Source organism: Gobius niger (assembly GCF_951799975.1).
Source record: "Gobius niger genome assembly, chromosome: 1".
NCBI classification, from domain to species: domain Eukaryota; kingdom Metazoa; phylum Chordata; class Actinopteri; order Gobiiformes; family Gobiidae; genus Gobius; species Gobius niger.
Genome location: NC_136852.1, coordinates 18,111,757 through 18,315,984, shown reverse-complemented (window position 1 = coordinate 18,315,984; position 204,228 = coordinate 18,111,757). Strand labels below are relative to the sequence as shown.

Below are 204,228 nucleotides of genomic sequence, written 5' to 3'. Positions count from 1 at the left end.
GAGATCAAAATTCAACTCTGTCCTGAAGGGTAGCACGTGGAGAGATAGAGCATCCTTAATTTCAGGTAGGAAACAAGGTTTTATTCCTATTTTTAAGTCTTCCTCTTTCAGTTGCAGCTCCTAAATTGAAAGCAACAAAAAATACACAACAAAACAGTCGCCCACCACACATTTTGATGGGCCGGTGTTGCACTCAAGTACATTCTATCCTGAAAAACATGTTGAGTTGAATATTCCAGCATAATCAGACATGAGAGCTTTAACAGCAGGGGTAGGCAACGTCAGGCCCGGGGGCCAAATCTGGTCCTCCAGCATCAAAGGTACTGGGCAAAAAGCCCTAAAATACGGCAAGATTAAACACAGTGTTTTCAGTAGTTGTCAAAGATGCAAACCTGGGAATACTCATGCTGCTGTGTGTGCTCAAATTATTTCGAAGTGCACAGCAGCCTGGGGACCATGGCCGAAATCTTCGCATGGATTTGGGGACCAATCACAGAACGAGAGGGGACGGCAAGACGATGACGCACTATGGTAAATGGTAAAATGGTAAATGGTCTCAACTTATATAGCGCTTTTCCACCTACATTAGGCACTCAAAGCGCTTTACAGCAAGGATCCACTCACCCATTCACTCTCTCATTCATACACCAATGTACGCAGACACTGGGGGCAATGTGGGTGAAGTGTCTTGCCCAAGGACACAACGACAGTATGCACCTTCTGGAGGTGGGATTCGAACCCCCGACCTTCCGATCATGAGACGACCCGCTCTACCATCTGCCCACTATTCGACATATGGAAGCTTGTAGTTTGTTTACGGATTTAAAAAAATGTGTTTATTTACGTATCCAACATGACAGCAGCAGACCGTGTTCTAAACAGTTTAGCTCAAAAGTTTACAGGGTACGTCATATGATACAATTGATGCGATTGGCTACGGATACGTGCATGCGCATGATAGACATTCGTATCTTCCAATAAACAGCTATGGATGATCGTAAACCACACCTCTCCATGGAGAAAATGAATTGGTGGTCCCCAGACTAAATATCACTTGTGATAGCCAGGCTGCAAAGATGCGGAGAATATCATAAGATTATGGAAGACGTGTCTTCGGGGTGTGCAAATTTCGGATATTCCCGTATTGGGAGCACTTTTGCATCCGGGAATATCCAAACTCCGAATATTTATCCCTGTAATACACGGACAGTATCAAGAACCTGTATTCTCAAAAGATTCATCTCGGATCTCCCTGCATATTTTCTGTATCTTTTAAGATCGACGGATACTTATCCCTCTTGTATCCGGAAAATATACGGAAGCCGATTTTCCGGCTGATCCATTTCAGATCCCCTTGCATATCTGTATCTTATGGAGATCTATGGATTCTTATCCCTCTGGTATGCAAAACTATCCTGAACCCAAATCCTTAAATGATCTCAATTGTGATCTCTTTGCATGTATCTTCTTGTAAGAAGTCCTGCAGGACTTTATTGATCTCACAATGGAGAAATTCACTTGTTAGATCAGCTCTCAACACTCGGGATTGTCAAAAGACAGGAAAATGTGCAATTAAGTTATAGTAACAGGAAGTATCTCATATACAATTGATATAAAATCTTAAAAAAGGCAATATATATATACATGTTAGGGGTGGGCCGAGACACAAACGAGACGAGACGAGACGAGATGAGATGAAATATTTCCTTTTACTTAACAGTTTAACAAACTGAATATGTATGTAAAAGTGCAAACCAATATATTATGTAAACATTGGTGGGTAACTATTGACTATTGACTATTGAAATTAAGCCGTCTACAATGAGTTCATCTACTCAGGGCCAAAAAATCTTGTGCCATCCCTAATACATACATATATTAAAGCTGCACCTGCTTCATGCTCCTCTTTAGCACAGACTAGCCATTTTGCGCCTGTGCAAAGTACATCGAGTAAATCAGGCTCTACACTGCGCTCCAAATTATTATGCAAATTGGATTTTTGTGTCAAAAAGGTAAAAAAATAAATAAAAATAATGAAACTCACGTATGTTATCGTGTCTTGGGGCTCTATGAATCACTGACATTAATCTCAGAGACCTGGGATAATTAGTGTTCAGGTTAAGCCCAGTTAAGGGAAAAACTACTGAAAAAGGGTGTTCCACTTTATTATGCAGATCATCATTTTCAAGCAATATGGGAAAGAAAAAGGATCTCTCTGCTGATGAAAAGCGTGAAATAGTTGAATACTTGGTCTAGGTATGAAAACCTTCGATATTTCATGAAAGATTAAGCGTATTCATCATACTGAAAAGAGATTTGTGGATGATTCAGAGCACACTCCGGTTTGTGCAGATAAAGGCACAATATGGACGGTTTCTGCCAGACAAACACATCAGATTAAGAGAACAGATGCTACAAAGCAGCATACAGGTATTTGAAGCTGCTGGTGCCTCTGGAGTCTCCCGAACATCAAGGTGTAGGACCCTCCAGAGGCTGCAGTTGTGCATAAAACTTCTATCCAGGCCTCCTCTAAACTGTTAATTGAATGTTCATGAACAGAAACGGCTGCAGTGGCTCAGAAATACATGAGGACTCATTTTCAAACAGTCTTGTTCACTGATGAGGCCGTGTAACCCTGGATGGTCAAATCAATGGAGTAGTGGATAGTTGGTGAATGGCCACAATGTCCCAACAAGGCTGTGACGTCACTAAAGAGGAGGCGGAGTCATGTTTTGGGCCAGAATTATGGGGAGAGAGCTGGTTGGCCCCTTTAGGCCCTTTTAGGCTCCCCGAAGGTGTGAAAATGACCTTTTAAAAATATGTGGAGTTTCTCACTGACAACTGTCTTCTATGCTACAAAATGAAGAGCCGTGCTTTCCCGAACAAGATCCTCTTCATGCATGACAACGCACCATGTCCTGCTGTAAAGAAAACCTCTGCATCACTGGCTGCCATGGGCATAAAAGGAGAGAAACTCAGGATGTGGACCCCCTCCTCCCGTGACCTCAACCCTGTTGAGAACATTTGGAGCCTCAACAAAAAAAACTTCTATGAGGGCGGGAGGCAGTTTTCATCCAAACAGCAGCTCTGGGAGGCTATTCTGACATCCTACAAAGAAATCCAAGCAGAAACTCTACAAAAACTCACAAGTTTAATGGATTTAAGAATTTTGAAGCTGCTCTCACACAAGGGCTCCTATGGTAAAATATAACTTGACCTGTTAATATATTTTTTATTGAAATAGCTTTTGATTTCAGTAAATATGACCTCCTAATGCTACAAATTCAACAAATGACCATTTTCAGTTAATTACACGCTTTAAAATGTATTGAAACGATGAGTTGCATAATAATTTGGAACAGTGGATTTTGAGGTTTTTACTATATTTATTTTGTATCACTAGGATTTTTTTCCCACCACATTTAAATGATCCTCTACCAGTTAAAGACTTGAAAATTATGCTGACTCTCATTTGAGTTGACAATTTAGAAAATCTTAGAAAAATGTCATTTGCATAATAATTTGGAACGCAGTGTATATCAGGATAGGAATTTAGTAAAAATTAGAGGTGAGTTACTATTTAGTGAATATAGCATTATACAAGTTGAATTGCTAAGGTTTGCAAATGTAGCAAGTTTATTAAATCACGAAAAATCAATGTTCAAATATTTTCTTCCCACTCAGTGCTCCTGAAAACATGTGCCCCATATCTCCCATGTGCTTTCTGACCTCCAGCTCTGCAAATCCACTACTCTTCTTCTTACTCTGCCTTGGTAGCCTGCTGGTTTAAGAACGATTAATTCCAGGTTAAATCCTATTTAGTAAGAGCACTGACAACATGCATGTTGCTCTTCCCCTAAACCTGCAGTCTTCCTTGTTTTCATTTTGTCATGAGCTTGTTGTCCCTGTACTTGTAGTAAGGGGGATGAAAAGCAGTTGTAGCAGTAGCATTTATTTATACTGAGGCAACAGGTCAAAACTAGTTATCACTGATTGTGACTATTTATCTTTTTTCAAATACACACATAACAACAGGACATTTCAAATATATGTGTATATATGAAAAAGAGTAGGTTGAAGTCAAGACTTAAACCTAGCTTCCTATTTTACCAGAGCATTCACACTATTATCTCTGAGATTTCCCGGAGCATTTTGCCAAAGATACTGTTGATAATAGTTTTAATGGCTTTTGATCTTTACAACACGATCAATGCTTGAATTAACAGAAATGTCCGTGTGAAAAAGATGGTTCCTTACATTATATTAAAGGGTCAAAGGGGTCAAAATATTTTCTAATAAAAGATCTCCATACCTGTGCTGTCTTTTCAATTATTTTTGCTTTTGTGATGTTTCAAGCAACTTGAACTCAGATAGCGCTGACGTCACAGGGTCTGGCTGAAGAACAATGCGCTTATACAAGAGAACAGGAGCCGTGCTGGGATTTTTACATTGTAATGTAAGTCGCCGCCCGGGCTCAGCTCACAATAAATGGGTCGTCAGGTAAAATATTAATGTAGGCAGGTCGATGTCTTGTATTTTTAATGGATTATAATGGATTTATTACATGATATTAACATCAGCGTGTTTGAAAGGCGGAGAGCATCGCCTTTAGGTAAATTGGACAATGAAAAGTCATCATAGCGGAGTTATAACTTGCACAGTGTGTGAGATTTTCTTCTTTTTTTTTTCTTTTACATGCTTCAATAGAGTTTAAGCCTGTCAGGCAGTTACACCTCTCACTTATTTATGACATTCGCTTTTTGCACTACCTGCTGTCCTTGTCCTTTCCAATTGTTGTCAGATTCTGAGGTCAATTCTGGTGAATTTCCTGTGGATTGATGCTTTTTTTAAGTTTAAGATTTATTCAAAGGCATATTATGTGATAAAAGTGTCTTTATTTTAATTGTTTTTATTTGGATGCACATTTTGTCAGATACTGCTTTGTTAGAAGCTACAAAGGTTACCTCAGTGCATATTTGCCTTGTGTGCAAAAAGTTTATTCACATTTGGACATTTGCTGCTGGAAATCGTGTTCATCCAAATACAAGTTTCTATAATATGGGCAATAATGTAGCAGAAATGGTCGAGAAGGGGATGGCTTTTGTCTTTAAACTAGACTGTGTGCTCTATCTCTGAGCTTGTTACATCTGTCTGTCACATGTAATGCAGAGCAAATATGTATCCACTACTTTATGAGTTGGATGTCGGTGGCCAATGTGAATAATTGATTGTGCCAAAGTGTGTGGAAGTGCTGATATATGAAAAGACACGGCTTGCATGTTCAGGCGTTTCCATCTTCGTTTCCTTTTCCACCATATCACATTTGCAGGTACTAACCTTTAAGAAATGAATTCAGCAAAAAAAATATGTATGTGCGTGTTCTTTGATGCACCTGACGCATGAAAAATGGCTGCAGAAAATACTCTGACTTCAACAAAACCTAATCTCATCTGGGTTTGTGGTGTAGTTTCCATATCTATAATTTGTGTCTGTTTTTTGTGACTATCAGTTGAGGAACTAAATACTCCTGTTGGCTGTATCAATTGGTCCATTGTTAGAGCACATACGTTGGAGGAGATGTTCTTATCTCGTTGCCAGATGGAAGATGAGTTCAACCTTGACAGTTCACTCTTGGCTGTTTTTCCCACTTTTTTGTCCTTGATTCAGTGTGTGCTGTGTTCGACAGTGACTGTATTGTTGGCGGATGGCAACGTAAGATTTTGTCGGGAGAGCGATATAGAGCGTTCAATTCATTGTTCATTACAACTACAGGAAAGAAAGGTCAGTGAAGGGCCAAGGACAAAGTGTCCGAGTTTGGTGAGATCCACATAGTTGCTCAGATGAATTAAAGGCACACAACGCAACATTTTGGACTATACTGTTGCTATCAATACAAAAAATGTTCCCAATGACCATATAGACACAAAAAATGCTCTTTCTGCAGTGGGTAATCAAAGAAATGGATTTGGATGAGGACCTAACCTATTAGTCAGCATCTCCATGGAGACGAACTGGAGACGTATCCACTCCCGATGAAGATAGTCATGTCTTGAGCCGCTCACAGTAAAGGCACACGTTTGCTTGTACATTTATAAGGTATTTTTTAATGATGAAAATATCTGTCATCAAATTAAAACAGTACTAAGTAACTCATGCCCCTAGAGGCCAAAAGCGCCACTGCAGGTGTCGTAGCATGTAACATTTTTTTACTCATTAATTGTCCATGAGAGTAAATAGTACGTTGACAGAAAAGACAAAGGGAGAGAGGGAATTTTTTCACGCAAACTTGGCTATAAATACTGTTTAAGTGGCGCTAGCCCGCTGTTAGCTTTGCCCGTTAGTCTGTTAGCTTCTTCGTGATTCCATTAGTGTGCATTACGCCTCCGACCCGGAGCAGGGAAAGTTGCAATTGTGGTTTCTGGCCAGAGACACCGGGGGGAGATGAAAGACCCCCAATCATCCCATAATACGTATTACCCCCAGAGGGACTACAGAAAGGATTTATTAAGGTAAACAAGTTACTTAGTACTGCTTTAAAGCTTGTATTTCAATTTGATTTATTTGGTAACATTTTACGCAGTGTAACTTTGCATGCTTATTTACATAGATTGTATGTAAGAGAACAGTGCATTTGTTTTATTAATTTGTCAGTGAATCATTTTTCAAACTAGTCCTGGGGTGGCTCAAGAGTGCATTGAGGGACGTTATGCTCATTAATTACAATTAAAAGTGACTTTTAATTGTGTGTGTGTGTGGGGGGGGGGGGGGGGGGGGGGGATTTTAATGTGTCTTTTAAGAATTTAATACATTGTGTAATTTCAAAGCTGAAATATTGCATCTATAGACAAAGTTATCAAATGGACCGATTTTTTTTCTCCCTTGTGAGCATATAATATTCATCTCTGTTACACTATGAGCAGACCAAATCTTCACTGCAGGAATCAAGGACACAAAAGGACTCCAAACGATCCCTAGCAGCAGATATTTTAAGCATGATGTCTGCCCTCTAGTGGTTGAAAGACGGATAAAACTCTCCCCTCTCCTTCACTGAGCTTGCCTGTTGTCTTATTGCCCTCAGAGTGGATATGGGGGATTTGAGAGGCTGTGACCTGGGTGGGCAGTGGACAGGTCAGCAGTCCCTCGCAGGGGTAACGCAAATTGACAGACGATCATTCACACTCGGGCTGGTACCTGTGGGGAGAGGAGCCGAGTGTGTGACCTGCATGGCTTTGTGGGTAAGAAAACAGCCAGAGGACACCAATGTCAGTACAAACATCCAGTGGACTGAGAGGGGAGTGAGTAATGTCACCACTGTCCTCTACCTTTAAGGTGTGCAAGGATTTCTACACACAGTTAACATTTATTTCACCATAAGTATATTTTACTCTGCAAAACATTGTTCTTTAACGACATTAATGATTGTATGGGTTTTGCTGATGCCCCGAATTGGATCAGATTTACCAAATCAGATTTTTTTTTTTTTCCCTGCAAATCAGGAGTTAATTTAAAGGGAACAGAGAAAAACATCTACATGAGAGATGTCAAACTTTTGCTAAAGAAAGGGCAGAGAGGGAGATTTTTTTTTTTTTTCATGCCGTCATATTAAGATAATACCTTTTGAGGTGTAAAAATTGACTGTATTTTTCAGTGCAAAAGGGTAGTGTAAAATCTCTCCTTTTTTGAAGTCACAATTAGTCATATAAATCTGTAGAGAAATGGTGACCCATTGCAATAATAAAACATTTAATAGTTAAGGTCAGGTAATTGTTTGTTTAGGTGAAAGTTTTCACATTGTTTTGCTCACAGTGGTCCTTCATAGAGTCAATTACAAGACTGAATTAAATCAAGACTTTTATTTTTCTAAAATGAGAATGCTAAAATCTCTGAAAATCTTTAAAATAATTCTAATATTAAAAATGGTTAATGGGGGAATGATTATAATATATTATAATATAGCTGCACTGTTTCAGGCATCTGCACACGGCTAAATGATTAAGCCGTGGAGATATCTACGCTGTTCAAAATTATGACAGCTGAAAATACAGTGTTAAATGTGGTTTCAAATCATGCTGCTATAACTTTTTTTGAGTATACACTAAATTCCTCAATGATATCTGTGTGAAAAACATTAGAATACACCCACACAGTCTCCACTCTCCACTGCTGACTTCTTCAACACAATCCAAATAATAGAAAATGTACTGCTTGTCCTTCACCAGATTCAAGTGACACTTAAGCTGTGACGTCCAGTTACTTAGAGAGAGGCACAAAGAAATACTGACAAGGTAATTGTAAACAAAGAGGAACCATTTGCACAAAGCAACACGGAGTAACTTTCAAGGAAAGAGTTTCAAAACATCTTTCACTTTTGCTTCATTCTAATCCAATGTCAAACGCGCTTGTATTAATTTTCATTCAAGCTTCATTGAATAGGGACAAGTATGTTACATAAGCTAATGCTACATTCTACTTCAAAGTCTACTCGTAGACTTTTAATGTATTTGATTGAACTGGTACAATTTTCTTCTTCAAAGCCGGGCCAAAGATGTAAAGTCCCATCAGGTGGTAGATTGATGGCAGTCTTTTGTTGTGTAGCCTTGTTCAATCATTTAACTGAGTCCACGACTTTGCATTACATGAATCAATTTCTAAAGAACAAATGCATTTAAGTACACAAATATGTATTCAAGAACATACAGTAATTTGCCTGTTTTCACAATTTCATATACTGTTGCTAAATGTAGAATTTTGAATGAGTTAAGACATTGCTATGCTCTTGGCTCCCTGTGCCTTCCTGTTGCCGTATGGGGCACAGCAGTGTTTAGCAGGAGTCTGGAGATGTATTCTGCCTGTGAAATCAGAGCTATTCGTTTTCTCTGGACATTGACCGCCACTTCCTTCCTACATTTCCATTAAAAATGTAGGAGTCGCCCTGACATGCTCATATTGTGCAGAAGGGACAAGCTCCATGCTGCTGTGACAGTCTACCAGTGAGTAATGTGTGTCTATGAGTGTGTGTGCGAGTTGTTTGGTGATATGAGCCCTCACTGTAATGGGCCTTCTGTCATTTCTCAATCCTTGCCGACATTATCAGGGAGATTAGATTTGGTGCAGCTTAAGGAATTTGAGAATGACCTTGTCCGCGTTCAACATTTTCTCCATAGGAAGAGGTTTACTGTTGAGCTTTTGTGGCACAACACCACAGCTTGTGTATGTTTCTCTTTGGGATCATCATTACAAATTCCCTTTGACTAAGTGTGTAATGTGACTCAGCAAGGCGACTCAGTGTTTCTGAGCCTTTGTTATTGTATTTCTCTTCGAAGCAGGCAAACGCTAGTGATTTGATCTTAATTGCCAATTTGCTTCACACTAGTGTTGCATTTGTCTTACGCACACCATGCGATATTCTACACAGTCCCTGTTTTACAGCTCAGCATGGCTATAACAACACAACACACAGCTGAACTGCTGTTTTTGGCACTTTCATTTCCAGGATTCACGCACTTATTGTGTTGTATTGTAGAAAGATGTTTAAGGTTATGGTGTTAAATAAAGTATTGCCAGATACTTAATAATTTGCTGTACTTTACCACTCACACAACCATATGTGACAGTGACTTAGCATGCGATCAATCTACAGGCATCACAATGTTGTTGTTCCCTTGGGCAAGGCAGTTCATCCATCTTGGTACGTGAAATAGCATTGACTGACAAGACTCATGTAGGCCTACTGTATGTAGCAGCCAGAGACTGTGACGAAGCCTGCTCAGGGAGAAAATGCAAACGCCCCACTGAAAGGTCTAGGAGCCGGAGTCAAACCCAATGACAACCGTCCTACGGTGACGATCCTGTTTTTGACACATATGATATTCCACCACACTGTATAAAAATGCAGATTATACTGATTCAGTTATTATTAGTCACTGTCATTAATGTTGTTGTCTGATCTCAACCTTAACATATAGCATATGACACATTGGACTAATGTTTTGCCAAAACATAGTAAACACAATTATATTATTTCTAAAAAATGTTACCCAGCTGTCGTTAGTTTGACAATTTTTGTCATGTTTATAGTTTCGGTGAAGAAAATACTGATACACAAGAATACAGCCAACCAGCAGTGTATGCAAATGCAATGTGAGGCCCCTTATGCAAAGTGGTGCAGTGGTAATTGCGAACCAGTAGAGGACCCCCCTGAGCTTCACTTGGCTACACGCTGCTATCAGCAGGGGCTACAGTGTGATGGATTTAATTTCCTCTGTGCCATTCACTGCAGCTCTGTCTAAATTTAGCTTTTTATTGTTTCAGTATCAGTTACTCATTTTGAAATGAGTAACAGGAATGCAATATTCTGTGTTCTGCCAAAATCTCTTACCTTTTCATTTTTAACTTGCTATAATCACAATTAATGCAATGTGCAATTTACAGCCCAAATGATTTAGTGGTGAGTAAATTGGCAGAACTGAAGATGGTGGTGCAAAAATAGTTCTGATAAGCCGTGGGTATAGCTGCCCAATACAATTCATCTCCACTTGCATCAAGTCATTGCAAAATGAACCTGTGCCAAATGAAATGTCCTGCTCTCCAAATGACAGATCCTAATTGCTCCACTTGGAATCTCAATATCTCTAGACACGAGCTATAGTTCTTTCTTTTACAGCTGCAGCAGCAAGAACTCCTCAAGGGGTCCTCGGACTCCACATAAACAACTCCCAAAGCCACGGGGCCATTTAAGAAATGGATAAAGAGTGCCCAGATTGTACAGTAAGTGCCTATTACACAGCAATATCAGGTGGATCATTTGCGGGGAGGGGAAGTCAGTAAGTTGTAGTTGATCATGTGCTAGTGCAACCACTTGTGCTATAAATAAGACCTGAGGGTCACTCTTGGCAACATGAATGTCTTCAAAGGGAAACAAAAGTCCCCTCGTGTGACTAATGACTAGTGCTGAGGAGGTATCATGCGCGGTCAACCTCTCTGACCCTTGTCAAATGGCAATTAATTAGCAGAGGACGCCCAGAATTCAAGTGGTTCTCAAGCTGTGGTACATGCACAATCGGTGGTGCCTGGACTTTTTCAGATTGCACTCAGGATCATCTGCATCCATGGTTTAGACATGGTCCAGTTTTGATCTTTAGACACTTTTCCGTTTAGTCTTAGTGATTATCTTGATCTATGCCTGGGGGTAAGTCAAAGTTTACGAAGGGGTGAAAAGTGTAGGGACAAATGCTTTAAATTACGTATAGTATTTTTAGAAGTAGAATTAGTGTAGCTGACTTTTTTCATTCAGTCATTTCAGTTGAATAAGATATATTAAGTATGTAAAACACAGTCCCTTTACAGTAGATAATCAGAGTAAAACTATTCATTGACATAAATCTCATGCCTATACGTTTTTATTCTTATTGAAATTTGACATAATGAGGCAGATGAGGTCAGAGTGGGGGAAGAGGGAGGTCGACAGCTGAAACATTCTTCACTGCAGCCAGACAGACTGCCACATCCCACCGCCATCTGTACCTACCCCATACACGGCACGCAACCACCTACAGCAGCCTCCAAACAAACCCATAAACTCAAAGCCTTAAAGCCACCAAAATCAGATAGAAAGAGAACATGAGAAACCATGAATAATTCAGGTGCAGCGTGTGTTCAAAAAGTGAAAACGAGTTCCTTAATGATACGGTAATGAGTGAATACATTTGTAAACGAGGCACAACAAAAAACACACTTGGAAACTGCCTGGCAACATTATGGTGTACTCAGGCAGATGCGAGACTGTGTTACATGCTGTTTTACCCGAAATTGCGTTACAGATAGTGGTGGTGCCCTGTTGCTTCGGCGAGCAGTGTGCTAAAAAACAAAAGAATGGCTTGTGTAGTGTTGCATGATGGCCTAAAGGTTAAGGCTGCAGGCTTCAGCACATACAGTATGCAGGCACCTTGTGTTTGTGTCCCAGCTCTGACAGTTTGCTGAGTGTTTCTCCCTCACTCAACCCACCTTTCACGCTAAACTGTCCTGTCCAATAATGCAGCAAGCAAATAAATGAAATTACAATAGAATAAAAGCAAAACAACAAAGAGCGACTTGGGCTAAAGTAGTTGTTTCATTGCCACAAAACCCCAAACTTCTCATCCACTCCTTTATTTGGCATTACACTAACCGTTACTAGTTCCCTTTATTTTGTTTGGGCTTGAGACTTCCATAGAGGCTTCAGTTTTTGATACAACTTGGATTTCTGCAGGCTTTTTCCTTCTATCAAATCACGTTTTCATTTTGGTTGGTTGCTACAACAAACAATCGCCGGTCAAACCAACATTCAAAGCAAATCATCTTTAGATTTCACATTTCACCCCTTGAAACACCTTCCATCTTCCAGTAAGATTTGCAAATAGAGTTAGCTCTTGAAAAGTGTAGTCAAGAACACACTGCCTTGAAAACCTCTATTTTTGTCCGCTTAGCCTTTGTGGCCCTGTAACAAATATCCACTACTGCCGAGATTGAGACCATTATAGCCCAGTCTTTGTGCGGCCCGACACTACAGACATCTGGACACTTCTTTCAGTTCCCCAATTTCCAGCCCCATTGGTTGGGAACAAAAGGGAGTGACCGTTCGGCAGTCGAAAAGTCTACCCTCCGTCATGTTGGACCTTTGTAGGCTGACACAGAGACAATGACCAGGAGAAAGCAGCAGCAGCAGCCGCATCGTGGGGGACAGGCAGGTCTGGGAGCATGTGCCGGAGGAGGGGGGTGAGTGAAATTGAGATTGAGCCCCCCCTCAGGGAGAAGAGTGTGTCCACAACTCTCCCAAGAGAAGCCTGGGTCAGCTTGTGGGAGCTCCCAACAACGCCAGAAGGGGAGTCTATGTCAAACAACAGATGCTTTATAAATCAACATACAATCCAAAGAGTGCCGGCTCAACAGCAGGGCAGCTGAGAGGGAGGCAGGACGACTGCTGCCACCAGGATAATCTGTTTTGATGTTGACTCTCTGTAAACTATTGGTTGTCAGTATCATCCTATCAGCAAGGGAATAAATCTATGGAGCAACTCCCTTTTTGCTTATCCTCGTATATGAAGCACTTTGGGTACCTGGCGTTGTTGTAAATGTACAAATGACAGACAGGCTAAAATAGAGTTGATTTATAAATTTGTCATGGCATAGTAATGTTTTCCCTCCCAGGTTTATTCCCCATAGTATTCGGTCTTTCTAGTTAAACACTACTTGTGGCATGATTTAGATCTGATTTGCCTGATTTGCATATAGTGAATTATTTATTCATTCATTTTCCATAATTAGACAGAGTTGTATTACCAATACAGACGTGAAGTCTGACCTCAAAATGAATTGAATTTGGAGGTTGGTGTTTAAAGGGCTCCCCATGGCCGGGTTTAATGCATAAGAATATATTAAGGTGATATCTTTTGTGGGATGGTCCTGACGTCAGACACATTTGGCCGTTTGTTCCACCCACCCCCAGTGTCAATGACAGGCGGGCCGGGATGGTGACAATGCTTATGTTTGAAGTGTCAGTAATATCTGCAGTTCTCTCCAATCCCCTAATTAATAAACAGTGACGCTCAGCCCTTTCTGTCTGTGTTGTTGTATTCAGAGACTGCAGAGAGAGCACGGTGACTTTACACACGGTACTTCACTGTGCTGGAGTCACAAACTTAACCAGCCACTGATGTATCTGATCTCGTTATGTAAAAAACTAAAACTGCAGTTAAGGAAGTGAGGGTTGTTGATGTGACACGACACAAAAGGTGTTGACACTGTTCCTTGCACAGAGCTTATTTAGAAGTTCAGCTCTATTCATGACGCGAATACATCATCAGAGATCAAGGATGAATCACTCTCTTTTTTTCCACTCTGAATAATTTCAGTTTTCTTTCTTTCTTTAGTCACACACACTTGACTTCAATAACATTTGCTGTATTTGTGGTTGTATCACAGCATCAGAGTGCTCACACGATCTACTTGAAACCAGGAGTCTAGTAGAGTTGGTAACGCTCGATCCAAATGAATTAAAGGGGTAATTTCTTACAACTTCAGAAATCCACAGTTTCAGCCTGTGTCTGTTATTGGCACCAGTGTATTTCAAACATTTCACAGCAAGTTCCACCCCTTATAACGTCTACTAAGCACCTCCAGGCTGAGCTCAAGATCAAAATTATGAGCTAAAAAGGGTATAAAAGTCTAAATGTGTCTGATCTGTTATGTAAACCATCTCATGTAATCAACAATATTTCCTTACTTTAGTATAAATTTGAATATTTCCTATGAATAAAGACTGAAATCCGAGAACCCCGAAGTTGGTTGTGTGTGAAGGGGTGCGTTCTTGTTCTGTTTCATTACATTTTGTTTATCTCCTGTGCTGCTTTCTGTTTTTCTTTCACTTGGATGTAATCCCTTGAACACGAGATGATTCATTTCATGAGTTTTATCCTTGAATGAAAATATGTCCATAAATATATACATACACAAATAAATACACCCACAAGATTGAGAAAGTGGATGGATGCAATATGGAAGGGCATGCTGTTAGGAGACACAAACTTGTGCTTTTCTTTCAGAGTGTTTGTAAAGGCATGTGTTTACAAATGACAAATAAGCGGATAGACAGTGTTCCGCTTCAGGAGACTCTCCATGTGGAGCATGAGGGAAGCCTGTGATATAGTACCTTACAGACTATTACATGCGTGGTGGGAATAGTTCAGTGACTGTCCTATGCGAGGGTCGCTCCCTGTCTCTTTAAAAGATGACTGACTCCGGGAGGCTGAGGGTGCGGAGGGAGGGAGGGAGGGGGGGACAGCTCGGCATGTGTAGCGCCTCGGACTCGCACAAACCGACGCCGCAACCTGGCCGAATGAGAGCACGAGCAGCGCGAGCCGAGAGAAGGGAATTCTTTTATTTATGACCAGACTATAAATAGTGCCAAACCACCTCCTTTTTCTTTCTTTTTTTTCCTTTTTTTTTTGGTCGGTGCCGCGATACATCTCCCTAATAAGAGTGTGCGCACGTGAGACTATGGGAAGATCCAAGTGATGCTGAGTTGAGTAGTTCTTCTCTGTGCTCCGGGAGGTGCTACGAAAGGCTGCTGCTGCTGCTGCTGCTGCTGCTGCTCACTACTGCGCGGCTGGCATGGCTTTGTGGATTTGACAAAGTTTTCCAGGGAGATTTTAGTTGCTTGATTTAACCCAGCTGAGGCTCCGGAAATCACTGTGTAGGCTACTAACTGTTCAACTCCTGTCGTATCTTGCCTTTTTCTTTTTTCTTTTTTTCCCCTTTTTTCCTTTTTTGGTGACTAGATGGCCTGTGTTTTGCCGGTTTAGATGACAGGACTCTGAGCGGACTAGTGGGTTCGACATCAGCGTGGAGATGCGCTTAGGAACTGTGCTTCTTGTGCCTGCCTCTCTCATCGTCATCATATCAGGTAAAGTAACGCGGTTATCCTTTTTTTTTACGCGCAGAGCAAGGTGCGTCTTCGCTGTTTATTTCTCACTTACGCACTGTTCCTTCTCATTCCCTGTGCCGTGAAAGCCTCCTCTTGCACGGCATATGACTTATGATTTCTTTTTTCTTTTCTTTTTTAATCCCCCTGAGACGTGCGTAAAAGCTATGTTTGTCGGAGCTCTCGCGGGCTTCTTCCAACTAAATGAATTCAAAATGTCACTTGCGCTGATTTCAAAATATAACAGTAATGCCGACAAACTAGGAGGATTACTCAAAGCGCGGGGGGGAAAAGAGACAGCCATTAGTCAGCAGGAGAGGTCACGGAGTGTAGCAAAAGTGCGACAATATAACTTTCATTTTTGTGAGACTGGAGCGTAACTGTTAAAATCCGAGCGGTTCCATCCCCTCAGACAGTGGATGTTATTAAATTGCTTTTAAGAGCTCACTGCTGATTACATGCAGAGATCCAGGAGATCATTCCCGCTTTAATAGGATCTTAAATTCGGGATTAAGTACAATGTACTATGTTAAAGTGATGAGGATGGTGATATGAAATGATGTTCTGGTTGACCCCACACATGGAAGGCCTATGGTTTCCTCTTAGCCTTTACAAAAAGACTATTCTAATCCTTTTATGGTTGAAATATTAAAGCCAAATCGCTGTTCTGATGTTTCTCCATGTTAAGAGCAAGGCCCCCACCCATCCTTTTTTATCAACATTGTATTTATTCATTTTTACTTTTCCTTAATGATGTGCATCACTGTGATTGTCTTATTTCAAAACAATGGTAATGGTAATGTCGAGAGTGGTTCATAACATGTGTCAGACGGCATTCAGTTATTCTTGATCCTTGAACGTGTCTCATGCACATAATATATGCTGAATCCAGGCTGCCAGTTCCGGTGGTGTCTATTACAGAGGCAGCAACAAGCCTGAGGATGGTTTCAAAAACGAAGCAGGACTGAAATGGTGTCACTGTTTCTAATTTAGCCACACGTCTTTGGCGTTGCCCCAAAGTTTTTTTCCCCTCAGTCTTCCTAATCTGCTCCAAGCCATTATTCTGCTGATATGCGCCACTGTAAAATCTGCTTATTTCGATTCAGACAGCCTTATCTGACTTCAAAACCCTGGGTGGTTTGGCCATTCTTACACCATTCGCTTTGCTCCACAATATGAAGTGAAGCTGCTAACGGCATCTTTCAACAACACCCACACGGTCTGCCTACAAAGTGAGCAGGTATTTTCTCTCACCTCTGCAACGCACTCCAAAACCAATGTTTGGAGCATCTTCATAGGAAAAAAAAAAATCCAAATGTTGGTAAAAAAAAACACACAAAAAACACTTTTGTATATGAATAGATTTTACTCTTTTCCCCACGTCCTAGACCAGAATATAAAGTGTGGTCTTAGTCTTTTTCTGGGCAGTGGCTGAGGTGTTTTTGTTTTGGCTCATGGTGTCCACCAGCTTGCACCACTGGCATGAGCTGTGAAGTCGGTATTCACTGTGAAAGGATGACGAAACTCCCTCATCTAACTGATTTTGGCTTTTGCTCGTTGCCCAAAGTGATACACCAATGATTGCGAAGTACAGCACATTTATGTTTTATGCATATTGTATGTTTAAGCCATGCAAACAAAAACAAAACAAATGTTGCTGACCAAATATATTACTCTGTCTGCAGCTTAGGGTACACAGCATGGTAGCCTGCTTTATTTAAATAAGAAAAGGTCACATCTGAGCTCTCTTATCCGTGATATTTCTGCTCTGTGTTTCTATCCGTGATGTTTGTTTTATGCATTTAGTGCTGCTTTGTACATTGCGAGGTGACATTTTCTGGGACTGAACCTGGCGAGTGTCTATACAACTTCGAACAAATCAAAGCTAAACAAGTTTGTGATTAATATCCTTGTAAATAAACACAAAGAGACAGGTGGCTGTTCAGCTGATGAAGTTTTCACTGTCGTCCAACCATCGCCAACTTTCCAAAATGCAAACAGCAGCGCCACATTATCACTCCCCCACAGAGGATTTCTGGCAATGTTGTGGGTTTAAAAAAAAAAAAAAGAAACGTCTGAATGTTTTTGGCCTTTTCAGACATGCAAATGAAGCCAAATCGAAGACGACATAAGTAAATCTCAGTAGACAGGCGCCATCCGTGAAGGCAAGCTGCCAGCCTTCTGCTCCTGCACCGCAACCTTTTATTTCCGACTAAACAGTCCGCCCCATAGGTAAAGCCGAGGATGTAAACGCAATAATTGTCCAATCCCTGTTTATGTTGTGTCTCCTTATCGTCACCATAGTCGAACACTTAAGCCCCCGGGAGAAGACATAGGCCTAATATGTGTAAATACTAATTAATGAAAGCATCCAGTTATGCAACGTGACAGCTACGACGAGCCAAGCAAATGACAAATATAGCCTAAATCTGCGTCATATTCCGAGTGGAGATGGGCCCCTCAGCTGCGAACCGCTGCTGCGTGTCCTGTGATGCAGAAAGAAAGGGAATTGCGAGTTCGCAATTAGGGCCAATGTGACGACTTGTCTATCAAAAGGGCTTTAATTTTGACTGCTTGTCATCTCTTTTGGTGAAAGAGCGTGACAGAAGATGAATATATTCTCTCGAATCTTATGCAAGACAATTGAGTATTAATCGACACGATCAAGTGTACCACTCAGCCTAGCACAAGGGCGAACTTGGGGCTAAACTTGGTGTAAATTGTGCCTAAACCAGAAACAAAAACCTTCACTGAAATGCATTACTAAAGCATTAATGGGCAGGTTGAGAACCACTGAGGCATTAAAATACAAGAAGTTGTGCAAGTGAAAGAAATGTTCATTTTCAAACATTAGCCCATTTTTTGTACAGGATGTCAGCAGGTGGTCATAATGTTTTGCCTGATCATTCGTTTGCAAGGAGGGCATTTGACTTTAATACTGTAGCTGTTAGATGGTACCCCTAGGCCTGTCACGATATCAAATTTGAAGTTCGATATATATTTAGGGAGGAAAATATCGCGATAAACGATATTACTGATTCCGAAGATACAAGATACTGTCAACTCTAATATGACAGTAAACCTTTGTTCTAAAAGTGCAATCATATTGTAAAGTACCACACTAGCTGTAATAAACATGGCATATAATGTAACCCAATTTGCTTCAGTTAAAAATCAAGTTTTACATAGAAAAAAGGTACAGGCGATAAATATTGAGCCCAACAATGTATCGTTTATCTGTTATTTATTGGACGATAAGTCGATATAGTAATTATCGTGACAGCTCTAGGTACACCTCATCAGTTACTTTCTAACTTTGAGTCATAAAATAGTGAGTCCTTGTGTTGAACTGTCATAGTGTTGTTCTATTGTATTGACCTGGTTTAGACCTGGTGGCTTAGACCTGATCAAAAAAAATTCTCAGGTGGTGGTGCTTGGTGTGAAAACTTTAAGAACTACTGGCGCTGTGCAAATCTGTGACACAAGGACACTTTCATTCACTTGAAGCTTTGAGAGTCACACTATAGATTATGCAAACTGTTTTTTCAAACGAGGCCTGTAATGTTTCCTGTTGTTTTGTATTGATTCTCCGTTGACCCAGCCTCTAAAACGAAGATGACACGTGTTGCATAACCCTGGTTTATTAAATAGAGCTTGTTTTGTATTACAGATAGCCACAGCGTTAGCCTTGAATAATCAATATCTGTCGAAGGGCTTTGTTCAGTGCTGAGTGGATAAAGCAATGTGAATGAACATTATATATGAGATGGGAGCTGAGCTTTAACATTTATAACAGTCAAATAGAAAAGTCCGCTGTGAATCTGCTTTGACTTCTCTTTCTACTAATAATACTGCTGATACTGATTTCATTGTATATATAAAAATACACTATCAAATTGATAACTGTTGTTTATATAATGATTTGTCAAGATAATTGCAAAATACTGTGCATCAATTTGGGAAGACGTGGCCCCGTGATCACCTATACCAGTAATAGTAATAATGGCTTACGCGTATTACACATTACAAGCCTATATTGACAAGAAGGACGTAAGCGAGGCTACAAATCTTCTGTCAAGCACCAAATCCCTCACACACCACATTCATCAGCAACCTCTCGGTTATAGAACGGCCCTCTCTTCCATCTGAGTCACTGTCGCCCTACACTGACCTACACAGTTACTTCTGCCATTAGACCTCTGCAGTTAAAAGCATACATGAAAAGTTTTATAACTTCTGTGTCAAAGTGAAATATTCACATGCTGTAAGCTGTTACACCGTTTGTACGCAGTCATTGTTGATGTCTTCTCTTGCGCCGACACAAGCAGCTGCGTCCTTGGTCCTCGGACATCACTCGTGAGGCCATTTCACACTGTGATGCCCCAGATTAATATTTCCCCACAAATCAAGTCCCAACTATGAGCTGCAATGTCTGCTGCCACAGTCATCTCAAATGGACCGTGTTTAAGATCTCCCTAATACCTTGGCTCGCGTCTCCATTAATGCCTGTGTGCTTCTGTGTCACGGCCCATGCCTGTCGGCTCAAATGTTGATGGAAGGTGTTTTCAAAGAACGCTCCACAATCTTCTTGTCACGCACTGAGCATTACTGAGAAAATATTTTCTAACCTCAAAAGGGAGATGTGCCAGTGTTGCGCTCAAAGTGGTGTAGGAGTGTGCGCTGATTGCACACTTGTCATCAGACAGGCTTGTTGTGTGTCACTTTAGCCACCACCTGAAGCTTGTTGTTACTTTCCCCCCCCTTTGACAAGACTATTTTTGTGGTAATTCATCTGTCGGCAGCAGCACTGATTCCTCCTCGCATGATAGCTCCAGTCGTAGTAAGTGGCCATTTGGGCTTATTAGTAATTACAAATGAGGGAGATAATCTAACAACATCCGCAGTGTTGAGTGCGTTGTCTGCATAGCTGGAAGTTTGCAAATGATTCGGCTTAATTTGTCTTGTGTGTGAAGACAAGAAGAAACCCACTCCAGACAGATTTGTCACCGTGACATTCGGGCTATTCAAATGGTTTTGAAAAGATTTCACTGTATGTCCTGGCACAGCGAGGACAAGGACAGCCGGATCTCATGCACTCTCAAGTGGGAACATTGGACGAAACATTGTCATAGATAAAAAGGCCATGCATCAAAAATTAGACTCAGAAATGCTAAAGTAATTATAGGTGCGCCAAGAAGAGATTTAATGCAATATTTTCTTTCCAGTGTTTCTTCTTAATGTCACCATTTACTGATTTTTACACAATGATTTCACCTAGAAAAACAGAAATGTCATTCATTACGCAGTTGAGGAAATCATGTTTAATCGTGTTACTGATTTGATGATGTTTTTCCCCATCTACAACAACACACAAGTTATAGTTATGTCAGAAAGCAGAAGGCGGACATTACAATGTACTACAATGCAAGGTAAAGGGTGTTTTTTTGTTGTATTTTAACAGGTTTAATGTGAACAGTGTTGGGGATTTATAATGATTTTACGCATCTACTACTTAACATACAGTACTTCTCACGGTACCCTGTTGCTGTTTGATTCCCTGTTCTACTGCTTGGTGCCATGCTTGTTCACGGGCTGGCTCTGGCCAAAACCAGGCCAAAAATCTGACAGTATCTGATTCGAGTCGTAAATCTCCAAAGCAGAATAGTGCTCGGAGTGATGTAACGCTATTACAAGAGTTGGGTTTTTGATGTTGGGTTCATCATCAGGACAAAGATACAGGGCCTGGATATTATCTCTTTACGAGGACAACGCTAAAACCTACATTCAACTCAAGAACAGCCATTTTGTGTTTGCAACAGATGTGTTTATTTGTGACCCACTGAAAGCTTTTTGGCACAATTTAATGTTCTGCTTACAATTCATCTACTGGTTTTACTGTTTGAAATGTCCTGCTTTGTGACCCTAAGGCGTTAGCTGTCAGCATCACTCTGTGCATGTTTTTCACAAGGCCAAAGCTGTTCATAAAAAGACACAAATCTGCTTTAAGTGGAGTTTATCCAGATTATGTATAATGTACCAGCCCCACATGCAACAACATGTAAGTCATTGGGTTACTGCTGACTGCTCAATAATAATAATAATAACAGTGCTGAATGGATCTTCATGCTGTCTAGATTAAGTGCTGAAAATAATACCTCGGACAGACTAGCAGAAAGTAATCAGCCAGAGCACACTGGCCATTTCATTTCTTTGCGCTTTGTAACTGGGAGATACCATCTGTTCCCTTTGAATCCAACTGAAAGCAGGAGCAGCATTTTGAATTATTTATTTTTCTAAATGTAACACATTGTTGGGGACATTTGGTCTTGCTCTAAAAGCTCCAAGTGAATTTCCTCACAAGCAAACATAGAATACAGACCCCAGAGAATTACAATTCTACCTACATCTTTCGCTATATTTTCTTTCACATGCGCTTGTTAAATGCACTGCATGTATTTCCATCAACTATCTCCAGTGGCATCGTGATAGGATTTGAGATTTCACTTATGGCGCAATGTTTTTTGTCCAAACACTATATATATATATATCCTAAAGGTGGTGTTTTTCTGGTCGAACAAGACAAAATAGAAAATAGCTTCTCAGACAGCTCCTCGAGGATGAGATAACCTATTCTTCCGTCGAAATGATCAAAACACAGATAATAAACTTTTGTTCAGCAAAACTACATCAGTGGAATTCTGAATGATTTTGTTTTAATACTTGTGTACTTGTATTGATCAATAGGTGCTTATCAATAAACAGGGATATAATAAAGAGCTTTTTATTGAGAGTAACAAGTTCATTTAATTTCCCTTGTAATGCTGTAAATCACCAAACAATAACAAATATGGGGTAATAGATAAGATAGATAAGAACAGGCTTTTGCCTAACCAGAAAACAAGTACAACAAGTAACTTGTTTACGTTAATAAATCCTTTTCATAGCCCCTCTGGGGGTAATACAAGTGTTAATGGGATGATTGGGGGGTCTATCATCTCCCCCTGGTGTCTCTGGCCAGAAAACCTGCCTCCGGGTCAGAGGCACAATAATGGAATCACAAAGAAGAAGCTAGCAGGCTAACAGGCAAAGCTAACTGCGGACTAGTGCCACTCTAAACAGTAAGTTTGAGTGAAAAAATAAATCTCTCCATTGTGTAACTGGATGTACAATATCCCTCTCTCCCTTTGTCTTTTTTGTCAGCGTAGTATTTACTCTCATGGGCAATTAATGAGTAAAAAAACACAACATGCTACGACACCTGCAGTGGCGCTTATGGCCTCTAGGGGCATAAGTTACTTAGTACTGCTTTAAATTGTCAATTCTGGGTCCAGCCCTGCGTCCAGCCCTCGAATAACCAAGGGACCACATTGAACAACCCCAGTGAAAAATGTCTGGACACACCCCTGGTCTGCTGTGATTTCATTGTGAAAAGTAAAATGCAATTGTTGTGTATATTCCAAACAGCTATTACTAACTAAGTAAACCTTTTCATATATTGTCTTTTGTTTAATTAGTACCTTTTGGCAAAACAGAGTAAACATCTGCACCCAATGTAAAACCCAGCTCTTCTCTCCACAGCTTCTCGTACGCGTCTTGAGGACAGCGCCCCCCGGATTGCGGAGGACCCCTCGGACTTGATCGTGTCCAAAGGGGAACCTGCCACCCTCAACTGCAAAGCCGAGGGCCGCCCGCCCCCCAGCATCGAGTGGTACAAGGACGGCGAGCGCGTGGAGACGGACAGGGATGACCCGCGCTCCCACCGCATGCTCCTTCCCAGCGGCTCACTCTTCTTCCTGCGCATCGTGCACGGCCGACGCAGCAAACCAGACGAGGGCGTGTACACCTGTGTGGCCCGCAACTACCTGGGGGAGGCCATTAGTCGTAACGCTTCACTGGAAGTCGCAAGTAAGGCGCTGTTATTGATCACGAGACTTGAGTGTGTGTGTGTGTCTATGGCTTGCATGGGTGCTTTACAGAGGCTTCACTGGTGTCCCAGATTTCCTTTTTGCAACTGTCTAGCAGCTTTTTGGAGGTCCACTAGAGGCTTGTAAATAATGATGTCATAGAACCAAAGTGGAGAGAGAAACTCCTGAAGCGGCGCTGTAGTAGGAGATAAACCCAACAATATGTTATAGCCAAGATTCAGCACTTCTTTCTTTAATTGCACCTGAAGAGGGAACATAAACAACATTTGTGGAGTATTTTTAGGCAGCCAACTTCAACACATTTGTCAAATCGCCCACATATGCAATTTTTCACAGGTATTACAGTGTAAAGGACATTAACAATTGGCCATATACTAATACATATAGACTAACGTATGATAAATGATCGGCTGACATCTTCATGTTTTATTATAGCTCAGATCTAAGAGAGAGAAGTTTATAAGTCTGCCCAATTATAAAGTCTCAGTAGAAATGAGGTGATGAAAACGCCAGGGTTTAAAAATACATGCCCCCATATTGCAGTTCTCCTTTCTGTGTCCTCGGCAGAAAATCTAAAAAGATGGATCACACACACAACAGAACTTCACGAGCGGCCACATGGCAAGATCTCAAAGTTCTCCTGGCCCAGGTTATTGATGTCGTGAATGCACTGATGTGGCACATTCTCGCTCAGACGATATTTTAAATACTGTGTTAAAAATAACCAAACTTAGGAGAAAAAAACAAACATTTCAGAGTTAACAGGACGATGACAAGGTGAAGTCCCTCCCTATAGAAGCTGTATAAACAATAACCATAACAACGCTTCTCTATCATCGAAAACTTTATCATAGAAATTTGTTTAATTAGTTACTCAAATCACATTGAACTCTTCTCTCCGCGATACCAGGTTATCATTGTGCTGGAGAACATAATTGTATGTGTTAAGTCGTAAGTAGAAAGTCGTTTTCTCTCATGTAGTTTAAACGTGACTTTGTGAAACTTTGCAGTGCACCGACTGTCACAAATGTTTGGCCAAAACACTTCTTCTGTCCGCAGTAGGTGGCCCTAAACACAAAAACAAAGTGTTTTTCATCATCCCACAGAGAAAACATGACAATTGTTTTACACAAGTAAACACACAAAATTGTAAATTAAAGTTAAAAATAAATTGAAGGGCACAAGAGGACAATACACATCATTACCTCTCACTGGAAATTCTTCATTTTTTAGTGTACAGCCAAAATAAATGTGTTATAATTGAATCTTGTTGGACATTTTTATCAAAGTTGTCCATGTCTTCATGCCAAGCACCATGCTAATAACATTTAGCATTCCAAGTGCCATCAAAGCTTGACACAAACAGATATGGATTAAACCAGACCGGGCTGGGACTAAATCGTGACTGAACAGTGTGTGAAGCAAAGACCAAACTTTAAAGCAGCAGCATTAAATTTGATAGTTGAAATGAATTTTGTTTAAAATTGCTGAAAGCTCAAGCACCACTGATGCACTTACCACAAATTGAGAAACACTGGTATAAAGCATTGAAAGGCTCTCCCTCGATCATATCAGTGCACAAGAGCATTGAGGTGGAAAGAACTGTGTTGGATGATTTCCCTCCCCAGACCCGGACACGTGCTACATCTCCTCCCCCTTCCAGCTGAAGTCGCGCCTTGGCCTTGGGTTGAATTGCAGCTCTCTTTTGCATGTGGAATAATGGATTAGTCATTGGGTTCATTAGGGAAAGAAGCATTACAGATTACCAAGGTCGTCATCCTCATTAAAGAAAACACACTCGACAACGAATTGAGTTTGGTCGTATCTGCCACCATATTGTGGCCTCCTTACTGGCACAGGAGGCTGTGTGTGGCTTATGGCTGACTGACCCAGTCCAAAAGCAGGCTTTATGTTACTTTTACAGTGCACTGGGGAAACTCGAAGCAACCAAATGCAAATTTTCGAAAGAAAGCGATGTATTCAGAATTTGCACAAGTGGCATTGTTTTCCGCACGAGTAAGCAAATTTAATTTAATAATCTATACAGTTAGACTAAAATATTTATTTTTATATTTTTTCTTTATGAATGGGGGAGTAATGCAATCAGACAGAGTTACAAAGCAAAGTTTGCTGATGCACAAAGAGTGTATAGCTAATGTTACATCTCATCTCGTCTCTAGTTGGGCCACAGAGCATTTTAGATGAAGATTATTTGTTGAGCTAAGCAATACAACAATTATTTCCTCTTATTGATCAATCTCTATTTTTGATTACATTTTGATAATATGGATTTTACATTATAAATATGCATGACACATATTTCAACATCAGCCCCAGCCTAAATGACAAGTGAATGCCGTCCACTCCTGTATCGTTTAATGCAAAACTTTCCTATTCTCCAAACTCCAGAACAAAGAATGAGCTATAACTGCCACAATATTGGCTGCAGGCCTTTCAATTAAAAAAGCTTTCATCACAATTTGATTAGTTGCACAACCATTTATATTTGGGTGCTGCTTTGTATGCTCAAACTCCTATAGTAATTTATTCTGCTTGGATACAATACGACCCGGCCATTTGGTTTACAAATACTAAAACCTTTCTTTATGATATGGCGAAGGCATGAAGCAATACTTAATGCTGTTAAATCATGTTTTAGTGAGACCATATTCCACTATTGTCAAGTGAATTCAGAGACCAGGAGGCATCGACTGACTAACTGGTCTAATAAGTTGCTGTTTGGTTGTCATGTTTCTGCCTTTAAGCCAGCAGGGCATACGCTAAGACGGCATGCTGTTGGTGGTCTATGTGTCCCCCTGCCATGTACTGCTGACTGTGGGGTAAATAGTGACCCAATTAGTTGCGGCAGAGAGGCAGGAGGGTAGCAGTGTTAATGAGAGGCCAGTTTTAAGCTGGTGGTGGTCTGGCGTGTGTGTGTGTGTGTGTGAGAGAGAGACACGAGTTTTACAGGACAACAGGTGGAGGGAGGAAGTGCCTTAAGACTCCCACTGAGCTGTAATTAATACTGACACATCTGTCGGACTGCGAGGCTGGAGGGAGCACTATCCCCCCTCACTGACTGCTTTAAAGCCACCATTAATTACACATTTAATGCCCACACATGTTGGCTAACATACTGGGTTTGGGGATTTTTTATTTTTATGTATCTTAGCTAATAACCACAGGATAACATGGCAGTAAATGATGATTTGGGCATTTGGACACCCGGACGATTCAGGCGTCAGTAATAATACATAAAGCGGTCATTTCTCCACAAACCATGTCGATTCTTCAAGTTGGTGACTGTGGTGTTTCATTTTCAAACCGTATTCTTATAGTTTAGTGTCTTTGCCAATTACCAGCACACCAAAGTTTACTTTTTCTATTCCCTACATCCTTTTGGTCTTAGATTCCACCACCACTTGTTATGGCATTGCCTTGCTTCAACTACACAGTGCCCCTGACTTTCTTAGACCCTGGTATGTTGGAAAAATAAAATAATGAGACAGCTGCACTGATATAAAATCTATGTCTTTTGAATATTTTTTGAAGCGGTGTTGGAGTTACTTTCAAAGTCATGAGTGTGGATTTGTGCCCATCTGAGTGAGGGCAGACAATCACACAGTGCGACGGGATTAGAATAAAGTAGGACAAATAAAAAAAAAAATCAAACTTGCTTTAAAAGGCTTTTGTGCCAGATGTCCGTGTAACTCTTGATGAAAGTTGGAGATTGAGCCTTTTTTCTTGGCTGCAGAATGGTTTGTTTTCATTGAGGGAAGGAATACGCGTCATCCCTCCTGAGTACATGTTGCAAATTTAGACTCGTACAGAGAGACGGAAAGATGACAGGGATCGTTTGTAGCATGAAATATTTCCAACAGCGCTCTCTCTTTCATTTTGCATCAGGACCATCAACATTTGGCTTTTGTCAAACATGCTAAATCCGTGCAGCCAATTTATTCTTTGGTTAACGCATCAAGTACCAATGGTTATTCTCCTGGTGTACTTTTAGTCCGCTTGTTTATACTTCCAGCACCCCCTGCCTCATTGGTGCTGATGATTGTTTTGAATGTGGTCAACTAACACTACCATGTCCAAGACTATGGGCCCGATCTTGTGCATCAAAACGGAGACGATAGCGTGACATTTTGCGCTCAGTAGGAGCGCACTTTGTGATCTTGCCACTCCAGACTTAGCGCATTAAAGTGGGTTGAGACACACACATTTTCCTCCAACCAGATCGACTCCGTGTCCAGGAGAGTGGGAGTGGGGGGTGATCATGTGCTTTTGTTTTTGACGCTGTAGCTCTTTTTCTCTCGAGACGTGAACATCGTTTAGCTCACGATGGGGTAAATAAAGTTTTTAGTTTGACCTGTAAGAGCCTAAGGCTTAAGAAAGAACACAAGACAGCGCAATGTAAACGAGGAAGTGAATGTCAGCCGTGTTTCCATCAGTGCAGTCACCTCCTCTTGTGACGCCCCCTCACAGGTGGCAGAGGCGAATGGCACATATAGCGCCGCTTAGACTTAAGCTCAAATATTCTCAAACCCATGCTCTTTAGTACAACAACTACTGCCCTTTAAAGGAACAGTTTTTACATACTGAGATATGTTTTTTTACCTGAGCTTAGATGAGTTGATGCGTACCTGTCTGGTCTTTGTGCGTGCGCTCAGTCATGCATTTAGACCAAAGACGTTGTTAGCATTTTGCCTCTCCCAGCAATTTTTATAGCTACAAACTGAAGTGAAGTTAGAAGCGACAAAGCTCTTCCACGTTTTGCATATTTAGATACAGTTACGAGTCTAGTTACACAAATTTAAACATGTTGATTTTCTAAGCAGATTAAAAGGGGAACTATATTGTAAGGCATATAATAACACCGTAGCACTTCTGAGCAGTAAAGTTGAAGTTCTCCTAAGGTGTTATTACGCCTTACAATATAGTTCCCCTTTTTATCCGCTTAGAAAATCGACATGTTTAATTTTGTGTAACTATACTTTGGATCGTGTAAACGCTCATGTAACCATATTTAAATAGGGAAAGAGCTTGGTATCTTCTAGCTTCACCTCAGTATGGAGCTATAGGAGTATGCTGGGAGACGCTAAATGCTAACAACGTCTTTGGTCTAAATGCGTGACTGAGCGCAAAGACCAGATAGGTACGCATCAACTCGTCTAAGCTAAGGGAAGAACATATCTCGTATGTAAAAACGGTGGCATATTCCTTTAAGTGCCATTAAGTGGGCAGCACTTAAAGCAGAACTAAGTAATAAGAGCCACTGCAGGTGTCGTAGCAAGTTTTTTACTCATTGTCTGTGAGAGTAAATACTACACTGACAGAAAAGACAAAGGGAGAGAGGGATATTATACATCCAGTTACACAATGGAGATAATTTTTGTTCTCATCAAACTTGGCTGTAAATACAGTTTAAGTGGTGCTAGCCCGCAGTTAGCTTAGCCCGTTAGCCTGTTAGCTTCTTCTGATTCCATTAGTGTGTATTGCGCCTCCAACCCGGTGCAGAGAAATTGCAAGAATGGTTTTCTGACACCAGGGGGAGACGAAAGACCCCCCAATCATCCCATTAACGCTTGTATTACCCCCAGAGGGTCTACGAAAAGGATTTATTAAGGTTAGCTAGTTACTTAATACTGCTTTAAAACATGGCTTCTCTGTATATAAGGACAACACATTCACTCGCTGCCCTGCTAAACAGACTCTCTGTGTTTTGTTTTTTTTCCCTTTGCAAATCAGCAGTTTTGATGTTATAATGTTATGCCTGATTGGTGTTAGTTATCATCTCCTTCCGCCAATTAGCAGTTATCTAGATGCAAATTTGACAAGCTGTGTTCATGCTGTATGAGAATGTTATCTCTTTAATTTTTGCAACAATTAAATGGCACAATGAAAAGATTAGCTGAGTGTCCCTTGTACAGCCCCATTAGCAGTGGCAGTGTGGCCTCATGACAATAGGATTAGTCCACCTCCCTGATGGATTTGCGGGTCAGTGGGATAAAAAAAGACAAAGGGTCTTGTCTCGGTTTTTCTGAAAACTTTGTGTTCTGGTTTGTACCTGCCATTCGCGCACACATTGCACCACAAGCCTTTCACGCTCAAGTCTAGCCCACGCTGTCTGCTTCCCTGTCACCTTCTGTTAAACACAATAGCCTTTTCATCTTTACTTTTTCACTATCCTCTGCCCGGCTGCTCTCTGATATGAAAAACACAATTTCCCTCCGGGCTGCTTACTTCTCGCTTTTGAATCAAGTCAAAATCAATTAGCGAGAAAGCACTACAAGGGTTTGCATTAATCGCCTCTTTACATAAACACAATGCATTTTATTATGGCTGTGATTTATTTCTCCTCTTTTCTCAGTTCATTTTTCCACCTGACAGATGGCCTAAACTGCAGCCCGAAAGCATTTTATTATCAAGATAGATTTTACATATGTCTGCCGTATGATTCATATAGATATGAATGAACGTCCCAGAGAAACAACAAAGAAAGAACGAAGAAATTGTTTGGGAACTTTCCCTTGGGAGAACAATTATGTTGGGTGTAAAAGCTCACATCATTGGTTCACAGATTTCAATTTCGAGTCAAGTGGTCTTTGGGGAAAAAATGAAAGTATTTGAATATTCAATTTAATCTGTCTTGTTCGGTCAGATAGCACAACAACAGGTTTTTGATATGTCGTGCTAGTTATCTGTGTGATAAAGGCAAAGAGACAAAAAGAACATTTATAAAGTCATCACAAAGAACAAAGCAGGGATAGGAATTTTATTTGTACAGCGCTTTTCACAGATGCAAATCACGCAAAGCTCTTAACAAGGGAAACATTAAATATCAGTCTGTAGTGGTAATCTGTATAATGTATAGCCACAGCTGCCATGAAGAAAACTGGCAGGTGTGGCTGCCAATCTACAGCCTTGGATTCCTAACCAGCACGCACTCACTGACTCACTCACCACATTCACACAGACCAAGTTTTTAAATTTTTGGTTCAATAGATGAATGCTCGAACCACAGTGTCATTGTAAATGATAAAAACTGCTGGTTTTGCTCAAGGAAACTGTGTTTTGTGAAATTATTTCTACTTTGTCATTCTGTTGCACAACATAAATGAACAGTGCAAGTAAAAGAATTTATGATCTAGTTTAACCCCTTAACCCCCATAGCCTGACTAACGCCAGACTAAAATCACAAGTGATATTTAGTCTGGGGACCACCAATTCATTTTCTCGCAGGAGAGGTGTGGTTTATGATCGTCCATAGTCGTTTATTGGGTGCTACGAATGTCTATCATGCGTCTGCACGTAGCCACAGCCAATCATATCATCATATGAGATGATGTATGACGTACCCGCTGTAAACTTTTGAGCTAAACTAGCTCAAGGTCAAGGTCTAAAGCTTGATCGAAAAATACCATCGCTGCTGTCAAGTTCTGTGATCCATGCGAAAATTTCGCTGCGCTGTCTGGCGTTAGCCAGGTTATAACCCCCACCTGAACCGAGCACATTTTCTCCAGTTTGGCGTCAACTAAATCTAAAAGCTTCTTGGAAAAAGCAACAAAAGAGCGACAAGAACACAATAAACAAGCGTCAAAAACATGATTAAAATGTGAAGAAAAGCCTAAAAAGCCACCAAAAATGCCTTAAAAGCAACAATAACCCAAAAAAAACACATCTAAAAGTGACAAAAACATGACAAAACATGACAAAAAAGAATCAAAAAGCAAGGTAAAGACGTAATGAAGAAAGCAACAAAAAATAACAAAAACAAGAGAAAACAGCAGCAAAAAAACGACAGAAATGCTTCAAAAATGTGACACGCGGTGACAATGCAGTTTTGTAGGTCCTAGCTTTCAAATGAGGCGTTGCCCTGGCCTATATGCTGAAAGCGTTAGTTGAGACGCTACAGGTAAGTGCTCCGAATAGGTCATCAAAGAAGCCTGATATCTCATGTCCTTGGAATCTTTTTCTCTTCTTTAAAATAGAAAACACATTGAAGAGGTGAAGCTAGCGAGTATTCATTTACAAATAGAGTCGAAGTCTGTAAAACACGCTAGAGACTGCCATGAGCGAAGCTTTTCTATTCTATTCTATTCTATTCTATTGTATACGTCCAGTTGACTCCAGTGATCAACTGGATAATCTTATTTGCAGGAGAGATGCAGAAGGCTTTGTTCTCTTCAAAAAAATAAATATTTTAACATCAAACAGTTTATTAAAGATGTAAAAAAATTAATAAAAAGAAAAAAATCTTATTTTCTGCTTTGAGCATCTGTCAAAACTCGTTAAAATTAGCCCAATGATTCAACCCGATGCAAGTCTCCACGCCATGGGCCGCGCTTTTTACTTCAAAAAAGAAAGTCACGGGGAATTCTGAGTGGCGATATGTAGCTTGACCTCGGCTGCCCTTTAGTGAGGATGGGAAGGCTGCTGCACAGAGTTGCTGGAGTCACAGGGAATGATGGCGCTGTGTTTTGCTTTTTAATGAGGCCTGGTCGATTTCAGCGGTGAGATCAGCGGCACGTACAAACAAGCGTGGGAAACTCGGCTTTAGCATGGCAGCCTTTAAAGCTGGAGCGGGCGCAGATCACATTAAGTTGAACACAGCTTCAAAGACGAGTTTGTTGCACAGCATTTGGGCGTAGTGATGTCAGAAATATCTTGGCATGTGTTTCAAGCCGCTATGTCCCACTTTTTTTCTTTTGGAGCCAAGGGAATGGTTGAGGTTTCAGCACCAACCAAAGGTGTGCGTGTGGATATTTTGGAGTCGAGTTCATTTTTTTTTTTTTCATCACTTTTTGCACTTTTATGGCAGTGAGACAAAGACCTTTCTGCTCACCCGTCTAAGCAGGCCTGGGATACATGTAGTCATGGGGCTAAAAATAATACAGGCTTTCAATTAGCCCTCCGGCTCTGCTTTAGAGAGCGCTTGCCGAGTGAACGGGGTCAAGATTATTTAGTGAGAGGACCTTAGGGATGTGCCTTTTACTGGTCTCGCCGATCTCCAAACCCCTCCAGGCTGTATAATTGCCCTGCTTTTGGAGGACTCCAAGGGTATTTGTTTTAAAGCAAGCTCTAACTGTTCAACACTGATGAGGGAGGTAGTATTATTGTTATTAGCATGTACTCAAGTGCCTCTAATGTACTGTGCTGTGCCCTCAAAAACAATGAAAACGCAGAGAAACGACCAGGACATAAGAGAAAAGAATGTTATGGGGGGAAAAAATGTGTTAACCCTTTTAAAATTGTACTAAAAATAGAGACAAATACTCGAAGCACAACAAACTGACTTATTTGTGATGCCTCATTAAGTCAAGATAACAGTTATAAAGAGCATTCCTCAATGAAGAATCTTTCTAGATCCTCCATGTTGATTCTATTCTAATGAACTTATACGTTTTTGATAGGATTAATTCATGGCCTGGTCAAAAGCTAAGGACCCAGGTCTCAGAGCAGAAAAAAACATCCCCAAACCATTAATTCGCAATTCTGCATTTGAATGTGGTTATGCTGTGCTGCTTCATGTGATTACCTCTTTGTCTATGGCAAATCCACCCCAGTTATCGCTTCAGCATCTCTCTCATCCGACCACAGCGCACAGTCAAGTGCTTCTGTTTTGTATTTGGGTGAGACCAGGGGCTTTTTCTGGTAACTATTGAGGACCACTTGATATCACTTAAACCAACTTAAAAATGGGAATGTTAGAAAACTCTTGTTTATTGTATGTATTGACGTATATTCAGTAGCACATACAGTTGTGCTCAAAGGTTCATACCTTGTCAGAATTTCATCACAGGCGATCATTGGCCTTGTTGACAACAAAAAGTGCACCATACCTATTGTGACATATGGAGTAGGTTCACTGATGCCACTGGCTTCAGCAGAATAAAGTGAAGGTCCCATTAGTGTCTTTCTCAGTCTCCTGACCTCAATATCATTGAACCACTGTGGGGAGAGCTCGTGCAGTTTATGAAGAGGAGCTTATAGGAACTGGAGGCTTTTTGTCAAGAAGAATTGGCCACTTTACCATTGAATTATATTCAGAACCTCATCAACAAATACCACAAAGGACTCCTGTCATTGATGTTAAAGGGGGCAATACACAGCATTAAAAACTGTGGTATGTAAACTTTTGATTAGGGTCATTTTGGTACTTTCTTTTTTCATTATGATTTAAAAATAGCAAGTTGTTTCACCATTAAAGGCCTTCACACAACCACTAACTATGAGTGAAAGCAATCTTTTTGTGTTATCTTTCATAGTAAAAAAAAAGAATAACTGTGCCAGGATATGTAAACTTTTGAGCATAACTGTAACTTGTCTTGCAATTAACATGATGAAAGACAATTTACTTCATTAAAAATGTTGAAGTAGGCTGTTAAAAAAAAACAGGATAAAAAAAAGACAAATGTAAATTAATGTACTGATAAATATTGAGTCAAAAATGTATCTGTCATTTGCAGAATGATAAGTCGGTATAGTAATTATCATGACAGGCCGACCCAAGACCCAATTAACTTTTGCACTTCTCATAAAGTGATTCTTGAAGAGTTTATTTGAACCATCCTGACAGTGCACTGAGGAAAGTTGTCATGTCCTCTCCTGATTATTTCATTGTAAATTAGGCAAAATGACTAATGACTTACTTCTTCTACAACTGCAAATACTGCAGTCTTCAACCAAAAATACTTGAACCTTTCATCAGTAGCCTCCAAACCCTCCAGCTCCCAAACTCCCTCACCTGCTCTAACCTCCTGTCAAACTCAGAATGACTGGGGGCTAATGAGAAATTTCACGATTGTCAAAGAGTGTGCGGATGAGCTGCGCTTAGTTAAATGTCACTGTGTGTTAAATAATGGAAAAAGCTCTGAGGGTATTAAGCCCGGTAAACTTCCACTTCATTTCAATAAGGTCCCGCTGAAGAAGACATCCACTGCATGATAGATGGCCCTGTGCGATGTGAGGTTGTCATACTGATGTCCCTTTGCAGCCCGAGGCACAACCATCTCCACTTTATTAGAAATACTCCATAAATTTGCCCCAAGACAAATTTGCCCTTGGAATAAAAGAGTGAAGGCGGGACGAGATAAAGTCTTCATCATTGTGCACTTTTTCCTTAGTGCTTTTGAATATTGATGCCGCATTAAAGGCCAGAGCTGCCATGTTGACACAGACAGACTGCTGGATAATTAATGTGGCATAGATTCGGTTATGTACTCAAGAGTAATTGGCTTAGAGTGAGCTAACCGCCGGGGCTAAGTCGATGCTAGGTGGATTAATGTAATGTTTCTAATGAGTCACTGTGATTACATCGGTTAATGAGAGGTGAGGTTATTGCTGCAGACTGACGGGCGGCTTTAGTCGGTATCTGGGAAGATCCTTAGTGTCCGAGCGTGTCTGCCTCAAGTCTTGTCATCATTATAGCTCCTAAAGTGAGTAGTTACTGTGTATCTTCTTCAAATCTTTTGCATAAATGTTGTGGCGAATCCTGACTTAGTTGGATTTTGAATTGTTTCCAAGCAAAACAAAACATGAACATGCTTTTGTGTAAAATATATTGCAGCGAGCTCTCTACTTTGCTTTTGTTTTTTTTGTTTTGCTAAGTGTTCACTGTGTTGTCAGGAGTCGTCATTGTGAAATTGTGCCTACACAAAAAAAAGCTGCACTGTAATTATGTCTGAAGCCCTCATGTTTGCAACCAGCCACATTAGGAATGGGAATTTTTATTTGCATAGTGCTTTTCACATGACATAAGTCACCCAAAGTGATTCACAAGAGACAATCATCATCATTTTCTCTTCATTCGGTGATGGTGAGCTATGTATGTGGCCACAGTAACCCTTAGTGCTTAATTTGACAGCCATCAGCAGGAACTCATTTCCCATCTCTCAGTATTTTTGGGTAAACGTTTCATAAATAATTATGGGAGGATGATATAATAGTGTTTAATGGGAATGTTCTGCTAACTGGCCTTTTACCCCAATCCATCACACCAGTCCAAAACATATCCTGTAACTACTGATTTTACAAATTAAGCACTGGGTAGAAGAATGACAGAAGTGCAGCTGCACACATCTGTGCCAACAAACCCTCCCCACCCACTCTCTCACTCACATACCCTTACATTACTCTTATTGTAGAGTGTAATGGAGGTTGAGTGTCTTTCAGCGACACAATGGGACACAATGAAGTACAAATTAGAGGCAAAAAATAAAAACACATCACCTTATTTGACTGATCATGATGGTGCCTTTATATGCAGTAGAGTTGGTACTTAGTTCATGAGATAGACGTTTTAAAATTAAAAAAAATATGCTTGCTCCAGAGCTATTTAACACAAAATAGTTCCTATTTTATTCTCTAAAATCCACACTGCAAAAACAGTGAGCTGTTACTGGCACAGGACTGACTGTAGATCTGTTCATTAAAAAGCACCAGGAGATCACTGCACTCATAAACTTAATCACAGGTCAATTAATTCCACAGCCACTACTACAGTATTATGTAGTATTTCTACTATCACTTATAGTACGTACTCGTAAATTCAGGTAAAAGTTTCTAGTTGCCTTCCACCCACTGAATGGCCCTTACTCCACGCTCACACTGTCTAGCTGTTTAAGGCTTAATATCTTGTCATGAATCTCCAAAATTATCTCTGACTCAACTCCAGCACTCTCTATCTCCGCCCTGAATTATTTACCAGGCTGAGTGAGACTGTATCGACTATTACGGCGGATTGATACACTTTTATATCCCCTCCTCAGCGGCAGGATGTGGTCCGACACTGACGAGGGAGCGATGCCGGCGGGGGTACGAGAGCACTTTTGAAAATCGTGATCCTGTCAGCGGCTTTTGAGTACGAGGTTCCCATTGTACGCCCTCTCAGGAGATGGCTGCAGTTCACAGTTCGCGGCAGTGCTTTCAAGTGTCAATCACGGCGGCAGATGAGACGATATCAAAGGTTGCCGTGTCGAACTTCTAATACCGGCGTAGCTGGAGTGATGCCAGACTTTCGGGTGACACGAGGATAGATTGTCCCTTTGCCCATTTTGCTGATTTCGTCTCCCGACTGATACCATTTGCTCATATAGACCATTCTCTCTGCCTCACACTCTCACACACGGGCTAAATTATGAATGCACTTTTATTTGTTTACTGTGTGTTGGGGCTGAGCGATGTACATTATTCATCTTGGCTGACAGGAACGACGGCAGAGCAGGGCAAAGCAGCGGGAACAGCGTTTAAACAGAAAGCAGCTTAACAAGGATATTGTCAGGGATCTGAGCACTCAAGCAAATGCAAACACAATAATCGACTTTCTCTCAATGAGCAAAACTTTGGATGGGGAAAAAAAAAAATCCTTCTCTCACGAAAACAACTTTAAATGAATTCTGAGCTAAATTGGATCCTGCTTTTTTTTTTGTGATGATGTTGAGTGTGAGCCTACGCTGTGTCTCAGGAGGTTTTTCATTTCCAGACAATGTTTTAAATGCATCACGGGCACTGGGCTCCTCTAACCTAATTACATGGCTCTGCGTTTCCTGTGCAGTTCTGAGGGACGACTTCCGCCAGGCGCCCAGCGATGTGGTGGTGGCGGCCGGAGAGCCCGCCGTCCTGGAGTGTGTGCCACCGCGAGGTCACCCCGAGCCGAGCGTGTCCTGGAAGCGCAACAACGTCCGAGTCAGCGGCAAGGATGATCGCATCACGGTGAGTCAAGCGCTCGCAATCACCGCGACATCAGCACCGCATCAGTGTGTCTGCAGACTGCTGAGACTGTGGTGGCAATGGCAGTCCTTCTTGTTTCTAAATAAGTTTGTCTCGAACACTTTTCTCTGAGTCTCTGGGTGGCATGCTCTCATTTTACAACAAAAAGTGTCTAGGTTTATTTCCCGGAAGAGCTGGGGTCTTTATATGTGAAGTTTGCATGTACTTTTTCCGTGTAGGTTTTTGTTTGTTGTTTTATGGAGACACTGCTACATTTACAATTGTTCAGTGAAGCATTTTAGCGTTCTCCTGTGGTGGCAGCTCAATATAGGAGACATATAAGAATGTATTTCAAAAAGATGCAAAACTGAGGCACTAAAACAAAATGATTTGATCTTCTGCTTGCCTTATTTAGTGTAATCAACGTATAATATGAAAATGGTTCATCTCACATATTTGCAACCACCCCCTGCATGTTTATATTACATAGATTCTGTTCGGATCAATTCGACCCAGCAGTCAAACTGGGGGTGTCAAAAATGTCAATGACTTTTTTCAGCCCAATCGCACACACACAAGCACACATACACCCCGGTTTCAGACATCTTTTGGATAATTAAACATGGAACACTATTAAACTGTATTAGGTGGTCACATGTACCATGAGTGTTATGGACTCAGGAATATGATCTATACCATAAGCTTTTAAGGTCTTCATGACATGGTTAAAATGTTTACAATGCAGTGCCATAGGGTAAAGTGGGTTCCCTGTCATGATTAGGTTCCGGCCGATATATCGTCCGACCGATATATTGAGCCGATATGAGGTATTTTACAATATCGGCTGATATCTCCGAAACTGAAAGTGATAAAAAACTTCCCATTTTTTGAACTGCAAGAGCTCAGCCAGAGCCCATGAGCCCTTCCACACCATCTCGGCCTTGGGAAGCAAAGAAACTTTCAGAAGATCTTTTCAAACAAGCTAAAGTCTAAAGTACCTACTAAACATGAATATACAGCGCCCCCTGCTATCACAGTTCAAGACTGACATGTTAGAAGCTTCATACACAGGATTATAGACCAGATATTTTCCAAAAATATCACCAGTGCATATCATTATTGGCCTTAAAAAAAAAACATTATCGGCCTCTGTTAGATACGTTTCAATATATTTCTATGATTAAAATATTTACTTTATTAATAAATGTTTAGCTATAGGCTATTTAAGAGATTTTGAAAAAGCCATCAAATTAAATTACTTAAAATAACGGCCTATATATCGACTATCGGCCAGACCAACCCACTTTATATCGGTATCGGACCCCTAAAATCCATTTCAGTCGGGCCCTATTCCTTATGGCCTGTTTGAGTTCTGTATGACCTCGCTGAAGCTTATTTTAGGGATGTTCCACTGGCTAGTTTACTTAGTTGACAGCTTTAAATAAATCACTAGGAAAAAAATCCTGCTGGCCAGTTACAATCTTATCTGCATTGGGTAAGAGACAAAAAAGAGACGCTGCAAACAAAGGAGAAGAAGAAACAATTGCCTTCAAACATGCTGATTTGAATAAAATAATTGCACTGTGGAGGTAACTTGGGTTCAACGTTACAATTGTAAATAAGAGCAGATGAAAGTGCAATGTTATTGTTGAGGAGAGGAAATGTTTTTGGCAGCTCATGAAGGTGAAACAAATTTATTCAAAGTTGCCACATTTTTAAAGCATGGCCACAGTAATTTGCCGCAATGAAAAAGAACAAGAAAAGGATTTTTATTTATTTGAATACAAAAAAAATTGGCCACATTTGTTGTTGTTTTATCACAGACTTGGTGCAGATTTGCTGGATTCTGCATGCCCAGATGTTGGACACTGAATTAAGCCATACCACAATGACAGACGCATTTCTGACAATACATCTGCGTCTTACAGACAACAGAGCGTAATTTCACCATGTGTTGTTTTTGTGTCACCAACTGAGCAGAAGATTTCTCTCTTCCCCATCTCCACTCAAACGGCGTCTCTCGGCTGGACTCTAAAGTTTGATTCTCTGCTTAAAAGAAACATAAACTTTTCAGACTCTTTTCCTCGACGATGTTGGACCAATAAATAGAAATCCTTAAAAGCATGTTATCTGCCAGACAGAAAGAGCTGCTTTTTAAAGTCGTTGGACTGTGTTCATAGCACTGTTTTTGATTGTATTGAAAACAGGCCTCACAATAGTAGTCTTTTCAGTTCTTTGTTTTGTATTTCAGATTTTTCATCTCTGACAATAATTGAAGGCGCTAAATATGTTCTTGAATGTTCCTTTAGTTTTTGGCTCCACTTCTGTGAGTATTAATATCTTGTTTTTCATTTAGATGCGCGGTGGGAAGCTGATGATTTCTCATACCAGAAAAAGTGATGCTGGGATGTACGTGTGCGTGGGCACCAATATGGTCGGAGAGAGGGACAGCGATCCTGCCGAGCTTGTTGTTTATGGTGAAGTCCTTTAATTTCATTCAGATTCTGGAAGAGCAAAACACTCAAGTCTAATGATGATATGTTCACGTTACAGAACGGCCCGTGCTGGTGAGGAGGCCAGTGAACCAGGTGGTGATGGAGGAGGAGAACGTGGACTTCCTGTGTGAGGTGCACGGAGACCCGCCTCCTACCGTGCGGTGGCGGCGAGACGAGGGCGAGCTGCCCCGCGGGAGGTGAGTCCAATAGTGAAGTGGCCCTCTTTACAGTGGTGGATTGTGTGACCTAGAAAACTTCGGCAGAGTGCTTGTTAATTATTTCATGGCGTTCTATCATTTATTACTGGGCAGACCCCCATGTGGCCACTTCATGGTTTCTTCTATTTCTAAAGTGAAGATAATGTGTGTGTGTTTATGCTTGTGCACCTGTTAGATAATTACAACCTCGTACAGTTTTAAATGACTTAAGCCATGATATAATGAGTGGAGTTGACTTTATATGAAGTCCTTTTTGTTTTGTGCTTTTCCAATGCGGAACCTTTAAGCTTCCATTTAATACAGAGTATAAATGCTCACTTTACATGAGCTTTTATGCACAGCCCAAACAAAAAAAAGTCGGCACCACAAAAAAAAAGGTCACACGCTCTGATAGGTTATTGAACCGCCTTTGGCTTTGACTAAAGCGCGCATTCGCTGTGACATTCTTTCAATAAGCTTGTGCAATGTCAAAAGATCCAGGGATGCATTCAGTTTTCAATGAGATCTAAGCAAAGGGTTTCCATATTAAATTGGAATCAAGCTTAAAATTATGACATTGCTCAACAATTTTTACTGTATAAGGCCATCGGAAATACCAGTTCTCTTTCCTTTGTTTGATGAAATGTTTTTAAATCTTATAAAATGAAATATTTTTTTGTCTGCGTTTGTGCCATTCAAATATAGTTTTGAATTGTAAAATGGCATAAAAAAGCATAAAATATGACATGCTTCTGCCTGGATAAACCCTGTAGTATTGACGATGGGAGAGTGTGACCATTCCAAAGATTCTCAATGGGGATTAAGATCTGGACTCTGTGTGAAGTCTCACGCTTTCTGAACCACTCTTTCACAATGTGAGCCCAATGAATCCACGCATTGTCATTTTGGAATATGCCCGTCCCATCAGGGAGGAAGAGATCCATTGACGAATAACCTTGTCATTCAGGATGTTCAGCCTGATGGTAATTTGTTATGAACTGTATGTGTCTGAGAAAATAAGCGGTCATTATTAGTTTTTGTGAATGTTTTTTTTATTTTTGTTTATTGATACTGGACAAAAATGCAGTTTCTCCAAATCAAGACATCAGATACGATAATCAATTCACAATCAATTCTGAATAACACTTTGTTTTGTGATAATCGCACAAATGGCACCATGGCAACGGGTTGATTGACAGGGAGACAAACTGAATGACCATTTACAGCTGCTTGATTTACTTTGTAGCTAAATTCCCTGTGTTTACGCTGAGCCCTCTCTGATAAATGTTCCATTATCCTTGATTTTCTCATTTCCAGGTTCGAGATCCGCAACGGCAACAACCTGCGTCTGTTGCGAGTGAAGGAGCAGGACGAAGGCACTTACACCTGCACATCAGAGAACAGCGTGGGCAAAACGGAGGCTTCGGCCATGCTGCAAGTCCACGGTAAGAGAAACACACCTCATGCATATTGGATTTTTTACTTATGGGAAATTCAGTGCTCGCTCACACACACTGCACCGAGGCAACCACAACAGCACCCATATGTGCCTACAGGGAAGTACAAATGAGTTTTGAGCCAAGCAACATCAGTGGTGTATCTGCTATTTTTAGGTATCTTTTTCTCAATCACACAGCTTCTTCTGGTGGGAAAAGCAGTACTTGGTTAGTTCAATCAATCAATCAATCATTTTCAAATATGAAGGGGGCAATCTTTCAAACTATAAAAGTATATTTTAAATAATTTGCAGTTTGCAAGTTTCCTTATAATGAATATCAAAATTCAGTAATATATTCTTTATCTTTCTATCATAATCTTTCTATCATATCATAAACAGGCAGCAACCTCCCTCTCTTGGTACAGCTGCTTTTTTTTTGCCTTTTTTTTTTGCGAACTGCATTTGTAGTTTTTGTGTTCCACATTGTTTTGCTGGATGCTTGATGGATGGATGATTTTTTTTACTGCATAGAGTCCATAATGGACCTGAAGAGAGCAGCTTTTTAAAAGTCAACACACAGCTAGCTTATGAGCTAAAGACATTTGAAACCTACAAATTTCTTCTTCTGAGGCACCAAGAGCCCCCCACACCTGAGGAGGTATCCGGGAAAGACTCACAGCTAACACCCGCCTTATATCCTGCTATTGTTCTGGCTGATGGACGTTCACTTGAGAATAAAACAGATTAACTGCTAAGCACCTCCCAGAAGATGGTGAAAGACTGTTGTGGAGCGAGGAAGGAGGAGGAGGAGCTGACCAGTGCAGGACACCACGCTCTTCTGAAACAGGGACAAACCCAAGAGGCGCTGCACCGTTTCAGAGGGTTAGGGGAGGACTGAAGGCAGCCAGCCAGGTTTCCTCCAGGTGCTACGGTTTCCCTGACCTCCAAAAACATGTTGGTCAGGTTGGCCCAAAATGGCAACGCGCTCAGTCACAGCGGCTCAGGACTAACACCTGAACACAATTTTGTTGACAAATAAAGCACTTACTTACATCCATTACCCATTATAATTCTAGTTTGGACCTCGCATTTCACTAGCTCTGTGGTCCCATTGCGAAGTTTGGTTGTGGACCTTCCGGTTGGGAATCACTGGGTTACTGGGTTAGAGTATGAATGCTTACTTAAATCTGTTGTGTTGCATTTTATCTACAAATAAGACCAAATAAAAGACACAGACTTAAGCGCGAATGAAAAACAGTCGATATCCCTGCATAAACTGCACAGTCACATGGTACAAAGGCGTCAGTGCCATTTCCTGTCCCGGGCCTGTGCGTTCGTATCAGTGGATCTGTCTGTGCGCTGCCAGGGGCTTATGCTAAACCGTATGGATTACTCAGTTTGACAGATGTTTGGGAGATGTGTGCCCTAACTCAGTGCCAGAGAGCGGCGGCTGTATTAATAAGGCATGACTCTCTCCCTTTTTCACTGTCTCTTTATCTGTCTCCTCTCATGCATGTTGCTCTGTGTGTTCTGCTCCAGTAGTGACATGCACGCGCCATTTTCCCCTTGTTTTATCTGTATGCAGCATATAGAGCACAAACTAAAATTAATGAGTCCGCTGGATAAGGGGAAAAACATGTTATTAGAGCATCTACAAGAAAATCGCACCACCAAAGAAATGTACGTATGTGCTTTATAATAACATTAAGATGAATAAATTCTTGCTGCAGATTACACATTTCTTAATGAGGGCCATAATGTACCTCACGTACGTTTTGACCCAGTCCCAAGCCTAGACTATTGGAATTTTGTCAGACAACACAACATCATTTCCCTGCTTACCATTCCTGCATAATAACGTGTTGGTCCCTTTATAACTTCCTGCTTGTTTTGCCCTCGGTGACCATATGTGCTCATACTTATTTAAGCATCTTCCAAGGTGTCTCTAATGGTTTTTGAAGTCTGTAATCGCTGCCTAATGGTGTGTGGAGCGCTTCCATTAGGGGCCTGGATGTGGCTGTGACATGGCTGTTTTGGCAGTCACAAATAAGCCCCTGCAACTTAATGTTTGTCAGATTTAAAAAAAACTCTTATCAAACGCACTACTGCCTATGCCTTGAAGTGTCTATGGGCGGCGATGCAAGTGTCATTCAGGATTAGCCATATTGCAGTCATAAAGAAGATGTTGTTACTATCTTGGTCACAGAAGCTCTGTATTGTATCTCTAAGTAATGCAAAAATCCAGATTGTCCCTTAATGACTTGAAGGAGTATAACTAGCCTTCTTGTCCATAGCAAGACATTAATTTGTGTTGGATGCTGAGTCTCCTGTGTGGCCTGTGTAGCTTGAAGCGTCACTAGTGTTTGATGTATGAAGGTGTGCATCTGTGGTTATAGACAACAGAAAACTTCAAAGTACATCAGACACATTAAAGGGTGTTTCTTGTGTCAGTCTGTTGTTTTTTAACACTAAAAAAAGCGACAACACTACACAGCACCACATATGAGTCAGTCCCATGTGTTGAGCCAAATTGCCTTATTTCTTGTTAATTGACTGAATATTTTTGAAATGATGTGTTAATAGATAGAAAAACAGTTGTACCCTATCACATATTTACCCCATAGAGATAGTATCAAAGAAAGCATATAGTCATCAGAGTAGTTGACTTTGTTGCTGGTAAAGTGCTGGATGCGTCCTGTTTTTGGGACACGCTCTTTTAGTGGGAACATTACGACACCGCGGATGAGTCAGGTCCCTGGTGTGTTGAGCCAAATTTCTCGGTGCAGCCAAGTGTGAGTGTGCTCCTGCAGTAGTTGGGGGGGGGGGGGGGGGGGGGGGGGGGGGGGGGTCAATCTGGGCTACAGCCTCTTCGACTCCGCCCCAAGTGTGAACAGAACGCTCTGTGGGGGCCCCCAACAAAGCTCGCCCAGAGGCCAGTGTAAATCTAATGCGCTGATGTGGAAATTGGCATCTCTGGCCGGGCCTTGTCTAAAAATAACTCGGCAAATGTCATGAGAATGGCAGCCCCTTCAAAATGGGTTGATTAGTTTTCTTACAGAGGACGCAGAGGTGATGATGAGGCGGCTGATGAAATATACAGTCCAGCGATAGATCAAAAAAGCACGGAAGGTTTAAGAGACGTCCATGTCTTCAAGCTTGTGAAGGCCATCATTGAATAATATAGGGTTACATTGGGGAGCAAGTATTGATCGGAGTGCTTGGCTACTTTGTCTGTAATGAATTTACTTTTCTGCCTCTGCTCACAGTACCACCACAGATCACCACAAAACCCAGAGACCAGATTGCGACGCAGGGGAGGAGCATCTCTTTCCAGTGTGGCACCACGGGAAACCCACCACCTGCCATTTTCTGGCAGAAGGAGGGCAGCCAGGTGAGAAGCCCGAAAGGGTCCATAAAAGGAGCTCAATGTGCAAAACTTTGTCTTGTTAACGCTGAGGTGGAGGGAGTACTGAGGGTGCTCTGTACTTAGCATTAGAATACATCGTCTTCCTCCTTGTATAATTGCCTGATTATGTTTAATTATTGCGATTTTTCTTTTTTACTTTACTTTCTGCAACTTGAGGTATCATTGACACCTTAGTCAACCAGAAGGCTTGTTTTCAGGGCTGGACTGGCAGCAAAAAAGACCGGCCCCCTGTTATACTCAACGCAATAGTCGAGGCCATTAGCAATACAATAAGCACTTAAAGCAAAACAGTGTAAACTACAAATACTGGACAATAGTTATAATAGCATGTTGTTTCGGCCGAATTCAAGCTAATGTACTCACAACTTTAATCTTGTCGTTTACAACTTGCTGGAACATTTGTAAGTAGTGTAAAAATGCCTAAACAGTCTTAAAATATGAGTTCTGTTAAGGAGGTTCCTCTCGCGACAGCAACACAGATGAAGTTAACAAAACCAACCAAATGATCTCATTGTAGATTTAGGTAATGAAACTCACCATGGAGTTAAGGAGGTGTGTAGTGAAAATATAAGTCCCAAACAGGCCAAAACATTGTAAATCATGTCAATGGAATCGAGCGGCTATTTCCAAACTGCACGCACTGACAGCGAGGGGCAGGAGGGCGAGTCACCTGACAATCCCCGACATGCACTTCCTTACATACATTTGTCTAAAATGTATAAAGATAGAGGCCAGAGGTTTCTCTGGGTCCTGCAGCGAGTTACAATAAACTATTTTCATTTATACTGGCAAATATGATCTGGGGCGTGAGTAATGTTATATCCAAGAGGGCCATTACTCAGGAAAGCATGAACCAAGGGATATAAAAAGCATCAGACACACCTGGTGGATGAGATGTGTAAGTGCATCTAATTAATTATCTGAACGTCAATGGAACCCGTGTGCTTCCGATGGCCAGTCCAGCTCTGCTTGTTTCAACCCAAAACAGCTTCTGTCTTCTCTATCAGGAAATAAGATGCTTATGTAAATTCCATCCATCCATTTTCTTCCGCTTTATCCGGGGCCGGGTCGCGGGGGCAGCAGTCTCAGCAGAGATGCCCAAACTTCCCGATCCACGCACACCTCCTCCAGCTGTTCTGGGGGGACCCCCGAGGCGACACCAGGCCAGCTCGGAGACATAGTGCCTCGACGACCTGGCCCGCGTGCTTATGTAAATTACGAATGGATATTGTACGATTTGATAAGGATATGTGTAATTTGTATGTTCCCTCTTACACATGAAGTAAAGTAGTATAAAGTAAAGTAAGTAAAGTATTTATCATTTAACTGCTCCTTATGTATAGACGTACCATGCAAGTGTTCTGTGTCTGTGTTATGCAAAAGAAATGAGGAATTACAAGGCATTTGTAGAATATGCATCTGAAATTAAGCCAGTGCAAAAGACGTTAATTAAAACGGTGTTGGCGAGAAATGATTTGTAAACTGAACTCGGTGACTGATGCAAATTGGAAAACAAAAGTACACACTTTTTTATTTCGCAGCATCATTTCTCTGTATCATTTCTCTGTTTATGAAGAGTAGGAACACACATACAGATTAAGCCATTGCTTGTTATTTTTGTCCTGTATAGTGGATTTATTTCTTAAATGGATCGAAATCTCATCTACTCTGTTTACCATAAGAATGAAGACTTGGCAGCCTCTTTGTCCAAAGGCGAGAATGACTCACTGAAACATGAACAGGTTTTGTCTGATTCAATCATACTTTTTTCTGACACCTTTTGGCGTTAGCCCACACTCTCGCAGACATGTTTTCCAAATCAAGTAAGTGTAGCAGTAGCATTTGCATTTGGCCAAGACACCCAAGTGCAAACAAAGTGTTGGAAGGGACAGCGTTGGCGAGAGATGCTTTCCCAACTTGTGTTTGTTTGTAAGAGATGAGGAAGAGACAGAACTACTCTCTGTAACTAAATCCATTACTGAGCAGTGTCCTTTTGTAGTTTTTCACTTAATATTGTGTCAGAACTTGGGCTATTTTACCAGGTGTGGATACTTCTTTAGGGCAAACCTAACAAAAACACTCATCTGCTTTAAGCTATGAAGATCCTGTTGATAAGTACAGCAGCTAGGAAACTTGAGTTGTTTTAAAACTCCTTACAGGAAGTTTACGCACAGATTTTTCTGTATAAGCATCTCCATGGGACAACTAGGCTTGGCTTTGCAGTTTGCAGAGCTTTTTGCTGTATTTGTAGGATTATCTGTCGCCCTATAACCTTGGTCTCTCCACTCAAGTCTAAGCCTCTTATGAGAATGAAATAGATGGGTGAATGGCAGTGAGCGCAGCCCTCCCTCGTTGTTCACATCCTCTCACTTACACAAACATAGTGGAAAACTACTCATTGTGTCAATGGGCATTTCCCCAAAAAAGCAACAAAAGTGTCTCTCTCTCCCATTATTTAATTGTTAGATTATTTGAATTGGTATATACAAATTGATATAAAAAGGATTGTAAAGCAAGACAGTCCCTGCAAACTCATCAATTCCGCTCAGAACTCCCTGCTATCACTTACTTAAATTAAATCAATTGAAGTGTGTATCTTTTATTATTGTGAAATGAACACATTTGGGCTTTTGCTCAGATAAGCTACTAATTTAGAGCTGGTGGAACTGTAATTACTATTTTGTTCGGCAGCCATTTCCAATTTCTTCCCATTTTACTGTTTTACTGATAAAAGTCCTTGTCTGTGCCTCAGTTGTTGCTGTTCCCTGGCCAGCCGCCCTCACAGTCTGGCCGCTACACTGTGTCTATGGACGGGGAGCTAACCATTAGCGACGTTCACCCGGAAGACTCGGGCTTCTACATCTGCCAGGCGATAAGTGTGGCAGGGAGCGTGCTGACCAAGGCGCTGCTGGAAGTAGAGGGAGGTGAGAGTCTGTCCACTCACCGCTGACAGATTTATGCGTTATTCACCTCTGCTGGCTAATGAGCGGAAAACATAGTAATTACTTCCAAGGTGCACAACAATCTGCACTGTTAGGGACCACATACTGGATGAGCAATGGGAACACTAGCTTAATGTTCTTCACAGGCTTGTAACCAGAAGATTTATGTGCATCCTCTTGTCTACTAAGCATTGTAACCCAATGGTTTAAAGTATTTTGTTTTCTGTTCTTTACCCGGTAAATGTTGAGCACCCTAACAGTTCTTTCTGCTCTTGAATTCCATAATCAAGAGCACAATGCACTGACACTGGGGGTGCAACTAACAATCATTTTGGTAATCCTGTGGTAATACTGTGAAAGGTCTATGATATTATTATTTTTTTTCAATCTTTTTACATCATAAAGTAAAGTGGTGCCGCTTTATTTATTTATTTATTTATTTTTAATTGATTTGTTTAATAGGGACAGTGCATATTAATGAACATCTGTAGTTACACTGTAAATATGCCAGATTATAGCAAACATGCTAATTTCCATCTGCAGTCCCTAGGCAGGTGACACAGAAACAATTCAAAATGTTTTGACAGGGACATATACATATACAGGCAGGGGTTAATGACTGCATGACTGTTGTGTAACCGGTTCTTCAGATGTTTTTTAAACAGTTTGTGTGTGGACCGCTCTCTGATGTTTGCTGGGATGGAGTTCCAGTGTTTGGCCGCAGTTATGACTAAAGGCACTTTTCCTGAATGGGACAATGGAGCCTCCTCGAGCTACCCCTCTGGTCACCCGCTGTGAAGATGTGGGGTTTCTGATGCTGACAAACTGACTGAGTGTTGACTTGAGGGCATGTGGATGGAGTTTGAAGTGAATGTTTGGAGGAGGCTCTTGGTGCTAATTCTACTTTCTGATCAGACAGACAGATTATGAAATTTGTACCAAACACTTCAGTTTTTCATGTCATTTTTGCACTATTTGAGTCTGTGTAAACCAGAAAATGATTAATCGTAACTAAAATTATTCCAATAATCATTATCTTTAACATACATTATTTTATTTGTTAATTAATGTGCCCTAATGGACAGGTTTATTAATTGTATTTTAAACGAACTACATGTTAGGTTAAGTAATACTTTAAAAAAAAAAAAAAAATTACATATTGATCAAACTGACTTAAAGCTTGGAGCAACCAACATTTCCGTGCAATATAGAAAAAGTATCTTTCCACCATAGATCCTGAAGGCCCACACGCTGTTTGTATCTAAATATAGCACAGTTTTATTGATTGCTAATGCAGTGGTACGTGTCTAAATCAGCACAATGTATTTCTATGGCAACCACGTGAGATGCTTGTATGTGTTCGCCTTGATTCACTTTGCCGAACACACGCTAGAAACAGGCATGTGCGGAAGGTATTGTGAGAGCTAGAAACGATTCGGTGCCGCAGCTGACAGTTTATGCAGTTCATGCCCTGCAGTGCATCCTGAAATGAAAAGAGCTCATGATGATCACCTGTACTGTGTCCTCTCCTCCTAAGGTCCTTCTGGCCGCGTTCCGCCCATCATTCGCCAAGGCCCGGCCAATCAGACGGTGTCACAAGGTTCTACGGTTCAGTTGCACTGCCGCGTGATCGCCGGCTTCTCTGTCAAAATATCCTGGGAGAAGGATGGGCAGACGCTTCAGGGGAAAAAGCCGCGCCTGACCTTGATGGAGAATGGCACGCTGCAAATAACAAACATAAAGGTGGGCGCGAGTGTGTGTGTATTTGTGTCTGGCTTAAGTGCAGCTCATTTATCGGAAAGGACGTATAAAAAAAAAAAGACTTCTGAAAAAGCATCAAGACTTAAATAGAGTTGGTTCAAACTGTGCCGCATATGGTAAACAGTCCAGCATGACCTTCTTTTACTTACAGCCCACACTTGAGGGTCCTTTTTTCAGTTATATTCTGCCTGTGAAAGGTGAGACTGAATTATAAGGAATCTCTCCACGATGAATATGAGTTCATGTGGTGTGTAATTGAAGTGTTAATGAATGTGCATGTTTATGAATGCTAATGTGTTCTGGATTGATGGCAGCGCAGGAAGAAATATTCATCATCACCTAATAAAAGTATCTTAAACGGACAAGTAAAAGTACAAACCAGATTAAAGTGCCCATAATGTATTATTTTTCAGCTGTGGTGTTGCTTTTACAAACATTTATGCTAATAATAATTCAACATTACCTTTAGTTATTTTGAACTTCAGTACTGCAAAATAACAACAAATTAATACCATATTGCTAGTGCGTGAACAAAACTACTGGATCTACCACCAATACTCATTTTATTGTTGAATTTATTACTTTTAGTTGCTTACTCCCACCAAATCAAATGCATCCCTTCGAGACAGAAATTTATTTTGTAAATTAAAGAAGAACTAAGTAACTTGTTTACCTTAATAAATCCTTTTCGTAGACCCTCTGGGGGTAATACAAGTGTTGATGGGATAACTGGGGTTCTTTCATCTCCCCCCGGTGTCTCTGTCCAGAAAACCACCTTTGCAGCTTCCCTGCCTCCGGGTTGGAGGCCCAATACACACTAATAAAATCACGAAGAAGAAGATAACAGACTAATGGGCAAAGCTAACTGCGGGCTAGCGCCACATAAACAGTATTTACAGCCAAGTTTGAGTGAAAAAAATGATCTCCCTTGTGAGATTGAGTTGTGGCACAATGTACAATATCCCTCTCTCCCTTTTTCTTTTCTGTCAGCGTAGTATTTACTCTCACAGACAATTAATGAGTAAAAACAAACGCAACACGCTACAACACCATGTTGCATTTGTAAACTGGGATTTTGTTAATTTTTACCTCTTGATGACAGGAAAGCGTTCACTTCACTTCCATTTGAAGGTCAGATACAGCACAGGGGTCAGCGCAAAGTCAGCATCATTTCTGTAATCATGAACTGGCTTTTAATTAAAAACTCTTGCATGAACTGTGTGCTTATGGGCCTTTGCCGTCATCCCTCTCTGTCCTCGTCAGTGGATGCAAACTTCCAGCATCAAGCTTTGGTCCAGTGCACAAAAAGAGGCGGGGTAAATCTGCCATGCCAATGTGCTCAATGGAACAGAAGACGTGCATTAGTGTGACATGGAGGGCGACGGGCAGGGAAAAGAAAGGGGGAAATAGAGATGACGAGCCAAGGACTAAAAATATTTCGCCTGCCGCCGCCCCTCTCGATATCAATATTTTAGCTACAGCAGTCATCAGCTAAAGGAGGTTCACCTGGCCTCACGCTGCGCTGCCGGTCTGTCAGCCAGAGGTCAGCGCTGCAGAGGATGATCTCATATGGGCTGTTGAGAGAGTTTGTGCCAGGACTAGGACCGAGAAAGAGCCAGGACCCGCATATGCGCTCCGTAATACTAGCTGAAGGGCAGGTGCTGCGGCGTGCGCTGCTCTGTGGTTTGGAGCAATGAGGCTCCAGCAGCAGCTTGGTCCAAGGTTATTTGTAAGTGTAGCTGTAGTTTAATGCCACCATAATGAGAAATATGGGCCATAATAACAGTATCTGAAGGAATGTCGGGGCCTCTGCAGTACATCAGCCTGAAAATGCCTATGTATTCCTGTCCAGATAAAAGCTGCCCCTTGGTTGCTCTCTCTGGGCATATCCTCGTGCCCATCCCATTTTTTCTTCTTTTTTTTAATCCTGCAGTGCGAAGGCATGATTGAGTCACTCCCCTCTTTTGGGCTTTCTGCCTTGTAACTCGCAGGTGAGCTCTGGACATAATTTAATGATAATAAAGAAAAGACTACAACTGAATGTTCAACGAATATGCATGTCTATCTCTAGCTCTGCACTGTGGTCAGGGTGTCCTACAGACATTAGAAAGTTGGGTCAAGAAGTTTCTGTTCTTTTGGCTGCACAATCTCCCACAGGGGGCAATAAAGTCTCCCTGAACTTTTTCTGTCCTCACAAATGCTAACATATTTTTCATCTCCTCAGGACTCTGACTCTGGGATGTACACGTGCATAGTATCCAGTCCCAATGGAGAGTCGAGCTGGAGCGGGATCCTGACCATCAGAGGTGCTGTCAAACGAAATAAGCTTAAGAGCAAATATTTGTATTCATTAATTTCGCAAGAATAGTGGGTTACAACTGAGACTTGACAAGCAGCACATTTTATCCAATGCGTTATAATATTAGTTTAATATGTAAAGTAGTAAACAGAGGCTGCAGACCTTGCATCAGTAATTGACTTGTTACGTTGAAATCATTTGCATAATGCTTTTATAATTTACATAATTAGAAGCAATGGCTACATGCAACGGCAGGAAGAAGCCCTCTTAAGCTGGAAGCAAATTAAATTAAAAGTGTATTACATTATGTCAGATGAAACGTTTCTCAACTTTTTCACCTTTTTATCTCTTCCAGAAAAAGGAGTTTCTTCAGTGCCCCGAGTGTCTGAGTTCATTCAGCTGCCCGGGCCGCCTCAGAAGCCTGTGGTGACAGAGGTGACCAAGAACACGGTGACCCTCACGTGGCAGTCCAACCCACATGAAGGGGGCGCTGCTGTCACCTCCTACATCATTGAGGCCTTCAGGTAGCGGCACATCACATCAAGCACGCTTATTCATGTTTTAGGATGAATTCATTATCGCAACAACAGCATCGACTGAGTAAGCACTGGTTATAAACTGAAAGCCGTCATTTAACAAATCTGCGTCCGCTGGATTGGTGCCAAATTAAATCGCACGGGCAGACCTTCTCTCAAAATAACAGACTGGATGGAGCCAATCAATCTGTTCCACTGTTTGTGTGTTGTATCCGATGCAAAGACCGTTTCAACCCAAGGGAAGTGAAAAAGAAAATAAAGTCGGAGAGTAGAATTGTTAAACAGAACTTTTCTTGTGGATATGTTTCTGCTGCACATGCACCCGGGCTAACGGCGGGGGCTCAGCGGGGGGTTCTCTGACTTACCATTGTCCAAAGACATGCATGTGTTTAAGCTGAATGGAAGTGAGTGGTCATCTGTTTTTGTCTCTGTGTCAGCCCTGTGCATAAATGAGTTACTGTGAAAGGTTTCATTCCCCCCCACAGAGATTTTTCACACACTTCTTTCTCGCAATCTTATTTTATGAAACTATTGTCTTGTTATCTTGGTGCTTTAGCGAAAATAGTCATTACACTGCAGTATATTAATAACCTGAAGAGAGGCCGATAGTGAGTGACTTTTACTGCAGTGGTCAGCTGGTTATCTATTGTCCTGAGGCAGAGGGAGCCCTGGTCCCCATTGGGAAGAAGTGAGTGCAAGTCAAATATAAAAAATAAAACACAACAGCGGTCGCACTGTGTATACACAAGTGGATTTACGGTCACAAACTAAACTAACAACTACCAGATACACGTTCCTCTGCTGCTGTGCATACACAAACAGCTGTATCCTAATCCAATCCAATAAACTTGGGTATATAAGCCAGTGTTCTAAGTGTGCCAGTTCCAAACCTTTATCAGGAAGGAGAGTCCCGAATCAGGGTGGGCCTATATTATTATATTGAACCTATGGGACTTTGAAAATCTCTGCTATGTATATTGCCGTCCTACTTGTTACAACAGTAACGGAAACACCTTCTTGGTTTGGTGCAGAGACTGTGTGTTGAGAATGTACCTTTGAGGGTTCATACTGTATCTCGTCTCTGCACAGTGTTCATGCGTGCTACTCTCACTGGACCTTTCGAGGAGCCATTGTTATAACCCTCCTCATCAAAGAATAGAATAAATGTGCCACTGTAGACTGTGATAAAACAGTCTGTATATATTAATGCAAAGGACGTCAGAGATTTGTACTGCCCAGTTGACCCAATTATAGCTCTTTCCTTCAATGACTACAAGGATACAGTGGAATCCTAACTATGTAGCTTTCTGTCAGTTATTACTAATGGAAAAACTCAGTATATCATGTATGTTGTACAAGTTTTTTTACAAGCCTGTTTTTTTGTGAAAATATGACTGAGCACAAGTTCAGCTAAAATCTGTGCTGGTCTTCTCCTCCGCAGCCAGTCAGTGGGCAGCACCTGGCAAACTGTCGCGGACCATGTGAGGCAGGAGAGGCACACAGTCATTGAACTCCTTCCCAACACCGTGTATCTCTTCATCGTACGAGCTGTCAACTCTTATGGTCTGAGCGACCCCAGCCCCATCTCGGAGCCTGTGAGGACACAAGGCAAGTTACATAACATATCCTGATTTTTTTAGATCTACAGTGTACTTTGTAGTTTTATCTTTACTTCCCTGTTTTTTGACAAAGCAGATAGTGTGTGCTGCTACTGCTGAAACAAAGATTATGTAGGAGAAAAAATGATTTGCATGCACAGTCTCAAAGCTAATTGCTTTCTCAGTGTGATGCCCTTCTGCCCGGAGCAATGTTGAATTTCTTCAAAGAGTTTCCCTTTCTTTATTTTTGCTGAATTGCTACTATTCAGCAGTTTAAAATGAAATTGTTGTTGCTTCAGATGGCAGCCCTACAGAGCAAGGCGTGGACCATAGACAGGTGCAGCGGGAATTAGGAGAGGTGTCTGTCTACCTGCAGAAACCTGTGGTGCTTTCTCCAAACTCTGCCAGGATTTCTTGGGCGGTGAGTTGATTAGTTGGCAAGATAAAACATATACATTAAACTTGGCTTGGGCTTCAAGGACATCACTAATCTCCATGCTTTTTCACGTTGTCAGAAAAAAAAAAGATTAAAACAAAATAAACAGGTTAACACAATTCAAGAAAGTATGGCTCAACCCTCATTTTGGAATACACAAAACTACTAGCCCAGAGGAAAAATTACATGTGTTAAAGGAAAGGCAACTTAAAGGGATATTTCAGGATTTTTGACATAGGGCCTCATTTCCTAGTTATCCAGAGTGTTGCTGATTTCTGGATATATTTTTTTGTAATTCAAGCAGTTCTTATTTTTGAAGAGTTTCGTGGCGCTAGGCTAGTGCAAGGCTAGCACATTTCTATGGTATCACCTACCCTGCATTAAAAACAGTCTGACACACTCCACAGTGCACCTGAGGCAAATCACTTATAACACCAGACTAACAATATAAATGTCTGTGTCGAAATCAGCCACACTCTGGATAACTAGGAAATGAGGCCCTATGTCAAAAATCCTGAAATATCCCTTTAAGTCCTTTGAAAGTGTCTTACTTAAACTTCAGAGACGAGCACTACCTTGTGACATCAGCAGGTGGAGTGTTTAGTGTTCAGTTGCTGAAAGGCTTGGAAATATCAGTTTGCTGAATACGAACCTGCCTGAATTATACAATGCCTCTTTTCAGGTCGCTCGTCAATCCCGCTACATTCAAGGATACAGGATTTTTTACCGTACCATTGGCAGCTCTTGGCTCGTGCAGGATGTGGAGGCCACTTCAGACCAGAGTGCCGTCTTGGTGGATTTGCATGCAAGCACTGATTATGAAGTCAAGATACGGCCATACTTCAATGAACTACAAGGCCACGACAGCCTCATGATACTACTTCACACACCAGACGAGGGTAAGGCAAGCTTTGACTACGTTTTCACCAAACATTTAACCACTTTTTTGGCTTCAAATCTGATTTGATTAAAAAACAATGAGTATTGAATAGTTGCTAATCCTGTTGTAGTTTGTGGACGGTGACGGCAATGGGGTAGCTTTAAAGGTGCATTATGTAACTTTTTGTGCGAAATATAAAGTTGATGTTTGTGTGTATTTGACCTTGTATTTGACTTGGCTGTATGAGTGGTCAGCATGGCGCCACTACTTTCAATCACAGCGGTTTCTAGGATGCTGCAGGATCAATTGTTTGGAAGGTTTTCACCCTCTCACCAGAAAGCCTACAAAACGATTGATCCTGGAGCACTGAGCAAAGTAAATGCGCCATGCTGATCACCCATACAGCCACTGAGTCACTACAAGGTCAAATACACACAAATATCAACTTTATATTTCACTTTTATTTTCACTTTTCGCATAAAAAGTTGCAAAATGCACCTTTAACTATATATAATTGTAGAAATGGGACTAAGAGGAGGCAACTCTCCGTCTCTCAAAGATGCATATGGAAATTGGTAAATCTAAAATTGGCATTAGTTAGATCTTAGTACAATATTTTTGATCACGTTTTCTTTGTTTTTGGTCGTAATAAACCAAATATTACTGGATTAGAAATGAGAGCGCTCTCTTTTGTCTGCAGCATTAAGTGGCCCTCCCCAGGCTGTCTCTGTGGTTCAGCTCACCAACAGCTCCAGCATCAGCGTTTCCTGGGAGCCGCCAGCTCTCAACGGGCAGAGCGGCATTGTTCGCGAGTACAAGGTGAGGCCACAGCCCCCTTTCAATCATTTTGTTTCAAACTCAAATCTCTGTGCCTGTCAAAATTGTATTAAACTATTGTTCAGCTCTGCACTCATTTGCAGCTTTGATAATGCTGATTTAATTAACAATTAGTAAACGCTTGAATTTTGCTGCCAATACACGCGTCGCTGCCAAACGCGCTCCGTGGTGTCATCCAAATCTCGTCTAAAGGCTCACTGTCCTTATCATCTGTTTGTGTAAAACTGTCATTTCTGATAGTCGTCGCATGAACACAACAGTGATTACTAATCATGGAGCAGCTATTCCAGGCGAAAAGCAAAACACGCCAAAATGCGACACGCCATTCTGTTGTTTTAATTTTTCCTCCCATCTGCGTGCGGCAAACAGAGAGTAGTGACTAAGGGGCACAAGTCTGAACAAGATGCCAACTTTAATTCAAAACATTTACGTTTTTTTTCTCTCCTTTATCTTCATGTATTATCTTCTTCTGCGTTTAAAGCAGTACTAAGTAACTTGTTTACCTTTATAAATCCTTTTCGTAGTCCCTCTGGGGTAATACAAGTGTTAATGTGATGATTGGGGGGGTCTTTCATCTCCCCCCTGGTGTCCCTGGCCCCAGAAGAAGCTAACAGGCTAACGGGCAAAGCTAACTGCGGGCTAGCGCCACTTGAGTGAAAAAAATGATCTCCATTGTGTTATTGGATATACAATATCCCTCTCTCCCTTTGTCTTTTCTGTCAGCATAGTATTTACTCTCACGGACAATTAACAAGTAAAAAATAAAACGCAACATGCTACGACACCTGCAGTGGCACTTATGGCCTCTAGGGGCATGAGTTCCTTAGTTCTGCTTCAAACTGTTGTAAAGCACTTTCTAAACATTACTATAAAGATACAATAAACAAAGATGTTTTTTTTAATGGATTATTTCAATACAAGGCCATGTCACATGTTGTCATGTTTAACACAGTGATCCTGTCCTTTTGTTGGGAACAGGGTCTTCTAGTGCCTTCCATTTTTCACATTTATGACATTCACATAAAAAATAGACACGTTTCTCCCAAGACATTCCGTATCCACAAAGGCAACTTTCTGACTTTCTTGTATTAATTTCAAGGCTCTGTATCTCTGTTTCAATTGTGGTTTCATTTTTACTTAGTTCTCAGATAAAGCAAACCGGTAAAAACTATGAAATGCACAATGGTCTTTCGTGTAAACCATTGCATGAACTGTGTTTTGTGTCAGGTGTGGTGTGTGAGCGAGAGCTTGGATGTGGACAAACAGATAAACCGCACAGTGGACGGATCCGTGCTGTCTATTCTGCTGAGCGGCCTGCTGCCCGACGTCCCGTACACTGTTGTTGTGGCTGCTGTCACTGGGCTGGGTGTGGGCGCACACAGCCCCCCTGTCAGCCTGCTTCTCAGTGAGTCACTCAAACTGTTCGCCCATATACACACGCAAAGGCATGTTCATGTACTACAGGAGATTTGAAAATAGCCTCTAGCTTTTTAATCAAAGTTTAGTTTAGAAAGTTTTCATTTAATTACAACATTATCGCCATATTATTGTTGGCAGAAACAATGCAGATAGTTTAAAGGGACTGTGCGGAGTTTAAAAATGTTATAATTAAGTATTTTCCTCCAGCTACATGTTCCAGCCATGTCCTAATGTGTAGAATGAGCCCAGACCTGTTCACCACAACTGCCTCTAAAATCCTGCACTGTCAGTAAAAAAGGTGTTACTTTGGGTTGGGTCCGAATTGCCGTCATGCACAAGCTTAATATAGAAGGTGCAGTTACACGTATGACCTCAGGTGGCAGTAGTGAGTATAAAATGGCTAACTTGCACCTAGCCCCTTCAATGAAGAAGAGGGGTTAATAAACACAGATAAAAAACAAGCCAGTAAATGTATACAAGTAATGTAAAATGTAATAAATAATACAAATTTGATAAATAATAAATTATCTATGTATCACTTTTCCATCTCCATTGGGCACTTTAAGCTTGTTTTTGTCCCGGAGCTACTTACCCATTGACACTCTCTAACATGCACCAGTGTATGCTGACACTGGAGGCAAGGCGGCTGAAGTGTCTTGCCAAAGGACACATTGACAGCACGCACTGGTGGGAACTGGGGTCAAACTGACAATCCTTGGGCTCATGGGAAAAGGCTCTAACAACTAAGCAACTGCCAGCTAACATGGGTGACCTGTGCGTCTTTGCTGAATCATTGGTTCCCTGTAAAGTTCAATACCTTGTCATCTTTACACTGTCTTTCAATCAATTTGGTTGATGCCAGTGTTGAGAACATGAAATAACCTCTTGAAGGTTAAAAGAAAACACTGGATCAATATAGAGGTTTCTTTAGATCAAACTGTTGAAAGTTGACAAAGGTCATATAGATGAGAACTCTATGTTTTGAAAGAAATCATCCTTATTTTTCGCTGCTATAGCTGTCTACTTAGATTTTATCAAAGACACTCGTAAGTCAGGGTTAACATACAACTGTGTCCTTGCAGCATGACAGGTCTTTTTTTCCCCCCTTTATTAACGTTAACTTTCTATCTGTCATTTTCTCAGCTCTGCCGATAGACTCAGCTGTGAAGAAAAGCAGCAATTTCAGCTTATCGGAGCAGATCACAAATGTTATCTGCCAGCCGGCCTTCATCGCGGGGCTGGGCGTAGCGGCGTGGCTGGTGCTAATGGGCTTCAGTGGTTGGCTGTATTGTCGACACCGCAGACGGAAACAACTGGGGCATTACACCACTTCATTTGCTTATACACCTGCAGGTAAATAAGTTACACCAGATTCAGTGTTTTATTTAGTGGTTAGTTTTATCTGCACAAAGTGAAAAATCAGGACACGAGACGACATACTCTTCTGGTGTAGCCTATGGGCCTTACATTTAAACTCCAAGCACCCCATCTTTATGGTGTTGCTGATAATATAGAAAGTGGTAAACTTAAAAAACAAAAAACAAAAACATGTTGTTAAGGACGTTTCTTCTTCTGAGCTCTTGTGGTCAGAATGTGCAGCGAAATGTTCTCAACTCAACCAAACCCATTCAAGTCAACGATTTAAGCTTCTCTACGATTAATTGTTCTTGGACGAATGAGAGCCTTCGCAAACTTTTGAAAAAATGATGTGTTATGTTTTGCAACATATTCCTTTTGAAATAATATTCATTTCAGATTCACCTGCTTTTTAATCTGAACAATTTCTAAGTAGTTCCTGCAATGTGTTTGTGTTTTCCTTTTAAGATATATAACATATATAAGATTGTTGATGTTCATGAAAATTTGGAAGAAAATGTTGCAGTAAGTTGGCACGTTTTTGGACGCTTTTTTGTTGTGTTTTTGTCACGTTTTTATCCCTCTTTTCTTGCGCTTTCATCCTCGTTTTCATCGATTTTTTGACACTTTTTTCAAGAAGCTTTTAGACTTAGGTAAACCCCAACTGGAGAAAGTGTGCTCCATTTGGGGGTCATTCCATGCATCAGGATAGCATCAAATGTAAACAAGACAATAATCTTATTTTGACAGGATACAAGTATTCTGATGTTAAAAATCATCTGTTCAAATCTATATAGTATTAGCCTGGCCTTAGCCATCCAGAAACTCAATTATCAATTCCCTACACGTACGTCTGGGTCTGATCTCAGTGGCTGCTTCACTCACTTGGGCCATTACATACGTCACGATCAAAATCAGATCCAATCGTGTCAAAGGAGCTCATCCCTCCCACCTGATAACGGAGCTCAATTGTGAAGATCCAGACCCTCTGAATGAAATGAAATGAGTACGAGGGTAGGGTAAAACCAGGCTAATATTTATGAACTTCTCTACACTAGATGAGAGAAACTTCACTTCTGGGACCACTAGTATATAAGCTACGTGTTAGTATTGGAAGGGAGTGCATAAAGAAGAAAAAGAAAGGTTTATCTTTCAACAAATTACAGTGACAAAGTTCCACTGAAGCGTTAGAAGTATCCTGAGCACTGAGCAGTGATGAATCGTTTTAATTCCGACGTTGTATTTTGCAGCGCCATACGATATGATAGACTTCACAAATTCAGTTAATTAAAGCATATCTATCTCCACAGGGCATGTCTCACGTCTGGTAAACAGAATCTTCTGAAGACAGTCTGCATTATCTGTAAATTGTAACCTCTGCGTTTCATTTTGATCACGCCCTTTGGCTTGGGGAGCACATAAACATACAGTGTCAGTTGTTTTTCGACTTTGAAACATGCACAGAAAAAGATTTTGCACTTTGAAGCACAAACAGTAAATGACATTAAAGAACATTTTCACCGAAAGCTCAATGCAGGAGAATTTGGAGGGTCTCGCCCTAACTCTGGGACATGCATAGTGTAAGCCAGCGAGTGCACACGAACAATTTTGCTGCTGCCAATGTATTGCATTTCTTAATCAAATTACATTGATTTGTGCCGAGGGCTTTTCTTACGGATCTTTCAGTGCACTTACTGTGTGTTAGGTCAATACTGCACTCCATATCCATCATCGGCACATAATCTGTAGTATCATTTTGGCTTAAGCATAATGCAAGTACATTTGCAGCTTTACACAGTAAATCTGTTGAAACTAGTGATAAGCAGTGAGAGATTTGTATTCAAACATATGGCTAAATCTTTCTCATCTTGCAGTAGGCTTTGCTCACAGCGAGGGCTCCGGGATCATGAACGGAGGGTAAGCCACACCGATCATTCAGCGTGGCTGTAAAAGCTAAGATATCATATAATAAAATCTCTAAATCTGTAGACCTGGCATGTTGGGATCCAATATGGGGAACTATCCATGGCTGGCTGACTCTTGGCCCGCTCCGAACCTCATTCATAACAGCAAGGAGCCAGGGGACTGCTGCTCCAGCAAACTGGACTCAGAGAAATACTTCAACAGTAAGTACTGGCACCTTTACCCATTTAATAATGCATCTACTGATCTTTTCTATACTTAGAAGTTGTAGAGTTTGTTTTCATCAATGCGTGTGCTAAAATGAGCAAAGTGTAAATTGTCAAGTTCATTGGTGCAAGAAGTAGAAGTAGTTGCTTTACTTCAAATTGACATGAACGTAAATTAATCAGATGAGAGTTAGTGGTAGATTGACAACATTCCTATGGCTTGAGTACGTGCTGTTTTTCTGAAGCTTTTGTATACACCCACTGCACTTTCACACAGCAAAAAGAAATGTTTAAACCAAAATAAACACTTATAATCCAGTTCAAATTATGTGGTGGGGTAGACAGTACAGATACCTGCTGTAAAGTGTGGCACAGTACAGTGTAAGTGTGCTGCTTTTACTTTCCACCTCTGGTCCGATTCAAACAATGAGTCAGCGCTTCTATAAAAGTGTGACTCTTGTGTGGGGGCGTGCCCAGTTTGCAATGATCACTATCTAAGAAAAAAATGGAAAAACTGTGAATGTTAAGGATAATAGAAATGCATCTGTTGTCAGTGGCGTAGCAAGGTTACCGGGGGCCTCAAGCAAGAATGTCAGGAGGGGGCCCTCTGGCGCCCGATTGGTGCTTTGTAAGTGATTACAACTTATATTGTAATCACTTAGGTAGAAGGTATAACAATTAGCATATCTTATTGTCTTGGTTGCTTGGTCATTTTGAACACTCATTTTATAAAGAAAAATGTACTATTTTAAACGGCATTTATTTTACCTGAGAACGTTAGCTTTTTTGAGATATTTGCATGCAAAACAATCAAGGCAGCTAAAAGAAGGCACTTCCGAGACAGACAGATGGCCATACAACTACAGTAACTTATACTCACTGCTCACCTTCCTCCTCTTTCTCCTTATTTTCTTTCCTTTTTGCTGCCAAAAGCAGAACTCCTCCACATTTTGTCAAAGCTGGGTCTGTTTACTCCAACACGTGATTTGCGCGATCTCTCTCTTTCTCTCCTTCTCCTCTGAGAAGCAGGTGAGGGAGGGGCAAGTTTAGCTCATGGGGCCCATTCAGGGAATATATGACGGAATATGCAATGACTTTATTCTCTTGACTGTTTCTGTCAAATCTGTTGGCCCTCTGGGGGCCCTGCTGGCTTGGGGGCCCCAGGCAGATGCCTGCCTTGCTTAATGGCAAGCTACGCTATATGTCTAAGAACCTTACCTACCTTACCTTAAAATGAGTAACTGGAAACTGTAACGTAATGTGTTCTTTTCTTATGCAGGTCTTATGAACTACACCAACCAATCAGAGAAGAGGAGCACAGCCTCGAATGACAGTCCCATCTACAGCACAATCAACACGACGGCAGATGATGACCTTTTAGCGTATTATGACACATACTCCACCAAGTCCTACTCCCAGGGCCCAGACCCATACAGCAGCAATCCAGCTCTCTACAACACGGGGCTGGTGGACCTCGACCAGTGGACCATCCAGTCTGGACAGTCCAGCTCAGAGTATGCCAAGCTGCAATACACCAAGAAGAACAATGGTGAGAAATTTAGTTTGTGCATGGCATGAAGAACAGAACTTATATATAGACACTATGTTTAGCAAAAAATAATACGGTGCAACCTACTGTATGTGGATTTTCAAAGCAGTGTCCATCGTGTTATTCTGGCGCCTGCCCTTCATCATGACATACTGTAGAATTCATAATGTTGTGAATGCAGCCTATTATCGTGTTCTGGGTCATATCTGAAAGCGATGTAGCATGGAGGTTGAAATTTTCTGCATCAGCTGCCCCCCAGTCACAATGTGCATAAATTACAGTGTCATTTTCACAGCACAAAACACAACAGTTCAGTTACTTTTGTATTGCAATTCAAATACAGATGACAGCGATTTAATCATTGAAGAATATATTCACGTTTAGAATCCAGCATAGCACTTCTGCTTCTTCATAGTATTTAAAATATTTTATTTAGATGCTTACATTTTAGAGGTACGTTGATGAACAGCAAAAATATGCAGTTGTTGCTTACTGTGAATAAGTATTTAATGTCTCTCAAACAGATAAACTGTTAAAGCAGAGGTCTGCAGGAGTAACCTCAAAGCCCCCTCTGACGTGGATGGACGTCCTGTCTCTGCCTCTTTCTGCCAGTCAGGACAGTTGTACAAAGACACACGGGGAACAACCAAACAGGTATAAAAGAAAAAGGTCTCTCTTGTTTTCAACACAACACGCTCCTTCCTTTCAGTGCACTGTCAAATCTTCATTTAGCGTGAATATTAATAGCATCAAGGCAGTCCCCAAATGACACCGCGAGTTACAGCTGACAGATATCAAACCTTCCCCGTAACTCTGTGCTGTCAAGCCAAACTTGAGTGAAGTTGTGTGTGTCTGGGGACTCGGTGAATTAACTGCAGCCTTGTCTCCAGGCGCTGAATACATTGAGCTCAGGGGTTACTGGAGGGGGGGGGAGCGGCTGTTCTAACTAACTCTGACAGACGAGATGCGGACGTAACGGGGTGGCTTCTGAGGGCTGCACTCGCGGCACCAAGTCTTTTGTAATGACATTAACTTGAGTCTGACAGCTCGAATTAGCACTTTGCCTCTTTAGCGACATGTCCATCATTAAATAAACTTTGACAGTGCTGCGTGAGTCAGGGATGTTCTTCATACTGCTTTGCATTAAGCATTAAAGAAGAACTAAGTAACTTGTTTACCTTAATAAATCCTTTTTGTAATCCCTCTGGGGTAATGGGATGATTGGGGGGTCTTTCATCTCCCCCTGGTGACTCTGGCCAGAAAACCACAATTTCAACTTCCCTGCCCCTGGGTCTTAGGCTCTAATACACACTAATGGAATCACAAAGAAGAAGCTAACATGCTAATGAGCAAAGCTAACTGCGGGTTAGCGCCACATAAACAGTCTTTACAGCCAAGTTTTAGTGAAAAAAAAAAATTCTCCATTGTGTAACTGGATGTACAATATCTCTCTCTCCCTTTGTCTTTTCTGTCAGCGTGGTATTTACTCTCATGGACAATTAATGAGTAAAAAACGCAGCATGCTACAACACCTGCAGTGGCGCTTATGGCTTCTAGGGGCATGAGTTACTTAGTTCTGCTTTAAAGGGGCTAGGTGCAAGTTTGTCATTTTATACTCACTACTGCCACCTCAGTTCATACATGTAACTGCACCTTCTTTATTAAGCTTGTGCATGACGGCACTTTGGACCCGAGTTAACACCTTTCTGAGTGACAGTTCATGATTTTAGAGGCAGTTGTGGTGAACAGGTCTGGGCTCAATCTACGCATTTAGGACATGGCTGGAACATGTAGGGGGAGGAAAATACATTATTTTAACATTTTTAAACTCTGTATAGTCCCTTAAAGGCTTGCGATTAATAATGTTGTTAGCATTGAGCACTCAGGGACTTATATTGTTTGTATGTTTTCTCCTTCAAAAGATTATCCTCCATTTTAGTTTTACTAAAAACTCATAACTCAGTGGACACACGCAAGGCCCTGGGAGAAGGATGTGTTTACCATATAGCTTGTTATTTAAACTGTATTTTCACTTTGGTTGATTTATTTTCTTAAGCCCGGGAGATGAAGACGAAGACTGGTGCCCTCCTCTCCCTGCCAGGACTTATTTGGTGGACACCTCCAAAGAAGAACTTTCTGATCTAGCGTCTAAACAGGATGTGCAGCCGTACACGACAATCTTCCTGCCCTCCGCCCAGAGAGATCGTCTTCAGCCCGACCACAGCTCAGATCTCCCGCCCTTTGATCTCCTGTCTCAGCAGCGCCCGATCTCCCAGATCTCCCAGTCCAACCCTGACCTGTTTACGAACAATAAAGAGGAGGATTTCTACCACACGAGCCACTGGGCCGACACTTTTAACAGCGATGGTTTCTGCAAAGGTCAGTTTGAGCTCCATTCCCACACTCATTCAAAACATTTGGACTGAAAAGTAAAACTCATGTCCGTTTTTTCAGAATAGTTGTACAAGAAACAGTAGCAGAGGCAACGCTAAAAACAAACTTGGTAAACCTTGCCAAATTGTATTTCCTGTACATATGTGAGACAGATGGGCTATAATGCAACGTGGTGGCTGAAGTGTTTTGCCCAAGGGCTCAACTACAGTATCCACTTGGTGCTTTTGTGGAGCTGTCACTCAACAAGAGCTCGATTAATTTTTTTGTATTCACCTTTTAACCTCTTAACCCCCACCTGAACCGAGCACATTATCTCAAGTTTTGGCTTTACCCAAATCTAAAAAGCTTCTTGGAAAAAAGCATCAAAATAGCAACAAAAACGAGACGAAAACAAGGATGAAAAAGTATCAAAAAGTGACCCTAAAAAGTGTGAAAATGCAGCAAAAAAGTGACAAAACTCAACAATATTGTGGTAAAAATGAGATTAAAGAGGGGGTATTATGCTTTTTTCAGCCACATAGCACCAGTCTATAGCACACTACAATGATGACCAAACCTTCTGTTGGTCTGTCAATGCAGTAAATTAGAATAACTGCCTTGTATAAAATTGCTCTTTCAAAATGGCGGTAGCAAATGACTTGAAATAGGCCTCTGTCTCTTTAAGAACCTCTGACCCTTTCCGACACGCCCCCTCCGCACGCTGTCAACACTGCGCTCGTTGTCTCCAGTATTGAAACTACGATCGGTGCATTTTAATTTTTATTGTTGGAAAGGAGCTACTGTTTATCACTTTGTGAACAATGGCCACACAGGATATTATTTGGAGACGAACCTTCCACACCGGACGCTTGGAAAGGGCTCTTGCCTGAAAAATAACTGCTGTTTGGAGGCTCTCTCTTTGCTACTGCCATGCCCTATGGATCTCTAACTATACCCCCATGGACGACACCAGGATCTGCAGGAGCCCATACGATTCAAAAGACGGACATTATCTGTGCAGGTGGACAATGGTTTTTCGAGGTTACCCGTTAGCTTGTTATAATCGACTACAGCTCATTGTTGATGAAAAGTCTGCAATAAACCACAAATGTGTAAAGCCAGGCTCATTGTGTGATCATCGTATAGGCTGCTTCAAGTAGTTGCCTGCTTTATTGACGTTATTTGTGCATAATATGCTGCCTGTTTTCAATGAATGTTGTGAAGGTGAAGGTTGTTAGCTTGTCGCGGCTAATAGGGCCTTAGCTCCGGGAGAAACCACTCGGCTACGACACACTGCAGATGAAATGTGAGCAATAAACTACAAAATCAACAAGCCCGGCTCCGTGTGTGATCATCATAAAGGCTGCTTCAAGCAGTTGCCTGTTTTAGTGACGTTTTCAATGCATAATATGCTGCTTGTATTCAGTGAATTTTCCCGTTAGCTTATCGCGGCTAGCTTGTTAGCTCCGGGAGAAAGCCACTCGGCTATGACCCATTGTAGATGAAATGTGAGCAATAAACTTCCAAATCAACAAGCCAGGCTCCGTGTGTGATCATTGTTAAACGGTTCTTTATGAGTGTGGTGGTTTTATTTACTTTATTTGTGCATATTTCTCGTTTTCACGTGATGACTCGAGGTTTAGCTTAGCATTAGCTTTCTCCGGAGGCTCTGTGCATCATCAAGGCCCAGCGCAGAACCAGACACTGAAATAAGCGTTCTTGTCACCGGTTTTAATCCTGGGTGTTTAGGTAACAGAAACACTGATGTGTGTCTTTGTAAAAGTGTGCTGTGGCTCCGGTTCACAACACATGAAGCTAATCCTCCATGATGACTCTGTTTACATCTTAGGGCTAGACACTGCGGGGAGGGGGTTCTGCTGAGGGGCAGTGGTTGGTTACTCGGCTGGTGACGAAAGGTCGGAGGCGTATCCTGGAGGTCTGAGGCGTTTCCTGAAGGAATCAGGCGTTTTATCCCTAAAATGGCTGCCATCAGAGTTTTTACAGATTACTCGAAAATACGTGAATGTGCCAAGGCAACACTTCAGTCATGTTTTTAATGAGGGAATGACTTAATAATATGATGTAAAGCTTGAAAAAGTCGATTTTGCATAATACCCCCCCTTTAAGTGAAAAGAGTGACAACACGGCAACAGTGCAAGGAAAGAAATCAGATCAGTTTTGCACCGTATTTTCTGGACTATAAGTCACACTTAGTGACTATCATAGTTTGGCTGGGGGTGCGACTTATACTCAGGTGTGACTTATATATCAAAATATATAATTTCACATGTTTGTTATTGTCACAATGACATCCACTAGAGGGCGCTCTAGGCTTGTGTATCAGTATCTGCTACTCCTGTACCACAGAAAATTTGTAAAACGGTTATCAACGGCAGCAGAAAGAAAGTGTGGAGTGAGTGAGAAACTTGGACTGGCTCTTACTGCAAAGAAGAAACAAGAAAGCTAATCGCAGGCTATAAATAAGATGGCCACAGCTAGAGGAAAGAGTTTGCAAATGAGAGCTTGAACAATGTGATGCCACGAGAGGCTTGTCAACGGTGCTGTTACGCCTCCATTCCCAGGTAGTTGCCAATTCTGGTGCGACTTATAGTCCGGAAAATACGGTAGGTCTTATGTTTCAAATGAGGCGTTACACTGGCTTATAGGCTGCAAGCTCCAGTCCTGAAGCTTTTACATTTGGATAATGCTGAACTGGAGAAAGTGCACTTGGTTAAAGACTGGGTGTAAGAGGTTAAATTAACACAGTAAGAGTAAGAAAAGGTTTGGATACATCGCGGCAGCTCTTGTAAAAGGAAAGTGTTTTAAATGGTGAAAAGTGTGGAGAATCAAACTGTATTTTGTTAGTGTCCTGCTTATTGTTTTTTTGTTTTTTTAACACAACAAATGCTCTTTCTCGCCAGAAAAATCTCCCCCCAAGTTGAGCCGACCCAGGGGCAAGAAGAAGAGCCCTAAAGATGTTCAACTCAGCAGAGACCTTCAGGGACTTGCAGGTACATCCCGGGAACAAGAGTAGAAAAGTTATTTTGAGCACTTTCCGAACCAAGCCACATTATTGCTGCTCTGCTGTGTGTAAAATTGTATTCAGGTCTGCCCCCTCTGCCTGCCCCTCCCCCCACTGAAGACTCCCTAAAGCTGTTAGCAGATGTCCTGGGCCACAGCCGAACTGACAGTCATCATGAGCGCAGCGATGTATCTAGTCTTCAGAGGAGGGCGGGATATTTGTCTCCGCAGCGGACAAGGCCCACGAAATGGACTTTACAAGGTGTGGAGGACACTCAGTTATTGCTTTTTTAGTTCTATGTGACAACAGAGAAATATCAGCCCAACACAATATTTATACCAGAAGTTACGTGAAGTAGTCCCATAATAATGACTTTAAACTGTTGTAGGGGCAAATCAAAAATCTGTTAATTTGCTTGGAAATGGTTTTCACAATTTTGGCCTGTAATATGTCAAACTCTGATGTGTTTTATTGTGCGCAGATGAGAATGTAGACCCATATGCACAGTCAAGTTTTGTGCCCAAAGTGCAGATGTCTGGGTACGGCTCTCTTGGTGGGGCAGTCCTCCCACGGCCCTCCACATCCAGACGGAGAAGAGACGAGGTAAGTCTGTCTTACAGCCCATACTCGCCTTCATATTGGTGGGGGAAAAAAAAATATTCAAGCTCCTAACTCCCACCTGAACCAATCACATTTCCTCCAGATTGGATTTACCCAAATCTAAAAGCTTAAAAAAGCATCAAAATAGCAATGAAAGCGAGGATGTAAACACAACAAAAAAAACGTGATGAAAATGACAAAAAAACGTGACAAAAAAGCGTCAGAAAAGTGACACAAAAATGTGACAAAAAAGCAATGAAAAGGGAAAAAAACTGAAAAAGAGACGAAAGCACTTCAAAAACTCTAAAAAAATGTGGCCTTACACTGTGGCTCTCCACAAAAGCCACAAAAAAGCCATAAACAATATTGTGGCAAAAATTAGATGGAAAAGAAAGTGTAAGGGTGTACATCGTGACAGTTTTTGTAGAAGGAACGTGTTACTTTCTACTTTGGCCCAGGCTGGTGAGGAAGCACCAATGGCCTAAATTTTACTATTTTGACTATAAGTAAATATTTAGGTAACATTTTGACTATTAGTCAACATAAATAAAAAATACTCAGATTGAAGTCAAAATAATAATTATCAGTATGTTGCAGAATATGCAGAAAAGTGCAAAGATGAAAGACCATTCACGCTCTCTCCCCTTAACCTCTGGTCAAATCGATTCCCGTTTAACCCGCTGCTGCTCCTCCTCTCTCCTCTGTCTTTCTTCCTCTCCTGTCTAACTCATGCCTGTATCTCCTGCCCCTGCTCGCTCTCTCTCTCTCTCTCTCTCTCAGGACAGGCACAAATGTTATGTGAATGGGCTAAATGACTAAATACCTCCTTTTCAAGTTAAATTTCAAGGAAAATATTGTTGACAATTTTGAAACACTGATGCCGCAGAATTGATCACTGATTTAATCGTGTGTATTTTAACAGCCTATTTCGGGTTGAAGACGTTAACGGGATGTTTCTGAGCCATCCACAGGCCGATTGGAGCCAAATAAAAATTCAGAGAAACGTTAGACTCTCACCTGTCTCAGTCTTGTCATGGGAACTCGCTGTGCTTTGTCAAATGCGCTCCACGGAGCGAGACACCACACCCCCTCGAAGACAATGCTTTATAACAAAGTAAACCTTCGAATTTATTATGTTTCATGGTGAAACCAGCTTAAAGTAGTATCTTACTGAGTTGCATCCATATTCGAACAATTAAGTTGAATGTTTTTTAATAAATTAGCCCTATTTGGATTTGTCTTATGAATCATCAAGGCAGATAAAGTTGCGGTCGCGGAAAGTTTAAAATCCCCCCATGGAAACCACAGCACAAGATTTTTTTTCCCGCAATGTCAAATTTAAAGTAGCCCAATTGTGCGGGAAAACCGCAGACCTGGCAACTCTGCTAACAAGTAAGGCTAACTGCTTTATCTGCTATCTGCTAGCATCACTGAAACAGTATTTACAGGCAAGTTTGAGTGAAAAAAATTACCTATTGTGTAATTGGATGTACAAAGACTTTCTCTTTTCTGTCAGCGTAGTATTTACTCTCACAGACAATTAATGAGTATAAAAACGTAACTTGCTACGACACTTGCAAGTAGTGCTTATGGCCTCTAGGGGCATGAGTTACTTAGTAACGCTTTAAGTAATCTGTTTGTTCAGGGGTTTTTTGTCTTTGGTTTTTTTCAAGGAAAAGTGTCAAAATCATTGGATGAGGAACAATAAATGTCAAAAAAGTGCTAAGAACTGTTAAAAATCTTTTATGGAACTACTGTGAGAGCTGGAAGACTCTTGCGAAGGTGCAATTTTGCAAGTGTGAAAAATGTCATTGCATTGCTCACTAGACTGGACCAGCCTCAACCTCCTGCTTTTGGACTTTAATAAGACTGAATAAAGGATCTCAATCTGACTAGCACCTTTATGATTGCCTACCTTATGTTTTCGTTGTTTGCTTGTTTTCAGAATCTCATGTAGACCGGGCTGTGACGTGGCGCTCGTGTTGTGTTGCCATGGTACCAGAGAAACACCAGACAAAAGGAGTATCGTATCGGCGTGCCATCTGCCTCTTCACCACGTCCCTCTGTGTCATTTATTGAAAGAATTTATGCTCAATCTTTATTTTTGGTGATTTGTCGTCCTCCCACTCATGTACAGTATATAGGACTATTTACATTTTTATACATGTAATTAGATACATTATATGAATAGAATGGCTGGGTTGAAAGGACTCAATATTTTTGAACACAGCTTACACATATTGTACAGCAGATTACTGAATGTATCATCCTTTGGCTGGTGTTGATGTCACATTTGAGTGGCTGTGAAAGACGGGAGGTTTGTGTTTGATGGGTGTGTGCATGTGCAGTGTTAGTGTTCTGGACTTTCCATGTATGTATTATCGTACCAAAACATCACACGGTGGGTTGTCTTTTTTTTAATGAATTATAAAACATTTGTTACAAAATACCTGTGTGTGTCGTTGTGATGCCAAATTCTTTCTGGAGTTAATCGTGCACTTAACAAGTTCTCCTCAAGTCTCAAAGCACTTTACATTATTCAATTATATATGCAGGCATTGATGGTGGTAATAGAAAAGCTGAATCATCATCTCTGGCAGAAATAGGTAGTGACGTCTTTCCCAACCTTGGAGATAGAAAGCAATGCATAATATGTAGGAACAGTTTGCTGCTTCTGCTGTGACAAGAAAAAAAGTAATTGTGAACTTTAAATGATTGACATAGATGAATAGGGAAATGCTTGCGGACATCAGTATGAGTAAGTTTGTGATTTATTTGCCATTATACAAATACCCTCACCCTACACATGAATATAACACAACACTGGATTTAAAAACCCAGCTTAAATTGTTCACTTAAAATCAGCTTAGCACAAAAACAGCGCCAGTATTTAAGTGCGCGTCTCGGGTCTCAACAGGTATAGGCTAAGAAAGTGTGCCATCTAGTGGGAAAACGAGAAAGGACCATTAAAACGTGCTAATCCAGCACCATTTTCCCTCATTGCTATTCAGGTGACTAATTTTTATCTTTGTGTAGGAGAATGATTCAGTGAGTTTAGGAGCCCTGTAGAGACCATAATGCTCTCACACAAACCCGCCTGCCAGCTCATCTCTCCACACTCTGCTCACTTGACCTTGAGCACCTTGTATCTGTAGTGCACAATTGTTGGAAGAGTTTCAAATATTGTCAGGTCATTAAAGGCCCTATACCTGATTTTTATTTTGTTTTCCTTTTGAATTTGTATTTTTTTTTTTTTTTATCTGATCAGGGAATGCACAGAATACACTATTTTTTTTTTTTTTAAATAGAGAAGAGATGTCATGTGCCAGCACAAAATAATAATTTAAAAAAATAAAAGCTAATTGCCATGCACAGTAAATGGACAAGTTGATGTTATACTTACAAAAGTTCATAAAATTGATTCAGAATATTAATACAAGGAAGCATTACTTCACTCACATCATGAAAACACATCATAGAAACTATCATTCACTCACCATTTACATATCAGTCATTCAGTGTGTACAGGTTTGCTTTTATATAACCACTGTATGGTCAGGTGTGCAAATGTACAACAGTTTGTGAAATATTGTGCTCCAAAGGAGGAGTGCTCCAAAGGCTCTCTGCTTTATAAGAAAACAATTGTTGACCAAATGTGGTTCTGCGTCTAGTTCTAGTTGTGGAACAAATTTGTTTTTACTGTGCACCTAATTCTAAAGCATTTACATCAAGTTTTTGAACTTGCAAGCTACGTTTCTAGCGTTTCTGTGACAGTGAAAAGTGACAATGCAAGTTGCAAAAATGCCTCTAAGCTCATCCCTGTGAAGAATTGGGATGTTGGAAAGGGGTTAAGAAAGAATGAGCTTTGAGCACAACTAACAAATTGATGGACTTGCTTCTCTTTTCATTGTTAGTTAACAAAAACTGAGGTATAGAGCCTTTAACACAATGCCAGCACAAACACTATTTGAACAAAAGTAATAGTAATTACATATAACTACATATGCCTGAAAAAGGGCTACAGGTACAGAAAAAACTCTCAAATGTCTGTTTATTTGCAGTATTTAAATTGGCCATTAGCTTTGATACATTTGTAAAATTGGAAGCCACTGGATTATTGATATTACAGAATAGTACTCCTGATAAACACTATTGTTTGAGATAATTCTGTTCAGAAGTGGATCAAAGACATCCACCTCACTCAGGGAAAAGTGGATCCTTTAACACTGCATGCTGTGGCCTCAGTTGCTCAAAATAAAGAGAATTTACCCTCGAACTCTAATTTGGCATAAGTGATAACCCTTCATATCAACAACCAGCAGCACAGCCTCTCACATAATGAATTTAAACAGAGCTGTAATTAATGTGATTTGCCATTGGCTTTGGTGAGCTGTTTGCGGAGCATCCTGAATCCGAAAGCCTGTGTCATCAGTATCACCGCTCTCTATCGGTTTTGTATTTTCAGCAAATTCCCTAAAACACAACACTCATGGTCTGTGATTGGCTGTGGCTCAGCGTGTCCTTTTGTCTCAGCGGCCCGCTTGTTCGCTTGGTTTCTTACGCGCAAACAAAACTTTCCTGTCATCCTGCACATCATTGGGCTGCAGAGTGCTTTGACAGCCCAAAATATTAACATCTCTGTATATCATCCAAAGGAAAAGTACTGAGGTAAGTCAGTAATTATCCTTAGTCATTTATTAACAATTAACAATTAACTAAATAACTGTTGTGTATTTGGGGATTACATGTAAGAGTTGTAGTGTTTTTGAACAAAGTTATGTTTTCCATTGACTTTGAATGGGTTATTGTTCTACAGTTTTGTCAATGGGTCTGGTTCATTTATTTATCATCAACGACGCAATCAATATTGTTGTGATTCAGATTAGCAGCTGGTCTAGTTCACAATAGTAAAAGTCATACAGAAATGTATATTTAATCTTAGTTCAATCACACACATGCAGCAGAACACAGTCATCAACACATTCTTCCATTCACTCAGTGCTAGTTTTATCTTTGGTTTGTTTTCAGCCAAAACCTAACCCTACAAATGAAAATTTGAAGCTCAAATTATATTGAAGTGGACTTAGTGAAACTCCTCGTCCTCCTTCAGTATATTGTAGAAAGAAGTATCAAGTGACCCTGCAAATTGGGGAAAGCGCTTATGAACTCATCCCTGGGCAGAATTTGTAAGCTAGGAATGTGTTAGGAATAAGTTTAGACACAACTAACAATAGATTCTATTCACTCCTGCTTTCATTGTTAACCCAAAAAAATCAGGTACAGAGGGTTGAACTCCTGTGTGTAACAAATTCCACAGCTTTGGACCTTTATACGAAAAGGCAGACGGCAGCAAATGAAGTCTTGTAGTGAGTCGTACATTTGGGATTGATGGACCCTCTGGTAACTCCGCTGTCGTTTTGTCTTTATAAATGAACTGAGTGGCTCATGGTGTTAGATTTAAGAGTGGTGTTGAGGGGGGTTAAGAAAGAAAAGTGGAGCTGGGAAAAGTACACAGGAGCTTGTTGCATTATGTCCCTTCGACAAAATGTTATTTAGGGCCCTGATAAATCTATAACTCCAAAGGTTGCACACACACACACACACACACACACACACACACACACACACACACACACACACACACACACACACACACACACACACACAGATAGAAAAATAAAGTCTGCTACTGCCTTCTAGTGGCTCAGTCGTATTAGTGATTCCTGGCTGAAGTTCTAAGGAGTTCTTATCAGGTGCCCCACACCCAGGTGAATTTATTGTTTGTGACAGAAATGGTCTCCCTTATGGAAATTAAGTAAGTCAGACCAATGAAGGACAAAATGTTCTGTACTGAAACAAACCCTCTTGTAAATGTGTATGTTTATTTGACTGCGTTCACAAAAGGAAACGGTTGGGAGCATCTTGTTGTGCTGTGGGGCCATACCTGACTGATCTCTGTGTTTCTCCCTGGCAGTGAGGATGTACAGCTTCATGGGCGGTGGGTTGTTCTGCGCTGGAATCGGCAACATCCTCTTGATCGTCTCCACGGCAACAGACTACTGGATGCAGTACAGGCATGCCAGCAATTACATGCACCAGGGTCTGTGGAGATACTGTGTGCCGGGGAAGTGCATGACACACACAGACAGCATTGGTAAGAGCTGAACCCACATGGTAAACTGAACGCATAAGCGGGCTGTGCGGATGCAGAGGGCCCCATCACACACAAATATACGTGTGGCCCGTGTAACTGGGAAATACTTACAGAGCTGATTAGATAATATGTTTCTTTATTTTAGCATAAAATGTTGAAATCTTTGTTCACAATTGCCACATTGGTATTGAGTTTGCTCATCCAAGCGTGGAGTGGACTCTTTGTTATCACACTTACTCTGTTTGTCTTTTGTTTATTCAAGCATTGCATATAATAGTTTATCCTAATACACCTAAAAAATTATTATAATGTGTTATTTTTTATTACCCATTGTCCTTGTTTGTTTGTTTGTTTGTTTGTTTGTTTGTTTGTTTGTTTGTTTGTTTGTTTGTTTGTTTTGGGGAATTGTAAGAGTAACAGTAGTAGTTGCAGTGTTGGGTATGATATATGAAATTTACAGAAAACTTAATAGTTACTCTTGTCCACATCTGCCCACAGCTTATTGGGACGCCACCAGAGCCTTCATGATCCTGTCTCTGCTGGCCTGCTTTGTTGGAGTTATCATTGGAATTATGGCCTTCATCCACTACTCTTCTTTTGACAGCTTCGATAAGACATTTGCAGCAGGCATCCTTTTCTTCATCTCTTGTAAGCATAGTCTACCACAGTCTCACATGTGCTGAGGATATTAGTACATGGCCCAAATAATAATAATGATAATAAGAATAATAATAATAATGCATTGGTTTTTATATAGGGCTTTTCTGGACACTCAAAGACACATTACATTGCATCATTCATTCACTCCATAGTCGTAGCGACTACTGTAGCCACAGCTTCCCCGGGGTAGACTGACAGAAGCGAGGCTCCTCCCACCACCACCAAACACTCCCTCACTCACTACAAACACTCAGGCTTCCTGGTGTTCACAAATAGGTCCTACCCTGCTTAGCTTTCGAGATCTGACAGGATCGGGCAGAGCAAAGACGGAAAACTATAACCAGTTACAAGAACTGGGAAAGTGAATAAATGAATGAATGAATTTAGTTATGTATTTAATGTGTACATAATAATGTTCCATTTGCCAATTTTAGCTGTTGATTTTTTTGCCATAACTTTTTCAATTTTTTGAGACATTTGAATAACTTTTTGTTACAAACCTTATTTTGACCAACAGTTGTTTTTTTGTTTTTGTGCAGAACTGAGGTGGATTACTGGATAACTGGCATAGAATGTCGCTAAGTGTAATATTGGCGAGAAAAAGGGAAAATCTGACAGTACATACACAGAAAAATATAAAAAATCTAAGTTTGCTGATCTTTGACAGGCCTACCCAAGGGTGTTTTAAAATTTAGATCCAATTTCAGCCCAAACTAATTTTTTTAATATGGAAAATTTGACATTTAGTGTGTATGTTATTGTTTCTTTCTTTCTTTAATTGGCTATAAAATAATTACATTTCAAACCTTCGTAGTTTTGTGCTGAACTGTGGAACATAATAAGGTGAAAAAAATGTTCATCTACAGTATTTTCAGCAGTCAGAAGTGTTTTCTAACAGCACATAGAGTGCACATAAGAACATTTCAACACTGTGAAGAAAATGAGTTTTGGTGGTGGGTGTTTTTACAGATATAATCAAATGTTTGTTTGTTTCTTACTTTATTTTTGTAATTCCAGGTGACAGAATATATATGTATTTACTAGATTTACAACAATTATTATTTCAAGGGGAGTTTGGTGATTGGGTGATGGAAGGTACAGGAAGGGCATTTGGTGCAATGTTTTGAAAGAATTACTGCACTCGTGTATGTGTAGCTACAGTATATGTTTTGAATTAGTGAATTAAGACAAGGCATTAGTATCAATATAATTTTTTTCCCTTGTATGTTTAGGCTTCTTTGTGTTGCTGGCAATGGCTGTATACACTGGAGTGACGGTGAATTATTATGGAAAACGCTATGGCAGTTGGCGCTTCTCCTGGTCCTACATTATGGGCTGGGTGGCGGTCGTGTTAACATTCTTCTCAGGTGAGGAGGTGATTGCAAACAATGCTTTTCAGTGTAATTGTAGACTCTCATAATGATGTCTTCCAGGTATCTTCTACATGTGTGCTTACCGAATGCATGAATGCCCACGAAACACAAACTCACGCTGACCAGCCAGCTGCCATCAGCAGCCACAGTCCAGCATCTGGAACTTCCCGTTCAACTAAATATTTTAAAGATTCAGAATAAAAGTTATGCTGTATTTACATCTATTGTAATTGGTACTGTCTAACTTATTTGTTTAGGCCACTAATAATCATAAAGATACAAAGGCCTATTTTTTAAACAGACTTTGAGCAAACCAATCATTGATGAACAAAATCTTTTATGCTCATGTATGAAAAGAATTATGCAAATGGTAAGCAACATAATTAATAAACACCTGATTAATTATGCACAGTTTTTTTGGCATTGTTTTAATAACATATAACACACACTTATTTTTAGATCTTTCTGTTAAAATTGAACCTTGCAATAGATGACTTGTGAATAACCCATAAAACAACATCCCACTGAAAAATATATTTTTCACCAAAAAAACAGTAACACTTATAATACTTTTATAATACGATTTTATATATATAGGCTATATGTACTGTACATCAAGAGCGGGCTTAACGGTGGTCCTTTTCTGCTCTGTTCAAACAAAAATGATAAACAAGGAAACTAATCGGTTCAATTAATAAGTGAGTTCAGTAAAACTATACAACTCTGTGTGAAAACTTTAAACAGGCGAGATGGGTTGCTTGAGGACAGAACACCACTCGCCCCAGGGGAAGGTAACAAGACACAGCACCAAGCTAGTATAACGCATTGAGAAACATATAGACTTTTTTTTATATAGATAGAGTTATGGGTTTGCCTCGTGCTTTCTCATCCTTATTCTCCTTTTTTTTTATTGGCCTCCAACTCACCTTCTTTGTGCTTTTAGAACATACCAGTAACCTCATGTCGTAGTATTGCTTCCGTTTTTTACCCCCTGCCTATAGCAACTGTGATGTACTCTTATAATGTCATGCTGCAACTAACTATACCGCTTTTCCAGAGCAGACCTCCAATAAACTCAGCCTACATTATTATCATATTATTATCGATATCAATAAAGGCTATCTTATCTTATCTTATCTTATCTTATCTTATCTTATCTTATCTTATCTTATCTTATCTTATCTTATCTTATCTTATCTTATCTTATCTTATCTTATCTTATCTTATCTTATCTTATCTTATCTTATCTTATCTCATCTTATCTTGATGAAACTATAGATATATAAAAAAAACAAGAATTATATAGTGCTGTCTAGCAATATACTGTACTATATAAATATATATATATAGTATGTTAAAAAAAAAAAAACTCTTCCTCACCCTCTGCGGTCGGTCTCTTCTTCCTTGAGGGTTGAGGGTTCTGTGCAGTATCTTCGCTGTTCTCTGAAAAGAGCTGCTCTCCAGCTCTTTTCTGAGGTATTTCTTTAGTTTCTCGTGTTCCTTTTTCCTGATGTTGCAATCACTTGGTATTGCTATGTCAACCACAACGGCTTTCCTCTGCTCTTTGTCCACTACCACCATTACCATTCTGTATCTGGAAGTCCATCTTGGCTCGGTCATTCTCTACCACCTTTGGAGGTGTTTCCCACTTTGACCTTGGGGACACAGATGTTCCTGTACACTATGCCAGCCACTTGGTTATGGTGCTCTGTGTAAGCTTTCCCTGCCAGCATCTTATGAAGGCTTTATTTATTCATGTGTTTGACTCTTTCTTGCACAATGAAATGGGAAGACATTTTAAACTCCTGGATAGTAATTTATGAAACACATGTGCTACCCTTTGATACCTTGTCATACCTAATGTTTCTAACATCCCACATAAAAATCTAACATCTAAAATCAAACTAACACACAAGACCCAGTGGAAAAGCAATTATGTTACATAAACATCATATTACCTAAATCAAGGACAGTTATTGTGATTCAAGTGTGATTTAAATGCGATTGCACAAGATTAAAGACGAAGTCTTAATTTAGGCTAATGCCTCTAAGATCTGAGACAATTTGCTTAGTGATGTCAAAGCGGAACAGGTTGAATTTCGCCCCAAAGTGGGTCACTCTCTCATCATCAAATGTTATAACGAGCCTGGTATTCCATTTCCATGCACTGCGTTTGTTTCCATTCCAGCGTCACCTTAAATAACGGGGCTCCACCTAAAAACTGCAGGTCGGGATATGGCCCCATTGCGGCACGGTGAAATTACAACCCATCGTTGAATGAAAGAACACATTGTCCTGTTAAACACATCATTTAATACTTCTTAACCATTTGATATTTAGGAAAGGAAGAGATATTGTCACCTGAAGGCAGCTCGTGTTACAGTATTGTACAATTATAGCGGTTTGTTATGTCCAAAATAAAGGACACATGCCAACACTTATAAGTGTGGGGGAGATGACAATGTTATCTAACTGTTTTGTGTGCGGCATTTAATAGTGAACATAAAGACAAAAACAAATAGTAGTAGATGTTATTTTGTGCATTTCTACACATAGCAGCAATGACAACTCAGAGCGATACACTGTTAATGAGAGTAATATTCTTGGTGATTGTGAAGGATGTATATCCATATCCTTTATATTCAATATGTTGAAAACTGTATTATTAAGGCCTTTTGTAAAATATGGCCATAAACTAAATGTAATGAAATACTTACATGTTCATAATATATGTCAGTATTTAGATTAGATTAGATTAGATTTAACTTTATTGTCCGAGGTAGAAATTTGTCTTTGGTTCACCATCACAGTCACAAAATCACACATAGTCATAACAGACAGTATCAAAGACAATAGGTTAATAATAATAACTGGTTCTTGTATGCTGAAGAGGCTATTGTTCTTATGCAGTTGTAAGAGTGACAGTATGGGGTCACAACAGCAAGGCGTGACTGTATAAACTTTAACTGGGAAACAGCTTCTTCAAAAATGTGTGACTTAAAGATCCTCTTAATGGGACAAAACTGACATTCATTTGGGAATGAAATGAACTGATGAGGGAAGCTCATTAACCAGGACTAAAACAAGCTCAAATTAAGTCATAGAACATTTTGCCTTGAACAAACCCCATCACCAGGACTGAACAAGGTCTAAACCTGCAAACAAAGCAACGAAAAGACAAACCAAGCATCACCAGGACTGCGTTGTGCAACTTTGCTTCAAAATCTGAAATGTCACAAAATCTGAAATGTCACACAGTTAACACAAGCAGCACTCGAACTTGCAGAGGAAGACATAGTACTCGCTGTCTAGTAATTAGGAGGGTTTGACTCCATGCATTGTTCTCCGCCTGTTGTTAACTTGTTTATCCGGTTGAGCTCAGTGAAGCAGTGGGTCTCATTGGCGCTGAACTGATAGTTGTGAACTTCAAGTCAACATCTGAAAACAGACAATAGCTGATATACAAGATTGTGTTTTGGAAATAACATAAGCAAAGATGGAAAAATCTGAAGTGACAATGTCTTTGAAGATAATAGTGCCAAGCGACTGTTATAAACATAGCTGAAATATGGCAGACTGACTTAAAGGGGCTGGAAGCAAGTTCGCCATTTTATACTCACTACTGCCACCTCAGGCCATATGTGTAACTGCACCTTCTATATTAAGCTCGTGCATGACGGCAATTCGGGCCGAAGTGACACATTTTTGAGTGACCGTACAGGATTTTAGAGGCAGTTGTGGTGAACAGGTCTGAGCTCATTCTACACATTAGGACATGGCTGGAACATGTAGGGGGAGGAAATTACTTAATTTTAACATTTTTAAACTCCTTATAGTCCCTTTAAGCAAGGGTGCCAATATACATCATCCGGTGATCACTCACACACCACATAGCACTGGAAATGTCTTATATAAACTTTTGAAATTAATTATTTTAATTAAAGTAATTCAAAGGGACTATGCAGATTTAAAAAATAAGTATTAGTATTTTCCTCCCCTACATGTTCCAGCCATGTCTCAATGTGTAGAATGAGCTCAGACCTGTTCAACAACTGCCTCTAAAATCCTGCGCTGTCACTGAAAAACTTGTTACTTTGGGTCCGAACTGTCGTCATGCACGGGCTTATTATAGAGACTGCAGTTACGCGTAAGACCTGAGGCGGCAGTAGTGAGCATAAAATGACCAACTTGCATCTAGTCTCTTTTTTTATCTTTTTATTTAACCTTTATTTAACCAGAAAAGTCCCTCTGAAATTGAAAATCTCTTTTACAAGGGAGTCCTGGCCAAGAGGCAACAAGGTTGTGTCCACTAGCAAGGCACATTACCAACTTTGCCTATTGTAATTGTCTAAATTCTAAATAAACTTTGAGGGTCTAGAAAAAACAAATATCTGTCTATAATGTGTTCATACAATTAACACCACACATTTAATCCATAAACTTAACCCCTTAATGCAGTGTGTCGCTAATTTACCTCTTCCAGCAAGAATTTAGCATCAGCTTGAAAGCAAAAACACATCCAATCTCTAAGTGAGAGGCGGGACATGGCCACACTACAGACCCTCCAGAATATCCTGAAGGACAGTTCCTCTCCTCTGCACACCTTCATAACTCAGACCCCCTCAATTCAATACCAGCTCAGGCACCAAAGACCATATGCAGCCAAGAAGAGCATGAACTATCTTTTATCCCCCAAGCTTTAACGTTGTTTTATAGATGTATTTATTTTCTTCTTCTATTGCTTTTTTTTTTGTATTATAATTGACACATTTCAGATTGAAATTCATTTTCTTTCCTGCTATGTTAATGTTTAATAAACCTGAACCTAAAAACACTGATAATATATTTTCTACATAATTGGAAATAAATTCAGGCATCAAGGGGTAAAGATAACATGTATTGCACATTGTATTTGTATATTGAACTTATAGTTGTAAATTGCTAAATCTGGTGCAGCCATCTTTTTAATGCATATGCACACTGTCCTTTCAATAAACTAAGCTAAACTAATTAGACTGTAACATGGGACACATACACCTAAACTGGGACTGTCTAATCATATTCTTCTTACTGCTTACTTTATTTCAAAGTTGTTGTTTGGTTTTTTTGTCAGGAGAGCCTTGGTCCCAGAGGAGATCCTAAACTACATGTTTTTAAGGCTAAGAAAAAACAGAGGGCCAGAAACCTTCACAGACTTATGGATAACATGCATAAACTCTCTAAAGCTCATTATGGATTCAAAACTTGAGACCTCTGGAGGCCACCATAGTCATATCTTAAGACAATAAAGTTGTAGAGTTCTTCAATATTGCTTTACTTTACAGTATTACCGGTTACTCTCAATGTATCTGTCACTGAAGCCCACTGAGCCCAAACCCTTTCCTTTCTGACAGGCACGATACCCAATGCAGGAGTCTTGACCTAAATATTGCTTGGGGCCAGTTCCAAGTTGTTCCATAATATTTCCCATGGGTGACTCCACGTACAGGTCCACGTTCTGATTTTATAGACTGAAGTCAGAAATTGGACAAAGGAGATTATAACTGGCATTTGACACTGGATACACCATCAGTAATCTATCAGGCAGCGTTTTCATACTGTGTCCTCCCGTTGCATTGTGGTCCTGTTCTTCTGGGACCATCGCGCTCAGGCGTTGCTTTCGTGTCACGACGAAGCACAAAAGGCGAGGGATTTCTCTCAGATAGGTGTGTCTTTTATACGCACTTTACAAAACAAGCACAGAAAATGTCTATTTACAGCTTACACCCCAAGGCCATAACAATAAAACCGATCCGTTTCAATGGCTGCATTCACCGCGGACAATCCTGGAACGTCTATCCCATAAAAGAATGTTTAAAAGAATGATTTGGATAAGATCACGGATACGGCCTTTTGAGGTTGCTGTTTCCAAAGCAACCTTCCCAAAAAATATAACAATAAAAGTTTTACCTCGAAGTAGCATCATTTCTGTTCGAGCAATAACGCTCACAACAATCAGGATGAATCTTGGACCATTCCTCTACTGTAGTTCAGTGAGATTCAGGCGGTGTACTTACTTATTCCACATACATATTATGGCCAATAAAAAAATGATAAAATGTAAACGTTTGGGTGGCATTAGCTCAAGCAGACACTGTTTAATCATTCTTGTGATTTTGATCAGATCACATTTAGTGACCAATTTAGGCAGAAATGTGAGAAATTCCACACGATGTACTTACTTTTTCCTCCCACTGTATATCTTACATCTATGTTGGTAAAATTGCCTTGCTGGGTATTAACAATGTGAAATATTCTTATATCCTGATCATGCAGCATTAAGATGTTAAAAGTTTTGAAGAATCAAACTATAAATATGAAAATAAGAAAATACATGATATAAAATTATGATATGATATAAAAACCTTTATTATTATCATTGCTGTTTTTTCTTTTCTTGGTTTAAGTGGTGCAATACCGTGCTTAGAAAAGGTCCATATCTGGTTACGTATTGTCTGCGCGGAGCACCCTCCTGACCCTTTCAGGAGCTGTATAAAAAGACTGTCGTCTGGTGCATCACCGTCACTCAGCTCAACAGACGACTTACTGGTGAGTTTAACTTTCTCTTATTTTGACGTTTTGAACCCACATTTTTTACCTGCATCCCGTTGCTTCCTCACAGGTTAAAGCCCGCAACAATGAAGGCCATCATTTTTGTGTGTCTGCTTTTCCTAATTATAAGGACCCATGCACAAGAGATTTGTGCAAACGTAGATAAAAGAGACCCACGTACGTTGTATCTAAAGTTACTCTAGTTTGATGTGTAATATATATTACAATTATTTTGTTGTTGTTTTTTGTACTAATATTTGCTTTTTCACAGTAAACAGTGACATCGAAGTGGTATGTGGGACACAGTTCATGGAATTGAGCATCTTGTATTGCCCCATTTACCAAGCCAACTACAATGATAGTCTGATGATCCTCAACGGTCGAACCAACCCGGAATGCAAAGGAGTATTAGATTCAAGTGTTGACCCGCCAATGTTAAGATTCAATCTATCTATTGATCAAAAGTCCCTCCAAGCGTGCGGAAACGTTTTCACGGTATTCAGATTTAACACACAAATACATTATTTTTCTTCCCGGTAACTAATAAATACATTTTTGTTTTGACACTGTCTTTGAACAGATCACAGAGTCTGTGGGGGTAGGGGATTTCAGTGATACCTCAAATGTTCAGCATGTGAACGTGTCCGGGATAGTGGTGTCGCATGACCCGGCCTCAGGTTTGATCACATACCGACCCTCAATCACGTACATGTACTCCTGCGAGTACCAGCTGCTATACGTGCTCAACAACACCGCGCTGGCCGTGTGAGTATGGACACATGAAAATTCCAGCCTAAAGTCCGACAGGGAAAACAAAGACAGTAACTGAAGCTCTTTCTCTCTTAGATCTGGGGTGAGCATCGCCATAAACGACAATAATGGCAGTTTCATCAGCACCCTGTCAATGCGTCTATTCACTGTAAGGACTGTTTCCAGTTTGGGTTGTAGATAACCGTAATTAATACTAGAACTAATCACGTGTGCTGTTGTGTATTCTACATTTCATTTTACTTGTCCTTCACAGAATCAAAATTACGCTACACTTCTCAATATACCATCAACGGGACTTAACCTAAAAGAAAGAATTTATGTTGAAGTTACTGCTACCAATCTGAGTGACAGGTTGGTTGGGAATAACCCTTTCAATATACCGTGTATTTTTTGTATACTGTACTAAATTTGATTCGAATGTTCACGGCATCCAAACTAAACTCTTGGTGTTATCCTAAAAGCTTTCATGTGCTGCTTGACCGATGCTTCGCCTCAACAGAAGAATATGAAGATCGTACCCATACGTATGACCTTTTCGTGGGGTAAGTTATATCACAGGTGTATCTCTCACTTGCCATCGCCCTTCCCTCAATACGTGACTCTCCTTTCTTTATATCAGCTGTGCACATGACGAGCAAACAACACTGGAAGAGAATGGCATCTCTCAGCGCGGACGTTTTTCCTTCGAGGCCTTCCGGTTTTTGGTCCATGCCAATATGACGGTGTCGACATTCTTTATACACTGCATCACCAGACTTTGCAACCAGTCAGAGTGTGACAGCTTGAAACCGGTGAGTCCCAACTTAAAAATCATCATAACCATTGTGAATTATGGTGAATACAATATAAATGAAATTGTGTGTGTGCCATCGCTTTGAACAGGACTGTAGTGGGAATGGGCAGCAACGAAGGCGCAGAGACACAGCAGAAGAGAATACTGCGACTGTTGTTTCCCCACCTATCTCTGTAGGCCAGCATGCCAACAGTAAGTACTAATAATAGAAGATACCATGTAAACCTTTAGCGCTTTTAATAATCATGATTATGTATTTATTTCTAAAAGCTGAAGGATCCATCTCCAAACAGCATTCAGGTAAACATTTCTCCACACTTGTTACGTGTCTAAACATCATGAGTCGCATAAAACGGTGTGTTTGAAATTGTTTTTGCCTTTCAATGCAGCAATGTCAGCGGGAGATCAATACAGCAGCCCGGTGGTGGCTGTTATAGTCTGCGTGGCCATCCTCTCTTTGATGCTAGTGGCGATGGGGGCTTTCTTCACATGGAACCTCAGACAAAAACTCAGGCTGTAACCGGTCCCTCACCCCCCAAGTGCTGCTGGGGCTGATTCTTACCAAAGCTACTGGGATAATAAGGGACAATAGTCAATGGCAACGCATGATCATTACTCTTTCCATTACTCTTTATGACACAATGTAATGCTACAGGTGGTCGGTCAGTAATTATAGATGTCAACCAATTAAATCAATCAGCTACGAGGTCTGTATTTACCATTTATTTGTATTATAACTGCATGAAAGTATTATTGGTGTCAGGAAGCTATGATAGTTAAAGTGTTCTGTTCTTGTTCGTGTCATGTTTTTCTCACAAAAGTTTAATCAAGCAATAAAATGGGCAAAATCTCTAAAATGCTTTTTCCATTGTTTCTTCATTACAAGAGCATCCTCTAGGTGGTGCTAAATAAACAACATCGTTGTTGCACTGTAACCACATGCATACAGGACTGTACTTAAACTTAAAGGCCCTATACCTGACTTTTTATTTAATTTCATTATTACAAGCAATGAAAGAGGAAACTACAGAATTAAAATGTTACTTGTATTTTAAACTCATTCCTAACTTTTTTGTTTGTAGCATCCCAATTCTTTACAGGGACTAGTTTATAGGCTCATTTGCAGTGTCACTATTTTGGTCACTTTCACAGTACAAAAAAAAATGCTAGAAAGCTACAAAAGTTCATGAAATTTACACAAATGCTTTATAAAACAAAACAAAAGCGGTATAGCCCCTTTAAAGCAAAAAAAACAACAAAACAGAGCATTAAAGACTTGGCTTTTAATGAAAAAGTGTGGTTAATACTTTTTCGGATTGTCACAACAATACTGATAAAACAAGACAAAAAACATTTAATATATATAATGGTATATATTTGTATCTTAGGGGTGTATCAGTAAATATATATGTCTAAATTGCATTGTGTAAAAGGTGCAAACTTACAAGTGGTATATGAAAGCACAATAAATAAATGAAATGAGCTGATTCAAAAGAACAAGGTGAAATTAAGTGTATTGTCATTTTCAATTCTTATTTTAGTGGTTTTTGGTGCTTATTATGCTTAAAATATGAAACAGAGAAATCAGATCAACAGTTTCACTCCTACGTGTATCCCTCTCCAATTTCACGCTTTCATATTTGAACTACTGAACTATTTGGAAGTGGTTTTTGTGGAGTGGAGCCAGCGAAGGGGCAGTACATCCTCGACCCATTCATTTGGAGACGCGACCATGCGGTCCCACAGAGCCACCTCATACGCAGTAGAGTCCATCCAATCCACCAGGGAACCGTAACTTCTGCCTGTATAGCAAAATGCAAGCAGGAATTACAAATGCCCTGCTGTTACATGCGCCATACTTCTGGCATTTTTCCAACATTTCTTTCATTTTCTGACGTCATTTCTCCACAGAAACCTCAAGCGGTCCAATGTTCTTTTGTATTTTGTCCTGAAATAGTTCCTGTGGGATTTGCTATTTTCCAAACAGCCGTTCTAAACAGAATGGGTGAACTTTTGTGACTCTCCCTTGAGGACGTACATTAAATTGTTGTTAACACCCAGCTAACTACAAGCACAAACCACAGTAACGTTTTCAAACATCTTAAAGTGTTACCAGATAGATACAGTGAAAACAGTGAGTACACCCTTTGGAATTTCTCACATTTCTGCCTAAATTGGTCATAAAATGTGGTCTGATCTTGATCAAGTCAGAAGAATGAGTAAACAGTGTCTGAACTTGAACTAATACCACCCAAACATTTTATGATATTTTTTTGGCCATAACATGCAAATATTCACAGGATAAGTGAGTACACCCCCTGAATCTCGCTGAACTGCAGCAGTTTTGTAAAGAGGAATGGTCCAAGGTTCATCCTGATCGTTGTTATTTCTGCCAAAAAACAGTTATTTAATACAATGGTTCACTTACTTATTCTACGCTGTTGTGAATCTCTCAGGTTTTTCTTCAAAGTATTTTGATAAAATTGTGGATTCGTTTTTTCTATTGATGATAGCAGTTGTCCAGGCCCTGAGGCAACAAAACAGCCCCACCCCATGATTCATTCTGCACCATACTTCACAGGGTATAGGGTTCTGATGTTGGTGTGAGACATTCACAACAGTGAACCATTGTATTAAATAGCTGTTATTAGGCAGCAATAACTTCATCCAGACGTTTCCTGTAGTTGCAGATTAGATATACAAAACTGCTGCAGTTAAGCGATATTCAGGGGGTGTACCCACTTATTCTTCGCTCTCCTGTGAATGTTGACTTGTTATGGCCAATAAAAATATGATAAAATGTAAATGTTTGGGTGGTATTAATTCAAGCACACACTGTTCATTCATTCTTGTTATTTTAATTAAGATCAGACCACATTTTATGCCCAATTTAGGCAAAAATGTGAGAAATTCACTCAATACTCACTTTTTCCCCCCTTCTGGCCTTTAGCTAAAGCCTGTCCCATTTTCTCCGTAGGAAAGGGATTGTTAATCAAAGTTAATCGCATGTCGCGTTTCTGTGATTACCGGTAGTCTATATTGTCTTGCGTTATTTTAGTTTTGTTTTTTTTTTGGTGAATGTCTTCTAAAAAAAACTTACCAGTGCCAGCTCCGATCCTCAGGCCACCCAGAAGGTTAGTGGCCAGTCGATCTCTGTCCAGGACGGTGAGCTCCACACAGGCCTCCATCAGGTCGGCCTCTCTGATGCCGTCATACACCATGGTGTGGTTGAACACTGGGTCAGCAGTGCCACGCACAACACGCGTCTTTTGCCGACTCTTTTTGCTTGTATCTGGCAGCACGAAGCTTGATAAAACCCAGGTATTAGTATAAAAGGCATGCATTAAGGACATGAATGCAAACTCAATGTAAATAACATTGCTCCGTACCACTTGACGTAAGGATCAATGGTGGCTCGAACCAACGGAAGATTCTTGCAGTCCTTTACCCAAATGTGAATCTCTCCACTGTTTGGACCAACTTTGGCAAAACCTTTAACACAACCACAGTAACTTAATGACTTTTGAGATGGGCATAACATTGGCTTCAAAATCAGACTGTAGGAAAATAATGTTTCGGAGACCATCGCTCTGTGGTACGTAGCGTATCGCAAGCCTCATCTCTCCTCGACAGTTCGGGAGGGTCACAGTGGGGTAGGTCTGAAAATCCAAATGTCAAGACAAAGAATCACGTCTTGTTTGGTCAGATAACCCAATAAGAAATTTACTTTTGCAGCTCAAAAATGTGTTTTCATAGTTATAGTTTCACCATACAAACTGCTCATAATGAAAAATTCACTTAAGGATGTAATAATTTTGCATGGGAAAGTGAGGCTTTTGTCAATGACGTATTACACAATACCTCCAGCTCGTATTAACCGCAATGAGCTGCCTGAGTGATATACTTAGATGTCCTCTATTATTTTGATGAGAAAAGGAATAAAGCAGCACTGCCTAGTGTGCACATGAGAGCGGATATCATTCTTACCCGGGCCTTTAGCGCTAAGTAGTTCATTTGGGTGTGGTCGAAGTCCCATTTGGAGAGATCCACGTCTATCTCACCCAGAAAACTGTTCTTACCAAATGTGTCATGGTGCCAAACAGAGAGGATTAAAGTCTGTGTTCTGAGATACTCCATGCGAACTCGATACTGAGTGGAACAATACAAAGTAGTGTTACACAAATGGCAATTCACTATTATGCACATACGCAGTTCATAATGCAAAAATGCAGGCTTACTCTGAGAATTTCATTGAACATTGGATTGACTGTCTTCTTTTTTATGGATGTTTTTCTCTTTCCTAAATTAGCTTTGTCTGGAACCAGGTAACTTTTGACATAGCTAAAAAGAAAGGAAAAGAGAGACATTATTTTTTAATTGCATGTGGCAGGGCTATTCTTGCACCTCTCTGTGAAGACTCGTAGTGCATGTGCTGGACATAGCTCGACATTTAAATCATAGCACATGCACAGCACTCACGGATCAGAGCGGCCTCTCTTGGGGTCAACAAGAGCCAAATCTTTGCACTGAGCCACAAAGATGTGACACTCTCTAAGCTTCTGCACGTAGTGAATGGAGAAGTGGATCGTCCCCTGTACGTCTACACTTCCAAAATCTCCGCTGTACATGGTCATCACACTTCCACTCAACTAAGAGCACAGAGGAAGAACAATGGTGATTACAGGCCTTCCCACAGAGCTTGTACGTATAACAACAGTCTGTCATTTGGAAGGAAAACAAGGTTAAACTAAGTAATAGGTAACACATTTTTACCTCCTTCTGTAAAAAGGATGGGACAGATTTGCTCATCTTCTTCATGTGCTCTGGATCAGAAAATAAACTTGACGTTGGAGATGGTAGAGATGATCCTGAGTTTCAAAGAATGATAATGATAAATATGACAACAATAAATTAAAGTTATTTTCATTGCTTATACTATACCATCACTGCTGGACCTTTGATCGACAGACATTTCCAGTCTCCTTTCTGTACCTACACAAAAGCGTATACATTGTTTTCTTAATATCAATATGTCAAATAATAAAGTGTCAGTTTTATTTACGTGGAGCAGATGCTACGGTGATGTCCTCCAAACTTTTGGCCAGATTTTTGGGGCGCGCTTCTGCTCTCCTCAGTGCATTCCTCACAGGACTGTCATTTCCATTTTCCTCTGTGCATGAACAGATTGGACAGAGACTATTTCAAAAAATGACTTGCTTATGTATAAGTAATCAGTAAGCTTGACTTCCTATGTTACTGAACATAAAGTATCTCAAGTTGGAGTGAAAACCAATATTGTATGTATGTAAACGAGGCTTTTACAAAATGAACATTGCACTAATGAGTGATACTCTCTTCGACGTGTCTGGGCTCTACTGGTGCTCTTGAAATATCTATGGTGAACTCATAAATCATGGGAAAAAATCTTAATACCAATGAAGGTGACAAAGTAAAGTACCAATCCCTCAAACTAAGCATAGCAAGCTGACTGTAGGTCTTAGGTTTATGTACAGAAACCTTTGCCAACAGAAACAGCCGGATGTTGTATTAGGGATATACAGCCGAGATCAAAGCTAGGTGTTTGTTTTAGACCAGGAACTGATCTAACTGTCATGGCACAGCTTTTTTTTTTCAAGAAGAGATTTACATAAAAGGCAAACAATCTTATTTTAGTATGAGCTTCATTACAGCTTATCTTAATATGCAACTATAAATAGTAAATATAAATGATCACATATCTGTAATGACATACAAATGCCTGCAGTTTATGCAGAACAAAAGATTTTCAAACACTCATGACTCATGACTGTGTGATTGGAGCCTAATTTGATGAACGTCAATTTAGATAATGCCTCACTGACAAACATGTGATATGTTCATTATTTTTTGTCATTTTATACTTTATAAAAAAGGTTTTGTATAACATGAACCCCATAGAGCGTGAGATACTCACGATTCGAACTGAGCCTGGAATTGGACCTGCTTTCAGATGCGCTGCTCACCAACTCCGGGCAGGTGTCTGAACTGCTGTAGTTCGGCGACAGGGGGCGCTGGTGTGTCTTGCTTCCTCTTCTGTTGTCATGATCTGCTTTGACCTCTTTTGGCCCTTTGTCCTGTGGTGCTGGGGCCAGGGTGGAGCAGCCGCTGTTCTTATCAGTCATCCCCAAATAGTGCCTGTAGTCTGTGGGGACAAACGCCCGTGCACGAGGTGTCAGGGCCTCCGTGTCCTCTGAATGCCTCCTGGGACCTGCCCCGGTCTCAGTGTTGGCCCTGGGCTTCCTGCTCTGAGAGTGGACTGGACTCACGTCGATCCGAATCTGAGGAGTTTCATCAGTGCTTAGCGAAAACATGCTTTGTGCTCTCCGAAATGAATTCATTCGACTGCTTGAAGTGCTAAAACTGTCCTTTCTGTTTTTGGCTGCTTTACGGAAGTCTTTGGGGCTCCTTCTCGCCTCTCTCTGATAAGCAGAGTCTGGAGGGGTACAATTATTCAAGTAGTTGGTTTTCCGTTCCATCTTTGACCCAGCCTGCTTGTCTGATGGCAACTTTAGCTTGAAAGGAGGAGGAGATGATTTTGTTAAGGCTGGTGTTGGGCCTGGTTTCTTGCAGTTAATCTCTGGTTCGCCGCATGTAACCTCCTGGGGTTGCAGCTCTTTGCGTTTAGGGCTACGGGTTTTGTCAGATGCAAAGGATTTTGAGTATGATGTGGCATCGTCCCAGAAATCACGCAGCGTGTCAAACTGTCTTTGTCCAAGATTCGGGGATGACTTTTCTGCTTTTTGATTTAACTGAAGGCCACTAAGATGGTGAGGTTTGTTGTCCTCTTCACTGTCAGAGTCCTTTCCGATTAATCGCAGGTCAAACTCAGACTTGGCCTGTCTTTTGTTGAGCTTCACACCCATGGCTTTACTGTTGGCTTTGGGCTTCCCAGTATAGTATCCCGTTTTTTTTCTTTCCTGCTCCCAGAATGATTTAAGATGTTTGATCCTTTCTTTATCCTTTACTGGCGTGTCCTGTGTGCCACCATGTCTGTTTAGCACTGGGCTTATGTCTTTCATGGGCGCATCCTCCTTTCTTTTGGGGGACAGGCCAAGCTTAGGACTCCTCTCTCCACAGTTTCTCTTATCGACATCCTCATTTGAACTTTGTAGTTGAACTGTAGGGCTAATTGATGGCTTGAGGAAGTTGTCTTTTGCTTGAAGCTGTGACCTAGACATTCTTGAGTTTATTTCCTCTGGCAGTGTGTGCTCAACCAACAGATGGACGTCATTGGTTTGTTTTGGAGTAGTAAAAGGCGAGACGAGTGATATTGTATCTTGTTGCATTTCTGGTCCAGTAACTTTCAACCTGTTGCCTTGCGACTCTACGCCTGTTGCTTCCTGCTGTGGACTGTCGACCCTGATTAAACCACCACTTCCATCTGAGTATTTGTAAGAGAGTTTATCTGTGTCATCCTTAGGATTTGTGTCATTTATCGATACACACACCCCATTAAGACTCTTTGTAGTGGATTGTGAATCATCATCATAATTTTCCTCTTTGTTAGTATTTGACTTTTTGTTGCTGATCAGTATTTTGGGACCTGTATTGCTTTTCTCCCAAAAAGACTTCAAATTAGAAATGTTGTCCTGTTGATTATCTTCATTGCTCTGTTCCAGTGACAAAGCTTTTTCCCGAGTATCCTTCCTCACCTCGTCGTGGGATTGCGTTTCTGAGATTACATTTGGCCTGCCGGTATTGAGATCTGCTTCATTATGGACCTTTAGAGTGCTATTTGGGACCTTTTCATTGTTGAGCCAGTCACCGCTGTCGATGCTACGGCTAAACCAGTCCAGCACTTTGGTGATGGAGTCGTCCTCGTTCCCAGTGGGGCTGGCCGACTGAGTGCTTAGCTTGAGCTCATGTTTTGCTGTGGCTTGCACTTGTTGGTCGGAATTATCAATGAAGTTAAGATCATAAGACACCGGCGGTTCTGCAGCTGGAACAACAAGGAAAGAAGCACAGACATTGTTTTGTATAATATCCCTTACAAATACAATGTGTAGCCTTTTAACATTACGACACTGTAATAGGAGTAAGATATGAATATGAACAGGAAATATGGTAATATGATGATAATGAAGTGTAAACTCACAGAGCTTTAGTTACCTCTTGAAGCCAATATAAACTCAGTATAGATGAATCAATAACAGAATATAGGCTTTACAAAAATGGTTACTGTATTTTCCGGACTATAAGTCACACTTTTTTTTCATAGTTTGGCTGGGAGTGCAACTTATACTCAGGTGCGACTTATACATCAAAATATATAATTTCACATTTGCGAGCAGCAGAAAGAAAGTTTTGAGTGAGCGAGAAACTTGTGAGGGACTGGGGAAAAGCGTTGGTTACTCTTACTGCAATGAAGAAAACAAAAAAAGCTAATCGCAACTTAAAAGCTAGATGACCACCGCTTGAGTGCTGCCGGGAGAGGCTTGTCAACTGTGCACCAGGGTGGCTGGTGCAACTTATACTCAGGAGCGACATACATATGTTTTTTTTCCTCTTCATTATGAATTTTTTGGCTGGTGCGACTTCTACTCCGGAGTGACTTATAGTCTGGAAAATATGGTATATCTATTTCTTTTGGCTTTTTCTTTTGGCACAGCGTTTTATATTTATATTTATATTTACTGTATATTGTACAGCTAAAATGTATGGACATTGCTCTGGTTTCTTACCCATGCTACTTCGAGTGAAACTAAATTCCCGTCTACTCGCTGATCCCTCACTGCTGATGTTCTCTCCTTGCAAATAGTGAATACTGTTGCTGTCGCGTGGAGTGACAGTTTCTGCGGCTACAGGCGGCATTTGTCGGAAATTGTCTTGTCTTTCCACTGCCTCCCCATCTCCCTTGATGTACGAGCAGGCACTAAAATTACACACATTGGCGAAAGATAAGCGAGGTTTAATTAAAAGTTTTTAGGATGATGAATGACCGTTCTGTTACCTGCTTTTCTGTGTTCCAGGTGCATTTCCATCCACACTGGAACTTGAGTAGACACGAGAGCCCCCCACCACTTCCTGCTTTGGTGGCATTGTTTCACCATTTGTGTTTTCTTGAGGTTTTACACTGGACTGACAAGAGCTCCCACTGGAACCATGTTGCAATCGAAGTCTTGGAGCAGGAACAATCCCAGCGGGAGGTCCTAAAGTCTCTTGGCCGAGGGTAGTGCTGGAACGTCGGGAAATAAATGTCCTCTTTTTGGGAACAGGTCTGAAGACAGCCGAGGAAGCGTTGGAGGTGATAGAGCCAGTTGAGGTCTGACCACTTTCTGGACCAACTTGAAACAGGAAAAAAAACAATTAATTCCTCCTATAACATATGAAAAAGTACACTTGTAATAAACTGTAATAAAACCTTGATATATATTATGAGATTTTTTCAACAGCAGCAGTAGCACACCCATAATATCGATTTGGAGATTGCTGTTTGTTTGTTTGTTTGTTTGTTTGTTTGTTTGTTTGTTTTTTGTGTTTGTTTGTTTGTTTGATCATTTCTTGTTAAATTTAAGGATTGTATGCCGAAAACATGAGAACCTTTGAATATTATTAGTCCTGCCATCAGGAAACCTGCAGAGTCATGATCCATGCCAGGTCCGCAGCTTCATCCATTAGGCTGTCAGAAAGCTAAGCTCTCAAATAATATCAGATTTGCATTAATTTCTTGAGGAATTCTTTATATATATTTTTAAAAAGAACTTCCATCAAACAGCACCATAAGCCAGAGTGATAAAAGAAGAAAATTATTCCAGTATTTGCTACACTGCACATACAGTAGATTGTCATATTTTAAAAATGTATTCAAGTATAACAAGTCACACAAAATGTTTAATATTTTCCGTCATTTTTCCTGACCCCAGTAAACTGATAAACAAGGTTATACAATGACATATGAAGGCACATGTTAATCAGCTATTATCATAAAGAGACACTGACCTGGGCGTTGTTGCTCTGCTCCCTGTGGAGTGTCCTCTACATTTTCAGGTGGATCAACCACAAGAAGAGATGCCCGGTTAAAGGGGTTGTGACGTGGCTTTAAGTTGAATAAAATGAATAATTAAATAGAAATCAAAGCACAAAATGTTGGTTTGAACACTGTATTTACCGTTCTCGGGGAGCACACTTGAGGAGCATCTTTTTCTTCAGGACTGAAAGAATAACACGAAAAACAGTGACATCATTGAGGTAAAGGGGACAGTTATAGGCGATATGTTAATTATAAATGAGTATAATTTATCATAAATATGGTAGGCATGGTAGACATTTCACTGCACGGTTGTATCTTTTGCACACCAGTATATGACGGTGTGCATGACTGAGGCTCATTCACATGTGTAATGACCTGGCATTGAAGCAAACATTGTGTGCAAGAAAACGGAACTGTCCTAAAACCCATAGAAAGCTCTTAATTTATCATGAAAATCTTGAGTGATTGTGTTCAGTAATATTTGCAGCACAAGGAAAAATTTTGTGGAATTTAACTCTACTGTAAAGTTCAAATCTAGTTCTTGGAATTGTATTCACAGCACTAAAGGCTTACTATCAAAATTCCAATTCATTTAACTTATTACTTCACAATACGAGGACAGAGAACACATGCCTGTCCACCTGATCAAATTTCATAACAGGTAGATGCCAAACACTTGACTGTAATTATAGAACAGACTCTTTGCAGCAGCTCCTGAAGCAGGATCCTGTTGTTCATCCATTAAACACAACTGTTCAATGTTAGCACCACCTTTGTTTGCACAGACTGACTCACGGGAAACTGCACACTCCACAGATAAGCAGATAGTAGTAAACTCAGTGAGGTACGAGTGTCATGTGAGTCGATACTGGGTTTATCTGGTAGAAACTACAGTCTTTTTTGTTGAGAAAGTGCAAATATTATTGCTACTTTTTGCTGTCATTTAATTGAAATAAATACTGAAAAGTACTGTAGTACAGAGTGTGAAAAAGGTGTAACTAATAAGGGCATACGGACATACTTAATAATCTCTGGTGGCTGTTGTGTATCCCAGGTTCTTGCAGGTTTAGGAGGAGGAACCAGGTCTGAGCTCTGACTGCTCGGAGACTTTGACCATTCAATCCTTAGGGAGCCATCTGTACCAGAAAGTAGAAAAGCAATGAGATGAGTGTATAATAATATCCACTGTAAATACAGTAAGTGGACTTTATTTAAAGTTTTGATTTGTCTCGCACCCGGAGCAGACTTCCTCCGTTTGATAGAAGCCAGGATGATTTCAGATCCATGGATTTTGTCCATGTGCCTGCGGGACTTGGCCTCATAGAACCACTCTCCAGTGAAGTACTTCAGATTGCTCTCTGGCTGCTGGCTGTCATTGTGAAGGACTCTCTCCAGTTTTCTAAAGGGAAAATACAAAGAGCCATGTAATCTGCAATGCATTGTAGCAGCTGACTACAATTTAAGCTCTTTTGATCAAGATTTGACAGGGTTTGCAGCTAATTATTCCATTGAAATGAATAAACACCACACATCATAATGAACAACAACAGAGGAAACACTTTTGCTATGTTCCAAGACCAGAAAAGATATGAAATCTTCACTATTGATGTACATGTTACAGATGTTAATTCTGTATCGCGTGTATAATATCAAATCTCTGTTGTCAGTGTGTAATTTTCAGATCATTGTATGTTTTTTCTTGTAGCCTACTTTAACATGCGCTTAGGGCTGTGCAATTAATCTAAATGTAATCAAAATCTCAATCTCTACTTTGGTCAATCTTGGGGGCATCATAATTGTCAGGTTTACAGACATTTCTTTGGCAGAAACAGCACCTAGCTTTGGAGTTTTGGATGGGACAAAGATTTTTTTTATTATTAAAAAAGCATTTGTTATTGTTTGAGCTGAGGCTTGTATGAATCGGCAAAATGTGTGTATTTTTACTCGATCGATCAATATGACAAAAAAGATTTTCTTTTTGCCATATTGTTGCCGTGGATACCCTTAATTTATATTATTAGAAAAACAAAACAATACACTAAAACTGTAAATTTCCTGTACAAGAAAAAAATAAACAAATAATTAATGGTAATATCAATAGTAGCAAACAAAACAGTAGCATTAGTATTTATCATCTGTATATAGCTGCAATTGTTGTACCATTGCTGATACTGTAAATTACTGTTGACAAAGGATTCAGCTTCAAAGTAAACACATGACGTTATGTTCAGTGTTTCCACTTGAGCAACAGCGTTCTGAAGTAACAGCACTGTTTACCCAACATGCAACACTTCAATCACTGAATATAACTGAAAACACATCACAAAATGATTTTCATACTTGCAAAACTCAACTTTGAAGTGCAATTTAATTTAAATCAAAGACAGATGAAAATATTTCCACCAAGTTTAAATTGAATCAGATCTTGAAAAAGTCCATTCTGGCTCATTTCTGTTTGAGCCGAGAGCTTGCGGTCATGTGAGAAAAGAGCAGCACATTATTACTGCCTGCTGCCTTAATCCTTTTACACTGCCACTCCAGACACGGCACGCATTCAGGCTCATGGTGCAGGCCAGTTTCATGTGTAGCAAACCTTTTTATTCCTATAGTTTCTTTTATTTATTTTTTATCATGCAGAAATATCAGGATTCATAGGGTTACGTCGCCTTTGACTTCTGCAGCAGACTATTTTTCAAGTTTTCTCTCTGTTGTGATTAGTTGAACCGGTGGTACATAAGGTTTTTCTGATTCATTCCTGGTTTAAACATCCTGAACTACTCCTGTTTTTATTTCTTTTACAACTTTTGGACCAGGTTTAGTTCAAGTCTACTTTTTCTGTGGCGGTTACAGTAGTCCGACTGTCACAGAGTCCATCTATTTCAGTCTTCCCAAGCAGCATGATCCCCTCTCATGTGTCGACGTCTACTTCGCCCTAATTGAATTGTACGCAGCACATTGAGGCTCTTCAGCATCGGAGGCAAACGTCTGTATCCAGCCAAGAAGTTATTGTGTTATTCTATTATGGCCAGAAAAGTATCTAGTCTTGAACAACATGTTTACTGTCCCTCAGCGGGCCCCTCTTACAAAACAGCACTGTGGATGACATGGAAAAAATGTAATGAAGCAATAAAGCAGCATTACTTCAATAACATTCCAGTACCTTAACCTCTTAACCCCCACCTGAAGAGATCACATTTTCTCCATGTTGGCTTTACTCAAATCTAAAAGCTTATGGAAAAAAGCAACAAATCGAGAAGAAAACGCAACAAAAATTTGAAGAAAAACTGACAAAAATGCGATGAAAAAATGACTAAAATGTGACGAAAAAAATTACAAAAAATAGACAAAAATGTGACGAAAAAGTAATAAAATAATGTGAAGAAAAAGAGGAAAAAAATTGATAAAAATGACAAAAATGTGACGAAAAAATGACAAAAAAGAGACAAAAAAGTGACGAAAATGTGACGAAAATGTGACGGAAAAGAGACAAAATGTGAAGAATCTAATAAGTGACAACAACAAAACAACAACACAAGGAAAAAGATCTATTTATATCAGTGTTGTAGGTCTTAGCTTTCAAATGAGACATTACATTGGGTAAAGCCGAACTATAGAAAATACACTCAGATAAGGCGGGGGGTAAGAGGTTAAACACGGCTTATCCACAACTTCTATGTCTGCCCTTCTATTAGAAATTCCTCAGTTATTTTTGTATGGGCATGGCAAGACTAACCAAAATGTTGTGGATGTCAAATGGAGTTCGATTTTTGAACCAACTCACACACATTTTAACCTAAATCCCCTTCTGATAGTCATGGATGGGAGGCTATACTGAAAAGTACCGTATCCTCTCCTCCTCCGCCCTCTTCAGCTCTGCGTCCCGGTGCAGCACGGTCATGATGACCTCCCGTTCCTCCTCAGTCAGGTGGCTTAGGTCAATCATGCTGCTGCTTTGTGTCAACAGGGAGGTGCTGACCAAAATGAAAGGGACACCCGGACCTTTAGAGTGCACAGTTCGACAGATCAGTAACATCAGGGGATTTCAGTAATTGTCTGAATATATAGCACTGTGAACATTTTTTTAACAGTGCATTGGACAGACTTACAGAACTATTAAAGAATGGACAAATCTATAGTCTATGAACATCTCAATGTAATGTAATTCAATGTAATTCAAGAGTTTGAAACAGGTCTTGAGGAGGCAAATGAGACATTTAGAACCTGTATAAATAAAGGATTAAACAACAAAAACAAACAAAATGTACAGCCTAACAACATGAATGTATATGAAATTGTTTGCACTCATTTAGAATACACACACAAACAATTCATATGCCTGGTTTGTTTATCATGAGCCTGCGTGACATGTTTAAAACACGTTTGTTTACATGACCGTGACAGATATAGAAAAAAGAAGAAAAGTTTTTCAGTGAGTTGTTTCCTACCTTAGGTTTACCAACACCCAAAGTCCAGTGCCATTGTAGAGATGTCATGTGCCAAGAGCTTGGTTATCTCGCTTTGACGCTGATGTCTTGAACAGAAGTTGAAGGGCGGACTCTTTGAGGATGAAACCGCTCAGCTCAACTCACTCAGCTCTCCGCTCGCTCACAACAGGGCAGTTTGAAAAGCGCCTCTTTCCTGCTGGACATTTCTTCATTGGTCTTCAGTGATGAGATCTTATGATGAACTGTGAAGCCTGTCAAAGTGATGACAGAGTGAGCCCCTATCATTGGCTGAGCCGCGTCGGATATTGCAGTTGCGCGCCGCCACCAGCAGGTGTCGTCGGGCTCCACAGGTTGTTTGACAAAAGGGTGTGGGGGAACCTTCTGAGCTGGATCAACCGGAGCTAGATTAAACTGTCCACAAACTAAAGTAAATACAGCATTTGTGTCATCATTTCTGTCAATGCATTCGTTTCTGTTATTCAGAAAAATCGATTTAATGCGTTACTCTGTTCAGGCTTTGTGAACATTGTACTACATAGCACTAATTATGCTGATTTGTGTATTTTGAGCAAGAGTTGATTCAGAAACAGGTTAAATCTACTACAGTCGGATTCACATGTTGGTGATTTTGAGCAATTTTAACAAAAATAATGAAATCAGCCCCATTGAAAGTGTATTGCCAAATGTCATTGAAACACACAATTCCCAGTATGTCAAAAAAGAGAACATGTTTTTGTGGAAGCTGCTCTTTATTTGTAAAAGAAAGAAATGACTTATTGTCTGCTACACGTTTTAATTACATAAAGAACATATCTGCGGAAACCAACGCAGACAATATCCTGAAATAAACTTAGGTAGAGTCAAATTTGATTGAACTGCTTTCATATTTCATACATCTTTCACTTTGCACTCAAACAAGTTTTATATACACACAGAGCACCGATCAACAGTGCTTCTCAAATCCACTCTGCGACTTTTATACAATTTAATTTACATCTAACCTAGAGCGCTTGCCGTACACACTAGCACACTCACTACTGAGGACCTGTAGCATGGAAAGATGTGTGCAACATGAAGACAACTCTTTCACATTCAGAGAAAAGGCAGCCTTAAATATTCAGTCAGTGAGTCAATGGCATGCCGAGTTCACAGCAGATGGAGCCCAGTCCAAATGCAGCGCCTCCTATTGGTGGATGAAGTGTTGTTCAGTTCAGCCAAAACCCTAGGCACAGAATAGACTACAAACAGTTCACTGACGCTTGCTCTAACCCTTGCACTGTAAGTACAAAGGAGACTGTGAAATCTCATCTAATAAAACTTTACAAAACACAAAACAGGAGAATATTTAGTGCTCTATCATTTCGCTTAATAGGTGTACTTTAATTATGTAATTGCTATTTTACTCTACCTCATTGATAGTCTGAGATCCTTGTTTGATGCTGAAGCACTCCCACAGGTGTTCAGTGAAGATTTTACAATATTTCCACCCAGAAAATCATAAATAAATACAACCAGCACACGAGGAATGTCTACGTGAACACAGTAAAAAAAGAACAAAAACTAAACAGGTGTAAACGTCAGTAGTATTACTACTTTGTGACAACAGAAGTGAATGGATGAATGCATCAAGGAAAAACCCTGCTCATCTTTCAACGTCCACTGTCCCCGTCTCCCTCTTGGATCACGCACTTCACATTCATCCACAGCATTTCCAAGTACATAACAAAGTTTATCGACACCCAAAACTATCTTCCAGATTACACCGTGTAATGGGTGAGGAATCCTTGTAGGGGATGAGACAGCAGCGTCACTTGACATCTTGGACGAGTTACAGAAAAATGGGTGTGAGCTAGCGCCAAACCTCATGGTACATGACTACCATGGTTTCAGTCGTTGCACCATTGTTCCCGACATGTTTTTGGGCATGTGTTAATGTTTCTCTGGACAACAGCTTGGCTGCAAAGTGCTTCACCTTCAGAGAAACACTTCTTCCAACTTACATGAACTGCATCTGGAAAAAAGCAGCAACTATTAGTAAAAGTAATAAGGCTACATAACCAAAAAAATTATGACAATTTAAGCTTATATAAAAGTATGTAGCAGAACAGCACAATGTGGATATATACAGCATATACAGTATATATATATATACAGTATATATAGTATATATAGCATATATATATATATATATATATATATATATATATATATACACACACACTTTTATGATTAAGTGGGCCACATGAAACATCAGCTTTTACCATTTCACTGTGCCATTTCAAAGTTAAACATTTTTTAGCCTCCATGTTATGATGTTGTTTCCTCATCTTAACAAATATCTGTGTGTTATGTTTAAAATAGCAAACGTTTGATTAGCCCTGTAAAGAAATAATCTTACAATGAGGACAGAAATTAGCTCAAAGTATTCCACTCACTTGCGAGTGTCATTCACTTCATTTGTCAACAGTGCCTTTTAGATGGTCTTTGTTCATAGTGATGAAAATGTGTTTAAGCGTAAATGCATGCAACAGAGATGTATAAAAGAGAATAATGCTAAGATGGGATAGGACTCAAGTGTAATACGCAAAAATGTAATAAGAAACAACAGGTCATAAGCGGTGTTCATGCGGTGTCTACAAGCAAAGAGCATGCTGTACCTAAACAGATCCTCTACAAGAAATCCTTGAGAGAGAGGTGTGCAAACGGGTCCTGTCCAGGGGCGCGGAGAGGACTCTGGCTGGAAGGACTAGAGGCTGCGGAGGGCTAACAACAGGAAGTACAGGACAAGAGGAGAACTAAGAGTCAGACTGAACCAGGAATGATATTAGTGTTGGAAAAGCTAAGACATTTCAGACACGTGTTAATCAAAGGAAGTTCAGAAAATAACTGGGAAACAAAATGTGGGAGAAGATTCACAGTTTGTCCCCTTTTGCTCCAAGAGTGAAGGGTCTATTGTTCAAACTGTCATTGCATTATTCACACAAAGCTTACAGAAACTATTTATGGTGCACACGACAGCACAATGGATTTTCAGAAAACAGAACTGACATTGCTTTGCTTTAGAGCAGTTCCAAAACTCTGCACCCACCTGAGCACTAGACACAGAGCCAAAGGGGTTGGGTGGCCGCATAACAGGTTGGCTGTACATCATCGTAGGTGGATTCATTATTCCCATCGAGCTCATTTGAGGAGGCTGAAACACGACACACAAATAAAATCATTAGAACAAAGCCAGGTCTAAAGCAATTGATTCTTTAATTGATGTGGCGGGGGGAAAATACATTTTATTTGCTGACGATGTTCTAGTGGATTCCGATTCCTTGTCTTTCAAGCCTAAGCTATCTGTGACGTACCTCGGGGTGTTTTTCGATAGCAGTTTTACATTTGATAAGCGCAGCGTTTTTATCAACTACGTCTTATAACCAAAGAAACGCCTTTTTTAAATCGCGCCAACCTTGAAAGAGCTATTAATGCAGTTCACAAATAGATTATTGTAACGCATTTTATGTCAGTGTTTCCCAGTCTACCCGCAATCCGCTCCAAAATGCCTCCACTAGCAGCCAGTGTCATTTAGAATTTATTTTAAAATGTTGCTTTTTGTTTCTAAAGCCCTCAATGGCCTTGCCTTAATACTCAGTAATGACATTTCATCTCAATGTATTGTTGAGATTAATTCTATTAATTAATTCTATATTTCATTTAATTGCTTTTATTCGCATTTTGTCTGATTTTACTGTATAGCACTTTGGACACCATGAGTGTTGTAAAGGGCTTTATAAATAAATGTTGTTCATAAATGTTGACTAAAGGTCCAATATTATGATTTATACAGGCTTTTAGCAAAGCAAACATCAGTGTTTGGCCACAGACAGCTAGAATCAGAAGTATGTGAATGGGGTTGAGTGCGGGAGATGGACATAACATGAAGGATTATTGAAACATGCGTGAACAAAACACCACTGCAAGTGTTTCTGGTGAGAATGTAACATTATAACATGATTAAAAGCTACAATACAACGTTACAGTTAACATGTAGTCTATATCTATAGCTTTTAAAGTTGCTTGTTGCTTTGTTACTCACCATGCCGTAGCCCATCATGCTTGTGGGTGTGGTGGCAGGAAAAGCCATGACTGACGGTGCCTGCAAAGACATAAACATATTCAGTCATTACTGTTCCAGTTAGACAGTTCTACAGCACAGTAATACAGAGCTATTGTTTAAAGTATTGCACAAAGTGCACTGGAAAGAGATAGGACTATATTAGGTACACAAGTGTTTGAATCACCATGGAAACAGGGTTCCAGGTTGTGGTGGGCGCGGCTTTGGGTTGCCAGTTGGTTCCACCGGTCATCCTCTTCTCTCCCGGCTGGCTCCAGTGGATGTCACTGCACAAAAAGACAACGTTAACATCAGCTGTAACTGCTGAGCAGTGCAGCTACATCGCCAATGCATAAAACATACTTTTTCATTGTGCCGTTGCCAATACCCAGATCTAAAATGAAACACATATTTAATCTTTTTACATCAATAATATTGTGGTTTGAAGTTAAGATCAAAACACTGCATAAAACATACTTCCAACGAGGTTAGCCAATGAGGAGTCAAGGTCATCGGAGACAAGCTTCTCTGGCTGCAGACTGGATGGCTGGTTGGAGCCGGCGAGAGTGGGTTTCAGAATGCCCCCAGTAATATCTAAGAAGAAACATGATGTCACTGTGAATGAATGTAACAGTCACAGAATGTAATACAGATTTATCAGTGTCCTGAATGTTTGTGTGACAGGGTCACCGTCACAAAAATGACATGTATATCAAAATTAATCATAATCCTATTTCTTTAAATAAATCATAAAATAGTATCTTTTATAGTGAAGGATGCTTTAATTTAAATTAAAAGTACCACAGCACGTCCAGGAAACATGCCCAACATTACAGTTCTGAGGTGCTGACACAACTTCACCAAACAATCTTCGTCAAACAAAGCATAAACTGTTGCAAAATCTATAGGGTATCTCAGGAATGCTTTACCTCCTTCTTCTTTTAAAATGTCCTGTTTGAAAAGCTTGGCACTGATGGGACTACGGCTGCTAAAGGTCTGGCTTTGATTGCTCATGTGCAAACCACAACCACCTTACTCAAACACAAAAACGCACATCTACCGACTGTAAATACAATTGTCTCACCATCAGTTGCTTTTGTTCCAAATACTGACTCAAAGTCTACATGGAGTGCCCCTGTTGGCTGTGGCGGGCCCTGCGGTGGTGCATATCCTGAAGAGAAGAGCAGATTTATCAGTAACACAAAAACAGCTCAAGTGTTAAACATGCCTCACTGCAACAGCAAAGCTCGTAACCATATAAACCTCACAGCTGCACAAATACTTAATACTCTACCTTTGTATAGACCTGCTACAGTAGACGGCTCAGTGGGGAAGGGAGCCTGATGTGAGAGCTGCTGGGCAATAGATACTGGACCACAGAAGGAGTCTGAGTCGCACCACAAAGAGACAGACCAAAGGAAAAGACTTTTCACAATGCAGCCAAAGAAAGATAAGGTAAGAAGAAATGAAAGCGATGCCGACAGAAAGTAAGAAATCATATGGTTTAAAGAACTAATGCAACTACAAGTGTCAAGGGCATCGAAATGAAGGGATTTGGATGTAAAGGTAGAAATACTGTCCATTGTTATGGGATATGACCCTATGTTTGTTAAAAACATAGGTGGAGATGGAGTTTCACAATAGTACCTGAGACGGAGTGCTCTATCCGCACTGTGCGTTTGTTATTGGCTGTTGAGTTTGTGTCAATAAAGGGATTGTAACGATCTGGGAAATCAAAAATAGTGTTGGTAAAACAAAAATATATATTTAATGCCATAGAAAATATTAGGAAGGGCTTTAAAGGCAGGTTATTTAGCCATTGATTTGTATTTCCACATTGATTGATATGACTATGATACTGCAAAACCAAAAGAATTCATAAGAGGAAGAAAGAAAGCAAGTTAGTCAAGACAATTGTTTACACTGAAGGTATAATAGCACATTTACCATGCAGCTAGTCATGCTAACAAGTGACTTCATAGGAATGAGAAGAACCAAAATGAGCCATTACCACCAAACATTTCATGACCAGATGTCCTAGAGGAAAAGCTAACACCGTCTGACGACACGACAGGTAAGTGAGTGGCATCGACAACGAGTTTTGAGAGGAAAGGGTTAAGGTTTGGCATGGATTCATCTCCAGCTTCAGCAGAGGTGAAAGGATCTACGCAGGCAAAGAGAAGAAAGACAGAGACAGAGAGTGGAGAAGATTTACACAACAACCATAGCAGGAGAGCATGCAGAAGAACAGCAGACTAGAGCGCGCAGGGCAGGGGTTAGATAGAGGGTGTGTCCTACCGGCCCACGCTGAGGCAGCTGGGAGTCCCGTGGAGCCCGACTGAGACGAGGACTGGAAGGAGGACTGCAGGTCGAACAGGTCACCCTCCATTTTCACCGCACTGTAGGCAGGAAACATATGCATTTCATATTAATTAGTTAAGTTAAACAGTTATTACATTAAAGAGTCACTGACAACAAAAACCTTTAATTTTAGTCAAATTTTACATTGGAAAATAGTTTATAAGACCCACCCATTAGAGCAGCCGGGCGTGGAGAACAGGTCTATGGCAGCTGCTGTGCTAATAGTGCCCCCGGTGGTGGAGACTGGTGATGTGTCCGTTGTAGAAAACGAGGGCCTCTTGGAAAGCTCTTTAAGCCGCTGCTCCTGTATTGTGTGGCAAATAGGGATTCCAATCAGATGGCACATTAACCAAAGCTTTAATTTCCTGTGGCTTTGATGCAGACTACCTTCAGCGCCTTGAGTCGTGCTTGCTCCTCCTCCAATGCCGCCTGCTTCTCTCGCTCATCTACTTTAGTGAAAGACATTCCCGTGCTCGCCAATGATGAGACGGCGTTCGACAGAGTGCTAGCCCTGCGGAGTTGAAAGAAACATACAGTGTGATCAAGAAGAATACCCCACACCGCTGGATTTGTATGTTATCATGCAGTAGTCCGAAAATATTCTAATTATTTGGATTTTTACTATTAAAAGATCTCGACTCAGGGTTATATAGAGACTGTACACATTTGTATCCTGGGCCCAAGCAGTTTGAATTAAACACCTCCAGCCAAACCAGGCTTGACCAATAACAGCACGGGAGGAGGGAGTTTGCGATGCTGCAGTCTACTGTCTATGGTCACGTGTGAGCTGTATGTCCCGGCGTTCATTGATCAACTGCGTCAAGTGCACCCCGAGCGCTTATGTTTGAGCAGCGAGAAGTTTTGCAGCTTGTTTATTCTTCTCTACATAGATATTGAACAACACAAAGAGGTAAAAGAGTTGGACCGGCTTTCTGTGGATCATATTGTCGGACTGCACCAAGTGTCAGATGCGAATGGGGCAACTTCATAACTAAAGCAGCGGTTTAGCTCCATTGGAAATGTAAGCATCCTGCTAGTGAATCTTTCTGAGAGTTGTGTTGGACTATTGCTCAGGGTGTCTCATATTAAATCAAATCTTCCATTCTATAGGCCTGGCTTATTTCTGAAGTCCAGGTTCAGACTCAATGGTCAGTTATTTATTCCTGTGTAGCCCCATTGCTTTGTCCTCATATTCATCACAAAAGTACTTTTGTGTGTTTATGCATCAATACAGCAACTCGTGACAACACTGGCTTGTACTCTGAGATTCTTCCAACAAAAAACATCCGTTCATCAGAGCGTTTACTCGACTGTATGCCAGGATTGTTTGTGGACTACAGGCTGCCTGGCAAATAACATTTGTGCTTCTCTGACTGGTTCTCTCCGGTTAACACACTGCTTGTTCGCCCCGTCTCTAGTCTTGATTTGAACTCTATCCCGAACAGCATCAGACAGTCATCCCATGGATCTCATACATGGAGTATCCTGTGCAATGAAAGACTTGACCACAGACCTAAGATTATATGAAGGCTCAAAAACAGTACAATGATTGAAATCAACTGGACTCTGTATGCAGTTCTTGCAAAGGGTCTGAATAATAGTCACTTTGAAGTTTCTTTGTTTGTTTAATCAACAGTGTAGAATATGTAGATACACAGCATTCGAAACAGTATTAAGTAAAAGAGAGTAGAGATTAGCTTACCTGCTAGCAGCGGTGGAGTCCTTGACCTTTTTTCCCTCTAAAGATGCCAAATGCTGCTCCAGAGCTTCCAATAGGCTACTAGGAGCCTGTTGTGAAAGATGAAATGTTTTAGCATGCTTAACACTTTATATATATATTCTATATTTGAACACCATAAAAGCAGTGGTAGGTAAGCACATTGAAATCACACAACACCACACAGTAATTAGTAGAGAGAAAGGGCTGCACAGTGCATTACTGAATTATGCTCATCACAATATTAGGTGCTGAAATAACGGATGTCTTTCCTCAAACCAAAATGCACGGTAAGTCCTTTTTTGGTCCTGATTATTATGAATTTGCTTACTTGCTTACTATAAATGTAATATAAGCTACTGTGTTGAAATGCTTTTGTAAAATACTGCAATGATATTATTATCATCGCAATATTCAAGACAGTTATCAAACATTTCCATTTTCCCTCATATTGTGCAGCCCTAACGTGTCTTATTATTTTGACATTTACCACAGGTTAATAATCAATAGTTACCTACCACTGGTCAATAACTGCAGCCAAAGATACATTAAGATGACAATACCATCTGAGTGGAATGGCATGTTATCTATACTTGAATTGACTAAACACAGAGGGCGGCCATTTGTAGAGAAATAGATGAAATAGTCGGTCCACAGCTCAATGTGATTAACCACAGCTAGGGTTTTTTTCTTTTCCCTTCAACTGTTCCCCCCACGTTGGAGGAAACAGATTCAGAGCAGGGGCATGCAGAAAGACAACATTGAAGCAAGTCACAGACATAGAAGTAAGAGTGAAATGATAGTACTTACACAAACGGTGAACTAAAGTGGAAAGATAAAGGGAGAATACAGAATAGAAAGGTGGTGACAGTCAGAAGGGAATGCAATTTAGCTGCGCTCAAAAAGGACGACATTCTTGATACAAAGCAAATCAACTATCGCCAACTGTGCTTGAGTGATCGCTAATACTACTGAAAGACAGGGTACAAAGAATAGTGAAGGTGAATAGAAGGATCGAGACTGACTGGCTACATGCAATTAAGACCTCATGCATACAGTATGTTTGAAATTTGAAATACAAATGTTTTTGTAGTGTGTATGTCATTTTCCCTGCACAAAGATGGTAAACAATGTGGGGAAAAAATGGTTTGCATATTTCAGAGGTGTTCGAGTGAAGTGGATGCTTACCTGTGAGAGGTCAGGAATGTCACCTCGGTCAATGCCTACTTGCTGTGAAAGAACAACAAGGAATACATTTAAAGGGTAGACAGGGTAAGAATAGGGTTTATAACATAACCCAAATAGCTACACAAGAAATAGATGTTTGTGTTTGTGAATTGTACTTTTTTGGTACATTCTGATCCTGTGTAGTTACCTCAGCTACTTTGAGGAATTCTGATATTCTGGTCATTCGAGTGAGGAACTTCTTATAAATATCTAGACCTTCTTTACACTGTGTTTTCTTCATGTCAAAGTATTTTTCTGTTAATCATGAAAAAAAAAAACAGTATTGTCAATGCATTGTTTTTTTTTATTTTGGGAAGAAATACAATATTACGATAAAGCCGAGGTCAAAGTGAAACGGGCCTTACCCAGCAGGTTGATGATGCCTTCGTTGTAAGCTGCAAAGAGCCGGATGGAGTCTTTGAAGAGGAGCATGAACGCAGCATTGATCACTCCATTAGTCAACTCATTGGCATTGACCTGAGGAAAAACAGCCATCCCAGTTTAGAGCAGCAGAATGTATAGAACCGCTGTTGCAATAGCAGCTAAAAGAATACACACATTTGAATATATTGCAATTATCAGACTCTCATTTTACCACAGTAGAATTCAGACCACACATTTTTTTGAGCGGGAAAAAAAACGATTCTACATTTTTTTGGACCACAATTACAAAAGCTACTGTAGGAAAAAGGAAACTTACATTGAAATCAAGGAGCGCATCCATTTGGTTCTGAATAATAGGAATAGTTTTGAGTAGTTTTTCTGTGTTCATGGTTCTCATTACACCATCCACCCTGCGACACAGAGGGCAGAAGCAGACAAATGAACAAGCTAAGTGGCTAGTAAAAATAATATACACAGATATCAATACTATAGCACTTAAACGCAGGTAATATTTCTTGCACCCACTTACCCTCTTTTGACTTTTGTGAAGTCAAAGGCAACTTGTCTGTACGAAACCGCTTTCTCATTGAGGTACCGACTATATCGCCTGATAAATGTGGACATGTCATATCCTGTGGGAAAATCAGAACGGTTTCTTTTATAAATTGTTCATAACATTAGAAAAAATCCAGATGTGCAAAACATGACACCAGGCTTACCTTGTAACCCACTTTTGTCCAAAAAATTACTGAGGTTGAAGAGTGTATTCCTGGAAGCAAGATACTGGACAAACCGCTGTGGGGGGAAGAGGAGATTCTTTAGAGCGGTGGTTCTCAAACTTCATACCATAAAACATTTGACCTTCCAATTCACTTAGAACTTCAGATATTATAAAATATAGTTATACAATGAGCCAGCAGAGGATGCACTGTTAGCAACCAGCAAGCATGCTAATCTGCACAGGGAAGATAGTTTGACCACAGACAGAATCAGAACAGCTTTGGTGAAGGTGTCAAGTCTTAAAGAGACAGGGAGACTTCATGGATTGCTCTGTGTGACGTACATCAAAGTGTGACCTGGCGTTTTGAGTGCAAAACAAGAAAGACTAAACAAACTGAAAGAGGATTAACACTACAGGGCCATTAAAATTCTTATCCTTCACCAAAAATGAACTAAAGTAAAATATCTATCCTACACCTGAAATTACAGGAACGAATTCTAGAATGTATGTATGTTATTGTAATGCTATACAATTGTAATAAAAAATAATAATGTTATACCTCATTCCCATAGACCATGAGATGGTGTGTGGTGATGAGAGACTTGAAGACAACCACCCAGCTGGTGTTGGTGGTCCGCTCAAACAGAGAGTCGGCCAGCTGTGGAATGTTCACATTCATCTCATTGGTGCAGTGGATCAAATCTGAAAGATACAAAAATGTTCACCAATATTAAGCAGGATGTTGCAGTAGTCACTGTTTGATCAATAATGAAGGCTGCATTATTTTTTCAGATTTGCTATTTGTTTGAAAACCAATCGAGATTCATTTTAAACGAAGACAAGACATAGGATGGAAATAATGACCTGTTACGCAAATCGTGGATCGATTCATCTCATGATCATGATTTGATCAAGTAAAAGTACAGTTAGAAGTGAGGCTTATTTTCAGGTCAGAACAGAAAATAGGTTACTATGAATCATTCCCATGTCCCCAAAGCTAAGTCACATGTCCACGATGTGTGTAATTTATTGCCAAAAGACGTACATAGTATACATGTATATAAATTAAAACTCACAAAGCTGGGACCCCTGTTGGTGTACAATACATGCTACTGTAAAATTAAATACAATCATGTGTTTGAAATAAGCGATGATGCTGTATCCTGGGTTTATTACAATGAAACAGAAATTGAATAGCGGAGCTCAAAGGCTGTAAGTACTCCTGTCCCAATTTCTATTAGGGTCTCGCTGTCTTGGATGAACAATCATTTTGTAAACCTTTGAGCACATTTTTGACCCTTCCTTTCACTGTTCTGGTCAGTCTGGTGGGGTAAATGGGCCTCTTCTTGCTGTCCTACATAGGATAAAATGTGGGAGATTCTAAGTAGGACAGAATAACCTTCTAAAGACGGAGCATTTAGCATGGGTGGCTGAACTGGCCACAGAAGATGACAACAATGTAGAGTCTGACCATTTAATTACCCCAACATTAGTTCCTCTCACATTGAATGCTGCATTTTTGTCTGAGATACAAATGTTCATGTTTGTGCTATAGGAATAAGAAGATTGAGGGCAGTATTGGCGTGTTACAATGCAATACATACTGTACATCGTGAGCACAGAACAAATGAAGCATAAAAGATAATTGGCTATCTTTATTCCTGGAGCATAAAGATAACGTTAGGCTGACTCACAAAACTCACCCAGGACACTGGTGCTACACTCACCTCAAACTCACAGACTGTGCCATGGAGCTGGCATGATTTTATGACTCATCTTATTGCAATGTCGCCACAGAAAGGCTGACACATCAATCACAGCTGATCGGGCTCACCTCTGAGGTGTTAATCTCACTCTCTAATAATCACCACAATTAAAACACTGAAAAGGCCACAAGAAAAAAAAAAGGGAAAGGTAGCTGAATTCAAAATGACTTTATGCTATTTGTTTTTGACTTTTGACGCCCCAGAAATAAAATTGGAATCCTCATAGCTTCTGTACTACTTAGAATAGTGATCACCAACAGGCAGCCCATTGACCAAAGCTTTTACTTTTATGAAAAGTGGCTTGGTCATAATTTATGAGCATACTCCCAGTTTAAGTTCAGAGATTGTTTTACATGTAACATGCGAAATGATAAGTAGAATTATTAGCATAGTGGTTCTCAAACTGTGGTACTTACCGTGACATGCACTTTTAGATTTGCTTTAGTCAATAATTAATTAGAGATCGTTTCATTTACGCTTTAATAATGCATTGAAATTAGGTGCTTTCTTTCCCTTATATACACTAGGGGTGGGTCATATCCTATATCATTATCGCGATATGATTTTTTTGATATCGTTGTCATTTTGATATCGTTGTGGACACGATATAATTTATGCTACGCTCAGCTCCATCAGAGCAGCATAAACACTGACTGTAGAACACGGGGACAGGTGCTCAAAAAGTTAAATGAAGTGAAGGATGTAAACTGCTTGAGTAGATCACAATAGCGAGGAAATTAAAAAAACAAAAAAGAATAAACTATCACTGAATTAACCTTCCCAATAAGCGCAAGGCTCGGATTTGGAAGTAATTTGTCCATTGTCAAGTATACCGTCAAATATATCGTTACTGTGATACTTCTTTTTTAGATGGTGATATAGGTTTTTAGGCCATATCGCCCTGCCCTATTATACACCACTTTTAAACCCGGTATAGTCCTGATTTGATCCTGAGCTAGACCTGGTGGCATTTCAAAGTTAAAATACTTTATGGTGAGAAACGTTTGAGAACTGTCTTACAATTACAGAATTAGAATAAAGCTCAAGTGACTGCGGACAAATATATGTATGAAACACTATTCCATGGCATTAATATAGCTCACAACATTCATTTCGTTTGTTAGTATCAGTCAAGATGCATTGTGGGCCTAGAAGAGCCAATGTAAAGCAACCACTGCTATAGAATCAGCCTGGAAGATGAACTATAATAGTCCCTGTTGTGCAGCATTCTGCTTTTTCCTGTTATTATAGGGTCCCGGTGATAGCTTCATAAAACCGCCATCATTACCGACATCGTGCATTTGTTGAGTGCAGATCAATAAGATGTGCAGTGCAGCTTCAACACACGCGCACACACACACGGGTTGCACAGCTTTACCATGCATTTGAATACAGGGAATTGTAAAAGCACACTATGTAAATGCTCCTCTTACTCAAGTGAAATACAACCCACGACGCGCCACCTTTACAAATCTCAGCCAAAATAGCGCCGGGCTGGGAGCACCATGACCCCGATACTCAATACTCTCAGGGAGTCAATCACAGACGTGCACTGCTGCTACGGGACAGGTGCACGATGGACGAACTGGGTAGAGGTTTGTGAGGAGAAATAAACCCCACACAAACTCTCGTGCCGTGTGTAGTAGGGAGGGAGGGCTGCCATTCAAGGAACAGCAAAGGGCAGACCACAGATTTGCAGAATACAACCTGACAGCTGGGGGGGGGGGGGGGGGGGGGGGGGGGATTGCTTCAAATCTCTGACTTACAACTATTACACGTTAAATAAAATGTTACTACACGTTCTCAAGTGTGTGCCAGCTCCAACGTGTCTTTTTTCGATCGCGATACATCCACGTATGAAGGAAAAGTAGTCCCTTATTAAGCAGGTTCTGACAGGGCTAACAGTGCTAGCATGTAGCCTGTCTGAGGCTTTGAGGCCTGGCAAATTCACAATCGCCATAACTCGGCCACTGTAGCCCCTGGTCGGAAAGCCTGTGGTTGGGCTGAAAGGCGCAGCTGTCACACAAAATACTCACAATCCAAATGTTTCTTTTTCGGGCCCATGATTTCGTGTGTGGTGGCCTTGCATACTGTCTTGGACACGGCGGATCCCGTTACACTATGTTGGGCTGCAGTGATCCGGTCCGTAATGCTCTGCCCCGACATCTTCGCTCACTTCAGGGGGGAGGGAGGGAGAAAAAAACAAAAAAAAAACACTACAAAAATGTCAGTCGCCTCGTTTTGATTTCCCCCCCCGTGTGAAATCTTGACGAGCTCGGCTGAAACGGAGCTGTCCTCCTCCTCCGCGCTGGTTTCGTCGGACCCCCGTCTCCACCTTCTTGGATGGTTCAAAAATCAGGACTCGGGCTATGACAGACGCGGGCCAGGCGAGGGCGGAATAAAGACAGCCAGGCACAAACAACAAAAACAAAATGTTGTGATGTGCGTATCCGGTCAGAGTCCGGCTGGAAGACTACGCCGATGAGAGCAGGGTTCACTCCGGACAAAGTGTCTGCCTCTCATCCCGGTGAAACGCGGCGAACCCCCCTCCCGGCTTGCCTGCCTCCGCTCCTCCTTCTGCCACCACTCGCCTTAAAAAAAAAAAAAACTACACTCAGAAGATGGAAATGGCGCCCCGGACAATGTTCACAGCGCCGCCCGCAGACTCCCGAGTCAGTAGATTATGCTACTACACCCATACTACACCGGGATGCGCGCACACAAAGCCCTATGATATGGGTGGCACTGGCAGGTGGAGAGAGGGGCAGACTGCAGACTCCACACCGTGCATGCGTTCAGCATACACTGTAGGGATGAGAGTCTCCCAGAAGAGTAGAAAAACAGAAGAAAGATGGGTACCTGGAGACTTGAATGTGATATCAAAAAGATTTTACATATATGAGCATCACCTAATTTGTCTGTATGTTATTTTGCTGTGTATTTTTGATTTTCCAACAATTGTAAACATACACTCACACAAGTGGCTGCTATGTGAAACAGCTGCACTAGCCTAGACTTTGAAGAAGAACAAAAATCAACTTTCTAAATATCATTGTATGGTTGTAAATCGAATGGACTGAATCACAGAATATATGTCATAGACCTATTTAGAAGAAAGAAGAAGCTGAGACTCAGAATAAAAGATAGAAAATACTTTACCTACTTACACTAATAGGCTCAAATAAAGCATTGCATGTGTTGTTCATTAATTACAAAATCATGCAATATACTGACTGACCTTATATTTGTAGACTATAACAGAAAAAAACAGACTTCTCTTGAGCGTATTATCACGTGCCTCTAGTTACTATGTGCTATATCTTTTGAAGCACACGGGGGCAGCACAGGGCTATGATTATAAACATCTGTCTTGTTCTTACCATTTCACCTCTAAATAGAAGCCACAGAATTGAATGAAAATGAATGCATGAAAAAAATTGTGATAGTAAAAAAGTACGAATGTGTGCCAAGCAATTGCAAAAAGTTGGTAAAATAAAGGCATTTGTTTGAAAGCACATTAACAACTGCAAATCAGCTCATTGTAAAACAATTCACAGAACAGGTGTTGTTTTCTAACTTAAAATAAGTGCCCACTGAAGACGTTTTCATTTGAAAACACAGTGATAATCCTCAAAAGGATATCTTTTGCGTGTACAATGAGGCTATAGTCCTTGATATCCACTTCACTTTCCCCTGTGCGCCTAAAGTGTGGCGTCAGATTACTTTGGCGCTCTCGTGGGTTTTGTGCTGTCGCCCAGATTCAAGCGTCTGTTTGTGAAGCCTGTGTTGTTGTTGATCAGATAGTTGTCCATATCAGAGCACATCTAAGAGCGGCGGCTGCTCCTGCCATTATGAGTCTCTGAAAGAAAGACTTGATTTCTGGACCAAAAAGTATTTAATGTATTGAACATAAATGCAATGATGAAGGACAGGCCTAAAATGTAATCTGATGGTGATTGTGATTTACTGAGATGATGCAATAGGGTTGGTCACTGACTCCAGGGCTGGGTGTTGCTTATTCCCACTTCTAAAGCATGTTGTGCTGCATTAAAAAAACAAAAAACTTACATTTTGACTCTGCCATATACTTTTGTACATTTATACATTTCTTTGTGTTTTTTTTTTTTTTTTTTATTTAAAAACGTGTCAAAACATTTTCTACAACCATATATATTTATTTCAATGAGAAAGCAAAAGTATGCACACTATATTAAAATGTTCTGAAAACAGGTCATGTGCTGGGTGGGATTTATAAAATCAGTCACGGTAATGGCTTCACTATTCATATTCATATCAGGGGTTTTAAGGCTATTTGATCCCGTTTGTTATGAATGGTGCCTGTCCTCTTGGACGCACCTTGAGATTTGATTTCAGCCCTACCTCATCCCAGTAGCACCTCTCCTCTGCGCACACGCTGCACGTCCTCAGCCTGGATCTAAAAGGGACATGGACACGTGAGGCGGCGGGAACAGGATGAGTCAAAAAGTGTGACGCACAAGAGATGTGTGACTCAACATGAATGACATTAGTCTTAGAAATAGAATATGGAATGGAAACTAGATAGCTGTCATTGATGTCAAGCCATAAAAAGCGATTATGTGTCAGTGTGCATAATATAAAATCAGTATGTAGCAAAGAAGTCAAAACATTCTCAGCTGGAATTTTTTTTTTTAGATGATTCTGTACATTGAATGGCTTTGGTCTGACAGGGTCATGCCTAGAAAGCTCCATGATGTTAAGCTACTGTATCCAGTGAATATACAGTAGGTTTATTATGACTTGATGTACAATAATGGCTGACCTTGTGTGACGTGCCAATATAAAAGAAGCTTTGTCCTGGATATGTGATCTGAAAAGATCATGTTGGGAATTTGGAAAATGGTCAAAAACTCTGCTTTGATCATACTGTGTTTTCATGTGATATAATAAAATGTGTAATCACAATACACAGTGTCTTGTTTCAATATAAGAATGTGCCGGAAAGGTGATGGAGAATAGTTTTGTGAATGCAAATCAAATCTATATTTGTCTGATGATGTTTGGTTGTTGTTGTTTTACCCCCCTCGGTATGAAAAGTACTTGCAAATGATTCAGGGTCGCCACACAATTTGCCTTGTGCAGAAACACCGTTGTAAACCTACAAAGAAGCATACAGATCTTATACAGTAGGTCCCGTAAATCATGACTGGACATTGCCTGATATAGATGGCCGACACTTCAAGATTGATCCAAATTTCTGCCTATCCATGGTTTTCCACAGGATGGCAAAGTGGGCAGTGACACGTTTTTGGCGCTTTACAAGAGATTTGAATGAATCGCAAAGGCATTAACATCAGGATGTGTCCAGCAGCATTGATTTATTCATCTGGTAGCATTTGCTTTGCTTCATAAGCACTTAAGAGTTGACTGTATTCTTAATCTTCTTCATATTGCGCTTCAAGAATCACCAATAATACATGTCAATGCCACCAATCATGGGTTGTAGGTGGGGGACCCCCTGAACAGTGGACACTAATGCTAATGTCATACACAGATAGACAGCTCTCTACCAAGCATGTTCTGGCCACAATCACATCTGAACAACTAGGTTCAAACTCAGGCATTGTAGCTCAGGTAAGTACCATTAAACACAAAGTCAAACCCAGAAGAAAGATCCCCCTGCGTTGTAAAGTTCAACATGGGTGAAAAAGTCATCTTAAGACATTGTTAACTCTAAAAACAAGCAAGGTCTCCACTTTTGCTTTCTGCAGAGCTAAACAAACCGTGCAGTGTATACCAGCGTTGAATGCCTTTACTCCAGGTGCTGCCTTGTGCATCACAATTAGCTCCATAAAGCCCTGCACCAGACCGTGAGTTGACTTTTATGTTGATGTGAATGTGGGCCACAGCTTCGGTCGATGACAGCTTAATTCCCGGCCGAGCCCCCCACTGAGTCCCAGACAGACGGATTGCGCTGAGGGGAAAACCTGTGAGAACCCAGAGGACAGCACTCAGGTTTCTGGGCGCCGTCAAAAGATTTGTCCAAACCATTCACTTGTGATGGAGTTTCCCATGTGTGGCACCAGAGCAGGTTTTGTTGAACGTTTTGGGGATAATGGGTCCCTCTATCGCTCTCATCTTTGTGAACAGAATGGATATTCATAAGGCTGATCGGACGATTGGGCATGCAGAAATTTAGGCCTGTCCCAAGCTTGAATATAGGGGGGTTTCAGCCAGTTATTGTCAGCCAGTCAGGTAAAGAGCAACAGAAAAAAGCCGTTGAAAGAGGGGAGTGAGATGATCATGGGGCCAACATTTGTTAGTGAAGCAACACAGGGCAACGGAAGTTGGAAAGAGAAGGACAACAGGGACCAGAAAGGTACTTTGATAGAGGTCACAGACAGCCGTAGTGGAGGAAGCATCTGGAATAGGGGACTATTGTTTTTGCACATCACATTTGAAGATAAGTGCTGTTCGAACGTTGTACCTGAGGAATGTGGTTAATGCGATGCTGACCTTGTGAAGATGGCAGTGTGCAGAGGTGAAGAAATGACACGTATGTACTTTATCTTGGTGCTGATGAGCAACGCAGCCTCCGTCTCCACGCAGTTCAGCGGATACAACTGTGACGCCAACTTCCATAGCAGATTCCCGGGTGAGAAGCAATGTGATAACATCCTTATGCCTTGAGCTGTTGAAGATAGAAGATAGTATATAACCAGCAAAAATGGTCTTGCTTAGCACATTGTGCAGCAGCAGAATGCATAGGCATTTGTCATTTCTGCCGGGGGAGATAGCAATTGTTGGATCCTTAGTTGCATGTCCATATGGTTGGTTTTAACTGCAAACATTTCAAGTTGGCATTTTCCTCAGCAGTAAAACTATTTTTAGCGCTAAGTGGAATATTTGTATCTAATTTTACTTTTGTTAATCCATTGATTAAACTATAAGCTGAAATTTACTTGACACAATTCTATCAAGGGAAGTTTATAGAAAGCGAAGGTGCTATAACTCAGATGTTAATGGTAATAGCTGCCTTGGGCAAACAAATGGAGGCATAGTATCCTCAAAACTATCAAGCACAGACCAGCAGATATATACAGGGAACTCTCTCAATATGACCAACACCACTTCCTTTGTTTATTTTGTTCTTAGTGGGTACTATTGACCAGCCAGGAGTGTCTTGATCAAGGTCACAATGTGGGAGTCGTGACTACTGATGTAGTGCCACCAAAAGTCAATCGTTTTAGTTGTAATTACTTCATTTGTTATTATCAAAGCATTCATAAAGAACTGGGAGCTATGTGTGTTATTATCACCACTACATTGCAGACATTGCAGGCTCTGTTCAAATTTCTTAGCATCATTCGTAATAATTGAACGACATGAACAATTTGTCAATACATTTTATTTCGCAACAATCTTCTAAAGCATAAAAGCGTTGAATTATTTGAACTGTTCAACTTTCCATATTTGTTTGACAGGAGAGGGGGACATTGACGTGTACTGTGGGGTCCAAACAATTACCTTAAAGATCAACTTCTGTCCTGTGCTGTATTCGGGCTACATCGATGCCGAGCTGGCCCTTAACGGTCACCACAACGATGGCCACTGTAGAGGCTTCATTAACAACAACACACTGCCCACCACACTCCTGTTCAGCATCAGTCTGAGCACGTTGGAGGCCTGCGGCAATAACCTGGTGGTAAAGACACAACAATGAGTGGATGCATCATTTTTATTGACTTTCAGGGCACATTAAGATGTATCTCCAAACAGGTCTCCACCGCCTATGGGGTGAACGCATACGGGAACATGTCCCTTGTGCAAATTGGGCATGTCTCTGGGTTCATCGACACACCAGATCCGCCAACTATAATAAGCTACCTGCCTGGTTTGATGTATAAATTTAGCTGCAGCTACCCACTGGAATACCTGGTCAATAACTCACAGTTGGCCTCGTAAGTCAATTATAAAATATTTACCTTTACTGTTCAGCGAGACACTTGAATATTGAGACTGTAAACTAATTTCATAATCATAATGGCTTTGTTGATTGTGTCTAATGAGACGTTTCTTTTCACATCTCGACAAAACATTCATTAACTGACTGAAAAATATTGATTTTGTTTTTTCCTCCAATGAAATTTACACTTGATAATAACCTCACTCAATGCAAATAAACAATATTGGAAAATGCGTTTCTTTTACAGCTCCTCTGCAACAGTGGCTGTAAAGGATAGCAACGGCACATTCGTGAGCACACTGAACATGATTCTGTACAATGTGAGTATAAGTTGTTTTTGCTTATTTGATTGAAAATGACTAAATGCAGGAGCTACTCATAATTGAATCTGTTAACTGTGAGCAAACACTTTAACGATGATTTAAATGCACAAGACTAAACAAAATCCCAAATCCAATTTTGGTAAATGTCTTTCAAAAAAACATTTGAATTAAGTGCAATAGCAATAAATAACATCATTTTTTTGTGGGGCGTTTCAGGACACAACATACAGCCACACTCTGTCTATCCCCATGACTGGACTGGCTTTGAAAACCAGAGTCTTTGCTGCTGTTAAAGCCACAAATCTAGACCGAAGGTAAAACTTTTTTGTACAGGCCACCACGCATTTCAGACAAGTTTAAAGACAATTTTTGCAAACTCCTAACGAGCTCTGTAAGTGCACTTCTCCACATTTAGTCTTGAGTTATTATGTTATTAGAGCTGGGCGCCAGTGCGCAGCAGAAAAAAAAACAGAGTGGCATTTTCCCATCTGCAGTGAGAGGCATATCCTTCATCCGATCTCACAATTCTGTCATTATTGCAGGTGGAACGTCTTCATGGACTACTGTTACACCACCCCCTCAGGGAATCCAAATGACGAGTTGCGCTACGACCTTTTCTTCGGGTAGTCTGGCCCTTTTCTTTCTTTGAAGATGTGCAGCTATGATAGTCCACAAAGGGACCCATTACCTGTTCAGAATTTGTCCATTTAACCTCATACTTTAACCATTATTCAGTCAGTCCCGTGTAATCTCGTTCATGTTCACGCAGGTGCTACAAAGACCCGCAGACGACAATATTTGAGAATGGGAAAAGTCAGGTAGGGCGCTTTTCCTTCGAGGTCTTCAGGTTTGTCAAGCACAGACACCAGAGGATGTCCACGGTGTTTCTCCACTGTGTCACCAAGTTGTGCAGATCAGACGACTGCCTCACACTAATTCCAGTAAGTTCTTTTGGTCTGGTTTTAATAAGTTGGGTGTTGCATTTTCAACACGGAGTAACTGTGTGAGCAGATCTGCGGAAAGCGGCGCCGGCGAGATGGGGAGCATATTCAGATCTACCCGGGGCCTACTTCCGGAAACACAGTCCTCACAGCTGGACCCATCATCACCCGAACAGGTGTGGACCCTTACAGCATCACATAACAGCTCTCGTCACAAGCTTCACCATAATCATGCCCTAACCATAGGAATGAATGTTATATAATATGTCATATTTTTTCTAGATGAAACTCCTGCTAACAGTTCACAACTGGGTAAGTTAACATAACTTAACATAACTTAGTACACAGAACCCTTTTGGACACATTAACAAGCAACAGACTTACTTTGTTGTTAGCTGTTCACAAAACTGTAAAAAAAAATACAAAATTAAATCTTTTCATTTGTCACTCTGCTCCTGGAGAGTTCAAGTGTCAACCTGCAGGAAAAACTGAAAGTCGCCCATTTGCTGCATCACAATATTGCCACAATCACAAGGTCTAACCAAACAGATTGTTGAGTGTGTTTATGTGTATGTAATGCAGATTGTGGTCACTTCTATAGCACTTTGTTTTGCTCTGTAGCTTCTACTAGCGGCCTGCCTCTGAACCCTCTGACCAGTGCCCTCATCTCAGGTGTGGTTGTTCTGGGCGGAGCCAGTTTGGGCTTCTTCCTGTTTTCGATCCGCCTCTTGCAGAAGCCCCGCCTCCCTCCTGGCTCATCCTCAGGTGCTTTAAACCCCAGCTTTAAATGAACAAGTGGCTCATGAGGCCTTAAAATAAATGTTTACTACGACAAGGCCGTGTACCGTTTTTGTCTATTTATTCATGTATATACATGTCCCAAATAACTCATCTTGAACTGCAGTAAGAAATCCTATGTTAACCATGTTTCTCTTTTAAATGCTACATTATCTTGCTGCTAAACAAAATCAGAATGATTTCTATTGCTTTTGTCAGAGTTTACACATAGGTTTAATCATTTATTATGGGTATAGTTTGCAAAATATAAATATACAGAGTTGGCGAATGTCCTAATGTATAAAACAAAACAGCAGATGCAACTAGTGCAAAAAAACAGAGGAGGAGTCGGACCTTCCCAGTTCTATTGTATTATTCTGAAAGGCCTCACTCACACCCGGAGCACATGACTACTTATTATGTGTAAAGAAAAATGTACTGTAGCTTCCAATCACAGCTGCTGGACTCGTTTCTAAATGAGTTTTGACTCGTAATGGAAGCACTGCAAAGGTAACACAAGTTCTCTGTAACATTTCGCTTTTTAGGCAAAGCCTCCTCAGTGAGAGAACTGAGCTACTGTGGATGTTAGCGGTAGCCACCGGAGCCACAGTAGCATTTGTTAGAGTGTTCAAATAAACCTAATATGGGCTGGATCGGAGGCCGGCAATTAAGTTTTTTTCAGGCTTATAATAGCTATCATTACTTTTGTACAGACTTTGCCTCTTAAAGATTCACTGACAGAACAGGCTTTAATAGTTTTAATAGTGGACAAGTCAGTTAATCCTAATGCTGCTTTCTTCCCTCACTCTATTACAGGGAGATGACAGCTACTTTATATTTAAACTGAAAAATAGCTATCATCATCCCAAAAATAAAAAAATGCTGATGATGTTTAATAAGATAATATAGACAGGAGATGTGGAAAAATATATATTTAGGTTAATTTGGGTCACACTGTACTTAATAGTAGACAGAGTGACATGGTTCTGAGATGGAAGAAGTACAAAAATAAACTTTTTAGAAATGTAGAAATAGATTGTTCGATAGCAAATATTTAGAGAGCGCAGAGTAAATGTATGTAAGTGAACTTGTGGTTGGTGATTACACATGCATCATGTTGGGCATGGAGAGTGTCCTGAGACAGTTGTGACTGGATCTGTGTGGGACAGGAGCACATTTTGGCTCACACTCAAAGAGCTCCCGCGCTGATGTGACATCTCCTTCCTGTGTATGTCGAGGATTTTATTACACTTTCCTCACAATGCCAACTCTGCACCTGCTGAAGTGTCCACACAACATGACAGGGATTTACATATTACATTAGTGTCGAAGGAATTAAAATCTGGTTTTCTTCTGGTTTTCTATCAGATTTCTTGACTTAGACTTACCTATTTATTATAGCTTCATCACTGAAACTGAACATTTCCAAGACAGCATTCTTTGTTGTAAGGATTTTTGGTCCATATAGGTGTTATGTGACAGGACAGCACAGGGTAAAAGGGGGAGCGAAAAACAGAAGTGTTCTACCACACAGACAATCGGCTGCAAACAAGATAGTATTCTTATCAGGGGAATGTTGATCAATTCGTGTCATTAAAAAAAGAAAACCCTCTCTTGGCTGAAAACTGGCTTCTTTGGTAGAAAATGTCATAGTTTTGTAAGAGTGCAATCTCTGGGAGAATGGGCTCCCCAGTCTGTGCCTGGACCCCTTTGATAAATGCCGCATTAATCTTACAGATTCACCACATTGATTTACCCTGTCCATGCCCTACATAATGTGTGTGCTTCTCGGGTGTCCAGCTCAGGATATTTTCTGACCTGTGGCGTTACTCTTATCTCTCTAATCCCCGATTTCTACAGACATTTTGTGCCAGCTATAACCACTGATAAGCTGAATAAAAAAGATGCCCCCTTTTTGCTCTCATTTTTTTATTTTATAAACTTGTGCTACCACATTGTTATCTTACTTAGACACATGATTTTGACTTACTCCTCTACATAACTCTTTCAAAATCTGTGGGTGAAAGGGGACAGAAATGTGTCACTTTATTTTGAACATAGATGTGCTGTTTTGAATGATTATTTCAGTACTAGAAAATGAATGATATGTATTGCTGGGGCCAGTAATAGTATTTTCAAGAAACTAAATCCATTGTTTTCCCTTGGAAATGGCCAATGAGAAGCAGCAGTTATTGACCAATGTGCAGAGTTCAAGGGCACCTGGTTGGTCTTGGTGCGTCTTGCGTCATACGATTACTATAACAGCATGTTCAAAGTAGTGGTTTCACTCATTAAACAAAAGAATGAAAGAAACACCTCGGCCCTAATGAGAATTCCCCTTCCCAGGTGGCTTAGCTGACAGAATAAGGTTTCAGTTGTCTGTCACACCTCACTGTACATGTAAAACACTGATTCTTTACAGAGGGAAAGAATTTCTGAGCAGTGACCATTCACTACACTGCTGTCAGTGAAAATTACCCAATAACAAGATCTTTTAAGTTATTTCTCAAATGACGGGTCATCCAGTTGTCAGTCAACAGTTCTAAAAAAGAGCCCTCTTGAGGTCCCCAGTAAGTAAGAGCACACATACCTTCCTTTATTAGGTTTCCATATAAAGGTAAAGGGGCTACATTTCACAACAAGTAACAAAGAGGTGTGGATGTTGTTAAGGCACATGCTTTGAAGATGAGTGTGTTTGGTTTCATCTTTTGGCCCAGGGAAGAGACCATAGCACCTCAACCACAAAAGTGAATTGTTAAAGCAAACTGAAGCAGCTCCACCAAAGTGGTATTGACCTTGTTTCCACCCAATCCTGCAGCAGGTTGAGACCACACAGCAGGTGTATAAATCAAAGAGTCCTCAGCTCCATGATCTAAAACCTGAAAAGACACAGAGGAGGTAAGGTCTAAGACAGCCCTGCACATCCACTGCTGGATTAAACATTGGAAGTACACCTGCTCTGGACTGTAGTAACTGATGTCTGTTTGCTGTAGCTGTAGAGTTTTTGAGGGCAGAGCTGTGTGATGGCTTTATTCATCTTGCTTATACTTGCTTCCTTCTGTACTGTGGGCCAAACGGCCCTCATTCTCAACAACTGTGGAACAGAGGCCAGACGGCCAGGTAAGAGCCTTACATCTAAATGATATGTTTACATATGTACATGTTGCATAGCCGAGGTGCAGAGTAGTAGTGAACAGTTATATCTGAGACAATAAGTTAACTTTCTTTTTTTGTCCATTGTGCAATTAATTACATGCACAGCTGAAATTTAAACTGTTTGTTTGTTTGTTTGTTTGTTTGTTTGTTTGTTTGTTTGTTTGTTTGTTTGTTTGTTTGTTTGTTTGTTTGTTTGTTTGTTTGTTTGTTTGTTTGTTTGTTTGTTTTAGCATATACTGATATCACTGTGGTCTGTGGTACAACTTACATTGAACTGGCAATTGAGATTTGCCCAGTCATTTACACTGGCTACAACGAGAGCTTACTGATCCTGAACCACGTCATGGGCGATCAGGCCTGTTCGAGCACACTGGACACCACAGTGTCCCCCCCTGTGACCAAATTCAGGTTTCCAATCAAAGAGGGCAGCGCCTGCGGGAGCAACTTTATGGTGAGGAAAAGGAAAAGGCCTGGTGTTCTTTTTTAAAACAATTGCAACAAAGAACCGCTGAATGGTCTAACTCATGAATGAAATCTTATTTTATCACTGCTTCCTGTTGCATGAAACAAAATAGTATTCATTATTCCAAACACATCTTCAAAACTCCTATACTTTCTATGACTCCACAGACAACCAGTGCCGCAGGGACAGGAGTCTTCTCAGACTTCTCTAACATCCAGACTGTTAACATCAGTGGGGTCGTTCGCTCACATGACCCCACTATTGGGACCGTCACTTACAATGCAGAGCTCAAGTATTTCTACTCCTGTGCATACCCACTGGAGTACCTCATCAACAACACACGTGTGGATGTGTAAGTTTACATTTGTGATTTGTGATGCTGTCCTGATGCCATCAGGTTTATGCCTAATCTCCTTCCTCCAGGTCATCATCCTCCATTGTTTTAAATGACAACAATGGGAGTTTCGTCAGTACGCTCAGCATGGACCTGTACAAGGTGCCACTGTACCACGCAATATACTGTGTATCATTTCCGCTGCCTGAAACTTGAGACCACACCTAATAAGAAAAACTTCTAACTCGCTTTTCTCTCTATAGGATGATAAATACACCTTTCCTCTCATCATGCCACCCCAGGGCATTGAGCTGAGGACACCCATCTACGTGCAGGTGTTGGCCACCAATCTGACAAAACAGTATGATCTTCACCACTTTACCCTGTTGTTCATGTTTAAGTTAACTGTTTCATTATTATTTTATAGACACGGCTCAAAGAGATTGCATCAGATTATAGCTACGTTACAGCTACTTCCCATCCACAGTCTCGGATTACATTGATTGGGCACAAAAGATTCAAAAGTTAAATTACGATCACAATAACATGCTAAGTAATGCAGTAGTCATGTCAAAAAGGCCCACACCAAGTATTAGGTCTTCAAGCTAATGCCATTGTGGCAGGACTGAAAGCATGGCAGAGTGACCAGATGTTCCTGGGACAGCCCCATTATTTAGCATTTCTCTGAAACAAATGATGTGTCCAAATAAACCATCCCAGCTGTCTGTGCGCTTTGTGCATGCCAATCCAACAGTCAAACCATTCAGAAAGAGATAATAAAGTCAATTGCCGTTTTGTTGCAGTTTTTCATTTGGAATATCTGGCCACTGATGGTATTATAGATTGACAGACTGTCAGTAATTCCCTTTGTGACCTGACGCCTCTTACCCAGTGCTGGGGAACTCATTGTATCTTCACAGATACTTTGTGCTGCTGGACCGGTGCTACGTCTCTGTGTCCCCAAAGCCCGCCAACTCCACCTCCTTCAACCTGTTTGTACCGTAAGTCCCATGTTTGTTTCTCAATCTATCTGAAAGTTCATCAAGTCCACAGCCAAAAGTGAATCCTGGAATAAGCTAACCCTAAGCAAGCACCTTTTGTCACATAAATTGTGCCTGCATGTTTAAAATGGGCCACTCACACAGGTGCTCTGTGCATCCGCTGACCATGATGCTGGAGAACGGGGAAAGCCAGAAGGCACGCTTCTCCTTCAGGGCGTTCCGTTTCATCGAGCAGCAGAATGAGACCGTCTCCACCTACTATCTCCACTGCATCACCCGCTTGTGTGACCGATCCACCTGCAGCTTTTTTAGGGTGGGCCACCTCCTGCATCTCAAGCACAAATGTGAACTCTAGGCCCATCCTCAGCTCACACGCTTCTGCTTTCTTCTCAGCAATGTCACCAAAAACGAAGGAGGAGGGATGTGAAATCAAGTGTGATCAAGGATAACATCAGCCAGCCATCTACGCTCACAGTGGCCATCAAAGCCAAGTCTCAAGATCGTACGTCCATAAATCTCCTTACTTACTACAGCGTGGACTATGGACAAGATCACAAAACAATTATCATGCTAACTCACCTCGGAAACCACACAACAGACAAATGGTTTTAAGCTTTAGTCATGAACAGAATCGCACACATTGCAGAAAATGTCAAAAATGTGTATTTGATCACGCTTCGTCAGAGTCTTCTTCAGATCTTTTATCTTTTTTGCACAAACATGTATTTAACATTTCTTCCTGCCTTGCTTTTCAGATACCTCGTCCCTGAACGAAGGTAACCCTGCTTTCTGTTGATTCACTGATGAACTAAGTGTCAGGATAAGAAATCAAATGAGTGAAAGGGTGTAATTTTTTCCCTCATTTTAAAATGCTTTTGTCAACTATCTTCTCATGACTATATTCTTGTCTGATGCACTTTACACAGGGACCAAGGACCAGCACCACAACCAGAGTGCTGCACTGGGTCTGGGGATTGCGGTGGCACTTCTTATTGTCGTCTGTGTGGCTGCCGTATTATTAGCAGTGTCCTTGTACCGGAAGCAGCTAAGATAGCGGCAGTGAGTGATGTAAATGAGCTGAGGTTAGCGCAGGTTAAAACAATGATGGGTTTGTCAAAGGCAACGCGGAATGTTCTACTTTGCTGCTTTTCAAACTCTGCTGTGCGCATGCAACCCATTTATCCAAGCACTTAATGTTTCTTTTCAAGCCTTCACAGTCTATTGCGTCTAACAAAAGATGACTTCAATTATGCTGTAAGGAACAGGAACAAAAAATAGGAGATTTATGCACTTATGAATGGGAACTGAGAAAAATTGTATTGATCATAAAAAATGCGAGCCATATACCTCGACTTGTTTTTCACTTCAGTGCATGTAATTATTTTAGGTCACTGCATGTTCTGTGTAGGAAAGCATAATAACAACTAATGATACTGTAGATGGAACAGGTTCATGATCGTGTAAAAAGGTATTTAAGTAAGTATAATTTGTTTTTGTTGAATGAGATATTTAAACCTGCGCGTTTTATTTAATCCTGCACTAGCATTTACTGTAGTATTTTCGCCTCTTAACCCCCAATGTAACCGAGCACATTTTCTCCAGTTCGGCTTGACCCAAATCTAAAAGATTCTTGAACAAAGCGTTAAAACAGCGACAAAAACAGGACAAAAAAGTGATGAAAAAGCAATTTTTAAAAAATGATGACAATGCGGAAACAAAGATCCTTCTTCATCAGTTTAGTTGGTCTTAGCTTTCAAATGAGGCGTTACTCTGGACTACAGGCTGTAACATTTTAGGTTTGGTTAAAGCTGAATCGGAGAGAGAGCATTTGGTGATGGCGGGGGTTAAGAGGTTTATGGTTTGTGTTGCATGCAGTTGCTCATTAAACACTGTAGGATTTCTCATTTAAAATGATGTATGGAAGTATGAAAATGTGATTAATTCCCTTTTTTTTTATTGTAAATGAATAAAGATTATTATTTTTTAAATATTGCATCGCCGAAATGATTGACACAGTCAAAAAGTAGCCGCAATAATCGGATGGGTTGTAATTTACTTAGAATCACAGCACTATGATGGGAATTGGATGGAAATGGCATAATAATACACAGCTAACAAGGGATAATGCATTTAGCAGCCATGTTTCCGTTTTATTGCCAAGAAATATTGCTTTCCTGGTCATTTACAGTCTTCATATTAGGTTAGGATTAGTATTATAAACTATGAGTCCTGTTTCCTGTTTATACAAGATTCATTGCCAACTTTCCTAATGAATTAAAGGGTCTTTAATGACCATAGTTTCCATGTTATTGCACTTTAACACAGTGTTTCTCAGTGGGTGTGGTGCCATGACCACCATAATCCTCGGATGACGAGCTGCGAAAATAAGAATAACATTTGTTTTACATAACAAACAGTACTTTATATTACCTACAAATCAGAGTTGAACAAGCGTTAAACAAACCTATAAAGCTGAAAGTGTAATAAAAACAACTCAGTAACAGTCATTTTAACAAACTCAAATGTTTTCTATGCTAAGATAGACGTTGAAAGAAATATTCCCTGACCCATGAATGCCTCTCGTCCCTGCACATGAGAGCCACTGTTTTTAGGTGTGTGATACAGCTACCCTGCCATTGCTTTGTTGTAAGCAAAGTAAGGTAAAGGAAATACATAGAAATGTAAATCCGAGTCATTGATTATTTGTTTCATAAGGCAGTTGTTTTCCTAAATGTGTAACATGCAAACTAAACGAATACAGTCCACATTTTAACTATACTTCCACTAGAGGGTGTATAATCACATTTTTAATAGCTTCCTGTCCAGCGGTGCCCATACCAATAAAACCTTTCAACATTTAATGAAGCCTGTAGAGTCAGAAATCCAATAGCTGCATCGACCGCTGAAGAAACATAACAGAAGTGCAGTTTTCTTTTCCCTCGAATGCACCACACATTGCTTTGGTGAGACCTGCAGACTTGCCATGCGGTCAGTCAAGCTCACGGATCAATATGCTGTGATGTGACTCAGCCGGTCGTCTTCCCCTTGTTATCTTGTTACCAGAACAAGCTGCATATCCGCCGACTTGACAAATGGTCTAATTACTGCCTCCGATATTGTTAAGTAGGCCATGACAAACTCAGTGATGCCCCACTTTGAAGCATGAGAGGAATGAATCTGCTGAGCTGTAGGTATAGCAGATATAGTGCTCCATTAGCCCTTACAGTAACTATATGTTCCATTTAAATGTGGCTTTTATGACTCCTCTGTAATTTAATTAAACCAACAGGGATGAACGCGTTCCCGCTTCGTCTCTAATAGTGTGAACATTAACCTTTAGCATTGAGCCGCTTTACCCTCCAAAATGTTAATAGCTACAAGGAATTTGAAATGAAAAAGAAGCGAGGAATTTAAATAGTTTGACGCATTGATGCCAATACAGTGCAGTATTTTGCCCAGTACTCTACTCCAACTCTATACTTGTGAATCTGGGTATTTGCCTTTATTTTGTTTGGGACAGAGCTCTTAATCAAATGAATTGTCACTTATCCCTTTGACCTCAATGGATTACGTGTCCTGTAACTTAAAAGAGGTAAACCAATATTGTTTGTGGATAAAACTCTTGGAATTGTGAATCCAAGGCTCAAAAACTGAACTTGGATGACTGTGTCTTTAGCTCCGTGAAAGTTTCAAGGATTTTATTATTATTAGACAGAACAGCTCAGGGCAAATGGGGATGATGAGCCTGTTGAGGGAGAGACACTCGGCAAACTGTCAGACAACAGGCAGCACTCAGACGGAATAGGTGAAATGACTTGGACAGCAAGAGTTTCTAGCTTTCGAGGAAAAAATATTTGAGCAAAAATGTTTGAGGCCCCTTATTTTCCAAGCCACAACGGACTGATTTCCCTGATACTGCATTAGCGTGCACCGATCAGTTTATCAAAGCACAGTTAATTGATAATAATAACAATTCACTGAAAATCTGCAAAAGTGCAATCTTTTAAAGACTTTACAATAAAGTTTTTGCTTTAAAGCAGTACTAAGTAACTCATGCCCCTAGAGGCCATACGCGTCATCGCATGTTGCAGTTTTTTACTCATTAATTGTCCGTGAGAGTAAATACTACGTTGACAGCAAAGACAAAGGGAGAGAGGGATATTGTGCATCCAATTGCACAATGGAGATAATTTTTTTCACTCAAAGTTGGCTGTAAATACGGTTTAAGTGGCGCTAGCCCACAGTTAGCTTTGCCCGTTAGCCTGTTAGCTTCGTGACTCTATTAGTGTGTATTGGTGGCTCTGACCTTTAGGCAGCTAACTTGCAATTGTGGTTTTCTAGCCAGAGACACCATGGGGAGATGAACGACCCCAATCAACACTTGCATTACCCCCAGAGGGACTACGAAAAGGATTTATTAAGGTAAACATGTTACTTACTTACTGCTTTAAAGTTCATTATGAAACTGCTTATGAAAAAACAAAATGTTGATATTTGTGCGTATTTGACTTTGTAGTGACCCAGCGGCTGTATGAGTGGCCTTTACTTTCCATCACAGTGGTTTCTAGGAAGCTCCGGGATCAATTGTTTGGGAGATTCTCATTGCTGACGGACCCCCTTCCCAGCAAACCTACAAACCAATTGATCCTGGAGTGTCATAGAGACCACCGTGATCGAAAGTGAAGGCGCCATGCTGACCACTCATATGGGTCACTATAAGGTCAAATACTCACAAATATAAACGTATTTTTGGCTTTACCCGGCTTGTTGAAAAAAGTGTCAAAATAACAAAAAATGAGACAAAAACGAGGATGAAAATGCAACAAAAGAGCGACAAAGGCGTGATAAAAAGGCAATGCAAAAGTGACGAAAAAAGTGTGACAAAAACACGAATAGTCACAGAAGAGCAACAGAAAAGTGACAAAAAAGTGATGAAAATGTGGCAAAATTGTGACCAAAGCGCATTAAAGAAAGCAATGAAAAGAACATGTACAAAAATGCAGCAGCATCGCAAGGAAAATTATCTGTTTAAATTACTTTTGTAGATTTGGGTAAAGCTGAACTGGAGACTATACACTTAAACACAAAGGTGGGGGAGATTAAGAAGTCTAAAAACCACCAGTGGTACATGTGCCACAGTTTGAAAACCACCATGGTATTTCTGAAAGCAAAAGGGACCATAACAACAAGTCTCGACTAATGATTCAACTCAACCTTCTTTCCTTTTTCGGTGGCCACATTGAAACTTACACCACCATACAGTCTAATAACTCCAACTCAGGTAGATACCTTTTGCAATTAATTCATAAAAATGTCATGTTCTAAAGCCATATTCTCACACAGTGGAGAATCATTTTGTGCAAGAATAACAATCTTAGGACACATCTTTTTTCTACAACCAGCTTCAGCATTTTTCCTGTTTTTGCCGACAGCTGAAAGAGTAATTGCCTGTCATTTTCCCCACTAATTAATATGCATATGAATCTGTCTGTGGGCTATACATAAGGTTTGAAGACAGCATAATCATAAAATATTGATGGAGCAGCTGTAATGTAGGGCGGGCTGGTAAACAGAGCAGTCCTGGAATATGGTGACTTCCAATAAAGTCTGTCAGAGTCATGCTAATGGGCCGGAGTGAGCGGGGAGCCGGATAATGAGGAAGAGGATGACAAAAGCAGGACTCAGGGGCCACTGTGCAACGCTGTGTAATGTCAAAGTGATGCCAAATTAAAAGCCTACTAACATGTTCAGTGGTTTTAATCAGGTGGCAGAGGCAAAGATAAGGATTTTGGGGCTTTTTATGTTAGACAGCACAGACTGGCGACGCAACAAGATAAAAGAGCCTGGGCCGTTTGACCTGAACTGGGAAAGTCATTTGCTTTGTACCACCTAAGCACCACTTTAATCCTCCAGTATACAGATTGATACGGTATCACAGAATGGGTTGAGTCAGGTACAAACCGGGACTAAACCGTGACCAGCATATGGTTAAACAAAGACTAACCCCAATGAAATTATAATTAGAAAACTGCTCCGAACATATCACCTTTTTGCAAACTATTAAAGAAGAACGAAGTAACTTGTTTACCTTAATAAATCCTTCATAGTCCCTCTGGGGGTAATACAAGTGTGGGATGATGTGGTTTTCTGTCTCTGGCCAGAAAACCACAATTGCAACTCTGCCTCCCGGTCAGAGGCGCAATGCACACTAATGGAGTCACGAAGAAGAAGCTAACAGGCTAACGGGCAACGCTAACTGTGAGCTAGTGCCACTTTAGCAGTATTTACAGCCAAGTTTAAGTGAAAAAAATTATCTCCATTGTGTAATTGGATGTACAATATCCCTCTCTCCCTTTGTCTTTTCTGTCAGCGTAGTATTCACTCTCACGGACAATTACTGAATACAAAAACACAACATGCTACGACACCTGCAGTGGTGCTTATGGCCTCAAGGGACATGAGTTACTTAGTTCTGCTTAAAATGCTTAAAGGAGTAGGCCACCGTTATTACATACTGAGATATGTTCTTACCTTAGCTTTGACGAGTTCTATAGGACCTGTCTGGTCTTCCCCCGTGCCTTCAATCACGTAAACACAGCGCAGACGGCGTTAGCATTTAGCCTCTCCCTCTCTCCTCTATAGCTCCAAAACAGGTCAAGATAGAAGCTACCAAGCTCTTCCACGTTTTCCCTATTTAAATATGGTTACGTGAAGTGTTCCATTACAAAGTATAATTACACAAAATTAAACAATGTGGATTTTCTAAGCAGATAAAAGGGGGAACTATATTGTAAGGCGTAATAATACCAGGAGTAGTTCGAAATCCACGCAGGAATCTTCACTTTACTGCGCAGTAATCTTCACTTTACTGTGCGGATGCCAAACTACTCCTGGTATTACTATGCCTTACAATATAGTTCCCCCTTTTATCTGCTTAGAAAATCCACATTGTTTAATTTTGAGTAATTATACTTTGTAGTGTAACACTTCACGTAACCATATTTAAATAGGGAAAATGTGGAAGAGCTTGGTAGCTTCTATCTTGACCTGTTTTGGAGCTATAGTCGAGAGAGGGAGAGGCTAAATGCTAACGCCGTCTGCGCTGTGTTTACGTGATTGAAGGCACGGGGGAAGATCAGACAGGTCCTAAAGAACTCGTCAAAGCTAAGGTAAGAACATATCTCAGTATGTAAAAACGGTGGCCTATTCCTTTAAGATCTGGAATATAGTAACTATTCTAACACAAATAACATTCAAATCATAGAGGTAAGTGTTATTTTGTTGTGCTTGCTGGTTTTGCAGAGCTAATTTATTTTAAATTGTGAAAAATATCACGAATATAAATAAAATTTTACAACAAGCTGTAAGTAATAAAGGTTTTTGGAAACATTCATGATAATTATTGCACCAAATATAGACCAAAATTACCAACAGGCTCGATATCATAATATAAAAGTGTGCATTTCCCACAGTGGGATCGGACTAGGGCCAATACCCTGGTGGCAAATCAATTCCAACTGAAACTGAAACTGAAATTTTAAATTGAGTTGTCTGCTGACACACAGAAGACACTGGCCACAAAAGGCACAAAAACAAATCATTACTCACGAGTCGTTTAGAAACAGAGATCAATGCTGTATTATGCAGTGCTGCAATCCCACTGTGCTTTTAATATGTGTCTGCAACCAGTATCCGTGAAGAAGAAGATGTAACGGAAGTATTACTGCATATACCTCTGAGCTGATGTGATACTCTTGGTAGAAAACTATTCAAGTGCTTGCTTTGTGCACACACAGAATGTTCCGCCTGAGACGTGAACAACAAGCTGCCCTGACAGGTTCCTCAGCAGATGTTGTCTTTATACAATATTAATGCAACACTCGCTCAGCTCTGGTACAGTGTACTCACTCACACTGTCTGTGCAGTCAAGTGATGCGTGTCAGCCAATACAGCGCATGGGAATGTAGGGCACACTGCTAATAGGCCTGAGGAAGATGATGCAGCACAAATGTCACAAACTACAGCAAAATATTCATTATTACTATTGATTAAAAAAAAAAAGGATCACAAGTTTCCCCCTAGCTAAATGTCACTAAGTAATTACAGGGAAGATGTACTTGGGTTGTGCCTAGAACTGCGATTCACTCTTTCACACCAGAAGTAAAATGCTAAGACCTTTTCGAAATATGATTAATTCAGAGTGTTTCTATTTGAGACTTTCTATTTGGACTAAATGTACTTTGCATTGTTTGGAATCAAAGGACTTGTGTGCATTGTCTGCGCATTTGCCCAATTAAAATGAATCGTTCTGGTGGCAGTATGTTAAAAGAGAGGGTACAAAAACATTCGGGTCTGCTGTAATTGCTTAAATGGAGCAATGTAGACCAAGCAGGCGGCACACTATGACCACCAAACACTGCAGATTAGGAACATCCCCAACAAAAGCTGCGATTTCGGAGATGCTCTGATCCTGTTGCCTTGTTACGAAGAGATAATCTTTAATTCCACCAGTTAGTAGCAACGGCGTCATCCCGGATTCAAGTAAATAAACCATATTTATTCGAAACAGAAGAAAGGACAGACAGGAAAAGAGAGGGGTCCACGAGTGAAGAGTTACCCTGTTCGACGCTCTTTCTTTCCATAAAAAAGAAAAACAGAGTGAGCTCTTGTGTAGTCGTGCGTGAAGCTATGTGAAAGTGCAGAAGGTGTTATCTATTATTCCTGGCTGTATAGCATTATAGTTCTTGAAATCACATTGTTGTTTCCTTGAATAAATTGCCCCGATTCGTTCGAAAAGGCCCGGTCACACCTTGGTTCCACTTCATCTTAACTTATTTGTCAAGCTGTCCGTCATCCTTTCAACACGCGGCTACTTGTTAATGATTGATGCAGCACCTCTTAATGTGATGGATGAATTGGCCTGATGCATGATGGGATGCTTGCCCCCTCCCCCTCCTGGCACTTCCTATGTGTTGCAGCAGCAGCAGACACACGCCCCATGTCCATCCACAGAGGAACAAAGACGCATTCAATTTAGGCCCTATCAATAATGTACGGAGCCCCCATTGTAGTAAAGAGGCCAGCCCCTGGATTCAGACTAGTGTTAACTGAATAGATTTAAGTATCGCCGTATTATTTATGGTTGCTTGACACCAGTATGTCTATAGGAGAGCTTCTCAGACTGCTTCGTATCTCCAAAGGGCTCAGCAGTAAAATCTGTCCAAAAAACAAAGGAAGAAATAAGGAAAAAAGACATTGCGCTTGTCTCAATATAATCTGTGCAGGCTTTGCTTTAAAAATGGAACACGTTATTGAAAAATAGATGCATGACTTGAGGAAGGGAAGACACAATGCCAAATCTAAGAAATCTTCCTCGCAGCAAAATATACAAATCCGAAAGTGCTTTATTGTGTTGACATTTAGACAACTACAACAGAAAACTTTGATGAAAGGAGGTGGTCAAAGTGCATGTAATTACTCCCTCAGCCACTAGGGGGACTGTGTGACTAATAAGCGGTTGGTAGTTTTATCTGGACTGTTGTCGGACAGTCTGGTATCAAGTCGACATATTAGAGTTAAGCTTAAGGCTGAGGTTAAATGTTGAATATTTAACATTAACCAAAATATTAAGAACAACTTAGGGATTTGTTCAAAGTTTGCTGAAACATACAATTGGAACAATGTACAAAAGGTTAACATGGCCCCTACGCAAGTGGGTAAAGGAAAAGGCATTCTCTTTTTTGTTTTCAGGTAGTGACATTACAAAAAAAATCCCCAGATCTCTCGAGCTATTTATTTTCAGTGGATTCTTTTTTTTTTTTTAAGTTAAAAAGCACTAAAATTGGTAATTAAGCACCTGATTTGTTTCCTTGCTGTTGTTTTGTTCCTTAGTACCGGTGATTTTTTTTATTTTTTATTACATTGAGTTTAGGGGTTGGTGCTCAGAGGCTTATTGCTTCAGCCCACTCCTTTTGAGCAGAATGTATACTGCTCAAATAAACTAATAAACTAAACTAAACTAAGGATTGATATTCCATATAATATAGTCAACTTCCAATATATTATAGAATAACTATAATAAAATGTTGGCTTCTTTGGCCACCCTCTCACACAGCCGAGGTAGGAGAAGTTTCTAGTCAAAGGACACAACGACAGTCATCACCTGCAGGAGCCAGGATTTGGACTGCCTGTCCCCTGGTTATAGGACGACTCGCTCTACCATCTGAGCCACTGTCGCCCCACATACAGGACCAAATTCACGATGATGTGGCAGTGACCTTATGTGTTTTTCATCACCATGATATGTTATGGGTTTAAAGTTTAGAGAGAATAAAGACTCGGACAGCCGTCACTTTGAGGCGGCATTATTTTGTCCAAATGTCAGATAAGCTGTAAAAAGACATTAGTGGACCATAGCAATCCACAGACACAGTGACATTTGTAGAATCATATTATTAGAAATTATAATGAAAACTCTCATTTGTCAGTATTAAGGGCATGGCATTTGCTGTAGAAAGATAGAGAAAGACGAATAGGATAGAAGATGTCTAAAGCTTGTGATTATATCCGAGGTGGGTTGAATAGAAAGTATCCAAGGACAGGTGTTTAAGCTTTGATTTGACTTGATCTGTGTGATGTCAAGACTGCACAAAGCTACAGTATGTGAGGCTCTGAATGTGCTTTACCTTATGGCTCTGAATGTGTTTTATCGACAGATTGTTAAAGGAAGGTTGCTCGTGCATTCACAGTGGTAACCCTGAAAGAGAAGCCGGAACATTTCAGAAAGACGATTTTCTCCTGAATGCAATCAGCTGATTAGCAATTAACTTTTCAAGGACCAGAAGTGGAGCAGCCTCCTCCCTGTCTCTTTATTCATGCAGTATGATCAGCGATTTCAGATCGGTGGGTCGAAGTGACTGACCCAGAAACAGTGAATATTATAAATGCGATTTCATGTCATTTTATCCAAAGATACCAGTTGTTGATCTGTTTCACATTATTAAACTAAGTATTAGTTTCGCATATCGTTATCGCATTATAATTTAATATTGTTGTAATTTTTCATATTGTTTTGGATACGATGTAATTTCCTCTCTTCAGGTCGGTGGAGAGTCTTTACCTCAAGTGGAGGAGTTCAAGTATCTCGGGGTCTTGTTCACGAGTGAGGGGCGGATGGAGCGTGAGATTGACAGACGGATCGGTGCGGCGTCAGCAGTGATGCGGTCGCTGTATCAGTCTGTCGTGGTGAAGAGGGAGCTGAGTCGGGGCAAAGCTCTCGATTTACCGATCGATCTACGTTCCCACTCTCACCTATGGTCATGAGATTTGGGTAATGACCGAAAGGACAAGATCGCGAATACAAGCGGCCGAAATGAGTTTCCTTCGTAGGGTGGCTGGGCGCACCCTTCAAGATAGGGTGAGGAGCTCAGTTACCCGAGAGGAGCTCGGAGTAGAGTCACTGCTCCTTCACGTTGAAAGGAGCCAGCTGAGGTGGCTCGGGCATCTGTTTCGGATGCCTCCTGGTCGCCTCCCGCGGGAGGTGTTCCAGGCATGTCCTAGTGAGACGAGGCCTCGTGGAAGGCCCAGGACACGGTGGTGGGACTATGTCTCCGAGCTGGCCTGGTGTCGCCTCGGGGTCCCCCCAGAACAGCTGGAGGAGGTGTGCGTGGATCGGGAAGTTTGGGCATCTCTGCTGAGACTGCTGCCCCCGCGACCCGGCCCCGGATAAAGCGGAAGAAAATGGATGGATGGATGGACGATGTAATTTATGTTCCAGTATAAACACTGACTGTAGAACACGTGGACAGGTGCTTAAAAAGTCAAATGAAATGGAGGTAAACTGCTTGAGTAGATCACATTTGCGAGGAAATTAGTAAGCCGTTCAAAAAAAAAAAAAAATATATATATATATATATATATCACTGAATTAATCTTCCCAACAGGCATAAGGCTGGGATTTTATCAATTATATCGTCAAATATATCGTTATCGTGATATTTCTTTTTTATATTGTGATATAGATTTTAGGCCATTTCGCCCTGCACCAAATCCAAACTAACATAATTAAACCAGATGTTGAATGCTTTGCATCTTAGATTATTATAAATGATAATTACATTTGACAGAAAGGGGTTCCAAGTTGTTTGTTGAATCATTTTTGGGGGTCACGGCAGTGTTAATTTCGTCGACTAAAATATTTAGTCTTAATTTTAGTCAAAGTGTTATTTTTGACGACTAAAATTGGACTAAAACTAAATTAAAAGTTTTTCATGAGACTAAAACTATGACTAAAATGTCCAGATATTTTAGTCGACGAAAATAAGACTAAATAAAAATGAAAAGGAGAGACTAAAATCATCCAAACTTCTATTCATAGTCTGAAAGAGCCTCAGATCATGTAAATTCTCTGCCAAAGGATCAGCTCTGAGCTTTGTTCATGTGGAGCAGCTCCATGAAGCAGAAGAGCTTTATTAAATATGATTATAATGAATATTATAAAAGCAAAGTCGACTAAAGTAGTCTTAAATTTACTCGACTAAATTGACATGCAATTTTAGTCGACTAAAACTAGACTAAAATTACATTACATTTTAGTCAAAAGACTAAGACTAAAACTAAATTAAAATATGTTGTCAAAATTAACACTGGGCCTGAAAAGTTTGGGAACACTTGGTCTAAGTAGTGATGACCTGAAGACCACCTAAAAGTGTCATTTCATTTAATGTAGTCTAAAAGAGTCAAAGGGAGATAGTGATTCAACTGTATAGTTTTTCATATGCATCAACATATATATGCAAACCATGTGCAATAAAAAATACCTGAAGTCATGAGGATGTGAGACAGGCCTCAACTCTGACTATGTTCAAATCCAGCCTGAAAAGTTCTTTTTACCCGTGAAAATACTGAAACTATTTTATCTGCACTCTTGCTTTTTAACTGTATTCATTAAGTTTTATGTTCATGTTTTATTGATAGATTTTGCTCTGCTTTCTTGCAATCTTATGCAACTGTAAAGCACTTCGAATTGCCTTGTGTATGTATGTGCTCTACAAATAAACTTACCTTTATCACCTCCTCTCTGACTGTGAACATCTATAATCTATTTATTTACACTGTCAAATACAGTAGCTATAAATTGACTTATTTGTATTTTCTTTTTTGCTCCTCTGTGTAACCCGCTTCTATCTCACAGCCTCTTCAGTGTTGCCATGGGGAGCCTCAATCCGAGCCACGTCCAACAGACTCTCTCCTTCCATTCCTTTGCTGCTCCAAATGGTGTACATATTTCATGCATTTGATATAATGTCTTAACAACTATCAGGCTGACTAACTAATGAACTTCTAAACAACTGCCTCGTGTTGCAAACCCACCTGTGCACATTTAGGATTAAGCCCCTTAAAGCTGCTATTAACCCGACACCACAGTTGTGCACAAAGGCTAAGGCATGAACAACTGCGTGCACTCACACAATACTAACGCCCTTTGACACCACTACATCTGAGCTCACGGTGCTGCCCCCTCTGTCTGTGGCCACTGGGGAACCACTGGGATCATGGTTCATAATTCATAGAAAAAGCCAGACATCCTCGGGCACAAGTCGAAGTGGGGCAGGCGGGCCAGACGGACTAAAAGCATTTTACATACTGTAGCGCTATGTGTGAAAGTGTCTGGTTCGCTTCGTCAAGTGGGTCTCCAGCAGGTAGATAATACTCTGTAAGTAGATGAAAAACAACGACGAAAATAGCTCATTACGAGAAGCAGCATTTACACAAGTAAAAAAAAAATGTTGTTAAGAAGGACCATCTTGAGGAAACGTACACTTGAATATGTGCAGAGGTATCAGAATAGGTAACTGGAGTGAGCGGTGAGTGAGTGATCGGTGGTGGTAGGAGTGTTAGTTGGCGCAGATTGGCAGCTGCGCTTCAACCAAAATGGCAGCTGTGGCTAAATATGTAGCTTTACCACAGAGTATGAAGTGAATGAAAAAATGTACATATATAGTTTTTAAATTAATGGAATGGTAGCTTATTGTGTAGCACTTTTCACATGAGTGTAGGAGATCTGTACTCAATTTATACCATGGTCTGGGTGAATTCTTGATTTTTGAGGGTTAAAGTGATGGATAAAGATACATCATAGAAGGGGGTGTGGCTTAGCTGAGGGGGAAGATAGAATCTTTTGGGAAACACGATTTTCCCCCTTTTTTTTGCCATTTTCTGGTGGAATATAGACATATTTATCACACATAAACAGTCAAGTGTAGATCGGGCCCATATGGATATTTTCTCACAGCAGATTGTTCAGCAGAAGTGAAAAAAACTGTCGTAGCTAGCGCTAGCTATCCGCTAGCATTAACACGATGCATGGCATAGCATCATGTTAGCATTCTCCGTTTTTCATGTATTTATGGGCTGTTAAACCACTTTGCTCCTCTCCATGTCTTTGTATCTTTATTTAGTAGAAAACCATATTCATAATTCAGCATTTGTTTAAGTAGTTTTTGAATAATTAGAGAAAGTTTAGATTTTTCACCAAATTGTTTTCCCCCTTAACTGTTTTCAAACATGACCATATATGGGCGAATCCAGAGATGCCGTCTGATGTACTAGTCCGGCAACAGTTAAATCACGTACTATATCACTCCACTGCAGCAGCTTCAGGTAAAACAGCTTAAAAAGTAAAAAAAAAAAAAAAGCAAACAAGCCCCCAATGAACAGTTTCAGTTTGTGGGACCATGGTATAAGCGGGATAATGCACGACGAGGTGTCCATTATCAGAGATAACTTGACTCACGCTTCACATTGGACGGTTCACGTTCAGTTATTTCTGATAATGAACACCTCGGAGTGCATTATCCATTACTTAAGCTGTGTAGCTACATGTACAGCCACAGTTTCCCCTGGGGTAAACTGACCACCACCATTCATTCACGCACACACACACATTATTCATCCTGGCCTATTGTACATGTTTTGAACGAATGTTTTGTTATGAACCCCCGGGACCTTCGTATTTACGTGGTTTCTTCAAATTGACTTCAAATTGTCTCTAAGGCTTAGTCTCTACTAAACCTGTTTGTGTAACACTGTGTATGAGTTATTAAGTCATTGTTGAATCAGAAATATTGTGGGAAAACTTGTTTTAGAATAATGTTTTGAATTTTAGCACAGGTTTATCTCCTCTGAGCAGGTGCTTTGCTGTTGTTTACCTGGTCAATCTGGCTCTGTGTATTTTAATGGACACTGCATAAAGCGCATTAAGGCACTTGTGGCCATTGTCTAGAGATGTGGCTCATGTTACGTAACCTGAGAACTGTTTTCCCAGCTAATTGCATGCATTGTTGAAAGGAAATGGGCCATTCATTTTGGTAGCACAGCACAGGCAAGAGACAACCATTTGTGCATTTTTAAGCTTCAGTGAAGAAGTTGGGCAAAAATGTTCAGGCCCTTCATAATCGCTGCTCTACAGTGTTTGGAGCGGCTACAAGGACGCAATAAAACATTTTAGCCTGGCTGCATTCTTGGTATACTTTAATCAAGCAATGGATCGCAAAACCAAGGGTCATCTTAGCATCATCACAATCATGACAATAACAGAACACAACCCACCATTTTCAGTTTAAAAGCTTCAAAATCACATTCTTACATTCTTGATATGCCCCTTTTAACTTGTGGAGTAAATGAGATGCAACGAACATGCACATTACCTGAACAAATGTAGGCAGAGAAGGTTTAAGGCGTGCTACTGAGTGACACCGTCCAATTGGATTTGATTTTCTAAAAAGTTATATGTTGGTGAACTTATCAAACTCCAGCACTTCTACTTTATATAATGAATATCACAGGCACACAAGGTCAAAAGCTCTTTCTGCAATAATTCGTGAATGCATCAATAAGTGCATTGAGATATCTGACATCACCTTCAGAGAGCTGTGCAAGATGATGAATTGCCGATTGAGCTTGCCATTTGTTTCATCAGCATTTCTTTAGCATATTCAGTCATTTTTCAATCTGTTGGAAAAGGGAAAGGGGATTCTAGCTTCATGTTGCAAACTTTCAAGCAATTGTGAATGATTGTGATTAGTACCTTTGAAAGTTCACAATGCACATTTATAAATCTGCCACATAAACAAACACTGGAAAAAAAACTCATATAAAACTCGCATATATTTCAGAACATGTTTGTGGAAATCTGAACCAGATGTGGTAACCGCTGTGCCACCGTGCCTCATGATCAACAGAGGAGGGTACAGTAGCCACAATATGATGAAATTGAGAATATGAGCGTTCAAGTTTGGTTAATGTATTGACATAATGGGATTACTCCATACAATACACTCTGTTATTTGCAGAGGAAAACATTATTATCATTCTACTATTAGTTCACCTGAGTTGAACCATTACCTTTTTAATTCACATCTTGCTAATTTCAAACATGAGCTAACGTGTATCTCTTTGTACTTTTCCATCATCAGCCTTTTATGTCTGATTTCTGGCCTGTTATTGTGGTGCGCGCACACATGTATTCATAAGCATTTTAGTATAATTACGGGATGCTTCTGGCTTTGTTTGCCGTTTTCTTTCATCTCTTTGTATGTACGCGCCCTATGCCACTGAATGTGCTGGGATTTTTCTAGAATAAATATTGAGCAAACTCTTTGAAGTATTTTTTATATGAGTAATAGATGTTGTGACTGGTTGTCCTGCAGTTTATAACTGTCACAGTAAATACAATATCAATTCCTTTTAAAGAGTTTCTCTAACAGAATGGTGCCAACTGGGAAGAATTGCACTGAGGATAAATACCTTTCAGACTCAGCCGTTTAAGGAACTGAAAGCTAGTGGCTATTACTGTAATTCAAAGTAAATGTTTTGCTTTTTTTAACCTTTCTATCTTAGAGTGGTTTTCAAAATGTCAAGGTAATGACGTTTGTTAAGAAGCTAGATTACTGTACATTTTCTGCATAAATTCCACAAGATCACAAATGAAAAAGTACACATGCACTGTGTGGCAACAGCGTAATCAAAGGCTAATGCCCCACACCATGTCGTTAATCACAGTCATTCATAAATAATCACTTCCGCCTTGACAGTAATGCACGTGTCTGTACCCGTCCATTACCATAGGTCTACAACATGTTTACAACCGACATGTAGTGCAGCACTCAGGAAGCAATACATCAACATACCGCATGACCTTTACATGCAATAAGGTTTGTGCCATAAACTTTTAGCTGTAATTCCTTCTGCCATAGCTCATGTTTCAATGTGAGCATTTGAAGATACGTAACTTAAGGCTAAATAATTATGTGCATCACTTGCCGCTCTGTAACCCTTTTTAAAAACGACTGAAATAGAGCCTGTCCTCATGGGAGCAGAGGAGGGAACCCGTAGCACTGCAGCGTCAGAGCTCCCCTGACACATTTCTACTGAGAAGGGGATTTATCCTGTTTGTGGGAAGCAAGATCAGAGATCTCAGCAGCTGCACTCCAGCTCAGCAAACTGAGCGCTGGAGGCAAGTCACATCAGCCCCGTTTGATTAAAGATTTATACGCTTTCAGACATGTTTTCTCTCATATTTTAGCAAACCATACCTCCTCCAGTTGCTCAAAGCTATGTAAGGTAAGGGAGTGGTTCCTGTCCTGATTGTTTTTGTGCAATATTTTACTAACAGTATTCATTTTCTCAAAATATATTTATCATACTTTGTGTAGAGCTATGAGCTCTTCTCAGAATTTAAAATCAAGTTGGTTAGTTAAATTCATATTTTCAGATAATCAATTTATTGTGGTTAAATATTAATCATTTGGATGTTTAAAAATCTTAATTAAGAAACTGCACAGTGACTTTTCAGTATTTTACAGTGATTGCCTTTGCAATCCACCAGGCAAGGCAAGGCAACTTTATTTATACCGCGCATTTCGTACACAAGGCAACTCAATGCGCCTTACAAAAGAAATGGAATTCCACCAATGAAATAGCCACCTTCCACATACACTATATACTGGTAATTTAATTTGTGTTTGCCTTTTTGGTGCCCTTGATACATTGTATCAAGGGAAGTGTCAAATAAAGTGTAACCACTTTTTTTTTTGACCAGGCAAAATGTTGAGCTGAAAATATTGAGCTGATTCTCATTTATAAACCCATGAGAACATGCAGTAAACAAAGGCACAAGCAAATATGCCACAGAAGAATGTGATACATTCTGACACCTCCTTACCAGGACACAGTTACTGTTATGCTGTACTGCAAATAAACTGAAATTGATTTTCCTGAAAAGTAGTCTGATTGCAACTACATTTGCCATTTATGTCTTGAAATAATATAGTTAAGTTATAGTCTTGTGCTTCTAAACGCAGACTGTAGAGGCTAGACAAGACGTTTGGGCAGTCGGTGGCGCTCTGTGCAATCTTCAGCTTCATACCTGGCACAGTAAGTGGGCAGGACAGAGGATGGACAGACTCCTATGGCGATGTGTGCGTCCCCCTGTTCTCTGCACAGCTGTGGCAGTGGGCGGAGCAGACAAGCACCAAGAACAGAAAAAACTCAGTTTATGTCATTCATTGCTGCTTCAACAGCATCGTAACTCTTAAAAATCTACTTTGCAAGAAGAAGGCACTTAAAGCACAACCAATCACAAGGGGAAAAAGCGATCTAAATGCACATGCAGCATTTATCTGTCAGATGAAAGCCTAGTGCCAAATCTGGGTAGTAGCAGAGAAATGAGACTGACAGGGCAGATGGAGCATTTGCAGGAGGTTCTCAAGTTTGAAATGCGCTCCTCTCAGTTAAGCCCATGGCCTACGAGACACCTAGGAGCCAGGAGCAGCCGCGAGAGGCTTTTTACCGCCACTGACTCATGTTGTAAATGCAGCCTTTTGATGAGTGCATTCAAACATTCAACAGGGTCTATTTAAGAAAAGTTTAAATTGTTTCCCACATTATTTTTAAGATTGCAGTAAAAAGTATCATCTCTGGTGCCGAGAAGCCTGATGGCCACCAAAGATTGCTCTGAGGGCCGCATTTGGCCCCCGGGCTGCACTTTGGACATACCGGATCTAGAGTTTCACTTTCAACTGCAATACCTTTTGGATTCTTTGCCCAACCATGTTAAACAGAAAAATAATCCTGCCTAAAACTGCCTATTCACTTATTGTACGTTTTGTTGTAAAATGGTGCAGACAGAGTAAATGCAGTCATGTAGCACAGACAAATAAAAAAACATGCACATTATGTTTTTGAGCAATATTATCATATTTTATGCATTATGCTTAACACCAATGTCTAAATAGAAACTCTTACATTTACCCGGGTGACTCAGCGCTGCAGTGAATAGGGAAGGCAAATGAAATGTTTTTACAGAGCGGTTTACACAGGGTCCTATCATGCGCACTAACTGCATGAGTGGACTGGATATGAACTCCCTTCACTCCCCTCTCCAAACAAATGTTAAAGAGCCTCCATTCAGCTGCATTTGCATTTGAATTGGGGATGGTACAGCCCTGTCTGTCTGTCTGTTATTCACTGCCGCAGCTCTGGGATATGTGCCTTTTTCTTTGGACGCCACTCAACAAACTCAGTTTTAATCAAGGCGTTTTCATGTGCGCAGCAGCCAGAAACACAAGATTGTCCTATGACGGAGCATAGCCATTTAAAAACAATTTACAAAAGGTGAACACACTGCCCTCTGAAGATCAAAATCTACGACAGTCCCCATAACAGAGTGTACTGAGCATTTCTGTAATTTACAGATTCTTTTTTTCACCTTGATGCTGCATTCAGAAGCATAAATGTGGCTAAAGAGAGCAAGTGTCAAATAATTCACAACAAAAATGTTTTAATAAGAAATAAACACCGAAGCTTAAGTATTTATCTATCCTTGATGTGTGTGACCCACCCTATGCATAGGGATTTTAATAATACAGTGCGTTCCTGAGTGTTTTATTATTTTCTTTACTTTGGAAATGCAACATTTTTTATTAGTTTCGTACAGACTTGAGAAGATATTGCAGTTTAAGAATAAAGCTTGGATTGCTCTCTGAAGCCAAATATATTTTTGATGCAGTAATTACTCTATGTAGGTTCATCATGTCTACATCCAGTTCATGATACAAACATTAAGCATTAACAATCTCTATGGACACGTTTTGAATTTGTTGTAGTAATAAAAAATAAAAAAAATGCCCCTGGGCTAAATTTCTTACATAATGCATTGATCTTGAACACACAGTTTGTGCACCACATGAACAACAGCAAATAATTACTGTGTAATTTAGCGATACTGGATCCTGGGTGTCCACATGCTGAGTTCTGAATGAGAGGCATTCACTTTCATCTCTGCTCCACAAGAAAAACAAGTTCTTTCTCAATAGTCAGTAATGGTAAAAATATACTAAAGGAAGATGCATTATGGTGAGACTTCACGGGGGTCTACAGGCATTGGTCCATTATTTGAACCCTCCATAAAAAGTGTAGGAAAAAATATAAGGTAAAATATGGGTGCATGTTGGGAGCACTCAGCAAGTATCTGACAGTGCTTCATTGTTCAAATTAGAAGGCAGGGCAAGTTTATTTGTAGAGCAGTTCATATGCAAGGCCATTCAATAAGTAATAGTTCCAACAGACTTTCATCAAGTATGTTAAAAAAAAGCAACATCACAAAATCACAACCAAATACAGATGACGACTTAAAGGAATAGGCCACCGTTTTTACATACTAAGATATGCTCTTACCTCACTTTAGCCGAGTTAATATATCCCCGTCTGGTCTTTGTCCGTGCGCTCTGTCACGCAAACGGAGCACATACGCAGCCTCTCCCACATATCACATAGCTCCAAAAAAGCTCACGATAGAAGCTACCAAGCTCTTCCACGTGTTCCCTATTTGAATAAAGTTACGTGAAGTGTTTTCATGCGAAGTATATTTACACAGAAATGTAGCATGTCGATTTTATAAGCAAATAAAAAGGGGGACTATATTGTGAGGCATAATGATATGAGGAGTAAAACGTCCGCGCAGTAACTCCTAAAGACTTCCCCCGCTCACTTCCGTCAATAACCTTTAGGAGTTACTGCGCGGACGTTTTGCTCCTCGTATCATTACGCCTCACAATATAGTCCCCCTTTTTATTTGCTTATAAAATCGACATGCTACATTTCTGTGTAAATATACTTCGCATGAAAACACTACACGTAACTTTATTTAAATAGGGAACACGTGGAAGAGCTTGGTAGCTTCTATCGTGAGCTTTTTTGGAGCTATGTGATATGTGGGAGAGGCTGCGTATGTGCTCCGTTTGCCTGGCAGAACGCACGGACAAAGACCAGACGGGGATATATTAACTTGACTAAAGTGAGGTAAGAGCATATCTCAGTATGTAAAAACGGTGGCCTATTCCTTTAAGAACGAGTCTACAATGGAAAACTCCAAACTAATCAAAAGCCGGATTGACATACAGTGCAAATACCATTAGCATATCAATCTGGATGGGCTCTGGTTTAAATCGTGAAGACGGACTTTTACCAGGACATTTACAGCTGATTGGCTAAAACAAGGTGAGCACAGCCAAGTCTCAAAGCATAGCACTAAAATTAAAGATTCAGTTTAAAAAGTGTGTAAGTCTGCCTCAAAATTCCCCATGTGTTTTCATTGTCACCGTGTTGTTAAATAGTATTGATAAAAGTGTTTGTTGTTGTTGTTGGCAAATACAGTATATAACCTGCCCACTCACTGCAATACCGCCATGCAATTGGTCCCAATTCACCAGTAGATCTGAGCCCAAACGTAACAGCACAAGCCTTTTGAAATGTATTTATTATGAGACTGAACATTCAGATCTCGCAGTGCAAGGTTAGATGCAATAACACAAGCACAAAACCTAGCAGCTGTCTCTTCTATACTCCAAGGGCTGATAGCAACAGGGAGGGCATCAGGTATTACAACTAGGCTGTTAATAAACTGGTCACTTGTCAAAGGGAAAGCCGAATTGTCGTTTTGCACCTTAAAATACTTGTAAGAGTCGAAAGTGAATGCAGTAATTATTCTTGAAGGTGTTTGCTGGGCCTCCACCTGAGCGCTCTGTTTGTTGGTTGAGGATGTGAGGTCGTTTGTGCCCTGCAGCCCCGAACCACACCAGTGACTTCTAATTGGTCTCTCCTTCGCCGAATCAAAATGCACAACCTGCTCCGAGCCCTTTAAGTCTCCCACGGCATCCTGCTGGACGAAAGGTCTGAGAAGTAACACTTTTGAAAAAAAAAAAAGTCTTCAGATGTAAAGGAACGAGAGCTGGATAAACACACCACTGCTGTGCGTGTCTGCTAATTAAACACGATTTACTAATTCATGCTGATATCTTGTCAAAGTCAACACTAATGTGCTTTGATGAGCTGGAATATCACCCAGACGCATTCAAGCAGAAAAATAAGGCTTCAGTGTTGGTGCCACATTGGGGTCAATTTAACCATTTAGAATTTTTGCATTAGTGTACTTTATGTGTGTGGGAGGGGGATTTCTGGTCATGCTGCTGCTCCTCTCTCCTCCTCTTGTGTACAGGTTGGCTCCTCGGTTCATTTGGATGCTCCTGGCTCGTATGCGACTCCTCTACAGTTTTAAGGTATTTAAGAAGTTTGGCTGTACTCGCCAATTGTGCTCAGCTCTGCTCCAGCCTGGTCTCCCTGTCACCCACTGCACATTTTACGTTTATTCCTATCCATAAAAGTGATCTCAAATGAGTCAAACATTCACAGTAAAACATTTTGGTATATTGGTATATTGTTTATAGTTGTAGTAATGAAATTTAAAAGAGACGTCAAATTTTAGTTCCTCAAAACCAGTCTAAACCAGTCTCGAGCAAGCAGCTAGATGGGGAGCACAATGTTGACAACTCTTTTAAATGTCATTATTGCAACTATAAACTAACTAATCTAACACTGTGAATGCTTTGACACATTTGAGATTACATTTGTCAATAAGAATAAGCTTTTATCTGGAATTATCTAAGACAACTTTTCTCTCCAAAGTTGTTTCAGGATTTTGACTAAAAACAGTCCCTTTCTACCTCTGTGTTTGGGTCTAATTTGGAGTGCGCTGTTGACTCACCGAGTGGAGATTAATGTGAGTGCCACCGATAAGTGATTCATTACTTTGAAAAGTTGACGCAGTTGTTCACAAGCCCGGCATTGTTGCTGCTAGGCCTGTGGAAATGCGATGATGCCATTATCAGGGGTCATGGAGGGCCGGGAGCTGATCTTTGACCTATATGAAGGAATGTGGCCACTGTTTGCAAGGGTGTCTTGTCTGCAGAAGATGCAGTGGCAAAAGCCTTGGGGGCCACTCCGGTTTTGACTGAGAGATCATGTCCAAGAAGTTGGTGTGCAAAATGCAGTGCAGTCGTTTGGTATTTCCGTTTCTCTCAGTCTGACTGGAATTTGGTCCAAATAGTGTTTAAAACATTTTTATTTAGTTTCAATTGGTTCATGGTGGCGCAATCATCAGGTATCAGATTGATATAAACTGGGTTTCTTCTCTGTTCTACTCCTACTAGCTGAGACCCGGCCTTCGGCCGGGCCTCGCTAGTCTCCACATTTGATATTCTGAGATTGTGAGTGATTACAAAGAAATGTCCAACCCGTCACACAGTTCAGCTGTAGACCAGTGGTTCCCAACCCATTCCAAAAACTATGGCCACTACAAATGTTTAAAGTAATGAATGCTAAAAATAATTTCAAACAATCTGCAATTGGAGTGTTTGATGCACCCGTACTCCTTTCTTATAAACTACAACGACAATATGTTCGCTAAACTCAGGGAATAGAATTCAAGAGACAGTGGAATAATTATGGATAAATATTAGGGGTTCAGCTCTAACGGTTTGGTTCACGGTGCAGGACCGGTGGTTTGGTGCATCACGGTAGTGTACAATTAAAAAAATAATAAGTAGGTTTTGAAATGAAATAGCCTGATGATCGTTGTTAGACAGTATTTATAACTTTACAATAAAATTGGCAATGCGTTCAAAGCTGCTTTAGAATAAAATGTACCTCTGGGCTCACAATACGTGGAAGCAAAATAGAAAACAAATGGTACAGCAGCAAAGAGAAAAAAAGAAAAAAACTACGCAGTGCAGGCCATGCGCTCGTTAAGTTGTAGTTTCATTTTCGCTTTTACTCACACGGAGGATAAATCAGTCGGAGCAGCGCGTTTGAGTAGAGGCTTTTGGGCAATGTTTTGCGTGTGCTTTTTTTCGGAGACAAAGCTTTAGAGACGGAATACTGCCTGGATCTATAATGAACCACAGGCTCTGTCACTGCAGGAGAGACTTAAACAAAGACGCGCAGATGTCTTTTGGAGGATGTAACTGTACCTGTGCGGAGCGTCTGCAGGTGAGCGGTGAGTGACGATGACACACATCGCCCTGTTTGGATGCGCGCGCGCACACATACACGCACACACACACCGCCCTGTTTGGATGCGCGCACACGCACGGCAGTCAGATGTCGTGCACTCGCGTTGTGACGGCGGGTTGTCCTCGGACAGCAGCACCGCGGTCCATATGGACCCGTTGTCAATGCCCGCGGCTGGTGGGACCATCACGTGGGGGCCGGCCGCGGATGAAATAATAATAATAATAGTAATAATGCATTAGTCTTATATAGCGCTTTTCCAGACGCTCAAAGTTGCTGAACAATTATGCGCACATCAGCCCCCACCACCAACCACGCACAAACCATTGAAAGTATATTTAGAAACTGTCAATGGCACAAACTCACTACTGTCGACAGGCTTCCTGGTGTTCCCAAACGGTCTCCCATCCCAGTCCTAACCAGGCACTTCCCTGCTTAGCTTCAAAGTCGGTATGGGAAATAAACATGGCGGCGCCCAGGCGGCGGCCATTGAGATAGCGTTTTCTATAATAGATATTAAAGGGGCTAGAAGCAAATTAGCCATTTTATGCTCACTACTGCCACCTCAGGTCATACATGTAACTGTACCTTCTATATTGAGCTTGTGCATGACGGCAATTCAGAAGTAACACCGTTTTGAGTGACAGTGCAGGGTTTTAGAGGCAGTTGTAGTGAACAGGTCTGGGCTCATTCTACACATTAGGACATTGTTGGAACATGTAGGGGGAGGAGAATGCATAATTTTAACATTTTTGAACTCCTTATAGTCCGTTTAAATGTTCATTAATGACTGGCAAGAGTGCAGTGTACAAACTGCACAAATCAAGAGTGTTGCATATAAAAGCGGACTGTTAGTGTTTGTGTTAAAGAGTGCTGTTTTAGATTTGGTAATCTCAAAATAATGTCTTTGAACATCTAAAGGTATCAGATGATAAAACACAACTAAATTTGATTGTTAATGGCTTGCAGTGCACCATCTACAGTTTAGCTTCAGGAAAGCCTACACCACTGAAACTTCCACTCTACATTTAATTGAAAAATCCAAATTTCAAATTTCATCTATGCTCGATCTTTGTTGTTGATGCAGTCTTCTTAGATGACATAGACTTTTAATTTAGTTGATTCCAAAAATCTGATTTCTAAACTCTCAAACTTCGCTGTAGTAACACTGGTAACGTTGGCATGGGTGACCTCATATTTGTCCGGGCGGTTGCAGTGATGGACGTCTGCTCGAGCTATTTGGAATGCACAACAGGTGTGCCTCAGGGGTCTGTGTTAGGCCCATTACTCTTCAGCCTATATAGTAATGATCTTCCACAACACTGTCAGGGAGTCCAAAAACAACTCTATGCTGAAGCTACAATTTTGTATAGTCATGCCAAAAACCGAAGCTGAAAAAGTCACTTAAGCTATGAATGTTGTGGCTGAATGGCTCAGGCAGTTCTGTCTTATACTTTGAATGAAGGCAAAATAAAAGCTATGTTCTTCTCAAAGACCAATGTCAAAACGCCAGCTTAAGACATTTTTATTAAGTTTGAGAAGATTTACAATGCGTCTGTATTTATGTGAGCTCTGTGAGATGCACAAGAGTAGCTTCTCAACATGACTGCATAAATCTTTCTGTCATACTTCTTCTGAACAATAGTCTTTTTCGATTAAACAAGCTGCCTGACACAATAAAGACATGGGCTTTAACGTCTAAACTGTAGCCAGTGTTGTACACACCACACTGAGACTTTCATCCACACTCAAACAGTACTGGCTTTGTACTGGTGTTTATGTGTGTTATCTGGTTGTATGTGGGGGAAGGAGAAGGGGAGGTTTTACTGCATCTGTAAATATTGTACATGTCTTGGTTCATGTTTTCAATGGTCAACCCTTTGTCTTTTTTTTTTTTTTAACCTAAGGCTAACTCTGGTATAATGCATCAAATAGCAACATTTATGTTAAAATTGTACATCATGGTCCCTTTTAAACAAATAATAATAATCTTTTTTTTTTTTTTACAGGATATAGACATAAGTAAGTAAGAAGACCGCCATTCCTCACTCTTCCCATTTACAACCAGTCAAAAGATAATTCATGATTGCCGCTCAATCTCTTCCTACAGAGTATGTTTAAAAAAAAAAAGACAAAAAGGCCGGCAACTCCACCCTGAACTTTGCAGCAACAAGCCACCACTGTTCGCCAGGCCTCTGTCAGTCTAAGCCCAAAGCTAAAACTGTGCCATTCCTTACAATAAAAACCAGCATGGTTAAAAATATGATATTCCCTTGGGGGTTGTTACAAGAGGAAACTGTATTTTTAGAAACAAGAAAAGGGCTTTTAAGTTCTCAAAGGATTTCATATTATAGTTTCCCCTCGCCTCTAGGGGGTGGTATCGCAGCAATGTCAGCACTGCACCATGAGGGCCAAAAAGAAGCGATTTCCTCGCCTATTGATACCCCTTTCTTCTACACATGCAGGTGTTTGCTGCGATGCCACCAGGCTGCCCCTATTGTGCAGTCCACGCACCTCGCCTGATTAATGGTTTGTTGCCACAGCTGAGCGGAGATGAATGAAATGTGACTGGTTTGTGTATAGCGGGGTACACAGGGGCTATACCAGGAAGAAGATTTCAGGAGAACGTCTAATTAGAGATCGAGATAGGCAGTAACACTCATTATCAATCCACACAGACACAGACAGGCCCGACACTGCTGAGCAATTGCATTAGCCTCACCTCTATCTGCTGCATGCACGGCTATGGCGGTGGGATTGCAAAAGCGTCCATGTTAACTACAGAGCGACCACACACCAGGAGCATAATTATGTTGCAATTGTGGAGTAGACGACTGCATGATGATGGCGGGACAGACGGAGCTCAAAGATAAATAATGCCTGAATCAATATTCTTATTTCAGTGCGAATGGTCTCGATATGCAGATTGCAAATCACAATTGTCAGTCCATTAACCATTTGGATAAAGCCTTTTGGATGCGAGGTGAAACGTTTGACACAACTACAGAGTACAGAAGATGACTCAGGAACCTTCATTAAAGATGTCCCAGATTGTGTTTTCACAGTCAAACTACTTCTGATTTGGTCCAAAGACTGAGCTGCTTTGGACTTGCTGTCTGACAATCCAACTTGTGTCCTTGTCAAAAGGTTTTGAAATCCTTACACTCCTTATGTAATCAGTCCTTAGCATCATCCTTAAGGCAACACATCACACTTAAGGGTAACTACTATTAGAAACGGGTAGAAAGGCAGAGGTGAGAAAACAGTTGTATGGTTAGAGAAAGTGGCATTGTGGACAAAAGAGCTAAAGATTAAAGTTCCATGCATGATTCACAAAACAATGAGGGATATTACATATATTCCAATGACACAGAATGTTGTATAAAAATAAGCAGAGGAGGCATAACATGTTCTGTACATAAGGCCATAGGCTGCAGGGCCAACTGGAGGAACCAAAGTGGAAAATTATGATCTATACATCGTGGTGTTAGAGAAGAGAATGCAGAGGACATTGCCAAACAAAAGCAGATTATTCCCTATATACAGCCACATTTATTGTCTTTATCTGTCTGAGGCTCCGGCCTAAAGGAAGTAATAAGTTTATCATCTGAAAATGGCATCTAAAAGCTTCTGTTTCCAAGCCTGTGAGAGAGTCTCTCTCATCCGATGATGAGGCTATAAACAACCAACACGTCAACTGTCAACTGGGCCCCATTAAACGTTATAACTTCATAGCAACGCCAAAGCTTCAATGTGTAGATTAAAACGGAAGATTGTGATAAATTACTTGTCAGGGGAAGCTTCTAATCTCGGTGAGGCCATTCTAATGCGCCCTAAAATAAGCGGAAAATAATGGCTGACTTTTAAACAGGAAATCAATCTACAATGTGTAACTGTGATTCGAAATGGACAGGGCTCCTAATGGGATGGAGACTTTCGAACTAATGCAATATCTCAAAGGCCGGTGCGATAATGCATTGTGTTGTAACATACAAGCATGGAGTCCAAAAATGGGATGCCTGCAGTTTGAAGTGCCTTAACGCGTGTTAATATCACCAGAGACACAAATAATCATATTTCGTTTTGTAAAAGCATTTGCCTGCTGCACTTAATTGAGGCAGCAGTGGTCTCCAACTTGAATTTGGCTTCAAAATGTAGGGTCGATCTTGTTAAACTTCAACCAGATTAATCCAATTATTTGTGATCTGCAACAGAGAGAGAGAGAAAAGCAACTTGATCTGAAAAATGGAAATAAAACTGCCTTGAAAAAATCTAAAACATCATTAATGAAACATGATGTTATGGGAATGTATATTTTATCAAGGCTAAAAGAAAAAATGTAGGTAATATACAATTTCCCTCTAATCAGTTACAGCATAAAAAGTTTGCAGTCCATCAACACACAAGGACTTTTAGGTGAAGCAGGTACTGTATATGCGGCTGGAGATAATATTTGCAAGCCCCAGACAGTCGCTCGGAAAAGTTTCTGCGGCGCACGTGATACGGTGCAACTCTCGATTCGCCCTGACAGAGGCCTGACGAGCTAATAATGGCTAGAGAAGATACTTAGCTCACCACAGAATGTCTTTTCCATTCTGGTTATAAAAGAGCTGCTCTCCAAGATGCACCAGAGCATGCATCAGGGTGACCGCCATGTTTATTTAATGAGAGTGTGGATGTTAAAAGGGAAAAACACTTTTAAAACCAAGTCTTAATTCAAGAATGGAAGCACAATAAAGGTGATGGTCGTGTCTCGCAATATAGTGTCCAGATCAAGAGCCAGCTCAGGTGTTTTCAAAAGTTTGGGAACAACGGATCCATATTATTAACCTCGTATTGCAAACAAATGCTCCAATATTTTCAGTCTCACCAAGCCCTTGTGGCTGGTCTGAGTAGTTTCATGCAAAAGTAAATTTTTAGACAAACCTGAACCAAATCGGTGGTGTTTGATGTTTCTTATAATGTTCAGTTTGAGCCTTTATTCAAGCAGTTTCTCATTGTAACTTGAAATTGCAGAGGAAGAGGACGACCGCAAAGAAATCGTCCATCTTCCAATCCTGAGAGTTCAATCGGTGGCCTTCTCTTACTGTGACATGAAAGCGCTAGTCTCTCCACCCGAATTGACGAGCCTAATAATCGAGACAAAAAGCACCACAGCACCAGACTGCTCAATCGCAATCAATAAACAACAATAGATCACCATGTAAACGAAGATACTAATGATTTGTTCCATTGCTCACCCCCTTGGGACATAGTTTGTACATTTCCCAAGAGTGTTCTTTCTTTAGAGCTGATGTAACAATGTCTCCATTGTGTGATCGATAAAGCTCTATCTTATTTCATTTCATTCAGTGTATGGAACAAAAATGTAACAACAAAGGAGAAAGAACGTGACAAAAGTAACAAAAAAGTAACAAAAAAGCAGAAAAAAATGTGAACAAAAACATGACAAAAAAAGCAGAGAAAATGTGACAAAAACGTAACAAAAACATAATAAAAAACGTGACCACAACGCAACAAAAAAGCAGAAAAAATGTGACAAAAAAGCAAAAAAAAACGTGACAAAACAAGCAGAGAAACCGTGACAAAATATAACAAAAAATCAGAAAAAACGTGACAAAAGTAACAAAAACGTAACAAAAAATCAGAAAAAATATGACAAAAAGTAACAAAAAAGTAAAAAAAAAAAAACATGACCAAAACGTAACAAAAAAGCTGAAAAAACGTGACAAAAACACAGCAACAACGTGAGGAAAAATGTTTGATCAGTTTTGTAAGTCTTAGCTTTCAAATATGGCATTAGTCTGTAAGTCGAAGCTTTGAGCAAAGCCAAACTAGAGAAAATGTGTTCCGTTATAGTGGGGGTTACGAGGTTAACAAATCATTTCCCGCAAAAAAAAACAAAAACAAAACAATCTTCTGGGACGCAGTGATGTCAAAGAAATCATCAAAGTTGCAAAAACTCAATCCACTAATTAACAAAATATTGAAGCGATGAATTACTTGATCTGGCACGGTTTTTCGAACGATTATGCATCTTTCATTTGAAAAAGTGAAAAAGTGGATTTTGCCAGTGCAGGCTTTGCGATGAATACCGAAGCCAGTTAATCTCCATATGAAACGCTCGCAACAAATGAGAAAATTAGCGGCAATGAGTAATTGTTTAGACATGGGGGAAAGTGAGCAGGAGGATACGGAGGCGGCCAATCACCACGCACTTTCGAATGTCCCCAGGTCCACAAACACAGCCGCCCGTCAATCGTTTCCCACCGAAAACAGACAAATAAGATTCACATTTAGGCCTTCAGTGCACCACTAATGCTTTGTTGATTTCCTAAATGGGATTTGAATAAAAGTTAGGAGAAAGCCATCACAAAGCCGAATTAAACCACTTATGCTTTCAAATCGATTAGCCAGTTTGGAAATGGTTTGAACCCTAGATATTGCATGGCGCTGAGCCCCAGAATGAAATACATCCCATGAACTGACACTATACCTCCAGGCAATTGTGCTTATTAGAATGTAAACATCGTAAAAAAAAAAAAAGAGATGATGCTCCCACACACAGAAGAATACTACAAGGCAAAGATTTGAAGATATAGTGATGTAAATCCAGTAGTAGTGCCCCGGGGCAGGTTTCGGGGTCATTTGCATTCGCAACTGTTCACAGACGCAACAATAGCAAGCAAGTTTTTGTTGTTGTTCTGTTTTCTCTCCATCTCTTCATCTCTCCATCTCAACACCGGCAACACTGGCTCTCCCTCTTCCTCTCACTCTCACCATGGCTGAGTGCATTGTCATGGACACGGCATGAGGCACCAAATAGGGGCAGGACCCTATTCTTATGGTAACGCACGTGTTTGGGGTAAAGTTAAGAGGAGTGGCTAAAGCGAGAGGGTCACCGCTGTTGATCATAAATGCCTTGGATTTCACCCTCGAGGCACACAGAGATAATGTCAACACCGACTGAACCGCTACCCCACCGCTGCCCACTGGCCCACCTAATGGAGCAAAAAAATTCCTCACTGAGATGGCTCTAATGGAAGGTCTACACTGCAGGAATGACACTGCATTGCTTGGCAGCGAGACCAAGATATACACACAGGTTTAGCTGGTTTCTCCACAGACAGGACCAGGAAAAAAAGTCTGAAATGGAGAAATAACATGCACCCAGACTACAAAACACCCACACGAATTAGCACAAATTAATCATCCGATAAAACAGATTACAAATAATGAAATATATTAATTTAGTTCCGAAATGTGCTGTCTCATTAAAAAAAAAAAAGTTTTGCCAAAGCTGGTTGGTGGTAACTGTGAAGCTTGTTAATCTGCAAATTAAATTCAAAGGAAGAACTTAGAAGCTGTGAGTATTTTTTTTCCATTTAAATGAGGCATGGGGAGAGCTCCGAAATGGACGCCCTACAGCAGAGGGCTTAGACAGGCCTAATGAGATCACTGATGGACTGTTGGACCAAGGATTTACATAGTATTGTTGAAGACAATGGGGTGCTCAGCCCGTAACACTCGGGGTTTGGCTCTTCCCATGATTGTAGAATTAGTAAACAGAAATGAAAGTTGTGTTTGATATAAACAATTCAAAATAATAAAAAATGACTCACTTATTTCACAAAGGAATGGCAATTATCTCAACATAATACAATGGTTGTTTCCATCATTTATAGTTTTGAAATGATTATTAGATGTTAGGTGTTGAAATTTCTGCAAAAATGGGACATTAATAGATTTCCTTGTCATTATGTATGCAGTAGTTGGGGTAATTTTAGGACAGAGGAGCTACAATGAGGAGGAAACTGGATGTGCGTGCCAAGTATGTTTTGTTTGTGACTGTCACTGACAGCGATGTGCTGTGGGGCTAAGAGCACAGTGCATACACAAACCTAAACCTGACACTTCAGAATACAAGACTAGAAACACTGGCTCTGAAGCCAGCTGTGTCCCTCCAAGACACTGGAGAAAACCAAGCAGACGGTGGAGGGACTGTCTCTCTCTGGAGCCTTGGAATGCCGAAGTGTAATGTAAAATCTGGGCATCACTGCATAGATTTCTGCCCCTGCGATTTGACCCTGGATAAGTGGTGTGGTCGATGGGTAGAAGTAAGTGAATTTGAAGAGCTTACATTTCTTCCATGGTACTTATCTGACACAAATCTAACAACGCACATATCAGCGATGAGAACACATTATTCTTGGCAGGTGCCTCATTTATGTCTTGGTAAAAGAGTAGATGAAGGGGTGTGGCGTCCCACTGTGAGGAGCACAGTTGAGCTAATAAAAGTGGAGCAGGAGAGCGACTTGAGAACACAAGTGGTCAGTGCTCGTAAAAGCTCCACCAGGAGGATACAGGGGTCATCGCTCACTCAGCACATTAGCATCAGAGCTAAAGCAGAGCATTTACATCCCTGTTATTCAAAAGCTAATTTCTCTCTTTATAAATGTAAAATTTTGAAAAAAGGACGCACTCAGGAAGGACATGGGAGACTTTTTATATCACTCAGTGTGGTTCTTTTATGACTCAAACTGCCGCTTAACTAAGCAGTGGATTTTACGTAACACTATCTGTTGCATGTGTTTGAAAAGGTGAGAGTAGGTGAGGGCGCTGTTTTTAAAGCTCAATCCATTAGGTCTGCAGGATGCTATTACTGCAGTGAGAAATCAATGAATGGATTTGGATGGCAACCTAACCTGTTTAAATCTCAAATTCTACTGCCTTTAGTTGTCATCTCCATGGAAACGAGCTAGAGACGTACCCACTCCCAGTAAAGTTATGTCATGTCTTAGGAGTACTGAGCCACTCACAGCAAAATTACATGTTTGTTTGAGGTATTTTATAATGCTGAAAATAACTGTCATAAAATAAAAGCTTGTATTTCAATTGTATTTTTTTGGGTAAAATTCTACGCTTTGTGGCTTTAATCAAATTGTTATCTAAATGCAGACAGAACGACTAGGAAGATGCCGTAAATACTACTAACAATGCAAATACAGTATAGTACTTTTCAAGATACCCAGAATCACTTTACATCGCATTAGTCATTCCATCATGGTGGTAAGCTCCATGTTAAGAGATACATGGCATGGGGAAACAGTCTGGAACTGAGAGATTTGAATCTCACTGACTCAGCACGGGAGGCGGGTTATTGGTGCGTCATCTTCCGTGCTAGGATTTCCCATCAAACACCAGTGCTCATCCTGCCGAAACCGAAACAGTGAAGATGGAGGCCGCGACACATGGCCGAGGACGTAAACACAAAACGTAGGTCGCTTTGTGTTTGATTGGTTTGCTCTCATTCAAACTGCGATTGTTAGCCGCACCTCGAGTCTCGATCTGGAAATCACATCGTATTTCCACAATTCCAGACTGTCTTTATATGTATTTATAAATAGATAAATAAAGTCAGTCTGGCTGGGCCTGACTAAAGGAAATCTGAGAGAAACTCTATATCCACCAATCACTCACTGGCACAGTCCATTCACAGAGCCAGGTTTCTGAAGTTTCCTGTCCAAATGAATAAGACTGTCCGGAGTTGAGATCAAGACAGCAGCCTCTGCTCTACAGTGGATATCTATTTATTAATTTGGATCTCATCAGGGAAATGAGAGATAATTACTCCATGTTAATGTACTCCTGTCATACATTCTACATACAGGCCAACAGCGGATTGATTTATCAAACAACAACTTGCAGCTTTGGTACTTTTATTTCCCTTTGTCAATGAAAGTATGAGCTTACAGTTTATCTGTTTCAAACGTGTCATGTAAGTAGAAGCAGGATTATGGTAATGTATGTAAATCTTTGAGACACTAAAGGCTGCTTACTTTAGACCTTCTTACACGTCCGGTTAAAAGGAAGACAAATGCCATTATTCAGTGCCTGACTCTTGAGCAAAACTCCATCTTTACTATTTGCTTATTTGTTGATATTTGGCTCGGTATTCTTGACCTTTTCACTCCCATCTATCAGCAGATAGCATCTCCCTGTGGCCGCCTCTCGAGTTGAAAAAGATGGCAAGTAGACAGAATGCCAAGCAATTTCCCCATCAAATGATGTGTTTTTAAAATGTGTCTTTGAAAACAACAGAAGACCATAGTCAGAGCTTTGTAGACACGTGAATTATTCTTGTTTCTTTTACAACATTGGTTTTAAAGCTTCATCCCTACTGTTAATGTGAAGTCAACATTAAACTTGTGAACTCCCATGAGAAGATTAGACGGAGTCCCCAAGTGAGAACAAAAATGACATAACCTTTGATTTAAAGTCTGTAGACTCCTTAACCATTTTGAATCAGAGAAACATGATGGAATAAGTTGTGATGTATAAATTTGCATTTTAAAATTAAGATTTATTTTATTTTCATGCAGTCGTGTTTTCGCCGTGCAGGAAAGATACCAGCAATTTTCGCAGACTGACAAACCCTCTTCCTCGTCATAAGAGAGAAATAAACAATTTGACAGCTGACAGATGCCTGACTGCTTGGAGCTGCTTGACATCTTCATGAAAAGTGCTGCCTTTTACAGCACATTTGTGCATCCAACATATTTCAGACCAGTGGTTCTCATTTGGTGGGTCACGGCCCCCAGACACAGTAACAGCACTGTTTTGTGAGGAAATACAATACTTTGAAAGTATACTACAAAGTGATCAAACTGCAAAAGCTTAAGTTCAAAATAATCGTACATATCAGTAGAACATTTTATCTGGGTTTAGCTCATGATTGGTTGAAGTTGCACCACATCAATCGATCAAAACTTTATTTAAAGAGTGCTTTTCAAACAAGGTTGTAGTGCAAAGTGCTTTAAAGATTAAAAACAAATCCCGCCCATCCAACCACCCACCCATTAAAATCACTGTATTATGCGTAGTACAGACAGTCACTAAGAAAAAGCTTGGCAGGCGGATCGCTGTAATGAAACGGGGCGTCATGTTTCACCTGTGAAGCAGAGTGTCTCCTCAGATCTCGGTGTAACTGGAGTAAACACAAAGGTTTGTATCTACAATCAGCATAGTGGGTCCATAAAGGTGCTTTTCCTACAGTGGCACACAGAGATGTTGCCAACAAAGGGCAAAGCTGTGATCTTTCCTGCAGCATTAGAAATTAGCTTCTTTTTTTAATACATTCCTTAAAGGGATTATACGGAGTTGAAAAATGTTAAAATGATGTATTTTCCTCCCCCTTCATGTTCCAGCAATGTCCTAGGGCCAGGTCTTGTGGCGGCGCACGGGGCGGCGCAGGCTCTTGGCGAATTATTTTCCGAGTTGCGGCGCTATATGTGCCATTCCCCTCCGCCACCTGTGAGGGGCCGTCACAAGAGGAGGTGACTGCACTGATGGAAACACGGCTGACATTCACTTCCTCGTTTACATTGCGCTGGCTTGCGTTCTTTCTCAAGCCTTAGGCTCTCACAGGTCAAACTAAAAACTTTATTGACCCCATCGTGAGCTAAACGATGTTCACGTCTCGAGAGAAAAAGAGCTGCAGTGTCCGCTGTAGCGCGGATCGGCCCGCGCTTGGCGTGAACGGGAAACAAAACAGAAGCACATGTTCACCCCACACAACCACTGTGTGTCTCCACCCACTTAAATGCGCTAAGTCTGGAGTGGCAAGATCACAAAGTGTCACGCTATCGTCTCCGTTTTGATGCACAAGATCGGGCCCCTAATGTGTAGAATGAGCCCAGACCTGTTCACCACAACTGCCTCTAAAATCCTGCACTGTCACTCAAAAAGTTGTTACTTTAGGTCCAAATTGCCGTCATGCTCGAGCTTAATATAGAAGGTGACCTGGGGTGGCAGTAGTGAGTCCAAAATGGCCAATTTGCATCTAGCCCCTTTAAATCAATATCTTGCATTACAAAATGTAAAGAACATACTGACAAAGTATCAAATGTCTACATCTGGTCCAGTGCCAATGCAGTAATCAGTATAATGCACTGCTCTTTCAGTTTAAGTGTCCCCTAATCCTTTCAATATTCAAGTCGCTTTATATCTGTAGTGTCTAATGGTCCTATGGCATAGCTGTACAAGTGGAGCAATGATGTATACATCATTTAAAATACCCCTGAAATTATATGAAAAAAGTAAAAACTGTGTGCATAGTTCAGACACTTAAAGGGATATACAAAATTTCAAAATGTTAAAATTATGTATTTTCCTCCCCCAACATGTTCCAACAATGTCCTAATGTGTAGAATGAGCTCAGACCTATTCACCACAACTGCCTCTAAAATCCTGGACTGTCCCTCAAAAAGTTGTTACTTCGGTCCGAAGTGCCGTTATTAGATAATATAGAAGGTGCAGTTACATGTATGACCTGAGGTGGCCGTAGTGAGTATAAAATGGCCAACTTGCATCTAGCCCCTTTAAGTGATGTTCGTGATATTGCTTTATTACCACTCCCACTGCCTGGAATTAAAGTAATAATAATGCTACACATGTGCATGTCAGATGTTCTAGAGGATGTAGTGCGTCAGTAAAAGACTACAGTACATTATATAAGTATTTCTGTATTATTACAACAAGTCAAACAGAGTCAAGATTGATTCAGGCAACAGGAACTATTTTCGACAGAGCATGGTGCATGCACGCTCTCCAGAAAATTGTAAGCCTCTTTCGATAACATTTTAATCGAACAATAAGATGGTAAACCAACATTTCTAAGACCATTTGTCTCAGGAAATTTGCCATGACGCCCGAGAATATAGGATTAACAGGGGAGAGAAAAGACCCGACACACGTAGTCACAGCATATTTGAGACAAAACGCTACAAAACCACTACACACATAATAGCTTCTAAATGAACCGTCTTTCCTTTCTTTGTGGTGTCGGGAAACTGACAATAACAGTTAGTCATACAAAGCAATCCGAATGTGGAAAAGAGACAAGTTGAAAAACAAAGTGATGTCTATGAAGCATTGCACATATAGGGTAAAGGCGCAGGAAGCACTGTCTGAGAGAAATGTTGAAGGACATTTACAATGTGTAGATACAACGCATTATCAGAGTACCATTGCAAATGACCATAATTCAGGTCACTATAGGGTTTGTTTAATCAATTGAGAAATGACAGAAGGTGCAGATGCCGAGGAAAATCCCCAATTCAAAAAGCAGCTTTGCACGCTCAAGGCTACTTCAGTGTGCAAAGCTGCTTTTTTGAATTGTATTAATCATTGGTGCTATGTGCTAGGTAAAGCCACAACTGCAGAAAAATAACAGTCTAAATTCGAGGTAGGATTTTGAGGTGTTAAGGGTGGACGCGGTGGACTTACAGCTCACAAATGAATTCATTCCCACTGCTCTTATCAACCCCAGGTCAAGAGGCAGAAGCATAAAGCTATTTTCAGCTCTGATAGACGCTGCATATTGGACTTGACAGCACCAGTATGGCTGACACGTACACTCAACCTCACATCTCCCTCCAGAGTTGGCCGTGAGCAAAACACCGCGCTAAAAGTGCTAAAACTGAAGCCAATATTTGACGTACATTTAACAGGCTGTCATAAGTGTAAAACCCGCCAACAACAAATCCAATTATAAAAAGGTTGGACACACCATGAGAAAGTAAATGATAACAGAATGAAAAATAAATACGGACTAAATTACTGAAGTAAACAATGGAGAAGAATGAAGACATATAGATATCTGCCCTGGTCTGAAGTTTTGTGATGCCTTTAATGAATCATACAACTTGGTTTACACACCTCTATCACCACAAAAAAAAAAAAAAAGCAGTTTTCTCTTGGTGAAAATGTGAGGATTAGTTTGGGGGGTGAAAGTTAAGCTCTGAAGAGAACAATGTGATCGATTAGCAGCGAGAAAGAGAGGTAACAGTGCATTGACTACAGGCGGCTCACGCACTCAATCAGATTAAACTAATGAAGCTATTATTGATCCGAAATGGGCTGCTTGGCCGATGCAGCACTGGCCATTAAGTGGTCCTTCCGATCCCAAAATGCCACGGTCACTGTTTGCGACTTGACACAGTTTACTGATGGCTGGTGTGAAGGAGGAGGAGACTAATCACTTGTATCTCTGAGGAGCAGCTTGTGAAGGGGGGCACTACTTCATTCGCAATCCTGGACTGCAGCCAAATGAACCTGTCCTTATTGGCCCTGGTGTTATTCAGGTATCAAAGCAACAGGGGCGGATTTCGACCAAGGTATCAGGAAATACCCCCCCAGTTTGTAGTTATAGATTTCAAAAACAAGAGGAGTTATAACAAACAGTAAGATAGGGCGGCACGGTAGCACAGCGGTTAGTGCTTGTGCTTCACAGCTAGAAGGTCCGGGTTCGATTCCCACCAGGGACGGGGCCTTTCTGTGTGGAGTTTGCATGTTCTCCCCGTGTCTGCGTAGGTTTCCTCCGGGTACTCCGGTTTCCCCTACCACTAAAAACATGTACAATAGGCCAGGATGTATGAGAGTGTGTTTGAGAGTGCGCATTGGGGACGACGGATGAAAATTAGCCTAAGGCTACAATCCGGTGTGGCTTGTTCATTAACTTGCACTGTCCCTACCAAATAAACCAAGTGGGTCGTCTTGTGATCGAAGGGTAGGTGGTTCAAATGCCACAGGCAAGCACTGTTGTTGTGTCCCTGGTCATTTCAATTGTGTATCCTGATTCACTCGCAGAGTCAGTCCCAAACCTGGATAAATATCAGCAAAGATATTCAAAGCGAGATGCCATGTGAAAATCTGCCGCTAAACAAGAGCGTGCTTGAAATTATTCAAACGTGATTCATTTAAAAAGATTAAATGATTCAAAAGTCTTGATTAAGATTTAAAGGCAGCTGGAAAAAAACAAAAAACAAAAACAATGTTAACACGAAAAAGCATTCCTTGAATAAACTAATGACTAGAGAACTGCTGAAAGCGGGGAGATCCTGTTAAGCCTGTAATCCACTCTGGTTACCATGTAGCACGATAATACTGACAACATTTTTCTCTGAACTTGAGGTGCACTCGCAGTAATTAGGCTGGATCTGGGACAGAGGCAGGTGGGGTGAGAGAAGAGACTTTGCAGCATCTGACAGAAATACACTGTATAATTTTATAGCCCCAGTTCTTAGCAACACAATGCTGTTTGTTCCCGGCTCACATGTGGGAGAGGTGTCACAGTAAGCCTCACTACATGTCAAAATAGGAGCGCTGGCCCTTTTATCAAAATAAAAGCCAGCAGCAGCCGCCACGGTTTTGCCGATATGACATGATGTATTGTAATTCATTATTCCAATCGCACTCATCAGTCATTGCGAGTGACTGGAAACACTCTTAGGAATACAAGATGAACTTCACATGTGCTTTGATACACGTGCTAAAGAAGCAGGAGTCCTGGCTTGTGTTTTTATTATTATTATTCAGTCCTTGACCACTGCACCTGAACCTCCCAATTATAACCAAAATGCAATTGTTTGGTAATTGAACATCATGGCTCCAGGCTCATGACTCAGTCGTCCACATGACGGGGAGAAAAAAAGGCAAAACAGTTCCTTTTTTCTCGCGGCGCACTGAGGCAAGAAAAATATTGCTGTGCAGTTAACTTCTAATCAAATTGCATTAGGTTTCCACAGTCAGTGCCCCCACTCCATTTGCACAAGCCATCACTGGCAGACCTACATAGATTTCACACCAGGGCCTGGCCTGACACTCAGCATGTGCAACTAAAGAAACATTTTGTGATCAGACAAGCATGATTATGTAGTTACAGCACAGCAGTAAATTATTACATTTGCTGCAAATGTGGTACACAACCTGCATGGTCTAATTTTTATTTTCGCTGTGGAAATGGAGAACTGCACGTGACATTGGTGAGGGATAAAGTTAAGCCATATTTCTCACTGCAGTGAAGTTGGTTTCACGTTGGACGTTGGATATTTACCTCCAACTAGATCCTACGAACTTAGGGACCGTCTATGTATTACTGTCTTTGTAAAAAGGTGTAATGTAATGCAAAAAACACTTTCAACGAATGGAGATCGACTAAATGTAATGTGCAGGTGTATTTATACTACATCTTCTATCTTTTATTGCTATTATTTTGTTATTATTGTTTTTTTAGATATACATATTTTTTTCAGATCTGAGTAAATTATGTTGTCATTTGCACGCACCGTAAGCAGAGAGATCAAACACGAGACGCCTCACATGTCCACAAGAACCAAACAGTCTAGTCTTTTGCTCCTCTTACAGTTTAACATTGGTCTACAGCCAGGCCTCTTATATCGTGACGCTCTCCCCAGCAATGCACCTGCCTGCAGAGGAATGGACGAACGGGAGCTGATCATTTCTGAAGTCCATCCGATGTAACGTGGGCTTTCCTTCCTGCATGGGCTCCATTGAAGGAGCACAGATGAGACCACGCCTGCCTCAAAGCCACAGAAGATGATGACGATTAAACCACACCCCATAGTCATGCAGTGAGTGTGAAGCAGAGGGGTTTCATGTCAATACCTGCCAGGGATCTGCACCTGTCCACCGCGGTATTACCATCATATAAACAATAACATTTGAGTTTGAAAGTTATTGACATCAAACAAGCAGCAACTTCCTGACATGCCTACGCAGACCGTACACTCAGATCCACTCTTTTCTCTGGAAGTCATTGACACACACAAGCAGCAACTTCCTGACATGCCTACGCAGACCGTACACTCAGATCCACTCTTTTCTCTGGAAGTCATTGACACACACAAGCAGCAACTTCCCGACATCTCCATGCAGAGGTGGTGAACCACATTAATTAATAAAATGTGTGAAACCATAAAACATATTTTAAATAGTTTGCACGCTGGGAACTGTGCTCCTCGTTCTGTGCAGTATAGTAATTGCTCACACTTTAATTACTAAGATTGTATTCATATTGTTGTTGTTTTTTTCCCCCTTCCCCATCTCTAGTCTTATCAGCATTAAGTCTATGTTGTTTTTGTTACACAAGAATAGCAATGAAAATTAAGTGACCTCTTTTGCATAAAATAAATCTCTGTTTTGGGTTATTTTAAGTAAATAAATCAAAACCTGTATACTGTGGTGGGACATTCTTGAACACCATCTCATATGAGATAAAGGCACCATTTAATTAGCTTTTATATCCACAAAGCACACAAAGGTTAAACCGCAGGTTACAGTGGGGACATCAAAAGTAGTATATCATATACTGGGGGTGGCTCTCATGTCATGTTCTCCATGTTCCATGCAAATCGAACCCTTTAAAACAATTTGCAAAGTAAGTTGGAAGAACTGGGACAATAATGTTGGCTGTTCAACGATGTAAGTAGCATAGCCCAGCCCGTCCCACATGTAATGAGTATTTCTCATCAAAAAATACAATTCATTCATACAGTTCATCTGTTCATTACATTATTAATAATGGTAATCAGTGGAGTCATTAAAACATATGCGAGGAAGCTTGAATAATTAACGACTACAGCTAATGAAAATTGCCAGGTTAAAATATTAATATGTAACATTGAACAGAATAGACTCCTTCCTAAAAATGTAACACCGCAGGATCACAGGAAAAGAGTTTGAGCTTGATTGAAAAGGCACTGAGTAGCTGCAGTCAGTGTGTGTGGCATAAGCTGAATATAGCTGAAAACATTACAGACGCTTCCAATTCGAGTGTCAAACAAAAGACAAGTAGAAAGCACATTCTGCATGCCTGCGTTTATCTATGGCAATGAAACTGCTAATTGAGCTAATCTGTAATAATAATTATAATAAGTGAACAACGTCTTTATATGTTCAGTTACACTTGTCCAGTTAAGAGGCAGTTGTGGGCCACTAAAAGGGTGCACTTATTGGATGTTCTGCATCAAGTGTACTTCAGAATGTTCACCGAGAGTGCACGTACACATGCACGTACGAGCTTGTGGGATAAAGAGTGAAAAAGAGCGGGCACTGGAGGGGGGGCCGAGGGAGACCGAGGGGAGAACTGAAAAGAGGTTTGGAGGGGGTCTTAAGAAAGGAGTGGGGGGTTGGAGAGAGAGGAACAGGGGGTGTCCATGGGCGGGGCCGCACACACCAACCCCCGCCTTCCTCCAGACTCAGCGGCTCTCACAATTACCTGTTCACCACAACTGATGCGAGCGACTTGGGCGAGCACATGCAGCAGACTGGAGCCGAAACTGTAGAGAGCTGCCTTTAGAAAACAGCCCCACCAGAGTCACAAAGACCTCTCCAGCCCTTGCGCCCGCACCAAAAACACAGCCCAGTGTTTTAGACGAAGGTTTGAGGGAGAACAAGGATTTGTAAAACTCACCAGGATGCACTTGTTGTCCACCGGCTGCCTGTGTGCCATCCTGTTCGCGGCACTTCTCCGCCAAGGTAAGCTATTGTCTCGCGTTTTTACGCGCGGTTTCGTGCGCTAATGCCGCGGTATAGAGCTAAACTCACAGGTGTGAGCAGGTGATGGAGTCCTCTTTATGTTTATGCGCACTGATAAACTTGTAAGCACGGGTTTGTTTGTTATTCAGCACAATTAAGGGGGGTTATGAATGCATGAATGGTTTAGAGAAGCTAAAGACCATGCAGGTAAACTTTAATATCTTATTGTAAAAGTTATTAACTATTTCCAAACTGCACCTGTCTTCTTAAGTTTTACACAAGTTGGAATGATGCTTGTGCACATATTATTTTCCTCAAACCTCCCAATAGATTCTCTAGCAGTTTAAAAAAAAAAAAGCCTTAATAAGCAGTATATAGACTTGATAGCTGTGCTGAGTTTGCCTCACATAGACCGTGATGCCACCGGTATACTCATTGATCTAGTAGGCCCGCTTCTGCCACTGTTTTATTGTCCTAGAGATGGGAGAGGCTCTGAGGTTGTCGTACACCTCCGTGATCGCTCCCTTCACGTGTGCCTGATATATGATGTCACCCTGAGAACTCCGTTTCCAGTTTGCTGTTAGCAACGGATGATGAGGGCTTCACATCCTGCATGGTGCTTTAATGTAATTATGGGCTGCTGCTGCCGGTTTGATAATGTTGTAGGGCATTTATAACCATTATTTAACATGATGGAGTCAGGCTTGGAAAATTGTAGACATCACATTTGCCTGTTGTGGTTGCTCAGTCTGAGATGCATGCAAATCCAAGTGTAATGTTACAACTGCCTATTAAACCCTGGATGCAGGCTGTACTTGAACACTGAAAAATTGTGATCATTTCAAGTCCTATTTAGAGCCTGTTTTGGATTACAAAATGGGCCATGTGGTGCTGGTATCTCTAACATCTTTCAACCAGGCCATTAAAGCTTGTGTTAGAGTCCAGCTTGTTCCCTGACATGTAGAGGAAAGGGGGCCAAGGGGCTTAGCTGTTCCCTGCCCACCTCGTCACAGCACACTGACGCGTGTTGTAGTAAATTAACAGCAAGCTGCACCTATCCGTCAGGCTCAGGTGGTTTGTTTGAGGGGAAGCGAATGGGCCTTTCAGGTTGGCTTTTATGGCATCATTCTGCTGCACTCTCATCCGCTACTCACTGGGAAACTGCGCACAGAGTTGGTAATAGGGCGACACTTTATGGTTGCTTATACCCCTGTGACTTAAGTAGTTTTCTTAAGTAATGGCACTGCAGATGGCTAGTGATGTCCCTGGCTCCAAAGGTATCTTTTTCTTTCCCCCCTTTTCCACATTTCGTCGAAACATCTGCCTTCCACTGTGACTATGAATATGGCAATGGGGTTGACTGGAAAATGCCCTTCATTCATCCTGTTTGGGAAATGGATCAAGGACTATCAACTCTGACCTTTTCTCGGTGGATTTGTCCTTTGCCAGTGTAATAACCCGACGTGCTTTGCAACAATAAGCAAACAAAAAACTACTTGAGATGAAGCTTAGAGTTAAGCTGGCTCATGGTCCCGCATAAGCGTAAAAAAGTTGGACAATATTTCACTTAAAAGGTCTGGCTGTAAAATGTCAAAGATGTCGACGAAAAGCTATTTGTAATTTATAGATTTTACAGATGTATTTCACAGTGCAAGGGTTGTTTATTATGTTTGATATTTACAAAGCGCATTATTAATTCTAATATAAACTTGATTATACTTGGAAAGAGCAGAGCACTAGGGGTTTCGGTGATTTATTGCACAACTAAATGACAAAGGAGTATCTCTTCTCTCGGAACAAAAAAGTCTGGAAAGATGCTTTTTTTTTTGCCCACTTGTCTCCTCCCTTCCCCCACCCACGGGCCCCTCCTCAGCAGACAGCCGCTGCTCCCTGTCACAGCTGGTATTACTTGTCAAGCGACTGGGGGGGCTCTCCCTTTTTTGCTAATGGACTAATCTCTTAGTGGGGTCACCCAATTTCACCTGCGATAGATGCACTTGGCCGACTCTCATCTCTAAATAGGTTATGTGTAGGCTCGCCTCGGTGCTGTGATGTTAATACAGAGGAAGCAGCAGCCGCCTTAATTGTCTCCTTGGCTAACTTAAGATTTCGGTGCAACTGTGCGTCTTCTTTGGTTGTCGTCTTGTGTTTCTTGGCTTGTTGTTTGAAGTCTGCCTGTCGGTTGCTTTTGTTTCTTCTTCAGAGATTTCTTCTTTCTTTGTGACTTTGAAAGTATTGTACCCATTCATGCAAAATTTACTTGCTGTCTGGAGAAGTGGGCCAGCTGAACCAAATGGAGCTGAACCAAATGGAGCTGTTGAAAAGAAGAAGAAAAATGCTGCACCTAGGCTTTACAAGTGTGAATAAACCAATGCTGATTGAAAATACAGTAAAACAAATATTTTTGACCAGGTAATTAGAAACCCAAACCTTTTCAACAAGCCCCATTTCAAAAGTAAGTTCTTTAGCCGTTATTGGTAAGAGTAACTTTTTAGAATGAAGATGAGTGATACCATGGGTAGGCCTGTCACGATAACAAATTTGAAGTTCGATATATTGAGGCAGGAAAGTATCGCGATAAACGATATTATTGACTCCAACGATACTAGATGCAGTCAACCGACCTATTCACCACAACTGCCTCTAAAATCATGCACTGTCACTCAAAAAGGTGTTAATTCGGGTCCGAAGTTCCTGCAGTAACGCGTAAGACCTGAGGTGGCAGTAGTGAGTATAAAAATGACCAACTTGCATCTAGCCCCTTTAAAGGAGAAGCGAAAAACAAATAGCGACTTAGGAACTTTTGTCTATGATACATTTTACAACGTTTATTTTAAGTTTTCACAAGCCAACGACCTTTAACACGTGTTTCACAGTGTTACTCAGACCAAGTTGATATAGAACGAAGGTGAAAATAAGGGACAGCCGTCGTGTGCATTGCGTATTATTTGCAATTCTGACGCATTCCAGTTGACTACACCTTGGAATTGAGTGTAAAGTGAGACAGATGCCATTATCTGCCAGAGAGAATCACAAAACAAGTGAAGAAATAAGAAAGAAACAGATGTTCGATATGGGGGGAGTTTACCTCGGATGAGCTGGCTGATTATGTGCTCCTTAGGCACTGATGAGAATTCAGTAACAAAACGAGAATGTGTGGTGCATTTTAAGAAGCCGGGTCTTTTTCTTGGCTCATTGCTACTGTAAATTAAAGTCGCGTTAGACTCGGGGAGGCCCATGTTAGTGCTCCTCAGGGGGCCGGATTCCTACCAGCGCCCTTAGCAGTGCCATTCACATCCCCCCATCGTCTGAGGTTAATTATTGCCACAGCTACTTTAGTTTTTAGCTCTTCAAAAAAACACAACAAACCCAACTTCAGAATGTCTCTTAATTAGTGGCTGTAGCGTAGTCATTAAATGTGCAAAAACAAGTACGTGCATTGTTTTATTTCTCTTTAAAACGGGACTTGTGGATTTGAACAGTAGCCTGAAGTGGACTTACAACCTGGGGATTGGAAACAGTAAGCAGATGCATCACTTTGTCCCTGGAGAATGGATGGTGATATCATATGCGTCCCCACCATATGGTATAGTGCTCGGCTACACAAGGCAGCCTAATTAATAGCCTAAAAAAAAATCCATAAATTCACATGCTAAAAGATACTTGGTGCCATCAGACATCACATCACACAATGGTTTGACTGTAAGCAAACAAAAAGCATGTTTTGTTTTATTTGTTCAGCCGTCTTCTGGAACATCACACACTTGTGCACCAGCCCCTCCCCCCGCCTTGAAACAGGTGGACTTATGTTGGTTTTAGGGCCGCAAAGGGGCGCACGGTGTCTCTTTATTATGCCCGCTTGTGTTTGCAGTTGTTGAAAGAAAAGCAATTTGGTCACATCACTCAGGCTACCTATACTGCTTCGTAATGGGTTTGTTATTATAGCCTAAAAGCTATATTGTACGAATCACGGCACGGGCACAGCATGTATTCAATCACCATATCCAAAAGTTATTTTTTTTTCTCTCCACCCATTAAACTTCTCACAAAAGCATAAATTAGAAGTGAGTAGTCTGAGGCAATACTAAATGGGGTTTTTGTTCTGTGCTGATAGTTTCCCACAGAATTATCAGTAAAATGGCAGCTAGTAAATCTTAATTACACTTTGTTGATTGGCTCGCCCCCTTCTTCAGGCGAAGAGGGTGAGAAGTGCTCATCTTTTTATAATCGTGTCTGAAATTGCCTCTCAGCTGTCCATTTTCTTTCATTTCTGGACAGGTTTATAAAAGCTGCTTCGATTTATCACAATAATTACCCGAAACACTGCTTAAAGGTCTAACTTTGTCACCAAAATGAATGGAAGATTTCTGTTTCCCCGCTTCCTACTTCCTGCATTGTAAAGTAATGGTTTACTTTTCATTCAGGGGCAGAACAGAGGCTATTGTTTTAGGCTTAACAACAGGAGAGACAACAACCCCAAAGCCTGTCTTTGTGCAGGACGGCCCCTTTGCAATGCACAGAGAGAACCTGGGTTTTGTGAATGACCGGCGTCACACTAGAATCGGGCAGCCCCCAGTATCGAGGACAAAAAATGCAGTTTCTTCTGTCTTTTGTCATGAAGCCTTTCACTGGATTCCTGGGGACTCCTGCCGACTGTATTGTGAGCCGGCTCTTCTTAAACAAATGGGCCCATGATAGCGACTTCTTGCTCTTTGTCATTAATATGGAACAGCACACACCCCTCGGAGTTGCTGCTGCTGCTGTTGCTGCCTGTCCCGCTTCTCGCATGTGCGCCCCGACTAAGGAAGGGTAGGGGGGGATCTCCTCCATATGAAAAGCCCGGTGCCACACCCATCTCCTCCAACACGCGGGATCTTTGTTCGCCTGCTGTATTAGGCCTCATTTTAATGAATTATCTCAGAGGCCCAATTAAGCGTGAGGACAGTTTTAGACCATAGAGAATCTGTAAGTGACACCATGAGGCAAAGCGTGCCCGTCTAGAGACCCCCTGGGGACCCACTTTGTTGCACAACCAATGCCCTAATACTTCATGGCATAAATCATCCAGTTAAACGCGTTTTAATGTCTCGTAAACAATATCACAGTAATTTTGTTCTGGCGTCCCAGTGTGGACGGAAAAGCATTTTTATTGCCGAACAGTTCAAATCTCTGCTTTTAAAATCCCCACTTCCCTCTCAAAATTCTCTCGTTACAAACTCCTTTAAGGATTGACTGTACTCATTTGGTGCAGTTAGAATAAATTTCCATTCTTTGCCGCATCGCTCAGCCCTGCTTTCGGGTGCATACCACAGTCGGATTTTTGTGCCTGACTTTGACCTCTCCATTCACACTTCTTGCCAGTTTAAAAGCTCTTTTCTTTGTGTCGGCGTCATGTCCACCACTCTTCCCTTCAGTCTGCGGAGGCACCGGCCTGTGGCGCCTCCAGCCATCTTTGATTACTGCTGCTTCACTTGAACTTGCAGGCGAAGTCTCTTCACTCACTGTGGACAGCACGAGTTTTTAGACATATAAAGTTAGGTTATAAAGCAAGTAAGCGCAACAGTAAATCAAAAAGTGCAACAAATATGTGTGGGTTTTTTTTTTGTCACACACGGGGTTGGCCTTAAACCTGTAGGCTGTAGTGTCTGTGAGATTCTTTCATCGCAGAAATGTTTCATGGTGAAATAATCTGAAACCATTTTGTGTAGTCCAGTGCATAGACACACGTGACCTCTGACTCATTTTGTGTTGCGCAAAACTTGTTTACAGTCATTAATGGAAGGGAGTGAATGGGCAGCACTTAGTGTGATATAACCTCACCTTTAATATTCTGCATGCTCTTCCCACTCTATTATAAACATCTGCTTTCATTAAAACACGAACATGTCTTCTTTCTTTCTGCACCAGTCAGCCTCCAGTGCTTTTTTTTTCTCTTTTTACTTGATGCACAACATCTTGTAAAAATAAAATTCAATCAGCAAGTTATCCATACATCATCTTTAGTATTCTGAAAGATGGTATGGTTTGCTCAATGTCAGGCCGTATTCAAACAAGTGCATGCCTTTTGTTTGAATAGAAATGAAGATTTTCCAATGCCCTCGAGATATATTTTATGATATACTTGCTGTTCATTTATTGCACTGTTGCGGGCGGCGCCAGACCCGGCAATAAAAGTGAAGAGATCCTTGTCTCTTAATTGGATGCCATACTTAATTTTCTAATGGAAGGTTTAGCAGGTCAAGTGGCCGCGTGTTTCTGGGAGAACATCTAAGAGCAGTACACTTGTGCCTTTGATATTTTTTTCCCCTTTGTGTTGTTTGCCACAAAATCTGCGTAGTTTGTGGAAGAAGGAAATACATAAAGTAGATTTGCATGGAGGGAAATCACGCTTTACTTCCACAGGTCCCTAAAGTATGCTATTAGAACAATTTCCCTGTACCTCTACATCGTCAGGATTCCTTTAAATGGGCTTTGCAGACTCTAATTTTGAGTAATGAACACGCCACAACTTGTTTTACTCAAATTCACAAGCCATTTCCTCTGTAGTCGAAAAAGTAACAATGAGAAATGAACCTGGAGCGTGTATAAAGGAGTTTTTCTTAAATTATTTGGTGTCTTAGAAGCATGTTCGAGCATGTTCAAAGCCAGAATGATAAAACCGGACCTCCCCCCCATGCAACACATAGCCATTACAAGTGCAGGCGTATTATCCGGGATGTTAATGTCTTTCATGGGGCTGTTATGGGTACCTTGAGGGGGACAGTTTTTGATAGTGTCAGTGTTATAACCATCCGCCTTTTGTCCATTATGTACAATACAATTTCTTGCAACAACAGCAAATAGCAGCAACATATTCTCAACTGCACAACATATGAATGACCAGACTAGTACCGTCTAGCTATTTTTGTTTTTTAGCAACCTTCTGACCCTATTTGCTTGAAGGGGAATTGTCATTTCCACAGAGATTAGAGACTCGCAATATTTTGTAGATATTTCCAGCATTTTTCTTTTGCTCGCCAGCACTTGTCTGACTTATTGACAGCTCTTTTGGTGAAGCGGGGCTGTTGTGTTGCCGTTGATACCAGATCTGTAGGGCATTTTATCCATAGGAACAGAAACTGGAGAGGGCAGCAGCAGGTTCTCTATTGGAGGGCAGATGGCTAAAAGCATCTCTGCTTGATGTATGGCCTGCCCTCTTGTCATGAAGAAAATGTAATGGGCAGTACTAATGAAATTATCATGTCTTAAAGGAGCCCTGCATTGGAGACGACAGGGACAAAGGCAGAATTACATTAAGTGGGATCAGTTGTGGAAGAATATAGGGAAAATAACCTTTTTGTAATACATATTTGGTAGAGAAAGGTTTTGGGAAATCCAAAGTGCTGAGTTTTATTAAATGGAAACTTTCAAGCATTTACACTTCATGGAAGAAGAAGCTAACAGGCTAACGGGCAAAGCTAACTGTGGGCTAGCGCCACTTCAAACAGTATTACAGCCAAGTTTGAGTGAAAAAAATGATTTCTATTGTGTAATTGGATGTACAATATCCCTCTCTCCCTTCGCCTTTTCTGTCAGTGTAGTATTTACTCTCACGGACAATAAGAAATCGCAACTTGCTACAACACCTGCAGTTGTGCATATGGCCTCTTACCTAGTACTGCTTTAAATTCAGTTAAGCAGATTTAAATGGAAACATCTGCTCACTCTTGAAGTTTTATGCGCAGGATGCTAGCGTGTTGAGCTTATGGATATCAAAAGCAAACCGACAATTCTGTTACGAAGCTTCGGCAGCCCAGCAGGATTTTTTGGATATTCGACAACTGTCTTGAATTTTGTCAGAACAATAGTGATATTACTAAATCAGTACACAGTATGTGCCATAAAAATCAACAGAAATGATTTTCTTCCTGCAGCAAATTCCGTCAAAGCAAAACAAGGCTAAAATGGAACTTAAGTTTTGACAGTGTTGGAAAAATGTCTGAACCATATTCAGACTAAAGACCTCAGGCACTTTGCAATTTGAACACTGTATCACCTAATGTTGCAAAAACAATAATTTGGCAATTCATTCTGCAGCCTGTTTGGATAGAAACATTTGTCGGCTACATTCCTGAAGTTTTTAATCACAGATGTATTTGATCCTTTTTTCGAGTGCAGGAATATCAAAAGCAATTCCCGAATGTGTCATCATTAATGATAACCATTTCTCTTTCGTCATTCATCCTCCAGTGACTAGACCGTGAATTACTTCAGAGCGGGACATTTTTTGAAGCCCTCTTTATACCAGCCGCTCTGTTTGGACTTATTGGGATGGGTAGCACTGCCTCCTGCTTTTGTTTGGGAGGGTTAGAAGGTCAGCTGTGTCATTATGAGTGCACAACAGCGCCCGTGTCTCTTCTCTCGGCTAATGTGAAAGTATCAGCCTGGCCAGGGCAATTACCCGAGATGAAAGCCTACACAAGCCATCTGCTGGAACAAATAGAGAATATGTACCTCCTAATAATTCTGTTTACACAAAATATGCATATGTTTAGACAATAAGAGGGTGGAGTGTGCTGTTGGTATGTTTTTTTGTCTTGCAATTTGCATTTATCTGTTTTTTCATTTTGCGGAAATATAACTCACAGTCTGAACGGGAGCACTTTAGGATCAATAAGTGGATGCATTCTAGTTGGAAGTGATGGTTTGGTCTCTGTCCATTTAACGTCAATGTGGGATGGGTCCGTTACTTTGATTGGTGTCCTCTGGCAACCACTGGTAACCCGTAATGTACTCCGGTCATACACATGTATATAGTAAAGGCAACAGCTGCCATGGGACTGATCCAATGTTCAAAGCCTCCTCCTCTGCTGCTGCTGCTGAGGGGGTGAGGGGCTGGCAGGTGGGTGTACTTTTACTACAACAAAAGAGCCGGAAGTGCTGGGCGCCGGGCAGGTACTTGAACAGAAATCGGATTGTAGCTGCTTTTCGTTTAAGCATATTGCAATCTCATTATTAGATTATTTTTGAAACATGCGGAAGCTTTTAGTCTGATTTAGTCTGACATGACCATTCCTGTCTCTATTGAGTATTTGAGTATTAAATGTAAGTGCTTTCCTAATGTGTTTTGTGCTGGAATACTTGCACTTCAATGCACCTCGCAAGAATATCCAAAACATGAATACTGGTGAAAGTACAGTGTTATCTAAGTGTTGCAACCATCAAACTCGATATTACTTTACAATTATTAGTATTAGGGCTTTGTATCAAGAGTTTTGTGAATGTCACGGTGTAGCCAGGCAGATTTTTATTTTACATATTAGATTGAGTGAGAGACCGGCCAAAATCACAATGATACAAACAGGCCTTTATTATGCAATACATCAGACATTAAAGTTAAACCTTTTTGTATTCTAAATTCAATTTTTTTTTTGTCAATTGTGTATAGTTTTAATAGTGAAATAATTCCAGGGGGAGAGGCCCTGTACACACATTTTTGTCAATATGATCTATGGAGACACTACCGGGAAGTGTGCTGCTCCACTTGCCTCCTCTGCTCCAGGCAAAGCAGGCTGCCGGGTTAATGTCCCATATGCAAAAAAGCTGTACCTTCTGTCTGTGATGTGATAGCTCTCAGAGAGAACCCAGTCAATACACTTTGATGTGGTGGAGGCTTTTTTGACTGAGTTAGGAATATTTTAGAGACGCCTATTAGCACATCTGGCAGTATGAGGAGTGACATGAAAACCTATGCACAAAATTCACCTAAGATGGTGCCCATATTTACAGTCATGCTACACTGTGTTTTTTTTGTTTGTTTTAATGTTGTGTGTGTGTGAAATATATTTGCCCTGACCTCTGGTTCCTAAGCGCGTAGGCTGGTGGTCCGTGGCATATTAAAGGACTTTTAATTTTTTCATAGACTCAAGCGCCTCGGACATTTTTTCTTTTATGCTTCTACCACACACAGTAATCCGACCAGCAAGTCAATAGCCTGCTATTTCTATGTATGTTCAGCCTTGTCCTCGATGAGCACAAGCCATCGCTCATGATTTATAGACCATTGTTGCACTCGCTCTCATCTGCTTTTTACTGTGAAACATATAGATAAATAACTTTAATTAATAATTTCTTCTCACTTCTATGACTTCTAGTGAAAACATGTTAATTACTTAAGCAACAATGCTTCTCTGATCAAGTCCATGCATGCATTTATCTTAAGCAGTACTAAGTAACTTGCTTACCTTAATAAATCCTTTTTGTAGTCCATCTGGGGATAATACCAGTGTTAATGGGATGATTGGAGGGTCTTTCATCTCCCCCTGGTGTCTCTGGCCAGAAACCACCTCTGCAACTTTCCCTGCACCGAGCCGGAGGCGCAATACACACTAATAGAATCACGAAGAAGAAGCTAGCAGGCTAAGGGGCAAAGCTAACTGCGAGCTAGCGCTACTTTAGCAGTATTTACAGCCACGTTTGAGTGACAAAAATGATCTCCATTGTGTCATAGAGTTGTGGCACAATGTACAATATCCCCCTCTCGCTTTGTCTTTTCTGTCAATGTAGTATTTACTCTCACGGACAATTAATGAGTAAAAAAAGTTTAAAAATGCAACATGCTACGACATCTGCAGTGGCGCTTATGGCCTCTAGGGGCATGAGTTACTTAGTTCTGCTTTAACTAGTAATAGCTCTTTGAAACCCCTCACTTCTCTAATTTAATTTTCTAATCTAATTTCTAATAGCTTTAGACTTTTCCCTGAACAGTGGTTCCCAAACAGTTCTACCACCAGTGTTCCTTGGGGTTCCTCTGGTGGTACTCAAGGCCAGCTGCAATTCTAAACTTTATCCATTTAAATTAGAAATACGGAATTTCATTTATGCTTTAGTAATGCCTTTAAGTTTGTGGTTGTTTTTTTTAGTTGAGACATGGTTCACACCTGATTGAAAGCCAATTTACTGCAATATAGATCTATTTAGAGCCTTATAGGCCTGATTTGATCTTGATCTATTAGGAGGTATAATAAAAGCTGTCTGACCCAATCCTTCCAGCTAACACAAGTTGCCTCTGTATTTTAGTTTTACTGAGTCTAGCCGGTCAACCTTGAGAACAAACACTTCATATACCACCCCACTAAGTCTTTAAAAAGGGATTTTAACTAAGCTGTTCGAGTATGTGTTTTTGCATGTTTAAATCAGAAATTAGCCTTGATGCTAAAGAAATTAATTAACTGACATCCCAATAGAAGAGTGTCTTATTTTTCAAAATCATAAAATAGAAATAATAAAAATAAATAAATAGTAATAAGTGACTGCTTAGATGACCTCCTTTTCAGATCGTAAGTCACGTTTTTGGACTTGTTCTTTAAAAATATTCTGATTTTTACAATAGCTTTCCATTGCTTTTAAACCTGTCTGAAAGCCATGCTTTTCAAGGGCAGTTTAAGTGAATTTTCCACATGTCACCAGTCTAATTAAACTGGCTTTGTCTGGCTGCAGAGGGGATTTACCATGGATTTGCCTGCTATTTGCAAAACATATTTTACTGAGCCAATTTATCCATATTGGTGCCATGCTTCCAGGTTGTCCATTGTTTTGATTAGAGTGGGCAAGGCTTAATTTTGATTGCAGAAAAAATAAACTGCAGCCTTCCTTTCTATGGAGACATGGGAGTTTCCTTTCAAAACTTTTGGAAGTGTGCTTATTAAACCTTTATTTGTTGTTTAAAATAGAAGTACTTTGTATGTACTATAAGTCATGTAAGCTACTTGAAGCATTGCATTGAGGATTTCAAATCATCTTAGTTCTCTTTTACCATTATAATCAGGATTTGACTCAACCTTTTATAGGGCAAGTGACTATTTGGTAATTTCCGCACACTTTACATCTGGCCTCCTTGCTGCACATCAGTATGGTAAAGACGTATGTAGCCCTCACTCAGCCAATTAGAAGAGATCACCCTACATCACACGTCCCACTGCTGTGGCATTTGACCAATCAGCAGAGACCAGTCGCAACCTCAACTTCCTGCTTTCTCTGAAGTCTGAAAAAGACCCAAGTCTGGCTAAATTCATGGTACATTTCTTTACATAACTTGAAAACTAACCATGGCAAGTTGATGAAACTCACACATTTTATTGGTGAATAATTGTGCTAAGTGATGATATATGTGTTGGTTTTGGAGGACGCAGTGAAATGAGTGAAATTACAGCATGAAAAAGGCAGGCACCATATTCATACAACATATCATACTTAAAAAGTTTATTCGTTTTGTCCATGTTTGGACATGCCCGTTGCACCTGTTATTTATACTTGCAGTATTTTCTTGACAAAAGAACCTAGGACTACGTTTTCATGTTGCCAAGGGTTATTTTTTTGTACATTTTGTAGGCAAACAATATTGGAGGTGACTGACCCCGCCCACTGTTGTAAAGCACAATCACGTTACAAAAACTCTTGCCTTTGACAGATGTGATCATTCAAACATCAATATCACAAAACACAACGTCTCCTGAATGCCAGCTCCCCCGAGACCTGAAAGTACTTTTTGTATATTTTATGTATAAACCTTTTGTATTTTTTAAAGGGCAATGAACTAAATATGGTAACTTTGTTTACAGTATTTTTTCCCCCCCACTTTAGGGCAAGGAACCAAATATGGTAACTTTGATTTTCTGAAAATGTTAAAGGGGGGGTATTATGCAAAATCAACTTTTTCAAGCTTTACATCATGTTATTATGTAATTCCCTCATTAAAAACATGCCTGAAGTGTTGCCTTGGCACATTCACGTATTTTTGAGTAATCTGTAAAAACTCTGATGGCAGCCATTTTAGGGAGTCCTCCTAGGAACGCCCCCACCTCCTGGAGACGCCTCCGAGCTTTCGTCACCAGCTGAGTAACCAACCACTGCTCCTCAGCTGAAGCCCCTCCCCACTGATGCCACAGACAGCATGTGGAGGGGCGTGTCTGAAAGGGTCAGACGTTCTTAAAGAGACAGAGGCCTATTTCAAGACATTCACTACAGCCATTTTGAGAGACTGGCAGTTATTCTAATTTACTGCATTTACAGACCAAGGTTGCGTCATCATTGTGGTGTGCTATAGACTGGTGCTATGTGATTTAAAAAAGCATAATACCCCCTCTTTAAAACCGAAATAAACTTTGTCTATGTCCCCCAATAACACCCTTAAGTTGAAATTATTTATTTATTTATTTAAGTATTTCAATGAATTCCCTATAAAGGGTTTATGCAAACCATGATGACCAGCCCGCAGTTCGATATGTTGAACTTGACAAGCACGTTACTCTACCATATTTCCGATAAACTTGATGTCATCTTTTACTGGAAGCACCAGAGTGAAGTCACTGACACTGGGTTGAGTCACTGCACACGGGTCAATACAGAGGAAGACTATAGGAGGGTATGTGGCTGTGCTTTGTTAATAGCCCTGTAGCCTTTAATGGTATGTCGTTTGTGTCGTGAGGATTGGGAGTCGCCCCTGTGATCATCCCCGTAGGCCTCTCCCCCTTCCAGCCCACACCCCTCAAATACATAATTCAGAACTTAATGGATGTGATTTCTGAGTGCACTTACCGCCCAATCACTCTATAGGGCCGGCGCTGTCTTAAGAGCTGTCCACTCACCACGTCCCTCACTGATCCTCGTCTGCTCACTCAATTTATGGGACTTTTTTTTTTTTTTTTAAAGGAGGTTTTTGAATGGATGCTTGTGTGGTTGAGTGTGGCGGAGAGGACATTTTCAAGACTAATGATCTCGCCACAGGATCAATTTCTTGAAAACCTTATGGCAAGTCATTTAAAGCGATAATTACCCTCCTGTATTAAGCTTTTATCTTTGCAATCGGTCTCTCTGCTGACAAAACAAAATGGTCTTCACAAAAGCTACATCGGACTAGAGCTGTACAACATTAGTGCAACATGTTGGTAATGTAATGATTCCATTCCAGATTAAAAATACTTTGAAATATATACTGTGCTCTTAGTGGCTCATATAAGACTACAATCACATCTCATCAACGTGGGTTGCCTTGGATACAAGTACAAGTCTGTGGCCATTGATTGGACGAGGGGAGGCGGGTATGATGCTTTCCTTACAAGTAGAAAGAAAAATGAATGTTTTATCTTTAGTAAGTACTTGTACAGTTGGATCTGATTTGAAAATAAAAATGAACCATTTCCTGTTTGGAAAGCATCTAGTTAACTAGCTAATTAATTAACTAGTTAAACCCATTACATTGCATGGTGATAGTTGTTAAACTGGTGCAGAGTGGTGAAATTTGTACAAACAATTGTGCAATAACTTACATGCAAAATCACATGCAATAATCTCTCCATCAGTGTCACTTTAACCACCACCTGCAGCACTGTATACTTTGCACTGCGGCGATACAATTTTTATAACTATTTATATTCTTTTTCCCCAGAGTTTTCTTTTCAATTTCCCATTGTACGTAAGATGCTCCCCTATTTACCATTACTTGTTTGCACACCGTCCTGTTCTTTTTTTAATGCACATTCTCTGTCTATTTATCCCCCCTGAGTGCTCTTGAGAGCTGCTGTAACAAGTGAACTTCAATAAAGAGAGATCAATAAAGTCCTTTCTTATCTTATCTTAAGATAGTTGGTGATAAACAGAAGCAGTTTCCCTCCGCTGTAGCAAGATCTTAGCCAAAAAAAAAGAAACAAGACTAGACTGCAACTGTTTTTCTTTGCTTCAGTGGCCCGTCACCTGTAGTGCTCTCAAGTGCCCTGTTCTGCTCTCATTGAAAAACACCAGTAAAGCAGCATTACATTTGTTATCAGTAGATGTGAATCTGTTTATTAAGGTAAGGTTAAGTGGACTTAAATATATTCTAAGGTCAGGTCAATGAAAGATGATCATTTATAACAGGTTATGTGATGGCATCTGACCATATTTTGATTGTGTTTCCATTTACGATTTATGTTTGAGGTTCGCCGGTAGCAATCATTCAAATTGTGATTTTGTGAGCTGCTCTTGTCAGATGTCTATTTATCAGATGCAAGCCCACAACACCATCATCTCATACTGAAAATTGCAACAAAACAAACCATAACTTAACACGGAGTAACCCTCCTAAAGTGCAACTAAACAATTTAAGGATGCCATTCGTTTGGAAGGATCCTAGCATCATTTACTCACAACTCCAGACTGTGCTTCCTATTTTTTAAAGATTTCTTATTGCACTGAATAGGTGAGTCAAGGGGAAAACACAAGGCTCTCTGTCTGTCTGCAGCTTTTTCTTTGAAATTTCAACTTATAATAAGGAATAAGATTGGATTTCTGTTTTGCTTTAGATTGAAGTAGATATGTTTCTCAGATTACCTTGGTGGATTGACAATAGGCCCCACACTGAGAGTCGAGATGCCCCTACAGTTGAATATATGAGTGTTACTTGGGTATGTCAAGCACAGATGAAGTGTAATGGAGCCATGTCTCTGAGCCTATTATTGTTAGCCTCAGCTATTATTCTCCCTCCACCTACACCATTAACCCACAGCGGAGCTACCACTGTTTGGGCCCGGTTCTCTGGGAATTGCCAATGGGCCTTCAGGGGATTTCTATATATCACAAAGCAAAGTAAACACGTGGAAAAAAAACAAGTGTACCTGCCTACCGAGATCTGAATTTACTGCTGCTTTGAAGTCAAGCAGACAAAAAGAGATTGTTTTTGTGTTGTTTTAAAATCAACCATCACAGCAGAATATGATAACACTGATGTCGAGAGCGTCCATAGATAATAAAGGAAAATCATCTGAACTCACACTTTCTGGGACGGTAAGCCAAATTATGACTCAACCAAATATTATATTACTGCATCAAACTTTCACAGTGAAAGACTGACCTATTAATGTTGCATTAATAGCTAAAGGTGCAGTCGCAGTATGATTTTTTTTTCCTTCACTATATCAAAGCATTTGCCTCCCACTGTGCTATGATTTGCATATTGTTTGGATTGGGGCATATTGGGTTTGGTTTGCTGCTCGGACATTTCTTCCCATTAAAAAATTATCCACTTGAAAACAAATAAAAGAATAGTACATCATACAGTTTGTTGTTGTCTGAGAAATGAATTAAATCTTTAAAATGTTACTACCTGGTTTCTAGAAAACACGGAAAGGACCCAGTAAAGGCTTTCCAAGGACTTGAGGGGATTTTGTCCTTTCATCGCTGCCAAAATCATATTTCCTCAATATAAAGCCCCTCGTTATTCTCCTTTGTGCCCTGTCTAGCTGTGAGAGCACCGGGCTGATCCCCCCCCCCCCCAGCAGCAGGTCTGCACAGGTCTGCCTCCACCTCCCCAGGACGTGTATGTGTGCACTCAGAGGCACAACAGAGGCTTCACTCACAGCCCAAACAATGGTGGGCTCGACAGGTGGGAGTGCGCCGGTGCGGCAGGACCGTCCCACCCGCCGTTGTTGTCTGCAGGTGTCTGGTGACCACACACGAAGAGCCAAATCAACATTGTTTTCCTGCCTAAGGGGGGGCGAGGGCGGGGGCGGACCGTACACTGGGTTTCCATAGAACATAATGTGATCTATCTAACACAGGAAGCAGGGAAGCATTGTGGACTGTTGCAGCTTTGGCATTCTGAATATTTTGTGAAATGTCTAGTTTTTTTGGTACGTTTCCAGTCTTTCCTGACACTGCAACAGAAAATTGCTGTATGTCATCTTGTGAGCAGTAATTACAAAATGTACTTGGCTTACGTTTTTTTGTCAGATGCCCAAACAGATGCATAATGAGCTTGGAACAAGCTATTACAGCTGATTAGGGCACTTTTCAAGTATTCTTTATAGACTTTTAAATGGTTCCTCCAAGAGTGTGCCAATGAAAATCCCACTAATAGTTCATTTTAAGTTAAGTTTGTCCTCTCCTGAATAAAACACAAGCTTGTTTTGCCCTGAGGTACTAAACATGTTTGACTTCATGCAGCCAAAACAAAGTTATTTTTGTTTTATTATTTGTGCTGCATCAAACTTACACTGGAGACTCACCTACTATGGCACATGGTTTGTTTTGCAGACTGAATAATCACTAAACGCTATGTCGCCCCAATCTTAATAACACGAGACAAGTTATTAAACACATTTAACTTTTCATTGCAATATTGTCATTGCCATGCATCAGTTGTGCTGTATAATAATTCCAGCTATCTTATAGATGTCCACAAAACTAATATTTTGGATGTTGCATCTGAACTTTACAGATAAAGAACATGGGAGAATAGAGGCTTTATTAAAAATCGGACAGACTCGGGTGGCTGTGTCCTGCTGGACTGTGAGAAACATTTTCAGAAAATGAAATCCTTTGTCCCATGTCACTGTGGGTTCCCTCTCGAAGGCCATTAGGCGCATTTCGAAGGTCATAACGGCATAGGGCAATATCTTTAGGCTGTCTGGAAGCCTTCTGTCCCTCTACAACAGATGGTGTGGCTGAAAATGAACTGTGCTTTGTCTACCTTTGAAGGAGAACAAACTTGCACCTTCTGCCTTCGCGTATAGGCAGCTGTCATTCTGTAAACCTAGCCTATTTGCATGAACTAAAAATATGAAAATATATGCAGCACTGTACACTCTGACGACTACTAAGCTAGATATAAAAGCGGATGCCCTCTGTATTATCCCATAACGACACTGTCAGGCAATTACGTTTGGCCGGGAGAGCAAAATTACAGAGCGGACATTGTTGATGATTGCAATGCTGTTTTGCTTGCTGCTCTGCGTCAATGTAGAATTCCACGAAGAGGCATGTAAACGCAAGAACACGCTGCTACACCTACTGCCAATCTTCTCTCAGTGCCATGATTACACTCGCCTCATCATCAAAGCGGGCAAACCAAGATAGTTGAGACGTTCCTGCTCAGAAAATAATAAAACTTGGTCTATATTCTCACCTTGAACAAATGCAGTACAGTAGTGGAATTCAAATTGACTTGTTATTGTTAGGAAGACTCCAGTGCTACAGCGAATACAAATGGAAAGAGTTGGCCTATACTGCTCATTTACTATCAAATTGCTACAAGGATGCTGAGGGGATGCAGACGGCTGACAGAGCAATTTTGCAATAGCGTATACAACTTGCGAATAAGGCCATAATAACACAATCAAATTCCTATTTTGCCAGATGATTTTTTAGATACAAGAAGCAACTAAAACAACATTTCTTCCATTTTAGGCATTGTTCTGACTAAAATACCAGGGGGAATGTTTGTCTCTTAATTTTTTCCATTGACTATCAGGGCCCTTCAAAGCACACCAAGTTGACTGTGCTGTCTTCATTATACCTCTGTAGCAAATAAATATATATTTTATATCACTGTAGAAGAACATGACAGTCAGAATGGGCTTTCTTTGATTTGCTTTTAGCCCTACACAATCCACTGTGAGAATACTCTGTTGCCTTATTGATCTTGCTCAACTGTATGTGTCGGCCCCCTCACCGCCCAAGCGCTTCTGAAGCCTTCAAGTCTTTGCGGACATGTGCCATGGGATCTCTATTCACTGCACTAGCCTCATTTTCAGCACTTAATAACTTTGAGCCGATCCTTTCTTCCTGGATACCGCTTGGGCAGACACTATAGTAACCCACACACACACGCTCACTTACAGAAGCATGGAGGATGTGGAGGCTGAGGCGTCTGGGAAGCAGCTGATTTCCCAGGTGGGCTGTCGTCACCTGCCTCTTCACTAGGATGGAGTCACCAGTCATGAAGTGCTGCCGGATGTGTTGTTGGCTCTTGCTTTTTACAGCTGAACTCTCTTTTTAATATATAATATAGGCTACTGTTGAAGGTCTGAATGCATGCCTTTTAGCAAAAATATTCATACAGAACTAAGGATATAGCATATCTCTGTCAGCACTGATACAGCATATGGACAAGTTGCTTAATGATCAGATCAATTTATATTAAAGGTTACTGTATTGATGTAACATGTAGCCAAGGATATTTATGTATTGTAGAGAAATCCAAAGATATTTGTTGGATATTTTTCCATTTCGATTTGAATATGGCCAGGGGGTGAACTTTTCGACAGGCATCATCCTCACTTCATCCTTGTTTAATGAAGAATCCATTGAAAGTTTGTACGGACCACTCACTGCAAACTAGTTTCCTATAGATATTATATAATCTACAAGCCACTTTTAAAGAAGTCTCATGGTATCGGTTGGTATCTGGTGTCAGCAGATACTAAGTATGGGTATCGGTATTGGAAGTAAACATTGGATTCTCAAAGCTACTTGTCTGAATGATTTGTCTTTGTCCTATCCCTGAAAATGAGCGGTGTACTTTATTTGTGTGTCAGTGTAAGTCGCCGTTTTCTCACACTGTTGTAGTGAGGATTACCTTATCTATGAGAGCAGCAGCTGTCGTGTCTTCTATGTGTCATTAGTGCTTATTCTGTTTCATTGTAATCTGCCATGATAAAGCCTACCGCTTAATACTGACTTGTAAAGGTTCTTTTACAAGCTGGACTGAGCAGTGTTTGAATTTTAAAAAGTGCTATTTGAAGCGATAACCCTTTTGACCCTAATATGACTTTTTTCCTTCCAAATATCGGCAAGGCTTTGCCCAGCTTTCTACTGAGAGCTCATTTTCCCTATTACGTTCTTATTCAATCTGAAAAGCAGGAGCAAATGCGTTTGAAAAGTGCTATCACAGTTTGCAATCAGACTCCCACAGGTGCTGCTAGTAGTTAAAAAATATGATTTATTTGCTTTTATTGAATCTGAATGATCCTGTCACATGCAGTCTCAACACTTTACGTGCTTTTCTTAGGCATTAATTAAACAAGAATCTCTGACATATTGGATGAATAAGCCTAAAGTCTATTGCGTCAATGCAGCTGGATAAGTATTTGATTTAGACGGCCTACAGTTTCAAAAAATACCTATTCTCTTTTTCAGAGTTTGTTAACAGAATTCCCACACAGTTGCAGAAGTAGTAAGTGCAGAGGTGAAACCGAGGCCAACATTGTCATTGTCAATGAAAAGTACATTTACAAACATAAAACATTGAAACATAAATTACTAATAAGTTAAATAATAAACCGAGACTAGATGCAACTTGGCCATTTTATACTCACTACTGCCACCTCAGGCCATACATGTAACTGCACTTCCTATATTAAGCTCGTGCATGACGGCAATTCGGACCCGAAGTAATTACTTTTTGAGTTACAGTGCAGGTTTTTAGAAGCAGTTGTGGTGAATAGGTCTGGGCTCATTCTGCACATTAGGACATTGTTGGAACATGTAAGGGGAGGAACATGCACATTTAAAAAAAATGTCAACTCCGAATAGTCCCTTTAAGGGCATACAATAAAGTAATTGTCCAGCTGTGCTGGCTATCTTCTAAACATGAAAAGCATTGTGGGCATTAAGCACCAATATGGAAAGCTGTAAATGGAAAATAGAACTTATATTTGGTAACGTAATCTGGTCAGCATAGATTATTTATATGACCAGATGTAATCTAGCAAAGTTGAATTGAATAAAACGAGATTGCCAAAAGATGTATCTTTGTCCATCTGCCAGAGAACTCATTAACTTCTCAGAGGGTTCCTGAAAGTTTCACATTTATAATTTCCATGATTTTACTGTCAAAACCTGCATGTCCAGATAAAGGTCGCTGAAGCGTAAAAGCCAGTTCATTAGATTTACATCAGGAAGAGAGAGGGGGTGGGGTGGGGTGGGGGGGACTTGGTGTGAGATTACTACATGCAGACTGTGTTTTTCACCTGCAATCGCATCGCTCTGAGATGGATGGGGTTCAGGTAAAAGTCACCTAAAGGCTATGGGAACTACTCACTGTGAAATAGAGACACAAGGCTACAGTCTAACGCTTAGTATTTGCCTTTGCTTTCTTTTCTGTTTTACATTTTGTCGAGGTCAGAAGATAATATTACATGTATAAATCATGAGTATTGAGGTTTTAAAGTACATAGATGAATTCATATAGGCTACTTGCAAGACATTTTATTATACATTCTTTCTGCATTTTTTTTATATGCTACTTTACTTGATTTTTCTATTTGTAAACCCATTGCATTTGTGCTCTGGGCTTTGAGGACTTTATGTTGGATTTTATTAGAATCATGTGGCTCTGGGGCTTGTTGGTGTCGTAGCCGTCACCCAGTAGATTTGATGTGCTATACTTCAATAATATTATCATTATTTAATTTTGCTCCAACATCCTGTGTAGGCAAAGGGATCAAGAGGTTGGAAAGCCCCCTATTCTTTGAGAAGTTCAAAGTTTGTTGTCATTTGTTTATGTTGAGGTCAATCTTATGTATTTAGTGTATTATGGACACAGTAGAAGAGTCATTTGGTCTAATTATTTGTTAGAGTTTTATGTAGGCCTGTACGTGCTGCTAATCCTTGTCATTTCTTCAGTCATTCTGAAAGAGCTGATTGTAGGCGTGGCAAACCCGCACAAAGCCGCCAGTCAGTGCAGGAAATGGGACTTAATTGCGCTGTGGCGGGATAGTGCCTCGCTTATCCCTTTTGTATATTGAAGGATTCCCAGTGAAAGTGTCACTAGCTGAAATATACGACGCGGCTTGTTTTGTCCCGTGCTGTCAGTAATAAATGTCGCCGAGCCTTATTTAAATGCAGGGATTGTATCGAAGTGAGCGCAACGCCGCATTATCTGTGTTTTCTCAAACAGCGGCGTGTTGTCGGTGAGTTAGGCGGCTTTGATGTTTATAAGCTATTCCGTCTTCCAGGATGGAGCTGTAAGAACTGATTATAGTCATCAGCGCTGCATCTCCTGCAACGCTCTCGGTATACCGGCCTGTTTGAACCATCTGCATTTCATTCTTCAGAAATACAAGACAACATATCTGAGTGGAACTATATTCAGTCAAGAGGTGCCAAACTTTGTGCTCCTTCTCAACACAGTGGACTATGTTTAGGCTGTGTACAGTGCGCTTTGCAAGATAAACATAGCCAGTTAAGGAAAAAAGAAAAAAAAGTTGTTTTCTACCATAATTGCCACAAGTACTTTTGGCAATGAAGAAGCTGGAAATGCTCTTTTTGTCACTTCATATGTCATCCTACTCTTTTTTTTCTTATTTGTGCTACTTTTAGTTTTGTCTGCCTAAAAAAGCTGCTGTCATAAAGACAAATGACAGATCTTTAAGTGTCAAGGGCAGGAATACAAAAAACAACTCTTTTTGGCAAAATGTGAGGTAGCTACTGCAAGAATAAAACAAAGTGGGATTTAGGATTAGAAATTCAAAACACAAAAGAAGAGGAAGGAGACTTTTTAAGCACACGTCTCCTCATCCTGACACAGCAACTGTGCAAATATGCCTAGTGGGCCCTGGTAGAGACAACTGTGTGAACAGTGGTAACCAGGGCTAAAAATGTAACTCATGTTGCATATATAACTACAACAGAAATTAGATACAAGAATCATAATAGAGCCAGATACGTTAACTTTGGCCATCTGCAATACTTTCAGAGGTATTTGATTTCTCTTTTTCGTATCTGAAATTTCATCCATCTTCACACCTTCACCATTAGATTTGAACCCCTTGCACCACAAGCTCTATAATTATGTCTTAAAAGCCGGTAAAAAAAATGAGCAGTACCTAATTTACATTTGATCCATGGCAGTTTGTTTCCCCTTTAAACCCTCTGGCTCAAACACCTCATTGCTTCACATTGAGATCCTCGGCCTGCACCCTCCTTTGCCTGCTCTGGCATAGTCTCCATGGTGATGCTGTGAAAAAAAAATTTGGGACAGGGAGCGGTTACTTTTACCAGAGGGCTTGTAAAATTAGTCGAGGTCTATAAAAGCTGCTTTTCTTCAAGCTCTAAGTGGTATTGATTAGTGGATGTCAGTCAAATGTGCAGAGATGGACTTCTTCAAGGCACTAACGGTTTTCAATTTTTTACGCAATATTGTCATTTTTTTTTACAAAAGTCACTGATACACTTTCTGTTTTTCCCTCTTTCTTTGCAGTGAGCAGTTTGGACACTGTCATTGGTCTATATGGGGAGACGTTGGAGATCCCGTGCAACAAAGGGGCCATAAAGGCAGAAGAGTTTCGCATCACAAAATGGAAATATGTAAGTCGCAGCGGAGGTCAATTGATTCATGGTTGAAGTGCGTCTGACACCCACACATTATGTCTGAGCCACGCCCAGTCTGAGTGCACAGTGCATTAGAGCATGCATCTGTCCCTTGCCCAAATGACATCCCCTCTGCTTTTATTTGAACTGTGTGCCGATTGTTACGAGCAGAGTAACAAAAGCTTTTTTTTTGTGTTACTTTGTTGTGCACAGGACAAAGGTGCGGGGGACACAGGAGATCTGCTGGTCAAACGGATAAACCAGAGTGTGACAGTGAGCGCCGGGGAGGAGTACAAGAGCAGAGTGAGCCTGGCCTCGAACTCCAGCCTGCTACTGTCGGCGGCCAAGCTGAGCGACCAGGGGAAATTTACCTGTATGTTGGCGGCTGAAGACATCGATGAGTACCCAGTCAATGTGGTCATCTACAGTAAGTAGCCACCAAACACCACTAGTGAAGTACGAAGTAAAAATCTTAATAAAAATACAAAAAGTCCAGTCTTTGTGGTAAGGTTTTATATTTCACTCTTTCAGATCTAATGTGCTGTTTGTGAGGGATATACTTTTGTTAAAGGAACAGGCCACCGTTTTTCCATACTAAGATATGTTCTTACCTTAGCTTAGACGAGTTAATGCGTAACTGTCTGGTCTTTGTGTGTGCGCTCAGTCACGCAAATAGACAAAAGACGTTGTTAGCATTTAGCCTCTCCCAGCATATTCATAGCTCCAAACTGGGGTGGAGTCAGAAGCGACCAAGCTCTTCCACGTTTTCCCTATTTAAAGCAGTACTAAGTAACTCATGCCCCTAGAGGCCATATGCGCCACTGCAGGTGTCGCAGCATGTTACAATTTTTTACTTATTAATTGTCCGTGAGAGTAAATACTACGCTGACAGAAAAGACAAAGGGAGAGAGGGATATTGGACATCTAATTACACATTGGAAATAACTTTTTCAGTCAAACTCGTGACTCCATTAGTGTGCATTGGTGGCTCAGACCCAATGGCAGCAAAGCTGCAATTGTGGTTTTCTGGCCAGAGACACCAAGAGGAGATTATCCGCTTAGAAAATCGACATGTTTAATTCTGTGTAACTATACTTGGATCGTGTAACTACTCACGTAGCCGTATTTAAATAGGGAAACCGTGGAAGAGCATGGTAGCTTCTAACTTCACCCCAGTTTGGAGCTATGAATATGCTGGGAGAGGCTAAATGCTAACAACGTCTTTGGTCTATTTGCAAAGACCAGACAGTTACGCATCAATTCATCTTAGCTAAGGTATAAACATATCTCAGTATGTAAAAACGGTGGCCTAGTCCTTTAAGATATGAATCATACAAACCTTAGTTTTTTTTAAATGTATTTAAATTTGTGCTGCAGAGACGCCTTTAGGGCTGGAGATCCTGGAAAAGGCAGTGGAACTGGAGATTGGGAAGCAAACTAAGGTGAGTCATTAGCTGATAAAAATCTGGGTTTCTGCCTACCGCCTCTAAGAGTGAAACCTGCATTGCAGCGGAGGTACTTCATATATCTTGAGGGGCAACAAAGGCCGTGTCACTACTGTAATGAGTACTTTGAAGTGATTCTCATGAATTAGTTAGGATCAGACCCTCTCCGAGTGCAATTCAAATATCCATGGGATCTTAAAGTGTTCAAACTGCTTTAGGCGAAGCAGGGTCTGTTGCCCTTAAATGCCTCAGTCTGTGTTTTTTGGGAAGATAAATAAGTTGCCATTTTAATTCTGTAAACCTCATTGCCATTGTGACCATTTTAAAGGTTGTACTTTGTTTTGCAGCTTGGGAAATGTATTGCAGAAGACTCCAATCCAGCAGTAAATATCACATGGCTCAAGAACAATAAACCCCTGCTGGCTGATGGACAAGGTATCGTTTCATTGTTCTTTGAATGGCATGGAATGTCTTTATTCACCCCAATACGTCTGCATCACCATAGGAAATCAATGTTTTTGTTTTTGAAGGGGAAAAACACAACACCATTTCAACATTTTCTTACTTTCAATCCTTATCCCCCTTTGTCTAGGTATCAACATCCAGGACACGGTGCAGGTTGACCCGGTGACTGGGCTCTCGACTAGTACCTCAGTACTGATGTACTCTGCACAGAAGGAGGATACTGACGCTGAGTTCAGCTGCAGCACGGAGCACAGCCTTGGTCAAAAGTTCACCTCCTCCTCTGAGAGCTTCACAATCACCTGTAAGTCTGTGTAACTTTCCTCTAACATTTGCTTTTCCTTTCTTCAGAGTGGTCACTGAATACAAATGCACTGGATAGGAGACTAGAAAACACTTTAAATATATGTTCAAGATATATTCTACTAAATAACTTACAAATTCAGCAAAAAAGTGCTTCAGATAATATTGTTAAGATTGTATAGTTTCACAGATCTTTAAGCAAATGTTCAGAGGACCATACTTGTGTCTGGGTTGTTCCATTTTGATTGACATTGACGAGAAATAAGAAATAAATGAGTGAACAACAGTGGATTCAGAGATTGCAGTTTTGTGTCTTATACATGGGTCTCCAGCGGCCTCACTGGCAGCTGTGTGGGCCACATGTTCCAACTCTCGGGCTGAGCTTCTCCCTGTCTTGTATGGTGTGAGCAGATTCGACAGAGAACATCATGCTGCAGGTCATCGCTCCTGAGCCTCTCGTTGAAGGTGACAATGTTACCCTGAAGTGTGAAGCAGATGGCAACCCGGCTCCCACGAGCTTTAACTTCCATCTGAAGGTACATCCTGCTAAAACCGGGAGATAACCATTCCTGTGATAATCTGCTATTTGCTATCGTGATATTGTGATTCAGCGCTGCTCTGTTAAATGCAACTTTATGCCCAAACACTTTTCCACAGAAACTCCTCATATTCTCATCATGCTCTGAGTGAGCGATGCAGCTACCCTTTTAATAAATTGAAGGGAAGCATGAAAACGCAGGTTAAATATCCAAAGTGCTCTTGAGTTGTGATACAATTTTCATCTCAGCTCAAAGTGATTGATTTTTTTTTGACACAGCACCCACCCCTACCCCTAGCGGTATGGCAAAAGAAAAAAGTTCACAATTCACTGGTTAAACCCATCTGTCAGTCACTCAGAACATGTCTGATGCTCACCACTATAAGAACTAACTGGGGAAAGTGTCTGTTTTTGAGCATAGGACCGCACTTAACAGAAGCACAGACTCATGATAAATCACCTCGTTCTACACAATACTTTGGTTTGGTCATTTCTGCTTCTAGTGGTTCATAAATAGTTAAAAGAAAATGCCTGCACCAACATAATTGTTCCTGTCATTTCTTTAAAGGGAGACACGTCGGTGACTGTAGAGAATGACAACACCTACACCATCACTAATGTGTCACGTGGCACATCTGGTGAATACAAGTGTTCGCTTATTGATAACCCAACAATGAAAGCCTCCAAGGACATCACAGTCAACTGTAAGAAACCAAAACATTCCAACGCTGCATATCTCTGTGGATAAATCCGCACACTTGTTTTGACTTAAAGTGAAAGGAATTGTTGAATGAGAAGTTTTCATTTTCAAACAAGAGGCCTTGTCTTTATTCTGTATTGAGAAGCTTGCTGCTAACCTTGGAGCCTCGTATAAACTGTTTCTGTGAGCGGCAGGCTCTTACTTTTCAATGCCTCTGAAATATATGTTCTCTCCACTCTTTCCTCCTTTAGACCTAGACATCAATTTGGACCCCTCAGGGAGTGTTGAGAAGAACACAGGTGAAGCTCTGGCTATAAATCTAAAGGTTGATGCTTCTGGCGAATATAAGGTCTCCTGGACAAAGGTAAATAGGTTCAAATGCAAACAAATTCACTGGAGCAAAGTCTTCAAAATTGCTGATAACTTTACTGCTTTTATTAGGACAATGTCAAACTGGACAAGCAACCCGGCCTCACGAAACTGACCTACTCTGACGCGGGCTTCTACGAATATGAGGTGACGATGGGGGCGCTCAGCGAAAAGGCCTCGTTCGAGCTGATTGTTCACGGTAAGAGCTGTCAAACTGTCTATTGATTGACAGGGATTCTTCCTTGGTCCTTTTATTTATTCAACCGCTAAAGAAAGACTTTCTACCTCGAAAGGTGCTCCTGTAATCAAGCAGCTGCTCAAACAGCGCAGTGATGACAGGCGACACGAAGTGCTCATCTGTGAGGCAGAGGGCTTCCCAAAACCAGCCGCTTCCTGGAGCGTCAACGGCACTTCGGTAAACCATAGTGACTTTAGAAGGTTTTCTGACTCCTTTCAATTGTTTCTGTATTATGTGGAAAATATGAAGTGTTGCAAGTATGCAGATACTGATAATAATACAATTATTCACACCTAAGTTATTTCTGTCAAGCATCAGCCTACCTGTGATTTTAAACAATCAGACTACTAGAATATGCAGTAATAGGTTTAAACACGAAGAATAAAAATAGAGGTGTAGGAATGCGCGGGATATGCAGTAACCGTATTAGAAAATCAATCTGCCTATTTTGCCCTAGAAATGTCACAAAGACAAATACTCATCTTACTAAGTACCCTTTGTTTTCTAGTACCTACCTGTATGTCTAGGGTAACCACATATTGTTGGACTGCAAACGTTATGTAGGTCAGTGGGCACATTGAAATTCATGTTCAATTTATAAGTTGTTACATTTTTATTTATAGCATGTCACTGTCTCATATAGACATTGAACATCATTTCATTTGAATGAAGAGCTGCATTGTAGGGGATAGGGAGTGTAATAGATATTTATAAATAGGCTGCATATCCATGTTTATATAGAGGCACTAAAGGGGTGTTGGCAGTTTGTCTTTGTGTCTGGGGATTTCCCTTTGAGACTCTTGTGTGTCTACTGTACTTCCCAAAGGCCCACCGCTCCGTCCTGATACCGGTCTCACATACTGATCCAATATTGCCACCTAGTGTTCAAAATTAGTGTTGTTGAGTGTCGTTTCTTTCTCTCCTGTAACATTGTAATTCGTCTGTTGACCAGTCTGAAGAGAGCGCCTTTGTCAATGGAAAAATCACTCACAAGATTACCGTGGTGCCTACTGCCAATCTGACCGTGTCCTGCACAGTCTCCAACGACTATGGCATGGACTCGAAGGAAATCAACGTGTCGTCCCGTAAGTCTTTGCTTTTTATTGTACGTCGCTGAAATAATTGATATATTTCCGCCTTTGTAGATGTCTTTCAACTTTGTCACTAACTCCCGATTGTATCTCAATGTCATGAGCATGTTGTCTTTGGATCATAATCAAGGTTGTACTATATAAACACTTCTCTCAAGGGCACAGCTAAAGAAGATGTCTGGGAATCACTACAATAAATTCACTTTCTAATTTACTTATTTCATTTAAAAAGCGTCACTTTACATATTGTTTTCCTATGATTTGGCATCTTCATTTTGTGCATGCGTATCGAACCTTCACTCACCGCTTTTTCCCCATTCTTGAGTGTCTGGAGTGACACCTCCGCTTTTTATGCCTCTGTCCTGTCTTTATATGTTGGGATGCTGGGTGTAGCCTGTTTTCTCCTCTTTAAAGTACCTGCATGCAGTAGCTTAGACGTTATTAGCTGTAGTTTTCTGGACTGTTTTTTATTTTTTATTTTGGTTGGACGTTAATTTTTATTTTATATCTGATTTCAGTATTTGAGGAGGTGAGAATGGATAAACGAGGTAAGTTGTAGTGGTCTTCTTGCTTGTTAGAATCCGTGGGCGGGGCAGGTTGAGGACAATGATGCTCTCAAGAATACCAAACATGTCCTCCCGGAAACTTTGGATACTGAAGTCAGATTTGGATATCAGAAACTATTGACTAAATGGAATGATGCAGAAGGCATGGACCTACCAGCATCCTAACAGCACCAGCATTGTTCATGATTCCCAAAACCGTGCAACATTAACATTCAATACAACACAGCAATTCATAACATGCAGCTTGTATGTGCCCATTCATCCATGTGGGAGGTATAAATATCTGACAGAAGTTACGTATTGTCTGACAATCTTCATTCTTCCTTGAACAGATCAATCAGAAGATGGTGACCAAACCAAACTGGTTGTTGGCGTCATAGTGGGTCTTCTTGTTGCCGCACTAGTTATAGGACTGTCTTACTGGGTCTATATGAGGAAATCCAAGTAAGTTCTTTAAAAGCAAGCTTTGAAATAAATGCTTTCACTTATTGTTGACTAAGCATTGTTATGTTTTTAACAGACAGGGTAGCTGGAAAACTGGCGAAAAGGAAAGCGGTTCTTCTGAGGAGGAGAAGAAACTCGAGGAGAAAGTAGAAGAGAACAGTCAAAAAGCTGAGGTGTAATGAAAAAAACACCAAACCCATGAGAATGTGAAAGGTTAATTTTTTTTTAACATATAATTATGTACAAACCATAAAAACAAATAACAACCCACCCCCACCATGCCTCTCCTTTTCACTTTGGTTGTTTCCTGTTAGGAGTCAGCATTTGACCGTCCAAAATGTTTTCATCAAGAGCCGCATTATTGAACTGCGTACAGCATGGAGGGCCACAGATCGGTGGTCAATGCCGTTAAACATTCAACTGGGTACATTTAAAGGAACAGGCCACCGTTTTTCCATACTGAGATATGTTCTTACTTTAGCTTAGACGAGTTGATGCGTACCTGTCTGGTCTTTACACGTGCGCTCAGTCACGCAAAAAAAGACCAAAGATGTTGTTTGCATTTAGCCTCTCCTGCTCTCCTCTATGGGGCCAAACGGGGAAGAAGTTAGAAGCGACCAAGCTCTTCAGCGTTTTCCATATTTGAATACGGTGAGTAGTTACACGACCCAAGTAGTTACACAAAATTAAACATGTTGATTGCAGACATCGATTAAGGTGTTATTACGCCTCACAATATAGCACCTCTTACAATATAGCATGTTTAATTTTGTGTAACTATACTTGGATCGTGTAACTGCTCATGTAACCGTATTTAAAAAGGGAAAACGTGTATGAGCTTGGGCGATTCTAACTTCACCCCGGTTTGGCCCCATAGAGGAGAGGAGGAGAGGCTAAATGCTAACAACATTTTTGGTCTTTTTGCGTGACTGAGCGCACGCACAAAGACCAGACCGTTACGTATCAACTTGTCTAAGCTCAGGTAAGAACATATCTCAGTATGGAACAACGGTGGCCTATTCCTTTAAAATAGGTTAACCTGTGCCCAACTCCTCTATTTAGGCTTACAATATAAAGCTATTTTTAATGCTTTGATTGTGTGGAAATATTAAACTTACAGAAAAATCTACCATCTCTGATGATGTTTGCCAAATCAAAAAGAAGCCCCAGAACCACCTATTTATGGGCTGCACTTTGAGCCCTTCTGATCCCCCTTAATATCAATCCTTACCCTTCCACCCAAACAAAACAAAACAAGCAACAAATGAAATGAAATAAATAAGTAATGCACATGTTGTTATTGTATTTGTAATTGTAATTGTTATTGCATCAATTATAATATTCTGATCTATTCTCTCTTTACAGTAAGACCATGGAACTTTGCACATTTCTCTTCACCTCTGCTTGAACAAACTGTATATTGGGATGAAGACAGTTTGGATTTGGTTTCAGGGATCATCATTTGATTATATCCAAACTCCCCTTTTACCCCTTGATTCTAGTTTCCCAACCCAGTCTTAAAAGATGAATGGATACTGTATGTGATTTCCATTAACTTGTCTGCACTACTGATCAATGTGTAACTATTAGAATACAGTGTAGGTTAGAATGAACTTTCTTATGGAAAATGAGAAAATAAAGATTTTTCTTTGGTTTTTGATGCAAGCAATGTTACAGTTAGACCAGATGCCTTTGCGGTAGTTGGGAAGTTGGGCTTTTGCCTTTCGACACAAAGCAAGCACTAAGAGGGTCCAACACAGTTTTTTTTCATCTGCCCCTAAATGCTGTCTAAACATGTGTACTTGAACATTTTGTTTTCAAAGCACCATTACATTAAGCTTAAAAGGGAAGACATCACCTGGAAGGGCTATGGGTACGGTATATTCTTATAGTCAACTTGATTAGTTAAGACAAGATTGGATATGACACTTTATAATCCAGCAACTTGAGAAATTAATTGAATTATGATTTACATAATGCAAAGCATGGCATTAGGATTTGTCATTGCTTATTAATGCATTTTGTTATGTCATTTTATGAATGTACATTTAATTTTTCTTATAAGTTGTCAGTACATACAGTAAATCAGTGAGCATCATGGTACTTGGTTTTGGTGTCCACAATTAACCCGAAAACGTTTTTTTTTTTTTTTTTTTTTTTAATAAGAGTCCCAGGGACTGCTGAGAAGCTCTGTTAATAAATATACCTGTAGTAGCCTCCTATTGTGAGTGTGTGCACTAGGCTTCATGCTTTCATGTCCACTTTGTGTAGAACTACAATGAAACACATACATTGAGCTGTAAAACTCATTTGTTGGTCGTTAAACAAGCGCAGTTAGAAATGTATCACACCAGGCTGTATTGTGAACTATGTGATATTTGTTTTTGTTAGCTATTTATATTGTACATGATTCATTTTGCTTGTAGGCAAACACCACTGTCATGACACCATATTGAAACATAAACAGAGTTGCCAAAATAATGAAATTATGATTGGCCAATTTGTCCCTTCAGCATTGTTTGAGTAGATTCTGCATGCGATAATTTTGGACTCTCAAGCAGCTGTTTGTTGACTACTTTGTGTTAGAAAATAATAATAATAATAATAACAATTGGAAGAAGATGACCAAAGAAAGTGAACATTGCCATGCAAGTATTGTAAATATATGATGTTTGTTTTTGTACTTTTGTTTAAAATAAAAGTGTACATTTTGAAAAGGCCAGTTCTCATATCCATGTTTTTTGTGGCCTGTACTGCCATCTTGTGGTCATGGGTTAATTTGGCGGAGTGATCACTTGTCGCTGATTCAGTTTCATGTTCTACAATGGCCGGAGCCCAGCAACTGTGCATAAGAGCGTGAGGTGAGTGATGCAGCACGTGCCATAACAGAATTTCTCTTCTGTGGGACGTTAGTTATGTCAATGACAACAACAAGCCTTACATTACAATCGATACATTTCAGTATCCAGAACAAAACATACAGGTACATTGTAAAGAATCCTTGCCCTACAGTGTTTTTGAATTCCGTTTGGCCAATATGTTGCTACATAGGCCTACATTTGTTTTAGCTATCAAGAAAGTCAATAAAAAGTAATAGGGAGGCCCTGAACAGAATCATTTGGTCAAAAAACTAAAACAGAAAATGAGTATGAAGGGCTGCAATAAAATCTATAGTTTTGTAATATATCGCAATACTTTGTTGTGATACGTGTATCAGATCATAAGCCATGAATCGCAATACTTTTATTACTCAACTCAATTCGAGAAAAAACATCTGTTCCTGACTGAAAGATAGTAGTTTTTATGCCCGTTTAGATTATGATTTGTTCAAACAGAAGAGCAAGACTTTTAAAATGCTTCTGTCATTTGCTCTTTTCAAATGTCTGATAACTTTTCGAAACTATTATTAAATGCATTCAAGCATTTCAAGCAAAGCAGTCAGTTACAATAAATTATGATAGGCCTACTTAGTGTGTAAGAATATATTTGCAATACATATCGTATTGGGCCCACTGTATCGCAGTACTGTATCACAATAAAAGAGTCGTCGTCCCAGGCCTAAAGGATACACAACACTGAACATTTTAGCTCAAAATACATGCCAGCGCTTGGTATGAGAAAGGTTGCAGTGTCCAAAGACAGAATAGTATCCATGTATGTGTAGGCTTTCAGTCGTACAGGAGTTCCCAGATGGACGGGGCCTTTCTGTGTGGAGTTGTTCCCCCCATGTCTGCGCAAGTTTCCTCTGGGTACTCCAGTTTCCCCTACCGACATAAACATGTACAATACGGCAGAATGAATGAGAGTGTGTTTGAGAGTGCACTGTACAATCCGGTGTGGCTCCATGACACCCATGTATGTTCATTGACATATGAACCAATAAAATAATAATAATTCTAAGTCCTAGTTTCAGTCTGAACGGCCCTACTCTCAGCTGATCACTGATAATTACCTGCCTATTGATCTGTCCTGGGCGGAGCTGGGCGGAGCTAGACTCCTCCCAGTGGCCTATATCTGGTCTGCGGGCTGAGCTGAAACTTAGGTGCGCTGACGAAGCCTTTTGGATGAGAGGTGAAACGTTAAATGAAAATTAACAGTGAGACCTAAAAGTTTTTTTTCAAAAGTTTAATGCTTTCTAATGCCATAATACCATATTTTTAATGCCAAAGAAAATACATTTCTACATATAAATTTCTCAAGATTTGCAAACATGGCGACAATGGTGCAGAGAGTAGAGCGGGTCGTCTTGTGATCGGAGGATCGGCGCTTCGAATTCCGCAGGTGCACACTGTTGTTGTGTCCTTGGGCAAGACACTTCACCCACCTTGCCTCCAGTGAGTGAATTTGTTTGTTTGTTTTGTTTGTTAACTTTATTGTCCCCGTAGGGAAATTTGTTCTCTGCATTTAACCCATCCTTCGATGCCGCTGGGGCAACCCGTAAGGAGCAGTGGTCGACGGCAGTGCCGCGCCCGGGGACCCATCTCCATGATGTGGAGCCAGACTGATGGTCAGAATCACCTGGCTGGAGGATTCACCTATTGCCTACTTTTCTACCTGCTATTGAGAGTAGCAGGTAGAAAAGTGCTATATAGATGTGACCATTTAACAAGGAGCAGAATGAAGGTAAATCACAACATTCAAAACCAAATTGGGCACAACTGGTGACTTTGGAGTCATTAATGGTGTATAATTTCAGCCAAAACAGCAGCTGAATGTGTTTCAAACTAACATTTTTGTATTTTTGATGAACTGGACGAGTAATACACGAGCAATGTCATTATTTTCTTAGGAAATGTAGATATAATGCCAGTCTGAAACCAATGTAATGTGTTTTAATGGCACTTAAGGCCTTTAACTTTTAATGCCCCAACAGAAAACGTGACTGGTGCCAAGTTCAGTTTGAAAGGTTCATTTCATCCTTAGTTCAACAATTATCTGCAGTATATGTATACTCGGGATTTAGGCCCGAAGACTTGATGCTGCTCCTCAATTTTTATTTTATTTTATTAACCACGTCTATCATTCACAAGGCCTCTGTGCTACAGAAATGTGACCTGCACAAACCAACCACACTAGTATCCCCTGCACAGTCGAATTGCTTTTTTGTCTCTCTGTTTAATTCATTGTTTTATTATATATGAAACAATGGAAAATCAAATATGCATGCATAACATGGAAAAGGAAAAAAAAACACCCACAACACACCCCCTCTCACTACAAGAAACCAAAACAAATGTCAACTGACATTTACATTTTTATTTTTTTTATCTAGTCCGCTGTCAAGTCTAGTCCTCCTGGACCACAGAAATGGGGTCCATGTTTGTTCAAAGTCTCTTTGGTAAAATATCTTTTTGAGTGTGCAGTAAAATTATAGTTTGTTTACCAAAAAAAATAAAAAAATAAATAACAATATACAAATAATGACCACAAAAGGTTTTAAAACCGTCCTGTCAGATTTTTACCAAATGTTTGTTGGATCTTTAAAAATAGAAAGAAAACCACAAAAATAAGTGCTCTCAAATAACCACAGATTTTTCCAAAATCACTAAAGTTACCAGTTTACTCTTTGTCAAAGAAAGGGGATAAAGTTCCAATGTAAAAATATAATTGCTTAAAAAAAAGTTCATTTGACATAAAGTGTAGGCCTAACTATAGAATTCCTTTTCAGTAGTTTGTAGGCATGTGGAGGGGAAAAAAGCGAATTATCTGGAATTATCAAAATGATCACTGGGGCAGATATGGTTTGGGGACCTTATTAATGTGGGTTCCTGGTCGGCAATTTACCTAATGATACACCCAAATCTGAAACTTTGTACAGTAGACTA

The 204,228-nt window shown here is 40.6% G+C and overlaps 8 protein-coding genes across 14 annotated transcripts; 6 read left to right on the top strand and 2 right to left on the bottom strand.

Annotated features, from left to right (window-relative positions):
* Positions 1-14,834: 14,834 nt before the first annotated feature.
* Positions 14,835-70,470, top strand: LOC306962066 (roundabout homolog 2). The gene is made up of 26 exons (XM_079555104.1): positions 14,835-15,439; positions 23,036-23,362; positions 36,941-37,098; positions 39,452-39,572; positions 39,649-39,787; positions 41,105-41,232; positions 44,492-44,616; positions 47,405-47,576; positions 49,132-49,337; positions 51,580-51,661; positions 52,010-52,178; positions 53,632-53,798; positions 54,088-54,209; positions 54,907-55,123; positions 55,805-55,923; positions 57,169-57,346; positions 58,504-58,713; positions 60,591-60,633; positions 60,706-60,842; positions 62,125-62,394; positions 62,919-63,048; positions 64,451-64,773; positions 67,689-67,778; positions 67,874-68,050; positions 68,271-68,392; positions 70,335-70,470. The coding sequence occupies exons 1-26, from the start codon at positions 15,385-15,387 to the stop codon at positions 70,344-70,346; spliced, it is 3,999 nt and encodes a 1,332-aa protein (XP_079411230.1). The 5' UTR covers positions 14,835-15,384; the 3' UTR covers positions 70,347-70,470.
* Positions 70,471-72,977: 2,507 nt separating this feature from the next.
* On the top strand, positions 72,978-76,895 carry lim2.3 (lens intrinsic membrane protein 2.3). The gene is made up of 5 exons (XM_079555088.1): positions 72,978-73,057; positions 74,364-74,543; positions 75,042-75,191; positions 76,436-76,570; positions 76,637-76,895. Exons 2-5 carry the CDS (start codon positions 74,369-74,371, stop codon positions 76,696-76,698), a joined length of 522 nt encoding a protein of 173 aa, XP_079411214.1. The 5' UTR covers positions 72,978-73,057; positions 74,364-74,368; the 3' UTR covers positions 76,699-76,895.
* A 5,085-nt stretch (positions 76,896-81,980) lies between these two features.
* On the top strand, positions 81,981-85,262 carry LOC306962524 (zona pellucida-like domain-containing protein 1). The gene is made up of 12 exons (XM_079555691.1): positions 81,981-82,281; positions 83,023-83,164; positions 83,238-83,344; positions 83,439-83,662; positions 83,748-83,932; positions 84,014-84,086; positions 84,192-84,289; positions 84,400-84,480; positions 84,558-84,729; positions 84,821-84,923; positions 85,002-85,031; positions 85,121-85,262. Exons 3-12 carry the CDS (start codon positions 83,254-83,256, stop codon positions 85,249-85,251), a joined length of 1,188 nt encoding a protein of 395 aa, XP_079411817.1. The 5' UTR covers positions 81,981-82,281; positions 83,023-83,164; positions 83,238-83,253; the 3' UTR covers positions 85,252-85,262.
* A 1,035-nt stretch (positions 85,263-86,297) lies between these two features.
* sytl2b (synaptotagmin-like 2b) lies at positions 86,298-99,270 on the bottom strand. The gene is made up of 19 exons (XM_079555568.1): positions 99,186-99,270; positions 98,583-98,739; positions 95,976-96,139; positions 95,762-95,876; positions 94,879-94,921; positions 94,710-94,806; positions 93,721-94,054; positions 93,503-93,642; positions 90,685-92,709; positions 89,794-89,901; positions 89,673-89,723; positions 89,505-89,599; positions 89,211-89,380; positions 88,970-89,072; positions 88,719-88,880; positions 88,315-88,390; positions 88,121-88,223; positions 87,832-88,037; positions 86,298-86,533 (listed from the first exon to the last, which is right to left on the bottom strand). Exons 2-19 carry the CDS (start codon positions 98,681-98,683, stop codon positions 86,385-86,387), a joined length of 4,242 nt encoding a protein of 1,413 aa, XP_079411694.1. The 5' UTR covers positions 98,684-98,739; positions 99,186-99,270; the 3' UTR covers positions 86,298-86,384.
* A 684-nt stretch (positions 99,271-99,954) lies between these two features.
* Positions 99,955-114,191, bottom strand: picalmb (phosphatidylinositol binding clathrin assembly protein b). 6 transcript variants are annotated; one of them, XM_079554356.1, is made up of 24 exons: positions 113,497-114,190; positions 110,254-110,396; positions 109,693-109,768; positions 109,503-109,605; positions 109,290-109,383; positions 108,955-109,066; positions 108,738-108,844; positions 108,551-108,592; positions 108,173-108,184; positions 107,348-107,433; positions 106,033-106,156; positions 105,816-105,949; positions 105,583-105,683; positions 105,296-105,448; positions 104,932-105,009; positions 104,579-104,671; positions 104,369-104,455; positions 103,762-103,878; positions 103,648-103,678; positions 103,472-103,571; positions 103,267-103,326; positions 102,274-102,378; positions 101,843-101,948; positions 99,956-101,196 (listed from the first exon to the last, which is right to left on the bottom strand). In XM_079554356.1, exons 1-23 carry the CDS (start codon positions 113,624-113,626, stop codon positions 101,856-101,858), a joined length of 2,181 nt encoding a protein of 726 aa, XP_079410482.1. In that variant the 5' UTR covers positions 113,627-114,190; the 3' UTR covers positions 99,956-101,196; positions 101,843-101,855. The 6 variants fall into 6 exon arrangements, with proteins under 6 accessions (XP_079410485.1, XP_079410482.1, XP_079410484.1 ...); XM_079554359.1 differs by lacking the exon at positions 101,843-101,948 and having other exon boundaries at positions 99,955-101,196; positions 113,497-114,191; XM_079554358.1 differs by lacking the exon at positions 104,932-105,009 and having other exon boundaries at positions 113,497-114,191.
* Positions 114,192-117,195: 3,004 nt separating this feature from the next.
* Positions 117,196-121,460, top strand: zpld1b (zona pellucida-like domain containing 1b; the record flags this gene model as incomplete). The annotated part of the gene is made up of 10 exons (XM_079555456.1): positions 117,196-118,094; positions 118,924-119,144; positions 119,219-119,400; positions 119,653-119,725; positions 119,945-120,042; positions 120,271-120,351; positions 120,498-120,669; positions 120,740-120,845; positions 120,952-120,981; positions 121,291-121,460. The coding sequence occupies exons 1-10, from the start codon at positions 117,965-117,967 to the stop codon at positions 121,458-121,460; spliced, it is 1,263 nt and encodes a 420-aa protein (XP_079411582.1). The 5' UTR covers positions 117,196-117,964.
* Positions 121,461-124,469: 3,009 nt separating this feature from the next.
* LOC306962246 (zona pellucida-like domain-containing protein 1) lies at positions 124,470-127,454 on the top strand (the record flags this gene model as incomplete). Its single annotated transcript, XM_079555337.1, has 10 exons — positions 124,470-124,566; positions 124,833-125,053; positions 125,233-125,417; positions 125,489-125,561; positions 125,663-125,760; positions 126,320-126,400; positions 126,545-126,713; positions 126,794-126,902; positions 127,156-127,176; positions 127,327-127,454. The coding sequence occupies 10 exons, from the start codon at positions 124,470-124,472 to the stop codon at positions 127,452-127,454; spliced, it is 1,182 nt and encodes a 393-aa protein (XP_079411463.1).
* A 41,389-nt stretch (positions 127,455-168,843) lies between these two features.
* Positions 168,844-201,072, top strand: LOC306962019 (CD166 antigen homolog). 2 transcript variants are annotated; one of them, XM_079555035.1, is made up of 16 exons: positions 168,844-169,144; positions 192,138-192,244; positions 192,461-192,674; positions 193,625-193,689; positions 194,040-194,127; positions 194,285-194,458; positions 194,869-194,993; positions 195,564-195,699; positions 195,947-196,059; positions 196,137-196,263; positions 196,358-196,479; positions 197,255-197,387; positions 197,912-197,941; positions 198,292-198,403; positions 198,480-198,616; positions 199,769-201,072. In XM_079555035.1, exons 1-15 carry the CDS (start codon positions 169,084-169,086, stop codon positions 198,580-198,582), a joined length of 1,710 nt encoding a protein of 569 aa, XP_079411161.1. In that variant the 5' UTR covers positions 168,844-169,083; the 3' UTR covers positions 198,583-198,616; positions 199,769-201,072. The 2 variants fall into 2 exon arrangements, with proteins under 2 accessions (XP_079411161.1, XP_079411162.1); XM_079555036.1 differs by lacking the exon at positions 197,912-197,941.
* The last annotated feature ends 3,156 nt before the right edge of the window (positions 201,073-204,228 follow it).

Coding starts and splice junctions, on each gene's coding strand:
- LOC306962066 (XM_079555104.1), top strand. CDS start 15,385: ATGCGCTTAGGAACTGTGCTTCTTGTGCCTGCCTCTCTCATCGTCATC. Junction 63,049..64,450: donor CACGGGGAACAACCAAACAG/GTATAAAAGAAA, acceptor TATTTTCTTAAG/CCCGGGAGATGAAGACGAAG. Junction 67,779..67,873: donor AGACCTTCAGGGACTTGCAG/GTACATCCCGGG, acceptor AATTGTATTCAG/GTCTGCCCCCTCTGCCTGCC.
- lim2.3 (XM_079555088.1), top strand. CDS start 74,369: ATGTACAGCTTCATGGGCGGTGGGTTGTTCTGCGCTGGAATCGGCAAC. Junction 74,544..75,041: donor GACACACACAGACAGCATTG/GTAAGAGCTGAA, acceptor ATCTGCCCACAG/CTTATTGGGACGCCACCAGA. Junction 75,192..76,435: donor CATCCTTTTCTTCATCTCTT/GTAAGCATAGTC, acceptor TTGTATGTTTAG/GCTTCTTTGTGTTGCTGGCA.
- LOC306962524 (XM_079555691.1), top strand. CDS start 83,254: ATGAAGGCCATCATTTTTGTGTGTCTGCTTTTCCTAATTATAAGGACC. Junction 83,345..83,438: donor CGTAGATAAAAGAGACCCAC/GTACGTTGTATC, acceptor GCTTTTTCACAG/TAAACAGTGACATCGAAGTG. Junction 84,730..84,820: donor AGTGTGACAGCTTGAAACCG/GTGAGTCCCAAC, acceptor CGCTTTGAACAG/GACTGTAGTGGGAATGGGCA.
- sytl2b (XM_079555568.1), bottom strand. CDS start 98,683: ATGATTGACCTAAGCCACCTGACTGAGGAGGAACGGGAGGTCATCATG. Junction 89,902..90,684: donor TTCCAGGCTCAGTTCGAATC/GTGAGTATCTCA, acceptor GTTCATGCACAG/AGGAAAATGGAAATGACAGT. Junction 88,391..88,718: donor ACTTAGCGCTAAAGGCCCGG/GTAAGAATGATA, acceptor TTGGATTTTCAG/ACCTACCCCACTGTGACCCT.
- picalmb (XM_079554356.1), bottom strand. CDS start 113,626: ATGTCGGGGCAGAGCATTACGGACCGGATCACTGCAGCCCAACATAGT. Junction 109,769..110,253: donor TCATGGTCTATGGGAATGAG/GTATAACATTAT, acceptor TTCCCCCCACAG/CGGTTTGTCCAGTATCTTGC. Junction 105,950..106,032: donor CACGACTCAAGGCGCTGAAG/GTAGTCTGCATC, acceptor CACACAATACAG/GAGCAGCGGCTTAAAGAGCT.
- LOC306962019 (XM_079555035.1), top strand. CDS start 169,084: ATGCACTTGTTGTCCACCGGCTGCCTGTGTGCCATCCTGTTCGCGGCA. Junction 192,245..192,460: donor GCATCACAAAATGGAAATAT/GTAAGTCGCAGC, acceptor TGTTGTGCACAG/GACAAAGGTGCGGGGGACAC. Junction 194,994..195,563: donor GCTTTAACTTCCATCTGAAG/GTACATCCTGCT, acceptor ATTTCTTTAAAG/GGAGACACGTCGGTGACTGT.